The sequence below is a fragment of the Oryzias latipes genome, chromosome 15, assembly GCF_002234675.1.
Source record: "Oryzias latipes chromosome 15, ASM223467v1".
NCBI lineage: Eukaryota > Metazoa > Chordata > Actinopteri > Beloniformes > Adrianichthyidae > Oryzias > Oryzias latipes.
The window spans coordinates 9,610,949-9,899,306 of NC_019873.2; the positions used below are offsets into that span (position 1 = coordinate 9,610,949).

General features: G+C 41.2%; 8 protein-coding genes and 1 long non-coding RNA gene across 22 annotated transcripts in view; 5 read left to right on the forward strand and 4 right to left on the reverse strand.

Moving 5' to 3' along the window:
* Positions 1-266: 266 nt before the first annotated feature.
* ttc27 (tetratricopeptide repeat domain 27) lies at positions 267-72,437 on the reverse strand. Its single transcript, XM_023963354.1, has 20 exons — positions 72,156-72,437; positions 62,948-63,128; positions 58,178-58,301; positions 54,393-54,530; positions 51,753-51,855; positions 45,270-45,428; positions 45,050-45,183; positions 38,829-38,941; positions 35,938-36,004; positions 30,480-30,593; positions 27,981-28,076; positions 26,179-26,301; positions 18,140-18,367; positions 16,904-17,002; positions 14,648-14,700; positions 13,690-13,855; positions 6,386-6,583; positions 4,850-4,961; positions 2,362-2,462; positions 267-625 (listed from the first exon to the last, which is right to left on the reverse strand). Exons 1-20 carry the CDS (start codon positions 72,244-72,246, stop codon positions 500-502), a joined length of 2,526 nt encoding a protein of 841 aa, XP_023819122.1. The 5' UTR covers positions 72,247-72,437; the 3' UTR covers positions 267-499.
* Positions 72,438-76,916: 4,479 nt separating this feature from the next.
* On the reverse strand, positions 76,917-180,736 carry birc6 (baculoviral IAP repeat containing 6). Of its 6 annotated transcripts, none has more exons than XM_023963259.1 (73): positions 180,337-180,736; positions 173,539-173,720; positions 172,324-172,461; positions 165,971-166,164; positions 165,634-165,745; positions 165,249-165,331; positions 164,942-165,167; positions 164,661-164,827; positions 163,379-163,431; positions 161,585-163,264; positions 159,311-159,460; positions 158,995-159,220; positions 158,317-158,477; positions 157,379-157,510; positions 157,136-157,267; positions 156,610-156,776; positions 156,386-156,519; positions 155,552-155,713; positions 155,344-155,475; positions 155,018-155,115; positions 154,796-154,943; positions 154,552-154,685; positions 153,426-153,572; positions 153,155-153,342; positions 152,569-152,877; positions 151,753-151,852; positions 151,357-151,571; positions 151,065-151,273; positions 150,608-150,960; positions 150,297-150,516; positions 147,129-147,265; positions 146,894-147,031; positions 146,001-146,128; positions 145,762-145,893; positions 144,939-145,154; positions 144,681-144,864; positions 142,386-142,598; positions 141,975-142,108; positions 141,157-141,310; positions 140,958-141,074; positions 140,704-140,864; positions 140,118-140,244; positions 139,932-140,042; positions 135,054-135,312; positions 134,396-134,967; positions 133,010-133,185; positions 132,837-132,933; positions 132,424-132,618; positions 132,131-132,331; positions 131,756-132,035; positions 131,423-131,679; positions 130,838-130,946; positions 130,357-130,587; positions 129,416-130,265; positions 129,083-129,226; positions 128,668-128,797; positions 126,101-126,232; positions 125,261-125,422; positions 125,002-125,175; positions 123,587-123,786; positions 123,072-123,408; positions 122,769-122,986; positions 121,077-121,241; positions 120,153-120,324; positions 98,854-99,079; positions 95,108-95,253; positions 93,241-93,351; positions 91,546-91,763; positions 87,710-87,871; positions 84,574-84,651; positions 83,285-83,473; positions 80,631-80,765; positions 76,917-78,003 (listed from the first exon to the last, which is right to left on the reverse strand). In XM_023963259.1, exons 1-73 carry the CDS (start codon positions 180,548-180,550, stop codon positions 77,824-77,826), a joined length of 15,024 nt encoding a protein of 5,007 aa, XP_023819027.1. In that variant the 5' UTR covers positions 180,551-180,736; the 3' UTR covers positions 76,917-77,823. The 6 variants fall into 6 exon arrangements, with proteins under 6 accessions (XP_023819027.1, XP_023819026.1, XP_023819030.1 ...); XM_023963258.1 differs by having other exon boundaries at positions 145,762-145,890; positions 163,373-163,431; XM_023963262.1 differs by having other exon boundaries at positions 141,975-142,018; positions 142,416-142,598; positions 163,373-163,431.
* LOC105353621 lies at positions 110,575-113,289 on the forward strand. Its single transcript, XR_908353.3, has 2 exons — positions 110,575-111,727; positions 112,180-113,289. It is a non-coding gene; the product is annotated as an uncharacterized LOC105353621 (long non-coding RNA).
* A 710-nt stretch (positions 180,737-181,446) lies between the features above and the next one.
* yipf4 (Yip1 domain family member 4) lies at positions 181,447-187,481 on the reverse strand. Of its 2 annotated transcripts, none has more exons than XM_023963276.1 (6): positions 187,259-187,481; positions 186,351-186,519; positions 184,496-184,667; positions 184,278-184,355; positions 184,082-184,195; positions 181,447-182,900 (listed from the first exon to the last, which is right to left on the reverse strand). In XM_023963276.1, the coding sequence occupies exons 1-6, from the start codon at positions 187,320-187,322 to the stop codon at positions 182,763-182,765; spliced, it is 735 nt and encodes a 244-aa protein (XP_023819044.1). In that variant the 5' UTR covers positions 187,323-187,481; the 3' UTR covers positions 181,447-182,762. The 2 variants fall into 2 exon arrangements, with proteins under 2 accessions (XP_023819044.1, XP_004077019.1); XM_004076971.4 differs by having other exon boundaries at positions 182,587-182,900; positions 186,351-186,504; positions 187,259-187,479.
* A 4,022-nt stretch (positions 187,482-191,503) lies between these two features.
* LOC101162625 lies at positions 191,504-192,639 on the forward strand. Its single transcript, XM_011484138.3, has 4 exons — positions 191,504-191,561; positions 191,628-191,680; positions 191,758-192,081; positions 192,142-192,639. The coding sequence occupies exons 1-4, from the start codon at positions 191,536-191,538 to the stop codon at positions 192,585-192,587; spliced, it is 849 nt and encodes a 282-aa protein (XP_011482440.2). The 5' UTR covers positions 191,504-191,535; the 3' UTR covers positions 192,588-192,639.
* Positions 192,640-196,779: 4,140 nt separating this feature from the next.
* On the forward strand, positions 196,780-205,658 carry exo1 (exonuclease 1). Of its 3 annotated transcripts, none has more exons than XM_011484139.3 (14): positions 196,780-196,916; positions 198,648-198,855; positions 198,932-199,051; positions 199,237-199,360; positions 199,767-199,904; positions 200,120-200,332; positions 200,924-201,111; positions 201,204-201,300; positions 201,377-201,566; positions 202,972-203,158; positions 203,864-204,356; positions 204,475-204,552; positions 204,622-204,818; positions 205,426-205,658. In XM_011484139.3, the coding sequence occupies exons 2-14, from the start codon at positions 198,695-198,697 to the stop codon at positions 205,499-205,501; spliced, it is 2,262 nt and encodes a 753-aa protein (XP_011482441.1). In that variant the 5' UTR covers positions 196,780-196,916; positions 198,648-198,694; the 3' UTR covers positions 205,502-205,658. The 3 variants fall into 3 exon arrangements, with proteins under 3 accessions (XP_011482441.1, XP_004077258.1, XP_011482442.1); XM_004077210.4 differs by having other exon boundaries at positions 201,380-201,566; XM_011484140.3 differs by lacking the exon at positions 196,780-196,916 and adding an exon at positions 196,985-197,277.
* Positions 205,659-226,932: 21,274 nt separating this feature from the next.
* On the forward strand, positions 226,933-239,602 carry LOC101158048 (neuroblast differentiation-associated protein AHNAK). Of its 5 annotated transcripts, none has more exons than XM_023963356.1 (7): positions 227,050-227,164; positions 231,403-231,507; positions 233,449-233,530; positions 233,629-233,737; positions 233,861-234,036; positions 234,696-237,195; positions 237,238-239,602. In XM_023963356.1, exons 3-7 carry the CDS (start codon positions 233,528-233,530, stop codon positions 239,238-239,240), a joined length of 4,791 nt encoding a protein of 1,596 aa, XP_023819124.1. In that variant the 5' UTR covers positions 227,050-227,164; positions 231,403-231,507; positions 233,449-233,527; the 3' UTR covers positions 239,241-239,602. The 5 variants fall into 5 exon arrangements, with proteins under 5 accessions (XP_004077259.1, XP_023819124.1, XP_023819123.1 ...); XM_023963355.1 differs by having other exon boundaries at positions 234,696-236,844; positions 236,887-239,602; XM_004077211.4 differs by lacking the exon at positions 227,050-227,164 and adding an exon at positions 226,933-227,022 and having other exon boundaries at positions 234,696-239,602.
* A 3,316-nt stretch (positions 239,603-242,918) lies between these two features.
* Positions 242,919-269,983, reverse strand: edaradd (EDAR associated death domain). Of its 2 annotated transcripts, none has more exons than XM_011484144.3 (6): positions 269,756-269,983; positions 253,394-253,452; positions 252,946-252,988; positions 251,653-251,729; positions 244,752-244,800; positions 242,919-244,655 (listed from the first exon to the last, which is right to left on the reverse strand). In XM_011484144.3, the coding sequence occupies exons 1-6, from the start codon at positions 269,790-269,792 to the stop codon at positions 244,267-244,269; spliced, it is 654 nt and encodes a 217-aa protein (XP_011482446.1). In that variant the 5' UTR covers positions 269,793-269,983; the 3' UTR covers positions 242,919-244,266. The 2 variants fall into 2 exon arrangements, with proteins under 2 accessions (XP_011482446.1, XP_004077260.1); XM_004077212.4 differs by having other exon boundaries at positions 251,653-251,726; positions 269,756-269,981.
* Positions 269,984-278,628: 8,645 nt separating this feature from the next.
* Positions 278,629-288,358, forward strand: part of pdzd8 (PDZ domain containing 8) — a 40,511-nt gene continuing 30,781 nt past the window's right edge. The window contains exon 1 of the mRNA XM_023963121.1: positions 278,629-279,662. Within this exon, the coding sequence (XP_023818889.1) occupies positions 278,779-279,662 (884 nt within the window). The 5' untranslated portion in view covers positions 278,629-278,778. The remainder of the gene's footprint in view (positions 279,663-288,358) is intronic.

Sequence of the window (288,358 nt, forward strand, 5' to 3'; positions counted from 1 at the left end):
TCTCTGCTTAGACTGCTGCCCCGGTCCCAGATAAGCGGAGGAAGATGGATGGATGGATGGTATCAAAGTCTTTACATATTCCACTTTAAAAGATAAATCATCTGAAGCTTCACTGTAAAGAAAGAAAACAAAGGTTCCCAACACTCGCTGATGTATAAAGATATATTTTAGGGAAATGTAAGCTCTGAGACTAAATCCAAGACATGAGAAGATGACTAAAAATATAGTGAAGGGCAGAATTTCCATAAAAATGACAAAGACAAACATTAAAACACTATTTCAGATTTTCTTTTATTTTTCTCAATATTTGGTGGAAAATATGAAAGAGAAACTGCATAAAAACAAATTCATTTAAGAGTTTTTAAGATTTTACTGTTCAATGTTCTTTCCATTTAGGGTATTTAACTATAAAAACGTGATTCCAAAATAAGTCATCTGTTGAAGTCAACAGATGATGTTGGGAGTTCTTTCAAAGGAAGGGGGCGTGTCTGTAAGGATGTCACAGGGATTTGTCTCGCCGCAGGCCTCCTTGCTTCTGCAGCGCAGCGATGAGCTCCTCCAGAGTGGCGATGCCATCCTGCAGCTCGGCGGGAAGCTGACCTGTGCCCGCATCCGTGTGCAGTTGCTGGAAGATAGCAAAGCAGGCGAGGTGAGAGGCTGAGGGGGGAACGCCTTAAAAACAACTTTCATGGCTGCTCTAGATCCTCTGATGCAGCAGTCAACCAAAACAGTTGCAAAAGCACAACTTGATTAGAATCACAACGGTACACAAATAATTTTGCCGGGGTTCCATTGGTGCTAAAAAACATGTTTTTGGCACAAACGGATTCTAATCACAAAGGAACATCATCAAGGCATAAAAGTAACATTTCGTAAACATCAAAGTATTTTATTAAGCTAAACTGATTTTGATGATTAAATTGTAAACTTTTGTGTTTTAGACCTTTTAATTATTAATCAACCAGTAACCAAAAAGACTGTGGCAGGATGAGTTTGGGCTGCTTTCATATGGAGGTTTTTCTGGTCCATCAGATTCTGAATTCTTTTTAAACCCTCAAATTTTCGTTCTGAATTTTTAAATGCAAAGGTTTTAAAAATTCAAATTGAAAATTCGAGGGTTTAAAAAGTTCAGAATCTGATGGAACAGAAAGACTTCCATAGCTCACTGTGTGAAGCACAACAGTTCCTATAGTCTGCTTTGTTAGACAGGTGTGAAAGCTCACCAGGGGCCTCATTTCTGAAAAAAAAAACAACTGTAAAAATGTGTGCATGCATAGATGGTAAACGTCTGTATTTATAACAGAAAAGGTTTTTGTGAACATTTTAAATCCACACAGTACTATGAGTGAGAGACCAGCAGGTTTTCTACAGCAGAAATGAAGAGACTTGAGGGCAAAAAAATATTACACAACGCCACAGAAGCTACACAAACTGATATGATGACACATATCTGCACTGATCTGTTAATTTTGTCACCATTATGTAAGTTAATAAGATAGAACAGGAAGGACTTGAGACAGTTTCTATCATAAATAAGCTATCTAGATATATAGTTTTGAATTCATGATCTGTGTGACTGTCACATCTCTGGCCTAAAAGCACACTACGCTGCAAAAACAAGCCCCTTCAAAACAAGTCAAATATTCTTACCCCATTGGGAGATTTTCTTTAAATAATCAATAAAAAAGGCTAATGGTGTAAGAAAAATGGTCTTAAGAATTCCTATTTTAAGAAAGAAATTCTAGTCCCAGAGACATGTTTTCTCAAAGGGAGATTATTTCGTTTTTGATTTGGTTCCGTTTCGGTCTCTGGTTCTCTTCCGTTAGAGTCATGTGTGAAAGCAAACCAAAGCCTCCCAACTCAACAGCCTGTGGGGGAAATCCTGAACAAAAGCAACCTAAAGCACGGTCGGGAGTCACACAACAACCAGAAAGTGTTTGGGGAAAATTGACTGTATATGTGAACTGGACTGAGTGACATATTCTTGCTGATACTAATTTATTTACAATTTTTTTTTTCTATAGACAAAATTATTCAATAGAAACCGACCAGTCAGATGCCGGAATAAAAGTCTTTGGTCTCACATCAAATGTTTGAAATGTCTGATTGACAGATTCTCCCAAACCCATTTTCAAGTAGTAGGGGTGGGGTCTTCCAACAAGCTCACTCCTGATTAGAGAGAGTAGTTCCCATGGAAACATTGACTCAGACCAATCATTGCTTTCTTACGGCTTCTGTTATGTTGCTACCGCAGAAAAAGGTGAGTCTGAACCCCCACCGGTCCCAAACACACTGACACCCCCCACCCCAGAGAAAGCAGAAATGTCAGCTTCACTCAGATAAAAAGTGGCTGGACTTTACTTTGGCTTTGGTGACCAGACTCCGGAGGCTGAGGCGGGTGGAGGAGAGCATCTGCAGAGCTTCAGCAGGGTTGCTCTTCTTCTCACTGCAGCTGATGGTCACTAAGAGATGAAGAGACATTCAGGGACTGCAGGAACTTTTAAAAAACACAACAGCTTTTTATTGGAAGATTTTCCAAACAAACAGAAGTTAGTTTTTTGTGTTTTAGACTGAAATGACTGCTAATCGGGGAATGAGCTCCAACAGGTGGCATCACTGCAGTAACAACCTCCTCACAGGTCAGCTCTTCCCTCTTCCTGATGGCAGGAAGCCCAGCTGCTTCCTGCCTCCTCCGCCTCTGCTGTGAAGGTCAACCGGTGGTGATTTATGGAGACAGTTTCCTCCTGCTCTGCTTTATCTGTCCTTTGCTGTGAGTGTCGTCATCTGAGCTGGATCTGCACAACAGCTGGCTGCTGGCTCTATTACTTCATCTTCACATTGACCTTGATGTTGACGTTTCCAAAAACGCTGCTCGGAGCATCTTAATCTCTCCTCAATCTATCTAACGTGGTTTATCCAAACATTCACTCTGATCCTTTAAGTTCTCAGATCTTAAGAGGAAATAAAATTGTGGGAAAAGTATGACTCCGCCCCTTAAAGACCCACTGATCATCCTTTGATTTAAAGTCTTTTAATGACAATTATGCTGTTTTTAGCCAAATTTCAAAAACCTGTCATTTTCTCTGACAATGTTTCTGCAGAGCATCAGGAGTTCATTAGACAGTGGGGTGCTGTTTGTAAAGCTGCAGTCCAATATTACCAGCAAAAATGTTTGTTATTTAGCCTGTTTTAGGAGAAACAAAACAGGTTTCATCTTTCAAATGCATAATTTTATCTTTAATTCCTGTATTTATACGTGTTATATTTATTAAGCTAAATGTTTAACTCCTAACTAAATATTTAGCTTACATGCAAATAAACTTGCCGATAAGTGGAAAAAGACTACCAAAATAAAAGCTGGATTTTGCGCTCTTATTCTGGCCAGACTCGTTGTCTATGCATGTTCTTCTGAATCAAGACATGTCCAACTTGCTGGCTGAAAACATCGATGAGCCGTTTTAACTGCTATTCTTTCGTAAAAGGGGTTCTTCTCAGGGCATCGCTGCACTTTAGAGAGCTGTCAGTACAGCCTCCTCTACTGGAACACTTGCCACCCTCACCTGAAAGGTATTTCTCCTATCTAAAATATATTGGTTTGATTGACACCAGAGGTGGACGGGGGATCTGTTTACTTTTGTAGAGTCTACAACCGTGCAGTGTTGGTCCACAACCTTCTGCCTGCTTCATTAATCAGTCATTGTATCCAAATTCAAAAGTGCTCATTTCCACACGACAGCAGGGGGCGCTACTCGAATAATGTGAGATTATTATAGCAGACCAGCCGAGGACCAGCCGGCCATGCTTACTCCCCGTCCCCTCTTTTATCTACCCACCTTCAAAGGGAGGTAGGCATGAGCTAGAAAGAACTATTGAGATCATTTCTGTCAGGGACTGGTATTGAACCAGCTCGCACTGGACGGGGTTATGATTTCACCAGAGCAGTAGATGCAGCAGGAAGTGATAGAAAAAAAAAAGAAATAAAATTAAAAAACAGTCAGAAGGCTGTGGACCTAAACGGCATGGTTGTGGATTCTACAAAAGACATCAAAATATTTAATTTGCAAACTAAACATTTAATTCTATTAGCTTAAATATTTAGTCTTAAAAGTAAACATTTGGATCGTAAACTCATATTTTTTTTTACTTTAAATTAAACAAATTAAAAGGGGAAAATCTGCATTTTAAAGAGGAAGCCTTAATTTATTTATTTTTTCTAAAAAACGGTAAATAACCAAAAATATTGCTGGTCATATTTGACCGTACAGCTTTACAGACAACACCCCATGACATAATAAAATTACATTACATATCATAACATTACCTGCAGCAAAAAAGGCAAGCAATGATGAAACTGATTGTAGCATCTACGTTACTGCTAGAAGCTTTTTCAAACCACATTTTTTTGTCTGCTCCTGATTCACAATGATTTGAATAAATAAAACACTCAGAAATGCAGTTGTAAGCTTAGTTCTTTATGCGTGTCTTCCAACATCTGAAAATTCCACAAGAATATGTTAAAAACACCAAAAATGGGTTTTCTATCGGAGTTGGTCTCAAATTCTGATTTTCTTTGACACCCGTGAGACACTTTTTATGTAGTGATTTAACATGAATAGAAGACATTTTTTTTAATACTACATGATGGCTGCTTGAAGGATTTGGAATTTCTCAAACATATGGTGTTTTTTTTCCAGTAATGTCTCAGATCAGACCTCGACTTTCCTTTCTTTTGTCTGATCCATTCAGAGATTTGGACCCCTTTCTAGCAGCAGAAGGTGCTCTTACAGCAAACCCGTCATTGATGCATTTGTAAAGCCTCTGCTGATAAACTCTGAATCGAAGCTCTCACCTTGTCCCATGTGGACGGCCCGTTTGATCACCTCTTTGAAGAGAGCGGGATCTTTCTCCCAACTGCCAGCTTGAACCTCGCAGCGATGAGCTTTGGTCAGGAACTGCAGCGCCTGGAAAAAGCACAATTTGATCTGTGTGGTTAAGGTCATTTGGGTCTTTAGACGGTCTGCCGGGTTTACTCTTAGGGCCGTCAGTCAAGTTCATGATACAGGAGCTGCATTTAAACAGTTTATGAACTTGAGATCAAGCTCAACATCATCCTGTCATGTAGAAAGTCCAGAGCCATTCATACCTATAAAAATGTCATCATCTTAAAGTTGATCATCTTGAACAAAGTTTTACATCCAAAGATAGAAAAAGCTGGCTGCTCCTTTATTACGTCACCTCGATTAAGCCGGGGCTCTTCAGGAGATTTTCCAGTCAGTTCTCCACAGGAAACAGATGCCATCTACTTTAGTGCACCATTATTTGAAAGAATAATCTCTGAACTTCTACAGCCTTCTGCCTGCTTCATTAATCACATTCATTGAATCCAAAGTCAAACATGCTTATTTTCCACATGACAGCAGGGGGCGCTAATCGAATAACGCGCGGTTATTATGACAGTGCAACCTTAGCCCTTGTGCTATCCTAGGCACTTTAACAGTGGGAGTTGGGTCATCTAGACCCACTAGACAGTGCTCTGAACCTTTTTTCTTCAATGATTTGTAATCTTCACTGGTGTCCATGGATTACATGAAATCTTTCCACCTTTATCCACCTTTGTCATGGTAGGGAGAACACGTCAATGCAAGGGTGGGGTCATCTAAGATAGCACAAGGGTTAAGAACAGTTGAGTTCTACAAAATTTGATTTTTTAATTTTTTTTGTTTTAGAATATTTAATTTTACATTTTGTCTTTTATAGATGTGTATAAGTGTGTATTAGAGCATTACAGGCTTCTTATCTTTTTAAGTTGAACAACTTGCAGAATCACTAAATTGCATGTATTTTTGCTCCACTGTTGTCTGTTCTGGATATGCTGGGTGTAGTATCAGTAAAAATCAAATTCACTGTGAAGCACAGTGGTGGAGGGGTAATGATGTGGGTTTTCATGAAGCCTCCTGACACTGTAGTCTTTAAAAGAAGCTGAAGGTTAACCTCAAATTGGAGCTGCTCCTTAAGGTGGATCTACAAAAACCTTACATGTCGAAGTATAAATAGGCAGGTTGCTGCTAACTGATCAAATGTATTTGTTTGGGTAATTGAACCTTTTAAAATAAAAGCAAATGTACTTCAGATTGATTGATAGATTTTTACTTTTAAAGTTAGCTTTTTTTTTTACTTTATTAACCTGTAAATCTGTGTCATTCTGTCTGTATTTAAGTGCTGGAACAATGAAGAAAACAGCGAAAAAGTGAAATCATTAGATACACTAGTCTTTTTCATTCAATTCGAGCTCTGCAAAAACAGAGTTAGGTTCTAACTGTGAAAAAGGAAAACCCTTCCATACATGGGGCATTTGTTACACATAGTGAGAGTCCGGGTCTCTGACCTTGTCATTGTCCTCTGGACTGTCGCTGCAGCCATCACCATATAACAGTGCGTACTGCCGCCATATCTCAGCGTCACTGCTGTGGCGGGAACTGACCCGACCCAGGAGCTCCTTCAGTTTGGGGCTCAGCGCTCCGGCTGGAACCCCCTGGCTGTCATTCAAGTTCTCAACCACCGCTCTGACCAGGATCTGCAGAATCTTTGAAGGAGAAAATATCATAAATAAAATAAAATAAAAATCATTTTTATTAGGAGCACCACACAAGAAACTCAAAGACAATGTACAGAATAAAAATAAATCAGAGTAAAAAGATGGATAAAAACAATAAAAAGTCAGGACAAATCTCCATTTGAAACAGATGTTCTACTTTGATGAGAACCATTAAAAACTACTGAAGATGTAATGAAATAATAAAAAAAAAAACTTTTTTGCTTGTGCTACATTTCCTGTTTTTAGTGATTATCAATTATAGTTTACCAACAGGACTCAAAGTGGCAGCTGGACTCTGACTTGTTTGCAGGAGCTTTTTGTGCGCATGTACCAGTGACGTGTGGTCAGGTGAGGCAAATCCTCACCTGTCATAATCGTGATAAAATAGAAAAAGGTAAATTAAGTAAATATTATTTTCCACTGATCTGTGTTAAATATACATGTTCAGTCAACTCAACATGTTTTCCACAGTTTCTGAGGTTAAAATCGCCGAATTTGAGTGTTGCGCGATCACAGACGGAGCGGAAACCCTTGGTGAGGCTCTGGAGCGCTGTGCCTCATGTCTGACGGCAGGACTCAATGTTAACAGAGAATAATTTATTTGATTTTTATGATCATTTTTCACAACATTTGATATCTGATTAAAGCACCAGAATTTGAAGTTGGAAAACTATCAGAAACAGTTACTGAGGGTCAAATGTGTGCTGAACACATCTGTATACTTTAAAATGTTTACAGTACATATGAATATTTTATACACAAGAAGAGTGTTCTATCCATGTCCATAAAAGATATATCCTCTGTTGGACAAATATCTTCTTGTGTGTAATTTATAAGCTGTTAGCTGCCATTGGATGAAAGGTGAAATATTTAGTTCTTTCATTGTAAATCTGACTCCAGAGGAGTTGGTGCCTCACCAGCCATCAACCTCACCGCACGTCACTGGCATGTACATATAGTCATTCAAGGACAAGTGTGACTCTAAAAGTGTGTAGAGCCCTACAGCACAGCTTGAACTACTTCTGCAACCCAATGAGAGGCCGCCATGTTGGAAATATTCACTTAAGATTAGCGATGTACAAATGACCCACAAACAGACATGCAGAGATGGACTTGAACCAAAAGTGAAGGAGTGTTATTTGAGTTTTACTGAATGAACTGATGGAGATGATTCATATCAAAGGCAACCCATGTTTTCTGATGACCTCATTGGTCGTGGGCTTGTTAATGATCTTCTCCATGTTGAGTAAAAAAGCTAAAGATTATCAAACTTTTTTGAACACCTTCCCATGTTAAATAATTAAATAATAATGAAATGTAATCAACGGCAGACTCAAGATTTTTATCATAATTTCTGAGAAGGAGCAAAATTCTCTTGGAGCTCAGCAATCATCTTTTTGTCAGCAGTTTGTCTTCACTCTCTGGTTCTTCAGGATTTTTAGTAAACATTCAAACTGTAACTGAATTGTTCTGTCTGACCAAATCCGACAGCTGTATCCACGGCAACAACTGACTGCTTCTCTTTAAAACGGAGTTCTGGAATCGTCGTCAAGCGTATGTTTTAACAACGCCAACATGGCTGACTTCTGGAACAATGTCACGTGACAACAGCCAATAGAGTGAAGTTTGTTTTCAAAACTACAAAGGGGTGGGGTTTAAAGTCATTGCTCTTTCAGTCGTGATCGTTGGCAGACTACAAATTAACCTAGCTGTGGACATTTCCAGAAGTTACAGAGTTTGTTTGCTGCTTGACTCAAAAATATTTTGACGATCCACAATTTGGAGTTCTTGTTTTTACCTCCAAAATTGAAAAAGATGTCAAACCAGAGATCTTTTTCCAGAAGGCAGAACAGCAGAGGGCCCAACCTGGTGCCCCAACTCTACCACACCATTGATAATCTGAATTTGCTTCTGGAACAGGAGAGAGAGCGATTTCTTCAGGAGAACGAAAGAGCATCGTTTTTGGCTTTTGAACTGGACCGAGCAAAACGCCGATTTGAAAAGCAAATTCAGCAAAAAGAGAATAGGATCCACAACGAAAACCAAATGAGGGAAGTACTGAGGAGGCAGAAAAATAAGCTGTTGAATGACAAGGAAGAACTGAAGGCAGCTCTTCTTGCAGAAGAAAACAAAAGTAAACGTCTGCAGGAGGAACTGGATGATCTTCGTCTGCAGATGGCTTCCCTCCAAGGAACATCCACCTCAGAGATGGATTTAAAGGAAGAGCTGGACCAGATAAAGGTTCTGTGCCAAGAACTCAGCTCCAATTTCGACTCTGAGATCCTCGAGGCCAGACAAGAAGTCGAGACCCTAAAGCAGCAGCTCCACAAAGAAGTCTCAGTCTACACTCAGGAGCGGACAAACACCCTGCAGCTTCTTGCTGAACTGAAAGCTGAGCACGATAGTCTTTGCCAAATGGTGAGTAAAGACCTTGCTGACTTTATAAAGGAGCTTAGTCTGGAGACGGAGCTAGAGGGTCTGAAGACACAGCTGGAGGAGAAGAACGCCCTCATCCGTCAGCTGCTGAGAGACAACCCTGCTCCAAGCCTGATCCGGCAGCAGGTGCACTTGCCGCTGGTCTGTGTACAACGCGTGGAAAACACTCAAGAATCAAGGAATCCCAGAGAACCGGGGCACCATCTGGACTCAGAGATTCTAGAGATATCTGAGGAGAATCCCAGAGAGATCCCCAAACCCAAGAAAAAGTCTTCTTGGAGGAGAGCCAGACGCTGTCTGTGTGTGGGGGGAAAAAAGACCTCAACAAACTAGGACTCTGGCACTGATGTTATTGTGGCTTCAGCCCACAAAATCCTTTTTGGAAATATGCAGTTTTAGGATTTTAAGATTTTTACCTCAAGTTTTGGACATTTTATTTGTTTTAAGAACTTTTTCTTTTTTTCTGTTGATCTTCAATACAGCTTACTTAGATGTTTTACATGTATTTTAAGCATCTTATCTTTTAATTTTTAATATTTTAATGCGTATAATTTTGTTGTGTTTTGCATATTTTTACTTATAAATTGTGTTCTTTAATCTTTGCAGTTTTGTTTTTGTGCTTAGTATAGAAAAACAATTAAAACTTTTCAACTTAACTTTAATTATTTTATTAATTTAAAAAATGACATTTTGTTCCTCAACAGAAACGTTGTTCGATTTAGGAAAATCTAAAACAAAAATATTAAATGATTTTGCCTCAATAAGTCTGTAGTTCACTAAAGGAATCTAAAGAAGTCTTTGTGGGGAACATAAAGCTTGGTTTGTCTACATTCTTCAGAAAACCTCCGTTTTAAAAAAGTGGTGTCACTTTGAACAAAATATATAAGCTCAGAAGTCCAGCAGCATTCAGGTTCAAGTCAAAGAGGCTGCTTTTACAAATCCCCTCCTTCCAGGTTCTATCAGGAGATACATGAGTGCCAATATCCATTAAGGTTTGGTTTTTCAATACTCCTCCCAAAAATAAAAATAAAAACAAAGGGAAAAAAACAGTAAAACCCAAATTTACTCCAGTTTCTACTTAAAGAACACCGAAGCAAAGAGAAAATATCAGCTTCAACATGAGAGTGAGGCCATCACCAAAGACCCACAGGAAGGCTGGAGTCCTCAAAACCAGGAACAACAGTGCCGTTTGTGTCCAGATCAAGCACTGCAGAAAACCAAATCCTACCGTGTCATTTTGTCTAGTTTCTAGTATCATGTTAAATTTACTGCAAGTCAAAACCAACTTACCAGTAACTTCTCAGTAAGATGTAATGAATTTTTAAGACAATAAACTTGAATATCTGGAGTCATCTAACCTTGAAAACATCTTAACTGAGGAAATTTTGAACGGAGCAGGCTGTTTTTTACTTTACATAATATTTTTAAGCAAAAGTTTTATCTGTAAATGGTTAATTGTCTGGTTTCAAGTAACAGACTTTATTGATTTAGGAATACTGAAAAGTTTTAGCATAACAGTTTAATTCAGGTGCGTCTTATCTTGACTCTAAAAAAACTTTTTGGACTAACATGATCTTTTTCCGATGACTCTTCACTTATTCAAATCCCTTGGAAGGAACTGATATTTACATCAATTGTGTCTTTGTTAATAGTTTGAGTGTTTTTGCAGCCTCCTAATCTAATGTGTGAACTATTTCTTGCAACAAAAAACAACGTATTTAGGATGAAAATGTGTTAGTTCTAATTCCCCACATTCTGTTCCCATTCTTGAAGTGACAAATATTGCAGTTCCTCAGATGACCACTAGAGGTAGATTTTTGGAAAGTGGGGATTTTTTTATTGACAGCCATGTTAAATGGTACAAACTTTTTTATTGCTTCAACAAGTGATCAAACACCCATTCATGGAACATTATTGAGGAAGGCAGAGTAAACTCCAGGTAAAATGCCCGTCCCACTTCAAGCTAATTTATGTTAATGATCAGGAAACGCTTTTAACTGCAAGGTATTGACACTAAAATCATGACTTTTTGCATGGAGAAGCTGAAGATAAAATGCTGCACATGAATGTATCTGACGGAGAATGTGGTTTGTGTCCTGATAGAGACAAACAGGAGATTCCTTCACCTAATCAATCTGCTGCTACTCTAATGTTCCATGGGGAACCGATCGTCAGAAGTGAACAGGAGCAGCTCCTCCACCAAATAGAGGAATATGTAATGTAGCGTGAACTGCGCTGAAAATAAATTAATTTGTTTTTTTTAGAGTCTGAAACGACAGGAAGCCCCACAGCTAGAATTTAATCACTAAGATGCGTCTTTTTTCAATTTAACCTCATAGAAATGCAGGAACAAAGTTATAATTGAGAAGCAGCAAAAATTAATAACCCTGGAAAAAATATTGTTTTCCTCGCCTTGTTTATTCAAAACAGACAGATAATTTTCTTCCTAGAATGCTTTGGCGCCTGTGCAATTACTATGGCGTGACTAAGAGAGGCTCCTTGTTCAGCTGTTGTAATTGGCTCTGCATATGTGAGCACAATGAAATGACTCATTAGTGCTGCGGGATACAAAAATCTGTTAGCCAAACTTTGGACAAGATTACACCTGCTGGGAATGTCGCATTGGCAGAAAATAAAGTGGATTCCGTGTCTGACAACACCACGTTCCACTGAAATGGAAAAAATATTAAGGGTTGGGATCCCACTAAACTGAAGACAAACATTTATATGCAAAAAAAAACAAACATTAAAATGAAGTGTTACTTAGAAAATTGCCTTAAATCAATGTAAGATTCTGTAAAAGAAATAAAACAGGCTTTTTAATTCTAGAAAAAAAAATTGAAAAATTTGTCATCAGCCAATCATCATCCTCCCCATGAAGAACGTCACTTGATAGAGATGCATCGCCTGACAAATACGTCACTGCACGTGTTCAGCAACCAGAGTCCAGCTATGTGTGGTTTTTCTTCCTCCTAAACTTCAGAAATTTGTGATCTTTCAGCATCAGACTCCTAACTGTGGATGCAGCTGCTAATGTGCCTTAGTTACGCTCGACTGACCCAAAGCCACGTCAACGCGCTGTGGCGCCGTCAACGTGAACGCTGCAAACACACAGGTCCAATTCATAAAGCTGTTAAGAAAAAAAGTTCATCATGTTCTAATCTCACATATTCATCTGAATGTCTCAATTTAACTCAAAATCATTTTTTTATTCAATTTAAAATCTCCTTTAAATGCTTCTGCTTTTCATAATAACCCTGTACATTTCTAATTATTGTGTTTTTATAAATATATTTATTGTAGATCTTTGGGAGCTGGTCATTTCTAAAAGTAGCTTCCATACCAAAAATGTGCGGGCATCCCTGCCCTAGACCTTCCCAAAAAAAGGTGGATCCATGGAACACAGTTCGGAGACTTGTTCTAGATTCATCTGTCAATTAAAAATCATGCTAAGGATAAAATCTCCAAGTTCATAAAAATTCACTATAGTAAATTATCATTCTTGTGGAATCTAACCATAGAAGAGAAAATAATTTTAAGAACAATCCTGTTATCTACCACTGTGAAATTGGAACATGTCACATTTGGGTAACCGGGGACCTACTGGATTACTAACTTGCACTACATTACCAAAACTATTCTTTCACCCAACCAAATGATCAGAATCAGGAGTCCTAATCACTTTGTCTGCTCACAGGTCTATAAAATAAAGCACTCAGGCATGCAGACTGTTACTACAAACATTTGTGAAAGAACGGGCCGTTTAGGAGCTCAGTGAACTACAGCGTGGAACTGTCACCTGTGCAACAAATGCAGTGGTGAAATTTATTCAGTCCTAAATATTCCACAGTCAACTATCATAACAAAATGGAAGAGTTTAGGAACAAAAGCAACTCAGCCATGAAGTGGTAAACTGATGGAGGGGTCAGCGGTTGCTAAAGAGCATAGTGCAAAGAGGTCGCCGACTTTCTGCACAGTCAATTGCTACAGAGATCCAAACTTCATGTGACCTTCAGATTAGCCCAAGAAAAGAACGCAGAGAGCTTCATGGAATGGGTTTCCATGGTAGAGCAGCTGCATCCCAGCCACAGGTCACCAAGTGCATTGTAAAGCCTCAGATGCCGCCACGGGACTCTAGAGCTGGACTCTATTAAACTCTAGAGCAGTGGAGACGCCTTCTCTGGAGCCATAAATCACACTTTTCCATCTGGCAGTCTGATGGACAAGTCTGGGTTTAGAGGAAGCTAGGAGAACGGTACATTTGGGACTGCATTGTGCCGGTGGAGGAGGAATTATGGTGTGGGGTTGTTGTTCAGGACTTGGGTTTGCCCCCATAGTTGCAGTGAAAGGCACTCTGAATGCTTCAGGATACCAAAACATTTTGGACAATTCCATGCTACCAACCTTGTGGGGACAGTTTGGAGCGGCCCCCTACCTCCACAAAACGATGCCATTTACTTTTTCTGGCAGCAAAAGGGAGCCAAAAAGTTGTATTTTAGACCAAAAATAAACGTTATAACAGCCTGGTGTCAAAAACAATCCTGTTTACTGATTTCCACATTTTAAACTTAAAACAAAGGAATGATCAACTTTCAAAAGAGGAATGACTTTGCAGTGCCAGTTGTGCACAAAGATGCTGCTGCGAGCAGCTCCTTTACCTGCACGTCTTTGTAGTTTTCCCTCAGATCCATCAGACGGTGGTACGTCTTGATGGCCTCAGCAAACTCTCCAATGTCAGTGCTGACGACAATGAAATTCTCCCAGATCTGCCAGTGCTCGTAGTTACACTTCAGGGCTTCCTGCAGGGTCCGAAAGGCTTTATTCCTGCCAGCGAGGAGGAACAGAAAAGAAAACATCAGCACTGAATGACTGCATCCACAGCGCACAGACAACTTCAACATATTTCTGAGCTGAAAGGAGCTTGTGCTGAATTGGCAACGCTGCTAACCAGGTATGACTAAAAGCGTTCCTGCTTTGCTTTTCAATTTCAGGCCTGAAGAAACAGGCTCCAACAAAAGCTCAGAGGGAACATTTATGCTCTGAACATGGCAGGCTTTCTGCTTTTTTTGTGGGGATGTTCTACGGTGCAGCCCGGTTTTCACAAAAGTGTCTGCGGCGGTAACGTCAGCTCAGCAGTTTGATCTGTTAGTGCGAAGCTGCAGAGCAGATGAAAGGCCACAGCGGAAGAGAAGCGTCTGCGTGATGCTCGCAGTCCAGGCTCTGAAACTGCTGATCTCCAGGAATTTGCAGATAATGTCATCTCAAAGAAATGAGAAGAAAATAAACCTAGTGATGCTGATTCTGCAGGGAAATATGAGATCAGATAATAATAGAATTACTAATAATAACAGGAACTACTAAAAATGCACACTGGTGTTGTTTTTTATCTAATAAGTGATGTATATAAATCTAAAACACGTTACTTTTTGCTCTTTTTCTGTAATTTCCACCTTATTGTGATGCACCAGCATCTGTCAGCCTTCATTTCTGTAAGTTTTGGCTCATCTGTGTTAAAGTTTGGAAATATTTTATATTAAAGAGACCTTCTCTGTTCATGTAAATGGCCTCTTTGGCTGCAGACTTGGAGTATGGGGTCTTTTGCACGCTCAGACTTACTTCATCTGCAGGCGGATGTAGGCTGTGGAGAGGTTGTTCCACGCTTCTGCGTTCTGGTGGGGGATGAGAGAAAGAGGGGAGGAAAGGGTCAGATATGGACGAAGAGTGAGGATGTAAGATCACAAAAAAAGTCTAAAAGTGTTTGTTCTTATACCAAATAGACATTAGATTTATAAATAAACAGGAACAGTTGAGAGAAGCAGTGCTACTGGGATTTAATGACTTTGAGAGTATTGTGGTTGCAATATACTAAAGACAGATTACAGATTATTCTAAAATTATTCTGTGGTACATTTTAGCTCAGTTTTACAGTGATGGGTTTTGGTTGTTCTTGTCTACCCTCTCTCTCTTCTTCAGCCCATAAACACCTGGCTCAGATTTCTTCTTTTGTGTTTGCAGCGCCACCCTGAGGAGTCACCAGGTACTGATGTCCTGAAGTTGAGTCATGGCCTCTGGGCTTCTGGTCTTCTCTTCTTGGAATTTGTTGCCACTCATCCAAGCAGCTTCCATCAGCCGGACACTTAGATGAGCGGTGAAGTGTTTCAAGAAGAGAAGACTAGAAGTCCACATGACTCAACTTCAAGATGACTTCACCTGGATAAATGAGAATTTTTTATCATGATCAGGTAGTGATGCCAAGTATAACAAACTATTTAATCATATTTGAGAGTTTTAAAAAAAAAATTAACTATTCTACAATGGTCTACAAACTAAATGCATTTTTCTTTTCCAACTATGCATGAAATTAACATTGTTTATAGCATAGTACTGAAGTTTTCTGAGAAGCGTTCAGTAAAACACACAAACTGACTTGTTATATGTACACTAAATTATATAAAATTAAAAAATAAATAAATAAAAATAAATAAATCAATTTTGCGCTTGAACCTTAAATCCTAAACAGAAGCGCTTCCACAGATTTGGCAAATGATCCCGTTTTAAAATGTTTAAACTTTATTTTTATAATATTTGTCTGTTTTTAGATTATGAATTCAAATTATGATGATAGAATAATAAAGGAAAAGACCTAAGAAAATGTTTACACACATTCTGGCTTTTTATTGTGAATATGATGCATCTTTTCCCCCTTTCTTACTTCATACTTTAATAAGAAGTTTGGTTTTGTACAGTCTGAAATCGAGGATTACTACTGCTCTTATTAAGTGTATTATGCATGTATTATGTAATATGTTCTTTAAAAGGTCCCTCTTTAAAAAAATGAATAAATAAAAAACAGATTTATTATTAATACCCACAACAATTATTCTTTACTCAGGACACAGAGATGATCGTGGAATCAAATAAAACAATAAAACAACAAGGTTGTGTTTTCTGACATCATGAATATGTTAAAAGCAAAACAAAACCTTGTTGTTTTATTTGAAAGAACAAAACAAAAAGAAAAAAAGACAACATTTATTTGAAAGCAGGAAAATAACGCCAATTTGAACAGTTAAAAGGATTTTTAATTCTCAATGTTTTTAACCTCTTTTTTTTACATCCTGAGAAAAGTCTTCAAGCGAAGGTTTTGATTTGAACTATTTTCAAAGTTAAGTGTTTAAAGATGCGAGTCATTTGATACAATTATTTTATTAATAGGAAGAAAAGAGAACTGGAAAACAGTTTTTTTTTTCTTTTCAAAAACATTTGGATTTTAACTTTTGGACAAATCTATGGACACTGGATGAACTTTCTGGAAGGGTTTAAGCCTATTAACCTTTTCATATGACCTAAAGCCACATCATGTCAGGTCAGACATGGCGGTGGTAGTGTAATGGTGTGGAGTTAAAACTGATTAGTTTTTTATTACAAACTAGAAGATAAATATTGGTTTATGACAAATAAGACATTTTTTTGCTTTGCAGCTGACCGATGATCAGACAGGGGGTTGAAATTAGAATATAATTAAAATTAGAAAAATAAACTAAAGCTGAATAAATTGACTATGGCATGGATCAGCATTTCAATAGCCATTGTGTTTTTGAAATGAAACTTGCTTCCTAATGCAGATTCTGTGCGACTCCTCCTAAACTCTCCGCCTAACAAAGACAAAGAGTCCTCGCTCATTTAAACAGCTGCATGGAAGCGGCTTCACGCTGTCTGGTTTGCATCACGTCTAGGTTAGTGCTCAGGTCAGGGTTGAGAGTTTAATTATGGCGTGCCGGTAAGGAGCCCGGGGATCCATTATGCTGGTGTGTGCCCTCATAAAGACAAGGCTGTGAGTGTTGTTGTGAACGGGCGAGTCCTGGTACTCACATCTGGCTCCAGTCCGACACACCTCTGGAAAGCTCTTGCAGCTCCCTCATAGCCCTCCAGGGCAAAGTAGGCACATCCGAGGGAAAACCACACACCAAGCTGCACATACACACAATAACAAATGTAAATCCATGTTTGGAGCAACAGAGCAGATCTTTCCCAAAAGCAGCTTGTTGTCTCTGCCTGGCTTCAGTAAGGAAGATGTAACTAAAATCCAGCTGTTGGTTTCGTGGTAGGAACGAGAACCAGGTCTGTGGGTTCCAGTTCCTAGCAGGAGATCAAAACGTTGTGAAAGGCTCGTCTCTCACTAAGTCCCTATTAATCTGAGTTAACATGGAGACGATCTACCCGCAGGTTTCCTTTTTGGGGTATGCTATACAAACAACAGTGTTAATGATCAATAGAGTCCAGATTTTAAGAGACCGATTCCAAGGAAAATTGTGTTATTGGTTTTTTCAACATCGTCTTTTAGTATTTTTCGGATGATGGAGGTCAGATATAAAGAAAAGTTGAGGTTAAAATTGCATTTCTAAGTATTTATTTTAATCAAATCAGGAGCAGAATAAAATATATCTATTGTAAAAAAAAAGATCATGTTTGCTACATAGAAAATAGGCTGGGCGAACCTCAGGCTCCCTGCTCCGCTACATTCTGATGCATCCACATGCAAAAAATAGATCCACGTACGTCTGCCTTTTCCTTGTTCACATTGCTATCTGGCTCACAAGTGTACGGCTGGATAGCTCCAGTATTGCTCGCCATTTTTGTTGTGAGGGGCTGTAAACTAGCTGGAGAGTGTGAAGACAGATGCATGACGGGAAGTGGGGCAGGTTTACTTCCTGCCAACTGTCCTGCCTGCCTACAACGCAGAGGTGAACTAACTGCAGAAACTATGTCCTTGAAAACAACACGTTTTTTTTCCATTTTAGCTCAAATGGAATAATCATAATGAAAAGACAACTGCAGACACTTTTAATAGATTAAGAAAAGATGATTCGAGTGGGTCTGAACTTCTATTTTTCTACTTTAGACGGAAAAATGTTCATAAAGAAACAAATTTTTGGAGAAAAAAAAACACTTGATTTAATGTCAGTTCTAAGGCTGTTTTTTTATTGTGTACCTGTTGTTGTAAGGAAATACTCTTGAAATCCTTAAGGGCTCCTCTGAAAACATTCTGAAAACAATTGAATCTTAAAGCTGTCAGCACTGAGCCAGTTCAGAGCTAGCTGCTTGTACCTGCATTGTGTTGATTTTGAGTGACTGTTCAAAGCACTCCACGCATCGCTGCAGCTCCTTGTTGCGGAGATGCAGCAGGGCTTTGGACCGCATGGCTCTGGCGCTGCGTCTGCCCGACAGCTCCCAGGCCTGGTCGTAGTACTGATGGTCTTTCAGGATGTCTCCCAGCAAACAATACAGAGTAGGTGTTTCCTTCTTTTCCAGCTCTCTACGTACGATCTCCTCAGCCTGAAAAAGCAGAGAAGAAAGACTGTGAATATTAACGAAGACGGTCGCTAAAATGGTAAATGGCGTATACCCATATAGCGTCTCAGACAGCCCAAAGCGCTTTACAGTCCCCATTCACCCACGCACACAAATATTCGCACACTGATCAGAGCTCCACTGCCTTAGACAGCCGCCAACTGATAACCACTATGAGCAATGTAGGGTTAAATGTCTTGCCCAAAGTCACTTTGATACATGGGCAGGCCGGGCGGGAACCGGACCTGCAACTTCTAATCATAGGTCGACCGCTCTTCCCCAGCACCACGGCTGCCTCACCATTGTCTGCTGTAGATTTGGGCTTCAAGGCAAAGTTGGGGCACTAAGGATCGGTCATCATGTCATAGGAGATGGCTACGGTAGGAATTCCAGTCTCTGTTAGAGACTTTCCTGTTTGAGCATTAACATTTGTGGTCATAGCAGTTCAGAATTGCATAGCATTGGGGGACTCACAATACTGTAACTGTATGTTAGACCATTGAACTGGATCATGGGGAAAGTGAATCGTTGAATCCCCACTGCATCTGTTTGGATATGTTTAAGTGGAAATTGACGAACGTGTGCTGTGCTAAATTCTACATATTCAATGTTGTTTCATTACATTACACCAAGCTTAGTAAAAGTGAAACAAAGGGTTTTCTTCGTTACTTGCTTCTTAACCAATTTTTAAAAAGCGATTTCCTGAAGTTTTTGTTGTTTTTAAATCTTTACGTCTCTACAAGGAATTTGCCAGATCTCTGATTTTTCACTCTTCCTGTTTTTGAGATGCTCACAAAGAACATGAAAACTGTTTTTTTTACTGTTTATTTGAGGCGTGCCCCTCTTTTATTGCAGCAGATATTCTTTATACATCATCGGGGGGGTTTCGCACTCAACTGTCCCATCCAAACTAGTAGACTTAATTGCTTCAGATGTTTCCCCACTATTGTGATTTCTGAAAGACAACAGTGTTTATGGCTTCTTTGAGTGCATAATGTGTTCTATCACCGGTAGGATGAAATAGATGAAACTGTTTCTGACAGATGACTGTGTGCTGCTTTTACCTCAGCAAAGTCAACATGAATGGTGCTGTTTTAGGTCGAGGCTGCTGCCACCCTATTATACTAAAACCTTTAACTGTGCAAACACAAAGCTAAGAGGTGGTGCGTGACATCAACACAAATAAAGTGGATATTTTGCAGAAAAAAAGGTTATACTGATTGGAAGATCGCAGGTTTGATTCCCACAAAAAAAAAAGAAAAAAAGAACGAAAGGGTGAGGAATCCGGAAGACATATTGAGACAAGTGTTGCATCACCACGGTGGCGTCTCGCTCCTCAGCTGCCCTCAGGTTAGTTCAGCAGCTACAGTGTGAACATTGTCAAAAGAGAAGTAATGAAATGTGCTCAACAGGGCAGTATTAAACATTATTTATGTGCAGCTGTGCGCTACAATGTCATTGTGAGTCACAGAGGATGAGAACACAGCACAGAGCAGGGAAACAACATTGGGCAGAGACCAAACAAATGGATTACCTTGTTATTATAAGAACAACACTGTTGGCTGGGACAGCACATGATTTGAGACGAGAGGGGAAGGGGACTTTTTTATTGGGCAAAAGCAACCTGGGTAATCAGATTGCAAGACAAAGCAGCCTGTAATTAAATAAAGGGGACCTGGCAGCGTAGACGAGTCCTTCTGACGGCTGAGGATGTGCAGGTAAAGTCTCAACAGTCTCTGTGCTAAAGTCCCGTCTGCACATCTGCACAAGCACAATGGATCATGCACTGTACGATGGCTGCATGCAAATGTCCATAGAAATAAATTAAAGTTAGGATTCGCACCATTTCATCTGCATAACTCCAGTATAAATTATAGTTTCTGCTCCTGGAGGACAGTTATCTCCACAATTGATTGCTTTGTAAACAGATGTCACATCTACAAATGGTTTATAATTAGCATAAGCTCTGAGTACGTAGTGAGCTCTCACATTCTATAGACAACAGAAAATGCAAACCAACAACACAACCCAAGGACAATTCTCTCTGAGCTTAAAATGTGACTTCTTAACTGATGCAGTGATTCTCTGCATAAGGTTATTAACCAAACTGGAGATTGTTTCTCCTGTTTTTTTATTTTTACTGAACCATCTCCATCATCACACTGGAGAGAAACACACTGAAGATGAAGAATAGAACAAAATGACTTCTCTTCTCATCTCATGTTGATCATGACAGATGCTCCGTCACATTAAACTGTGTTTTATGTGCTGCAGAGAAAATCAACAGGCCTGCAGCTACACTGAATGACTTAATATAACTTTGGAGCAATTTTCCACTGTCCCTGCAGTGATAATCACTTCTACCAACAACAAGCAGACTGCAGGATCAAACTCTGCCTCAGTTACTCCACAACTTTCCAGTTGGGGCAGAACCAAAAGGGATGACAAAAACAGCGTGTTGCAGAATGGTAAATGGTCTATACTTGTATAGTGCTTTACTACCTTCCTAGAAGGCCCAAAGTGCTATACAAGTCAGTCCTATTAACCCATGAACACACATTTACACACTGATAGTGACTCCGCTGCCTTACACTGACCCCAACCTATAACCAGCAGGAGCAATGGGGTTCAGTGCCTAGAGGATACTTCAACACATGGTGCAAGGTGGGAACCGAACTTGCAATCTTCCAATCAAGGGTTGACCCTTTGCACCATGGCCGATCGGTTACTTTGTTTGTACTTCAGATTTTAGATTGAAATAAACATGTTTTGTTTATTTAGAATTGCATCAAATGTGTCAAATAACACTGATAGAAGTAGGAAACTAGAGGAACCTCAAATATTCCTCTCTAGATTGAGAATACCAAGCATGTTAGACCAGCACCAGCAACTAAATCTATTTAGATGCAGAAAATTAGAGCCAACCTGACAGACTACTTTAGGAAGAAGAAATAATACTTAAGCTCCAATGTAACGATTCAGGAACTGGTGGTGTAGGAGCCAAGATACAGGAGACCAAGCTGGTTGGCAGAAATGTAAACATTTAATAAATAAACTTAAACATGACAAAAACCATGGAGGAAAAAAAGTAGTAACAAAGCAAATGACCCTACAATGACAAACTGAAAACCAGAGAGTAAAACACTCTCAGGGTAATTCACTAAGTGAAGACAGCCGTGAATGATCATCAACCTAAACCTGGAGTGTCTGACAGAGGGGACAACCTCAAACATGATGATCAAAACCAAGAAACATCACTGACAAAACCAGTCCAGAACACAAAGCGCTGACTTCTTTCTCTTAAAAGCATTGGTTTGTGTTATGATTGTAACAACAGCAGCTGCTGTTCCTGGCATTGACTTTTCATGTGAAACCAAAGATTGTGCTCCAGTTGAAAAAGGCTTTAACGTCTTCTGTTCCAGAAAGCTTTTACTCACTATCTGATATCTGCACGCTGAAGACAACATCTATTTAGAAAATTAAGTGTGAATAGTCAATTTCAATCTACCTAACCTCCCAAAAAAGAAAATAAAAAATCCCATACAAGCCATTTATAAATGGCTTGCAAATATTTGGTCACACATTAGATTGGGGGTCTGCAAAACACTTAATAAACTGTTAATAAGAACACTGTTAATATATTTATTAATCCCATACAAGCCGTTTATAAATAGCTTGTGAATATGAACCCCTATTTGGTCACGCTTTAGTTTGGGAGGCTGCAAAACACTCAAACTGTTAACAAGAACACAACTATTAAGATGTATTATTATCTTATAAGGTATTTGTATACAATAGCAGATGCTAACAAATACTTTATAAAGGATTAACAAATGCTAATAAATGTCATAATGAGCTTTATACCACATTACTCATGCTTGTTAATGTCTTATAAGTAGTTTATTAACGAATATTTTAATGTATTTATAAACAGATTATTTAAACTTGAAAGTCAGTTGTAAGACATTTACAAATGCTAATTAATGTACTTATAAGCAGCTTAATAAAATGTTAATGTTTTCTAAATGGTTTATTAAGGACTCTTATTATACAGTGTTACCAAATATAATAGTAATGATGAATTAAAAACAAATTTTAGATGACATCAGGAGGTCACGCTGACTTTGGCACGTCTCTGCAGAAAAACGAGCTGAACTGATGACTGCTTGAGATGAATGCTTTACTCTGAAAAACTAAGGTTTTACTTTGAAATCTTTGTTGAAAGCTCCCTGAGATTTGCCATAAACATGCATCCATAACTTACAGAATCTAACTTCCAAAAACCCGCCTGTACATCCTGCATTTGAGCGTTACGCACCATAAATCTGAACAGAGAATAATAAACTGCAGAATACGGCCAAAGTGACATCTGTTGTAATGTTTTTCATGTCAGACATATTTTCCAAAATGGATACGTGAGAAGACTAAAAATTGTATCCCTTCAAATAAAGAGAAGGAATAGAACATTGTACTTCATCAATCACCTGATAGAGAGCCTTATAAGATAGAAAGAGGTCTGCATCACTATTGATTCTGATGAATCCCTTCAGCGTTCCACCAGACCAGATAGACTAATGATGCTTCCGAAATAAAGTGCAGCTGTGCTGCATGTGTGCAATTCCACTGGCCGACAGAGCAGAAAAGATCAAGGGGTTTGGAGGTGGGTAATGTAACACTCTGTAGCCGCTTCATCCACATCAAGCAGCAGATTAAATCCTCCGAGAGCCTCTTGCTCAGCATCAGTGTGTGTGTGTGTGTGTGCGTGTGTGCGTGCGTGCGTGCGTGTGCTGAAAGCAGCACCGACAGTGTGAGAAATGGCCTTGTCTGGACAAAGAAGTGTTGGGTATTAAATGGTCCCTGAGCTCGAGCACTGAGGAAGCAGCAAGAGCTCTCTGAGGGCAGAGATCCAACTGTGTCGCTGTGTGTGATGCTGGTTGTTAGGCTGAATGTGCTGCTGTCGTGATGGGAGGTGGTGGCAAACACCTAATCGCAGTCAGAGATAGGAGCAGGTTCAAGCTGGAAAAAAATAATTAAAAACGAATACTGGTAATAAACTGTGGAGCTTGGTGGCAACAAGGAAGATCTGCTGCTAAACAAAAAAACAAAAAACCTGTGAGCATAATTATCACTGAATAGTGTCAATGTAAAGGTCAGAAATAAGATGTTTACTCATATCAAAGATATCAGGACTTCAAAATAACCTTCAAAACGACGTGCTTACCTGGGCAGATCATTGTGGTAGTATAGCATTGCTAGTGAGGATAGATGTTGGTCAAAATGACTTTCATCCAAGTTTTACAAGACAAAAGCTGATATTCTTAAAAAATAATGTCAAACATTTATAGCAACAAAAGAGAGCTGCTTTAGGTTGCAGATGAATCACTCAGCTTCAATACGGGCGCAGGCTAAACATGGGTTCACATATAGACCCTGGTGTTCACACTGCACAGACAGGTGGGGGCTGCTTCTTCTTTATCTATTGTCTACTAGCGAATGTCCACCTCTACAGTTGGAAGAGGCTTGGTGCAAAATCTTAAAGCGGTGCAAATCTCATGAATCTTGCTCCAGGCTTTTTCTTTCACAGCTTTATTCTGATATATAAAAAAGTTGGTGTCATATAAATCCGTCCGGGCACAAACTGCGGTTATTAAATCCTCCTTTGTGATCAATTTTTAAATGGTTGGTACTTCAGTGAATTAAAATGGACCTCATCCATACGTCACTACCAAATCAGAGTCCCTGACTGGCCAAAGTTCAAGCTGGTTTAACTTTCAATGCACCTTCAATGGCCGCACATTTTGTACATAGAGCCTGAAAACGGTGTTGAAACCTAAATAGCTGCACGAGTTCGCAAGAATTTTGCACACAGAAGTCTCTGAAACGCGCATTTAAATAGACTTTTTATAGGAAGTGGTTGCGTGAATACGCATCGCCAAGGCCGGTGTATTTGTAGCGTAAAATGCCAGGAATGTTGCATCTTCCTTTAGTTTGTATCATAAGTCAATCCTTTGAGTTTGTGAAGAAGAATCAAGTAGCAAACAGACAAACCAGAGGATCTTCAGCCTAAAAATAAAATAAAAAAAAGAGGGGTGACATGGTGGTTATTGGTGTGAAACTGATCCAAATTTGATCAGGTACACAACACACATAATATTAAAATAAAAGTTAGAAAGCTGTAATCACATATAACATCAAAGCCACTATTTACATCACATTAGTGACAAAAATTAAAAGAATTTGAAAAACTGCTCCCCAACTTTCATTTTTGTTAGGTTTATGAGTTTGTGGTTATCGTCACCTCTGCCTGCTCTTGGATGGGCTGAAGATTCCCAAACCCTGACCTTTCTAAAAATTAGGGAGAGAAATTGGAAGGACAAATACAGTGGGCCAAACAAGTATTTAGTCAGCCACCAATTGTACAAGTTCTCCCACTTAAAAAGATGAGAGAGGCCTTGTATTTTCATCATAGGTATACCTCAACTATGAAAGACAAAATGAGGGAAAAAAATCCAGAAAAATCACATTGTCTGATTTTTTAAGAATTTCTTTGTATATTATGGTTATCAAATATTTATTTGATCATTGTCATGCTGAGAGACCCAGCCACGCTTTATCCTCAATACCATCGCTGATAGAAAAAAATGTTTCACTCAAAATCTGATGATACATGGCCCCATTCATTCTGTCCTTTACACGGACCAGTTGTCCTGTTCCCTTTGCTGAAAAACCGCCATTTTATTCAAGTATTCTGGGTGTGACGCCATGCACTTTGAAAAGACAGACGAGGATTTGTCTAAAGGAACCTAAGAAGGGTGCATTTGGGTCAAAAGAAACAGACCACACCACAATCAAAGTAAACTGTATCCATATACATGATGATACAGTAAACCCTTGTTTTTCGTGGGGGTTATGTTCCAAAAAGAACCCGTGATAGGCAAAATCCGTGAAGTAGAATCCTTCTTTTTTTTTTTACAATTATTATACAATTAAATACTCTATTATACATTGAAAAGAAAGAACAAAGCATTTTACAGGCTCAAGCATTTGTTTCACAAATCAAAGTACTTCAACGTTTTTTTCAACAAATAACTTCTGTACTGTCCTGTCAAATAATAATTTTAATCTTCAATGTGAACAGAAGGCTTCAAATTGCGAAGATTAGCCCCGCCCACCGCCACCCAAGTATTGGAATAAACGGGAGAAAATTGAAAATGATTATTAAAGAGATACAAAGTACAGTGGGACAAATAGTGACTCAGGTGTATTTCACTGCTCTTCAGACTGAGCCGCTGCATCCTGACTCCGCTCTGCAGTGTTTTCTTCTTTTGAAGCCCGCGGTGCAGCTGTGTTTGTTCAGGAGAAGAACATAGTGATAGGCAGTTGTTGTCGCTCTTTTTCTATGGGTTTTAGAGAAACTCGAAATTGCTAGAGAATTTGCACGTACGTAATGTTAATTTGGCAAGCTGTTTTACGTACGTGTACATATTAAACTGCAACGTTATTGACGCACAGGTAAAGAAGAAGTGGAGTGACTTTTTAGCCAATCAGAATGCAGAACACATTGCAAGATGCAAATCTGTGAAGTAGCGAAACCGTGAAAAGTAAACCGCGTTATAGCAAGGGATCACTGTATACCTTTGGCACACTAAAGAACTTTTTTTTTTGGATGAATCTTGAGTTATATTTGCAGCTCATTTTCCAAACTGGAAGTAAGATGAATGGGGTGCAATTGTGGGGAAGCGTGGTTGACGCCATGTTTGTTTGTTTTGTGAGTGTTTGTGTGTGTGGGTACGTACCTTTCCATGTTGGCCAAGCCTTTCATAACAGATCACTGCATCCTCCCAAAGCTCCAGCTTCTCATAAAGCAGCAGAGCTGAACTAGTGCAGCCGAGGTCTATGAGGAGGCTGGCCAGCACTTTCTGCAGACAAAACAAGACCAAGGCTGTAGAGATGCTGCCGACAAGGACACCAAATGTTCACTTGGCACATTGTGCACCAACACCCCCTAATCTGCACCTGAAAGGGAGGGAACCCAGCCGTAAAATGTACAGCCTGCTTTAGAAAATGTTCAGGAGCAATGCCAGATATACTGGAAATGATGCGTTATTATTGGCTTTAAATGTGCTCAACCACCATCGCACGTTAAGCATGAAAATGGCCTCACTCCAAATGTGCTCCAAGTATAAGAACCAAAAACAAAGTGACTGCTGCCGCCATAAAAAACGCTGTTGGTGTTTTGCTCGTCTGCATGCTCCCACTTTCCTGTGAAGAGAAAAAGCGTTGCTGCAGCTGCTGCAATCCTCCTCCCAACCCACTTTCAGGTCCCCAGGCGGCAATACGGACTCTTCAATTCCAGCTTTATTGCTGTTATCAGTTATTACATGCTGCCTCCCCAACCGACCACCCCTCTTTTCAACACTCCTTCCCCTTTATTCTCCTGGACAGGCCTTAATGCGTCCCCTTTTTCCACCCTCCCATGCACAACTGTTTATTCTTCCTCTTCATAGATGTGATGCTTTTTTTAAGGAAAGTGTCACAAAAAGTAATTAGTGCAGATTCTACAGCGCCTGTGGGGCCTTTAGACTTTATGGGTTTATGTTCCTGCAAATGTTATTGACTTTCATGAGCCAATTTCTGGGTTTTGTGTTCTTAAAACAAATAAAACTTTGTGTGATTTACCCCTAAATAACAACATCTCTGTGAAACTCCAGATTCCTGTACACCTTGAAGGCACCCCTTATTGTTCTATAAATTCTAATATTACACCAATGAAGTGGATGTATGACAGGTTTTCTGGGGCTTTTTGAAGGAAGAAATAAAATCTGATAGGAATGTATTAATAGAACAGAAATGTGGACGTATTAGCGCTAACTTTCAAAGAATTAAGTCTATAGGCTTAGAAGTTATTTGAATTATCCTTTTGAGACCGAGCTAAAAGCTGTGAAAGATGCATACAATCACTATGAAGGAAGTTGAATGTTAAGAATCCATGCAATAAATTTGAAATAAGTTAAACACTGTTTAAAAGTGAAACAAGAATAAGGGTGTTGCGAATACAGTTAAATAGTAAAGAGAAAGATGTGTAATATTGCAGGAATAATGAAACATTTTGTAAGGTTACTGAAAAAAGTTGCTAATTTTAAAAATGAACTTATCTTAAAAACAAACAAACATCAGAAACAGTTTAAAATGTTTAAAATAAATTTAAAAAGGTGAAGAATCAAAGTCTTTTGATTATCATTGAAAAAAAAAACAACCAAAGATTTTAGGTACAGAAAACTAGTATTAACAGAAAAAATTTCAATATATTTATAGGTTGAGTAAAAAATCATTTCTAGAAAAAAAATAACATAATGCATTAAACTGGCAGATCAGAACTTCAATAGTAAAAGAATAAAGCTTGAAGTTTATTTTTGCCAAGGCTGATTCTTAAAAGAAAAAAAAAGGGGGGGGGGGGGGGGGCTGTGTCTTAAACCACACCTCCTCCATTAACCTAAGGACCAAAATTCAATATTTAGGCTTATAACCGCCTCATCAAGAAGAGTCAGTGTAGATTAATAAAAACCTGTAAAAGATCTCAGTGACTGAATGTTAATACCTGGACCGCCCATCTGGGTGGAGCCTGGCAACAGTAGAAGACTTTGAGGCGTTCGGTTGCAGGACAAGTCTTATCCTCAAAGTGGTCGACGATCGCCTGAGGAGGAAGATAAAAGGATTAAGATGTGTAACCAGGTCAGCTATTCCAGACAGGTTTGCAGACTTTACTGTCACAATAATTCAATATATTCTATCTACAACTAAATCTATTTACAAACTTAAAACACTCAACAAATAAAAACATGTTCTGACCTCGGATATGTTATTATGGCAAAGAAATAGATCAGGGAGGGGTGTCAAACTCATTGTGGTTCGGGGGCCACATTCAAGGCGTCTGATCCAAAGTTGGCCGGGCCAGTAACATAAAAGCAAAAAACAGCTTTGTTTTTTGTTTTTTTTTACTCAGTTGGAAAAAATGCTTCAACCAACATGGTAGCCAAATCACTTAATATTACACGTTCATTCACAGAGACCAATGGATCTCAAATAAAATGCCTTTTAACTTTAAAAAAAATGAAAATTAAACACCTGCCTAAAATGTAAATGTGGGAATCAATGAAAAATTAATTAAACTTGCAAACATTTGTGAACATAAGAATGTGGAATTGACCTCTCTTTCTCTCCTGAAACTTCACCCAGCCATCAATATCAGGATTCAGATCCTGTGCAGAAACTCATTTACTGTCATTCAAGTGTGCAAAACACAATGAAACATCCAAGAATCTTCCTGGTTGCTGTCTGAATTTTGTGGCAACACCCGCCTTCTTCCTGAACTTTGATGAGACGCCATCAATGACCAGACTGACATCACGTGATCAGTTCATTCCAACATTGTCCAGCGTGGTAACTAGAGAGCTACCTATGTCATCAGCTGCTGTTCTGTCCATCAACTCAAGAAACTCCGCTGTGACGTCTCTTCAACACATGCACAGTTGTGCAATATCTGTGATGTCGGTGCTTTCATCAAGAGCGACCAAAAATACAATAAATGACTGGAATCCTTCAAGTCTCCTCAGAGATGTTGTTAGAAACTCTCCTGCAATCCTAATCCTTGACAGGCTTTTGTTGGCAAAGGTCATCTGCTTTTTGGGGCACTAGACTTCTGCAGCCTTCAGCATTTTTCAATAAGTTCACCATCCGAAAATGGTTTGGATGTTTGCACCAACATGCTAGCAATAAGGTAGCTGTCACCTCTCCATCACTGACGTCACAGCTGCAGTAAATGCAGATGGTTGTTTCAGTCCAGCTAATAGTTGGTAAATCTTTGCTTTTCTTAACTGCTTCTGCATATGGTGAGTCTCATAGTGGTGCTGAATGTTGTATTCTGTTGATGACATACTAAGCTTGCAGAGTGTAAAGGAATACATATCAAATAGGTTTTTACAGACCCACTCTCATAGATATTGTGTCAACAAGTTCTTGCAGCATTTTTCTGATGGAGAACGTTTATCCAGAAAAATTGAGCAAAAAATTTCATTTCTGAGTATTTCAATTTATCGTAATCAAATTGTTGTGAATCAGGAGCAGATGAAAAACTAACATTTGAAAAATAACTTATTAGTAAAGTAGAAAATACGCAGGGAGGGCCACAAGCTCCCTGCTCTGCTCCATTTTAAAGAATCCCCTCGTAAACGGCTATTTCTATGAACGTCTTTGTTTTCCTCATCAGAGCTGGCATCTGGCTCAAAACTGTACGGCTGGATAGCTTCAATCTTGCTCACGATTTTTTTTTGCACCGGTAATGTTAGGTTGGGGGTGTGAGGGGCTGGCTTACTCCATGCCAACAGTCCTGCCCACAACTCAGACATGAATTTCCAATAATTTACTAAGAAGACTCCTGATTTAAAAAGGAAATTCCTTCATCCATTAAGGGCGTGGCTGCTAAAAAGGGGTTGGAGTTCAGCCATTTAAACCCTGATGACACTGACTAACTTTAACCCTGAAATACTAGCTCACATGTTCATATTTTTTTTTTACACTAAATAGAATGTGGTTGTGGAGATGTAGATTAATATCGTCAAAGGAGTCTTCTTCATATATTAAGAAAGCCTGAGGTTTCTCAGAGTAAGTGAAGAACCATTAAAAAAGCAGTACATTGACAGCTCTCCTCAGGAAAGGCTAAAGTGAAACCAGACTTATGCTTCAAGTCCAAGCTGCAGCCGAGGCAGTTGGCTTCCAGCAGCTCTCATAACAGCTTTTTCATAACCCTGTCACCTGTATATCAGGGAAGTCATTGATCAAAATCAGGAGTAGCATTTAGAGCTGTGAGGGACGGATGGTTTTGTTAATAGAGGAGGTTGTTTTCAAAAGAAGAATGAGGTTACTCAAACTCTCCACAGAGTTGTCTGGAGCTGAATCTGTTTTTCTGTTGTGAAGTGGGGCTATTTTACATCATGGTATTGGGGAATGACTTGATTGTGTAAAAAGCTACATAGTGGTTGCAGGGTTAACCGTTTTGGTTCCAGTGATTTGTACCGAACTGTGGAGCCTTTCCACTCACCTGAGTTTGCATCATGGCTCTTTCTACACACCGAGTTCGTCCTCTCTCTAGTTTGGTCCTGAGGCACAGAGCCGTCACCTCCACGGCCCAAAACTTAGGCTGAGACAGCAGACACTACAAAGACAAAAACAGAGAAAAAGGTTTGACCCCATGTGAACTTAGGACAATCTGGTTATCAGAAACAGTCCTGTGAGGCTATTAAGCAGGATAAACCTTTTTGGTTTTTAAACAGCAGCAAATGATTCAAAAACAGTCATTTCTTAGGAAAATAAATCTACATTTAGTCTATTTAAAGACATCCAAACACTTTACAGAGCACATGAAGGTTTTCCCTTCACTTTCTCTTGTTGATAACATGTATGGAGGCGCAGACAGCTGTTACAAATGTCAAAATTTATTGACACGGATTCATTGGCATTGGAAAACAAATGTCTCCTGCCTACTTTATTTGTCACACGTGTCTTTTAGAGAGTTAAAGAGGTCTTAGGAGCAAAAATCAACTTATTGTTAGTGTTTTTTCTTAACTTATTTTTTAAATTTCTTTATAGTTTTCCAGATTTTTTTCTGCAAATAAGTTTCCTAATGATTAAAATAACATTTTATTATTTATTATCCTTTTTCTATTTCTGCTAAACTTCACTGAAGTTGTAGTAAAGTAAAGCCTAATTTTCACCTTGTTTTTTTGTTTTTTTTAATTAACAAAGTCTAAGAAATCTCAAATAGTTTTTCAACCTTTTGATGCCCCACTAAGGATTTAAACGTAGTTTCTAATAATTTATTCGATTAACTGTTGCCGTTAGAAGGGTAAAAATTGGTTAAATGTCACACCAACAATTCAGGCAGAGGGACAGAATACTAAAAACTATTACAGCCTGAAAGTCTGTCTGCGTGCTGAGGTGATCATGCGAAGCTATTAGCTGAAGCTGAACTTTGGATGAGATTATTAAAGAGAAAAATGCTCCATGGGCGGAGCCTGGATGTCCAGCAGATTCAGCCCCGGGTAAGCATTAGATGATGATTGCAGCTTTTATCTGCGCTCATCTTTAATCAGAACAAGCTGTGCAGCCACGACTCGGCACAGTGCAATCATGAGGGGAGTCCACCATAGAGGTGATGCATGGAAGGAAGAGCAGCAAACACACGCTGATGTTTGCAGATGTTTGTCGAACTCGGCTCAGTCTTAATGATGAAGATGTCCCTGGAATACTGCACACAAAGAAACTCGCCATAAACAAGGCAGCAGTATCTGTGTTTTGACAGCACAGCAAACACCAACAGACTTCATCAGAAATGAGGTGTTCAGCCGTAAACTCACAAATAAAATACACACCATTCTGTCTTTGTTAAACAGTCAAAGAGTCACAGACCAGAACATCCTTTACACAAGAACCTTCCTGTAGAACCAGAACCTTGTCCCACATCTGGACACTAGTGACAGTTAATGCATACTGATTTAAGACAAGGAGTGATTGCCTTAATATATCAAGCAAACAATCACCTTATTTAGAGACCACTTTTTATTAGCATATGGTCAAATACAAGGCACTTAACAAAAAAAGACACATCTAAACTTTAGTTAAAACAATAAAAAGTCATAAGACACATTAGATTACGAGGCAACAACAATGAAAAAATACACAAAAAAAGGGAAGGAAACGCTGTGGCTAAAATTTGAGAAGGCACAGCATAGATTTAAACATAGGGTAAAAACGTACAACCATAATAGCCATAAAATACTTGAAAGCCCAATGAATAAATAAAACAAATAGGTTGATTTAGTAAGCTATTAATACAGTTATAAAGTCTTTAATTTACATTAAAAAAATCTACACAGAAGGAAAAACTCTTAGATCTTCAGGTAAGTTATTCCACAAATGGACCAAGCTACTGATAAGCACTTTATTTAAGCCCTTTTTTAGGAACTTTAGTGCATTTAATTGATTTATACTGATCTCCAATTTGGACATTTTGCAGTTTAACAATTATGGATATCTTTATCACATTCTTTAGGGTATTTTGATGCATTAAAAAAGTAAAGTCCTGCAAAACTATCCAAAATGTAACTCTAAATGGAAACCATAATCAACCACTACTATTATCACTAGGATTACTTAACTGTTGTGACTCCAAATACTGACAACAAATAAGCCAGCGGTTCTGACATTTATGTTTCTGTCATTTGTATGAATTACCATCCTTTAACCCCAATGCAGTAATTGTTTAGGTAACAATTCCCTTTACAGATGAACCAGACTAAAAATGCAGCTGGTCTTCAGGGAATACATCAAAAGCTGGTACTGATGACGACAGCCAGATATGTGACAACCATCTAACCAGCCTGCAGACGGCTGGATCTACATGTAGGCTGGGAAGATGCCTGCTCACAGAGCCAGCAGCTGCCTGCAGCAGCTCCTCCTTCCACTGAGAACATGGAAGACCTTGCAGGTTAACCTAGGTTTTTAAAGTTCAAAGCTCACAATTAATGACCCAGTACGTCCTTAAAGTGGTGCAAATGGCGCATAACTTTTATCGACATTCTTTAATCCATTCATTTAATCCAATCTTCTGTGAACCATGAATGCAATACATTGAAAAATTTAGATGGTTTTCCCCCCCATCATCGGTGTACAACCAAGTTAAAAAAAATAGGAGAAAAGAAAAGAAATGGGAAAGTTGAAAAAGTAAAACCTACTTGCAAAGCAAAGAAGACAGGAAATTATCATTTGTCTTTGGAGTAAATAAAATCCTAAAAAAAAAAAAAAGGACTTGGAGACTCTCCAAGATTTATTCCAGTGATCTGCTTTCTTTACAGTAAAGTTCCGCTGATAACCAGAATGACGTGTCTTCCATCGAAGAGCTCATCCCGACCAGGCATTCTGTACCAAGTACATCTGAAGCACAGGTCTCAAACTTTAGGCCTTGAGGGACGGTGTCCTATATGCTTTCTAACTAACCTGCCATTGAAAGCACCTTATTGGTTAAACACACCTGATCTAGGTAATAAGCAGCAGATGAGGCAGGATTTCTGGAAAACCAGAAGATGTATACTGACTTCCTACTGCATGAGATGTGTAGTTTAGTGGCCAGAATTGTTATAGGCAATGGCTGAAATGGTCAGAAAAAAGTGCGAACGTGTTCCGTATACACTAAGAAGCTGCAGGAACAGTGGTGTGTGGAAACAAAAAGGTCAAGGATCCTCAAGGGGTTAGACAGCTCTGGTGTACAGAATATATAACCTGGATGAACAGCCTCCAAAAGTCTCAGCTGCCCATTGGTTGAAAGCCCTGATAAATGTCAGATTAAATAAACATTTAACCCTTTAACACCATAGGTTTAGCTCCAAAGTTTCCACTCTTTTGATCACTAACTATTCAACCATTTACGCAATTCCAGCTAATTTTTAAGTGCAGAAAAACAGCTTTGCGCTGTTATGCAAGAGATTAGATTAGTAACGTGCTGCATGAGAGCACAAAGTCGATAGCAGAATCTGCTTTTCTCCCCGTCAGGATCAGATGATTCACGTTGATCACATGAATAGTCAAAGTGTTATGGCATGTCAGAGAGCGTGGGTTATTTAGGTGTTGCCGGCGACATCCCTGATGTTAAAGGGTTAAGCCTATTTTAGTGAAATTAGCTAAAACCCACTTCTTTTTAATAAAAGAACAACAGTTATTTGAAAAAATTAAAGAATGATATAAAACCTTTTATACTTTTGTATAGAGACCATGGCACAGAAGTGTTAGTTCCTGTTATGCACAGCAATGTTTCAATCTGCCCTAGGGCAAGACAACGAACCACACGTTGTTCTAGGTGGCCTTGCTAGCGCCAACGCAGAGCAGCTCAGCCACCATCTGCATATGAATGTGTGTGTGAATGGGTGAATAGTTGGGGTGTGTATCGGCAAGAGTCTAGCGATAAGATACATGTCGCGATGTGTGTCTCATGATATGACACGTATCACAATAAACTCAAAGACCGTACCGGAACAATTTTTCCTTTTTTAAAGAGTATGACTTGGAAAAGAAAAACTATACAAATATTAATACACCTTTCATTGTAATAAAACGGTAAAATTAATTATATATAATGATCACAATGTTAAGCACTGAAACTGTATCTCATATGCAAGTTGCTTTTATCTGAGCAAATTTATAGTGCGTTTCTTTTGGTAAATTAACATATATTTTCTCTAAAAGGGAAAAGTCTACATTGTCCGATTTACACAACAAAACATTTTTCAGTATAAGAAAATAAATGAATGCGCCTTAACCATTGAGGTTCTGTAGGTAGTGCATGTTTCATAACAAAAAACGCGAGGCTAACCGAATATTTAACACGAGCTGGTTCTCGCTGAGATCTTGTAGTCGTTTTTTGGGCTGTAGAGCTGCTCAAAGACGCTCAGTGGGCTGTGCTGCCTACTATCGGTCAGGGGTTTAATTGGAAAAGAAGATTCAGATGTTGAAGGACGCTCATAAATAATTAAATAAATATTGTCTTGACAGCATTTTAAATCGATACATGTATCGCCAAATGAAATACCGCGATATATCACAGAATCAATTTTTCCTACACCCTTAGTGAATAGGGCTATGACTGTAAAGTGATGTGAACCTTGAAGAAGGTAAAAAAAAGAGAAAAAAAAACTATACAAGTGGACACCGTTTACCATTTATTAAACCAGAGCTTGTAAAAGTACTGGAGCATCAACATGACAAAATCAATAAGTAATCAGAGAGGCAGGTTGAAGATGGTGTAGATCAAATCAAAGCTAAGCTGCATGACAGGAAAAGAAAACATTACATGGATGAGAACAGCGGCATAATGGATCAGAGCTCAGATGTCATCTGAAAATAACTGAGCATGAATTTTCTGTGCTGCTGCCTCACAGCAGCTGTGAGACAAACCATAAAGATGCGTGCTAACAAACTACAGTGAGGGAAAGTAAATAATTCGCCACGTTGTTCCGCTTAAAAAGGATGAGTGATGTTCATCATTGATACACTGCAACTGTTAGAGACAGACTGCATCTTTAGGAAATCACATTTCATGATTTTAAAGAATGCATTTGTATAATGGTGGAAAAAATAATTAAAAGGTGAACAAAAACAATAAAAGTTCACCTTAATACTTTATAATGCTAATAGTAAATACAGTACAGACCAAAGGTAGGGACACACCTTCTCATTCAAAGAGTTTTCTTTATTTTCATGACTATGAAAATTGTAGATTCCCACTGAAGACATCAAAACTATGAATGAACACATGTGGAATTATATACATAACAACAAAGCGTTTAACAACTGAAAATACATAATATTGTAGGTTCTTCATAGTAGCCACCTTTTGATTTGATTACTGCTTTGCACGCTCTTGGCATTCTCTTGATGCCCTAAGAGTCTGCTTCATTTGAAAAATGTGCCAACATTTTGAAGAAATATGTGAATGAACTGTGACTTACAGATGTGAAGGCCAGCAGTTCCTCTTCCGTCAGCTTGTGCACAGGGTTGTTTCTCTGAAAATCAGTGCTGCAAGACACCAGTCCAGGACCAGACACATTAATCACACATTCTGGCCTTCGCCACCAGGACACACATTTACAGTGTTTTATGACAAAAGACTAAAAAAAATACCTTGACAGAAACAAAAACACTGAGATTATTCAAACAGAATTGGTAGGCCTATTGCTTGCATTCAATATTTTAGATATCTGAACTGAGACTAAAATCTATATTTCTACTTTTCTTTTTTCTTGTTTGGTTTGGGCCTTATCTCACTAACAGAAGGATTACAGTTAATTTCCACTTCTCCACACTCAATTTTTGAGCCATTCCAAGGGTTTGTTTTTGGTCTAATGTCATTTTGATAACGTAACCTTCTTAAGCTTATGGTTAAGAAATATGGTTTCTCTAAAGTCGATTGAATATATATTAGTAAAATTGTTGTATAGTGCCTTGTGAAAATATTTGTCTTCCTTGAACTTTTCAACCTTTTGCCACCTTTCAGGCTGCAAACATAAAAATAGAAAACTAATTTTTTGCACAATCCTACTTGCAAAACAGCTCGAGCTAAGTGAGGTTGGACAAAGCGTTTGTGAACAGCAGTTTTCAGTTCAATCCACAGATTTTTGATTGGATTCAGGTCTGGACTTCAACAATCAAGAACCCACATGGCTTGGAATTGTTCAAGTAAAAAACTGACTAAAGTCTGTTTCATTACTATAAAAATATGGGATTCAGTTCAGTTGCTAGTGAATCCTTGCTAGGTTCACTACAGCATGACTCCACACAGACCCAGACAGAGCGAAATGGAACCAAATACAGTGAATAACTTGAAAGTTGTGTATTTTAACAAGTGAAAAACAGCCTGCAAGAGTTGGAAAATGTCTAATGGGTGAACTTGTAAAGTAAGGAGGAGACATTAAACAAAATGGGAAGGTTAAATGATTGCCCAAAATGAGCAGCCGTTGTTATAGTGTGATGATAGTCCTTTAGACAGCATTGTGAAAGCAAACCAAATCCAACAAGCTGGAAGGAAATCAGAATCAGAATCAAAAATACTTTATTGATCCCACACGTGGGAAATTTGTTTGTCACCATAGCAACTGACAGCAGAGGGAAAAAAAGACTTAAAATGAAATTAAAAAAACAAGAGCAAAGAAAATGTAGCATAGATGCAAACATCAAAGTAGTAGTATAATTTAAAAAGCTATTTACAGAACAGTGCAGGTAAAAAGATGTGCAAAAGAAATGTGCAAAATGAAAAAAACTAAATAAAGAGATAATAAAAATTTGCAAAGGTTATCTTTTGCATTGTGAGTTGTTGTACAGGGTTATTGCATTGGGTATGAATGATTTTTGGTACCGGGCAGTTTTGAAGCGGAGGTGTTTGAGCCTCCTAGGGAAATAGTTTAGCTGTTTGTCCAGAACAGGGTGGAGAGGATGCTCTGGGTTGTCCATGATTGAAAGGAGTCTGTTCAGTGACCTCCTCTCCATCACTGTTTCAAATATGTCCTGTTTGCAGCCAATGACAGAACCCGCCTTCCTGATCAGCTTGTTCAGTCTGTTGGTGTCACTGATTGCAATACTGCTTCCCCAGCAGACCACAGATGACAATAACGTGCTGGCTACCACAGACTGGTAGAAGATCCCCAGCATCTTGCTGCACACACTGAAAGACCTCAGCTTCCTTAGGAAGTAGAGAAATGATTATCCCATCAGAGGTTGCTACAGAAAATCGGCTTTCTCTGAGTCGCATGGGTGGTTGGGTAGAAATATTTTTACTTTAGATGCCCTTCCTGACATTACCCCGTATTTATCTGGGCAGGGGACCGACCCATTGAGACCTAAACATGGGCCCCCTTTTGGCTACATGGCAGTAGCACGAAAGGTCTTACCCAAGAACCCACACAGAATAAAGCTCAATGCACACCCTTGGAATTAAACCCTGATTTCCCATGTGCCAGTCCTGCACTTAACCAACTGAGAAAATAAGAGTGAAAATGTTTCTCGTTCGCTGCCTATTTAAACCAAGTCCACTGACTATCATGATCTGAAAATGCCTAAAATTGGGTCTCTGTCCCATATCTCCATGTCTAAAGATCTCTATAAATCCAATTTGATCTCTATTCGTTATCTAATAAAGATCCTAAAGTTAGAAGACAGACCCAAAAAAGCTGCTAAGTCCAAAGTCATGCTAGCTGTCACACCTGGGTGTGTGAAATGTATTCTCTGAATTTGACCTATCAACTGTGGTAACTATGAACAGCCGACACAGCTGAGCTTGGGAAGCATTTGGTGGGTTATCCCCCTAATCCAACCCCGGGCACCTGCACACATAGGGCCCTTGGGGTGCTTGAGCACCTGTTCTTTTTGCCTTGTATTAGGAATGCCTGTTTTTTATCTATCGAAACCCTTTTCTTGTAACCCGGGGGTTCAGAGGTTCCACTTCAGTCTTTGGCGCTCCGCTCTGAAAAACGTTCTCTATTAGTGGAGGAGCCACTTTTTACTTTAGCCAGACGTCTGAGCGGCGCATCAATTCAACACAGAGCAGATCGTTCAGGAACAGTACAAAAAAAAAAAGTACAAAATAAAACCCCAGAGGAATTTTCAAAATAAGTGAACAGTATTTATAGCGAGTTCATAGCTTACTCACTATGTGTCTGACACTAAATGTGTCCGTTTAACGTAATATTTTCGGATTAGATTTGCCTTCTTTAAACTCTATCATTCAGTTTCACAATCTTTTTGTATTAAACTCTTTGGTCAAATCTTTCCGGTAGGTCTCAATACAGCATCACTGCCCTACAGTTTGTTCAAGATAGAGTTCCAGAAAACTGGTTAGTGGACTCACCAGATGCCAAGGATGAGGGCCTGCTCCTCAGCGCTGAGGTCAGGCAGCTTGTAGCTATCAGGTTCTGCCAAATTGATCTCATCCAGCACCGTGTCATCCTGCAGATGGCAGTCCTGGAAGTTAGAAACAAACTATGAAGACAAAGATGGCGCAAATGGAGTATAAAGCTGACTTCATAGCAGTTGAGTTTAGTATTTTGTAATCTATCTTTTTTTACCCCATAAATGAGCAAAGACAGTTCCATCTGGTAGATATCAACTTTTTGACGCAGCCATGAGGGTAATTTTTTCCCCCTTCCATTGAAAAAGCTCTGTGTTGCATTTGCTATGTTCTGCATCATTACCCGTCTGGACTTGACGTGATATCAAACCACAAAGTATACAGCATCATTTATCTATCCAGTCAGTCTTCACCAACAACATAAACAGGAAAAACCCTCCATTACAAAACCTGCACATGACTTAAAGATGTTAGTCTATGCTAAGATAAACTGCTTTCAAAAACTACAGCTTTTGAAGCAAACATGTTCAGAATTTCAGGTTGGGTAGTTTAAACCCAACAGAAGGTTTTGGGTCACAAATGTAAAGGCACTGATCTCTTGAGTTTAATGGTAACAAGACTGATAGTTAAAAAACTAATCTATGCTCCAAAAGTGACATTCAGGCAGTATGTCTGTTTAACGTCCAAATAAAATATCTGCAAAAATGAGAAGAGGATTTTTGTGTCCAATTTGGCTTAAATGAGCTCACTATGAGAGCTGCTCCCTCTCTTATTCAGGAGGATATTATCCTACATTCCCACTAGCCTCGGCAACGGACATTAAAACAGCCACTTTCAGTGAAGAGACCTTTGTAAACAAAGAGAAACTTGTATTTCAGGCTTCCGCGTTCAAAACTCTCGCATTCACACATCACTACGCAAGCTTTTGAGTTCTTTTCGGGCATTGAAAGTTAAAGATGGTTGAACGTTGACCAATCAGGGTCTTGGATTTCGATGTGACGTATGGATGCGTACCCTTTAATTCAGCTGGAGGAAAATTGACCACAGAGTAGAAATTAATTGCCGTTTGTGCCTGGTCAGAGTTATATGACACAAAGGCTTTCATAGATCAGAATAGAACTGTGAAAGACCAAACTTGAAGCAAGATTTGCACTGCTTCAACATTTCCCACTAAGCATCTTCCAACTGTAGACACATGCACTAGCATTGTGTGGCAACAGTCCAGTGTGAACGCACGTCACATGCACAGTGTATACGTAGACTTAGAGTTGCTGTTCTTCTACATCAAAAGAAAACGGGTGGCTTCTAAGTCTGCTGATAAAACCCATGTCAGGATATTGCAGTTGGTTTTTTTTAGAGATTTCCAACCAAAAAGATGCAGAAGAATCAACCCTGAAAAGGATTTTCTTTTCAATTTGTCATAAAACAAGATCTGGTCAGGAGGAGACTTTCTACTCCAATGTTCAAGAAAGTATTTAAGACCATCAAAAAGTCTTCCTTGGCTCTGACAACCCGAACTGCACAGTGGTGATGGTTTGCAAAAAAGGTTGACGGATTCCTCTAGAAATGAATCATTTCTTTACATCCTAAGCTTTTGTCTCACCACTGATGAAGACTTTTACCGTACTTCTTTCCATTAAGACATGAAGCCAGTGGGGTCTGGCTAATGACAATCTTTATCGAGCCCATTTAGTCCAATTCCTCCAGTAATAGAAGCATTAGCACTCTAAGCACAGAAAGGAGTGAATGGGAGCTGGACAGCAGCCACGAGACTCAGCTTCATGGAAACACTCCAGCAAAGTCGAGGAGGATTTAGAATCATAAAAAGATCCAATCAATGCTTCATTCCTGAGCTACTAAGAATCAACTTAGCAGAACATTATATGTGACTCATGTAAAACCTGATCATTAAAGATCAAATCTATAAAGACCTTTTCTCTTGATGGGATTTATAACTTTTTGTCTTCAACATAATTATGCTGTCAGACATCTTTTCTGTAATTAATAATCATATTGACTGTTTTTAATGTGCACTCCTTAAATTAGACCAGGAACAGATTTCTGTATGGTTAGTGAGATGCCAAAGCATCCAAACAGCTGATCAGAAAAATGCACATTCTGAGAACAGTCAATGTATGTACATATGTATATACCGTACAAGCCAAAAGTTTGGACACACCTTCTAATTCAAAGAGTTTTCTTTATTTTCATGACTAAGAAAATTGTAGATTCATACTGAAGGCATCAAAACTATGAATGAACACATGTGGAATTATACAAATAAAAACAAAAAAGTTTGAAACAACTGAAAATATGTCATATTCTAGGTTCGTCATAGTAGTCACCTTTTGCTTTGATTCCTGCTTTGCACACTCTTGGCATTCTCTTGATGAGCTTCAAGAGGAAGTCACCAGAAATGTTTTTCACTTCACAGGTGTGCCCTGTCAGGTTTAATAAGTGGGATTTCTTGCCTTATAAATGGGGTTGGGACCATCAGTAGTGTTGTGCAGAAGTCAGGTGGAGACACAGCTGATAGTCCAACTGAATAGAATGTTAGAATTTTATAGTTGCAAGAAAAAAGCAGCTAAGTACAGAAAAACGAGTGGCCATCATTACTTTAAGAAATGAAGGTCGGTCAGTCAGTCCAAAAAATTGGGAAAACTTTGAAAGTGTCCCCAAGTGCAGTCACAAAAACCATCAAGCCATACAAAGACACTGGCTCACATGCAGACCGCCCCAGGAAAGGAAGACCAAGAGTCACCTCTGCTGTGGAGGATAAGTTCATCCGAGTCCCCAGCCTCAGAAATGGCAGGTTAACAGCAGCTCAGACTAGAGAGCAGGTCAATGGCACACAGAGTTCTAGCAGCAGACACATCTCTACAACAAGTGTTAAAAGGAGACTGTGTGAATCAGGCCTTCATGGTAGAATATCTGCTAGGAAACCACTGCTAAAGAAAGGCAACACGCAGAAGAGACTTGTTTGGGCTAAAGAACAAGGAATGGACATTAGACCAATGGAAATCTGTGAGTCTGATGAGTCCAAATTGGAGATTTTTGGTTCCAACCACCGTGTCTTTGTGCGACGCAGAAAAGGTGAATGGATGGACTCTACATGCCTGGTTCTCACCGTGAAGCATGGAGGAGGTGTGATGGTGTGGGGGTGCTTTGCTGGTGACACTGTTGGGGATTTATTCCAGATTGAAGGCATACTGAACCAGCATTAATAACAGCATCTTGCAGCGGCATGCTATTCCATCCGGTTTGCGTTTAGTTGGACCATCATTTATTTTTCAACAGGACAATGACCCTAAACACCTCCAGGCTTTGTAAGGGCTATTTGACCAAGAAGGAGAATGATGGGGTGCTGCGCCAGATGACCTGGCCTCCACAGTCACCGGACCTGAACCCAATGGAGATGGTTTGGGGTGAGCTGGACCACACAGAGTGAAGGCAAAAGGGCCAACAAGTGCTAAGCATCTCTGGGAACTCCTTCAAGACTGTTGGAAGACCATTTCAGGTGACTACTCTTGAAGCTCATCAAGAGAATGCAAGAGTGTGCAAAGCAGTTATCAAAGCAAAAGGTGGCTACTATGAAGAACCTACAATATGACATATTTTCAGTTGTTTCACACTGTTTTGTTTTGTATATAATTGCACATGTGTTTATTCACAGTTTTGGTGCCTTCAGTATGAATCTACAATTTTCATAGTCATGAAAATAAAGAAAACTCTTTGAATGAAAATGTGTGTTCAGATGTTTGGCTTGGTCTGTACAGTATGAATGTAATGAAAATGCAGAATAAAAAAGTGACCTTCTCTGCTAATTCTAAGGTAGCAGGATTAGGATGGAGTTTTGCTTTGGACTGATCTTCTACATATTTTGTGAACAAAGGAGGAAAAGAGCCCATGAAGATCTCCAACATACTTTACAGAAGTAAGAACCAAGAAAAACTGCATGGCCAAGAATGAGCACCTGGTGGGCCTCCATCAAAATCAATGTCCTGCAGATATTACTACAAAAAAGGCATTAAATGCAAAATAAACAGAATCTAGCTGCTCCTGGAGACAAGTTTAATGTTTTCTCCTGAAGACACTGCCACCATTGTTCAAACATTCATCATATATGGGCATATGGACCCCTAAAATGGTAAATGTCATCTTTCAATGGGTAAAACATGAAGTTACCTAGTTCTGGGCCTAGATGCAATATTTCCCTGCCCATTATTAGATGAAGTTACTGAGAGTTACAGCAGAGTTTTGCTTTGCTTTCTTATGTCAACCAACGAGCATATTAAAGAAAAACTGCCCAAGGATTGATTGGCTCAGCCAGAGGTTTCAGAATCCAGGCCTCGAAGGCCAATGTCCAACATGTTTTCCAACCAACCTGCCATTGAAGCCTCTTATTGGCTAAACACACCTCAGCAGCAAATAAGGCAGGATTTCTTAAAAACCAGCAGGAGACCAACCCTGGAGCTAGACACCCCTGGACTGAGCTGACTAGCAGGTAGATAGCTCTTACCGAGCAAGATGTTCTTAGCAGGTGAAGAGTTTATGAACTAAAGAATGATTGCAATAAGGAGTATTTAGTGGGGGTGGATCAGCTCACTTCTCATCACACATCAGCTATAAAAGGGTGAATATAGGTGTCTTTAGCTGGAAACAAATTGGTGCTATATCCTAGACTATGTGTTAAACTGAGAGAATCATCATAAAGGGTAATATGAATTTAGTTATCATATATCAGTTATGGGTATTGGCCAGCATGTATTTAAAAATATTGGCATAAACAGACCAGTTCTGACTGAGTTTCCATCAAAGAGTTCAATCTTGGACTTTAACTTGCGTCTTCATCCAAACTCTTGATCTTGGTCTTTTTTTTTTTTGCAATGGGGTAGCAAAAAAAGCTGCTGTGGCTTTATAATACTCACCACACTATCTAGTATGTTATTGTAACTGACACATAGTGTTTTATTTGGATTTTTAAACTTATACTTGGTGAACTGGATGAATTTCATTAAGGCTGCACGATATGAGGAAAACTCACTATTTGCGATATTAGTGATCAATATTGTAATGACGATATAAGTTGCGATACATGAACAAATAGCAAAACAACCAAACACGCCATTACCATTTCACTGCAACAGTTTAATTCAAATAAGAGTCTAAATAACATAAATTATACTCCAAATGTCCCTAGTCGACATAGGAGGCCAACATCTAACATAAAAGGCCTCAATCCGATTGGTCAACAACGTGAAGGGTTCCATCCGAATGGTCAAATGCATAAAGGGATTTATTTAATTCCTTAGATACTTCGTGCTGCCATAACATTGTTTTGACACATTTATGGTAACCATTTATCACGATTTCTGCAATGTGTATTGCATAGCTTGATATTGCCGTAACAATAAATTTGCGATTTATTGTGGAGGTCTAAATAGCTTCATTACAGCTAAATTAAAACCAATCTTTACAAAGATGCCTTTGGTCTCAAGTGTCTATAAATGTATTTTAAGTTTGAGATCATAACACCATCCTGTTTTTTGACGGCTCAACATTATGATGACATGGCTGATGGTGTGGATTATGTTTTATGTCACATATTACTGGCCAAAATTAACATCTAGGGATGCAAAAGCCAACAGTTTTTTCTAAAACCAATTATTCTGATATATTCAACATATTTTAGCTGATATGGACAATAGTTAAAGGAGTCATCTTCAGTATTTACCAGAACTCAGACAGTGCTAAGCAAAATAAGAAGGTAGTTCAGTTGCTTTTTCACTAAACGCTCAAAATTCACGGAATAAATTAGCATTTGAAAACTGTCCAGCATACAAAACAGAATCAGATAGTATGAATAATGGCAAGTGGAGGTGGTGAGGTTAAGGTCTAGAGATTTGTCTGTGTGAGCACCAAAAAAAGAAGTGGAAAGTAAATAAAGGTGCTGTTATCAAATGTGTATCATCACTGTGCAAGCAGACAGATAAAGCAACATGTTATAATAACATGGCTGACTTCCTGGAGTCTGTAGCGAGTGCGCTGAGCAGCTTCATGGTCATCCTGATCGATTTGTTAATCAGCTTTTTATGCAGTTATCTGCCGACACTGATATTGTGTCAATATTATTGTGCATCTTTGTTATCAACAGAAGGCTCAGTCTGGTAAATTGAGACATCAAATCCTCTGAGCTGAAAGAAGACAGGAAAACGCATTACCTTTGGCAGAATGGCGAGCGGAGTGGGACTAGCCTCATCAACCCTCTGATCTGGACCATCCTGATTCTTTGTGACCTCCAGAATGAGCTGAGCCAGGAACTTCTGTTGGAAACGAGTTCGTTTCCCAAGAGCCCCTGAATCATGTTCAAACAGTGCTTCGGCATAAATAATATGAGAAGAATAAAAACCTCAGAGACTAGTTACAGTACATGTTACAGACCTGTCAAGTTGATGCTGAGTCCTGAGAGCTCCTGGGCTTTCCTGATGTGCTCCTTGGCTGCTTGGTACTCATAGTAGGTCAGACTGAGGTAGGCACACTCCAGATGGAGCTGAAGAGTAAGAGTCCTCTGAGCAGACAGCAGAGATGGATGTTTGAACACTGGGGGGAAAAAACAAAATGTATATAAGATCTCTGGTTTTGTCCTCAGGGTAGGTCAAGTAAAAATCAATCTGGTGTCAATGTATTTTTCCTGAACACGTATTTGTCAAAACACAAATGCACATTCAAAAATATGAGACTTTTCAATAAGTCCAACCTTTAGAGCTACTACCTATGGGATAAATCCACAATAAAATAAACAAAAAAATCACAAGAACAGATCAAAAGTAAGACACAAGTCAATGAAATACTGAACATTCAAAATAAATGACAGAATAATTATTAAAAAATAATTTTACAGGTCTTAGAACAGTCTCAAATTGTCTCAATGTGCTCTCAACAAGTCAGAAAATGTGAAGAATCGTTACATCAGGAAAAACATTGCTAACAGCAATCTGAATAAGGTGAAACAGTAGGCTTTAAATTAAATTGTGCAACATTTGTGCACAACATTTGTGTACAAATTCTCACTCATTGGACGGCTCTTCAAAAACTGATGCAAGCCTTCTATGTCCATTGATCTACTGGCTCAACTGGCTGAAGCAAGCGAGAACATGTTTGCTGTCCATCTGAAAAAAATATATATAGAAAAGATGGCAACAGCTTCCAGATTAAAAATTGAATTGAAGTGAAATCGCCACAACAGGCCCAGGGGTGCCAGCAGGGGGCAGTCTCTTATCTGAAAGACAACTTTTCAGAAGTTCTTGGCAGAGCCGGGTTTGGGTTTATGGTTATAATTAATACAATTTTAGGCAACAAATTATTGGAAGATTAAAAAAGCATCCTCTTTATAAGGAGACTGATTTGATATATTGAACATCTTTTTCTAAATGTAGGGATGGATAGCAGCACAGAACAGTCACGATCTGTGTTTCTTGGTCTGGATATTTGTTACTGATGTTATAATGAACACCAGAGCAGAAATGTTTAAAAGATGTCCGACAACAAACATGCAAACACAGCGTTGAGGGATTGATGAAGCAGCAAATGTTCATGAGTGAAACTGGAGACATATAGGCAAGAGGAGTCAGTGATGCTCCACTAAAATATCCAGCCTAACTAGAAACTTTAAACGGTCAAATGTTTTCCATTTTAAACCAAAATCAGCTTTTCTGAATTTCAATTTTTCTCTTTTAAAGTAAGGAAAGTCATCATTTTGTGGTGTTATCAGAGAAAAAATATTTTACTTGATCAGCAAGAACTCTTATCCAAACCCTCCAGTTTGGTTTCAGCTTGACTGACTTTTGAAAAAAGGTTTTCCAAGTCTTTCCCAGCCTCAGTCTTAAGACCTTGGAGCGATGGGTAAAAGACAAACTGAGGGGGGATGAAATGGAAGGAGGAGGAGAGCAGCGACTGTAGTCTCCTCTTCTGCGCTGCCCGTTTCCTCCTCCCTCTGTCCCTATGATCTGATTATTAATTCAGCTCTGTCACAGAGACGGAGAGCTCGTGCTCAGCAGAGAGCGGCGGGGGAAACAAAACTGAGAGAACCTGTAAAATTCATGATGGGAAATCATACGCTGTCATCCCTGTTCAACATTCATGAAGTCAACCCACCGATGATGGCACCCAGAGCCAGCAACTAGACGGGACTTTTTTATATTCATTAAAGGGAAAACGTACGAGTTCAGAAAAGCCTTCGGGTGCAGCAGGAGAACTGCAGAGTTCTGATTCCAAGACGCAAAGATACTGAATGTGAACTTGCAGACAAAAATCTGCTCCTTAATCTTGAGGGAAAGCGATGGAACATAACTTGTTTTGTTTAATTACATTTATAAATTAGAAAATTCACCTGAATCAAGCATGGAGGCTCAAAAACTGGATTTTTTTTCTTCTAAAACATTTATACTTGAGAATAAGGGGGCAGTCAAGGTAAAAGTCTTCTAATGCAGTGTTTTTCAACCAGTGTGCCGCGGGGCACACTAGTGTGCCGTGGGAGATGGTCAATTGTGCCATGAGAAATTGCCCTCATTAACTGATCTAAAAACAATTATTACCATCTCCAGGAAATCAGCTCTTTGTTCATCCAAACAGGCCCTAATAAAACACTGAGAAGTTAAGAATATGAAATATCATAAAATTATTTTTTCTTTGTGTTTATATGATTCTATTAAAGACATTTTGATAAGAATAACGGGATACCGCGATTTAGCTGCAGCTATAACTGTGTAAGGAAAAGTCCCGCCCCTTTAACTGTCTCCACCAATCATTCTTGAAGGCTTAATCACATGTCATCAGTCTGAACAAATCAGAAGTGGTTAAGGTATTCACTTCCTTGTTTCGATTTAGCGCAAAAAAGTCTCTCTGTTCTAACAAAAATACCAGCTAAAGCTCGTCTTTAGCGGTGTAGCTTTCCACAGATTCTGGTATCAGACTGGAACAAGTGAACAAAACCATGAAGCTCAAACAAAGACGCTGGTCTTTCTGCGGTCGGCGGATTACAGGCACTACATCTCCCATGATGCAGTAAAGTGACTGTCTTAGCGCACAATGAGTCTCTCCTCTTAACGTCTTAAAACAACGAACAGACATCAAACAGTTTTTGATTCTTTTGACTTAATTTTTAATACATCTTTTAGAAAAAACAGCTGCAGCTTCCAGCGTTTTCTGCAACAATTATCACAAAAATGCATGTGAGATTGCAGAGCGGCTGTAGATCAATACAGACTGGGCTTTTTCTTTTTTTTAATTTATCTATTTTTTTGGATGCTGGTGTGCCGCGGGATTTTTGTCAACGTTAAAGTGTGCCGTGGCTCAAAAAAGGTTGAAAAACACTGTTCTAATGGAAAAACTTAGAGCTGGAAGAGACAATAGAGGAACTTGGATTCATCTGAGGGGCAACTTTAAATCCTTTTTTACTCAACTGTGACTGCAAAAGACACACTATACAACAGTTGGACAGGAGTTTCTAAAGTGTCCAGTGATCTTCTGATGCTGCCTGAACCGGCATCTGAAAGGCATGACCTCTTCCAATGAAGTCCAATGAAGTGCTTCGACGTTTCTATACTCCGCCATTCATGGGTCGCTACACAAGTGTTTTAACTTGAACTTTTTAAATCTGTTTTTGGGCTTCACATGTAAAACATGTGGTAATTGAAAACGCGCTGAATGTTAAACCATTACTTTGACTATCACGGACTCTGATTTGGCAGTGATGTATGGGTAACGTCTTTGTCTAAACATGGAAGTGCAAACCGTGTGAAATTGATCATAAAGGAGGAAATTATAACTGCAGTTTGTGCCCAACTAGAATTATATTACACCAAGTCTTTCATAAAACTGAATAGAACTGTGAAAGAAAACGCCTGGAGCAAGACTCCTGCCAGTCTAAATACAGACAGAGTGCATGGTTCAAGACTTCATCCAGATCAAAAGACTTTTCCAGTCTAAAGACACGAGGGCTGGGTTTATAAAAATCAATTGATCGATCTGAATCCACCCAAACTTAATAAATCTATAATCCTTTAAAGTAGAGATCAATCTTTTCATGTCTTCATTTTTCCAGTGACCTAATATTTCTAAATGTGTAAATCGTGTAAATTAAAAATTGAATAGAAAGAATCATCAATAAACCCGATCCAGGTTCTGGTAAATTAAATCGATTCTGGAAATTACTTGTTATATGCCTAAAGAAGAAGTAACATGTTTGTAAGGGACAAAATTCTTGCCAACTCTTGAATCAAAGCAAGACGGCCCCTGCTTCAAGTCCCGGCTGGGGGGACAGGAACAAGAACACCAGTGGGGGACCTTTCTGTGTGGAGTTTGCATGTTCTCCCTGTGCATGCGTGACTTCTCTCCAGGGTCTCTGGCTTCCTCCCACCATCCAAAAACATGCTTCATAGGTTAATTGGTTAATCTAAATTGTCCCTCGGTGTGAATGTGAGAGTGCGTGGGTGTGCGATTGTGGACACTACCCTGCGACAGACTGGCCACCTGCCTTTGCCCACAAGTGGCAGGGATAGGCTCCAGCAGCCCCATGACCCCAAAAGGGAAAAACCGGAAGAAGATTAATGAATGAATGAAAATTCTTGCTTGTTTTAATGAAGATAAATTCTTATTTTCTGCACCGCTAAACAAATAAATTCATTAAAACTCAAACTTGGATTGCTTTTTTGAGAAAATCCAAAATAGTCATTGGATTCAGCCATAGTCTAAAATCAGAAACAGGTTTTTTTCCTGAAACAAAAAACATTTGACAGAAATGTGTGTCATGTGTGGGATTTTATTAAAAAAAAAAAAGACTTTACTTTAATTATATATATTCAAAAATGCTGAATTAAACAACTAAAATAGTGTCGCAAAAATATTAATTTAGATGTTTTTGTACTTTTTTTTTTTCATTTGAGCTATGGAGGATTACCTTTGAAATATATTCTGGTCTTCAGATAGTATTGCTCATTTTGAGGAAAACCAATTGTCATGGATCATGAATGTTTGCAGCTTGCTGGCATGTGTGGATCTGTGTGTTTTCTGTACCAGGATGTCACAATACCACAAACTATTGGACTGATGCCTTCTGCCACCTTTAAACCTTAACAAAATTTAGAGGATAAATAAATAAATAAATAAAAAAGGCCTCATGAGTTTGTACATCTCAATAAAGTAGACCTTGACTGCAGCAAAAAAATGAAATTCAACAACTGTGACGGCTAAAAATAAGCAACAACAAGCTCTGAATAACAACGGTTAATTAAAGCTGCCCAACTGCTAATGAACACTGTGATTAAAAGAGCTGAGGGAACCCATTCTGTAGCTGAATATCAACGCAGCAGCAGCAGCAGCAGCAGCTCAGAAAACCCATTTGCATGCTTTCCCCACCTCCTCTCTCAAGTCATTGATAACAGGCTGTGTGGCCGACTGCTCCTCCGGAATATGATCAGCCTGTTTTGTACCCAGCAGGGTCTGCTCACTCTTCACCGTCTGTTAACCGTCAAAAAACAGACGGCGGCCAAACAAACCCTCTCTGCCCAAAACAACAGAAAGCTAAGGGCTTTCGGAGACTCTTTCTGCATAAAACAACACAAAGGAGGTGGTGACGGAGCTGCTACGTGACAGGACTTCCTGCTCACCCACAAGGTGGTTGTCACATGACTTCAGCATCTCTCTCTGTGGCGTCTCATGACCAGAGTTCCTCACAGAAGGATCAGGACCACGGACTCCAAAGTTCAGTTTAAGAATCAAACTAATAGAGAATACTCTCCTTGCACTTCAGATTGAGTTTTTAATGTTTCTTTTTAAATATCATGTTATTCTTAAACCTTTCAGAGTAAACTATATCCATATATATGATATTACCTTTGGCATACTACAGAACAAATCCCTTTTTTTAAATAGTATTTTTGCAGCCATTTTTCAACTCAGGATCAACACCGCTCGATCTTTGAGGCACTGCCTTTCACTCCGTGTGAGTGCCGCCCATTTTATGACATCACCCTAGAGTCGGCCTCAGCACCATCTCTGTGTCTCGCCCACAAAAATCAAACAACATCCAAACTTTGGCAAAGATGGATGTGCATGTTGTGCATTGAATATGAAAGCGTTTTGCCGATCACGTTAGCTCCACGGAGCTGTTCCTCACTCATCTACATCAAATGTGAGGACCCACTCGTTTTCTTGGATTGGGAGGGGCTGGTGCTCAGAGCGAAGGTTTTTAGAGGAATACTCAGAAATGCGGAAATGGATCACAATACTGCTTTGGGATATTGAGGAATGAACATTATAATACACTTAACAGCTCAAAAAGTTGATTTTGCATGATTTGTTCACCACCCCCATGTTACCGCCGCCGTTTCTTTTCTATTAAAGCCTCTAAACAGTCCCGCCCCGCTGCCTCACCGGACTTGACATGCAAATTTCAGCCAATTAGATCAACCAGAAAGGATTCCGCCCCCAAATGACAAAAACGCCCCCTTAACACTGCGCCCAAACCCAGGCGAGCGCGCAAAGGGGAAGTGAGCGCCCAGGATCACGGCTCAGTTTGGATTGCAGGCGTGCAGATGTAAACTACGCGGTCGTTCGGGTAGAATTGTGCCTGCGCAGTTTTAAGGTTCGCTCACTCAGTTCCTGAATACGCCCACTCAGTTATCTTTGTGGTCGTTCAATTTATGGCAGCGATGAAACGCCATACAGATGTCTGCAGATAAGATGGCGCCTGACATCATTGGCCAGAAGCAGAAGATATACAACTTAACTCAAAAGTGTGGAGAACTGTTTCAGGTCGCCTTTTTTTGAGCAGTATGGGGGGATTTTCGGTTCTGGTCGAGGACTTCCGGTCAGTGATCTAGTTTTTACTGCGGCAGGTCAATTCCATGAAGGTTGTGCGCAAACCTTTCTCCATGCAGCTGTGGGCCAGGTCCAGAAGCTGTGGAGAAGGCGCCTCCAGGATTTGTTGGTGAAGGTTGATGTAGCGGAGTGTCCACCAGGGCAGCAACTACAGAGGAAAGAAGAAAAAAACCTTTAACCTCACTTTTCAAAATGGAGAAAATGTTTCAAAACAGTTTTTCTAGCAGTAGGTTATTGCTGTGATGCTAATCATCTTGTCCCGATTAAACTGCGCTCATATGTGTGTGTGGTTTCTACGATTTTGGTCGGATCGTGTGGGATCATGTGGGCCTCTAACTGTGACTTCAGGGCAGTTTTTACGTCTGGAAACAGCAGAACTGAGCCATTCAAACAACCCTGTGATGAACAATCCACATTCAAATTCAAACAAGCTACAGAGGACCTTCAAGGGTGAAGAACACCAAAGAGGCTTAAAGTTTAACCATAAAAAAGGGAATTCCCTGCAGAATAAAGGAGATGATGACCTATTAGGACAGTGTGTGCAGCTTTAGGAGTCTTTTCCTGTACCGGTACTTTGCTTGTGAACAGCTCTGTCTTCACAGACAGAGCTGTTGGCGCAGCAGTTCTCTTTCGCAGCATCTCAAATTCTGGAAAGGTTGGCTTCCAAATATTTCTCATGGGAGAAAGAAAACTGAGCAAATTCATTTTTGTCATAAACCTAAATATCTCTGTCCGTGCCAATATCTTGCTTTCACTTTGAGACCAATTCAAACTTCATTCTCTTCAGGGCTTTTCTTAACATGGCAACTTCATCCAATCACTGCAACTTTCGCCAATCGCTCATCAAACTCTCCCTGCCGATCCAGTTTAGAGGTTCAAACAAAGTCACATCAGTCTAACCAATCAAACTCATCCCTAAATTGAGCGTTCTGTTAGCAAATAGTCTTCAAGAAAAAGCAGTAAATCTGTTTTGTTCTTGCCACGTCATTTTGAAAAAAAAAAGAAAGGTCAACTTTACAGGCAAGCAGAAAACCCCCATTTCATTTAAACAGTGAAACAAGTAAATCTTTTAAAAGATCTTCATTAAAATGTTTTTTTCACTTCCATGGTTTTAAAATTTGCTTTAAAATCCAGATAAGCCAGCTGTGCACTTATTTCAGAACACAAAAAGCATTGTGCAAAGAAAGTCACCTGCAGGCTGAGCTCACTAAAGGACCAGCAACTTCAGACTGGAGCTGAGAGCTGACAATGCACAAAAAACAGTCCACTCTTTCCTTTTTGCACCTGACAACAACAAACAGTGACAGAGAAAAACGTGGACGTCTCTGAACCATTACGAGCAAATCCACACAGCCGTCTCCCTGACCAGCCTCCGTCACGCCCTGCACTCAGAGGGGGAGGTGAACCATCGGAAAATCTCATTTGTGTTTCAGCTAAGATGTCTGCTCCTGCATTTTCAATGCTAGAGGTCTGCGACCTCTGTTCCGTGGCTGCATGAAGACTTAAGTGTGTGTCTGCCTGAATCAGTATCTGCCTGCTTCCACGCACACACGGCTTAATCAGGCGTGTCCCCTTTGTCAGAACACAACACTGGACCTCCTCTGCTAGAGCTTCCTGCGTGCAAAACATCCCGACAAGTCTTTAACCTGCTTCCTGCTGAGAAACACTACTGACAGCTAATTTCATCTAAGCTCCAAATCAAAGATGCTTAATTCTGAACCAGAAAAACGCATTACAGTTGAGTTTTAGCTGTTTATCCCTTTTCTCCTTTTTCTGTTCACTAAAAAGAAAGAAGTCAAAGAAGTTACAGGACTAAACATGCATCCCCAAACAGGCAAGAGGCACCATGTGCCATAATGACAGCTTGATAAGCTGTACTTAGTGTTGCAACACATCAAAGACTAAAGCTATGTTTGCACCGCCCTCTGCAACTTGCATTCAGGTGACCACTTTCATTGAAAAGACGACGCAAATGCGCATTTTGGGCTTCTAAAAGGGGTTATGGGGGAGTTGTGGAACCACTGTGACTGATTAACAAAGCTTTTTGATTAAAACAGCATCTATTTGATAAACGTCGCTTCAACAGGACCTGGTAATTTCTGGAAAGATGGATGGAAGGATTGGTGGTAACCATTTCTCAAGATGCAGCAGAAACAGAATAAAAAAAAGGTTTTTCACAAGTGTAAAAATGTAGCTTCACTGTTTTGTAGTATTTGGCTCCAACCTCTGACTATAAATGAGAACTGGACTAGAGCTGTGACAGTGTGGGATTTTTGATCACAGCGGTGATGAACCAGCAGGGGTGTCGCGGTTAACCGAGTTTTGGCCTCTTGGAGCCACTCAGTCCAGTTCTCCCATACAGTCAATGGTCCAAACTGAATGGCTGCATTTAGTTAGCTTCTCTTTACTTTTTGGGGATTACAAATATTTTCCAAACATCTTGTTGAATCTGAAGCAGCAGCTGATCAGGCAGAAGCTTTTCATCATTCATGACGTGTTTTCTCTGCCTTCTCACTGGTCAAACAGTCTGCCGTCATTGATTCGATGCTCGCCCCTGGCATTCAGTAGGGTTTGGTTTGAAGATGATTGCGCTGAGGACTTGACTGCAATTTAAAATAACTTTACTGAAGAAACTGCCTTGAATTGCCTTACTATGCACGAGACAGACAGAAAAAAAAGACGTACCTGCAGACTTTGCATCTTAATGGAGCACTTGCACAGAATAACCCTGGCCAGTAGGAGGAGGAGAGGATTGGCCACCAGGCTGTACACCGACTCTCCATCCAGAAGAAGATGAGAGTGAATCTCCTCCACCAACGGCTTCTATTGAAGAAAAAAAAAAAAATCAACATTTGGACATCAGTTCTGACAAATCCAGTAAGGCTAGTAAAGAAAAATAACTTCAAATACATACTGAGTAGCTTATATAGTCTGTATTCTAACAAGTCTGAATGCATAGATGAGCATGTGGATGGGTGTAAAGGTGGGAAGCCGTGTACCACAGAGACCATCTACAAAACACACTAGATATCCAATCCAATCCATCCATCTTTCAAACCAACTAAATCCCTTTCAGTATCTCTGGGTTGCTGGAGCCTATCCCAGCTACTGTTGGGTGATGGGTTGCTAGTATGCAGCAGGGTCACAATCACATTCACACTTATGGACAATTTAAAAATCTCAATTAACCGATGAAGCATGTTTTTGGACTGTGGGAGGCAACGATAGAGCCCACATGAAGGAGGAGAACATGCAATCTCCACACAGAAAGCACCCAGACTTCCCAGTGTGAGGCGAGAGCGCTAACCACTACACCACCATAAAGCCCAAGATATCCAATCTTGATCGGATTTTTCACACGACCACGCAAACAGGATAATTTGATGTCCTTTGTCCAATAATAGCATGCATCAGAAGAATGTCTGCAAAAGATCTCTATCTTGCAGTCTGCACATTAGCAAGGCTAATGCTAATGCCTGAACAGAGGAAACACTTAAGTAACTGGAAGTTTGAAAACTGCATCGAGTTTGTACATTCTCAGAGTTAAATCAAATAATTTATCAAAACCTGGAGACAGATTTTCTGATGATAGCATTTCTAGTCATTTTGCAAATGCTGGATTATCAGATAGCAACATTTTTGGGGGCGAGTAAAGAAACTATTTATATAAAAATGTGTACACTAATGAATAAAGCCACACATGGCGTGTGTTAACAAAGCAGGTTTCGTTTACGGGCCCTTTCAGCTCCTCCTCCAGAGCATAACGAGTCGTGACAACAGTTTAAGCTAGCGTGTTCTCTGGCGCATGGACCCAAGAGCTTTCCTGAAGCCCATTACAGTACAGCTGGATTGCTGCATGTATCTGCAGGGCTAAACATCATTTCACACTCCTCTATAGACTTCTAACTGATGATCAAAAGCCAATTCAATAACTACTTTATCACACTTGCAATATTACACTTCACCGTCCCTTTTTTTAAATCCATTTGCACATACTGTAGCTGTTATTGTTGTGTACTAAAGGTGCGTTTAATCACTCCCTGCTGTTGGTAGTTGAAGCATATCTTCATGACATAAGGATTTGCCGTGGTTGTCCTCCCTTTCACCTGTGCTGTCATGCATATATGGACGAGCCGTCGCACAACACCGGCTCCTCAGTGCGACAACACAAATAAATCATGAACGCTGGAGGAATTACTTCGATAAAAGAAACGGCCTCTCCTCGGGCGTAATGGCTGAGCGTAGCGCACGACTCTGCAGTTCAATGAGGAAGCGATATCTTGAGCTTGGTGTAATTAGGACCCCAGAGAAGCAGCATTACTGTGCTCTCATCTTGTACGGAGGGTGTCTGCACCTCTCTAGACACCCACCACCACAAAACAATTTAGACGTTTGGGGAAATGATGGCCGCCCAACAGAGAAAGAAAATACCCTTAGTCAACACAAACTAACGGTTCAAATTGAGTTTAAAAAACAAATGTCCATAATGAGGCTCATTTATAAAAAAAAATACGTTTTAATAAAAATAAACTTTATTTACTTATCCTTTCAACCAAATGAAATTAAGGTGTGATTTTTCATTTATCGATTTAAACTGATGCAAGTGGGAAAAACATCAGCGAACACGTACATCTGTGTTTTTTTAGGCCGTTAAACCACTTTATTAACTGGAAGCTAAGGTGTCACAAAGCTGTCCAACTCTGGAGTGTGGGAAATCTGTTTCCTGCATCGACCCATTTCCCCAAGCAGTGGCGAGTTGCCTCCTTTGTCAGTATTTCCTGAAGGTGGATTTAAACCCACACTCTCAGTGTTAAAGCAAACATTACCAACAAACTACCAAGACTTGAGAAGAACTTAAAATCCCCCTCCAATGAAAATCGTGTTTTTTGACATGTTTATGTGGCATTTTTCTTATGAAAGGGAACAAATGTAATAAAAAAATCATTTAATTTTTTCAATTCTGAGTTTATCTAAACTGTCGAAAAGACGCGTTTTGAATTCATGAGCTGCTGTGATGTCACAACGGCCCAGTAGTGCATGCACATTGCTGTATTCCCTGCATGCATTTTAAGTGCGTCCCAGGCTGGATTTTGTTGTTGGCCGCATGTATTTAAAATTAAAGTTTAAGTCCCAAATGTGTTCTCCACATTTGTGTTTTCTCTCTGACCAACTTTGAAGGCTTTCTGCCCCGCATTAACCAGAGAGGGTAAAAATAAATATAAGAATAAAATCAGGGGACATTTTTTTATTATTGCCTCAATAAAAATAAGAAAAATATCATAAAGTTCAGGAGAACCAAGCAGGCTGGCTTCCGATCCAAACTGCGTTTGGTGAGAACGCAGCTTAACCCTAACCTGTGATCCTAAACTTAACCCTTTCTCTGGGGTCCATGCAGCTAAGAAAAAAGTTCAGTACTGGCCGCACGCATTTGGAAAATTAGGTACGAATACTCACTTTCTTTCTAGCATTTCAATTTATTTGCTGTGTAAGGTAATTCAACAGTCTGCATGTGCTAGCATCAGATTAGTTCTGAGCCACAGCCAGTGCTGCTTGCTGCTGTAATGTAGCCTAAATTATGATGCAATTCAAAGCATTTTTCCTGGACTTATCAAAGATCTTTGTGTGTTATTTTATCAAACAGCAGGGACTGGTACACACAATTATTTTATCATTCCACACATTGCTCAAAACTTTCGATTTGGAACCAAAAATATATGGGGTTGGGCCTTACGAAAAAAAAAAAAAGGATTGAACAGATTTTTAGGATAACAAATAATAGTAATATGCTTAAGAAAAAAAATCACCAATAAGAAATGACCAGTACTTGGTATCGGGAATTGGTAATTTAAGATTTTAAGCAAAAAGAAATCTGTTTCACTTGGATGAGGAAGACATTCATGGATCTAGTGGTCTACAAGTATCAGAATGGAGTGGAGCAAGGATCTTTTGACCTGCCCAGCTTATTTTCTATGTGACAAATACAATCTTCTTTAAACTGCATTTTTTTGCCTCTTCCTGATTCACAAGGATTTAGAGTAAAGAAATACTCAGAAATGCAATTTTTAGAGTAATTTTCTTTATATATTTGATTTTAATTTTTTTATTTGAAATGGTTTCTTTCAAGCAATCAAATACAAATAATACACAAAAAACATTACAATCATCATTTATACATTCATACAATGATGCATCTATATCTATCTATATATATAGATATATATAGATATATATATAGATAGATAGATATATATAGATATATATAGATATATATAGATAGATAGATAGATAGATATATATAGATATATATAGATATATATATATATAGATACACATCTCCTTCATTATCAGAAAATTGCCACAAGCTAAAACACTTTTTTAGTCTGAATGATTCTTTAAGAAATGCAACTATTTCAAGACAAAACTGCCGACACCCACGATGCGTGACTGAAGGAAAGCGAGAAGGAACGTACCTGGGAGGAAAGTCGGGCTGCAGGAAGCAGGTTGCAGAGGTTTAGAGAGAGCGGAGGACCAGTCCAGTTACTCTGAGCAAACATGTGGAGGCAGGACACAGCCAGGGCCATGACTGTGAGCTCCCTGCACAATAGAAATAGAAAGGAGAACCTCACAGTTTTATCCACAGAAACAGACCAACAGGGTTGTCACAAAACCTCTTAGGTTTTCACAGACACACTCTTTCATGAATATGTTGACTACAGCCTTTGCTTGTAGCTAATCACCAATGACAAATTAAAAGCTTGGGGGGAAAAAGCAGACATCTGCTTGCTTTGCTGAGTTTCAACAAGGTTGTGGAAGCGATGGAAGAAAGAATTGGACCCAGCCATGACGAGGCAGAGCTGGGGCAGCAACTGATGCATTCAGCTTTTTGCCAAAACCAACACATTGCTGAATATGAGAGTGACACTAAGCTGTCCTTATTAAAATTTAATAATTCATGACAAAAAAAAAAAACAATGTGGGGAGGAACAGAGAACCGCTTTCAGTGGCCGACACCCCGAGGGTTGGTGTGTCCAGTTTAATTGTTACCTTTATGTATAATAAATAAACAAGTTTCATGTAAAGAGATTTCAAAGTTTTGAATGTTTCATTGTTTTTATAAGACAACAGAACCACGTTCTTCACTCTGAGCCTGTACCTGACGTGCCAACATCCAAGGTTGATGGGAAAACAATGAAGTCAAGGACATCCAACTATAATGTGGCACTTCTATTCAAGTCCTTTGATGGAAAACATCTGCAGATCATTTGTGAAGATGTTTAGCCGCCTACAGCTTACTTGATGGCCTTGCGTTAAAGTAGTGGGCTGTGTAAAGAGCAAGGTTACTCTGTGTGGAAGGCAGAGCAAGACACTGAAGCTCATTTATCACAGAGTTAACATTCAGATCCTGGGATTTCAGAGACTTTCAAGAAAGGAAAGAACTACCACAGCGAATCAGCTTCCTCCATCTACCACGTCTTCTGCATCCTCTACTCCAACATTCATGTCTTCGTTCACTGCATCCAGAAACCTCTTTGGTCTTCCTCTAGACCTCTTGCCTGGCAGCTCTAGACTCAGCATCCTTCTACATTATATTTATTGTTTCTCCTCTGAACAGGTCTGATCCATCACAGTCTGGCCTCCTGGACTTTATCTCCAAAACCTCTATCATGTTCTGTCCCTCTGATGTCCTCATTACTGATCCATCCCGGTCCTTCCCAAAGAGAACCTCAGCATCTTCATCTCTGCTACCTCCAGTTCTGCTTCCTGTCTTTTCCTCAGTGCCACTGTCTCTAGGCCCAACAACATGGCTGCTCTCACCACAGTTTTTTCCCATCTTTCCTTTCATTTGAACTGAAACTCTTCTATCACACATCACAACTGGCACTTTTCTCCACCCATTCCAACTTGCCTGCACTCGCGTCTTCACTTCTTTTCCAGACTCTCCATTCCTCTGGACTCTTGACCCTAGATACTTTATATCCTCCATCTTCTTTATCTCTTCTCCCCGTAACCTCACTCTTCCACTTGGGTCCCTCTCAATCACACACATGTACTCTGTCTTACTGCGGCTAATCTTCATTCCCCTACTGTCCAGGGCAAACCTCCACCTCTCTAGTTACTCCTCCACCTGTTCCCTGCTCCCACTACAAACCACAATATCATCTGTAAACATCAGATTCCACCGTGATTCCCATGGTGACATGCCAATGAATTCTCACGAGGAACCCAATGCTGTTCTTCCCAGCTGTTCAAACAACTTTAACTGACTCCAATCTCTGCCACGTTTACATGGGCAAAAGTAATCGGAATGAACGCCTGATCGGAAAGAAAATGCGTCATGTAAACGCGCCATTCGGAATACTCTGCCCCGGTCAGACTCATTCGGATCAGAATTTCTTTCCGATCGAGATAGGTGGGTTATACCGATCGTTTATCCGATCGTTGAGCGTGTAAACAGTTCATCCGATCGTGTGTCACTACTGCTCTGGTTTACGTCATGCATAGACGGTGTTTCGCTGAGAGAAAGCTTTGGAGCTCATACGGGACCGACCAGCTGCTCTGCGGACCCCCCGTGAAAAGCGCCGCTCCGCTCTCGCCTCTCTTACACCCCTCACGAGGGAGATGCGGGGAAGGAGCGCTTCGTGCCCCCTGACGCTCACTCGGTCCACTGGCACCCGAGTGAGCAGAGCAGCTGGATTAATAACTTTGTGTCTGAGCAGAGGGAGGATGCTTTGTTACATGTGCGTTTTGTTGTTTTGTTATTTGTGGGAGAATTAAGACTGCTAGCCGTCCCGCCGCTCCTGGTTAGCAGCTGCAGAACTCAGGAGGAACCGCCAGCACACTGCGGCAGCGGTTTGTTTACAACGGGACCCATTTCCTCATCCGGGGACTTTTTACAGTACTGCGCATGCCCAAATTATTCATTCTGACTGAAAGTGTGAGCCATGGGAACGTTCGTTCTAATCGGAAAAAGGTTTTCTGATCCCATGTGCACGGGTGAATTTTAACCCGACCATTGATCCGATCAAAATATTTTGCCCTTGTAACCGCGTCTAATGTTATGAAGCAGAGGCTCTACTTCAAATTCCTGTTGCATCCCATCTGTAAGAGAAACCCAAACCTACTCCAAATAAACCAAGTTTCTGCTGCCTGTAACAGTGATCTTACCCATTCATTCCTAGCTCAAAGTTCATGAACACAGTTGAGGTAAAGAGTACTGACTGACCAATAAACAGAGCTTGGTTCTACATCTCTATTCTCTCTTCACCCCAACAGGCTGGTACAGACTCTGCATCCCTGTAAATGTCGAACCGATCTATCGCTCTATCCTTCAATTACCTGAAACTCCTTGGTTATTCTAATCAAACTTCACGTAATAAATTAACTGATTCCATCATTAATTTTCCTTTTTAGTATAATTCTAAATTAGTAAAAACGTGAATCAGTAAATTATGTGAAAAACTTTAGTCATCAGTTATTGGAAAAAGAAAAAAGTTAACTCCTTTGTTATCAAATCATGTTAAACTATAAATTGAAAACGTGAAAATTGGAAATTGAATTGAATTTTGGCAGTGAAACATCTCTATGGTTTGGCTCCAAACTGTTTATAAAAAATTCAGAAGTGTCTAACAAAGTAAACGTCATTTAGTGAGGAGACTCTGGCTCTTTTTAATAGGTGCTAATCAGAAAATTAGCCAAACTAGCTGGTTGTCTTCATGCTCCCTTATTGCAGGTCTTGACAAGGCAATACCACCCCCAAGAGATAAGTGCTTGTAATTGCAGGACTTCCAGTAGTTGGGTCACTTCTTGAGAGCGCAGAGTAAAAACAAACCAAGCTAAATAAACGTGGGAAACTTAGTAACATTTCCCGACAATGCAAACTGAGACCAGAAGGTTATTCTCGTTTGAAAGAAAATTTAGATTTCCAAAGCCATAATTTTCCAACGTTTGGCCCAGCTGAGAAATTCTGTCCATGAAATGATGAGAATTTGTGACAAAAAGGAACTCTAAGGCTACGTTCACACTGCAGGCTAAAACAACCCAATTCCGATTTTTTTGCCCTTATGCAACCTGTATCTGATCTTTTCATGACAGTCTGAACGACACAGATCCGAGCTTTTTAAATGTGACCCAGGCCACTTGGGTATTTGGTCCTATATCGTATCTGATCTTTTGAAATGCGACCTCCGTCTGAACAGTCAGGCCACATGAATCCGACCCGTTCGTCATTGATACGCTACAAACGTCATTCTGCATTGAAGTAGGCGGGAACGAGAACATAAACAACCATGGTGGACGATGCTGCTGAGACCAGTCAGTGGAAGGGAAGTGAGGTCACCGATTGGATTCATATTTGGGGTGACAGCTCTATTCAGGCCAAACTCGAGGGCTCTTATCGCAACCGGGCGGTTTTTGAAAAGTTTTCCAGCGAAATGGCCAAGCGTGGTGTTAAACATTTCCCGCGATTACTTTTTTCCCCTTTCTGACCGTGGTCAGAAGCGCGGGGGGAGACCGGCTTCTCCAGGGCCAAAGGCGTATCCTCCTCAGTGTTCACTTCCCCGTTCGGACCCTCAGATTCTCCAGAGCGGTTTAATAAAGAGTCAATAGCAGTTCTTCTGGGGAAGCCTTCTTTTATTACCGTTCTCCTTCCTCCCTAACACACAACATGAATGCGCGCCCCCAACACACTTCGGCTGCCCCCCCTCACTCCCTCCTGCACTGCACGCGCACACATGCACGGCCACAGCACATACACATCCCCATTCCACAACAGTGGGTACAGACGATCCTGGCTTCATTGCCTTCTTAAAATGAGAAGATTGTAATTGTAAAGAGCTCCGCTGTTGACAGTTTTTTCTCGTCATGACGAGATTAAAGTCGACATGACGACTTTAATCTCGTCATGTTGGCCAGAATATTTTTCCCTCACCGTGGACCCTAAAACTCCGTCGTAGAAAGGTGAACGGCCTTAAGAAAAAAAATCGAATTTTTTCAACAACAAAAAAAAAAAAATCGGAATTGAGCATTAAGCCCTGCATTGTGAACGTAGCCTAAAAGAGTCCGACAGATGAGCCTTAAACGTATGTGCGAAAACATTTCCTGAGCCATAATTCATATAGACAATCCTTAAAAAACACAGCAGCTAGGAGGTGAAGATTAAAGCTTTTTGACAAACAGTGTAATCACTCATGTTAAAAAACGATCGCAAACAGAAAGCCATTGCCCGACTGGATTCACTTTACCTGCTATTCTGGTCATCATTGGAGGCATCACTCAGATACAGCAGCACTCGTCTCTCTAGATAAGCCTGGATGTCCTCGTCATAGTAGGAGCCGTCTCCTGTGAGCAAGTCTTTCACCTGTGGGCTCAGCAGAACCGCTTCAAAATCTCCTTCCAACAAGGACTGCAGCAGAGAACCGGCATCTACAGAAACACAGGAAACGCAAAGGTTCACTGAAACTCCAAAAAATTCCTTTGAAAAGTTACTAAGTCTTGAATATGTTAAATTAAGTCTTTTATTAGAGCCTTGGTTATAAAGTAATGTTACATAAATTGCAGTAGTTCCGTATTTATGAATTACAATGCAAATTATCCACACACATTAAAAAGTTTAAATGTATTTTCTCTTGACAACGAGAAAGACGTTCAAAAAAAACAAAGCAACCAAAAGGCCATAGGTTCTCCAAGTCCTTTTCAGTTGTCATTTTTTCCACACTACAAGCTAGACTTAAAAGCCCTTATTTATTTTCTTAAACAACAGTGCACTTTATAACCCAAAGTATTAAGGTTAATTCTGGTTGTGCTCACTTGTGTCGAAGGAGTTTTGCCAAGTAAACGGTGCTGTCAAAATACATGTTGCAAACAATGTGCACCTCATATATGAAATGCATGAAAATGGCCGATGCGCCTTTTAATCCACTACGCTCAATAGTGTGAAAATACGGTCAATCTTTTTTATTTTTCCAATTCTGTGCTTTTGAAAATAAAAATAAAAAATGAATTAAACTTATTCCTAGATGAGGTTTATATGTGAAGGACAATGGCGTCCTCCTGAGTTCTGCAGTCTCCCCTCTGATGCCAAACTTGATGAAGCTCAGCCTGTAAACCCTTCTCCCTTTTAGCCATCATCACTGATTCTCATCTTGAGCTAATTCCGCTTGTGTCATTGGATTTGGAAGAAAGTCTGAAGGTTAAAACTGCAGCACACAGAGCGGGCACCATCACGCTTGTCTTCACATTTAGAGGTAACATTTTGGACTGACATTGGAAAGCCTTCAGCTTTACAGCTTTCGATGTCCTTCAAAGTTTTCAAAGCTAGTTATCAGCCAACAGAATAAACACCAACGTCCTCACAGCTCCATCAATCTGCCCTCGTTTGTTTTGTTGTGTACTCATCATTAATCCCGCCTCCTATTGTGATTAAGTCAGTAAGGACAGAGACTGTTCCCTGCAGATTATCATGTTGCTCCATGTTACTGTGAACTTGACTGAGCTGAAGGCAGCCAGATGAAGAGACCCATGTGTGAAGTGATGGCAAAAAAAACAAAAACATTGATTTATAGCAGGGCAGCTGCAGGGCCACCGCTTCCCAACCAGAAATAATGGCGTGGCTCAAATGCTCTGTTTAACTCCTTTTTCGATCAGCTTCTTACTAGATGCCAGACTGGTTGGTTCATTTGCACCGATTGCTTTGTTTTCCCCAGCGGACAAAGCAAAGGGAGCGATGGGGTACTGAGCCGCAGAGGAAAGCGTGCTAAAACTAAGGCGCTTATGTTTTCTAACCAAAGGACGTCGCTTTATATCCCAGGAAGAAGCAACTCCTTGAACAGACAGGCATGCCTGGAATACCAACAAAGATCCAGGATGATGTCATCAGTTGTCTGCAGAACACACATCCCGCAGCTTCATTAACACTATTTAGACTAAATAAATCTCTACTTTATCTTTCTCAAATGCGGGTGATATCAAGTCTGCAAGAGCCCAAGAAAGGACGCATGAAAATAGATTCTGTCTTTCAATCCATCTGAATCGTGCAGAACAAGCTCACCAAAGACACCCAACAGTCTGGGAGAGTATGTGCAGAATTCAACAGGGACAAACTACAAACAATTGATGAAGGTCACGTAGGCAATGGTCAACTTCAAAAAGGAAGCAGTGTGTACAGAACTGGGTCTGTCCATTTCTGGGGCTACATGTGGACAATGTGGAAGTCACAGCTGACATGGTTTAATAAAGTTTTCCACCCCGAGAGACAGGAACTGAAGGTTCAATTCCATAGTCAGAAAATGGCAAAGACAGTAGTATAGAATGCCTATTTGCTTGCTAAGCAGTACTAAGAGTTGGATCAGGGGTTAAATCCATAATTGGTTCCCAAGTGCAGCTACCACTGATGGCACCTTTCTGCAGAACATTATGGATCTTAACAGCTGTGTGAAACTAAAAGCAATTTAACTTTGGGTGTCGTTATCCTTCCCTCCACTATCCAAAAACAAACATCCCGAAGCCTGCTAGAGATGCAACAATACATTTTGCTTCACAATTTGGTTCAAACCTCAATTTTTGGGTCACAGTTTTGTTTTGGTTCATTATATATGATTTGTGTTACAAAACAACAACAAAAAACTAAAACTTCCGATAAGCCTTTTTTTTATTAGCTAATTAGCAAGTAACAATGATGTTGGCTTTTACTAAGCCTGATGTAAAAAATACTAAAAAAATATATTCTTCTTAAATATAGCGCAACACCTAATGGTATGAAGTAGGTATGGAGAAGGGATGCAACGATTCGCTGTCTCCACAATTCAGTTCAGTGGTGTAACAACCAGATCTGTTTTAAACTGAGAATTGTGGCAACTCTAGTGCCGAGCATCAACATCTGAGTCCCTCTTGACAGAACTGGTTCCATTGCTAGTTTTGGAGTCAGTTCTTTAGTTCTCCAACACCTAAGCACTGGCTCCCGACTCTCAAAACATCTTACAAGTACTTCAAACAACTACAGACTCTTTGCTGGGCAAAAGCAAAGAACAACTTCCCTTTGGTTGCGTGAAGAGTTTGTGTCAGGGTTATCTGGCTAAGGAATAAACACTCACACACTTAACTGTATTCAAACTAGCGAAACAACAGATTGTACACAACTTGTTTGAAGAAGAGACCTGCAGTTTTATGGGACTGTTGTCTTCAAAAAATCCAAAGTAAAGCCAAAAAAGTTATTTGTAGAAAGAAAGCCTCTGTTCTATATGCTGAATGAAGAGACGTCGATGGACTAGCTAGAAACAAACAACCTTCAATTGATGCATAAAGTCATGGTAAATGGCATACCTATATAGCGCTGTACTACTTTCCTCAAAGTCCGAAAGCGCTTTACAGTCACAAACCCATTCAAACACTAATGGCGGCTCTGATGCCAAACACTGGCGCCAACCTATAACCACCAGAGGCAATGTGGAGGTTCAGTGTCCTGCCCAAGGACACTTCAACACATGGGCGCACGGCGGGAATTAAACTTCCAATCTTTCGATCAGAGGTCGACTGCACTACCACTTACTGAAGAAAATACACAGACTTCTTGGAAGCCCCCAAGTGACACACCCTGGTTCAAATCCCGGCTGGGACCTTTCTATGTTGCGTTAGCATGTTCTCCATGTTCATGTTTTTTCCAAGCATTCTGTCGTCCTGCCACAGTCCAAAAGCATGCTTCAACGGTTAATTTGTGTATTTTAATTTTCCTCTAGGTGTGCATGTGAGTCCGTATGTGGTTGTGTAGTCCTGCAAGCGACTGGTGACCTATTCAGGGTATACCCTGCCTTTGTCCAACAGCAGCCTGGTTAGTTCCAGCAACCCAATGACATGTTCTAATCTTAAAATTGTACATTTCTGGGCAAACATTGTGTGGATTGATTTCACTTTTACAATTTAAGATAAATGTATCACTCTGCAGCCGCCATATTTCTGATGTTCCAAAGTTCCTGGTAACTCCAGCTTTAAATCAATCGTAATATTTTGTTAAGTTGCCTCATTCAACACAATACTGCCACCTGGAGTCAAAACTCAGACTTTGAGTAAGCTTCATTTGTTCCAATTCAATTAAAACATTGCTGAGGACCAGTAAAAAAAATGGATCTGGCAGCCTCAGATGGCTCCTGCATCTTGGTTTTTAAGATGTCCTTCACCATTCCAATGACAAGTACGGGTCCATTTGCAGTCAGATTTCCAGCCCACTTGCATGATACCCTAAGTGCCCCCTTGGCTTTAATAACTGCTGGAGGAGCTGTTCATGTTGTCAAAGAGGCACGGGGAATTTCATCTCACCGCAGATCTAATGAAACCCAGGGGCTACCACGACAGCAGGAAGGAGGAGAGAGGCCGGCTTTATGAGGGGGAGGAATGAATGCTTTCGCTACGGCCACATTTATAATGAAACTTCAGCTACTTCGCAGGCCTGCCAATGAAATGGCAGCAATTATGGAAAACAAGGGAGAGGCTCAGAAATTAGTCCATAACTCATAAAAGGTTGAGGCATGAAGCTTCGGTTAATAAGGCACCGGTGAATAGAATTAGCCGAAGCACTCAGGGCAAAGAAGCAATTTAGACCAAAGATGAGTGCTCGGGGGAAGCTCAGATGGACACCGCTCAGGAGAACTGGAAAACATCCAGTAAATCTACACACTCTGACACCATGCTCAGGAGCACAGAATAAATATTTTCCATCTGCTTCTTTCAAAAAGAATAAATTGAGTTTTGGATTAGTATTGACAGAAATCCTGTGACATACCTCTAATCTGTCAAAATGTGGAACAAACACGATTTTCAGCCAGGACATACATTGTCTTGCTGAAAAAATATAACCATTCAAGAAACATTTGTTCCAAGCTTTAGTGCCGTTTACGCCATCTTAGATTATAGCTGGAGAAGTCTCAACCACAAGAAGTTCTGATATATTTATGTCAATACTAAATAAATATTACTAGCATGAATAAATATTAGGGATGGGAGGTCTGTCAATGGTCTAAGTAGAAAAAGCCATTTTAAGACAAAGGCTGAATACATGTACAAATTCTGGCTTCTCATTATTGCTCCAATTGTAGGGCTATTTGGAGCTGTAGTGGTGTCCCAAATTGTTTTTTTAAAGGGGGGGCTGTAGTGACTTAGGGCTGGGTATTCCTTTGTTGGGAGGATGATCTGCATCACGCATTTCTTCACACAAGTGTGCTTTGAAGCACAGAAGTTTATATTTAAATGTAACTAATGACTTTTTGATTTAGCATGACCTTTTAAACTTATAAAACCAATGTTCTATAAGTTAACCAAATTTTCTGAGTGCTTGCAGTAACGCACTAACATAAATGACCAGCGAACATTGATGACGTCATCGAGTGGTCGTAACGTCCAAATTCGAAGACACTATTTTTTCATAACTCTCCGTTTGGTGGGCTAAACGTAGGGTTAGGGGAAGAAGTTGAATTTGGTGCAACTGTAAACAAGTCAATTTTTCCATAGAGCAAGACTGAACAAAAATTACATTAAAATAGTCCCACAAAAAAATTAAAAAGTGTCAGAAGTTCCAGAAGATGCCACCTGAATTTCTGTGGGTTTGTTTTCAAATCAGAAAATCCAAAACAAACTAGAATAAACTCATCTCCAAAGTACAGTTCCTTGGGTTTGGTTGGTTGTCTTGTGCTCTGGCATCATTCAGCCAACCGTGCTGAGGCAGGCTCACAGTGGAGGACCCTGTGATTGTTGTATACTGTAGTACAATTATTCAAATACACTCCGTCAATAAAGTTACACTGAGTGTGGTGTGTTGATTCTTCTGTGAATTAAACTAACAAAGGCTGTTACTAAGAGAAAGCAGGCTCAGGAGAATCTGTCAAATGATTCCAACGTGATAAGACACTAATTCACGCATCTGATTGGTCAAAAAAATGTAAAAAGTAACATTTCTAAAAATGCTTGACTCACTTGCATCAGAGCAGCTTCCTGGGATTTTTGATTTTATTGATCTTCTGAAGTTCAACTTTATCAATTTTCAGAATTTCCATTAATTTTTGCTTTTTTTAAAATTCTGTTTTATGTTTTATTGAACAACTGATCAAACAGATTATGCTATCACCAAACATTAACAAAAACAACATTCTCTTAAGGTTTCATTTCCTACTTTGATCGATCTGACCAGCCTACTGAAGCTCAATTAAAATCGTGTTTTTATTCCCTTGACAAAGATACCGTTTTAAGAAGGAGAACACAGTTTTTGGGAGAAAGCTATTCTAGACCTTCTAAAGAAAATATGTTGGCAGCTAAAGGTTGTGGGTTCCATTTCTAGTAAGCTAAAAAATGAAAAAAAGGGCTTGGTTAAAACTATAAATTTGATTTTGAAATCTTTTTTTTCTAATCTTCCTTTAAATCAGGATAGTGACTTTTTTTTAAATTCAAGCATACCTGAAACTAGCTGATTCAATTAAAACCATGAAAACACAAAATGAGCTTCACAAATCTCCTGATTATAAGAATGAAACGGATAAAGAAAACAGGGGAATTTAAAGTTTAAAAAGAAAGAATATTAGTTTCCAACTGAGAAAAAGAAGTTTGAACAGTTTTGGCTTTGCAGAGAGATGGATTAAGATCCTGCAGAACTCTTCATTCCCAAGCCTATTTTCCACTAATGGAAAGAGGAAATAGCCCAACATTTCAACGTCCACATATGCATTTACTGCAGAGGTTAATGTTCGCCATCTGTCCTGCCCCCTTTCCCAACATCACGCTTAAATCCTTCATTCCGCAAAGACAAATGTTGCCCACAAGTGCAAAACCTTCAGAACTGTTACCAGACTCCTGCAAAGACTGCACTCCCAAACAAAGTTAGAATGAAAAAAAGACTGAAAAAAGTGGGGGTTTTTGGTAGAAGATTGCAGAAAAATAGATTCATACAACATAATTCAAACACACCTGGGAAAAATATTAGCAAACTGTAAGAACCAATATAATATAATATATAATAATAGTATAATATATTTATATAAACAATTTCAGCTAAAACTTTTAACACCCTCTATGAAGCAGGAGAGTGGGAGGATAACCATAGGGGCTTCTCTTACATTCAGGCAACCAGAGAAATTCATGAACATGACTGTTTTTACTAAAGCACTTATTTTGCTGATACTCCAGTAGTCCGTTCAAGAAACTGCAACATTTGGTACTTTTGGGTGTGGCTTGAATTACATGCACCTCAAAATACGGAATATGTTTCAATTTATAGTCAAAAGTAGTTTGTATGAAATGAAAATTAAAATATTTTTCATATAAAATAAAAAAGAAACATTCACTAAATCTCTGCATGCCTGCTAGTAGATCACTTTCAGGGCTACATTTTCAGTGCAACAGCAAACACAGCAGCATGTTGGTTTTCCTTACGAAGAACTTGCTAGAGTAAAACATTCAATAAAGGAGAATGCATTGACAGAGAAACCAATAAGGTTTTCCAAAAGGCCTGAAAACGCACGGCCATCATCTTTTGATCCATTTTATAGGCATTCCCAGAGGTCTTTTTATGATTATGACGTTTTAGCTTACCATCATCCATCCGTTCACACAGTGTTTCCCAACCCTGGACCTCAGGGCACACTATCCTGCAAGTTTTCCATATTGCCCTGTTTCTGCACACCTGATTCAACGCATCACCAGGATCTGGAGAAGCCTGATGATGGCAGTCATCAAAGGTAGGTGTGTTTGAGCAGGGTTGGATTGAAGAAGAAAATGCAGGACCGTGTTCCCCAAGGACCGGGGCTGGGAAACGCTAGTTTCCGTGCTCTCCCACTAGCTTACAGCCCCTCACAATCCCAACCTAACATTAGCGGTGCAACAAAAAAGCTAAGCAATATTGGAGCTTTCCAGCCGTACAGTTTTCAGCTTGATACCAGCTTTGATGAGGAAAACAAAGACTGTCAGGGGGGCAAAAAAGTATTTAGACGGCAACCAATTGTGCAAGTTCTCCCACTTAAAAAGATGAGAGGCCTGTAGTTTTCATTATAGGTGAACCTCAACTATGAGAGACAAAATGAGTAAAAAACATTCAGAAAAATTCATGCAGTTGCCTATTGCAGATTCAGTCTTCCCAGCCTGGTGCAGGTCAACAATTTGGTTTCTGGTGTCCTTAGACAGCTCTTTGGTCTCTGCCATAGTGGAGTTTGGAGTCTGACTGTTTGAGGTTGTGGACAGGTGTCTTTTATATAGAGAACCAGTTCAAACAGGAGCCATAAATACAGGTAACAGGTGGAAGACCGAGGATCCTCTTACAGAAGAAGTTACAGGTCTGTGAGATCCAGAAATCCGGCTTGTTTGTTAATGATCAAATACCATAATATACAAATAAATTCTTTAAAAATCAGACAATGTAATTTTCTGGATTTCTTTTCTCATTTTGTCTCTCATAGTTGAGGTTTACCTATGATGAAAATTACAGGCCTCTCTCATCTTTATAAGTGGGAGAACTTGTACAATAGAGTCCTGGTATCTGAGGTCAGCCAGACTGAGAACCTGTCAGGTTCAGCTCTAACTAAAGAAACGAAGGAGGAATCAAATGCATGTAAGACATGTGAATGAAAGAATTGCATATACCTACTGAAGGCCAAAGATGACTGACGGCTGAGGCAGCAGCAGCTGATAGATGGATGGCTCACCCGTCAGCAGGACAAAACTGCCCATCACTTCTGCCCCCTCCCAGGATGTTTGCAACTTCAATTAGACCGCTCTGACTGCTACATTAAAAGTTGTTCTTATATTATTTGGTGTTCAATTCAAACTGCACTCTGACGTCACCTGTTCGTGGATTGTCCTCCTCCACCCGCGGTCCGCAGCACCTTCATCCTCCTCAGCATCAGCCCCGGTTTGCTGATCACAGCTGTTGAGCTCTGAGGGGAATGGGCTTTCCACGACATCACCCACCCCCACTCAAAACACGACACGGACCCCCACGGGGAAAGCTCAGCGAAAGACCGGACCGAAGGAAAGCTAAAAGTCCTCAAAAACTTCACATTTCCGCTCCTTTCGCCTTAAATCCACGCAGGTGAAGAATGCCAAAAGGGGAAGCCATTCACATTAAGCCACGAGCGGTCAGAACAGAGAAAAACTGCTAATTACAGCGCGAGGGACTTGAAATTAGCTAACAGTCTGGCGTGACACATCAATCTCCCCGCCGACAGTTCACTTCTCTAAAGAATCGATTAAGCATACATTTACTACATCAGCAGTTTCAAGACATTTAATACAAACAAAAAATTAAAATTGTGTTGATTTTATCCACGTAAGTTCGGGAGGCTGTTTGATCCTCTCGCTGCTGCGTTCAGGCGCGGTTCGGCTTTAAGGACGCAACGTCCGCAGCGTTGAGAGAACAAACGGCGCAGCTTCGAACTCACAGGTGTTTCAAACCTGATATACGGAAACACGCCGGTGTCTCACCAGACGCGCTCACTGCGCTCTGCTTCCACTCCTCCGCAGCGCTGGAGGTTAAAAACCCTCTGAGGACACAGATCTCCGCGTCTAGCGACATGTCCCAGGCTCCCAGCGGCGTCTGCTAGCTTCGGGTCAGGACGGTTCCGAGCCGGGTCCGCCGTTGAACAGCTCTATGAATGAGCGGAGGCTGCGTTCTTCAACCGGCTGTAGAATGTTTACGTTCACCCATGTGGCAAAAGACGGCGTTAGTGAGCGGCCATGACAGCTGCGCAATGCATTGTGGGGGACATACTGACGGCGCGCGTGCAGGGGCGTTAATGTTCCTAGCATGATAAAATCTTAAATGTACCGACTGTTTATTATTATTATTATTATTATTATTATTATTTCAGTTGCAAATTTTTTGTGTGGAAAGACTGGATGGGGGGGTTGTTATAGCTTGCCATCTTGTAACACTGTAAAAGTTGCTGTACCAATATGGGTCTGCATGGTGATGTGTGGAGTAGTGGTTAGCACTCTTACCTCACAAGGGTTCAAATCCCAGCTGTGTGTATTTTGCATGTTCTAAAAACATGCTTCATAGGTAAACTGATGAGTGTGAGTAGGGGTGTACCTGCAACGCTGGAGAACCATCCACCTGACAGTAGCTGGATAGGCCCCAATTCAATTCAATTTTATTTGTATAGCCCAAATTCACAACAACAGTTGTCTCCATGGGGTTCGTATTGGTAATTGAAAAAGTTAAACATAAAATCAAAAGGATCATGAATCCATAGAATTCAATAGGAAAATACTAAATTGAACTATCAAACTGACTAAGCTAAACTGGCATCCCTGCCCTTAGACCCCCCTTCGTGGTAAGGAAACACTCCTAAAAAAATGGATTCTAGAAAAAACGAAGAAACCTCAGGGGTGTCCACATGAAGGAGGGATCCTCCCCCAGGACGGACAGGCAATGTACCAGAACTCATAGAGAAGAACTAACTTATCTAACTCTACAACTACATATTTAAAGTCCAGCAGACGAGCTTCATCCAGATGGAGTTGGGGGGACAGTCAGGGGCGCGAGTCGAGCCGGAGACAGGATCCACAGCCAGGTGTAGGAGCAGCAGTAGAGGCGAGCCAGAGACGAGGTACACGGCCAGGGATGACAGTGTGAAATGAATTAGCACCTCCCAAATGTATTTTGGCATTTAGCTCCACCCATTTCTTGGTTTCCTCCTCACCTGGAGTGAATTTATTTCAGTGTGTGGCAGACAGCAGGGGTTAAGGCTCCCGGGTTACTAAACCAGAAGAGCACCTGTTCTGGTTTCAGTGAGCTCCTGTTTTGGAGAATTGTTTATTGATGGAAATAATTAAAGCTGATAGCTGTTGTTTAGTTTATATTATGATATTTATTAAATATCGGGTTATTGGTTGTTCCTGTTGGTTCTTTAAAAATCAATCTTATGTTGGATCAGACCTGGATTTGCTGTAGTTCTATGGTTAATCTTGAGAACTCTTCAGAATCCTTCCTGGGAACCGTTGTAGCTTTCCTCTTTCTCCATGGTGATGTTGACATTAATTTCTTTAAGTGATTTGATGTTTTTAGCTGATGTATTAAAAAAAGAAGTGATTTATATCCAAAAGCAGAATTAGAAATTGACAAAGACCAGGCAGACAAAGTTTAAATTACAGATCAAAATGATTAAAGGGTAAATAAAATCTTACAAATTTATTTCAAGTAGATCTATGTTTTTTTTTAGATATATAAAGTAACTTTGTTTCACTATTAATAGTTAAAGCACACGTGGGGACCTTTTTTTTTTTGCATTTAAAGAACATTTGTATGAACCATCAGATCATTAATGATGGAGGATGAGTAAGTGCTTTTTCATTTGTCACATTTTAATTTCCCCGCTGGAATCAATCAATGAAGTATTCTAGGATATGTATAGAAGACAGAGGAAAACCGCGTCTTTGCTTTCAGGACTGATCGAGCAGATTTGACAGTAAGTGGGACACAAGGATAAAAATAATTTCTGTTCTAGAATATTTTCCATCTCCGACACCCTCATTGTGTCACTTGACTGAAGGAAAAAGAAAGCTTCTTGATGTGGGTGTTGGAAGAACTAAACTGCAGCGGACTCGGAGCAGCAAGACTAAATGTGTGGAGAACACTGGAGACTTTTAGGGATGTTAGGAATTCATAAATTCTAATTTCAAAATGGCTTAATGCAATAAAACTAAAATTGTGTTCATGACAGATGAAGCAGCAGAAATGGAAGGAATTTTAGATGGAAAGTTGAAGCAGACTCTTGTGAAGAGAATGCCTTAAAGTTTGTTTGAGCAGACGTTTCTTTATCAAGAAAAGAACCCTCCATCAACACCCACGTCAGAGAACGTACCCGAGGAACATCAGATTAAAAAAAAAAAGAATACAAAGAAAGGTTTTCAGTCAAGCTCTCACCATGTCTACAGCATGTGGGTTTTAGTCAAGTTTGAAGACCCGCTCTGACCCTTTTTGGATCCATTTCAAAGCGTTCCCACTGGTCTTTTCATTATGAATATGCTGTCTTTAGCATGTTGAAAACACACGATTTTCATTGGAGTGGGTCTTTAAAACACTGGAAAAAATAACAGGAAAGCAGGTGAGACAAAAATATTAAAAATGTAAAGAGCTGCTATAGACAGAATTCAAGGATCACAAGGTTTTTGTTGCGTCAGAGCTACATATCAAACAATAAATGTGTCGCCACCATTGTTGTCACCATGTCACATGATCGGGGTGGGATTTTGATTGAGTGCACCTTTTAACCTGCAGGTTGGGTCTTCTGTGGTGATTTGTGTTTGGAGAGGGTGGGGAGGTGTTTTTATTGACCCCATCATTTAACAGATTCCATTAAAGATGTTGAAAACAACCTTTCTTTTGTTATTCGTATATTTTTTTGGTCAAGAATAACTACTGGATCCTCATTGGAGCCTTTTTATTTTTGCTCATTACAATGAACCAGCCTCAGCGTCTGGTCAAGCTATGAAGTCGCTGCAGTTTGAGTGAATCTCGGACAACACCCCAAGGATTCTGCATGGCAAAAATGAAGCCTAAAAGGTGTCGTCCGTATTGAGTTTACCCCGCCCACCTAAAAGATGTTACCAAGACAACAAGATGGGGTGAACAAAAGGGAGTTACTCAACTGCCAATTAAGGAAACGCAGCATTTATAAGCATACAAACCTGAATTCATTCCAAACAGCTCATTTTAAAAACTGCACCACCCAACCAGTAAAGAATATTGACATGAAAGAAAGGAAACAAATACAACAAAAGTATTTGACACCAGATATTTTTGGTTTAGGGTTAGACGTTTAAAACACTAAGATGCAGTTTTTCTAAACCAGCTTCTGGAACAGCAACGATTGGTAACTTGAGGTTTGCATGACATTTGGGAGTGCAAGGTAAGAAACTGTCCACACTGTGACTAAGAGGTTTATTCATTCAGCCTCCAAGACCTAGAAAAGACATGTCAAAGGGCTGTGAGGCTAAAAAAGATCAAGAACACTTGAAATCCACACATTTCTGCTGTCAAAGTACTCATAGGCACATGTGACTGCAACAGCTAGCTCTTTGGTCTTGGCTGATCGTGGCTCAACGGAAGAGATGACTGTGGCGTCTTGTTCTCGATTCTTCATTTTCCTTTGTAGATGTTAAGAGACAGACTGGAAACTGGTGATTTTATAGGATTTGCACTTGGAGCTGCTGCTTTTCTGTAACAAACCAAACGTTCCCACCAACACACAAGGCAGCATGTCTGAGACCCCTTATGAAGACAAGGATAAGACGCCTCCATTATTGGAAACCATAATGTCTCTACTTATGCTTCTGATGTCAACAGTAAACCAAAACCAGTTTTAGAAAAATCCACCCCAGAACAGTTATGATGGATGTTACAAATGCAGACAAAGAAAACCACGAGCCTAAACGTGTTTCCGATTGCAGGGGAACAGCCTAGAGGTCACTGGTGAACTCACCTTGCTGTAGTTACTTTAGTTTTTTAACACGCTTCATCAGAGAAGCTAAAAAATGCTTCTTGGCCAATAAATTTAGATTTTTTTTGGTGCAATTTTTGCTTTCTTCTTCCCCTCCCATTATGTTAGTAGGATGGTCCCATTTCATGACAAATCAGCTTCAGACCTCCCTTCATCTGATGTGATTTCTTTTCCCCAAATAGACCATAAACGAGTGAATTCATGTAAATGAGCAAAGAATTAAAAAAATGTTTAATAGTTAAATCTTGACAGTTTTTGATTTTTAATTTTTTTTGGACATTTAAAAATTTGACCACACTTCTGGCGTCTGTGCTGTGGAAGTTTTCTATAGAAGATCATGAAAGTTAAATTTATAAAAGTTTTCTGATGATTGACATTTTACACCAAAATAAGAGCAATCTAAGGTCTAAAACCGTCTTAAATGAGTATTTCTGGAACATCTGAAATTTCATAGATAAAAAATTTGCATAATTTAAGTTTGTTTCTCAAAACAGCCTTAATTTTTATATTACTACACTTTAAAACATTCTTGTTGCTTCGTCATCTCTTGGTCGTGTGGAGTAAAGATGGGAGGTCAGAGGATTTTAGATTTCTAAAAACCTCTTTCAGGAGCTTTTATGAAGCCTTCCTGCAGAGAACTGCCTCTAAATTCAGGACGTGTCTGCATGGCGGCTGCAGGTCTGGGGTTCGGCTGCTTCGTCACACCACTCCACCCACAAAGAAGCATGGGCACAGTCAGTCCTTCGTTTCAAGCTCCATTTAATGTCCTAGCAAAAGGAGAATGTGACTGAACGAGTGACTAAAATAGAAAGTGCATTTCTTTGATGATCACTGCAGATGAACAGAATAAAAAAAGATCAAAGCAGTTTGTCTGGTGTACGACGGAGCAGAGCTCGGTAGAAACCAACCAGTAAAGTGGCTCTGACGGAGGATTGGGAGGCGTGGTGTCAATCAAAGGCACGTCACAGCTTCGTCTCACCGTGGAAAGTTGCACAGAAACGCACACACACACACGCAGTCTGCCGCTGCAGCCGGGCCGACGGAAAATAGTCATGGAGTTCTGAGAGGCGACAAATGTTAATCCAGAGCATAGTGAAGCGTTTTAATGTGGAGCCTGTAAGAGGGAAAACAGAGCATCTGCCTTTATTCAAGTGGGTATGATCCGAGATTATTCAGAAAAGTGAGGATAACCAGAGGCGGGAGGGGAGGGGGCTTTAAAATATCCTTAAAGATGGCCCGATAAATCCTTGGTTACAACCGTGTCCGCTCTAACAGTCAAAAAGAAACCAAAAGAAATTAACATTCAGTAAACATTCTTCTCTAAAGGTAGTTTCCCTTATATAATCTGTAATTTTCCTCTGCATTTATGTATACATAAACAAGTTTAATAACATACCAATCAGTGGTTATTTCACAATTGGAAAAAAGACAAAATGTTTACACTCTTTTACAGGTAAATAAAAGATTCTGTCGACTCTTCGGTCAGGGCGAAGCGTGCTTCAGAGTCCGTCTGCTCCTTCTCGGCTATTAGATCTTTACATACAAATATGAACAAAGTGGCGGCTGGCGCTCTCCAGCCGGCGAGTCTTTTAGAGAGTAACTATCGGGTGATGCTGGGAGGGGGAGGAAATAGCTGAGGGCTGGAGGGCTCATAGCTGGCCCTCGCTGCAGTGGCCGTCCTGACTGCCGCCGGGCTTCTCAGAGTCCGGACCGGGCAGCTCTTGGAGGATGAGAGCGGCGCTCTTTGAGGAGAACTCGTCACCGTCGGGCTCCAGGTCGTCGGGGCAAGGCAGCTTGAGGAGCTCCTCCCTCAGCTGAGCCGTGTGCCTCTGTGGGGAGGAACAGAGGGGACAGGTTGGGTTCTGTCCTTTATGATTCTACAATCACTTCATGATGGTCAAGGAAAAAGCAGTTAAGGATTGATGCTTTTTAAAGGCCCACTCTGAGGAAAACGGTGAATTAAACATGTTCTTGTGGCATTTTTCTCTTGATGGAGGACATAAAGAAAATTAGGCTCAAAATTTCATTTCTGAGTATTCCTGTATTCAAAAAGTTGTGAATAAGGAGCATAAGGGGAAAAAAAATGCTGTTTTGAAAAAGCTTATTTGTGGTGCAGACAACATTCTGGACGGGCCAACAAGCTCTTAGCAGTGGGGAGGGGTGGCATGGCTCCATGGCAACAGTACTGCTCATACGCGAGAGTTTCTAATAAACTAATGCTGCTCTGCAGAAACTGTCTTAAAAAAAAAAAAAGATACATTTTTTAAAAAATTGTAATTAAAAATGGCATAATCATCCACTGAGAACTCTTTGGTTGTGAACGTAGCTCATGCCCCCTCAGAGCAGGCTGGACAGCATTTGTTCAAATGGATCTGCATTCAGCTAGACAGAAACTGTTGGTGGTTGAAGTGTCAAGTGAAACATCTGGAAATGAGAGGACCACTGAGCTTTCTAATAACAGTTCTGCCATCATCACATCCTTGACGCCCTGCTGGAGTGAATTGTCTTGTGGAGAGGAAGCTCTCAGCTGACATTTCTCATAGTGGTTTCCTTTTTTGTTTGGTGGATGCTGTGCATTTTATTGAACATGTGTGCTTTTATCATACTTAAAGAAACAGCTCAAACAAAACATAACAGTTAATTTGAAGACTGCTGCCGCCTTCATAAAGGTGTCGGAAAATTCTGAGGCCAGAAGGATTTCATGATAAACAATCATCAGATGTCGTCTCCACTCACCTTCTTCTGTTCATCTTTGGCCTCTGACCTTTGTTCCCTCTACTGAACACTCATCCAGAAGGACAGGATGTTGAAACATCCGTCATGTTCAGACCTGTATCAGGTCATTTACACACGTGTGTTTGTAACAGCTGCTTGCCAAATAATCTGTGAAGTATTCTCCTCCCAGATCCCCTCAGGGGAACATGTAGCTCTGGATGGGAATCACTGCTCTACACCAACACAAGCCCAGTAAAGGCTTATGATTAATGGAACAGGCCAAACATGGAGGAAGACGTGGGACTCGAACCAGTGGAGCTTCTTGTTCTAGACAGATGGGAGGGAAGCAGCCGGGGATGTTCTCAGCGTTTGAGTCTCAGAGGGATGTCAGATGGGTGAGGAGGGGAGGTACTGCCTCTGATTCCATCTGCAACCTGTCCGGGAGGGGCTCTGTTACCCGGAAGGATGCCCTTCCTTCACTCCCTCTAGTTTCTTTAAACTACATGGAGTCCCACTGATGCCACAGATCTTTGAATAGAACAAATGATCGTCTTCAAACATCGACTGTATAGAATAACTGGACCGAGTTAGTGTAATATCACCCACAGAAAATGCTTTTCTTCCAGCTTCAACCATTTTTTTTTTTGCAATAGGAACACCGCCATGGTGGAGCCAAACGTCATCAGCAATCAGTGATTGGTCCAAATGGGTCTGAGTCATAGTTTCTATGGCAACCACTCTTGCCAATCAGGGGTGAGCTTGTTAGAAAGCCACACCACTTGAAAGCTGGCTACACAAAATCTCCCAAATGTTTTCAACGCTTGATGTGGGACCACGTACTTTCATCTGATTGGGCAGTTTATTTTTTGAATAACTCACAATAAAAAATATAATGAAAGAAGTTAAAAAAGGTAAAGCAAAAAATGTTATTCTGACCAACAGAATGACTGAGTAACAGCTGTTTATTTCTCTCTAGACGTCTATGGAATTTTGGCTTCTTGGAGCCAGCTGGTACTTCCTGTTTGGAACGCCAGGGGGGAGGGGTCATTCAGTCCAGTTGTCTTGTGCAGTCAATGGCTCAAAAACATTTTTAGATTATTTTTATTTTTTTAGAGTCTGGAATGAGAACCCTGTAAATGTGAAGGACTAAAAAAAAAAAAAATTCTGCAGAGGTTTGGAGAAAACTTATTTAAACTTAATGTATTAGCTCATATAAGAATTCTTTTTCAACAAAATAAAAGTCCGGCAGTATTTCCTCTTTACTTTCTGCTGTGTAAGAGTACTGATGAGCCTTCAGAAAAAAAGGATCCATGTACAAATAAATCAAAGGGGCTAAAAAGGGTGGAGGTGTTCTGGACATTAGCACCTCGTCACACCTTTAAGGAATAAAGGAGGAGGAAGAGCAGAGCTCCTTCACAGCCTTTAGCATTCTGAGCTCATTCCTGCAAGGATCTTCACCCCCCCACAGACACACACTGAAATGAGGTTCCTGCTCCCAGAGTTCATACGTTATCTGCCCACGCTACGTCATGTTGTTGCTTGGATACAAACACAACCTAAAGACGTTTTTCCAGCTGACTGTTATTGATTTATTAATGTTGCTTTAATATTTTATGCTGCAACATCATCACTTCCTTTTGGGGGTTAATAAAGCAGAACATGGTTGCTGATCTGCAGATTTCATGATACATAATTCATTTCACAGACAGGCGCCCTTCGAGATATGAAGCTCTGACGTTACCTTTAGTGCAGCTGCATGATGGGACATGGTGCGACCGACCCTCTTGTCGTTGCTGTACTGCTGGATGTCAGTGATCCACTCCTCACACTGGGACATGATCTCTGCTCTCTTCAGGTAGAAGTGCTTGTGGATCACCTGCGAACACACAGAGGTTGATGTCAGAGGCGCACACACTTCTCTCTCCAGTTCTGACCCGGCTTTGATCGCTTTCGCTGCTCTGATCTCGATGTGGAATGCTGGAAGTGCAGAGATGTGACCTCCGGGTTCATGCCGTTTCAATTTTCTCTGACAGGATTCAGTTACGATGAAGCAGTTAACTCCAGTCAGTAGACTTCCAGAAAGTCAATAGGAACAGAGAAATAATCTTAAAAAAAAGAAGAATGAATTCTGTTCAAATAGTAAACTTTGGAGAATTGAACCCCACAGATGAGACAGACTCAAACGCTAAGGAGAGGCCCAGAGAGCCTGGAGAGTTTAGATCAGGCTCCTCCCCCCGCCGACACGAGTAAACCACATCCGCTCTTCCTTCTTCCCTCAACTACTGGCGCTCAAGGATGCTGAAGTCATCCTCGATGGATGGTGTCAATCATCCGCAATCGAGCCCCTCCAGTCCACTTCCTAGCAACAGTCGCCAGGGCGGATGATCAGTATGCAGGGAGCGCTCCGCATATCTGCTGCTCTGGTGCTGGAGGGAGGCGATTAGTTATAATGGCAGCTGCTGATGTGCTGTTTACCAGGAGAAGAGAAGCAAAAAGGCAGCAGAGGGGGTTGAGGCTCTGCTTTAATCTCTTCCTTTTCCTCATGCATCTTTCTCTGCTCTTTCCATCTTTGTCCCATCTACACGGCGTGTGTGCACTTCAAAGCCACACCCACGGTTGGGTTTGTGACTTCCAGAGAGGTGGGGCACGGAAGAGAGCATTCAAGGTCATGTCAGTGAAGGTGAAAGTCATCCTGGATGGATGCAGGCTAACATCAGAAGGCTACCGGATCTGATGAGGGCTTTCTCCTGTTGCTGCTGCTTCTGCTTGGACCAGCCACACTTTGACTTTTGGTTTTTGAGCTTTCCTCACAGCGCAGAGAGAAACTTCATGCAAGCATCCGTGTTCAGCAAGCACACACGGGACTGCAGAGTCCTGACAAACGACCTTTCAACAGGCGTGAAGACACAAGCGCATACAGAAATGTAGACAGAGACCTCCGTGAGCATTCAGGGACGAGCAGCTGGTGCCATGTGACCTTTGAGGGAATCCTCTCATTATTCCAGAGGAGAAGACGAGTGAGACCCGAGTGGGAACACCTGAATCAAAAGCTCAAGAGAACACGGGATCTTTATGGACTTCCTTCTTCCGTGTGCTCAGTGCTTCATCTGTGGTTTGTTACGGGGCATCGAAGTAGAAAGATCTGATCTGAGTCAAGCTCTGACGCTCAGAGAGCCAGCCCAAAGTTTGACACATAAACGTCTCACACCCCCTAAATACATTGTACTAACTGTTGGGCTTTCTTAGCAGCAAAAACTACATTTGCTGCTTGTTCTTTTTTTTCCATAAAGTTCCTTGGCAGGTGACGGAGTAGCACAAAACAAACCAACAATAGAGCTTCAGTTCTGATATTGAAATGGAAACACGGGTGAAATACAATCCTCTTTAGCTTTAAACACCATTTACATCTGTTGTCATCAGCATTTTAGCAGAAATCCAAAAATCCGGTGCCGTTTTCTAGGACATAGTTTCTGCAGAGCGGCAGCAGTTCATTAGAAATTCGTCTCCGAGTTAAGGGCAGGACCGTTGGCACAGCGTAAGCCCGCCACCCTTTCCATCTCCATTGCTGAGAGCTCTCTGTTTACATGCTTACTCGCTAGCTTACAGCCCCTCACACCACCAACCTAATATTACCGATACGACAAAAATGGGGAACAATTCACAACTCCTGATGCTCCTGAATCACTATAATTTGAATCAGAAATGAAATTCTGAGCTTAATCTTCTTTATATACGGTGTTAATGTTAATGTCGGGGGTTTTAACGATATGTACGATGTCCCTGGAACAAAGTGACTTAGAAAGCCAGACCACAGAACAGCTTTTCTTTTTTAAATTTACATAGCAAAGAAAAAAGATTAATCATAAAATTGTTAAAAAAAAAAACAAGACTTTTTTCCTTGAAGAACAGCTCTTTAGCTGCCTCTTCCAACACTCAACATTTAAAGGACAAAAGCACAGGGACAGAGCAGTCAAAGACCTCAATCAAAACTTTTTTAATCGAGTAAGGCGAGACAGACGACGGATGAAAACTGACACGAGGATTTTACTGTCAGTTTGTTCTTCAAGCTCTTTCCTTTGACAGACGAAAAGCCGATCCCTGTCCCAGGTTGATGGAAAATTGGTCCAGAGCAGCTTCAGAACCTAACATACTAAAACCACAGATTGTGTTCTCACCTCTGACTGTTTCAGTGATGATCAACATGGAGGTTTAAAAACTAAAAGTAGTTCTGTATGAAAGCAGAGCTCTAAATTAAAGGGTGACAGAGAGCTTGTTTTAGGTTACGGCCCCCACATGAGCAGCATTTGGAAATGTGTGATTCAGTTCACTGTCAAGAGTGTGAAAGAAAAACCAAATAGAATTGTGAGGCGTGTCCAATCACAGCGTGCCGGTTACCTCTTTGAAACACGGGGAAGGGTTGCGCATCTGCTCCAGCATGGCCCACTTGACCGTAGCCTGCCGGATGTTGCCGTCGTATTCCCGCGAGCTCTGGGTGCCGCTGGGCGTCCCGCGGGAGCGCTCGTAGCCTGGCTCGTTGAAGTAGGGCTCTGCCACCAGGATGAGCGACTGCACAGACACCAAAACCTGCAGAAGAAAGAGGTTTGAGTCAGGAGACAGAAATCCATTGAAAAGTACAGAGGAGCAGAAAACTCTGGGGAGCAGAGTCACCATGAAAATCAAAGAATTCTGAGGAGTTTGACCAACAACAAATAAAAAAGAGTTTTGGCTCCAATAAGCAGCTGTGGTCAGATGATTTGTCTGAAGGAGACTGGAGATGTCCTCCCCTCCTGGCCTTTAGCATAACTAGTGTGCCTGCTGGCCTCACATACATTGAAACTGCTTGAAATGCAGGATCATGTGAACACCAGTGACCTTCAGGAAAGACCATCTGCTCTTCCTGGTTCCTGGGCGGGCGCTCTTCCAGGCGTCTCCCCAGACCAACAACCCCTCTTTTCCCACTATCGATCTGCAGCACACTAACTGGAATGATAATCAATAAAGGCGTCTATGTGTATTCTGCAGCTCTGGAAGGCAGAAAGAAAAAACAGAAGAGACTTCCACACACTCCTTTGTTCCTGTCGGATCAATAAATATTAGGAAAAATAAACACGTCTAGAAAAAAAAACCCGGGAACATCTATGGAAGTTTAGAGTTTGTTTTAAAACTTTTCAGTATAGTTGAGTAGGTTTTTTCTCCCAAAAAAATAATCTTTTTGAAAACAATGTCCAAATATGTCCATAATGAAATATTTTAAAAGGTTCTGCCAGACAATGGTGAATTTAGTCTAATTTAACATTTTTTTTAACCAGGTAGGCTATTAGGAATATCTTTTTACTTGCAATAACTTGTTAAAAATTGTTATTGACCAACAACAGAAAAAAATTGTCACTAAACTCCATGTTAGTCAGATGTGAAAAGAAAGGCGTATCAAGCGGCTGGTTCTGGGTGTCGGACAGAACCCGGAGGCTGGGATGATGGCGGCGTGCGCTCAGCTTGATTAACACACACTCGCCGTCAGCGAAGCAAAATAATGACTCCATCTGTCATGTCAGCTGTCCAAACACAAAGCTGTTAATGGGGCGCTCTGGGCCCGCGATGAACCAGCGATGGTGACATAAAGACTAAGCATGCACTGGTGCTGATCCGCTCGGACAGGTGCCAGCCAGGACAGATCTCCATCTCACCTGTAGGAAGCTGGAGGTCTGAGGGTTCCACTTCTCCTCTGGTCTGCCGTGCCAGGTGTTGAGGATGCTTAAACAGACCTAAAGAGAACACATTTGTGGATCAGTGTCACCAGAACATGAGATTCCAGCTACAGAACTTTGACCTGGTAACAGCTGGTGTCGGTTTTCGGTAATAACCTCACCTCTTCAAGAATTAGGAGCAATTTTTCATTACTGTAAAATGTTTATTTAGGCATCACAAAAGGATTTTTAGTGTTATACTGATGACACCATGTTCTATTTATTAAAACAGACTGATGACACGGATACTACAGAATTGCTGTTTAATTTAGGTTAAATAGAAATAGTTAATTTGTTCAGCCTTAAAAACTTTGTTGTGGAATTAAATTTACTTCTGATATTTCTGTGTGGAAACTTCACCAGAATCCATCTTTCGCCACACAGAGCAAACAGCTCTGTAGAGTAAAGGATTTCTTCTTTTTCCGCTGTGATTGAAGAACGGATTCTGTGGTGTGTGGTGTGGAGAAAATCCAATGAAGGAAATAAAAGACAAATAGATCAAATGTTCACATTACAGCCAGGAGTTTAAATAATTCAGGACAGCAGTGGGTCAGGTTGTTGAGCAGGTCGGCCAATGGTTAAAGGGTCGGCGGTTTGATCCCCCCCCGATCAACTGTTGTTGTGTCCTTGGGCACGGCACGTTACCCTCCCTGTCTCCAGTGTTGCACTATTGGTGTGTGAATGCGTATGAATGTACCGGTGATGGTCAGAGGAGCTCTGGGGGCGAACTGGCAGCCATGCCCCTGTCAATCTGCCCCAGGGCAGCTGTAGCTACCACAGTAGTTACCATCACAAAATATGAGAGAGGAGTGAATGAATAATGGACACATTGAGAGTACTTCGAGCAAAAGCGCAGATAAAGCATTATTATTATTAATTCCTTCAATAATTAAAAAGGACTAAATGTTACAGTTAAATTATTTACTTCAGATATCAGAGCAGTTAAAAAACATAATGAAACCCTTTCAGTAAACTGTGTAAATCCTGACTGGTCTTATTTTTCAGATCTGGGATTTAAAAGTTCTTTGATACAAGCTTTCTTGTGGTTTCGGTCCAAAGTGTGTGTGTGTGTGTGGGGGGGGGGGGGGGGGTGTCAACGTCGATTCCTAGCTGTCAAATGTTAAGCACTGATATGAGGTCCAATCGTTCAAGTAAGTACAGTTATCTTGTTATATCGCAATTCACTTTTCATGCTCTTGCCATTTTGCAGGAAATCCTTGATTCACAAATCCAACTGGATTCTACATTTTAATTTGTGCTTTTTTACAGTTATGTTTGTTGTTTGATGTGCACTTTAGCATAAACTTGCTTTTGAAGAGCAACTTATCAATAAAGCAGAAAAGATCCTGCTTTTCCTTTGCTTGAATCGGTGCGGCTAAAAACTGCATAAATGCGAAGCGTCGCCGTTTGAATTCAACCATCCATCATCCATCCATGCTGAGCTGCAGCCTGCTTCTCCAGCTCTTCCACTGATCTGGGAAATCCCAGGAATTTCTTCAAGCAGCTGTCAGGGTCCATTATGGAAATGAGCTGCTGCCTAATGAGTTGGAGCTAATGTGGCGAGCTTCAACCTCTGGACCCCAGAATCATGGAGGAAGGGAAGCCAGCGTGGCGGTGTGGGAGCTCGCCGTGTTCCAACATGTCTGCCAGAGGCCTGGAGGGACACGTGCTTACAAATGTCACCTCTGTGCGAGGCCTGACGTCTGACAGACCTGGGAAGGTTTCTATGCACTCCCAGTCAAGATGTCAGAGTTGGGCTGCAAGTCAACCATCAGCTGCTTGTTGCCAATTGAATTCTATTTATAATGCAGTCAACACGCATAAGTCAAAGCAAACAAGTAACCTTACAGCTTTAGAGCAAGTTCTGCACTTCACACCACCTTCATTTTGAAAACTTTGTCCTTGAAAATAAGATTTGGTCAACCCCTTACCACCTACATTTATTTCCAGCAATGATAAAATTCACCTTTGTGTTTGTTTTGAAGTAGATTCTACATTTAGGTCGTTTTAGAGCCGACGTGTTTTGTTGCTTATTTGCAACATCAGGCATTTAAGGGTTAAAACTTAACTTCATACTCGTGTATACAGGAAATTCTTGTAATGTAATATAACCCGTTTACTTAGGAAGGCCAACATGTAGAACCCATGGGGTCACATTTGGTCACTGTGTTCTTTTCTAAATTTTATTTACATTTTTTTTTTTTTTTTTTTTTTTTTTTAGAGGGCCAATATCATGATTTCTTAAGCCTATCAGAGTAAAGTATATCCATACATATGATAATGTATTACCTATGGCACACTAAAACATTATTTTTTAATGAAATAATTATTTTTCACAGCTCTTTTCCAACCCGATAGTGAGAAGACTCGATCTCTGAGGCTCCGCCTTTTTCTCCTTGTGGGTGGAGCCCAGTTCATGACATCAACCTAGAGCTGGCCTTGGCAGCGTGTCTGCGTCTCGCCCACAAAATCAAACATCTAAACTTTTGCATAGATAGAAATGAGAATGGATTAAAATACTACTTTGGGGTTTCTTCTTTAGTGGAATGAACATTACAACACACTTAAAAGCTAAAAGAAAAGTCGATTTTTCATGAAATAGGCCCTTTGACCTTTTGGGCACTTTTAATTGCTGCTAAACAAAATGAATGAACAAAAAAAGTCAAACTAACTTTTTTTGTCTCCTTAGAACTATTTAGAACGATTTAGTAAAATAAAAAAAAGTCACTAAAATCTATTTGGGTAGAGGACAAGAGCTAACGATCAACTTCCCATGGTTCAAAATAGAAGAAAAATCTCAGGTAATTCAGAAATCTTTAGGTTTTTGCCTTACAGAAATGAATAACTTTCAGTCTGACTTTAATTTAATATTTGTGGGAAATATGTGGTATTTCATGACTTGGGGGGGAAGTATGAATTTTATTCCTGTCTGATTGCACCTGCTGTCAGACTAAAACTGGTTAAAAAGTTTTAACTTCTGAACATACATCCTCAAAGTCAGAACTTTGGAATCAGACGAGTGAAGGAGGACAGACCCTGACGTTTGATCAGGAGCTGCTTGAACTTGCACCCTTACTTTGCCGTCGTTGTAGAGGTTGGGGTTGAAGCGAATGCTGTGTCCACCAGTGGTCTCTAGGTTGACGAGCGGGGGGGAGTTGGGGTAGTCTTGGGGGAAGTATACGTCGAACTCGAAGCAGCCGTTGGCGTACGGAGTGTCAGCTGGGCCTGTGATCAGAACCTGGAAGCACGAGATGAACAAGCTTCAGACAACAATGCTGGGCAGAGGAGCAGGGCTCTTATGGGCTTATAAAGGCCGTTTCCATGATGCACCTGACCCTCCAGAGTTATCTGTGGTGCCACATGTCTGAAGGCGATGGAGCAACAGCTCAACATTTCTGAGCAGTGAACTTCAGTTTTACTGCTTGATGCTGTTTTCCAGCTGTGAGACTTTTGTCCTTCAGGTGTGATCTGGTTTAATGTGTTCAGCAGTAGAATCAAAGAAGCAAAGACTCGAGATCAAATTCATGTTGGCAGGCTTTTATTTTACACCTTGAAGACCTAATAATCATTTTATCTTTTCTTTTTTTTTTATCTGCTGTAGAAGTATTCCTGGAGGTCTTTTCATTACATTATTATGCTGTTTGTATCCAAAATCCTTTTCCGTGATATAGTTTCTGCTGAGAGGCAGTAGCTAACTAGAAATGTACCTTTGAGTTGTGAGCGAGACAGTTAGCGTGGAGCAACACCACCCCCTCTTCCCCTCCCCATCGCTGAGAAATTTGAGCAGGCAGCTTGTGGGCCGCCCAGCATATGTTCTACTCAATGAGTTATATTGCTAGAGGAGACGTCACGTGATTCATCATGGGAGGAGAGCGGGTGCGGGTTTCAACTCCCAAAATCAGAGAAATGAGTCCACGAAGGAGGAAGGCAGAACATTTCACAGGAAAATATTATATTTTTTTCCTTTAATGCTGCAGGGGCATCATTAATAGTACACATGTTGACATGCGTGATGCTGCAGGGCTATCATCAACATGCTGTAAGATATACATATAATCTGCTGTCGACATAAATGTAAACTTTTTTGTGTTAAACCTATATACAGTGTACTAGGACTAGGCTATTATAGTAATATAGATTTATACATTTCTGACTCAGTGACTGAACTTTTCTTGCAGGTTTCCAATGGATTCAGACTTAAAGAAAAAGTGGGCCTTAGCTATCAGAAGACTAACGCAGATGGATCAGTGTGGTACCAACTAGCAATACATTCTGCCTATGTTCAAAACATTTTGTGGAAACTAGGGCTGCACGATATGAAGAAAACTCGCGATATGCGATATTAGTAATTAATATTGCGATAACGATATAATTTGCGGTATATAAACAATTAGCAAAACAACCAAAAATATTATTCCCATTCCATTACAACAGCTTAAAAATTATACTACAAATGACCCTTGTTGACATAGGAGGCGAACATACAGCATAATAGGGCGCCATCCGATTAGTTAACAACGTAGAGGGGTCCATCTGATTGGTCAAATGCAGAAAGGGATTCTTTCAATCCATTAAACACTTCAAGCTGCCATAAGATTGTTTGGCCACATCTAAGGTAACCATTTATTGCAAATTTGCTGTCTTTTGTGATATGCATATTGCACAGCTTGATATTGCGATAACGATAAATTTGCGGTATATTGTGCAGTAGGGTTGGGCGATGTCCCCTAATTTGGCCGTTGACGATGTTTGCTGTCAACCATCGGGATGGACGATGACATCGTCGGGGGGGGGGGGGGGGGGGGGGGGGTATTTTTTACATTTTTCGTTCTTATATAACTGCTATTCGTTATTTTGCTTTTTTCCTTTTATTTCCCAACTAATGGTTAATCCGCGATGATCCAGTATAAACTGAGGGAAGTGACTTTTACAGAAAAAGTAACAAGCAAAATAGAAAAGAAGTAGTCCGCTCCCGCACTTAACTAGCGAAGTGGACCGGCGGAGGGCGGATTTACAGCTTTATGTTTGATGGGAAGGGGGGGGGGGGGGGGGGGGGTACATGAGCGGTATGTGTGGGAGATTTAAGACTGCGATCCGTCCCGCAGCTCTAGGGGTACGAGCTATCAAACTCAGAACCGGGTCTAAACGTGTGTCTGAGCACAGCTCGGATCGTCAGCACACACAGCGGTTTGAGCTTCAAAGCAGAAATGTCGCTCAGTCCTTAGAAAACATTCAATCAATCACGTGGATTTGTGTTTCCAGTCGTGTCCCGACTAAATAAAGGCTGATGTTATTCACAGGATGCAGCACCACCCAAAGCTAATGTTGTTAGCCCGTGTTAGCATACTGCTAATCCTGGCTACGTTCAGAAAAAGCACTGACCACACGGATTAAAATTCAAATGATGAGCGAACAGGTGTTTCATAATAACCGTAACATTATTAAAAGTACGTTTAGAAGATCGTCTCGTATTTTACCGAGCTGACATGTCAATGCATATAGCCGCTCGGCGCTGTTTAACATTGTTTTGTATTGAATTGTTACCTTCAATAAAGTTTGGAAAAAAAGCCGCTCGGCGGAAGTTGTATCCTCTTCCGGTTTTCAAACTGCGCATGTGCGAATCCTGCGCGTGTGCGAATGATTTATTCCGACCGAAATTGTGACCTTAGTGAACGTTTTTATATTCTGAAAACTTTTTTCTGGGCCCATGTACACGGTTGGATTCTAATCCGACCATTGATCCCATCAGGATATTTTGTACATGTAACCGCGGCTTATGGTGTCGACGCGCAACGTGGCGGGGGCGTGGCATCACGATGGTGGTCTCTCCATCGGGATGTCAGTCACCCATCACGATGGACGATGATATCGTCCATCGGCACAACCCTATTGTGCAGGCCTAGTGGAAACACATTTTGATAAGACTGGCCAGATTGTTCGCTTGAAACCCGGCACCATACCATCTGTGTTACACCAAATTGATCCCTTACATGAATTAGTAGTGTAAATCTATTGTTAACTTTTGGACTTTTTGTTGACTTATTTATTTATTCATTTATTGACTTATTATTTATTAATTGTTATTATTATTTTTTTTGACTTACTATTGATTTATTATCTATTATTATTATTGACTTTTTGTTGGGCTGAGCTTTCCGGCAGAGTTCTCTGAAAGAGACAATCCTGCATCACTTCCATCACCAGACTGAAGGGATGGAGGAGTTGACTAAGTAGCAGTTGGGTTCAAGTTCAGAGAGTAAAACAAAACGATGTGTTGCCTGCACAAATACAGAGCAATTGTGTAAAAATGTTTAAAGTTCACAGGAGGCTCTTTAAAAATGAGAAACGCTTCGACAAACGCAGAGGAAAAATGTACAGAATCATTAAATGGAAGCAGGAGCTTCGATGAATTCAGACAAAAAGGGGAAAGATGTGCTGACCCCTCACAGATCTGGGGGTTTCCACCTCAGCAGGCACCATTCTGCTGCTCGGGGGGAGCAAATACAAAATAAATAATAAATGTGGGTCTCACAGAACCAACACCGTGATGTTCACTGGGGACAAACATGCTCTTGTTTCAGCCTTCAGGATGTAGCCACAGCAGCATTTAAACATATGTAGTGTACATAAAGGCGTTCATTCTTCCTCCCTGGACTCTTGTAGCTTTAGTGATATTTGTTGTGGCTGAACTGCTCTCTGTGTTTTAAAGGCTCTCTGGCCAAAACCAAGTTAAACAGATGAGGACTTTGACATTTAGTGAAGGAGATGTTGCCATTAATCAGCTGGTAGGGGTTAGAGTCATTTTTTAAATGTCACTGGAGTCGTTTTGTGGTAAAAACACACATCACACACACACCAGAGTCCTTTCACAGGAGTTCATTCAGTGTCTGCAAACAGCTGGGTTGACAGTACCTTCATGATGTCCAGCCTCTCCTCGTCACAGCGGACAAAGACGCTGGAGGAGGAGGACAGGGGCAGCGACGTGGACAGGGTGACGGCCTCCTGGGCGAGCCGGCGGGATCTGGCAGCGATGTTCGTGTCGCTGGCGTTCTTCACCTGAGACATGTAGTGGTAGTTGACCTTGAACATGAGCTTCCCCTCCTCGTCCTCTGAGACCATCTCAAAGGTGTCTGGGTGAAGAGGAGACCATAGCACATTACCCTCACTGTAACCCCACACATCAAATTCAAATGTGTGAAAATGAGCAGATTCTATTTTAATGTTCTAAGCCCCTTTTACAGAAGTTTTTTCTCTTTTTAAAAACATCTTTGCTCAACAAGTAGATTCTACAAACATATTTTCTTTTTAATAGCTGTCAACGCTGTGACATTGGGTACAAACGGTGACTAAAAGGATGTAACAAGGTTCCAATGAAGATTTTAGTGCAAATCTTCATTGGAATGAGACTCTGGGAGCTAATGTCTGCAAATCAATCAGTCTTATGAGCTCATACTGAACCTTATTGAGCCTCTGAAACGTTTCGGCTTCTCTCCTTAGCAGCAGCTCTGTTCAGTTTCTCTTTCATCAACTCATTGTTGGTAAATTGATGTTTAAAGGAGCTCTGCAGAGCATTTTAGCTCAATGTTTGCCGTTTTGACAAACATCAACACTGAGGTAGCTGTTGATGTAATGTGAGATTGTTTGAAAAAACTAGAAGAAAGTAATGTAGAGCTGACAAGGGCAAAGCGGGAAAATCCAGCATGTAATTCAATTTTTGATAAAGCTACATTCCCACCGCCTTCGGCAAGGTGTGTTCAAGCGGACACTTCAATGATAAGTCTTTGTAAACCGGCGTAAATGTGCAGCTTGGGCTTCTGTGTTCAAAACTCTTGTGTTGCTACGCACATTTTGTAAGTTAGACCAATCAGGGGCTCTGATTTGGTAGTGACATGTGAATGGCATCCCTTTTAATTCACGGAAGTACCAACTGTTTGATAATTGATCATAAAGGAGTTTGTGTCCGGTCGCAATTCTATGACACCAAGTCTTTCATTTATCGGAATAGAGCTGTGAAAGAAAAAGCCTGGATCAAGATTTGCACCACTTCAACATTTCACACCAAGCTTCTTCCAGCTGTGGGCGGCAGACACGCGCTAGTTGTTCACCTTTCAGCTCATCACGGGTCGAATCAGCTTTCACTGATACGCACAGGTGGTTTTTACGCCGGATGCACTTCCTGACAACGCTGTATTTTTTTCCGGGCTGGGGACCGGCACAGGGAGACTTGAGCTCCCTTGCGGCTACATAGTTTGTCCGGTGTGAACACCCCGGGCTATACTCACATTTAAGAACCCGTGTTTAGCGTGTTCTGGATAGCACATCTTATGCCCAGAGTGTCCCACTGCTTCACAAATATTTAAGCGCAAATATGTGTTCTGTGGTTTACTTTAAGACTCCACAGCTGATTTAGGCACATGAGAATAAAGGAGGACGGACTGCAGCTCTGCTTTGATTAAGCGCAAAACAGAAACTGAAGGAGTCACTCTGGCTTAAAAAGAACAAGTATAGGAGTTTTTTTGTGCACGCCCATTAAACGTTGGTTTTTTATGGGATATTGTGAGCAACATTCGCAGAAACAATAATAAATTGATGTGCAAAATAACTCACCAAACTGCAGTTTCTTCATGGCAGCAACATATTTTTCCTCCAGAGAACGAAGAATGGAGAGAGGTTTGGGCCGGCTGGAGGCCTTCTTTGAAGACTCCACCAGCTTTCTCTCTGTGAGTCGAGTGAAGTGACAAAGAACAGAGAGAGAAAAAAACAGAGTGAATAACAGCGCAGAGTCAGGGATCAAACAGTGAAGAAAAAAAAACTCCAGCCATCAAAACATCTGACATGTGAACAAGCAGCAGAACTGATCTGACATGGAGACACCAACCAACAAAAATCCCGAGATGATCCCAAATACAAGGATTAGATTCCAAATACAAGGATCAGATTCCAAAGACAAGGATCAGATCCCAAAGACAGAGATCAGTCTTAGTGATCAACTTATGTAAACTTGTCACAGCGTAATGGTATAGTACAGTTGTCATTAGTGACTTAATATACTAATATTGGCATATCATCAGCTAGTGAATAGTCAATTAAAATGACATTCCACATTACATACAATAACAACAATCTGGATTACTTATTTCAATAATATGATTTTACAACATAACTTCCCTTATGAAACCATAAAGTGATACTAAAAGCCACTCCTCAGCCCTAAATATGACAACATCTTTTCTTATTATACTCTAATTTAATGAATATGTGAGAATTGTTTAAACTGCTACCCTAAACCAGTCCACAGTCTGATCGCACGTGCATTAAACTTTAGAGGAAAACAGACCCCAGCTCTTCAAAAATGAAGACTGTGCTTCAGAACACCAAAGGAGCTGAAGATGATCATCATCCAGTCTGCTCGCCGCGGCTGGTGCCTCCCTCGGTCGATACGGCCCTCCTCTCGTTTGCTTTGACATCTCACTGAGATCCTATCTGAAGCCTCCTCACTAATTACATGCTTATCCATCTGTCAGGCTCTAATCCTGCCAAATCTACACTGGACAACTGTGTATCAAGTGCCATTCCAGAGGTCTTTATCAAATGGATTTCTTCACATGAAGAGACATGACATTGATCTTTATCTGTGCCTTCTCTCTCACCTCCATCCCTTCTAATGGGCAGCTTCCCACCTTAGCCATCACTTATGAGTCACTTTATGTGGACCGAGCATACAAATCCTCTGGAGAGAGTTTGGAGAAGTGGGCGGGAGGAGTATAATTAATCCTGTGTACTGTGTAGCAACAAGGTAATGGGGGAGGAGTAATGTTTCATCATGTGGTGGACATTTTATTGATGCTTCTGTCTGTTCAGTGATTAATGGCCGGTTGGAAAGATCTCTTTCTTTTCTTATTACCTTGTGTCCCAAACAAGTTATGACTCGTGTAACTTGGCCTTAACCGTTTCTCAAATTCAGAATTTTCTTATTTTCCTTAAAGGCATTATTGGCTTCCTGGGGTTGAAGAAACAACTCAAAAAGATGAAAACGTTTGAAGCGAGAAGAGAAACTATAGAGGACACTTGGCCAATAGTCCAGATGAGTGAGTTTGGTCCAGTTTAACTTTCTAAAACAGGGTCAAAGGTGTCCTTGATTGGAATTAATTTGTCAAAAGTGCTGTCATTTACAACTGGGGCTCGTTTTTGTGTCCTTGATCAGAGAAGCCGGGGCACAGAACAGATGAGAACATCAGAGACGGATGGAGAGACAAAAGGTCGAAGCTGAGAGCTTCTGCAATAATTCACATCCAGCTGAGATGGGATGAGGTGAAGCGCGGTGAACGGTAGCTGGCTGAGGTCAGGTGAGGAAGGAGGTTTTTGTCATGTCACTTTGTTCAAATCAGGCCTCATTTGCTGTGTTTGAGTTAAATACTCAGTAAGGTAACAAGATATTTTCAGTGAAGAAGACAGTGCAGACATGCATACACACCCTGGTTGGCCTGCCGCAGGCTGGTTGTGGCGGCGCAGACGATCTCGGCCGTCTTCTGGATGTCCGGCACCAGAAGAGTCAAACCCTCGGGCTCTGGCTCAGAGCTGTCTGCTTTGATCACACCTTTACTTTTGTCCTTCTTTGACCTATACAAACAGAAACACAAATGTCCATGTCTGTGGCACATATGATAAATACATTTTTATAATTTAACCACGCAGGAACCACACTAAACCAGTATCCATTTTCTAAAAATGCCCCCCCCCCCAGGAAGCTGTTGACAGATCCTCGTCCCAGATTCCCTCCGCAGCAGATTATGAAGGTGTAGGTGACTGCCCTCCAAGCAGACCCTGAGATTGTCCTGAGTGTCTGCTGGACTAAAGTGCAGTTGACAGGCGGGGACGGGGCTGGGGGAGACCATCCTCCGTAATTAATCTCACTGCCGGGCTGTTTGCCCTCTGCCTCTTGAGTCAGAGTCCGCTGTGAGTTTCTGTGTTCAAAGTATTCAACCTTTAAAGTTTCAGTGTTCCAGTCTATCATCTTAAAAGTTTAAAATGTGACCGATGAGATAAAAATTCATGAAAGTTGACACACTTTCTAATCTCAGATCTGATAAGTTTTATATATTTAAATCCTTCCAATGAAAGACTGTCACTAAAGTTTAGGTGTAATCAAATCAAAATCTGGATAGTAATGGTGATTTGAAAAGCCCCAGGCAATGCTCTCCTCCAGCAAGATAAGCGCGTCTTCAGCTGGATGTCAGCTTCATCCTGAGGGCAATCTGCAATGAAGATGAGGCTTACGACTGGAGATGAAATGCAGAAAAACTGTCAGATTGAAGCAGCGAGGAGTCTGACAAGCTCCGTCTACTGACATCAGCTGATCGACATGGACTAGAGGAGGAAAGGACATCAAAGGGTCTCACTGTAGTTAGAACAAGGACTCATGGGAGTTCTAAAGTCAAAAACTCTTACCATGTGAAAAATGTTCTTTAAATTAGCCAAAACAAAATCTGCCAACAGACTAAGACAAATAGTCTTCCCAAGAAATCTTATTTTAAGAAAAAAAATTCTATTCACTAAAACATGTATTTTTAAACTAAGATTATTTTGCTATTAAAAAATGTTGTAATGTTGTAAGAGCATTTATTTTGCAAGACAAAAAAATTACAATTTTTCTAGAAACAAGGACCTTTTTACTTTCTTATCAACTTTCTTAAGATTTAGTTTTTTTAGTGTAGTAATGTCAAAAATCCTAATCCTGTTTGCCTAATCCCTAATCCCATGATGGTCACTGGAAAATATCAAGCAGCAACAGAAACGTCATGTGGTGAACTCTGCAGAATCAATGACAAAGTTCTACTAGACAAGTGCTTCACTTCATCCAGAACTGCTGCTAGTAAAATTAACTCCACAAGAAATGCGAGATCTATTAAGAGCGTTGTTTGGTACTGTATGTTCCAGAATAATCACATTTGTCCTCTCTGTTGGACATTAAGTGCTTTGGGTGAAACAAACATGGCTGACAGCTTCTGGAAAATTAAAGAGACCACGCCCTTCTCATCCCAATTTGGAAATAATATAACAAAACAAAATATATGTAAAGTTCTTAGCACAGTTGTGCCAAAAATGAACAATAATCATAGATAAAGTTAAAGCCCCACTGTGTGTGTTTCTGTGCTGAAAGGCTCCTATTCTACTGAGGTTAGCTGGGATGACCTGGCTTCAGGTACCTGAAAATGTCCAAGTAGACGAGACAAACAAGACTGACTGATGTTGGGAAAGGTCAAACAAAGGCTGGTTTATACCTCACAAGAGTCAGGCCATCAAACAGCACGCAAGGTTGCAAAATAACCACTTTTTTTGTCTAACGGCTGCATAACTTTCCAATTTCTTATTGACAAAAAACAATTCTGCTCTGACGGCAGACTGCTTCATCCATAGGCTGCCTTTATAGCAGCAGGGGAATTTAACCCCGTTTATACCAACATAGCAAGAGTTACACAGCAATCCCACCCACCTGGGACAGTCAGACTACCTTTATTTATTTCTAATTTCCAAGAGCTCACCACTCATGGAACGTGTGAAACCAACTGTGACAACTATTAGGAAGTGGCCAGCAGGGACTGACGCAGCACACAGACTGGAATAGGTTTGTTTCTCCAGCTACCTGAGGCTCTCACATGAATATCAACTCTCCCTCTGTGTCGGCCAACTGTTAATGCCACCTCTGACGGTGTAAAAAAATGGAAAGAGATGGCCATATATGCAACTCCAGGCCAGCAACAATGCCTTGCAGATCTGGTTATGCACAAACTTTGTCCAGGACAACCCTGGAGGGGTCGGGCCTAAGGAAACAGCAGAACAACATTCAAATCAGATCAAACTTTATTGATAAAATGTGCTTCTCCTGCCTTGCGCAACTAGAAGCGCTTTACATTTAAAAACAAGAAACAAAGACAGTATTACTATAAAAACCCAACCCAGCCTTCACCCTCCCCCCTTCCCTCCGTTAGCACATCCCACCCATGACCCCTATCCATGACTCCTTCAGTTCTGAATCCCAGCGCATAAGGAAGCACATCCCAGCCATCAGGCTGCAACCATCGACTGTATATGAGAACTGAACTGAGTGAGTGTGGCGTCACTTTTAAAAAAAATGGCTTACTTCTAGCTTCAACAAAATGAAGTAAATTCAGTCGCCATTTTTTCCACAATGCCGCCATGTTGGAGCAAGATGAGGTCAATAAGCAGGGATTAGTCTGAGACATCGTTTCCCAGCACTGCCACCAATCAGGTTGTTCCAACCACTTGAAAGCGGGCTACATGAATGCGGCGTGGGGGCCAGCAGGCACCCGATTGGCCATTTTATAACTTGAATGACTTGCAATACATAAAAATCACAATAAAATGAATTAGCAAGAACATGTTAAAAAAATAAAAACGGTAACAAAACAAGAGCTTATTCTGACCAATAGAATGAGTAATAGATGTTTATCTTTCTATAGATGTCTAAAGGATTTTGGCTTCCTGGAGCCAGCAGATACTTCCTGTTTGTAATGTGAGGGGGTGACTCAGTCCAGTTCTCTTATACAGTCAATGGCTGCAACCCAAACTTTTTAATCAAACAATTGCTACAGCGACTAAAACAAAAACACCTCCATGTGTGCTGTATGCTGGGCGGAATCACAAGAGCCTCTGCAGACCTGTGATCTTTCTGGAAGGCTGCTAAGAAAGTGAGCTGCTTGCAGGAAAAAAATAAACGCTGCTAAACTCGTGACAGGTGTTTTCTAAAAATACCCGTGGTCACTACGCTCTGACGTTGTGGGAAGAGTTTACATATGTAAATCTGAAAACAGCACGCCGTCAGCGAGCTGTCAGCAGCTGTGAGGGAATCTGCTGATGGTGTGATCACATCTGCTCCTCAGACTTTCACATCAGCTACTTTCACCACTTTCAACTGAAGCCTTGAACCAGCATATGATAAGACAAGACATTGGTGAACGTGTCTGTGAGCATCTTCAAATACAGCTCTGCTGCAGAATCTCAAGAAATCACTCGTGTCCTCGCATAAGCGTTTTTATGTTAAAGGGAAACCGTAATGATTCTCTGTAAAAGAAGCGCTGGAGGTCAGAAAAAAAACAGGGGTTTTCACATCGTCTGTCATGAATGAGGGTCTGCATTGACAGAACAAAAAAGGAGCTCCTATTTTAACCTCACAGAAATCCCGATGGTCTTTTGTCTTACCGGAGGCGATTAGTGTATGTGTCCACGCAGGTCTTCATTTTGGCCAGCAGCATCCCAACAGAAGTTTGTCCCTCAGAGTGCTCCTCATCCTCCTCCTCCTCCTCGTCCTGGCCGGGGTCTCCAGACAGAGGCAGCAGCAGAGGAACCAGGGCCGTGCAGGAGGAGATGGCCCTCAGCAGCTCCAGCAGAGCCCGGTAAAGGGGGACGTGGCGCGCCATATCCAGAACTGCAGGGAGGAGATGGGAACAGCTTGGTCAGTGACTCATTAAGACGACCATCGAAAAACTCCATATCTGAAGACTTTAGCCATAGAACTCAGGACACCTAACTCAGGCACTGTGACTTATTTCTTGCACGATGTATAAAAAGTGAGCGAATAAATTCTGATTATTTGTTGGGATGATGTTAAAATACAATAATCTCGGGGAGGGGGGTATGACCATTTTGTTTTTCCAATAGAAATCTAAGAGAGGAAAATACAATTTTTCTACCAGATTTAGCTTCAAGCTACATTCCATCTGCCGTCCAATAGTGGGGAAACCAAAATAGAACTTATCCAACTTTATTTAAAAAAAATAAATAAAATAAAATCTATCAGTTATTCCTTTCTGACAGAAATTCCCCACTGTGGGCTTACACATGGTTTCAATGGTGGTGGGTTTCAATCAGAATTTTAAGGAGCACTTAAAGCCTTAATAATGAGTAATAATGAGTGTGCCTGATAATCCAGAGCGCCTTACAAACCGATCCGTTCTGGTTGTACCTGCTGATATCAAAGTGATTTTGAGAGGTACACGGCACTCTGTGAATATGTTTTGTTGGGTGTTGTTGTGAAGATGCTAATGCGGCTGACGTGCAGAGGTGTCTGACTTTTTTTCTACGCATTACTAACAAGGTTGGGAGTTACAGGTGTTGTGAATACGCTAATGTGGCTAACATGTACCGTGTTAAAAACACATTCTAGAGTTAATGTAAACACAGAAAGTCTGACTGACTGACATACAGACTTATCTCTGACTCTTTTCTTGCTTAAAGGGCCTATACCATGCAAAATATATTTTTGGAGCTTTTAAGTGTATTATAATGTTCATTCCACATGAAAAGAAACACCAAAGTAACATTTTGATCCATTCACATATTTTCTTTGTATTCTTCTGTACACCTGCGCTATGAGCATCAGCCCGACCCAATCTATGAAAAACAAGTGGGTTCTCACATTGTGACGTAGATAAGTGAGAACAGCCCCTGCTCTCAAAAAAATAAAAATAAAAAAGTGAGAACAGCCCCTTCCAGGAAGAGTCTGTGCTGTCAGGTCACACAAAGAGCTAGCGGTGATCAACAAAAACGCTTTCCTTTTACATGCACAATATGTACATCCATCTTTGCAAAAGTTCAGATGTTGTTCGTTTTCATGGGTGAGACGCAGACACGCTGCTGAGGCCGGCTCTATGATGGCGTCATGAAATGGGCGGCTCCCACACGGAGTGAAAGGCCCTCAAAGATCAATCTGCTTACTTCCGGGTAGGAAAATAAGCTGCAAAAATAATTCATATTTCAATTTAAAAAAATATTTATTTTGTGTGCCAAAGGTAATATACTATCATATACATCAATATTGTTTACCAATAAAGACTTAAGAATAGCATGGTATAGGAAATATAATGTGCCTTATAGTTTAATGCACCATATAAATTACATAAATTCAAAAATAGACCATTCATTGACAGGGCATCTCATACTCCAGTACACCCTTAGAGAGCAAAATATGATAAACCCTTCGTTGATGCTTCATTTGAGGCTACAATGTGAACAGAGTCTATAGAACTGCTTGAAAGCAAACAGACCAGTCACAGTTTTGGTCTTTGAACGGACTATGACTACTATTAACCTCCTGAAGATCCAAACTTCTCTCCTCTGCCCGTTTATTTCTCAGTGCTTGTTTTGACACTTTCAAATGATTTTTATAGTGAAGAACACAGACATTTATGGGACTAGCGAAAAGCTAGAAGAGATATTCAAATTGATCATAAATGTTTTAGTTTGCACAGACAGGAGTTTGATTCACTTCAGAGCTCTGAGGCAGAAACTGCATTAAAGAGCGGAAAACCCCAACTAAAAAGAAGCCAAAATAATGTTTTATATCGAGCCTTTTTTTATACTGTAGTGGTGCAAAAATAAATACTTGAAAGGAACTAAGCATGGGAAGTTTTGAAGAATTTCATGCTTCGTAGTGTGATATCAAAATAAAAGATCAGGCAGCTTTAAAGGCTAAAGTTTAGCTTAGCCGTCCAATAATCACAGGTATTAAAGTTTACATGGCAGATTTGAGTTATAACTTTTGTAAGAACTTGATTTTAAAAACATTAAAATAAACCAATCTTTATGAAAAATGAAATTCTAATTAAAACAAAGTTCTATCTGTATTAAATTGGTACTGTGGCAGTAATACTCAGCCTTGATTGGTACTGAAACTTCTGTAACCATCCAAAACAATACATTACAGTTTCCTGGGACTTAACTGGACGTAGCTTGAGGATGGCTTCAACCACAGCACGTCTACAAATTTGGTCCGCCTTCTGTGCCCCCTTCCCTTCCATTGTCTAAGAGGTACACATATCGTGTGCTTAGGCAAACTTTGCTTCCATGCGTTTGACTCACAGCCTTGACACAAAGACAGAAACTCCCCAACTGCTTTACATTTAAATTGAAAATCCAACCTCCCTTTCGCCCTCCTCCCTAAAGTACATAAACATCCTCGTGCTTTAATCTCCTCCTTTAACCAGCATACTCCAGGCAGCACGAAACATGAAATTCCCGTCTCATCTGGACACTGACAGACGTTCTAGGAGCAGTTGTGTGAAATCATCAAAGATGCCCCCCTCCCGCTCAATGTCAGACTTGATTTTACAAAGGCTTCGGGTGGAAAAGGCACGAAAGGCAGAACATCCACAGACAGTTAACTAACTCACAAACAAACAGATGACAGGACTCGCAAACAGGGCGTTATCCATAAAAAAGAATAAAAAAAAAACGTCATTAAAACCCACCTCTCTTTTTCTTCTTTGAATGTTTGTTAAAAAGTGATGAACACCTAAACAGAAATTTAGGTCACAAAGCCTGAATGTTCTATATTATTACCCTCTGTCCTTCAAATGGCTCTATGATGGACATGCCAGTAACTATTAAATTAAACATTAACAGATATGTTGCCTTTAATATTAAATAGTTGGTTGACTGTCTTTCTGTCTTGCTTTCCTCATTGCTTCATACAGAGTTAATATGCGTTTATTGATAATCTGATTATTAAAAATAGAAGAAATTGTTGATACACAATTTATGATCAGAGTTAATGGTGAATATTTCTTGCAATAAAAACGATCTAGGGAACTACTTGCAGACTTTGATTCTTTGACAAACTTCAGCTTCATCATCTGGTCTAAAACAAGCAGTAAGAGGTGAACTTTCCCTCTGAAATGATGCATGTTGTAACTTCACGTGACCTTCAGCACATATATCAATGTCCTTCCTTAGCTGCAGCAGAGTGAAATTGGGGCAGGGTGTGTAGCCGTCACCATGACAACCCGTCAAACCCTGTATCAGATAGTTCATTTCTTGTGAAAAACGATTTAAACCTTAAAATAGTAAAACTAAAGTCATTGTTATTGATTTAGGATGTATTTCATAAATGACCATGGTATGAGCAGGATAATGCCCTTCAAGGTGTCTTAGCAGAAATCGATAGGCACGTATTTATGTCGTCTTTATGTCAGCCTAAGAAAAACAAGTTTAAAGGTTTTTAGAGAGTCAAAAAGCATCACTGGTTTCTTTAGAACTCTCAGCCAGCTTCACTATATATGTTCCTCTGTTGGAGGAATCTCAAGATCCTAATCATTATTGAAAGTTTGACATTAATATTGCATAATCACCAGGAGCAGCAGAGGGAAGAGCTTCTCAGATCTGCTTGCAGCTTTAATGACCTTTTTTTTTTTAAAATACTCTGGTAGTGCAGGTCGCATGAACTGAACCAATCAACCCCTTGAGGAATTTTCTAACTTTGATTTGCCACCTTTGGAGGTCAATCTGGGCTCTTCTTTTCTCAGTTTGTGAACAGTTTTCCTCTGGTTGAGACCTCATCCAGGAAAGGTTGTCTTCAATCCTGCGGACCTTAAACTTCTGATTAATCTGTGTAGTTACAAGAACATCAAGCTGCTTGGAGATGCGCTAGCATTTGTCATCTTAAACCTGCTGCTTGGGGATTTAAGTTCTAATCTTTCACTGAGAAGCCTTTGTTTTGATTTGTAGACTTACGCAATCTTTTTTAATGAAATGTCAGTTTCAGTGATCATTAGAGATTTCTTTCCTTTACTGAGGAGAAGCAGAAATTCTACCTGTGTGTCTTTAAACTCCCCCCAGATATCCTCTTGATCTGAATCAAACTGTGACAGCACCATGTTCATGACTGTACTCCGGCGTGCCTGCTTTCATTCATCCTCGGCTTCTTTAATATTAAATGAAACTAGCACTTTAAACATCCATGTTTATCTCTAGTCAGCTCTAGTCTTGTCATAGTGGTGGAGAAGGTTTCTGAAGTCTTGTCGAAGGGAAAAAAAAAGCTTTGGAAGTCTGATCACGTTTCAGCAGATTTCTGCCCCGTAGCTTCATGTTTGATCTTTATCTTGTCAACTGGTTCACAATTTTATGAAATTATAAAAACTAGATCCTCGTCTGGAAGCTGGAGGAATGGGGCTGAAACCCCGTCTCCGGCTGTGAGATGAGCAGCGGTCAGAGGAGGTGACATTCATCATCACCTCTGACCGTCCTGGTCACAGCAACCTGCAGCCATTGCTGTGTGACCGGCTGAGAGCCCCGACTCAGCATGATTTACAGCCTTTTTAAAGCCTGTACAGAGACAGTCGCCACGCTGCCGAGCACCACGCTGGGATGGATTCATGGTTCAGATGTCCTACAGAGCAGAAGCAGCTTTGCTGATGTAACAGTGGGTCTTAGGGCTGTTTAAGCTGTACGACTGGATTCTGTGTTCCCCAGAAAGAACACTGAAAGTCTAACACTGAGAAAATCTAAAGCAACTTTGAAAAACACCTGGAGATAAATGCATACGTGTGAGGAGAGTTAGTGAGCAGAGGATACGCAACAAACAAATGTTTTCCATCTTCTACTGCAGCTGAGAGAGCAAAGAGAAACTCCAAACCATTTTACTCTGATTCAGAATTCAGTTTTCATATGTTTGAAGCGTTCAAAACATGCTTGTCAATGGTTTAAGTCTCCGCTGAATAAACTGAGGCCATCCCTGGACTTTGATAGGAAAGAAATGGTTTTTGCATCACTTTTAGCCTGTGAGAGCAAGTTAAAACAGTTCAGAGTCTCTTCATCCCTAAAAATGTTTTTCTTTGACTTCAAACCAGTTTTTCACATTTAACGTGCAGAAAAGAGTGACTTGCTTAAAGAAACACTGTGATAAAATACAGTTGTTTTTTTTAACATGCTCTTGTAGAATTTTTCTGATGGACATGTTTAAAGAAAATGAAGCATAAAATTGCATTTCTGAATATTTCTTTTTTTTTTTTTTTTTTTTTTTCTCTTTTTTTTTTTTTAACTTGTCCTGTCCAACAGCTGGGCAGACAGACGAGAGCTGAGGGCCTCTTGTGTTGGACATATTTTGCTTTAACAAGAGGGGTTATTAATCTTCTGACAAACCAAAGGTATGTCTGAATAAACCCCTTTTGTAATTGAGGCCAAACTTTATTAATTTCAATCATGTCTGAAAATCTTTGGTGTTGGACCGGACGGAAAAGGAAAGAGGGGAAGAAGAGAGAGGGACGCTAGAGAGAGGGGGGGGGTAGGGGGTGATAATAGGAGGGGAAGGGGGATAAGACCATGAAGCAGCATAGAGCAGACAGGTTTACTGGTTGTTAATCATTATGGTAAGGTTCAAATGCAGTACAAAAAGGGCGGGGCCTGTCCACACACACACTCAAATGTTATAAACACACCTGCTAGCTGCAAAAATGTCCACCTGTCGACATGTACACAAAACAGATAGTGTTCACACGCATACTTATGCCTGATAACCAACTAGTGTGAAATATTTCAGTCATTCAGTCATGCAAGCTATTAGTGCAAAGGTGAGCTAACACCAGTGCTCAGGTGAGGTTTTATGTTCTTCTAAAATGGATGGTGGAACGTGAAAAGAAGGAGGGAGAGTGCCCAGCCATCCCCACCCCAAGACCCCCACCGCAGCAGCAGCGGCAGCCGGAATCCCCCCAACGCCACACGGGAACCGGCAGGGAACAACCGCCGCCCGGGCGACCAAGCCCGCCACCCAGGCCAGGGCCAGCAGGGCCGCCGCAAGGCCCCCAGAGCCAGAGGCCAGGGAAGCACGGAGGGAAAGAGAGCGCTGCCCCAGCCCAACCAGGAGAGCAGCCCCCCCGCCGCGCCGGGAGAACACAACGCAGAGCCCCACCGGAGAAGGACGCCCACAGCCCCAAACGAGCACCCCACCACCACCCAGGAGTTCCGGGCATCCCCCCGCCCCAACCCCAAGTACGAGCCAGGACCCCCCAAGGGAGACCCGCTCCGCACTCCAGGCAACCATCCGCCCGGCCCACGGTTGGTCCAGGGAGGAGCGAGGCAGGGGGCCCGCCGCCCCCGCCCAGGAGGGGGGAACCCCGGGGAAAAAAAAGAGGGCCCACAAGGGGTGTTATAAATATGGCCCGACCAGGCTCGGCCACAGTTGGAAATTTGGCGGGGCCCAGCACTCAGGAGCAAGGACCAGAACCCACCCCCCAGGGACCAGACACCCCCGGCTCAGATGTAATGTGAACTCCCCCACCGCGCGGAGAGAGCACCGCCGGGCCCAGGAAGCCGGCACCCCGGGGACACGGCCGCCGTTGCAAAGGGGGGCCCGCACCCCCCACCAGGGAAGAGGCAGGGGACAGACGGACCCAGGTCCCACCTTCCTTGCAAATTGTGTGTGCGTGTATGTGTGTTTGAGATGGTGTGTGTGTGCATGTGTGTGTGTTTATGTTGGGATGTATATATTGAGGGGGGAGGGGTGTGTGTACTAAGGGGGGTGCAGTTAAAATTGGCGGGTAGGGCACTAAGGGGACATCTCCTGATTACTCACAGTGACGTCCCCTCACCCTCCCCACCAAGGGGCCCTAAATGTCTAAGGTGCGGTTAAAATTGGCGGGTAGGGTGCTAGGAGGACATCCGCTGCTTGCTGGCAGTGATGTCCAAGCACCCCCCCTACCAAGGGCCCTACATGTCTAAGGTGCAAATAAAACCGAAAGAGGGGGGGCCCACTCCATATGGCAACCATAGGGCATTTCTGAATATTTCTTGATTCAAAAAATTGTGAATCAGAAGCAGATGAAAACAACCTTTTTAAAAAGGAGCTTATTTGTGACGTAGAAAATCGAAATGCGGGCCACAAGCTCCCTGCTCTTAGCAACAGAGAGGGGAAGGGGGGCGGGGTTGTTTTGCACCTCTGGTCAGGCCAAACCTAGAGAACTACTGCCACTCTACAGAAATTATGTCCTAGAAAACAACACACCCTTTTTGATTTTGACTAAAATCAGCATCCCGGTAATCTTATCTGAAAGTGTCTTTTCGCACATGATTTGTGAAATATATGCGGCTAGCCCTGAATTTTTTGACCGCACAGACCTAGAGGAAGGGGTTAAGGTTATGATTACAGGTTAAGGTTACGGTAAACCACCAAAAAGTTCCTGAGTGGGGCTGTTTCTACAACTCAGCGCTCCTCCAGGGGAAGGATCAAATGTGGAGAACACATCTGATAATGGGACTTTAACTTTAGGTTTCATTTTAAATACGTCCAGCCAATGGCTAAATGCAACCTTGGACGCACTTACGTGCGAGCAAGGCAGCAATGCTCATCTTGGCAGCACGTACTACGTGTGGCCAACAGTAATTTCCACCACTTTTTGTGCTGGTCGCACATAAATTTGCGCGAATGACATCAGCCATCTTAATTAAAAGGTTAATGGGAATGCTTTGAAAATAGCAATAACGTGCTGTAAAATCTCAATATTTTTCTCAACTGTTCATTTCTATCGATGGATAAAAACAAGAACCAGTTAAAACGTGGCCTTTTCCCTTCATCTTTTACCCCTTCTAACTCTTTCATTAGCTCGTGTCGTTACTTGAGGTCCACTAGCAGAGGAAGAGGAACTCTTTGTTTTCCTGTGTTCCTCTGTCATGGTGGGACAAAACGCATGGTCAGTGTTCAGTGTCTTGCAGGCGCAGCAGCATGTTTGGGGGAAACGGTAAAGCCGGACAAAGACAGCCAAACCCTCAGCTGCGTTTCCCAGGAAACCTCAGAGAGCCCTGAGCTTTGGTCTGTCTCACTGAGCTGCAGATCTGGGGAGTCTCTTCATCTATAGCTTCCACCTTCAGAGGTTTAGAGAGAAGAAAACACAACTGGAAGTGAGATTTGTAAAGATAAACAAATTGCAGCCCTTTACAGAACCAGCAGAGCTCTCTCGTGTGTTGCCTCCTTTACAGTGTTCAACATGAACTCACTGAGGAGCATCAGGGAGGATTTGACTGTGTTGTGCGGAGCTGACTGGGAGCAGCTTCCATGCAAACCCATGGAACCACACACCAACCATTGAAGCATCCTGTCTGTGACCTGTGACACACCATACCATCCATCAAATTACACTCAGCTTTAGCATAGAAATCACTGCACCTATTTCTATGTTTTCAATCAGACTTGGTGTTTTCTTTCCTTGTAAACCAATAACCATTCTATTTAGTGAATTCTACAGTGTGAACTCCCCCTTTTGACCTGAACAAAGAAAAAACCATCATGTGCAGAAAAATCCAAACTGTCAAATGTCAAGAAGAGGTTTTAATTATCCCCCAAATCCTGTTATCTACTGGTGACCCGCTTCCATTTTCATCCAATTTCCTGCCTGTTCTTTCCGTGTGGATGAAGGAATCGTGTAATTATGGGTGACAGACTGATTGATGATTGGTATTTCACTGTAAGGGGTGACGGGGGCCCCTACGTTTTGAACACATGTGGACTGAAACTCACTGAGAAACACACAGCTCACCCTTGTTCCTGCAGGACTGAGACGTCCAGAACCAAAAAATCAGCTACTTATAGAAACTCCATAAAAACTATATGAAGGCCCTCAGCACAGAATCAAATCTTCCAGCTCCTGAGACCTCAGCTCCGTTTTAACGAGGTCAGCAGAGACAGAGCCTTGCAGGAACAAGGTTGTTAATTGGCCTTAATGGGCTGTGCTGCAGTGGAGGGTGGGGGTCTTCCATAATGGAAATCTGTTCAAAAAGCTGCCAGAAGGCCATCACAGGGGCTCAGTCTTTTGAAATGTCTGATATCCAACAAAACAACCACTTCTGCACAACCATAAGAAGTTTGTGTGGCAAAGAGTTAAAGCAGCTTCTGAAAACCACACTGCAAGGTGTGCAAACAGGCGACTGTTGGCTGGAAAACTGTCAGAGCTGCTTTCTGCCAGCAGCTTCTCTGCCCAGAGTGGTCAAAAAAAAAGCCTGGATGTTGCTGGAGGTCCTTTCATGACACAATGCTGCTTTATTAAAGCTATCGAGTTAACACGCCTCGCGTTCCACAACTACCTCTCTGCAGGTGGGAGCAGAACACTGCTGTGAGCGGTGAAGGTAATGTGTGGGGGCCTCCTGCATGGAGGGATGCTGTATGGACTTTCAGAGCCAAGAAGGCTCCGAGCATGCAGGTCACACAGAGTGGGTGGCGAATAACTGTGAGTCAGGTTCATGGCTGGACAGCGGCGGGTCTTCCTGACCCCTCTGGGCCAACCGAGCACAACAGAGAGGAGGAAACCGTCAGACTGAGACATGTCTCCGCCAACACACAGCTTGCCTCAGTGGACAGATAATGTGCATCGAAGCGACACGACTTTGAGGCACCAGAAAGACGTCGCCTCCAGCACTTTGTCATTTTAGAGCAGCCGTTCCATTTCGGTGCAGATAGAATTTTATTTTGCTTTTTTTATATAAACTGTGGTTCTAAAGTGCATTATGTGTCCTGGGTCAGATTAAAGTTTCTCCCGGAGGATCGCTGCTCTCCAATAATAACAGAAGCAGAGTGGCATCACAATAACTTTCCTTTTTAACACACATTTCCTGACCCAAACTGGAGTTTCCTCATATTTTGAGACTTTGAGACAAAGAAGATTTGCTACACTAAAACATTCATTAACCTAAATAATCTCTAGGTAATTGAAAAAAATAGTTCATTATGCGTTTTCAAACTGCTCATGGCATGCTAATTAAAGCTTGACCCTTTTAATGAGCAAAAAACAAGTGGACGATTTTTTAGTCATTTTTAATGTTAGACATCTTAGACCAACAAGACAACTTCCACCTGATCCAAGCTGCCTCGTACCGATAGCTGTTTTATTGTTAACAACACAAATGTCATAAAAGCTGTTATGTCTAAAGATCCACGCCAATGAAAATTGTGCTTTTGGTGTATTTAGCATTTTTCTAGACAGGACACCCTCAATATCAAGTTTTTCCTATAGGTTTATTGCTCCCAAAATTAAGCAGGAAATCTGGAAATATCTTTGGAACATTGCAGGTGTATATAATCTACACAAGATCAGGAAGACCTGACTCTATTGCTATGTTTAGCAACCTTCCTATTCAGACACCCATCAAAGCTCAGTTACTGGATTTTGCTCTTTTAGTCCCAAACACGTTCACATCTTGTTTTGATTTGATAGCACAATGAAAAGCAAACCAAAGTGCCAGAAAACATCACGCAGGTACAACCGAAAACTGTTTGGGGGCATCAAAGGTAAAAAAGATCTCCTAAACCAAAATGAATAGGCAAAGAAGAAGACCCAGCCAGGTCTGCTGGAGATTCAGAAGGGAAAACCCAAAAAGGTTTATCCCTTGTGCTATCCTAGGGACTTTAACATTGGGAGTTGGGTCATCTAGAACCACTAGACAGTGCTCTGAACCTTTTATCTTCAATGATCTGTGATCTTCACTGGTGTCCATGGATTACATGAAATCTTTCCACCTTTATCCACCTTTATCATGGTAGGGAGAACACGTCAATGGAAGGGTGGGGTCATCTACGATAGCACAAGGGTTATGTCACTCTTTGGTGCATTTTTGTTAGAGGATTCAGTTCAAGTCCCACTCAAACCATCGTTTGATCTACTGTAAAATAGGCTAAAACGGAAAAAAAAACTTTGTCAAAGTGGTAAAATACACAATTTTATTTTTAAGGATAAATGGGTCCTAGTTCCTATAGATTTAGAGTCAAAGGACAACGAGAACTGAGCCGACTGCATGTGCTGCTCTATGAAACACATTTAGAAGTACAATCCAAGTAGGAGACTGAATAAAGCATCCAAAGAACAGTTGACGTTTTGAGTCTCGTTAACTCAAAACCTTTTAGAAGTGGTTTGAGGGGAAAACAACGCCTAGCAGGATGTCTCCCCTCTGACATGTGCAAAGATAAGAGTGAAGAAAGAGGCTGAATTAGAGCATCACTTTGCTGGTCTTTCTCAGCCACGCAGAAAGAAATACATAGGTTTCTGTACAGAGCCCCCCCCCCCCCCCCCCCCCCCCATCTTCTCAGGGACGTCCTTTTTTTCCTTCCCACTGTCACATCCTCAATTCCACTGTTGCCTCTAGCGGTGGCCCCCTCCTCCTCACCCTCTTCCTCCTCCCCTCTTCCCTGGTCTGCAGGAGCAGCAGCAGCTTATGGTGGCTTCCACTGATGGGGATGCACTCGCCTCCTCTGGATTTCTTTCGTAGCTTTTTGCATTTGCCTTTTGTTTAGGTGGGAGCAGTGCGCTCCAGCAGCCCCCAGAGCGGCGGGAGAGGAGGAAACAACTGTAAGCGTGAGCGATATCATCTCCCCCTCCCTCCCCTGTCTCACCCCCTCCCTCTCGCTCTCGCACTCCTGTTCCTTCATTGCCACGGCCATCAGGACCCGTCCTCCCTCTCCCAACATCATTCTGCTTGGTTATGCAATGCACGGTGCTCCCCGGTGACTCGCTGCTGAGGCTGGTGGAAGACGCAGGCTTCCTTTGGCTCTGGTCCGTGGGATTTTTCGTGGCTTATGGTTTCTCTGGAATATCACCTGTCACACTCTCCTAATTTGGGAGCTGCCTGTTCTCAACCCCCACCCCCCCACCCCCACCTCTCAGAGGAGGCTGGCTGTCACCGAACGCCTGCAGACTCAAACACGCTCACTGTTGGCATGTGGGCTTCGGTGACGGGTAGGAGGCTTTCTGAAATGTTCAACTCCTGCTGATCCTCAAAGGAGGCAAAACAAGCGAGTGTGTGCTGAGGAACGAGGAGGAGGCACAGAGACGCTGTGGAGGGAGCTGGTGAAGATGAGCAGAGGAGTTTAGACAGAGCAGAAGAAAAAGGAACATTTTTTTCTAAAAAAGATGCGGAGGTAAAAGGACTGAAGGAATGGTGGGGAGGTAAGACAGAGCCAATGAGGAGAGGCTTTCTCCTCAGTAACAGGCTGAGTGTCTGAGCAGCAGAAACACAGCTTTGCTGTTAAGGACTGACTCTTTGGACGCAAGTGCTGGAACTTAATGTAAGGGGAAGCTGGAGGAGGGGGGGTCCTGAACTTTACAGGTGTCGCTTTTGACACGAAGGCTGAAGAAGTGACGTGAGGCTTGAGGCTTCCTCTCCCTTTCACCCCTTCTGTTGCTGAGGGAATGCGACTCTGTCCCAGAGTGCACCCTCTTCCTAGCCTCCAGCTCCATATGCAGCACGATTTTTAAAGCCACATTTCTTGTGGAAGGACTTCAGAAGCATGCTGGATGATGATGTGCACCCAAAAAGCCATTGGGTAAGGCTCTTTCTCTTTTCTTTCATTGTCCTCATGTCCCTGGCGTTACAGAAGACATGGAGGTGTAAGGGGAACACATTGGCTGCATTTACAGGAAAGGTTGGAACGATGTTGAGGGCGACAGCTGTGAAAATGTGAGCTGGAGAAACAATGAATGTTAATTATAATGGGTAAAAGGGTTAAGTGTGCTTTAAATGATGTGAGGAAACGCCACCAAGCGTCACTGTGCCGTTTTAAGCGTTTCACTGCTTGGGCCACCATCAGCTGTTAAGGAACTCAAACACAGAAACTAATTTAGGAGGGGCTTCACAACTGTTTACTTTGTTCATAAGTGCAGCAAGCTTCGGCTCTGATGAGGGAAATTTCAGCATGACGTAGCTCTATCAGGGGATGGAGTTTCAGTTACACCATGTAGATGACCTCTGCCTAACCAAGTGTCTCCATTTCTCCAGATGAATGTCCCTTTGCCAGGTTAGCTGAGCACCAGGATCATGGGCACCACTGTCGTCACTCTTGATGACGTGCGGGCTCTGGAGGTCAAGGAGGAACAAGAGGAGTCCATCTTAGCCCTGTTGGGCATCATCGGAACGTTCCTGAACCTTTTTGTGATCGTGTTTGTTTACATATATACCACACTGTGAAGAGGTGAGGCCAAGAAAACTAGTTGTCAGGTGCGACGTCTGGTAGAAGCAGGAGCGTGAGCAGCAGAGTGCAGTTGTCTGCAAAGACGGACAAAGAGCTGGCAGAGAATCCCGCCCGACATGAACCTTGACTGGAAACAAAAGACGGGTAGAATGGCCAGAGTGGCTGAGGATGAAGGAGAAGGAGCCATGCTGCCAAATCCCAGCTATGGGCTGTGGAGATAACGAACGGCTGGAGGACACGAGAACAGTTCTCAGCTGAAATCAGGCTGAGAGGAGCCCAAATGAAAACAAGCCTCCAAAAGGACTGACTGGAAATACAAACTTTCCTTTGATAGAATGTCTATCGACAGCTGGACTAAAGGGAAATATAACGGATTGCATTTAACTGTGCATTTCCTCAGACTTGGACTTTATGGTGAAGTTGGGGATCCAGTCATGGCCATCCAAGGACGGAACAAGCAAATTCAGAATTGAACCGAGCACAGACTATGCTGCTTTGAGGACAATGTTGGCCAGAAAGGTTACAAAACCTCAGACTTGCAGAGAAACGTGGCTACAACCCGCGATCACCTTCAAACTGGTTCATCACAAAACCACTGAGTCTTCAATAAAAATTATATAAGAAACCTTTAGAATCAAAAAACACAAGTATTGAGTTATTGTTACATTAGCAAAAACCAACCTGCAATTACATAATTTAGCCAATTTTATTGGGAAAAGGGAAAGTGTCCAGTGGTTTTTCTGCAATTCTATCCATCATTTGAAATTTGTGAAGGGTGTTTGAGGATTTTCTGCCTTCATTTATCCTCGTTCATCTCAGAGCAGTAACAGGAGTTCTAATCTATGTATTAAAAATGCCTTTTTAAATAAATATTTGAACTATGTCTAAATGTGAAATGTCTTTGAGTACAAAAAAAAGACTTTAACCCAAAAAAGAAAGGTTAAGCTTTCTCATTAAGATCAGGGAAGGGCAATACGCTCAGGAATACTCACCAGTAAGAAACGTCACAGAGGTGATTTAAATAAAAATGTGGGGGCTTAAATCTTAAGATACCAATGGTTATCAGGCAGATTGGAAGCAGAACTAAACCTCATGTGACACAGAGATTGATTCAGGTGAATAATTACAAACTAAACGAAATGGAGATGGATATCAAAGGTACATCCATTCAGCCTAAAAAAAAAATGGAGGCAGGGTGCATTTTGGGCTTTTTTCTAGTCCCTTTGTAGAGGTTTATTTGGTGTAAATGTTCTTGACTGAATGCCAAGTGGAGAAAAATTACAAGCAAATCCCCAACGGGCCAGTCAACTTCTAACTACACAGCAGCATCTGCCACTAAATAAGAGTGATGTAGCACAGGAGCTGACTGGCTCCACCGACTAAAGTTTGGAATAACCTGAAATCCTTGCAGTTTGATGCGAGGTAGGTTCTAAAACATGGTGGTGCCATTATCAACTAAGCTAAAGAAATGTGGTCTTCATTAAGAGAGCAACAAAACATGGGGCGCGGGCTTTCTCTTTGGGTAATTGAGAGCTGTGGTGACATTCAAAGGTTTTAGCTCTCATTAGTGGCTTAGTCCGTGGTGATGGAAAGCCAGGGGGTTGGCGGGAAAAGGTAATGTATCCCAGAAGGCTTTGCCGAGACACAGATGATTAATGTGGAGAGGCTCACTGGGCTGACTGGGCGGCAGAGCTCAGAAACTGGTGGAAAGAAGTGAGAGGAGGTAAACGCCTGCCTGCCCGTCAGAGAATTAAAAAGAACATTTTCTTAGTTTTGGGAAGAAGATTGAATCTGAATCAGTTACTAAGAGATGTTTTTGAGCCTGGAGTTTTGAAGGTGGGCTTCAGTTCTCACTCATAAATAGATCACACCTGCATCAAGAGTTCAAGGAGAAAAATAAGCACCATATAAAAACAGAGAGTAAACATCTACTTAATATCAACTGACTGGCCTCTATCTGTATAAATTGAACCATATTTGTGAGAACAGTTTTCATGCTAGCTAGAATGTTGGCATAATTGCTAAGCAATAGTTAAAGCAATTTGCTTGCAATCTCTGAAAAATGGCTGAATATGCAATTAACAACTATAAAAATATAATAGTTTAGAAACTAGTTAATTCACATTTTTGTACAGTTTCTAGCAATAAGTTTAAAAAAATTAAATTTGTATAAGAAAGAAAAAAATGAGAAATGAAGTAAAGCAGAGCGTACTTGCAGAGGAAAATTATCACTGGTTGCTAGGCAACAGCCGATGAAGACAGTGGTGTGAGACTGAACATGAGCATCTTCTGAACACTGGAGACTTGGCGATCTATCGCACTGTGTTTTGTGCTCCAGCGAGGAGAACGGGAAAAAGGTTAAGCACACGCAGGACGGGGATTGCTGCTGTTGAAACTGAGGATTCTACGTCGTCATGGGAACGGACCGGGATGCAGCCAGAATGATAATCTGTGTAGCTGTTTCAGTAAGGGGGTGTGCGTCAGGTGAGATCATGGGGCTGTAATGTAGAACAGTTGACTTAACCTAGGAGAGCTTTTTTACAGACATCAAGGCTTCTAATATTTGCAACATTTTGTTCTAATAAAGAAGTTAAAAGGGATAAGGTGGAGGGAAAGAATGTACACGGTAATTCTATAGCTAAATATCATGATTACCATCTGCTAAGAGCTTTAAAAGCTTAAGAACTGGAAGTTAAGGGAAGTATTAGTAACCCTTGTGCTATCCTAGGTACTTTAACATTAGGAGTTGGGTCATCAAGACCCCATAAGACAGTGCGCTGAACCTTTATCTTTAATGATTTGTGATCTTCACTGGTGTCCATGGATTACATGAAATCCTCTTCACCTTGATCCACCTTTGTCATGGTAGGGAGAACACATCAATGGTCATCCTGACCACATAGGATAGCACAAGGGGTATTAATCCTTGGTTCTCCATAAACTAATGTCTTAGTCACAACTGTCCTTATGAGTGGATATGGGCGTCCTGCGAGTGAAGAATGGGTCATGCAGGTGGCCTACACAAAATATTAAGATTGTGAACCTCTGGGTGAGCCCGCAAAGTGAAAATGTTTCCCCATGTTTTTTTCTACATACATGCATGCTACTGATGAAAGGTCATGTTGTCACTTAAACACGTAAGTGCAAGTAAGATTGAAGTAGGTAAAACGCAGGCACGTCCTACAGATATTGAATTTTTTCCGACCCCCCTAAATCTTGCGCACTCTGCAAGGAGCCCGTAAACAAAGTATACCAGGGATGAGTCGATCCTCCTTCCACGACCGTTGTGTGATCCTTGCGTGCAGCCTGGCTGACAATATTAGACAACAGAGGGTAGAGTGTGTGGCCTTCCTATGGGCACTTGCCTGCACACCCTATGTGCACGAATTTCCACGCAGTCAGGAGCCAGTACTCACACATTACAAAAGAAGGGCTCCGTACAACAGCATCACCAGTACGTCATACATGCGTTACTTCACACGACAATCGTACGTTATATTTTCATGACATTATTTGAGGTGGGTTCTCAAGGGAACTGGAATCCACACCCGCGTGGCCCTGAAGATGTGGCCACGCCTGTCTACGACCCTCTACGGGCCCATACACCTGCAGCACCGATACGAGTCAACCCCCTGTATGGCTGTGTTTGACTAAGACATAAATCCGTCCAACAAAACATCCAACAGTGCAGATGAATATTTGGAGTAGGGATGGAAAATACTGGAAATATTGAAAATATTTTTTACTGTTATGTGACATGACAATATTTTTAAACAGGTGTTGGTCGATACAATTACCAATATGAGATTTTTAAATCTATTCTTTTCACAGATGTGACACCAAGTCTCTACTGTGTTAGAGTTAATTCTGAATGTGTAGATTTCCATAAAGAAGCTTTTCTTTTTAGCTCTATTTCACTCGTGTAACGTCTGGAGACACAGAAAGAAGATGAATCAAGTGCTCCGTGACTTGCAACGAGGAAGAGTGAAACAAGCCGTTCATCACAATGAGGCAGCTGTCATGTAAAGCCACGCTGCACTTTAGTTTCCATTGAATTTGTGGGAACAGTTTTCAAACTGGTGAAAATGGCTTCTGAATCAGAGCAGCTTGGATCCGACTCTGATGTGGACCAAAATGTCCTTCAGGGGAAACAAACTCACAGGCATCTGATGAGGGAAAGCTCAAAAATCACTGATTTAGTAATCTGCTAACTCAAAGAGAGAAGAAGAATCATCAAAGGCGCCAATTCCAAAAAGAGAAGAACTAACGGGTGAGTTTCAGAAACACTCATCCAAAACCTGCAATGAGAACGCTAAACATTTAGAGAAAGTTTCTTGAAAAAAAACTTTACTTTTGCTTTGACTGATTTGTCTTTAAATGGTAATTATGTCCATAGTTAAACCAGACAAGAAGTTGTTTTTTGTTTTTGTTTTACTCAAATAACCAAATAAGTCTTTGCAGGAAGATCAAGTTTTGGATCTACACTCCGTGCCATAAACAAACATGTCGTTTTCTGGTTGATGCTCTCGACATCAGTCTGTTATAAACCCGTCACCCCAGCTGGTAAAACAGTCTTAAAGGAGACTGCTCCATCATAAAGGCTCTGATTCAACAGACAGTGTAGTGACACAAAAATAACAAAGGGCTGTGAACTTACAAAGTTTCACCCACACACACACACACACACACACACACACACACAGGCATTCGAGTGTGTGTCAGAGGCATTCACCAGATAATGAGGAGCAATTACAGCCGCTTGCAATGCCTTTTATCTGCTGTTATTTAATTATGAGACCATCAGTGCACACAAAAGAGATACTCCTGCACGGCAAAGCGGGCGGCGGTGCGGGGCGCACACAGGATGCAGGCGCTCAGCTCCACCTGCTTCCTGGCTGATAAGCAGCAGCACAATGAAAAATGGAGAACACAAACACTCGAGCTAAAAATCCACACACCTCTTGGGGCAGAAAGTGCCCGCCGTCGCTCAACAAACCAAACTAAAGCCATGCAGGTAAGAGAAACGGTGGCTGATGCTCCGAGCCACGCTGAGCTTTCATTACCGTGTCACTTCAGCCGGAACAGGTTGCTGAAAAAGTCAATGGACTAAGTTCAAAGCTGGTGCAACTCCCAACAAAACTCATTTTCTTAATTCACGGCATTAAGATTGAACCCAAAAATCTTTTTTCATGTCCAATGGGACATAATATTGGAATATTGCAAAGAAGAGCTCCACAGAAACCCTAAACCAAATCTTTATTTTCCTCGTCTGTCCCAATTTATCCACATGAGCTTCTCTCACAGCAGGAATTATGTAAGAACAAGCTTTATACTTTTTCTCCAGTTCTTCATCTTTGATGTCTCCTAAACTCATTTAGATGTCAAACTGCTCATTAAGCGATCTTGTGACAGCTCCACCAGCTGCTCCTGCAGGGAAACAAGTCTCCTGCTGTAAAGGTCACCTGTGACAACAACACACTCACACACACCGCTCATGATTCCATGGTCTGACGTCAACCATGGGATCATGAACGCTGAAAATGAAGTGTGCGGTGAGATTACTCACTTCCAAAAATGGACAACGGTGCGAGAAAGTGAGCACATAGCAAAGTTCCCTCATAGGTCCACCCACCTGTCAATCAAAGAAACACACCCCTAACAATGCACAAGTCTGAGCTTTAAAAAAGTCGAGCTGTTGATTTTTAACCCCCTCTTTTCATCTCGTTGTTGTCGGGACCATCTGCTTCATCTCTGTTAAAGCTCTGTTTATCATCTTGAACACCAACACCTAAAAACCTGCATCCGTTTCAGTTCAGCGGTGAAAGCCGTTCTGATGATAGCTGGTGGCTGATCTGATGCCACCTTCCAGGCTCTGCAGGCAGCTCGGGGATCACTCTTGGCCCCGACTGAGAGGCTCAGGGAATTACCCGAGTGTGAGGGAAAGCCCTCCGGCTCTGAGCTGCACCACGTCAAACATCTGACAAACTTCATTTGAAACAATAAGAATGTGTAAATCTTAAAAAACAAACAAAAAAAGACTAGATTTGGATCCAAGTCTGGTTTCAGTCCTGGGAGCTAGACAAAGAGGTCTCTGAGCATAAAGCTGCAGCTCCATCTGCTGTCTTAAGATGACTACAGCACCACAATGCCGTATCAGAAAAACTCCCAGAACTGTGGCTGCAATACAATAACATGAAACGCAAATGTGATGGGGCAGATGCTGTAAACACATGCAGCGGGGAGTACACATCACTGACTGATGGCAGGTTGGGGGGGGGTTGAAGGTGTCTCTTAAGACAAAGGTTCACAGAAACACCCATCTGACCTCAGAGACGTTTCTGCAGAACAAACGAGATTCTATCCGACACCTTTCCTCTGCTCTACTTTTCCTGTTCTTCAAAGAGTCCAGATTTGCTGTTGGGGTTCATCCCTTCCTGCCCCCTCAGAGCTGAGGCTCTTTTTGAAGAAGAAGGAAGAGCTGGAAGTCAGTCCTCTTCTCTCAGAATCAAGTCAGAGGAACGCTGCAGCATAGGGATGCTCAGTTTCGGGGGCAACGTCGCCGTGGTCACCTGCATTTCCCTCCAAGCAGAGACACATTTTCACCACAACATGCATGTGTTGGAGCAGAAGCATCAACTGAGAGAGCAGAGGGGAAAAATGAGCCACGTCACTGTGAAACTGTGAGCCATTTCCCTGATCAGCATCTGTTGTTTTTAACATCCCGCTGTCCCCAGTGACTGCCGGGAGTATCAGCATAAACACCTGCATCGTTTGATGCTGACCAGAGGACAGAAACCATACAGGCCTAGAAGGATCACAGAAGGATTATACTGTCCATCTCAGAAAAGACTACATTTTAATTTGCAGACAACAATAAAAGATTGAACAGTTGTAAAAGTCCATTGTTGAATTTGCTTGATGTTCGTGTATGGCTGGAAAATCGCCCCAGAACGTACAATACGACAGTATGTTAAACAAAGTCTGTAAAACTAAGGCTGTGGGTCCAGGGTTTAAATTTAATCCTGATTGCATTAGTAAACCTCTGAAGCATGTAGACATTCAGGGGCAAAGTGGGTTAAAGTCTTGCTTGAGGACAGGTCTACATGCAGACAGAGACATTTTTCTAGAAATGCTCCCATTTTCCCCATTCTTGTGAATAAATGTATGATTTTGTTTCATTATTGAGCACTTAAGTCCCTCTGAATCTCTGGAAATTTGGCAAAATAAGTCATGAAGTGGAGCAAAAGAGACAATGTTTTCCTGGCTGCTCCTTCCGCCTGTAAACTTTCATATCTCTGAGGGGACAGAAAGCCACAGCCAAAGAACAGGACTTAAGCTCCCCGCTGGCTGTTGTTCTTCATCACTGCCCTCCAACACCCCTCTCTCTGCTTTTCTTCTTTTTCTGTGAGGAACGGAGCATCAAGGCCAACGAGCGCTTCCTTTCTAAGCCCCTCTGTTCAGAAGCTGCTGTGTTGTTTGGACTCTGGAGCCAGCGGTCACAGCCACTTCTTTCTGCTGCTTCAGCCCGGCTGAGGCAGCTTTGCCGAGGCTGCTGCAGCAACTTTGTACAGAAGGGAGAATGTTGTCAAGCTCGCACTTTTGTTTCCATGCATACCTGCTCTTTTATTGGCTGTTCAGTGCAGTTTGACAGGTGATCCATCCTGCTTTTTATAACCCAACACTTAAAGCCGTTTCCTGTGATGATGCGTGACCATTGGTATCCCTCCGAAACATGCAGCTTCAGAGCATTTCTAAAAGATTTTCCCTGCATGGGACCTACCGGAGTCGTTCCGCAGGTAAGAGGACATGGCTGGGATGAGGCAGGACTGGCTCAGGAGCTCCTGGAGGACTGCGGGAAGCGCTGAGCTGTTCTGGGCTCTGCCATCTGCAGACGAGGCGTCAGCACTGGGGCAGCCGCCAGAGCCGGCTGGGTTTATGTAGCTCGCCAAAACCTGGTAAAGAACAGAAAACAATCATTCACTAAAACAATGTTTGTTTTTCAAGTGTCCTTAAACAGACTTACTTCAGTTAGACAGTTTGCAGGTTTACAAGCATAACGGCAAACAGTCACTTAAATGTAGAGCAACTCTTTCTGAAGCTCCAACAAGATTTATTTTTTAAGGACCCACTCCGTTCATCTTTTGATCTATTTTAAATTGCTCCCAGAGTTCTTTTAATCATTAATATGCCATTTAAAGCCAAAACCTTAAAAAAAAGTGTCGTTTTCTAAGACAGTTTCTGCAGGAGTTCATTAGAACTTCACCTGGGTTGTGGGCGGGACTGTTCCAACTTGGTCCCCCCTCCCAAGAGTTCTCTGTTAACACGCTCTCCCGCTAGCTTACAGCCCAAACTAACAGTAGCAGTGCAACAAAATGTTGAGCAATACTGGAGCTATCCAGTGTACAGACTAGATCCAGATTCCAGTTCAGACGAGGAAAACAAAGACGTGCATGGATTTAGTTGTCTTCCAGTGGATGCATCTGAATGGAGCGGGGCAGGTAGTCTGTGGCCCTCCCAGCGTTGTTTCTTTGTCCCAACTACAATTAAACTGCATTTTTGCGTCTGCTCCAGATTTAGAGCAATTTGAATAAAGAAATACTCAGAAATGCCCAATTTGAACATGTTAAAAACACCAAAAACCCAACTTTCGTCAAAGCGGGTCTTTAATTAACATCGGCCTTTGTGATACAGCAGCTGGGGTTACCTGGAGAAGACAGGTGACATGCTCCTCCTCCAGCCGCTGTTTGGTGAGAGCCTGCTCAACATCCCAACCCGAGGCTGTGGATCCGGTACCAAACCCAGTTCCTTTAGCCCAGTACAGTTGCTGCTCCTCACTGGTGCCCGCTCCATGACAGCTGGAAATCTGAGGCTGCAAACACCAAAACACAAACGGCAACAACTTAGATCAAACGTATAGATGACAAAAGCTGGAGTGTGAGCATCGCATTTTTCTATTTTGATCATCGACAGCAAATGAGAACTGGACTTAGCCGCCCCTCCCCCTGGGGACATTCTTCTTTAGAGAAATAAACAGATATTACTGTCATTCTATTCATAAAAAACAACGTTCTTGCTTCGATACCTTTTATTCTTGCAAATCCTAATTTTTTCGTCTCGATATTTTTGCTGAAGTGCAAGTGATTCAAGCTATAAACTGACCAATCAGGTGCCTCCATTAAATTAGTTGGCCTCGCGTCAAAAGTTTGATAGATTCTACTGAGCCCACTTTCAGTGGTAGGGGTGGGGCCTCCTAACTCCTATTATTATTATTATTATTAACATGCTCACTACTGATTGGAAAGAGTGGTTGCCATAGAAATATTAACTCAAGATTGACGCGGACCAATCACGACTTATTAGGAGCATCTGGTTCCAACAGACAGATATATCGTGGAAAATGGCGACTGAATTGACTTAATTTGGTTGGAACCGGAAGAGAGTCATTTTCTATGAGTGATGTCACACGCAATCCGTCCAGTTATATGTTATCCAGTCAATTACTGATGCAGGAATCAACATCTCTGTTCCTGTAACATCATCAGGTAATGATCATAATGGTGTCAACACAATATCTTACTAACTCTAATGTTTGGTAATAAAACCCCAAATAGCTGAGTGTTGAGAGCACAGAAGAAACAAAACATTACTGTCAGGATTTTTGTCTGCAGTCAGGACGATCACCTCTTTCAGACGCTTTTATACAATGAAATCGTTTTATTCAGAGCTTGTCATTTGTTGTCTGGAGAGATGCAGGTGAGAGATGGAAAGAGCCTAAAGACTGGAAAAGCTCCAAATAAAGACTGAGATTGTTTCCTGAGATCTGCTGTTGCAAAAGGCAGAATAATAACTCGGGGACAATGACAGCAGCCGCAGCAGAGGGCAAAAGATTCTGGCTCAGCCTCTGAATAACTTATCTCAATAAAATAAAGTTTTTCCATCAGACAGACTCTTGGAAAGTTTTTACTGAAACTTTAAAACTCAGTAGGAAATTTTCACAAAAGCATTTAGCTAAAAAAAGAAGAACATCCTAAATCTACCAGAGGAACCTCGCACAAGCTCAGAATCTACACAAAGTCAGGTTTAAAATGGGAATATTGAGACGAATAAAAATGATGATTTAAGCAGTAACTGTTTATTTGGCATAAATAATAGTAAAACTATGATTTTTATTCAGTTAGTAACATTCCAAACTCTTTCAGACCCTGGTTTCTCTGACAGTTTGACGTTTCAGCTAAATCAGGTTTTTGAGGAGAAACAGACTTCAAGGAAGTGCTTTGATTTGCCCATCAGCTGTCATGGTGAGGGGCTCTCAACATCCAAAAGCAGCTCTCATCAGACTAACATCGTGCTCATGTCAGCCTCTTTCAGGCAGACATCCTCTAGTAAGTGTGTGTACCTCTGACACGCTGGCGTTGGCGTTGGGGTTGCGGGGGGCGTGGTGGCTCAGAGCTGACAGACAGGCCAGAATGAGATGGATTGCTCCGATCTCCAGCGCCATGCGGCGCAGCAGAACGCCGTCGTCTGTGGTCAGAGGGGTGCTGCTGAACAAGGCTCGAAGGACGTGGAACGGTAGCGTGGGTAAGACGTTGGCTGAGGGGGACTGGAGGATGTGACCTACAAGAAAGCAGAAGTTTTACATAGATCTTGTGCGCTGAACATGCTTCAGAAGTCACAGAACACTCGGGGTTTTGGGACTTACTGCCCTCGCCGTCGTCAGTCACGCCCAGCACGAGTCGCAGCAAACACTGCGCGTGCTTTCTCTCCTTCAGCAAAACCTCGGCGTAGCCCGGCAGGCGCAGGAAGAGGCCGAAAGCGGCCAGCGAGTGTGCTGGGATGGGCGACATGGTCTGCACTGAGGAGGACGAGGACGGCGAAGATGACTGCGACTGCTGTTTGTTGATGGGTGGCGGTTCTGCGGCGATGGACTCTGGGGCCTCGTACACCAGTTCTCCTGATTGCTCGATGGTCACCCATTCGAACTGGTCGCTGTCCTTCGGCTTCTCCTGTGTGGTAGAGGGCACCACCGGAGCGCTAACCTGTGAATCCATTTGGCTTCATTTAAAATTCAGCTGGTATTTTTGACTTCACAGTGAAAAACAAGGAAGTTTTTTGTTTGTTTTTTAAAAAAGGCCTAATAATCAGACTTCATGCCAGCCTTTGAGAGGTTTTAATCATTAACAGAAGGAGCTCATGAAATGTTTCCCTGCGACTGACCTGCTGGATGACGTCGGGATAGAGCATAGGCAGCCTTTCTGCGATCAAAGCCAGGCCACCCATGCCGGCGAAAACCTGCAGCGGAGACTGGATGGGGTTGGTCTCCAGCAGCGACTCGTCTGTAGCTGCCTCCACACATTCCTCGCCCCCCAGCATGGGCTCGTCCTCGCCACAGCTATTCAGCATCTCGCAGTGGTCCGCTTAAGCCAAACACAGGACAGATGTGAGTCCACAGCTGCAGACATGCAGAGTCCAACTTGGAAACATCAGAACTTCTGTGCTGAACCCTAATCATGTGGATCATATTGTTCTGCTGCGTTTTTACTTCTATAAAATAATTATTTCTGTCCATTAAATGCATCAGTTTATCGGAATAGGTCACATATGCCTTCACAATCTTAAGTCAGTAAAATGCTGCTCTAAAAACCTAATGATGGAAACCCACAAAGGGTTCCTACAGCAATCCAAAAATTCTACTTTTTCTTCTTTAAAACCATTTCTACAGGGTTCCCATTAAACAGCATTCCAGCCATTAAACAGATTACATTTTTTATTTACCGTCTTTTAATTACAATTCTAACTCTGCATCTTTCTCTTTTATTTGCTTGTCTCTGGATTTCATCTTTAGACTATTTGATTCATCATTGTAGCCGATAACAAAACAAGATTAATTGGGGGGAAAAAAATAACCTTTTCTTTCATGTGGATTAACATGTTCATCATTCAATTCAATTCCAGATGTTTCATTTCAAAATAAAAATGACTGAATTACAGAACTGAGATGAATTCAGTTGATGGATTGTCCATCTCATAACTCATGTTTTGTCTTCAGTTTTCACTTCAGCGTTAAAGCTAAACAAAGAAGTTAAATTGTCCCCGTCACAGCAGGTTCAGCAGACGTCATCAAAACGCTTGAAATGAAACTGACCTAATACCGACCCATGACTCTGCAGAATCTGCCAGCTAAATATATCCGGAAGTTGCTGCATCTCTGGACTGAGCCGACAGCAGAAGCAGTCGTGACACCTAGCTCTTTGATATTAATTTTAACCCTTGGTGACCTTTAATTGACCTTTCCAAATGGTCAACTTTATAAAAGAATTTAAAGATTGTGTAAAATGAGATGTGAAAAACTGCAGCTCTACTAAGGCTGCACACACAAACAGAGGAACTGGAATCAGGCATCTTGAGTTCAGAAACACTCATCAAATTTCTCCATTTTAAATGAGCTTTTAAAGCAAAAAAAGGGATATAAAAAAGCCACTCATTGGTTGCCCAGGTGATGTGAGGCTCATGTTAAAGACGCCTGAAGCACCACGAGGTTTGTTGATCCGCTCTTTCTGTGACAACATGTTTTTTGGAACCAGAAACACAAGTCTTCGTAAATGAACCTGCCGATTAGACAGCTTCACTACCTTTCTCCGTGCGCAGCCTCTTGAAGGAGTCCGTCTTGGACAGGCCGGGATCAGAGATGACTTTGGAACCCAGTTTGACTGTTAGGTTGATGGACTGGTATCCCTGTGGTAGCTTGCGATCATAAAGGAGTGTCAGCAGCTGAGCCAGGGTCATCTCGGGTGGGAGGGGCTGACCTGCAGGCAGGAACGGGACACGGATTAGGTTTAGTGCTGAAGTCTGACTGCTGAGCTTCACGCCTGGGTTTGCTCTCCGTGTCACCTGGAAGAAGCTTATGGTACAGATGGAAGACAGGGACACTGATGGTCTTCGCTGAAGGGTCCACACCAGAAGAAGCCGTCAGCTTGTCACTCATAACGCGACCCCTCCTGGATGGTGGTCTTGGAGGGGTTGAAAGGGCCCGCTTGGACTGCGACTTCAAACCTGATGGACACATGGAATCATGAAAAGAGTTGCTGGTTTTGGCAGCTGTAAACTTCAATGCACCCGATGGAGCTGTGCTGACTTTCATGGTTTTGGTGTGCATCATTTGAAACTAGTGTTTTCTATCCTTCAGATTAAACTTATTTTTATTTATTTTTCAACTTGTCCTGTCCAACAGCTGAGCAGACAGATGAGAGCTGAAAGCCTCTTGTGTTGAACATATTTTACTGTTACAAAAGGGGTTATGAAACATTTGATACACTAGAAGTAGATTTTAATAAACCCCCTTTTGAAGCAGCATAAGCATTGCTGGATGTTTACAATCATTACAGTCAGGTTTTTAAGTAATATATATCCAAAAGGGGGACTGAGAGTGTAAGCTCCAGCCCAACCAGGAGAGCAGCCCCCCGCCATCCCGGTAGGGGGGAATAAATTAATTCTTTGTTCTCCAAAGGGAAATTCTAATCATTTCTCCTACAACTAAAAATGTAAAAAATGTAAAAGGCTTTATCCAGACTCACTCAAAAACAACTTTCTTCAAGTTCTACAAACATTAGATAACCGTAATCTTTTCTGTTATGAGCTATAGAGCTATGAAAATATTATAAGTCCAACACAAAGTGGAAAAAAACACCTAAAGATCCTGGACTTTCTCAGTTATGAAACACCTTTATTCACCTGAAGCCACCACCACGCTGTAGTTGTCCTGAAAGCCATTGTCAGTTTTCATCTTCTCTTTCTCCTCGTGGTTTTTCTTTTCCTTGTCCTCTTTCTGCTCGTTTATCAGCTTTGCAGTTATGCTTGGAGTATCTATAAGGATGAAAAGCAGAAATGCAACACTATAAGACTGAGAGAGCGTTGGGTTATTATGAAAAAACCAACAAAAACGGGCAAGTTCACATTTTTTGAATGTGTGGGCCGGGTAAGAGGAGCTGCGTCTGCTGCAGACGCGTCTCTCAGACACACGACTGAGTTTTCTTCAAGGTCTTCAGAGGTGAACCATTAATCACACACACAGCTATGAGCTCAGAGGTGACTGCAGCTCCAAACATCAGCACTGTGCCGCTGACCTTCAGGTTTAGAGAAGGTCCAGTAAGCAGCACATCTCATGGCTGAGCCTGGGACATGCTGGCTTCAAGAGACAGATGTTAACTGAGTAAATGAGGTGAGAAGAAAAGTGGAGCTCTGACAAAAAACACGAGACCATCTACAGATGTGAAAAACAGCTAAATCATCTTTTTAAGGACTCTAAAATGAGTCAACGGTCAGTTTAAACTGTGAAACACAGCAGCTGCGTTGGTATACTTCAGGATTCCTTGGCTGCTAAATGAACTGGTCAGTATATGGACTGGACAAGACAATAAAGAGAAGCGTTGATAAAAATTGAAGACAAAATGTTTGCTAAAAGGCTGTTTAGAGGTACCAAACGCTTTACAAACTCAGGACTATGTAGACAAAGACAAGTTTGCATGTATGTATTTTTCCCGATTCCCCCCCCCCCTACTTAAGGAAAGCAATAAGTACAAACGGCAGACAACTTAAAGCAAATTTTGCTTTTATTTAATAAAACGCAAGACATACTCAACCCATTTCTGGGATGAATAATAAATAAATGAACACACTCTTGGAATCAAAGTATAAGATTTTTCTTCTTCTCAGCCATGCTGTCGCTTGCTGTTTCGTGTGAGTTATGTTGTTGTTTGTTGCTTGCCATACTGCCGTGTGAAACTAACGCTACGGAATCTCTGGGGAGCCAAAAATGCGCCATTCCACAAAAACTCGATTTAGTCATTTTTCGCCCGGAACAAAAAATTTGAATTAATTCATTCAATCGATTTTTCGCCCAGGCCTATTCAAACCAAATGCACTTCCTGTTGGAAAAAAAAAAGCCTGATGCTAAAAGTTACAGTTACTCAGGATAACATGGAGTTTCCTGCCTGCACAGTAACTACACACTGTGGATATCAAACTGTGCTCAGATTAAATTCAAATTTATATTCAAAAGTAGATTATATGGAAGGTGCAGGAAGATGACCTCTCTCATTCAACAATAAAACGGACACTTTTGGGCCAAGAATTTGTTAAAATCCCTCAGTTTTTAACAAAGTTTCTGTCTTCAAACACAGCAGACTGACTGATATGCCGGGACTTCATGTGTGGTGATGCTTGTCAGAAGATATTAACTTCACAACAGAGTTTACAGTTTATAGAAACAACCAAAAGGGATAAAAAGCTGGAACCACGCAGTAGGTTCCCCCTGTTGAACACTGTAAGCATGTGCACGCTAACATTCCAGCTAAAGGAAAGGCTGCAGGAGCAGCGTTTGATTCTGATTTATAGTGAAAATGGCTACAGTCACACTATTGGGATAAAAAAATTCACACATGTCGATGTAGATATATTTTACATTTTCTATCTTTTTAAACTCCACGAGTAAAACATAATTTCTGTTTTCAGTAAACATAAACAACCAAACAAAGGGTCTCAGTTTATTTAAAACTGCAGGAGATGGTGAGAACCTGACATCACTTTGAGCTTTTAGTTTCATAGAAAACCTAAGCTGAGCAGGTGGAGAAAACACCTAAGACCAGAAACTGTCAGGAAAGCATATGTGTAAGGAAGAGTCTAGAGGAATTTGATACTTGGAAAAAAATAAATAAAGATTAATGTGGATTACTGCAGACGGATGGGATGAAGCTAAAAACCCTTTAAGATGATTTAAAAGTCCCAGTCTGATCATCTTGAATCCGTTTTAAAAGTGTTCCCAGGGGTCTTTTAACTATGATTATGTCGTTTTTAGCCAAAATCAAGAACAAGTGTCGTTTTCTAAGACAGTTTCTGCAGAGCGGAAAGAGTTCATTAGAAATTCACCTCTGGTTTGTGGCCGGGACTGTTAGCCATGAGCAATTTAAAGCTTTCTTTATATATTTTTTTCCTTTCTGTCCTCCATCATCAGAAAAATGCCACAAGAACATGTTAAACCACCATTTTCGTTGGAGTGGGTCTTTAAGAAGACAAACCTACCCACAGAAACCTTACAGTACAATTGGTGACCAAATCTCTAGTTCTTTTTGATGAATGACCCAGAAGGAAGGATGGAGAGATGAAGAGCCCAGCAGCTTATGAGGCGGAAGCGTAAGAAGATGACTTTGATTATAAGGTATTCAAACATTTCTGTGGATTTCTTTCCCTTTTTGCTCCCTGTTGTGCAACGAGGAACAAAAGTCGTTCACAGCGATACGTACCGGACACACGGTCCAGAACTTCAGCCAAGCTGGTGGAGATGGGCTGGTGAAGCGTGCGGTACTTGTGGCCTGCTCCGTACATGGGATGCTGGATCATGTGACTTGTGGCGTTGATGCGTCCTTTGTAAAGCTGGACAAAAAACAAGAGAACTATAAACAGGTCTGACGACAGCATCATGGGTTTTCAAATGCCTCTCAGTTTGTATGGTGTGCAAGGCATTTTAGTCAAGCAGAAATAACAATTTACTTTCCTGAACTCTTAAAATCAACTCTCTAAAATGAATGGGAATCAGTTTGAGCTGTAAAATACGGAAAATCAGGATGTGAGTGGAGCATTTTCAGGTTATGGGGGTTCTGCACAGCAATGGGCTGCCACCATGTGGTCACATCTGTAAAGAGGAGGAAAAACACCAACCGGACATGGAGACTGGAGAAAGACGGTGACCTTCTCGTCCTCCAACATCAGCTGAAGAAAAAGCCTTCGAATGAAACCTGAGATGTTTCCAGAAACAGGAACGTTGCCTCGCTGAGGAGCAGACTGGAAGAGCTCACAGAGAACCTGCAGCAAACAAAGCAGCCCAAAATAAAGAAACAGCACATCCACAGAAATACATCATTTAACAAAACTACAGGCCATTGACAATTGATGCCTAAAACAGTTCAAACACGTCAGGAACATTAGGGATATGAAGTCATTTTAGGGCATATAGGACATATTTCTATCAATAGTAGAGATGCAAACGCAGACCTGCGCCATGAGTCGCTGGTTGTTTGGGTGGCAGGAGATGCACTGCAGAAAGAAGGCAACCGTTGCGTTCTCCAGAGCCGTCCTCTGCTGTGTGGTGAGCCCCCCGGTCTGCCCAGAGGATGCCAGCAAGAACCTTGACCCTGAGAGGTGAGGATGTGTTGAAGGTGGGCCTGCAGCAGCTCCGGCGCTTTGAGGCTGCCCGCTGTTTCCGGAGCCAGTGCTTGCACTAGAGTGGCACAGCAGGAAGAGCAGCGCCGTCCACAGTGGGTTCACCTCCGGCCCCCCCAGCCAGTCCTTCATGGCGTGGCTGCTTCCGACCTCAGTGAGGAAACGCAGCACCGGGGCGGCAAGCTCTCCTGCCAGAGGTGGCCGGCTCTGGGAAGACGAGTAGTAGTGTTGGTGGTGGCGCCTCTCCATCTGAGTGGCGGGTAATGGGAGGTCAGCGCTGACCAGGAGACTTGTGCAGAATTGGACTAGACTGCGAACCAGCAGGGAGGGAAGGCCTGACTCCAGCAACTGCTCTATTGCTCCTGGAGACTGGGCCGCGGCTGCCAGGGTGGTTAACTGTGACTCTGACAGATTCACAGGAGGCCGAGCGTGTTTGGAGTCGTCCGTCAGTCCTGCGGCATTCGCGTGAGCATCATGCTGCTTTTTGCCATCGTCAGTCATGGCGAGGCGGCGCTGCTGGGCCTGAGAGTGACTGGCGCTGGGCCCTGAGACGATGCCCATCCAGGACATGAGCAGAGAGAAGTAGCTGGGGTGGATGTGGCACATGGAACACAGCAGGCTGTCCACAGCCTTCTTCAGCACCACGTTGCATGGCAGAGACATGGACCAGTTATACAGCAGTCTGGAGAGAAGAACATGGAGCAGAATCAGAAACAACATGGCCAAAAAAAGGGGGGGCTGTGGACTCTTGTTGCTATTGAATGGAAACTGACTCAAAGAGCTCCCTGCTGAGCAGCGCAGGCAGGTCGTAGTCCACCGGCAGCTCGTAGCTGTGCCACAAGATGGCCGCCACACAGTGAAGGTGAGAAGGAGACGGCATGAGGAGGCCATACTCCCTCGAGGAGCCAGGGGTGAAGCCAGGACTGGCAAATCCCATGGGGCCGCTCATTTTATGAGCTGCAACACGGGAGGAGTCATTAACCCACTGCAGCAGAGCCTGGATCCTGGAGGGGGAAGATTCAGAACTTTGATCAGTCACTTCTTCTCAAGGTCTGGATGCTTTCTCCTCAGCAGAATTAGAATGCAACAGGCGGCACTGATGACAGTAAAAAATGACGAGGATGCTTTTTACGACTAGCGCATGGCTGTCTGGAATATCACCTTGACAGAGGACTAGTTCTTCTCCTCCTTTATTAAGTTTTTAAGGGGGGGCAAACAAACAAACAAAGAACACAGCGGGCTGATTTCAGGTACCTGTCTTTAGTTCCAGCATCCTGCGTGGTCCCAAGCTGGTACAGAATATCAATAGTGGAGTCGGAGGAGAGGCCGTTGAGACGCCCAAACAGAAGAGGACTGTTCAGATCTGCAGAGACACAAGCACAGCTTTACAATCCAGAATTTACACATAGAAATTAAGCCAAAGATCTGAGTGATTTAACAATTATCAATAAAAATACTAAGCGCAGCTTCAGGCTGATTTGTAACCAGTATATTGAAAATGTAGATCAGACAGTCAGTGAGCTCTTGGATTGATTCTGTTTTTTTCTTCCAGGAATCCAAACCTTTTTCTGATCTATACAGATATTCTTTGTTTTGTTCAGTTTAAATAGGCAGATAAAGTTTAAACTGCTTCTATTCCAGCTGATATGCAGGAGAGTAGAAGGGACAGAAATCCCTCCATAACCTGGAGGGATAAAATAAACAAAGAAAAAGGTTGTGTATCTTTCAACCTAGCTTTATTCAAAAAGCTCTTAAGGGAATAAATGTACGTGCTGGCGAACTCGTTCTTGATGGAAGGGCATCGTGTCTGTAATTAAATCTTGGCGGCGTGAGACTCACTGGCAGGGTCTGTGCCGGAGGCAGCGCAGTTTCTCAAGAGAATGTCGATGAGTTTCAGCCCAATTCTTGTGGACTGCAGACCAATTTTGACCAGCACCGCCTCGATGTTGGGAGAGTGCATGCCGCAGTACGGGGACATGAGCAGGGCGGCGCAGGTCTGCAGCAGGTTTGCTGTGGGGGCGGCAGCGCTGGCCATCATGGCTTCCAGGTCACCGACATGGGTCAGGCAGTGGTGGAGGAGACGAAGCCAGCCGATGCTGCCGACAGAGAAGGAGACCGTCTCAACACCAGAGCATCCCTCACAAACACGCTTCTTCTAAGTGAAACCTTTACCTGGTTTTGGAGACTTGGTCCTCTGAAGGGAGGAAGGGGTTATTCACCGTTGCAGAGGAGGTGTTTCCAAACGCCGTCAGACCCAGGAGCTTTATCTGGGACAGACCCAGGGTGCTGGCATCCCGAGGCCGGTGAAGCCGCAGACACACAGCAGATGCGACCTCAGCTTTCACCAGCTGGATCTTGATGTAGGTGAGCCCGCTGGTGATGACGGGCGTGGAAAGGGGCAGCATGTTGACCGCATCTGCACTGATCTCCACGGAAACAGATGATGGGCAGGCTGGTTGTCAGGAGACAGAAAAAAGCACTTCCTTTTTTAGAGACTTGAACTTAACCTTAGCAAAACCTGGCATGTCTGAAGAGGGAGGAACTTACTGGCAAGGGAAGCCAGGTGAGGCTGGATGTGGATCTCTTTAAGGAGCACGGCTGCTGGAAGGTGAATGGTGAGGTCACACCAAGCCTCCTCTGGCAGGAAGATGTAGGACCAGGCTGCCGAGCGGGCCCGCCGATGAGGGGGAGTGGCCTGGAGGAGCACCTCTGCTGGCTGTGCTGTTGGGCTGCTGGATGTGATGGTCCCTGCAAGACAGACGCAGATTGATGAAGACATTCTCTTTCAAGCAGTGATCACAATTTGATTGACGCAGAAATGAAATAAGTACTCAAAGCACCTAAAGGAGCAAAGTTGTGGAGTCCTTCTGCGTTGTCAGGTTCGGAAGTCATAACTCTGGCTTTAAGGTTTCCATCTGCCGTCTTTCCAGGACCTGAATCCAAAAACTTCATGATGGTGGACACCATGCTGCGAGCCGTGTTGACAATGGCTCTTGTGCTGGTCACCATGTTGTTGCAGATAAGCTGCACTCCACCTGAGAGAAAAATGCTCAGTATTTTTACACAGTTTTCTCTGAGTGTTTCATGAAAAAAAAAACTTTCTGTAAGTAATTAAGGTAAAAGTAATTTCACAGAAATGACTTGTTTGTTAAAGTAAGCATGATGATGATAAAAAAAGATGTTTAGTTTAAAAGGCGACCCAACAAAAGGCACAAAATCATGGACCAAAAGAAAAAGACATCCCGTGTCTCACCCATGTCATGGAAGGCCTTCAGAGCTTCGCTGGTGTCCAGCACTCGGAGGATGAACCACAGGAGAGGCTCGGAGAGCTGGCAGGTGGAGAGAGACCCCTAGAAAATAAAAAAAAATTTTGGTTCTGGTCTGTCAGTGTTCAGGGGGACCAAACAGAAGCAGACTGAAGCTCACCTGTCTGCCCATGTACCCACAGGCCATGTAAGTTAGGATAGGCTGCAGCATAACCTGAACCGAGGTGGCCTTCTTGCTCAGGGTGGTGAGGATGGTGAAGAGGCCATCGCCCACTGAGATGGCGTCTAGACCACCGTGGAAGTTCTCATGTTTGGTCAGGTGGAGGCCGCTGGCTCCTGCAGAAACATGAGAGCTTCTAGGTGAGAGGAGTTTTTTTTTCCATTTCCACTTTATCTCGGCACTGAGCTATTAATGAAGCCTCTGGCATTTAACAATGATAAGCTGCCATTATTAATGAATAACAAAAAGTGGTTAAATTACACAAAAACACAAATAAAACATGACTTCTTTTTCGTGAACTTCTTTTGTCATCAATGCTCCTCCTCTACTGCCCGTGCGCGAGGTTAAAAAAAAAAAAGCGCACGACATTAGAGACACCCCCCACCCCCCGGTCACTTCTGTGAATTCACGTCCGGATAGCGTTTAGGTTGGGCTGATGAGGCAGTGGGACATTGACGATTCTCAACAGGATCCAGACAGAACTGGAGGGTAAAGCTGCTGTTTTCCAAAAAGCGTCGATTCTCAGACAGCAGTGCCGTTACACACTGATGCCTTCATGCTAATTAGCTGCTCCGTATGTCACCTATATGTCATCACAGACTTCAAGTCAGACAATATCTTCCTGGACTGGAGTTGAAGACATGACGGTAAATAAAACAATGTGAATTTCATTTTTAAAAATTGTATTTACTGAATATATTAACAAAATTGAATCAACTGAGTATTAGCAGCATCTTTGTAACATTACAGGCCTGGTGTTGTCCCAAAGGGGGGGAACAGCGGGGCTTTTTCAGCACAGTGGTTAGCCGCTGTGCTAAAGAAAACAACTCATTTGTGTTCAACATCCAAAACAGAGAGCAAAGACTGAAAAAGCAATAAAAGAGTTCCATGAAAAAGTTTCTTCAGGAAAAAGAGAAAATAACAAAATGGAACAACTTTTAACATGTTAAAAAAAAACGTAAAATCTGTTCTGAAAACCAAAAAATAGCACCTGGTAGTACAAATATTGGATGAAATGGATTTATGATTTTGTATTTGTGGGGGATATAAATCCCTCTCTATCTTGAGTTCCTACTCTGTCTGCTTTGACTGAGCTGAATTTTCTCCCGCTTCATTGGATTTAAACACGAGTCTGTTGTTATTACCAAATACTTCAATCCTTTAAGCGACACCATTAAATTGTTTTTACTCTAAATTATTATTCATGTTGAAATTGTTGAAGATACCATAGTTGAAAGCTGCTGTGAAGATCACTGCATAACAAAATGAAAAGGTGCTAGAATCATAAACTGACTAATTTGACTGAATGAACTTGATCTGTCTCACCGATGATCATCGCCATGGCGCTGCTGTTGCACTGACCCAGGGCCGACAAGATCTGGCTCATGATTTGCTGGTTGGCCAAAACCAGGTCTGCCACACCTGCAGAAGGACCCTGGCTGGACGCAGAGCCTCCAGCCACGCTTTCTTTGCTGCCGCAGACCTTCTCCTCATCTGACACGCTGCTTTCGGCTGCCCCGCTGCCCACAGGTGGCATTCGGCCGCTGAACTCTCGGTCTCCGGACAGCGGCAGCTGCACAAGCACGTTCACCAGCTTGAGGAGGTTAAACATCAGTTGGTCCCGGGTGGTTTCCCCGCAGACAGCTTTGGCATCTCCAGGCCGTATTATGTTGGCAAAAAGACCCCCAAAGCACGCCCGGGCTCCCACAGAGCTGTCGGAGCCGCTGCGAGACACCACCTTGTCTGAGCAGGTGATGTAGTGGTGAACCAAGAATGTGATGGACTCGATGACGGAGGAGATGGTTGCCACGGACACCACCTCAAAATTTTGCTCCAAAGTAAACTCCAGCAGCTTCACCTGAGCATCCAGCGGGCCCAGGCCTGACTGGAATGGACCCCTGTAGAGTCAAGAACACGTCTTAGCTCCCATAACTTGTGCTAATACAGCCAACAGTTTTATTTTTCCCACAAAGTGAAATCCTACCTCTCAGTGGACAGGATGTGCAGGAGTTTAAGCAAAAACTCGCTAAACATCTGGGGACACGTGGAGGACAGGTGGACCTGCAGGCGGCTCAGACACTCGTGCATGGCCTGGGTGGCAGTGGGTCCCACATGCGGGCTCTGATGGCTCGTCCCGTTGGTGCTCCCGCCGGACAGGAAACGCACCAAAACATGAACTAGCGTGGGGTCAGACACCATCTGCTGAGCTGTGCTCTCCTGGGAGTTCATGCCGCTGTTGGAGGCTGGAAGATCAGACACATTTTGTAAGTCAGTTAACTCATCCCAAAGGGGGTCTGGGTCTTGAGACTGAGTCCTTTTGCAGCCAAGACAGATTTTTGAAACTCCCTTTTCTTGTATTTTTTTGTTAATAATTATACTAATGGATTAGATTTAGCTGCGCTTTTTCAGATGCTCAAAGCGTTTACAATGTATTTATTATTCATTTATTGTTGTTCTGTTGTTTGTTCTGATGTTTTATTATAGACTTGAGATTGTGCTTTGCTGTGTATTCAAAGACAACAAGCCCCCACCGCCTCCTCTTGACCCCCCCTCACTGGCTGAGCGGCCGGTACACGGCCCTTACGCTCCCCCCCTGAGTCTGCCACCTTGTCAGAGCTGCATGTGACAAAACAGCAATTTTTTCAAAATGACAGCTTTCCGGTTGGTTTTATCTCTATAGCAACTATTTTATGTTGTGGTCACCTGGAGGTGACAAACATCTCTTGCCAGTTTTTAGAAAAATTGGTAAAAGTAAATCTTCAGATTTCCTTGGGATGGAGTTTTTTTGTCAACCATGCCCACATTCCTATTCTGTTCTTATTGGATGCCATTTCGTTTTGATCAGCTTGAGTCAGTGATTCATGTTTAAAATTTTGACAATATTCTGGTAAACAAAAAAAGTGAGCAACAGGGGAACACTACCAAACCTACAAACTTAAAAACCAACATTTCTTACCAAGTGGCTTCCCATCGATGCTGAAGGAATTTGGAAATGATTGGAAATGATGATTGAAATCCCTAGGAGTTTAAATTTGCACTATAAATTTAAACTTTAAAATTTTAAAAAATTTAATATTTTTAACCCTTGTGCAATGATTTGTGATCTTCACTGGTGTCCATGGATTCCATGAAATCTTTCCACCTTTATCCACCTTTGTCATGGTAGGAATAACACGTTAATGTAAGGGTGGGGTCATCACAACATAGTAAAAGGATTAAGGAAAAATGTATGGTCCAAAGGTCAACAAAACTTCAGTTGTGGTTGTAGACTTTACCTGTTGCTATGTGTGTGAATCTTTTTGGAGACCACAAAAAGGCTTTCTTATCCGATATTGTACAAAAATGTATTGTAATTTGTAATGTAATTTGACTACTGTTGGTCGAAGAAAGAGGGGAGGCAGAAGGGCCCGTGGCCAGAGAGAGAAGGGAAAAGGCAGGAACATAGGTTTGAGAATAGGGACTCTTAACGTTGGCACAATGACAGGGAAAGGCAGAGAGCTGGCAGACATGATGGAGAGAAGGAAGGTAGATGTACTGTGTGTGCAGGAGACAAGGTGGAAGGGCAGCAAGGCACGTAGTATTGGAGGAGGATACAAACTGTTCTATCATGGTGTTGATAGGAAGAGAAACGGGGTAGGAGTGATTCTGAAGGGGGAGTTTGTAAACAGTGTTCTAGAGGTGAAAAGAGTCTCAGACAGGATGATGAGCTTAAAGTTAGAAATTGAAGGGGTGATGGTGAATGTAGTCAGTGGGTATGCGCCACAGGTTGGCTGTGAGTTAGAAGTGAAGGAGAGATTCTGGAGTGAGTTGGATGAGGTCATAGAGAGTTTTCCCAGAGGAGAGAGAGTTGTTATTGGAGCAGACTTTAATGGGCATGTTGGTGAGGGCAATAGAGGTGATGAGGAGGTGATGGGCAGGTTTGGTGTGAAGGAAAGGAATCTGGAGGGACAGATGGTGGTGGACTTTGCGAAGAGGATGGAAATGGCTGTAGTCAACACTTACTTCCAGAAGAGAGAGGAACATAGAGTGACATACAGAAGTGGAGGTAGGAGTACTCAGGTGGACTACATCCTATGTAGACGAGGTCATTTGAGAGAGGTTATTGACTGCAAAGTGGTGGTAGGAGAGAGTGTAGCCAGACAGCACCGCATGGTGGTGTGTAAGATGACTCTGGAGGTCAGGAAGAAGAAGAGAGGGAAAACAGAAAAGAAGACCAAGTGGTGGAAGCTACAGAATGAAGAAACTTGTGAGGAATTTAGGCAGAAGTTGAGACAGGGTCTGGGTGGTCAGGATGAGCTTCCAGATGACTGGGAAACTACAGCAGAAATTATCAGGGAAACAGGTAGGAAGGTGCTAGGTGTGTCATCTGGAAAGAGGAAAGACGGTAAAGAGACTTGGTGGTGGAATGAGGAAGTACAGGAATGCGTCCAGAGGAAGAGGTTGGCTAAAAAGAAGTGGGATGTAGAAAGGACTGAGGAAGGTAGACAGGAGTACAAGGAAGCGCAGCGTAGAGTGAAGAGAGAGGTGGCAAAGGCCAAACAGAAGGCTTACGATGAGCTATATGACAGGTTAGACACAAAGGAAGGAGAGAAGGACTTGTACAGGCTAGCCAGACAGAGAGACAGAGATGGGAAGGACGTGCAACAGATAAGGGTGATTAAGGACAGAGATGGAAAGGTGCTAACAACCCAGGAGAGTGTACAGAAAAGATGGAAGGAGTATTTTGAGGAGCTGATGAACGTGGAAAATGACAGGGAAAGAAGGGAGGAAGATGTGGTTGTTGTGGAGCAGGAAGTAGCAGAGATTGGAAAGGATGAGGTTAGGAAGGCTCTGAAAAGGATGAAGAGTGGAAAGGCCGTTGGTCCTGATGACGTACCTGTGGAGGTATGGAAGTGCTTAGGAGAGACAGCAGTGGAATTTCTAACGAGTTTGTTCAATAGGATTCTAGAGAGTGAGAAGATGCCCGAGGAATGGAGGAGAAGCGTTCTGGTTCCGATCTTTAAGAACAAGGGTGACACGCAGAACTGCAGCAACTATAGAGGAATAAAGTTGATGAGCCACACAATGAAGCTGTGGGAAAGAGTAGTGGAAGCCAGGCTTAGGAAGAAGGTGGAGATTTGTGAGCAGCAGTATGGTTTCATGCCCCGTAAGAGCACCACTGATGCCATTTTTGCTTTGAGAATGTTGATGGAAAAGTACAGAGAAGGTCAGAAGGAGCTGCATTGTGTGTTCGTAGATTTAGAGAAGGCGTATGACAGGGTGCCGAGGGAGGAGCTGTGGTACTGTATGAGGTCGTCTGGAGTGGCAGAGAAGTATGTCAGAGTAGTTCAGGACATGTATGAGAGAAGTATGACGGTGGTGAGATGTGCTGTAGGTCAGACAGAGGAGTTCAAGGTGGAGGTGGGACTACACCAAGGATCAGCTTTGAGTCCTTTTTTGTTTGCTATGCTGATGGACAGGCTGACAGATGAGGTAAGACAGGAATCTCCCTGGACAATGATGTTTGCGGATGACATTGTAATTTGCAGTGAGAGTAGAGAGCAGGTGGAGGAACAGCTAGAGAGGTGGAGGTTTGCTCTGGAAAGAAGAGGCATGAAGGTCAGTCGTAGTAAGACAGAATACATGTGTCTGAACGAGAGGGATCAAGGTAGAAGCGTTAGGTTACAGGGGGCTGAGGTGAAGAAGGTGCAGGAGTTTAAGTACTTGGGGTCAACAGTTCAGTGTGATGGGGAGTGTGGAAAAGAGGTGAAGAGGCGAGTGCAGGCAGGTTGGAGCGGTTGGAGGAAAGTGTCAGGAGTGTTGTGTGACAGAAGAGTGTCAGCAAGACTCAAAGGAAAGGTGTACAAGACAGTGGTGAGACCAGCTCTGCTCTATGGGTTAGAGACGGTAGCAGTGAGACAGAGACAAGAGGCTGAGATGGAGGTAGCGGAGATGAAGATGTTGAGGTTCTCCTTAGGAGTGACCAGGTTAGACAGGATAAGGAACGAGTACATCAGAGGGACGGCTCATGTTGCCTGTGTTAGCGACAAAGTCAGAGAAGCCAGACTGAGATGGTTTGGACATGTTCAGAGGAGGGATAGTGGATATATTGGTAGAAGGATGTTGGAGATGGAGCTGCCTGGCAGGAGGGCAAGAGGACGGCCAAAGAGGAGATACATGGATGTCTTAACAGAGGACATGAAGTTGGCTAATGTTAGGGTAGAAGATGTTCATGATAGAGTGAGGTGGAAAAGGATGATTCGCTGTGGCGACCCCTGATGGGAAAAGCCGAAAGAGAAAGAAGTACAAAAATGTAACAATGGCCAAACTTTACATTTTGCTATAAAATGTTCACCCATTTTCATTTTAAAACGTCCCTTTGATATCCCCGACATGTGTGTTTTGGTTTTGTTAGTGGCTTTAGAAATATTTTCTCTGAGCCCCTAAAGAGATATTGGCTTTATTCACTTTTTTGATAGTTTTGCAAACTGTGATGTTGTCATTTTTTTGTGACGTCATCATTTTTCGGGGGGGTTGTTTGTTGTGTCAAAAATGAATTTATAGCGGGTGTGTGCAAATCTTGGTGAGTTTATGAGAATGTGGCAGGGGGGTTACATTTTTGCTAAAAGGTGCAGTCAGAAAGAATAATTAGGAAAATAGTTGGGTCGTTGTCCATCCATGACGACAACTCTTGACAGGTTCAAGTGAAGCTTAATGATGGAGCATCATTAAGCATCAGAAAGTACATCTCTTTAATGTCTGAATCAAGAAATTTGAGTCTTTTCTCATCTCCTTGTCAAGCTCAGTGAGGTTCATCTCCGTGTTTATAAGAAGGTTTAACGAAGTCTAAAAACACATGGAAAGCAAAAAGTGGAACACTGACCGCAGGCTGGCATGTTGCTCATCAGGGTGAGGGAGTGCAGCACCAGACACCAGGTTCTCAGGGATGTGTTGGGGTACCACGCCAGCACCGACAGGAAGCTGCTGATGGAGCCTGAGAACAGACAGTAGCGGGAATGAGGAAAGCATGAAGCTGGATGACTGAACAGCCTCTGCAGCTCTAACCTACCCTGGTTTAGTGGAATGGTGGGTATGCGGCTGGCGTTGAAAAGGAAAATGTCCGACCCGCTGTCGTCACTGCCGCTGGAACACGTGTTGAGACTGAGAGTCAACCAAAGCTGCAACAGCGACTCCAGCTGAGAGCAGAGAAAACATGTTAGCGTTATTAATTTATTGTTCATCAGAACATTTTTGAATTAGTGCCATAAAACACAACATGCAACCTATAAACTAGTTCAGGTTTGTTAATCGAAAAAGATACACAAACACTTCTTTGAAACCCTTCGACACCAGAGATGTCGCCAGCACAAATATAACACACGCTCTTTGACATACTGTAACGACCTTTAAGCAATCAACATAATGCCATCTGATTCAGTTAAATCATCTGGAATGGGTAAGTGACTGAAGAGTTACAGTAGTTGAAAGAACACTGGAGCTCCAGCGTTAAAGAGTTAAGGAGCAAGTGATTCAGATTGAAATGCTGGTGGGTTTTTGGCTAATACAGTTGATGGATCCCCTTTGCACATCATCTGAAAAATTACAGCAACAACATGGAGGCCGGCCACTTCCAGACTGTTTTTATGGATGCTAACCTGTACTTGATGGACCTGCAGCATGGAGAAGAGCTTGTTGAAGCAGGAACTGAGGATAGGGATGGAAGAGGGCTGGGTCATCAGGGCACTGCCCGGAGGAGAGCCTCCACCTTGGAGAACTCGAAGCAAAGAGTCGTCTGTTCCGTTGGAGGATTGACTCCCTGAGAGCAAAAAGACCCGGTCATCAGACTGCAAATGTTGACGGGACAGGTTCTAGAACATCTGGTCAAACATCTGGAAGGTTTTCTGGTTACCTGGGGATGAACTTGACGTGAGCGCCTGCAGGATGGAGTCCGCCTGCAGGGTCGCCATCATTTTGAGCATCAGCTCGGCCTGCTGCTCCAGACCCACTTCAAGACGAGCGTCCAGAGCTGAGAGGCACAGAGGCAGAGACTTTAGGAGGGAAAAGCCGCTGAACGACCAGCACCGGGCTGAAACTGAAGCTGTCCTCACCCTGCGACACAGACACCGACAAACTGGTGGAGCCAGGCTTCTCAGTTATCGTTGCTGGTTTGGACACTGGGATCCCAACACCTCCGATGTAAGGGTTGTAACCATACGTGCCGTAATCAGCCCCCCAGTAGTCATACCAGGTGCTGCTTATGGGCTGAAAGAACAATGAAGATAAAGTTAATGAGGATTATTTTCTAGTTTCCACCAAACAAGTCAGTTTAAGCGGGAATTTCCTGGATTTTGATCATATTTTCATTACTAAAAAACAATTAAAACAGAGTTTGGACAAAACAAACTCGAGCAATGTGGCTTTTGTTTATCGAAGAAGATCACAGACAAAAAGCGGCTCTCCGTAGGAAGAAAATAAAAAGATGTTGGCATGTCATTGTTAAGACTCAATGGACTCATAAGCAAAGATCAAAAAACAACAAATGTTTCTGTCAAGCTTCAAAAAGCAAATGTTTTTTACATTGCAGAAGCAGCACAAACCTGGAAAACTGAAGAACATCAACACAAAAAGTCCCAAAGCTAAGTAATTGTTCATGGGTTGAATTCAAATCTCTGATGCAAAACAGTAACTTTGCTTTTTCCATTATGTTTTAGGCTTTATTCTCATTTATACTAGTCACAGTGGTACCTCCAAACTTGTATTTGCTAAACTTTTTTGTTAATTTAAAGATATTTTCCCTCAAACATTTTTTTTCCTAACTTCCTGAAAATGTGCTGTGTAATTACTGATTCCTAAACAAAAATTCATCTTTTTATGAAATTCAACTGTACAACTAGAGGAAGAACACAGAAGCTTGTCATTAACATACCTTAAAGACTTTGGCAGCGAGAGGATCTTTTTCCAAATCAATATCTAAAGGATCAATATCAACATCCATCAGGTCTTGTAGCAAGTCAAAGTCAATGTCTTTATCTTTTTCCAAAGATGACAGAGGTGGAGCACCTTTGGATAACGAAAACAGCTTTAATATTGCCAAGTAAGCACACTGGAATAACAGACAAGAAGATAAACTCCTAAAGCATATTTCTGGAAAACTTAACACCATTCCAGCCAGGCTGACACTCCTGCAGTCTCCAATCTAATCTTACACTTCATTACCGCCATAAAAAAGACGTGAAAAGCTGTCGAGAGAATGTTAGACGTGCATCTGCGGCAGAGGAGGAAAAAGCAGGGCATGCATTCATATCATGAGGTGTGGAGGACGGGGCTACCCACGCACTTTGGAAAACTGAGGAGGCCCCTGCTGTACCTGCGATGATATCAGGCACTAGGGCTTCGTCGATGCTCTCCACCAACGGGACCGACTGCAGCAGGGACTCGTCTGAATCCGCTGCAGCGGAGGAGGAGGAGGAAGAAGAAGCTGCTGCAGCCTCTTCGCCTACTCCAACGACCTCGTCTATCGCATCCAGAGAGCTCGGAGTCAGCAGCTCCCCTGGAACAAGAGCACGCTCAGGTCAGCGGACTACCCATCAGAACGGTTTTTGACTAAAAAGATCATTCTGATTCCATTTCAGACCTCCCAACTGTTCTATTGGACCAGTTGTCACAAGTTTATATCACAGAAAGATGAGAAGGAACTTCACCGAGCATCAGACTGTGTTTGGTAATAATTATGCTGGCAGCAAAATAGGTAGGAAGTTCTCTCTTTAGGGGTTTTAACATGTTGGCGTGGGTCTCTAGGGGTTTTTAACATGTTGGCGTGGGTCTTTAGGGGTTTTTAACATGTTGGCGTGGGTCTTTAGGGGTTTTTAACATGTTGGCGTGGGTCTATAGGGATTTTAACATGTTGGCGTGGGTCTATAGGGGTTTTAACATGTTGGCGTGGGTCTATAGGGATTTTAACATGTTGGCGTGGGTCTATAGGGGTTTTAACATGTTGGCGTGGGTCTATAGGGGTTTTAACATGTTGGCGTGGGTCTATAGGGATTTTAACATGTTGGCGTGGGTCTATAGGGGTTTTAACATGTTGGCGTGGGTCTATAGGGGTTTTAACATGTTGGCGTGGGTCTATAGGGATTTTAACATGTTGGCGTGGGTCTATAGGGGTTTTAACATGTTGGCGTGGGTCTAAAGGGGTTTTAACATGTTGCCGTGGGTCTTTAGGGGTTTTAACATGTTGGCGTGGGTCTATAGGGATTTTAACATGTTGGCGTGGGTCTATAGGGGTTTTAACATGTTGGCGTGGGTCTAAAGGGGTTTTAACATGTTGGCGTGGGTCTATAGGGATTTTAACATGTTGCCGTGGGTCTTTAGGGGTTTTAACATGTTGGCGTGGGTCTAAAGGGGTTTTAACATGTTGCCGTGGGTCTTTAGGGGTTTTAACATGTTGGCGTGGGTCTATAGGGATTTTAACATGTTGGCGTGGGTCTATAGGGGTTTTAACATGTTGGCGTGGGTCTATAGGGATTTTAACATGTTGGCGTGGGTCTATAGGGGTTTTAACATGTTGGCGTGGGTCTAAAGGGGTTTTAACATGTTGGCGTGGGTCTATAGGGGTTTTAACATGTTGGCGTGGGTCTATAGGGGTTTTAACATGTTGGCGTGGGTCTATAGGGGTTTTAACATGTTGGCGTGGGTCTTAAGGGGTTTTAACATGTTGGCGTGGGTCTATAGGGGTTTTAACATGTTGGCGTGGGTCTTTAGGGGTTTTAACATGTTGGCGTGGGTCTTTAGGGGTTCTTTTAAGTCAGCAAGTAATGACAACAGTCACAAAGTGCTTTACAGAAAAACATTAAATAACAGCACATAAAAATATGTAAGAATACCATATAAAATACATCACAGTTAAAAAACAGAAAATTAGCAAAACAATACTTTCGTTACTTCTTTTTATGGTAAATTCATTTTGTGAGTATTTTTACTTTTCCATTAAGGTCTACTTATTCATTTGATTATTCATCTTGTTTTCCAGTTTCTTTTTATTATAATATCTTCCGCCATTATTTGGCACTTAAGTCCTTTAAAATTTGTCCTCCAGAATTTTTCACCTATTCTAACCATTTAACTGTTAGCTATGACTTTTCGTCCCCCAAATCCTTGAACTCTTCAAATAATTCCAGGATTTTTGCCTTCAATGAAATACATGAGGAATCCTTGGTGCAGAAACTCGCTGGTTCGATACCCAGCGCTGGCATTTTTCACAAAAATATATTTTTTGTTATTCTGCTGTTTTCACTTTATTTATGGTCAACTTTGATCATTTCTTTATTTAATTGTTTACTTATGTTTGCCAAATATTATCCTTTAAGTTTCATTTTCATTCAGCAATATAGCATTCAACCCTGCATTTTGTTCTGGTTTATCTTCTGCCATTGTGCTACTGTAGTATGAAAAGTGCTCTATAAATAAAGTTTGATTTGATGAAAAACTCAACAACTATGTGTAAAAATGCAGGCACGTACATGAATTTGGCAATAGTCACATTAAATGTGAAAGCCTCCTTACGGTAACATTTCATTAGATTTCACTGGTGTTTTTTGCTTCTAAAGAAAAACTTTACCAAACTCAAACAGACCTGCCATGATGTCCTGCAGCATGCATGTGAGGGAGTACTGAGCCCATGCGCCTCCCCAAGAAATGTCTCCCCGGTTGAAGTCTGTTCCAACCAGCAGCAGCAGCAGTCGCTCCAGCTGCTGCTCGGACACCACCTCACACAGGTGGATGGTGGGTCTGGTGGCGTTGGCTATCCGAGCCAGAACCTGCACAGAGAAAGCAGAGTCACCGGGAATTCTACAGAAGTCCTTCTGTGAGAGGAGGTCCATGCTGTGGATACCTTGCAGACAAACAGCAGCAGGTCGGCATGGCAGGTGAAGTCCATGGAGAGCAGGAAGAGGGCAAGCTTCTGCACCACGGAGATGCAGCGCTCGTGGGACAGGGTGAAGGGCAGAGGCTCCACTTCTGGGGCTTCTTTGGCTGTTGTGGACTCTGCATCCAATGTGGAGCGAGGCCATTCCGCTGTCCGCCGCAGACGGATCAGGTCCTTAAAGTGCTGAGGTGGCAGAAAAAACAGAAAGTATTATGGGAAAGGAATTAGACGTCTTTGCTCTTTCCCAGAGAACAAAACTGTAACTATATATGCCCTCCATCATCAGAAAAATACCACAAAATGTTAAAACCACCATTGAAGTGGGTCTTTAAAAAACAGTTTGTTGTCGTAAAATAAAAATGACATGGAGGGCCACATTTGGCCCGCGGGCATCGAGTTTGACACATGTGCCGTAAAGCAACAAAATACAAATATTACAAAAACTGAATACAGTTATCTCATTAGCAGTATGTGTCGTAAATATATTTACAGCCATCTTTTAGTGTCGTTGAGCCTTTTTACAACTCAAAGACATTTCCAATCTACCTGGATCTGGAAAGCTTCAGACAGGATTTTCTAATCTCTCCACCAATGCTGCCTTTTTTATGCAACTTTTCAGGCATCGCTCACCAACAGCAGCCAATGATGTTATAATATTAAACAGCTTATAAAAAAGGGCAACAGTGAACCAAGCTACGCATTTGTTTTGTTTTTTCTGTGTAAATCTCTGTGGGATCAGCAAAAACGACGTGAGGGGTTTCTGGTTTCCAGAAGGAAGCGTGAGACTCACCTTTGAAGTGGCTTGTTTGAGTTTGGCTTGTTCCACCAGCAGCTTGTAAGAGGAGCCCTTGTTGCTCTGGATCTTCTCCTTCTCGATCTGCTCGACCAGAGCTTTCTGTTTTACTTTTAGGAGATTTAACTGCTGCAATAAAGACAGGATGATTAATATCAGAACCAAAACCTTCCATCTTAGTATGTAGCATGTAGTATTGCGACGGAGGAGGCCAAGAATAAACCAGACACATTTACCTGCTTGTGGTGGACGAGCTGTTTGCGGATCTTGCGAGAGTAGAGGCGATCTAAGCTGCTGCTGCCTTTAGCAGCTCTGGTGGGGTTTTGGGTCTGGAGGTTGTTATTGATGAAGCTCCACTGGCTCCCTAAGAGACAAAAACAATGCGTCATGCAACAGAAGGAACACTACCGGTACCGCTGGTTTTCAGTGAAGACACAACAAGCTTAACCCATCAGTTTACAGCCGAGTTTACTGCCAGAGTCCTAAAGACATTTGATTCAAAGTTCAAATTTGGTTCAATTTACAATTTCAAATGATTTAAATAAAAGACAATTTGATTCATTTTTATTCCAAGTTTCTATTTCAAAACCAAGGTTCATCACAAAAAGTGTTCATTTAGCAGGACTCCTGAGAGAAAAGGAATTTTTAAAATCAACTATTACAGAAAACATGATTTTGGCCTTAAAATGCCACTAAGTGCATCTCCAAGTAGATTCTTTAATTTAGTCTTTTTCTTTAATCTTAGGTATACCTAGTATATTTATCAGATTTCTGTCATTGTTGAAAAAATAAGCTTTGGTAAAACATTTTCTGCACATTGTTTTTGCTGCTTGCAAAGAACCATTTTCTAAATTTGAAATGTAATTCCTAAGATTAATTTATTTTGGCAGAGTTAAGTGTTGTTTATTCATTTATAGCCTTACATTAAGTAAAAAAAAAATTAAACAAGAATTTAGAAGATTTTAGAACAAATATATATACTTGAGATTTGTATGGGTAAAGCAGCGAAAGTCTACTAAAGGATTCCAGCAATCAAAAGCCAAATTTTAAATAAATAAATAAACAAACAAAGCTGCAGATCTCCGACCAAACTGAAGTTCGGCTTTTGACAAAACGGAGCCCGACATACCTGATCCAGGTCTTTCCCTTTCTTTCCCTGCAAGGTTCTTCTTGCCGCCTGAGGCCTCATCTTCTATGGTGGACACAGAATCCAGCAGCCTGGAAACCAGCATCATCACCCAGCTAATCATGGGGATGTCCAGAACACCTGCAAAGCAAACACCCACCTCAGGTTTCTGCAAGTCTTCAGTCTAAAAAACATCACTCTTTGACATTATTAAGGGCTGTCCCGGGACTCATTTCACCTTCAGTCCTGGGCTGGACCACCGCCTGTGGCTGCTGCAGTGGGTTCAGCAAGCTGTCCAGTAAGTTCAGCAGGCCCTCCAACACTCCGCTGTTGCTTAGGGATCTTTGGCCAATGCAGGACAGGAGCATGAACACCCTGCAATGACAAGACATCGATTCAAGGCGCCATTAGAAATCTCACTTTTACCAAGATGTTTGTTAAAACTCAGAACACCACCATAAGATGTCTGAAAACAAGAACCAAAAACCTTGATTACTGGATGGAACACAATATGTTTAAAGACCCACCAAGAGGACTTTAGAAAGTACTCCATCACATCCCTAAGACATCTAGCAGAAACTCACAGCTTTTTGATGGATAAAAAGATTTTTTAAATTCTAGTTGTAATGCATTTTTGCAGCCAAAAGGTGGCAGCACTGCACAGAGCTTTAAATCTGCCTACTTTAAATCTGCAGACAGAAGCACTAGTTTCTGCAGGACTGTAAGGATTTCTCGAAAATCAAATCAACTTTTTGATATGCAAAAACATTTCAGATTTTTGTTTCCTTTAGCTGAAACAGAAATGAAGGAAGTTTCTGTGTTTGGATGAGACCAAACCTATCAACCAATCACTGCAGTCATTTGGTTTAGGTTGTAAGGTTAGATTAGACCTAATATATCACCTTTTAAATATAATCAATAAGTGCTTCATCCTAGACATGACGTGTTGATTAGTGAATGCAGAAAGTCATGAGTCCTGCAGAACAATAGTTCTCTGTGTGATGAAGGCAAATGACTAATAGAGGCTGGTGAGGGGAGGACAGCTTCTGCAACATCTTCAGACCACGACTAAATCATAAAGTACAGAGTGGATTTACTCAAGCGTCTTACAACAGAAATACTACAGTAATGGTCTCTAACTACTTGTTTTATATTTATTACGACTTCATCTTGCTAAATAGATTTACAGGTAATTAAGAGCAAGTGAGAAACAGGAGAAACTACAGAGTCATCCTCGCGGCTTCGAGTGATTGAGGAAGGGGCCAGTTGAAGAAAAGAGTTCAGGGAAAGACAGATGTGGCTTGGGCTTCATGAACTGACCCAGCATTGTATTTATGAAAGGGAAATAAGCATTATTATAATACATTACGCTAGATTACATTATAGTAAATTTTGATCCGCTGCTGTCCTGGGGACTCATTTATAAACGTTGCGTACGCACAAAAGAAGGCGTACGCCACTCTCCACGCAATAGTTGAGATTTATAAAAAGCAAACTTGACGGGAAAATGTGCGGTCCTTCACGCAAGCTCTGACCCAGGCGTACGCACAAAAACGGGTGAAATGAGAAACGGCGACGCCGTCGGCAGATGGAAGAAACGCGTGAAAGTGAAAATGACAATACTGCCTCTCATAAATAACATGAAGACTTCACAAAGCAAGTCTTACAATTAACAGCCTACACAAACACCCGTTGGACCGATCAGCAGTGAAACAAACAAAAAAATCAAACGAAAATTACAACAGAAATTCAAATGAACACTTATTTGCAAAAAGAAAAGTGAAATATGTTCTACAATATTGGCATGTTGTGCAATTCATCCTCATAAATAATATAGTTAACAGAACGAAATAATGTACAAAACTGAGATTCCCGTCAATGTGTCCGTCTGGAGGAGCAGACAAAGGTGCAATCAGACAGACAGATGGATAGATAGAGAGAGATGCATTAATTGTCCACTAGGGAAAGTTGTTTTCATAGTAAAACATTTCTTCATAAGCTATGGAATTATGGTATTCATGCATATGCCTTTAGTTTGTTTCATTTTTGATAAAACAATGTATGGCGTATGTCTCAACCATTCAGAGAGCAACAAGAAATTACATTTGCTGATCAATTTCCCATTTCCACGTTGATTATTACCGACATTTGTAGCTTGTCAGATGCAATTAAATGGATGGAAATAAAATCCCCCATCACAATGCGTAATGACGCACAATGGCTGATCTTGCGCTCTTAGAAGATGTGGCAAATGGAAGAATTCGGAGTGAACGCATCTGTAGACAGCAAGAAAACTTGCTGGCAAACGAGGACGAGTGGCTTATGAGCCGGTTCCGACTTCCTCTGCGGGCTTTTGGGGGTGTGTCACCCGGTGCATCTGGCGCGTCGGCGTCCCCCTGCGCGTCAGTCACCACTCCACTTAAGGGATTTCCCAATTATTGCCGCCAGTCTCTCATCAAGAGGGGTCAGCTCCGGTGTCCCCCCCACCCGTGGAAGACACACTCTGGCGGTGCAGCGCCAGACGTTTTTTTGCCTCGACTTCGATGTCCGACCATTTCTTTTTTATTTAACCACGGTCCGAGGTTGTGAGGCTACAGCATTAACGACGTCTGCCACTCACGTGGCTTTTTGGCATTAGTAATGCCCACACTGTGCCCTCCAAACAACATTATTCTCCTCTTTTCCACCTCGCCAACGATAACTTCTACTTCACATTGAGTGAAGTTACGTTTTTTTCCATTTCCTCTCTGTGTTCGCCATGGTTTCGCAAGCCATGAATATTCATTTGTGGGCGTTTCACGGACTATTTATGGTCAACTATGGGCGTGTCATGAGGCCGCAAAAGCTGCGCAGCATTTAGAATCGGTTGTGATTTATTAAGGGAAAGATGCGTAGGATGTGCGTGCGCACGGTTTTATAAATCCGAACATTTCTGTGCGTACGCACGTCCTATGTTTCATCCGTACGCCACTTCTGACGCAAATCCTACGCAAAGTTTTATAAATGAGGCCCCTGGTCTTCCTTCCTGATGCAAAGGTCCTACTGAAAATTAGGTCAAAGGTTCAGGCTTTTTGAAGCAAAGGTCCCTCAAACTATGGCCCGCGGTAGTGAATTTAATTTTATTTTCAGAAAGTGTTATTTATTTCCTGGCTTTTTTCTTTGAAGCTCCTAGAAAGGGTTTTTATTAACTGGTTATGTGTGGCTTTCTGGAAAACCATAAATGTTTACGCTTAGGCAATATTGCGACGTTTCTGTCACAAACACACATGCATCATCTTGTACAAACAGGAAAAAAGATGGGGCATTCCATGTTTCACTGTAGATTTGCATCTGCATTTCTCCTCAGTATCAGGGAAGACATGGCAGTAACTTGGGGAAAAAACTCATGGAATCTGAGACCACCCACCTGTCCTGAGGAAAAATGAGTAGCTGTTCTGAGTTGTAGAGCTCCTGCAGAACATTAGAGAGGAACTGGCCCCACCAATGCTCGCCTCCACAGAGCTGCACCAGCAGCAGGCCGGCATGGAGACGGATCTTGGGCGTCCCACTGATGCACAGGTGCTTGAAAAGCTCTTCACAGGCCTGGGCGTGGAAGGTGCTCTGGAGAACCGACGGCACAGAGTGTCCTGGAAACATGCAGACCGAAGATTCAAGTGTTTGCGCCCCAAACGACAGAACTCACACGAGCAGCACTGTGGCTGCGGCAGGTCTCCTCACCGTTGTTGGAGTGCAGCAGGCTGAGCAGCGTATCCAGCAGGTAACGAATGATGGTTCTCAGCTGCTCTGTGGAAGAGTTGTGAACCAGATCCTGAGCCCCAGGGGAGCCTGAGGTGAGAAGGGATTTGCGGCTGGCGCCCAGCGACACTCGCAGCCGCTGGACCGCGTGGTGAGCCAGGTTAAGCTGGAGCTGCAGTTGGATGCAGTCCTGATAGGCGGAGAAAACGCGCTGGTCTTCCTCCACCACCTTATCTGGCTTTCGCAGGAAATACTGGGCGTTGTTGGCACTGTTCAGAGGCGGCAGGTCGATGTTCTGAAGAAGGGTTTCCAGCCGATGACAGGCCAGATTGTACCTGGAGCAGGCGGGTCAATTTCATTTCATTTTCCACTTGTGCAGGTAAAGGTGAACAATCAGAATGACTTAAAAGATCCAAAATTAAAATGATGTCAGTCTAACCTGCACTGTATGTCCTCCTGCAGCGCCACCATCATGGACAGATGCTGGTCAACATCGGGCTGACTGGCACCTTCACTTTCTCCCCGCAGAGGATCATGCATGAGCTTCAGTTCGCTCTCCCACGGCAGGATGTAAGTGTGGCCGTAATAAAAGCCCAGGGGGATCTTAGCCCGCGCGTTGGTGCTGCCATAGCGGCCAATCACAGTGATCTGACAGAACAAGAACAACAAACCTGTCAGCTGTTTTGGTGGGATTGGGCTACTGTTTTCTTTTAGTTTGCAGAGAAGCAGACCTTCATAAATCTGCAGACAGGTGGCGGCAGCAGGTTGTGCAGAATGAGTGAATGGGTACTGATGTCAGTTGCCACCACCAGCCGGCGGCCGTCCACCTCCTCGCCCAGCGTCCAGATGTCTATAGACAAAGAGGCTAGGTCGCTGCAGGTCGGGATTAGAGCGTCTGTCAACAGGACTGGATGGCCAAAGTCCAGCGTGACAAAGCGGCGAGCTCCTGCCAAGAAAAGTTCTCCAGTTACCATAAAGAAACTTTAATAATAATCAACCATAAAAATTTATTTTTTTACCAAAACAGGACATCTACTGCTTAGAAATTATCTTTTTTGGCTTTCATTAATAAAAAGTAAATAAATACACAACAGCACATTTGCACAACATATTGCAATAAGACCTACCAGAATGCATCCGCTCGATGATGATGGACTGATGAGGAGGCGGCTGCAGGAAGTGAGACGCCTGGGAAATGGCCAGAGCCAGCCCACTGCCCATGGGACTCTGGAAGTGAGACAGAAAAGACTTCTGGTAAACAAACAAAAACAACAAGACAAAAGAAGGACCACCTGCCGGTAAAAAATGAGTCCTCTAATCTCAAATGTTAAAACTGTAACCTTCAACTGAGAAACATGAGCTTGATGTGGATGGGTCCAATAAAACGACACCAAGAGATTAGGACACAGCAATTTTGAAAATTCGTTCAGTTAGGTTTTGTTTATAGTGTTTCAGGAACATTGCTTACATTCAGGTGTCCCTAGCGATGCCTAAATTACACACGCTCTTCGACCTACCGTAACTCTTGGGCAGTTAACACGATCACCATAAACCAGCAGAATCTGATGCAAAGAAAAGCTCCTTCTCTTATCGGTGCAACATTTTATGTTAAAGCCGCTTTTCTCCCTGACAATCTGTTGATTTACGTTGGTTGTGTTAGAACTTTGCTGCTGTTAAGTGTTGCATGTCAACACAGAGCTGTTTTTCTCCACTTTACAAATTACGTTAATAGTGTAAACGGTTGAAGAGTCCTCAAAAGGATGTCAACACTGAGTCAAAAGGTTAAACACAGCAGAATCCAGGAGCCTCCGTTTCTGTCAAATCCATGTTTACCCGGATGCTTGCATTATAACAATAATCCTGGAAATGTTTAAAAGGTCTCGGACCCCCCCTCCCCGTCATGATCCAGTAATAATTAACAGAGAGGGGAGTGTGAGTCTCACCGGTTTGGACTTGTGTGTGTTCTTGTGTGCAGACAGGTTGACCGGTCCCGTATCCATCATAGAGCCGGGGAACAGGTGCGCCAGCTCGGCACTGAAGGCTGCCGACACGGCCTCATTGGGAGGTGTGAGGGGAGGAGTCATGAAAAGAGGCGTGGTTTTGGGTGTGGGCGGGATGACATCGGAGGGATGAATGAAGAAGCCCGGAGCAGATGAGGCATTGGAAGGCACAGAGTTGTGTATGGGCACTCCAGAGGCCACAGCTGCAGCTGCAGAGGTGGTCTGATGCAGCTTGGCTTCTAGCTTGGCCTTCTGCAGGTAGAAGGTGTTATTGACCCAACAGAACTGTGATGAGGATTTCCCAATTCCCCCTTATGCACACACGCAACCTAAGGTATGGATATGTTTTCTTGGTTTTGAAACCTTTAAATGACTTTTTGAAATATCAATTATTCTCTCCACACAAAATGTATTGAAGGATTGAGTTTTTGTAAGGAGTGCACATAAAAATTCTGCTGATAACAAAAGAAAAATCTGCTTTTCTTGTTTCTAGCTCTTGCCAGCGCCACACAAGGCAGTCATAGTTTACCTGCTGTTGCAGCTTTAGCAGCTGCTGCTGTTTATCCTGCAGGACCTGCAGCTGCTGCTCAGCTGACACCATGGCATGAGACAGCGACTGAAGGGCCACCTGAGCCGCGGAGCTCAGAGCTGTTGAGGCCTCACCAACCGTGCCAGTCGAGAGGCCGCCAACCGTGGGGGTCACACCAAATGTACTCACTGAGGGTCAAAGGCAAAAAGGTTCCCCAAAGGACGAGCATTGAAAGTTGGGCTATGGCTGAGTGACACAAGGAAAAGGTTACCAGTGAACATGCTGGCGTCGTCTCTTTCCACCCGTGTGCCATCACTGGTGGAGATGCAAGTAAAGTGCAAAGGTTCAACCTCCAGGAGTCCAGTTAATGCTGTGAAGCTGCCCTCTGCTGCTGCACAGCTGCTCACCTTACCGTTCCCTGCAAACAGTGACAGTCTAAACTTCAGGTTTATGTTGGGAGAATGCCGAGAGTCAGCGTGTTTTCTACAGGCTGTCAACCGAACAGAAATCCATAAAATTCACGTTTTATTTTAGGGAAGAACAAAGACTGCAGCGGTCAAAATGAAAAGCAACCCGAGTGATGAAGAGGAGAATGAGTGCAAAATTAAACAGAATCCTTTGACCCCTGTTAAAATGTGTACAGTGGTACCTTAGTTCTAACTAGTTTAGTTTTGCAAAACACAATTCCTATATTCTTCTTTAGAAAAACAGGTATGGGTAATGTTTCTATGTAGTCACATGAAAACAAACTATAAGATCATCAGCATAAAACAGACAGGGCACTGGTGAAAAGGTGCAACACCAGTTCAAAAAGCCACACATCACAAAGCAGGGAATGATGCTAGGAAATAATTTTTTGCAGGAAATCTTTGGCGTATTAGTTGGTTCTGTAAGCTAGTTTATTGGTTGTTAAAATGCCCAAAATAATAAGCATAAATTATTTTGGTTCAAACATGCAAGACCCACTCCAGTCACCTTTTTTTTCATTTTCAAAGCATTCCCAGTGATTTTTTATTTATGATTATGCAGTTTACAGCCAAACTTTAAAAAAAAAAAACATTTTCTGCAGAGCAGCAGTAGTATTAAAAAAAAGAACGAAAAATCGCCTCTGCAGGACTTTTTACTGTAAAGTGTAGTTATAATCATCAGCCTTACAGTTTCTAAATGCAATCAAAAGTTACATCTGCCTAAATTTAAACCCCCTCACTCTCTTTAACATGGTATAATTTATTCAGCTAAAAATGAGGGGGGGAATGGTAAATGGGAAAAAAAAACATTGTGTCAATCACAGAGAACTTGTATTTTTTTTAGCTGTTATGAGTCATTTGAACGCCATCTGAAAAACTGATCAAAACGAGAAGAGTTAATTTCTTTGAAAGTCACCAGAATTTCATTACCTGAGAGGATGTCAGAAAGATCAATCTCATCTGACTGAACTCCGATGCTGCTGTTGAAGGCATTCTTACAGGAGGATCCACTGACCTCCAGGTCGAAGAGCACCGGGTCAAACGGAGAGCTGTACAAACCGTACCTGGAGAAAGGCAACAAACCAGGTGAAAAAAGTCAAAATCCAGAAAGGTCCAGACAAACAACATCAGCAGTTTTAGGACTAAAAACCCCTCTGCTGAAAGACAGGTTTACCTGGTCTGCAACAGTGCCTCCAGTGGTGTGAGGCGGTCCTGCAGCTGCCGAGAGATTGCTGTAAGCAGAGAGGCACAGGAAGTGCTGCACGCCGCCAAGTCCTCCTCCTTCACGTAGTTCAGCAGTACGAAGTACCAAAACACAGCACCTGAGAGCCGACAGAACAGAATCTGGGTCACTGTAGGCCTCTGAGGGGAAGAGAGCTGCTGCTGCATTACTCACCGCCTGTTGCGGCAGCAGGCAAGTAAGGCATGTTATCCAACAGAGCTTTCAGCAGGCTCATGCTGAACCCCTGCTGACTCGGCTCCCCTTTTCCATTGCTGCAAATGAAACAGCCATTATTGTTCATCATTAATTCAGTACCACTACACCCAGTTCTGATTTACTGTCCCCAGGACAAAACAAAGACAAAAAAACAGCATCATTGTCATGAAAAGTGCCCATTCGTCAATGAAGAAATACAAAGATGTGGGACAACTCCAAAACAGGACAAAGAGATACAGACACACCCCGTTGTAGGGGAAAAGAGCCTACTGCATGTGTCTTACCTTATACAAAGTGCAAGAAAGCGTGCACACTTGTGTGCTATGCTGCGGCCAGCTTCAAAGAAACACATCCGCACAATCTCTGTTAGCCTCATCCGAGTCTTCACCAGCAGGCCCTCTTTTCCTTCTCTCAAGCTGAAATCCAGACAGGAAGGGTTTTGATGCTGAAGCAGCGCAGACATGGAACCTGCATGTGTGTCACCAGGCTGACCTGCAGGGCCCGTTGGAGAAAACCCCAGCCAGCCAACACAAGATGTCCAGGATAAGGCTCTGAGCATGCTCAGAAGCCACGCTGCCCTCTGTTCGCCGACACAGCCCATCAAGCAGCTTCTCGTGGAAGTCTTGGAACTGCAGCATGGCACATCGCTGAACCCTGGAACACAAAACGAAGTGACAATATTTGGATTAACAGGAGCTGCTTTCAAAAATTCGCTCGATCAAAATCCAGCAGTGAAGATTTAAGTTTTCAGCAGAAAATTTAGATTCAGGTACAAAGCTACGTTTACATCGCTCTCTGCACCATGCCGACTGACCACTTCCAATGAAAAGTCTATGTAAACATGTTTTTGCGCGTTTCAGGCTTCTGTATTGAAAACTCTCATACTTACATGAAGCAAGTTCTAGTTGCAAAATTAAAAGTTGAACCAGGTTGAACTTTGACCAACCATTTGAAAATTGATTATGAAGGAATTAAATTAATAATTGGGGTTTGTGCCCGGCTGGAATCATACGACACCAAGACTTTCATACATCAGAATAGAGCTGTGAAAGAAAAAGCCTGGAGCAAGATTCATGAGATCTGCACCACTTCAGCATTTTGCACCAAGCCTCCTCCAACTGTAGGTGGAGGGCATGTGCTAGTAGAACAGCAGAAAACGAAGAAGCCCCTCCGTGTTTGTCCAGTATGAACACTGCGAGCTGAACACACGTTCAAAACCCTGCACATAGCGTGTAATAGAACGCACATCACAGTGTCTGTAGCACAAGGGAGAGAAGGACCAGATCTGAATTAGTCAATCTGCAGGCTTCAAAGGCAAGAGCAAACCTTTCTTTTGGGATGGACGTCTTCTTGAACCTTCTGATTGTTACTGAAACTTCCTGCAGCAGGTCACAGCCTCGCAGATTCTCCACTTTTTTGGACTGAGCTGAAGCCTCCGTTTTCCCTGCAGACATCTTTTCCTGCACACGGAAGGAGAGGCCAGAATGTGACTGAGGTTCACAGTAGAAGGGGCACCAGACCTGAGTGACCTGCAAGGCGTGGGGTCATACCTTGGAGGCCTGAGCGCGCTGCAGCAGCGTGGTCAGAGAGTGTGCTTTTGAGCTGTGAGGTTTCACACTGGGTATCCGCACCACGGGCCTCGGGCTCTCCTCCATTGCACCCTCGCTGACCGCTTTGATGTGAACCAGGAAGGAACGATACTTCCCTCCTGCTATGCCTGTAGCACCAAGAAGCGTCTGAGTGTTTTACAACTTTTCATTGCCACAATATGAGGATGTCAAGTTAGAGTCAGATTTAAAAAGAAAAAAAAAAAGGGGTCTTCTTTAAAAATAATTTAAAGAAGAAAAAATCAGACAAGGATTTAAAAAAAGGGGGGGGGACTGCTCATTTCATTTAAAAAAAACAGATTCGAACCATGAAACAAAAGATGGTTTAAACAGCTGTGACCACATGATGAAACACTGGCACTTGGACAACAGTAACCCCATCCAGAAGGTAAATTACACCTCAGGCACAATGTACTGTTTAGTGAATAGTTGCTGAGCACAAGATGAAACGGTCTGGGACCACAATTACCTTTGACCAGTTTGGGGCTGGTGAGGCTGAGCATGCCAGAGTGACCGGAGAGGTCTAGCCCACTGGCCAGCCAAACTGGACCACACAAAATATCCTCCTTGTGATCTTCAAGGAATGGACACAGTACCGAGCCTGGAGGGAACAATTAAGCACAGGGAGGGTTAAAACGCTTCCAAAGTTGAGCTCGGCTGAGCAGCTGTGTGACGAAGAACAGCTGCGGGCAGCAGAGGAGATGGCCCTCACCGGAGGTCTCCTCAATGTCCATGAACTGGATGTCCTCTGTAAAATCCTGCAGCAGGGGTTGGCCGTTCTTCTCCCCATTGGCATGGAGGATGTTCGACAGAGGAAAGGAGATTTGTCTGTCTACAGGTGTCTCTGCTCGAAACACAGGAAACAAGAATCACAGGCCAGCACCAACTTTTCTGTGCACCTTGTTCCCAAAACTCTTTGAAGACACACTCCGATTTTTTTACATGTTCTTGTGGCATTTTTTTGATAATTGAAGACATATATAAAGAAAATTAAGGGTTATGTGTGACGGGAAGTAGGGGGAGGAGTTTCTGTGCCAAGGGCTCCACCCACAACTCAGACGGGAATTTCTACTCAACTACCATCGCTCTGACGAACCGTGTCCTAGAAAAACAAGTTTTTTTGATTTGGCTAAAAACCGCATCATCATAATTGAGGGACCTCTCTGAACGCTTTGAAAATGGATCAAAAGATGATCAGAGTGGGGCTTTCATGGACTTCAAAGTGGTTCTTATAGACTGAGAGCAACAGTACATGTGTGGCATCAGTTTTTTACTGTATTAACTACCAGCAGGTTTCTAAGTCTTCACAGAGTGACCAAAAACAATCATCATTTAACTGGTTTTTGTCTCAGTAAGACACCAGTGAGGTTTCACAGCTTCTGGTAAAGCTACCATGTTTCAGACCTTTCATAAATCTCACTATAAGAATAGAAAAAAAAAATCATTTTCACATAGATTAAACAAATAATGTGAATCAGGGTTAAAGTATTTTCTAACGATTTATTAGTGACTTTTTTTAACAAATAAGTGTGGCTTATCACATCATAACATAGTACCTTGAGACTCCTAACCTATAGATAAGTCACATAACAAACACACACAGAAATTGCATGAAAAAAAAGGCTAAGAGTTGGAACACAGGATGCTCACCACTGACTTTGCCCAGGCCTGGAGCTTTGTTCTTTAGTAAAGTGACCTGAATCTGAGGAATGTTGGTGATGTTGGCATTAAGGACAAACTTGAAGTCCACATGGCCCACCATGCATGCCTTGGGAAGGACCAGCTCAAACACATGCTCATCCCAACTGGAGCTTTGGACACAGAAATGCTCGGGTTTAGAACACGAACTGGTTTGAAGCCTTTGAATGTTTTGTTTCTAAAGCTTTGATATCTCATCTTAAGACATCTGACACTTCCTCTGGAATTAAGTAAGATTGAACTCTTACAACCTAATCCTTTTTTAGAAGCAGTTTCTCATTTTTTTTTCCTTTAGCTTTGGCTGTTTCAAATCTAGTAATCAATCATTTCTGCTGATGAATACCGCTTTCCACAAATTTCAGAATAAAGCTCAGTTGTCTCAGATAACAGCCATTGCATCACAGCAAAATAATCAGAAGAATAAGTAGATTAACAAGTTTAACAATAGAAAATGTCTGTTTCACTCAACACTACACAACCATGCAGTTTATCAGGTAATTTCATTGTAAATGATACACTATCTAAAAAAAAGACAGAAAGAAACCCATATGTGCCATTTAAAACTATTATGCCTCCACAAAGAACTTGAACATGCCAATCCTTACTCATAATAAAGGAGGTAGAAGCTACCTTTCACTCTGCAGCTTCCAGGTTCTGGTGTGCTGAGCTGCATCCCCATGATGCTGCTGGTGGAGATGCTGTGGGTGCCGCCGCTGCTGCTGCTCCTGCTGCACCTCCACCCAGCACGGCGGCACAGTGGCTGAGAAGCGGGGGGTCAGCGTTTCAAAGCGTGTCAACTCAACCAAAGACATGAGACTCTCTGTGGTCAGCGATTGGTCCACGAGAAGCTCCACTCCTGCAGCGGGGCCAGCCAGAAACATTTATGTACATGAAGGTGAGAACTGAGAACAGCACCAACCTCAGATGATGGAAGCATCAGGCTCACCTGAGACTCCAGGGCTGGAGGGGTTGGAGGAGGGCTTGGCCCCATCAGAAAGCAGTTCAGCCCCTTTAAAAAGGGGGCCATCGATAAACATGTCTCCATCATCTACATCGTCACACACACCTCCAATTTGAAGGAAATGAAGTTCTCCACCTTCAGAAGAGAGCAGACACAGAAATGAACCTCGTACAAAGATATGCTGATTACCCATCAACCCTCAGGACTTCACATTAGCTCCCCGGACCACATGAAGAGAACCAGCGTGGGTAAAAAATTTTTTAAAAAGAACTGGAATATTTTTCTTTCAGGTAACGACAGTGTGAAACCCAAACTTTTTAAAGTTTATCAGGGATCTACAGTCATGTATCAGCACTGTTTGGGCTGCAGGTTGTTACCAATACTAAAGAACAAAAGATCAATAAACTTCTCTGATATTCAGAGTTTAACATTTCTTTTGTCCTGCAGAACTATAACAATATTAAATGTATTTCCTTTTAACTTTGTCATAAGGTTTCCTGCTGAAATGCTATCATATTTTTATGGTGGTACCCAAAAATGTTGGTGTGGTATAATTAATTTGTTACCATCAACACTTGTTAAATGAATATATTTTTTTGTGTGGTTATTTTTGGAAGAAGAAGTAATTTAAGTGTCAAGCCCTACATTTAATTTTTAACTTAAAATAAATACACCAAATGCTGCAGTTTGTAAAATGATCACTTCAGGCTGGTTTTCTAAAGAAGCCTTTTCTATTCACTTCCATAGGGATCCTTTTACTTTTCGAAGTTTTGGATATTTCTTTGAAATGTCCTTTTTAATCCCTTTACCAACTGGTAAAGACATATGCACATAAAATAACATCGATGTGATTTGTAAACATTTTTGTGCTAAAAAAAAAACCCGTCAAATTAGGTTTAGGAAAAGATTTATGTAATGGTCATTTTTCTATATTATTATTTGCCCGTTAGTAATAGTCCTTAGTTGGTTACCAGGCCAGAAGAACAGGCTTAAGCCATTTAAGATTAACATTTTTTTGTTTTGACAGCGACAAAATCCAGATGCTCGTGCATCCTGCTGATAATTACTTTTTTGTATTTCTTCTAAACGTCAAGTATTTTAACTAATAAAAAAAATGAAAAGTTAGTAAAACATAACAAAAGGGCCTGACTATTGCTGATTGCTAATTAGTGTGCTATTAGCTGTAAAAGACACATTCAGGGAGAAAAGCCTTCTCCCTCACAAGGAAATGACATTAAAACTTGTCAACTGCACATGTGTTAAGAAACACATGAAAAGGGAGACAAGAAATCAATGCGTCTGGGTTGTGGTGCTGTATCCAAGGCAACCACAAATACAACTGAGGACTGCAGCATTCGAGAAGGTTACAAAGAAAGTTGAAAGACAGGGCATTAAGTACAACATAGATTATGGATTAAAACATGTCGGATCAGGATTTTCCAATGATCACATTCCTAGACTTCATCTATCGTCTTTAACAGCTGTATCCCCTTAGGGGTTGTGTAGCTGCCTGAGGCTGCCCCGGCTACTGTTGGGCGAAGGCAGAGAACACCCTGAACAGGTCGCCAGGCTGTTGCAGGGTCCCACACTCACATGCACACCTAGCGGCAATTTAGATTCACCACATAACCTATGAAGCATGTCTTTGGGCTGTGGGAGGAAACCAGAGTGCCTGGAGAAAACCCAGATGTGCAAGGGAAGGACATGCAAACTCCACACAAAGGTCCTAGTTGAGATCTGAACCAGGGCCTCCACCGTGATTTATCTACAAACTAAACCAAATGATTCAACCAAATATATTTTCAGCAGCATCACATACATGAGTGTGGTCGGAGTAAAACAGCAATCGTTGCTTTTGGAATATTTGTTAATAACTGACTAAGTGAAAAGTTAATTCATCAATTTCTCAACGACAAAATAACTGTTAGCTGTAATAAACTAAGCGCAGACAGACTGAACAACCAGGACATATTCTGAAAAAACATTCAAAGAAACTACACAGCAATTAACAGGACTCCATGTTCAGAGCATATTTGAATGCCCTTATTACATTGAAACTTCTGTCAAACTTTGTCTTTCCTAAGCTGCTTGAATGAGTTTTCTGGAAAAAAACACTAACTTTTAAAGTAGTTTAATAATGTCTTGAAAAGTTCAAATTTCTTTTAAGACTTAATGTAGATGAAGTGCAACAGTCGCCATCCACATTTTCAGCTGTGAACATAATGTCAGTAACACGGCAGAAAGGAATGCAATGATTACCTTTAGTGCAGGCACAAAGGCGGTCAGTCCCAGAGCAATATGTAACTGAGACAAAGGGGTCCGTTTCCTCAGGTGCCCCCTCCTTTTTATGCGGTTCCACCTTGGCGAGTACCTCCAATGTGGACAGGTCCAGTATCATAATATACCCGGCCTGTGTGGTGACCACCAGGTGGCCCAGGCCAGCCACCTCTGCTCGCTTGCAGTCTTTGTGGCCGGGGGCAGAGGTGGAGGGACTGGTGACGGAAGCACTGCTGATGGGTGTGGTTGCTCCACATGGAGCTGCAGTTCCAGACCCAGCAGAGCCCGCCGGAGCAGTTTCGAGCCCAGACAAACCGTTTTTTTGGACTGAGGGGGGAGGTTCCTCTGGAGTCTCCTCACTGTCGTCCTCCCTGCTGTCCAGCACATCTGGGGGCAGCAGTATCAGAGAGGTTATGGCATCAGATGGGTCCCTGATCTGCTGCACCTTGATGGGCTCCTCCTTCAAAGTGACAATGCGGGTTGAGTAGTTGAGCTTGTAGAGTGCAAGGTAACCTCCTCCGCTTTCACTGCTCTGAGACTTGTGTTGTTGCTGGTGCTGCTGCTGCTGCTGCTTGTCTCCTGGGGGTAAGATGAGAGGAGTCTGAGGCGGTGACGCCCCGGTGTGTCGGCCCTCTACGCCATTAGCCACTGATTGAAGGGAGTCTCCCTTGCGCTGGCTGCATAGAGCCGAGTGTAAGCGGTTTAGATTGTTGAGAGCCTCGACCTGGTTTGTAGCACTAAGAGACTCGGAGCAACAGGGCTGCAGCCCAACCAGAACGTGAAGTCCGTCCCAGCACGGCGTGATGGAGTCCACAAAAAGATTCTGATCTTCCAGCTGTTTGGGTAGTCTTAGGCATTGCACCAGCGCTCCAGGTCGAGGCGGGCTGTTAACCGCTGCTGTCCCCAGTGTGTTCCATTTGTTCACATGACCGTCCAACCCCCCCAGATTAGTCGCCGTATCAGCAAACTGTTGAATGTAGGTGATGGGAGGATCCTGAAGAAGCAGCTGCTCGTGCGTGTCGAATTCCATCTCGATGATCTGAGGCACAGTGAAGCCCTCCTCGTGCAGCCCTTTGCTCATCAGGCTGTTCATCTGAGTGAACATCTGTCCTGAGGATTTGTCATCTACCTCTCTGATGCTGTACAGCAGCAGCACAGGCATAGTCCTGCGCACAGGGGCCAAGGAGGAAGGGTTCGCAGCCTGAGGCCCGGTCGGGTTAGAGAAGCCCTGCTCCTGGGCTGCAGTCTGAAGGTTACATGATTCAATCTCCATGGGAGCCTGCTCCTGCAGAGGTCCGAGGAAAGGCTCGGGGCCCTGAGTTCTGAGTGGACCTCCTGAGGTCCTCCGCATTGATGTTGGTGCTGTGGCTGAACCACCAGCCACAGGGCTGCTGGAAGCAGAGCAATAACTAAGGAGGCCTCCAGCCAGCAGGCAGGGAAAGGGAATGTTATGGTGGTCAGGGACCTTGTCTTTTGTTTTAGCATGGCTGTGGGCCTTGGTTTGGTTTACTGACGGGTTTGCACCCAGCTCCTCCAGGTCCTTCACCGTGTCCTCCAACACACTCGCCACCACCTCCCACTGGAGTTTTTCTGGCTGCTGGAGCACGCTCAGTGCCGTCACCCCCAGACTCACATCTGTACTCTCCCACTGGGAAGGCTGGCCTGGAGTAGATAGAACAAAATGAGACACTTGCACTGTTTAAAAAAAGAAACATATAAAACAGGGAAGGGAAAAAAAGATTCTGCACAAGATGTTGAATGATGAATCACCTGTACCGGATTCTAATCGGGAATGCTCCTCACCGTCTGAATCCTCCAGCTGATCGTCACTGAAAAATAAGAAGGCATTTTAAAAAATGTCTAATAAGTTAGTCAAACACAAAGTTTCTTTTTAATCACCAGTTGTTTTTTAATCAGTGCAATTAAATTATAAACAAATCGAGTGTGTGTGATTTGTAAGGGCACTCTGGCTTTTTATTATAGTAAAAAAAGATGCTTAAATTGAAATGAGTGTGTGCAGGCAGGGGGGAGGGGTGTGCAATGAACTGGGGACCTGTCCAGGGTGGACCCTGCCTTGCCATTAAGCACGCAGGATAGGCTCAGGCACCGCTCCAACTAGGGCCTTCGTCACATGGACCCATTTGCAGGGTTGACCCATACGGGTGCTGCAAGTTGTCCAGGTCATAGAGGGTCCTAGAGAGGATCAGATCGATCTCGCATTTCCCTTGAGACTCGTCAGCCAACTCAAGGGGTATAATGAAAATGGAATGTACCATTGCCGTGCTTGTGGTACATTTTTGTGAAGTATTTGCAAGGATAATGTGCACTTATGACGCAGGTATGGAGCCCTTCATGAAGCACTTGTTAGTAAAGTGAGGGGGCAGTTGACACTAGGACTTCTGCCGTTTCTAGGACTGAACTCTTCTGGACAGAAATCTGAGATGTTGTTCCTGGAATCTGCTAGAGACACTTTGCAAATTGGGGGGTTACAGCTCTAACTATTCCAACAACCACAAGGAGAGTTGTTACCTTCCACATTTTTCCCCCCATTCTTCTTTCAGCACCTCTGTATTTCTGGATCTTACCTTTTCCCTGATGCTGCCTTCACTTTAGATTGCTACATCTATCACTATGGCTGTCTTCTAGTTCTTTTTTAGCCATAACCCTTTTGTCTGTCTATACCTGGATGTCACACATGGTCATAGCGTGGTCATTTTCAACTGCCATTGATGGTGTTCCTGTTCTTAGCAACTCCTTTTCTTCTCAGTTGTATCTGCTATATACATTTCAACAGTTTAACAGCTATAGTTTGAAGTTGACTGCAATTTTCTGTTAAAGGCTGAACCAGCAGATGTTTGGTTCAGTTAAAGAAAACTAAACATGTTTGATGGGGTTTTCTCTGTACTTACAGCCTTCCAAATGACTGTTTTAATTCATTTTATTTGTGGGTGAGAACCTGTGAAAAGTTAAACATTTGCTGATAAGGTGAGCTGCTTTTGTTTAATGTTTTTAATCAAAGATTCTTTGAGCCTGAATGTTAAGACTTCATGCGACGTACCTGTCCCCCTCGAGCTTGGGCAGGTCAGAGCAGGAAGATGACTCCTCTAACCAGTTCAGTGTTGGTCTCTGTGACTCCGTCAACGTCAAACCCTGCTCAATGCTGCACAGGATCAACTGCCTCAATATGACCGGGTCATAGGGGTTGACATCGAACTTTAAATACACCTGTTAGGCACACGGTTAGAGAGATCTGAAAGGGTTAACGTGGATTTTGACAGCTCATCCGATTAAACATGACAGGTGAGGAAGCCTAACAAATGAGTAGCATGGTGTTTTGACCTTCATCAATTTGGAGACATCCCAAATGCAGATCTTGCCCCGCTTAGTGGCAGCAGCCAGGAATTGTGGACAACTGCCGAAGCCATAGCAAGCAATCTTGTCCGAGCTGTCAGAACTGTTGGGAAACTGCGCCGGGCTGGTTGCCAGGGTCACTGACAGAGGCACATTCTGGGTGTGCTCTCCCTTTACAAAGGGACAGTTGGGAGAATGCCTCTCGTGTTCGGACCTGGAGGAGGAAAGGGAAAACGTTTGACGTGTCACAAAGAGAAGCCGAAACTCCAGGAAGCCAGATCAAGACTCCACCCACCAGGGCTCATCTGTGGGCTCCCAGCAGACCAAACACACACTGCAGGTGAAACACATGGCTCTGTCATCCCCCGTTGACGCTGGCTGTGGAAGACAATTTCTATTCAGTTCAATGTGAACTTAAACAGCAAAAAAAACTACCAAAAAGCTGGAGTTGACCTTTAAATCCAGCTCTATTTTCTGTGCAAAACTAACTTTACAAATGTTTACTGAGCAAAGCTACAACTCTTCAAAACGAGGCCACATTTTCTTCTGTTAACGCAAACTTGTTGAAGTCCAAATTAGCAAAAATTTGTTTGCCAACATGCAAATTTTACAGGCTAACTGTTAACAAACAGAAGAAAATTGCACTACTACAGTTTTTCCAGCTGTTTCTAGAAACATACCTGGTGGTAAAACCCCGCCTGAGCCATTGGATCAGGCTGAGCCCACCTGTACCCGGCATGTGGCCATGATGTGAACGTCTCCCGCCTGTTGGCCTCACTGTACATCAAGGATCTGTGAAGAAAACAAAAGAGTTATAATATTTTAATGAAATTTGACAAGAAATGAGAGACAAATGAATTATCTTTTAATTACACCTGAAACATCAGATTTGAAAAATCAATTCACATTAAAAATTAAGGTACAGCCAGAATCCAGCCTAAAAAAAATATTTAATTTCATGTTAAGGTAGTAACGTTTCTGCTCCTTTCATCTTGCCAAAAACAGGTTTGATCTCACCTGTCCACAGAGCGTCCAGGGCCCAACCCCAGCTCTGGCCTGGCGCTGGACAACAGGTAGGAAAGCCTGTCCATAATGGACGAGGCCACGGACACCGCCGCCACGTTCTGGTTGATTTTCTTGAGCTCGCCAACAATGGCACCCGCCATTAGCTTTAGCAAGTGATGGGGGAGGTGGAACGTCACTGTCGCCCACTAAGAGAACCGCAGAAAGACAAAGAAAGTAAAAGTGAGCATATTGAGAGCAAAAAAAATCAATAGGAGCTGGATACACAGAGGGGGATCTTTTTTTAGTGTGGCTATGCAAAGCATGACAAAGGAAGTATTCGTATTTTCTTATTTACACAATGTAATCAAGCTAAGGAGAGGAAATTGTTCAGCACCAAAACTGTAGCTGTACTTTAAGATAGAAGTTTCATTCAGTCACTCTAAAGTCTTTGTTTCTCCACTCAGGGCCTGATGTGGCTTTTTCTACAATCGTTTTTTGTCTGTCTTTGTCTATCCATTATCACATTTCTTACACCATTTGTGCAGAAACACATCTTCTCACATTATTAAAATCAATTTGACACGATAGCATAGAGTCCTTCCCCTCGGATTTCACGCAACACATCGTAAGGCAGCAACCCCCCCCCCCTTTTTAATACAAAAACGCTCCTTTTCTTCTGTTTATAACAGTATAGATTGTTAAATGCATACCATATTAATGCAAACTGAAAATCTTCCTATTTTAATAGGTCATGGTTGCTCATTCTACACACAGCAACTCCATGGAAATGAGACAATACTAAACTATAATAGAAACCATGAAAAGACTACTTGGTCAGTCATTTTTTTTCGTGAAACATAAACAATGGAAAAGTGTGAAACTCTAACATACACATTTGATAGCTTCAGAAGGAAGAGCCCCTAGAATACTGCACCTGTGCGGTGCACTAAAGACCCCATTAAACACCCAGCCTCATCGTTTGTTCATCTAAATGTTGTCGTTTTCTATGTGCGATGTGTATGTGGGCTGTGATGTGCTGTATGACAGCGGGGGACAGAAATCGTGCTGTTCACGATCAGAGCAGGGTGAAAGCTTCTGCAGCAGAGGTCAGGAGTGCAGCAACACGGTGTCGCTGCTGTGCGGTGCCGCCAGCAGCAGGAGCCCCTTAACTGCTGACACCTTAGTGGCCTAAAGCTGCATTTATCCAACAGGTGTGTTTGACTTTGTCCTGCCTGGAAGCTGCTGTTTTCTCAGCATTGCTGCAGCAGTTGATGCGGCAACGCAGCAATAGAGAAAGCAGAAAGCACTCATTCGTTAGATTACTAAAAATAAACAGAATGCAAAACTGACTTCTATTTATATTATCTATCATTACCTATCAATAGTTCAAAACTTTCACAAATTATTAGAATCTATTTGAAAATATATTTTTTAACAAGACGGACAGTTGGCATGGAGTGAGCCTCTCTTCATTTCCCATCATCCCTTTGTTTACACGCTCTCCTGCTACCTTACAGATCGTCACACCACTAATTCAACAATACTACTGCAACAACAATTGACATATCCAGACGTTTAGATCCAGATTCCAGCTCAGACGATGAAAACAATCTTACATGAATCTAGTCGTCTACCAGTAAATGCATCAGAATGGAGCGGAGCACGTCGCCTGCCGATTGCAGATTTTACGCAACAACTACTAACGGTTATAAACTGCATTTTTTTTCCATTGCTTCTGACTAGGACTGGGCGATAAAACGATACGCTTATTATAAAACAATACACTTATTATAAAGGGTCCTTAATCAACACCTACCATCCGCTATCATTTTAGGGAGTTAAAATTAGAGTGTTAGTCGCCACATGGCGAGTAAACGTCTGCGTAAACGTAGTCCTATGAATTAGCTTTCCTTTTGGTGAATTTATTTTGTCCTCTCCTCCTCTACAGTCTGCACGCGAGACACTGTCCACCCCCACCACCCAGGTTACTTCACCTGTGTGGTGTTTAGTATCAACTGGTGAAACCGCAGAACATGCAGCGATTTGTAAGACTGAAGAGTCAGATAAGAAATAAATACTTAAATTTATACAACCTGCTGATATTTACACTATTTTCTTATGAGCAGAGTGTGTAAAATTTGACAAAAATAGTTATTTGGATTATATAGTGATATATATCGTAACCGCCTGATGTGAAAATAACTATATCGTAATTTTTAAAAAATTCTATATTGCCCAGCCCTACTTCTGATTCACAATGACTTGGATAAAGGAATACTCATACTTTAAATCCTTTATCCATGTCTTCCGTCATGAGAAAAATGCAGCAAGAACATGTTAAAACACTATTTTCATTGGAGTGGGTTTTTTAGAGATGAGAGATGAGGCTCTGAATTTAAATGATCATAATGATTATTGTTCCTGACTACAGTGCATGTGTTCACCCTTTGTTTTTTGATAAATCTCATTAGTACCAACAGGTTTCATTTTTCTCCAAAAATACATTCAGTTTCAGGTTCAGAGATGGTCGCTTTGGATCAGCCAGATTCTCATTTTCTGCTCTGCTGTATGCAGTAAGTCTGCTGTTGATGTGAACCTTTTGTTGACTGTAAACAAAATAATGCACTATGTTCTATGGAGGATTGTTTATAGTTTCTTCTGTGGAATAACATTCTTTCAGACATTAGTGTTTTCTGGAAACAGTTTCATGTGCGTTCCTTCTAAGCAGTCTCCTTTTTAAGTTTCAAAGCACCACAACCAGAGCTGAAGCTGATGGCGGTTCTGTTTTCTGTCTGTTTGCTTCTTGTAAACATATTCTTTTCTTCAATTAAATTAAGAAAGTTAAAAATTTAAAAGTCGTCTCACATGTTTCTCATTTCTTCTGGTGCCTAATTCTGCTAAAAAAAAAGTGCCTGTCTGTTATCGGCCACAGTGCACTCTGAAACTGGTCAGAATACTACTAATCCTTAAATAATGGGTCGAACTTAAACTACAGGTTATGGTGAAAAGTATTGTTCAACACCTTTAAAAAAAAATTGATAAACTTAAGCTGAAGACCACATTACTTGGTGCAGGCTGCAAATGCACAAATTGTATGCCTGTTTTACCCCAAAAAAGTATTTTAGTTTAAAATACCACGTAAAATCATTTTTTGGACCTTTTAAATGCATTATAGTGTTGATTCCACACGAAAAGAAACCACACGAAAAGTGGTATTTTGATCCATTCTCACATTTTTGAGTATTCCTCTATAAACCTGCTCTGAGCATCGGCCCCTCCCAATCCACATAAACGAGTGGGTCCTCACATTTTGACATAGACCAGAGAAGAACAGCCCCTTCCAGGAAGAGTCTATGCTGCCAGCACCGCCCCCAGGCTAACACACACTTTCTCCACGGAGCTAGTGATGATCAGCCAAAAGTCTTTCCTATTTTACGCACATTCATCTTTGCAACAGTCCGGATGTTGTTAAACAGAAAAACGTATGAGAGTAACCCATTTTTTGTTAGTTACAAAACCAGATAGTTTCAACATAGTTGTTAGACAATATAAGACCAGATGATATTTGTTTTCATGTTTTAAGAAATGCTAAATCATAAAAACAGATTACAAGCAGTGTGTGAGAGTTTACGTGAAGTCCAGAGAAAGAGAAGGAATGCTCAGATGATTTAAAACCAACTCAATGTAATGACTGTAATCACTGTCAAGGGAGTGTCTGTCTGAGCTTCATCAAGAGAAAAGATGCTCCAGTTTGATTTGATTTTTGATTTGATTTGATTTGAAATGGTTTATTTCAAGCAATCAAATAAGAATAATACACAAAAACATTACAATCATCAGTTATACATTCATACAATGACCTATAAAACTTCAGATAATTATTAGTTTATAGAGGACTGCAGAGTTTCTCTTAATATTTCCCCTATGTACCAGAATGAAAGACTTTAAAATAGTTTAAAAAAGGTTCAATAATGATGCACAACAGCTGCTACTTCTCCTGGGGTTTTTTCCAGAAAGCATGTTTAAGCTACCCTGATTTTAACCCTGAACTCTGGCTGAAATCAACCTGAACTTGCTTACTCTGGGTATGTCGGTTCCAAAAGACCGGGTATGACTTAACATGATTACGCTTTACTCTGTAACCCTGGGTTAATGCGTGTGCACGGCAAGTACATAAAGGCATTCTCAACGCGTGGAGAAAAAAAGAGAGGGCTCAACTTTAGTGAGACGGAGTCTGAGATTTTAATCACGGCGTATGAAGATTATACGTCCATCAAAAAAGTAATACGGCTGCATCATCAGCAAAAGAAAGAGTTTCTGCTTGTAGTAGAATAACAGACAAAGTTAACACAGGAGCTTCTGATCTTATTTCCAATTACATTGTGATGTATATATACACAACTTATAAAACTTAAATGAATTGATTCAGTTTGTAACAAGTACCGGTAATTGAGTTAAATTTAATCAACCTAATTTCCAATGTACATCCAATTCAATAGTTGTTTATACAAATCAAATTTACATATTTATCTAACTAAATGTCATATTACTCCAATTCAATTAAATGTTTTTCCATATTAATTTACTGTACTTCTTGAACTCTCATATGTCTAACTTAAGGCCCGTACACACCGGGACGAATATTCGCCAGGCGTTATTCGCCAGCGTTTTTCGCCACGTTTTTTGTGTTCACACCCAGGCGATTTTCGCTGACGATGAGCCGAGTGAACATGCAAATTCATTCCCTGACATTAGATGGCGCTTAATTTAAACAGAAATACTCCTGTACACAAGGTGGCGCTGCGCAACCTCCAGCTTCTTAAAGTCGCTTTTCCCTCAGAAGAAGAGAGCAAGTATTTACGCGCTTGTCAGAATCATACAAAGAAAACATGAATATTTCAAGCACCAGTTGCTCCAACTGGTGCTTGGTTCGGGGATATTTTAGAATGTTCGTCATTATTTCTTCGTGGCTGTGTAGATGCAACTCGGCGTCTATCTTCTTCCCTGGTATGTGTGCTCAGAAAGGCAGTTTTGTGTTTGAGCGCCCCCAAGTTGTGTTTTACTTTAACTTCAGAAGCTCCAGACACGTGTGCAAAAGCGCCATTCTCATTGGTCAAATAGATTTCGACGCGACGCGTCAAAAAAAAAAAAAAAAAAAACGAACCAGAGGCGTGTTTTTTTTGACGCTTTGACGCGTGGCATTTTTCGCGTCGGTGTGCACACTCACATTGGTGCCCTTTGTTTAGTCACGAGGCGTTAAACATCGGCGAAAATCGCGCGCGAAATTCGTCCCGGTGTGTACGGGCCTTTAGAGGCTGCAGATTTTCTCACTTTTATAACAATAAAATAAATGATACAGTGCGGACTTACAATACACACCATGCATTTAATTATCATGACTGACTGTAACTTCAGTTCCTATGCCTTACTGTTGCATTAGGGGTGCTAAATAAACTCATCATCCTCTCCCTCCCTCTCACTCATGGTGCAGAAAGAAGTAAACATAACAGGACAAATGACTAGGCAAAACACAGTAAAACAGCTACACAACTAAATATGTTTAGACAAAAACATACATTTAAACCCAAATCCTACAGACAGGCAAAGCGAATTGTATCCCACAATTCCTTGCGGTGCCGATCTAACAACAGCACCAAAGTTACACCTACTTAATTGAATTCATTTGAATAAAAGTAAAATAAATGTCTGATAACTACGTGTTATTTACAAGTTGACTGAACTCAAAATAATTATTTATCTTAACTGAAGCGAATAATTAAGTTAGAGCAATGTAAAAAAGTTTATCTTTACAACATGGATACGTGGTCTTATCACCCTCTCACGATGGAAAAAGTATTATCTGAGCTTCTTCATCCACTAAATCATCTTCAAATGGACACGCCATGCTGCTTCACCTCTCTGTAAACAAACTAACCTTCAACTAAACCTGCTCCTGACCAGGTTATATTCAGATCATGAGTTGCTATGGGAACTAAGCATACCCTTAAACATACCTCTGCTTTTGGAACTGAAAGCTGAGGTTATCCGCTTCCTTAGCCTCAAACTTACCGTGGTAACTAGCATAACCTGCTTTCTGGAATACCCTCCAGGATTATTGCTGAAATATTCAACACTTTTGAAGAAGAAAATTTGTGCATTTTTTTTATTTCTGAACCTCACAATGAGAATGAATCAAGCAAATTTGCAAAGCTTGGCTGCAACATTCCCTCTTAATTTGTTCAGGAGCCTGAACTCTAATTTGAGTGTACACTAACTTGAATACAACATAAAAAAGTAGCTTATTTTTTATATGACATGTTCTAGTTTTATTTGGTTGTTTATTTTTAAGCAGCTGCGTCACTCACCTTGGCAACTTTGTGATTTGCTGCCGTCTCGTGAGAGGTGTTCTTCAGGCCTTCTCTGAGCTGTGTGATGAAGAGTTCATAACCCTCAGTGTTGGACACATCAATCTTCTCTTGACAGGCTGACAGCATCTGTTGAGCCTGAAGGACCAAACAAAAGTAGCTTCATGTCAAGCAACATTTGAAGATCCTAAATAGAAACATTATCAATATCTAACAGTTACTTAATAAGTTTCCTCTGATTACCTGATTACACAGTAAATCAAAGTTTGAATGGCAAAGTTATAGGTGCAAACCTCATTAAGTGTCTCCTCGTCTTTAGCATTAATATCAGTAGGGCTGCACGATATGAGGAAAACCTGCGATATGTGATTTTAATGATCAATATCGTGATGACGATATGACTTGAGATACATGAACAAATAGGAAAACAACCACAAAACATCAATTCCATTTCACTGCAACACTTTAAATAGAGCTCGACATAACTTAAATTACACTCCAAATGACCCTCGTCTACATAAGAGATGAACATCTAGCATTAAAGGGCTCCATCCGATTGGTCAAATGCATAAATGGATTTATTTGATTTGTTAAATACTTCAAGCTGCCATAAAATGGTTTTGGCACATTTAAAGTAACCATTTATTGCAATTTTTACCGCCGTTAGCAATTTGCACATTACGCAGCTTGATACTGCGATAACGATAACTTGCGATTTATTGTGCAGGCCTAAGAATCAGTAATCACAGGTTTTAAACTGAGTTTTTCCAGACTTACAGTAAAAGAGATTCATCTCATTTGGAAACATTAAAGTACAGTCTGTACAAGAATATTTTTTTTAATTTTGGATTATATGACAACTATTTTTTATTCCAAATAATTAGGATATTAGTTTTTCTAAATTACTGCTCACTCTCTTGATTTGCAAGGACTTCAACAAGAAATAAAAGTCTGTCAGCACAGCTATGTAAAAGAATTTCAAACCTTTTATTTTGATTGTTTAGCTTCAGATTCCTTTTTGCTCTCATCTCTCATGTTCAAGAGTTTTAATTACTTCGTATAGATTGATCTTTGATTTCACGGAAAACTTCGACAAGGTCTAAAATAAACTGTTTTCTTTTTAAGAAACAAAGAAATTCTGGCTTTGATATGACAAAGTCAGAATTTGACAAAGATCAGAGTGGCTCCTAATGAAAACATTCAGTCCTCCCTCACCTCCGTGACCGGGAGCTCCAGCTGGACCATGTCCTCCGGTTTGCTCACTGGAGGCTGGAGGGCTGTGTCAAGGAGCAGAATGCCGTTCAAGTCCTTCCTGCATCCCACCGCGTAGTCGTCCACAAAAAGCACCTTGTCCACAGCGGGAAAGTATTGGCATCTGACACGCCCACCAGGTTTAGCTGGAGGAGATAGAAGAAGACAGGTTGAGGGGTTTCAAAAAGAAAAAAAAAAGGGATTTTTTTTTAGCTTTGGGTATTAATCAAACCTTTCAGAGCCACACATTTATTCAAATTAATACTAGTAAGACTAACTTTTCTTACGTGTACATTAATTACATTAAACAGAACTTTTGTTAAATATGCTAGTACTCTGAATTATTCTGTCCAATTTTTTTTTTTTAAGTTTCAGGTCTTTAAGGCTGTTGTGAACGGGTTCCTCTTCACCATGGTATTGATTCTGCGATCATCCAACGAGTCTTCCGTGGACGTCCAGGTCTTTTTGCGTTGCTGAGTTCACCCGTGGTTTCTTTCTTTCTCAGGATTAACCACATTGTTGATTTTGCCACTCCTAATACTGTAGCAATTTCTCGCATGTTTTTTTTTCTATTTTCTCAGCATAATGAAGGCTCCTTTCACCTGCATGGAGAGCTCCTTTGACCGCATGCTGTCTGTTCACAGCAAAATCTTCAAAATGCAAACAAGAGTCCTCTAATCAACTCCAGGCCTTTTATCTGCTTCACTCATAATAACATAAAAAGAGAATTGCCCACACCTGCCCATGCAATAGCATTGAAGTCAATTGTCCAATTACTTGAAAGCCCATGAAATGAAGGGATTGTGTTTAAAAATGCTCTAGTTTTTCACATTTTTATGCAAGCCTGCACTTCACTGGCATCTGAGTTTTTTCATTTAAAATTCACTGTGGTAATGTACAGATATACATATACCTACATATACCTACATGTATACACACACATACACACACATATACACACACATATACATACATGTTTACAAACATACATACATGTATACTAGGCCTGCACAATATACCGCAAATTTATCGTTATCGCGACATTAAGCTGTGCAATATGCATACCGCAAAAGACGGCGAAAATCGCAATAAATGGTTACCTTAAATGTGCTAAAACAAACTCATGGCAGCTTGAAATATTGAGCAAATGAAATAAATCCCTTTATGCATTTAACCAATCGGAAGGACCCGTTTACGTTGTTGATCAATCAGATGAGCCCTTTTATGTTTGATGTTTGCCTCCTACGTCGACGAGGGTCATTTAGAGTATAATTTTTAAACTGTTGCAGTGAAATGGAAATGATGTTTTTGGTTGTTTTGCTGTTTGTTTATATACCGCGAATTATATTGTTATCGCAATATTAATCACCAATATCGCATATCATATCGCGAGTTTTCCTCATATCGTGCAGCCCTAATGTATACAAACAAACATACATGTATACACACATATACATACATGTATACACACATATACATACATGTATACACACATACAGTGAGGTCAATAAGTGTTTGATCACCCTGTGATTTAGCAAGTTCTCCCACTTAGAAACATGGAAGGGGTCTAAAATTTTCATCAAATGTGCATTTCCACAGTGAGAGACAGAATCTGAAGAAACATTCAGAAATCACGTTGTACAATTTTTTTAAATCAATTTATTTGTATATTACTGTGACAAATAAGTATCTGATCACTTGAGTTAAACAACTTTAATATTTGGTACTGAAGCATTTGTTAACAATTACAGAGGTCAAACGGTTCCTGTAGTTCTTCACTAGGTTTCCACACCCTGCAGCAGGGATTTTGGCCCACTCCTCCATACAGATCTTCTCTAGATCTGTCAGGGTTCGGGGCTGTCGCTGAGCAACACGGAGTTTCAGCTCCTTCCAAAGATTCTCTATTGGATTATGGTCTGGAGACTGGCTAGGCCACTCCAGAACCTTGATATGCTTCTTACGGAGCCACTCCTTGGTTTTCTTGGCTGTGTGCTTCGGGTCATTGTCATGCTGAAAGACCCAGCCACGACCCATCTTCAACGCACTGACTCAGTTAAGGAGGTTTTTGTCCAATATCTCACTATACAGAGCCCCGTTCATCCTCTCCTTAATACAGTGCAGTTGTCCTGTACCCTGTGCAGAAAAACACCCCCAGAGCATGATGCTTCCACCCCCGTGCCTCAGATATCTATCTATCTATATGTGTGTCAAAATTGAATTAAGGCTTTGAATGAGTGAAAATATTGTGTATATGTGCGTGCATGCGTGTATATATATATATATATGTGTGTGTATATATATGTATGTGTGTGTATATATGTATGTGTGTGTGTGTGTGTATATATATATATATATATATATATATATATATAGATATATATATAGATAGATATAGATAGATATGTATATATAGATATATATACACACACACATACATATATACACACACACACACATATATACATACACATTTTTGTACACACATATACATATGTACGCACGCACGCACATATACACAATATTTTCACTCAAAGCCTTAATTCAATTTTGACACACACATACATATATACATATATACACACACACACCCACACATATAATTTTCTTTCCCACTGGCATAACAATAGCATAGCAAACGCTAATTTGTTCATTTTTGCAACAGCATCTAGTTTCCTAACATTGGAGAAACAAAAAACACAAGACCCACAAAACAAGTGGCAGTTAAAAGACTTCTATCAGGAGATGGTTTGTGGCTCATTAGAATAACTGGCAACAAGTCCATGACATAACTAGCTATGCAAAAAACATTTTAAAAGGCAGCATTTCATATGTATAGATAGAGTAGAAATTGTGGAACATATGTGAAATGAATGCACATCAGCACATTAGTTCAGGAATACCCTCCGAGTTCATTTATTCAGGAACTAAAAGAATAAAATGAATGAATGTTCCACCTCTATTGTGCAAAAAAAGCCATTTGTAAACATGATCTAGAAGCACTGTTGCCCTACGATGGGCTAAAGCAAACTGAGAAAAAAATCTCTGAAGTCAAACAAACCTAAATGTGAAAGTATTTCAGGAAATCCCAGCTAATGTGTGACAAGAAAGGCCATCCAGTGAGTATTTAACACTCCAAAGGCAGCATCTCTATGGTAAAAAGGGGATTAGTGCCTGTGAAAAGGACAGCTCACTCCTATGGAAGGACAAAGTTACCGCTGCGGAAGATGCATCAAGGTTTTAGCAGCATCTGCTCCGTCTAAAGGCCCGTTCACACCGGGACGAATTTCGCCGATGTTTAACGCCTCGTGACTAAACAAAGGGCACCAATGAGAGTGTGCACACCGACGCGAAAAAACGCCACGCGTCAAAGCGTCAAAAAAAAAAACCGCCTCAGGTTCGTTTTTTTTTTCTCGACGCGTCGCGTCGACATTTATTCGACCAATGAGAATGGCGCTTTTGCACACGTGTCTGGAGCTTCTGAAGTTACAGTAAAACACAACTTGGGGGCGCTCAAACACAAAACTGCCTTGCTGAACACACATACCAGCGAAGAAGATGGACGCCGAGTAGCGTCTACACAGCAGCGAAGAAATAATGACGGACATTCTAAAATATCCCCAGTTGGAGCAACTGGTGCTTGAAATATTCATGTTTTCTTTGTATGATTCTGACAAGCGCGTAAATACTTGCTCTCTTCTTCTGAGGGAAAAGCGACTTTAAGAAGCTGGAGGTTGCGCAGCGCCACCTTGTGTACAGGAGTATTTCTGTTTACATTAAGCGCCATCTAATGTCAGGGAATGAAATTGCATGTTCGCTCGGCTCATCGTCAGCGAAAATCGCCTGGGTGTGAACACAAAAAACGTGGCGAAAAACGCTGGCGAATAACGCCTGGCGAATATTCGTCCCGGTGTGTACGGGCCTTTAGACAACTGTCTTTTACAGAGAAGGCCTTGCATCTCCCAGCTAAATAATGCTGGACCCCTCACAGCGTTAGTCAGAAACTATGCTTTTAGTAGAAGAGTCTAGATGCTGAACTGGCTTGCCTGCAGTCCAGACCTTTCCCAAACTGAATAACATTTGGAGCACCATGAAAAGGATCATGTCACAAAGACAAGCCAGGACTATTGAGCAGCTGAAACTCAACATCAGACGCCAACAGGACATCATTCCACTCCATCTTTTAATTTTTTTCCACAATATTTTTCAACTGCTTTTTGCAACCACTTGCATTTCATTCTTCAAGTTCTCTGCCTACCATTCAAAAACTAAGTACAGAGACAGAACAAAAAGCAATAAGCGTTACCCTGTGGAGCACCATTGCTCCTTAACAACACATAAAATAACACTGGGCTTGTTCATGAGAATCAGCATCTTTAAACACTGCTGGCTGTTCATTCAGCTCAGCTGTTGGCAGCAAACACTACTAAGGAGAAATAAATGATCTAAAGACACTTGGCTCAATTGATTTTTCATTTCAAACAACAAGACACACCACATTCACACCTGGGATTTATGCATTATCCAGTGTTGGTAATTTAATTATTAGTCTGTATTGACTCTGCTGTTATTTTGGTAGGATCAAGCCAACATGACACATCAGCACAAACAAAGTTCAAAGCTCATAGGCAACTTTATTTGATTTGTTCTGTTTTGAGTGTTGACCTAATTTTAAGTCCACACAATCGAAAATGTATCATCATTGCGATATCAGCCTGCGCAGCATGTGTCGCAAAAGACGGCAGAAACTACGATTAATGGTTACATTAAATGTTTACAAACATGCTAAAAGAATCTCATGGCAGAATGAATCATTTAACAAAGCTAATACAGCCCTTTACACATTTGACCAATCAGATGGACACCTTCACGACGTTGACCAGTCAGAAGGAGCCATTTTATGTTAGATGCCCACCTGCTATAAAGACGATGGTCATTCTGAGAAAAGTTAGGTTGACTTTTATTTAATATGACTTCTGCAGTGAAATGTAAATGATGTGTTGGTTGGCTTTTGTTTTCCTATTTTTTTATGTATCAAAAGGTTATATCGTCATCACAATATTGATCACTAATGTCGCATATCGCAAGTTTTCCTCATATCGTGCAGCCTTACTGAAAAAAGTTCCACTCCAATCATCTTTTGATGTATTGTAGAAGTTTTCTCAGTGCTCATTTAATTATGATTATACCGCTTGAAGCCAAAATTTAAAAAAATACCTGTCGTTTTCTAGAACATAGTTTCTACAGAGTGGCAGTAGATCATTAGACATTCATCTCTGAGCTGTGGACAGGACTATTGGCACTCTCCCATTACCTTACAGTTGCTCACAACCTAACATTAGCGGAACGACAAAAATGGCGAACAATACTGTAGCTATCCAGCCATACTGTTTTAAACCAGATGCCAACTCCAACGAGGAAAACAATCGTACATCAATCTAGTCGTCTACAAGTGGATGCATCAGAATGGAGCGGAGCAGGGAGCTTGTGGACCGCCATAGTAGCTTCTGCGTCACACCTTCAAGCTTTTTCACCTGCCTTTTTGTGTCTGCTCCAGATTCACAGCAATTTGAATAAAAACAATACACAAAATGCACTTTTGAGCTTAATTTTCTTTCTATACATGTCCAGAAAAATGCCAAAAGATAATGTTAAAAACACCCAAAACAGGATTTTCATCTAAGTGGGTCTTTAAAATCCTCCCAAAAAATCCATATTGACCAAGTAATTCACAGTACATCTGGTGAGACAGAATCCTGCTGATTCTCAGCACCATCAGGTCAAAATATGAACTCTGGCCTTCAACAATTCGCTTCAGGATGCCCCCGGATGAGGACGAAGAGACATAACATCCTTTGTCACACCAGGAATTCAACTTAACAAATCAGGATAAAATGTGGGCAGTAAGCACTCAGAATGTTACTGGGCAACTCTAAAATTTGCATTTTAATGTGTTTGTGTTGTTTTCATTGGCTTTCTGGGGGAAACCATTGCTATCTGGGGCATGGATTTAAGCAGGAACTAGAAGAGGCAGAGAAGCGGTTAAGTATACTTTTACACGACAGGCTTAGTAGAGGTCTTGTGTCCTTTGGCAATGTTCCCTTCGTCAACATGAACTTATTAAAAAGTAAATGGGTGGACATAACCAAGTCCACGTCCCTACAGAAACACTACTTGTGCAGCATGGACCGAGTGTCAGCATCACTGCTCTCATCTGACAGAGCGCGCCCGCTGAGCTGGAAAGTTATGCGGCTCGCGAGCCGTTTGCTAACTCGCTAGCTAACCCAGTCTTTCACATTGTACAGCTTAAAAACTTTTAGACAGTCGGTAGTTTTAATGTTTACGTTGTTATGCTAGTCCAGGTGTGCAAGATATGTCTTAAACTACTGACGACACGTTGCGAGTGAGCGGCAAGACACCACAAAGTGTCGGGGAAAAAGCTGACCGGCTTAGCGGTGCAGTGCTAATTCCGCTTAGCGTGCCAAGGTTGAAACTACCCTCAAACAAACACAAACGCGGTCGTTTTTAAAGACTTTAGTGTCGTGACCATAAACTCGTCAGTGTACCAACACGGCGGCAGTGCCGTTATGAAAGCAGATGGGAGCTGAGTACATCATCCGACTAAACAACCCGAACAGGCCTTGACACAACTGCTAAGAGCAACTAAGGCGTAAGCTAATGCACCCGAGTCCGGTCCTCTGTTGACAGCATGACAGAAACGAAACGGCTACTGTCAACGGCAGGACAGGGGACTCAGCTACTCACCATGCAACGCCGAAGCCTGCAGGATGGCCCCCGAAGTGCCGTCAATAACTTTTATGCTGCCACGGCTGGTCACAGCCAAGATAGCGTTGAGGGCCGGGTGGTAGGAAAGGCTCCGCAGGCCCTCCTCGTCGCAGCGCAGGCAGCCGTCTCTCAGCACAATCCAGTCTGAGGTGGTTGACGAACCGGAGCCCGGCGAGGCCGCGGCCGCCGCCATCTTTCTTGCACCTTTCCCCCTTCCTTTCCCTTTTGTTTTCGTGAGGGGTCCGTTGATACACGTAATACTCCTAAATCTACGAGACTGACTCTGAACTAGCGCTGCCCCGCCACTGCTGACTCCTTCTGCGGCTTTCTCTCCCCCGCCCGTAAACGTAGCAGCGGCTATTCACCAACAGCACTACGCAACGGCCGCCTCGGCTCTTCTTCATGTCGCTCACACCCAGGCCAACGAAGCTAGCGTATCTCTAAACCACATCTCGCGATAATACAAAAACACGAGAACAACTGCTGAACAAACTTATGTGAACATAAAACAAACCTTTTACGGTGATTAAAACCAAAACTTTCGAGTTTAGCCATTAAAGGTAATCAATCTGCCAAAACGTAAGGGTTCATCCTCATGTTTTTCAGTTACGTTGCGATGTGATAAACCATTTAAAAACCATAAACACACATTGCAAGTTCACAAGAGGAATATTACGGTGCGCCTTAGTTTCAGTTGTCAAAAACAGGTTCAACTGCTCTTTGAGGAAATAAAGCACCATATTTTTCTGACTGGTTAAAAAAGCATCACCTTTACTATTACTAAGACGTTTAACCAATCAGCGCTGGATAAAATAAAGGATGAAATGAAACCCGTCTCTGACTTTCCAGATTCTACCGACACAATATCATGACACAATTGCTGACTGCTTGGGCCATTTAAATGTGCACTAAAGAAACTTTTATTTTACAGGGTGTAGTTTAAAAGCTCAACCAAATTAAGCTTTCTTAACATTATGTAAAATGCTATTCCTGTGTAAAAATGTGTAAAATTATTCATTATTTGAACTTTTTTGACTTTGTATCCCTGAGGTAATTCCACATATTTTTTTTTAAATAAAAACACAATTTGTGAATAAATTGATCTTTTATTGCAGATTTGAAGACCAAAATTCTCCAGTAATTAAGTGTAAAAATGAATTTGATACAGAAAGTAGGTTTTATAAGGTGTATGTACCTTAAATTGTTTAATAATTTGTTTTAAGAAAGCCTTTCATCAGATGAGACTTCTCCTGCAACAGAATCATTATGCAAATACATGTTTTTTACATAATAGGTGACTTATATCTGTAAAAAAAATCCCCAAACTGTGAAAACCTATGTTGTGACCGGTGGGAACTGCAGGTCTTCCATAGTTTCTGTTCAGATATTAAACAGCTGCTGATACTGTCAAACAGAAATTTTACCCTTTAAACCACATAGTTTCAACGTCAGAAGGCTTTGACAAGTCATGTTTACGCAATTCTTTTTTTGCTTGTCTCCTTTCTCTGGCTCAGAAACCCTGAACAAAAAGGAAAAGTGACACCAGTGCAGAACTGTTTTTTTTTAAAGGAAAATAGGAAAAACTGATTTTTTGAGTGCCGTTTGGTTAAGACCACTTTTCGTTAAGAATACTGAACACGGGAGGAACAGGTTAACGCTTTAAAGAGTCCCATCATTTTCTTATTTCTTCAATTAAGCATTTAGGGAAACTTATACTTAGGTTTATAAATGGAACCGAGTGTTTAAAGATATGGAACATTATAATGCAAAGTAATGTTTAATGTAAGAATGTCATCAGATGTGCTGACTGGAGACAGAAGCCATGAACTAGCAGAAACTCCTCAGATTAATGGCAGCTATCTAGTTACTGAAAACTCTTCTGAATCAAAGAGCAGACAAACAAGACGTCAAGAGGGAGAACAAGGCACCACATTCTGCAGACAGTGGTTCAACCACTGCCTCATTCCGCGGCTCCATCCATCGGCAGGTGGAGGGCATGTGTGGACATTACAGTAAGGGACAGCCCAGAACTGCGGGCGTGAACGCACACACCGACACAGACGTTTGGCACCACAGTGTGCGGTTTGAGTGTGCAGCTCTACATCAAGTCCAGCTTCAGAGGCAGCAGACAGTCGAGAGGAGAGGGTCCCACTGCTGAGACATCTGCATCACAAGCTTTTAGCTGCAGAAGATGATGTGTTTTATTGACCAGAGACAAGAGGGAAAAAACTATTTACAATGATATTTATATATATATATGTTTATGTATATATATCCCAAATCCCTACGGCTGAAGAGAGTTAAAAAGAAAAAGAAATAAACATCTTTTTAAAAACTTTCCGTCGACGCTGCCCAACTTTCTGCTCCCTGCACCGGGCTTACAGTCCATGAATGAGTTTGTCCCCTTAGACGCCAGTGTACAAGGACAGGAAGTAGATATACAAAAGGAAAATGGGGTAAATGAGGAGGGGCTTCTTCGTTTTGAATTCATCTCCAACTAGCAGCGAGGCGGCGCTGTACGCGGCCCAGAAAACGCCGAACAGCTGTGGAGTGAGGAGAGGAGACGCATCAGCACAAATAGTTCTGACAGAGGTCACATGCATGAAGGAGGGGGAAACTGCTGCCATGACAACACCCTTTGAAAACATCTTTACAATGTTTCTATTAATCTAGACTAATTCATGACCGTCCACTCAAGGAGTGAAAACTGAAATTACTTAAAAGTAAAATGTCAACTTACAACTATTTTAATGTTTTAACCATATAATGAAAAAGATAGAAATGGAAGCTTTAATTGAGTTTTTAGATTCAATGCAGCTCTTTGTTTTTTCAGCGTCATCAGATCATTTTCAGAGGGGTTTCTATTTTCACTGGCTTCTTCTGAAAAGTTAGCTGTACAAAAATGGCTATCATACTACAGCTGACTTCCCCTCAAATATGAAACCAAATAAATATCACAAAAATTCACCCAATTCAAGTTTTCACAAATAAAAATTAAGCCAGAAAAAGAAAACAATTTTTATTTTATTTTAAATCGATTCTTTTTGCTGTGAAGTTACTGGAACACAATTGTATCCCAGTAAATGAAGATATGAAAATGGGAATCTCTGCCCTCTCAAGAAGAGTCTTTGGCCTCTTCTGGTCTGAAAAAAACGCTCTAAAATCAAACAAAAATCAAAGTAATTTTATATTTTCAGATCCTCGGCTAATCAAACTGGACTGAAAATGATAGAGGGGGAGAAATCTCTGTTATAATCTTTTTTTTAGTTATTAAAGACAGATGGAGAATTGCTGATCAATCATGCTAAAGCTTCACTGCAGAACCACCAATAACTAAACGTTAACCTGATGATGCAACAAACGTCGCTGACACCCAAACCTGCACCTCAGACAAAACACTGCATCATGTTTGGCAAAGATACAAAAATACAAATTCAGTTTACATAAAGTCAAGTGTGTGGATGGTCTTTGAACAGAGATGGTGTTATCCACAGGAATGTTGTCCTTCATGTTTGATGTTTTGTCTTTTTCTTTTAATGTAGAATTGATTCATTTAAAAAAAATGGTTGTAATAAATATTAAATCAAATCTAAGCTTTGCAAAAAAAAGATAAGAAAATACTTTATAATAACAATAACAGAGCTCCTTGAGCATCTCCATCCACTGATAGATAAACATTATTACAACATTAGAGTATAAACTGCTGTTAATTTCATTCACTTACCTTGACTAAAGTAGAAACCACATCGAACCTTCCGATCACTAAGAGCAGCGGCGCGATGACGATGAGTGGAAGAAGGGAGTACCCAATCACTCCCAGAACCTGCCCGTATGAGACCTGCTCGCCACAGAAAACACAAGGCCTTAGAGAGGAGAGCAAACGCGCTCTGCTGTAGTGAGCCTTGATGTTCAGCTCTTACCTCACCACCAAGAACACGAGCCAGCAGGAAGATCGTCAGAGACCCAAAAATCCAGATAGTGAGAATCCAAGACACAACCTGTGAAAGAAAACACAAGAAGCCAACTGAGGATCCAAGAAGCTTTCTTAGTTACTTAAGTTTTTTCTGTGGAAATTCCGCTTTACAATATTTGGGGAACTACACACAGAACAGCATTTTTTTGTTTGTTTTTTGCTCACCCTAAACTGTCCGTAGATAGAGATCATGGAAAAGAACAGCACCACAGCTAGGGGGCCCCAGAAGTCCGGGTTGTCTCGCACCACCTGCCGGTTGAAGCCCAGCGATGGCATTGGCATCAGCACACAGCGAATTTTGTAGTAAATGTCCTTGACGTCGATGTCCAGTTCTTCCCTGATCATGAAGATGAACTGGAGGTGAGTCAACAGAACCAAGAGAAGATCCACAGAACTTTTTGTGTTGTCTTGTGTGTGCGTAACAATGGCATAACCTACCAATGTCTTTATATTTGCCAAACACAAACACAGAAAAACAATAAGGCCTATTTACTTTCTCAGTGCTCCTATTTAACAAGGCAAAGAAAAGAGAAACCAGGTTTAGTCACAACTGTGTTAATCTTTGGATGCATCTGTAAATTATAATTGTTGAAATCTGATAATTTAGACATCAATATTTTTACTTTGTTTTGTTGTTAAAAGTCCCACCCTGATCATCTTTTGATCTATTTTAAAGCGTTTCCCAGCGGTCTTTTAATTATGATTATGCCGTTTTTAGGCAAAAAAAACAAACAGCGTTTTCTGGGACAGTTTCTGCAGAGCAGTGGTAGTTCATTAGATATTTGCCTCTAAGTTGTGGGTGGGACCATTGGAGAGCAACCCCACCCCACTTGCTAAGATCTTGGAGCAGAGAGCTTGTGGCCTGTTCACAAATAAGCTTTTTTTTTCTAAAGGAATTTGTACATTTGCTGCTGATTCAAGAAAGAATTACTCAGAAGTGAATTTTTAAGCATAATTTTCCTTTTACATGTCCTCCATCACCAGAAAAATGCCACAAGAACAAGTTAAAACCACAATTTCCATCGGAGTGAATCTTAAAGCACTCACAGTTTAAACCTTTGTGGAAAATTAAGTCCATAATAAAATAGAAAAAAATTATAACATCAGCTCACAATTGAAAATTCATATAAACGTGAAAAGCTGAACGCATTTGGTCTGCAACATAATGCAGACATACATATTAAACTGGGCTGCACGGTGGCGCAGTGGTTAGCGCTCTTGCCTCACAGCAAGAAGACCCCCGGTTCAAGTCCTGGCTGGGGGACCTGAAAAACACATCAACGGGGACCTTTCTGTGTGGAGTTTCCATGTTCTCCCCGTGCATGCGTGGGTTCTCTCCGGGATCTCCGGCTTCCTCCCACCGTCCAAAAAACATGCTTCATAGGTTGATTGGCAACTCTATATTGTCCATAGGTGTGAGTGTGAGAGTGAATGGATGTGTGATTGAGGATATTCTACCCTGTGACAGACTGGCGACCAGTCCAGGGCATGCCTTGCCTACGCCCAAGTGGCCGGGATAGGCTCCGGCAACCCCGTGACCCCGAAAGGGAATAAACGGTAAAGAAGATGAATGAAAATGAACATATTAAACTACACACAAAAAGATCTGCAAAACAGGGAGACTGCGAAAGTTGAACCCCAACACAGCGAGGGACTGCAGTAATGAATGATAGATTACATTTTTCTGATATAAATTTGATACATTAAATTATTTACACATTCAAAGGACCTAATTAAAGAAGATGTATTAACTTCACCTACGAATGATCATTTTCAAAAAAGCAAGTCTATAATAAAACTTTGGTAGAAACTATGGACCTTAAATTGTACTTTTACACTCAAAGAAAAACAGCTTTATGGTAGATGCAGCAGTTTAGTCCTCTAAAGCTAAAGTTGGATTTCATTTCAGTTACTAAGACAGCTCAGTTAAGACAATCCATCCTGTTGAGCTCTTTAAAAAATACATGCCTTTCTCTCCACCTTTAAACATGATCAATAAGCTTGAATATTTTGCACTCACAGAAGAGGCTTGGACTCTTCATTGTCATCGTCATCCACCTCCAGCAGCCAACCGTAGCCCCGCTGCCTCAGGAAGGTGGTGGCGTACGGGTCCCTCCCGCCGTCAGCCCCCATGTTCAGTTTGACATCTGGAGTACTGATGGTCCCGCTCAGTTCTGTAGAATTTAAGGCTGCGTTTAGAGAGTAAACCATCAAATACTCCTTGCACGTGAGCAACAATTTTAATGTCACACTTAAAAGTAGTTTGAGAAACTCAACAGACACATCAACGGTGATGGAATAGTGGAGGGTTTGTCTACCAGATATGCAAATTTTGTTGTTTTGTTCAATGGACATGGGAGGAAAGGTTAACTTCAACTAGCTAATTATTATTTGGCTAGTTTGATCAGAATTTTGTTTTTTATTTAACAATGAAATATGGACAGACTGAGAAAAGTTTGAGGTTTTTTTTATTATTATTTTTCTTTTACGCTTCCCAGTTTTCCAAACATAGTACGAACTGGTATTCGGCACCTACTGACTCTCCGGCTTAGGTGAAGAGATGCCGTAGCTTTTAAAAAAACTACGTAAATATAAGTTTGTAACTTTAGTAAAGGGGTCAAACTTTAATTCAAACGTCTCAAACCAAAGCTTAAACCGTATAAAATAACAAATAATCGGTGCATTTACTTCCCGGATGGAACAGCTACCTCCCAGCCACGTATGAAAGTTAGGCTAGGCTAACGCCCCTTCCTGAAACACTGGAATTAATATTCCATAAAAGTCACCGTGTCCAGACTCATGCTCAGTGATAATCCAGTTGCAAGTCAAACAAGCTTTATTGACACACTGAACTAAGTAATTATGTAATATGCGAAAAGACTTTGGCTGAATCTAACTTTTAAGGGCCTGCTAGCAGCATTAGCTTACCTTGAGCCTCCGAGGAGGACACGAACGTAAAGTCTCCGTTGTTTGGAGAAAACTGCATTGTCATTTTTGTCACGGTCACTGGCCTTTAAAGAACGACATTTAAATGCAAGACAGGCCGAGACGCGTCAACGGAGGGCTGTCAATCACCGCAGCGTCTTCACCGCATCTTGTTTTGGTTTCATCCGACAGACACTTCTGCGCTGGAAAAACGATACACGTCATAGGGTGCGTTCAAATACTGTTGTAATTGCGGGACACGAATTGATCACAATCTCTTTAACAAATAAAGTCAAAGAAATCTCTTTTAAACTTCTACACAGATTTTATCCAGCAAAGCATTACTTAACTAAATTTGAGGCTGACATAAACACCAGTTGTACTTTTTGCCAGAAACAACCTGAAACCTGCTCTCATTTATTCTGGTCTTGTGAATTTACATACAGATTTTGGAAAAACATTCACAAATTTATCACCGATTCTATTTTTGCTGACATACAACTTTATTACAAAAACATACTTTTTGGTTTTCATAGCTTTGATGTCAAAGACCGTGATGCATTCTTTTGTGTAAACATGGTATTATTTATGGCTAAATTTCATATACACAAAAGAAAATTTTCCAATAGAAACCCTGATTTCTTTGTGTTCAAACTGGAACTGCAGCATTATTTAAACTTAATTTCTGCTTCAAAAAATACAAAAGCTCAAAAAACAATTAGCATTTGTAATTCTTTTGGACTGCTGACATAGATTTACTCTCGCATTTTCTCTTTTTTTTTTGTTTCATTTTACTTTTTATTCCTTTTTGTGTTTGTTATTAATAATTAGTATTTTTTAAAGAATGTAACACGTTTGTTCTGTATTCAGAATTCTATTGTACATTATATGTGCATAATTGTTGTATTTTCTTGTTTTGTATGTTGCAATTGTTCAATTAAAAAAAAAAAAACGAATTGATCACAATTTCTTATCAAAAATCAAATTTTAATTTTAGGCTATTATTTATTTTAAGTACATTTATTTAAAATATATGACATATTCTTTTATTATTGTGTTGAACTTGATATAGTTTTAAATCAAATGGTTACAAAACCAACCAGTCTAAAATGATGGGCGGTCTTTAGTTTTTTTTTGTAATATTGTTTTTATTTTAATATTTGGTACATTATCAAACATAATCACAAGCTTTACATCCAATTTGTACATGTGAACTAAAATAGAATAAATAAAATAGAACAGAGAAAAAACAACTAAACAATAACAAGAAGAACAAAAACAGATCAACCTCTACTAATCAGGAAATTAAAGAAAAGCCATCTTTTGATACATTTTTCAAATACAAATGCATTTTTTTTTTAATTTTAAATACTGAAGGTTTACAGAGTATTCTTAGTTAGTCTTGGTCATCCACAGATCCATTCTCAAAATTAAGACTCCTCACAAAACTTTCTAGAGGACCCCACATTTCTGCAAACAGTTCGAACTTTCCTTTCCTAATACATGTAATCCTTTCTAATGGAAAAACTACGAGCATCTGTTTCACCCAGTGAGTCAATTTGGGCCTACAGGTTCTTCTCCAAAACATTGCAATGGTTCTTTTTGCTTGTAAAAAACATGTCAATCATAATTTGATCGCTTTTACTAAACTTGGGATTTGAAGGATATATACCTAGAATAAACATAACAGGATTTGTTGGAACAGTTTTTTAAACAATCATCTCCACTGCTTTTCTAACCACCTCCCAAAAAAGTCTTATTTCAGGGCATTGCCACATGCAGTGGAAGAGAGTCCCTGCAGAACCCTAAACCGAGTACTGATTATCTGTTTGTGAACTTTGCTAGGTCTTTAGTTTTTAAACCAATCAGAAATTAGACAAATAAATTGGCAACAGAGATTGACCAATGAGTGGCTTCGAATTCTGAAAAAGATGTGTTTACCATTAAATCAAAGTCCAATCAAAGTTAGTACGGAATTTAGCAGGCTTTGTTGCTGTTAATTACACGTATATAATTGTAAATATCTTTGTATAACACTTTAAGTAACATTCTGTATTCACAATCATTTCAAATGTGGCGGTTAGTATAATTCCAAAGAGATGACAATTTCTATTTTGTAATTTTGCCTCTAAATTAACTGCAGTTTATGTATTTTTTATTTTATAATGCTTTATAATGCACATATGAAATAAAAAATAGAATAATAAATGCAGTCCTACAAGGGAGTGCCACAGGTATGAAGGAACATTTTTAAAAAGTCCCACAACAGAGCAGGATCCCAACTCTGTGGGTCTCCATACCACTCAGGCCATTTTAGGATCTACTGTATGTAAAAGCATTCCCAGTGGTCTTTTAATTTTGATTATGCTGTTTTCCTGGAACATAGTTTCTGCAGAGTGGCAGTAGTTCATCAGTAATTTGCCTCTGAGCAGTGGGCGGGACAATTGGCACGGAGTAATCCCATTCCCACTTCCCATCATCTATCTGTTTACACTCTATCCCGCTACCTTACAGCTTCTTGCAATCCCAAACCTAACATTACCGGTGCAACAAAAATGGTGAACAACACTGGAGCTATCCAGCCGTACAGTTTAGATCCAGATTCCAGCTCAGACAAGGAAAATAAAGACCAACATGGATCTATTTGTCTACAAGTGGATGCATCAGAATGGAGTGGGCGTCCAGAGGAGTTTGTGGCTTGCCGTCGTAGCTTCCATGACACAATCACAAGTTTTTCAAACCACAATTTTTATTATCTGCTCCTGATTTACAAGGATGTTAATCAAGAAATACTTGATTACTTTATTACTTGAAATACAAATGCATTTGTAAACCTTATGTTCTTTATAAATTACTTCAATCATCAGAAAGATCCCACAATTTAAAAAGTAATTCACTACTTGTTCCTTTACTCCCTTTCCACTCACATAAAAGTGGAACAAAGATCCCCTTGTAAAATCCACAAAATAATTAAACAAGGGCTATCAGATTTTTTAGCACCACCTCTTTCATTTCCCCACAGAAACATGAGAAAATACTTTGACCAATCTCAAACTCTGCATTAGCTCACCAATTGATAACAAATTCCTAAAATGTTAAATGATGTTTAACACACTTAACTGAAACAGAATGATGAGTGTTAAGACTATATAGTTCCAATTGACTACATTTTCACTTTATGTTGATATTTCAGCTTTTTTGATGCTTTACCATCTAAAAATGAGTTGTTTTTTTTATCCACAAAGAGTTACCATTGAGTTTTATATCAAATACAAATGTAAATTTGTAAAGAATTATAAACTATATATACTTGGAAATCCTGTTTAAAGTGGGACATCAGGATTTGTGTGAGTAATTCAGAGATCAATTCATAAAAATGTGAAAGTAAACAGCCAGATCTTAGTTCTACTTCATGTTACATTTTGAATGTATTTTCTGAGGTATGAAGAAGATTTAAATGCTTTGGCATAACAGTGAGCTCCAGCAGCAAACATCTAAATACTGAAAGCCTTTTCCAGCCGGTCTTTTTTCTTCTTAGGTCCTAAAGGTTCCATTCTGATGCTGCTGATGACAAGAACGTATAGCTGCTGAACATGAATGATAGAGGATAGATAAGCAGCTCAGTGACTGATCATATCAGAGGATTTGGAAGCTTGAAGAAGAAATGTTGAATTCACATTGGTGTCCATCATGTAGTCAGTTAGCTGGCCTGGAAAAATCTCAGGGTCGCCCAAAGAAGCTGGAAGAGGTGGTCTGGGAGAGGAAAGTCTGGGCATCATTGCTTAGACTGCTGCCCCCACTACCCGGTCCTGGATGAGTGGAAGAAGATGGATGGACAGAAGTCTTTTGATTTTCTTCATTGGTATTTTCTGTTTTTAATGCTTGAAATGAACCAAATCCAAAATACATTAAAAATGTATCTCCAACAGGAAAACAATGAAGCAGCTTGTGACTGTGGTAACCAAACTCATAAAGATGTTAGAGGAGTTCAATTTGTGGATCATCTGTTCTTCAGTGAAGCATTGAGGAAGACTGACATTTTTTATCACAAGTTTATGCAAAAAAGGCTTTTGCTTCATAAATGTTCATACTTTTCTGACACTGTCTTCTCATTGAGATTGATGTATACTCAGTTTTATTTTTTAACTCAGGTGAGGCCTGATGCTGATCTCACCTGCAGCTGTCTGTTATTTGCTCGTTAGGCTGTGATTGGTCAGTATTGGTCTGCTCACATTTATAACCCCTCACTCACTAAGGTTTTCCATACTCTGGTGCTCACTATGGAGTCTGTGAGGTGCTTCCTGAGGTAGGAACAGAGTCTTGGCCCTAGTTTGGGTATTGGCATGAGTTTTAATGCTTTTCTCATTTCTAGGGTTTCCTTTCTTGCATTGCTGGTTTCAGAGTCCTGTGGCTTTCCTGCCAAAGGTAATGCTTCATTTTTGTGTTGCAGCTGTGGTCAGAAATATGCCAGTTTGTTTGTAAATGTATCTCTTGGCTTTTAGGCTCAAAGGCCACAGATGGCGGCAGCACAAATTCTGCAGGTTCCTACAGAACAGTGGAGAGGACCCACTCTGCACCTTTTCGGAGCTCCTTTGCAGGCGGTGTCTCTCAGCCAGTTTACTCACCAATGCAGGATCTGAACCTTGTTCAGTTTGTTCCTGCAGCTCCATCAGCTGGTCAAGGCTCTGTTATGCCTGTGGAGGGGTATTCTGTAGCTTCCCTGCCTGTCCAGACTGAACTTCCTGCTGCAGTGTTTTACAATGCTCCCGTCTCTCAGCCTGCAGTGGTTTCCCCACAGCCTGGAGGGGCTCAAGCTGGCATGCCAGGTAACTAAGCTAATGTAACTCTTGCACTGAACAAAATCTGAACTGATGTTCTCTTTGCAGAAACTAGGTGGGTAGTTGCTCCCCCAACTTTTTCTGAACAAGCCGAAACCATGGGACCTGGGGAATTTCTCCCACCAGCCCCTCAACCTCAGCCTGGACCTGTCCTCCAGTCTGGAGAGACCTCCAATATTGTGAAGGAAGCTGAACTTGGCAACTACCAGCAGCAGACGGAAGAGTTTGGTTACCCGGCTGAGCCCATGCAGCCTGGAGCTGCTTTCACCAGTGTGCTTGTTCCAGGCCAAGGACTTGGTGGCTTCTGGGGTTCTCCTTATCCTGGCTTTGACTACAGGCTCCTGTATGGTCTGTACCCTCCTGGGACCTACACCACCTTCAGCCAGAACCATGAGAAGGGCAAAGACTACTACCAATCCATCCACTACTTGAAGGAGCATGTTTCTGAAGACCAAGGTCCTCAGCAGCAGCTTCAGCAGAAACTCTACAGCTAGTCATGCTATGGTTGAGTTGTGTTTGACTCTAGAATAAAATGCTTTAACATAATCATGGCTTATGAATTAAATTTGACCCTGCAGAGTCTTGTGTTGTAGCATCTAACTGGATATAATCAGATGGCTTCTTCAATGGTCCCTTTTAATTTCAACTTTAAAGTTGAAGCGGCAAGTTTGCCTTTATTCCTACCCCGTCAAATCACATTTGCTTGGTCTTCCAACCCCAAGCACCAATAACTTGAGTGACACTGCTAAAATACTGGAAACTCTCTGGATGAGAAATGAACAGTCTCCTGCACATTTAAGATGTGCAAAGAACAGAAACCAGTTATCTAGCGGTTATACCATGATTTGATCACTCGAAGTATACAGTTAAGTAACACTGGAAAGGTCCACAAATCCTGTTGACGATGAAACTTGCCTGCAAAGTTGCTGGGTGTTTTGACTAAAGAAACTTGGATTGAATTAATCAGATTAGGGATGGTGAGTTAGCAAACAGAAGAGCAGTGGTTAGTCCTCTGGTTCAGCCAGAGTTGAACCCACTTGAAACTAGGGAGATGCCAAGATCTCATGGGATCTTGGGCTGACAACCCCCAAAAAAGGCCCAGCAGATGTTATACTTAAAAGTTCAATCTGGTCAAAGAGCTGCTGGTCTTTTCTTCACTTGACATATCCCTTCAGGGGTTGCCACAGCTAATCGGCTTGAACCAATTGGCACGCTTGGTTTGGCAGAATTTTGCGTTGGACACCCTTGACACAACCCAATATTTTATGGGCAGGGGACCGGCTCAAGGATGCCCACACTTGGGAGGGTCCCCTTGTGGCTACATAGTTGGGCATTAGCGTGAAGGGTCTTGCCTAGGGACCAACACTAGAATAAACTCATAGCGCCATCTGGGAAACCAACCCTGGTTTTCAATGCAGCCAACTGCAATCCAGTCTGTCCTGACATCAGATCTGCAAAGAGGATCATTGGTTCCAACCTCCCCTCCATCCAGTACCTTTACCGCTCCAGGGTTAGGAAGTGGGCTGATAAAATGTCAGCAGACCCCTCAAATCCCGGATGCAATTTTTTATTAGACTCATCCCCTCAGGCCAGCATTTCCGGCCTCTGTACGCCAAAACCACTCGCCACAAGGACAGCTTCTTCCCAGAGATGTCGTTCTGATGAACTCTGACCAGACAGAAAGCTCAAACATGAGAACTTTTAAACCACCTTAAATGTTTTTTTTCTTCAATTGTGAGACAATTCAAAATACAATACAGTATTACAAGTGTAGTATACATATCCAAACATTTTCTTCAAACAAATCAAAGCATAAAGCAGTTTATATATCTTATAACAAAATAACCATCCAAGACTAAACAATGAAGTAAAAAGAAATGAAAATTGAAATAATACACTGAACAACTTTAAATAGTCTAATTGTTTTTAATAACTTCTAACTACCTGACCATTTTCTCTTGAGTATATAATATTTTGACAATATTTGATTGCCATCAAAAACAAATTGAATGGATAATGGGACAGTTTTCTCAAAAAGGCCCATGAGTTTGTAGATCACTTCAAAACAGAACAATCTACAAAAAGATGTTCAATACTGTGTCCAAATCGACAAGTATCTTTTACTGGATAATATCTATGTATACCTTTGAATATAAATGATTTTATTATGGTAATATTTGTATTGGGTAATAAAAAGATTGTAGTCTAAAACCGGCTGAAATCTTGTATTTGTCTTGTTCTTTCTATTATTTTGCATCTATGCTTTGTCCTGGTTTGTCTGCATTGTCCTTTTTACATAAGAGCATAAGCCACCAAAGCCAAATTCCTTGTATGTTTGCCCTCTTACTTGGCTATTAAAGCTGATTCTGAAGTACCAGCTGCATTCTCAAGTCAAATCTTAGGGGAAATGTCGCCTTCGAGTGGTAGAGTTTTTTTTTTTAACACAATGCAAAACACCAGAACATTTACATAAAATTCACAAAATTTCAGCGTTGGATAGTGTTACAAAATGCAGGGGTATACAACAGATAAATAAACTGTCTCAGACACTGGGAATATCACTCAGGATATCATAAACTGTTATGGCTTTAATTTTATGGATTTTAAGTATAAATTGACCTCATCATTCTCTGTCTCTTAAACCCTCAAATCAAGTCAGAAATCTAGAGATAATCATGGACTCTGACCTGAACTTTAACAGCCATATCAAGTCAGTAACATCAGCGGCATTTTACCATCTGAATAACATTGCCAAAATCAAAAACATAGTGTCAAAGCCAGACCTGGAGATACTTATTCATGCATTTGTCTCCAGTAGGTTAGACTACTGTAACGGCCTGCTCACCGGCCTCTCCAAACGAGCCGTAAAACAGCTTCAGTACATCCAGAATGCTGCTGCTTGAGTCCTGACCAAAACTAGGAAGTATGATCACATTAGTCCTGTGCTCAGGTCTCTGCACTGGCTCCCTGTACCTCAAAGAATAGACTTCAAAGCAGCTCTGCTTGTGTACAAGTCTCTCCATGGCCGAGCACCAAAGTACATCTCTGACATGTTAGTGCCATATGAACCATCTCGTACTCTGAGGACCTCAGGGACCGGCCTCCTGTTGATTCCCAGAGTCAGAACTAAACAAGGGGAATCAGTGTTTCAATATTCTGCAGCTAAAATCTGGAACAGCCTCCCTGAAGTCGTAAGACAGGCCTCTTCTGTGTTCATGTTCAAATCTAGACTTAAAAACTTTCTGTTTAGCCGTGTATATGACTGAAAGTTCCTATCTGCACTTTTCTTTCCTTTCCTTCCTTTCTTTTTAAATCAATTTTCAAATTTTTTCTTTTATTTTAAAGTAAATTTTACGTTGATTATTTCTATGATGTATTGTGATTTTAATGCCTTTTTTCTGTTTTGTGAAGCACCTTGAATTACTTTGTGTACAAATTGTGCTATTTAAATAAACTTGCCTTACTTTGCCTCATTGTTAAAGAAGGTATAAAAAACTTGGCTAAACATAACACAGTATTGATAGATACATTATTTACATTGTTGTGTAGTGACAGGCCAAAAATTATTACTTCTTTTGAAAAGAAGTCCATATTGAATGGGAACTTATTTTTTAACCATTTGTAAACATCCAACCAGAAAATTTGTATAACTTTACACAGGAAAAATATGTGGTCGGTTTCCTCAACAGCAGTTTGGCAGAAGGTACAGCAGTTGTCATCAATGTTGAAACATAATCTAAGTAATTCTTTGGAGTGAAAAATATCATTCATAATTTTGAAGTGTGTTTCTTTAACTTTTGGGGGAATAGGAGGTTTCATGAAATCGCTTCATAATTTAGTAACAACATTTTGTTCAAATTTATGCAGTATATTGTTTTTGTTCTGTTGTCCAGGAAAAAACCTTTCTATGAACCAATTTCTGATAAAAGAGTTATTACATTTTTTGTCCGTAATAGGCATGCTTCAATTGATAATGTGGCTAACTGTGGTTTTATCATTACATGTGTCATTGTGTTCCTTGTTAGAAATACAAATTGTCGAGGAAGAGAATTACATACTTTTAAGAATTCTGAAATAGGAGGATTAAAGTTATGTTTTAAACAAAATTGCTCATAATCTAATAAATTGCCCTGCGTATCCATCAGTTCAGACACCGACCAGACACTTCTGCCAAACCATTCAGCACAAAACAAGGATTTGTTTCTGTGGAGGATGTATCTGTTGTTCCATATAATATTTGATTGTGGCGTGAAATTATGCGCACACAATATTTTCCAGTATAGCAGAATTTGTTTGTGGAACTCTGATAATGCTATAGGGAGCTTATCAATGTCAAAATCACTATTAAGCACCAACTTTAACCCGCCTAATTTGTTAAATAAATAATTTGGGACATAAAACCAGAAGGATTGGCTGTGTTTGATCCACTGTGTTTGATCCACGATTTCAGCCAGTTTATTATCGGGGTTCCGTTAAGGCAGTCAAAATCAACAAATTGAGACCACCATCCTTAAATTCTTTGAAGATATATATTTTTTTCATGTAATGAGGCTTGTTGGTAGAGTTTTAAACACATGCCGCTATGTAGTGTCGTGAGCAACAATCAGCGCAAATTCAATTTTGTTATACTGCCACCAAGTGGTGCGGAGGACACATTGCAATGTTCCAGCGTTCCGGGTTCACCATTTTCTCTTCCGGTCACCACGCCCTTTCCGCTAATCTGGCCAATAGGAAGAGTTTTTACTGGATGCACTGTGTTTGCCGCTAAAACCAAATTTTTTAGAGCTACCTACCAGCTTTTGTGTTTCGATACCGCCAAACAGGTACGTTTTTACATAAAATATTTGCAATTCCACACCATTTAAGTTTATTTCCGGCTATCGTCGTTAGTTGAGCCATTACCGTTGAAGCCAACGTTTGTTTGTGATCGAGCCGGAGAACATAAAATTGTCCTACCTAAATAATTCTTGCTTGTTTGTCCGTCGTTCGTCGTGTCGTCAAAAAGTCATTCTCCTCGAAAATTGTGTGCGAATCTATTTTATCCGACATAAGGTTATACTTCGGCAAAACAAACCAAAGTTGGGTTGCTTTTTAATCGTTTGTAAGAAAGTTTGACATTAAAACAAAGATGAGTTTTGTCTTTGACCTGGCTGGACGTATTTTGACTACTCACTAAAAGTTAAGGTAATTGTCATTTATCAGTGCCTTTTCTGTTTGGTCTGAATTTTAACGAAATAGGTTAAAGTTCCCTTATCTGAGTAATAATGAACGAGAAGGAAACACTATTTTCATTGCTTTCATATTTATTATCCCCAAAATTAAGACAGTAATAAATTAATTAAAGTAATAAAAATAACCCCTAAAAAGGCGGTAGCGGGTATGTCCAGCTTTTGATGTTGTCCTGAGGAAATGTGTTCCACTCTTCCACAAGTGCTGCATGCAGTTCTGCCAGGTCACTTTGGGGTGGGGTACGATCATCCAGGTCTCTGCATCAGCTGGTCCCAGACCTGCTTAAGGGGTTCAGGTCAGAGGTCATTGAGGGACTCCCACTTGCTGAAGTCCAATTCTGGCTCCATGGTATTATCATCCATGAACAGAAAGTTGGGGGTGTTCTGGTGGAAATGGGGGAGGATGATGGTTCTATGATGTGCAGTAACTGGACCATCTACAATAACCAAATCGGTTTTACGCTGACTGCTGATGCCTGTCCAGACGGTTGCTCCTTCCCCTCCAAAGTGAACGATCAGGTTGACCTCGGCGTTTCGCTCACCTCGCCTTCTCCAGCAACGCTGACGACCATCTTTTCTGTGCAAGTGAACAGGACGGTAGACCTTTGCTGCATTGTCCAGGTCACATGGTCTTGCACCCACTGCAAACGTCCACGGCGGTGTCTTGGTGTCAGTGGAGTCAGCTGTACAGTCGTCTGGTTTTCAAGTCAAAATGGTGGAGTCAGTTGTGATTGGTTTGTCTGGAACCCCTAGTACCCGTCACATCTGGTAAACGGGCCTGCAGATGTGTGGCGTTTGCCGAACCATGTCTGAGTTCAGAGGTCCTTAGGTTCTGGTCATGGTTCTGGTCTGTCACTGGAGGGGATTCACTCCTGGGTCTGAACAAACTCTGTCAGTGGTTCTGTGTCTTGATATAAGTCTGCTGATGACTATTTAAGACTTACTAAGATAACCTGCAACATCTGAATGTCTAACACCAACCTGAAAGCTCACTATGGTCAGGTGGTGCTGCTCTTTCGCTAAGCGCCGTCGTTTGTTCATAGCAGTTTGAATTACGAACTTAGAATGACTTACAGACAAGATCAGCTTTTTATTTCCCCAGAATGTTGAAACTGATGCCACATTGAACAGTTTTTTCCTTTTTAGAATTTTTTTTTAAAATAAAGCACACTGAACACAGGGAGACCATTATAAAGAAAACACAAAATGATGTGTCTATCACCCCAATGCAATTATCTCCCTATGTATATGACATTCACTGAGTTTCGACAATATCCCTATCTTATTGTGATTAGCGCTTATTCTAAAAGTATGTCCTCCCAAAAGAAACCAGACCCGATCCTGTTGGGAGTGGCGGAGCTCGGCTGTTGAAAATGGGAATCACTGGCCTGCTGCAGTTCATCAAGGATGCAGCAGAACCCATCAACGTGAAGAAGTACAAGGGCCAGACGGTGGCTGTGGACACTTACTGCTGGCTGCACAAAGGAGCCTTTTCCTGCGCCGAGAAGCTTGCCAAAGGAGAGCCGACGGACCAGTGAGTCTCTGTGTTGCCTGCGTGATGATCTGGTGTTTGACGGAGACGCTCTAATGCTCGCTTTACCCCGCTGCAGGTATGTGTGGTACTGCTTGAAGTTTGTGGACATGCTGCTGAACTTCAGCATCAAACCAATCCTGGTGTTTGACGGGCGCAATCTGCCGTCCAAACAGGAAGTGGAAAAGGCTCGACGAGAGTGAGTATCTTCCCCTCATTTCTCCTTTTTTGGAGACGGAGTGGGTCTGCAGGAGTCGCCAGAGGCGAGCTGCAGTTCCCCGGTTTCGCCTCAGCTCTTTCCCTCAGTCTGCTGTGAACGAGAGCAGCCTGATGGGCTCTGCATTCCGCTCCTCTGCAGATCTCACCAACTCTGTTCCTTTTCAGGCGGCGGGAAGCCAATCTCCAGAAAGGCAGACGGCTGCTGCGGGAAGGGAAGCTGTCAGAGGCCAGAGACTGCTTCACCCGCTGTGTGAACATCACACCCGCCATGGCACACAACCTGATCAAGGTGAGGATGAGCTGCATCACTCGCTCCATGACTAAACTAATCCTTGAGCGAAGAATTTAGCTTTTTTATACAAGTTAATCTGAGGTTCATTAAACTTTGATCTAAACACGACTGAACATCTGGTGATGTCATCATGTGGTGGACGAATGAGCACAGTGAAATACGGCTAGACAACAATCTAATATTCATAAATAAATCAACCATCTCAAGCAAATTCTTGCATTCTGTCAAGAACACTTTTTGTTAGTGTTTATTGTAAGAAGGAATCGTTTTACTAAATGTAGTTCCATCTTTGTTCAGTAAGTCACTCCTTGTGGGGTTTTTCGGGGTCTGGAATGTCAGAACACAGTTGCAAACACAAGTTGGTGAGGTTTTCTTCTTGATTGTGTGTCTTCTCCTGAACCAGGCTGCCAGGGCGAGGGGGGTGGACTGCCTGGTGGCCCCGTACGAAGCGGACGCTCAGCTGGCGTACCTCACCAAGTCTGGATTGGCTCAGGCGGTCATCACTGAGGACTCTGACCTGCTGGCGTTTGGCTGCAAGACGGTATGCAGTGCTGTGACAGAGGCAGTGATCCGTGACAGGCAGATGATTGTGTGTGTGGAAGTGAAGCAGCACATTAGAAACCAGGCTTCATAAAGAATTCAAGGATGTTAGCAGACGGTTTTTAGCCAAACATTAAGAACCATAAACCACGCAAACTTCAGGAAACCAAGAAGACCTTCTGCTGTCATGTTTCAGCAAAGGTACTCTCTTTCTAGGTGATCCTGAAAATGGACAAGCAGGGCAATGGTTTGGAGATAGATCAAGGTAACTTGGGTCGCTGCCGCTCCCTGGGAAACATTTTCACAGAGGAGAAGTTCAGGTACATGTGCATCCTCTCCGGCTGCGACTACCTTCCCTCGCTGCACGGCATCGGCCTGGGAAAGGCCTGCAAGCTGCTGCGGCTCGCCAAAGACCCGGACATCCTGAAGGTAGGGGCGGGGCCAGGCTGACCCCTGTCAGTCATATTATTCACCATCCGTGCTGTCTTTATCGACACAAACATCAGTTGTAATAAGTGGTAAAATCCTTTTAAATAAGAAATAATTAAAGACAATAAAAAATAAAATCTGTATAAAGTTTTATTTGGACTTGTTATAACGTTAATTAGGAGTTAAAGCAAACTAAATATATCTAAAAATATTTTTTAATAATGAGTTAAATATAACTAAAAGCATGAATTAAAAAATATTTGTCAAAAAAACTCTTAGGCACCCAAAAGCATTTTCTATATATATTATTATATATTATCACATAAAACTGTTCAAACATGAAAGTAATGACATTAATGGAGCAGAAAAAAACATGTTTGTTTTGGATCAGGAAATCAAAATGATAAGATTTTATTTTTTTATTGTTGATGTACTACTAGAATTAGACAACAGGTGGCAGCAAAGACTCCACATCTTGTTTAATCTCTACCTAAACAGATTCATAAGCATCAGTTTCTGTCTTTTATTTTGGTAGTCATTTTGTAAGTTGATTCTAATAATAAAATCAGATACTTTTTGCTTTCTCTACAGGTGATTAAGAAGATGGGTCAGTACCTGAAGATGAATCTAGTGGTGCCTGAAGAGTACGTCGAGGGCTTCATCAGGGCAAACAACACCTTTCTTCATCAGCTGGTGTTCGATCCCGTCCAGAGGAAGGTGATTCCCCTCAACCCGTACCCGGAGCACACTGACCCCGCCTCCCTCAGCTACGCCGGCCTGTATCCTGTTTTCAGTCGCGTTCTGATCTACGTCAGAAAACATGAAGTTCCTCCCCATCCAAAGTGTTTCTCCTTGATGTGAGTGACCTCAGGAATCCGGGAGATGACAGAGGCTTGGAGATGGCCCTGGGGAATCTTGATTTCAACACAATGGAGCGGATAGATGACTTCAGTCCAGATAATCCACAGGTGGGAGCTTCTCTCAGACCGAGGTGACAGAATTGAACCTTCACGTCTCAGAACGGGTTTGTCCTCGTCTCCTCAGCAGGGGAAACATCGCACCAACAGCTGGAAGGGCTCGCCAGCCTCCAGCGGGGGCAGCATCTGGAGCAGAGGCTTCACTCCAGCACCCCCACCCCAAGCTGCAGCCTCCCCACACAGGCCTCCGCCCACCAGGGGGCAGGAGCGGGTCATCAGCGTGGACAGGCTGCTGCAGGTGAAGAGGCCCAGAGAGGGTGAGCTGACCTGATTGGTTGATGGCGGAACCTCCTCTCAATCATGGGGGCAGGGATGAAGCGTCCAAGTGGCGTTATCAAAGATGATCAATGATCTTCATCGTTGCACATGCAACCAAATTTGACAAAGGATGAAGGTGAAGTTAAAATGACGAGATGCTGCAGTCCTGGTTCAGTGTGAAGAAATGCAGAAATGTTTTTGTTTTTAATTCATAGCTGTCGTTAACTACCACCAAAAACGGGCTTAGCTGTGGAAATAAAACACTTTTTAATCGTTTTAAATGTAAATCAATTGAAAACATTGTCAGACCAAAGTCTGGATTGCAATATTTCTGCCATCATCTGAATATTGTGTTTCTCATCCATGACTTTGGTGGCCCTGAAGTGCCAATCATACTAACATATCACTCAACGCCAAAGCGTCTTAAAGGTCAGAATGACGACTGAAAAAGCAAATCGAATGATGAAAAAATGATAATGTTACACTTTAGAAATCAACACTAAATTCCTAAAAAAAATAAACTTTTTAGAAAACAAAAGTAATTCCCAGATATCTAAATGAAAAGTTAACAAAGAAACAAAATAAGGAACCGTTAAAGGTAGGAATTCTGATGATGCTTGTTCACCTTTGATATGGCGATATGGTCCTTCAGATGTTATTGTAGCTTCTAGCCACTGCAACATTTCAGTGATTGCTCTATCAAGTATTTGGCACAAATCAGGCATGAAATTGTTCTGCTTTCCCTCCTCTTCAAAACTGATTATCTAATTAGTGATGTCCTATTACACCTACCTTTTTTGATTTCTTATATTTTTTTTAATATTTCATCTTGATTTCTGGAAACTACTTTTTTTTCTTCTTGCACTTTGCTTTCTGGATTTTTTTTTTAATTTCTAACATTTTTTTTCCATTTGTTGTAATCTTTATTGTCCTTTTTTGTTGATGTGATTTGACCTCCAAGGCCACCGTACCGATGCTCTATGAAAAGTGTCTTTCACTTTGGTGCTTTTTCTCCAGTTTGTGTGTTTAATTCTACAGTTTAGTGTTAGCATGTTCAGCTTTTCCCTCTGTTTTTTGCATACAGGTGATGTAACTCTGACCTCTGTTTTTTTTTACTTTATTACAATCGTTTGAATGTTTGTCTTACTGTTAATACTAAGTGTTAATGCAGCTGATTTTTCTCTCAATCCCACATATATGATTTTTCAATTTGTTACAATTTCTTCTAAAAAAAAATCACGAAACAATGTGCAAAGTAAGAATGAAGTTTATTCTGTAAACTACAGTGTTTTTACTATAAATGTATAACTTTATAATTTAATGCTAATGTGAAAAAACACAATTTGTTCCCAGGATTTACAGAAATAAATTCTTTCTGATTTGATTCTCTTTGTCTTCCTGCAGACTGCGATGTTCCTGACCAGGAGGTGCTGGAGCAATACTCCACATCTGTGCTGAAGAGGTCCAAGTCAGAGACACCGGACCGGCCCGTGGTCGGCGGCAAGCCCCGGACACAGAACCGCTTTGCCACACTGCTGCAGAGGAGGAACCGGGATGAAGAGGAGGATGACAGCCAGGCCACCTTCAGCAGGTCAGGCCTCACACCGTTTTATGAACTCTAATGAGAACGGATCTGAAGTCTACTCTGGGTTCTGAGTCATCACTGAAGCTCACACTGCTTGTGTATTTCTACATTTTCAAAACTTCCATAGCATCCTTTAAATCCTCTCAAATAAAAATTGACATCATCAAGTCTGAACACGATTTGAAAGAAAAATGACATTTCAGTTCTTTCCTGAGAAAAGCTTGAGTTCTGATTGCACTGCTGCAGTTGGAAACATGGATTTATTATTTTTAAAGCCTAACATTTAGCTGCTTTGAATGAAATCTTTAGGATTATTCTGGCTGATCCCACTGATGGCAACGTGGAGCTTCTAGAAGCTTCACAGGAGCTTCTTTTCAGAGTCAAGATCCTGATCCTGATCTGCTCTTTCCACCAGATTAATGGGATCTTGGCTAACATAGGCGGAATAATTCAAATCGTTGTTAACCCTCTGAAAGCCTTGATCAAGCTTTGGGTGGGACAACAGCTGGGAGAGTTCATCTGGAGGTAGGAAGACCCGTCCCACAACATTAGGGAGCAGCAGGAGCTTTTCACAGTTTCTTCTGGGTTGGTCTTGTGAGGAGGAGGAAAGCTTAAGGTGTTTCCTCTCCCTAATGCCTTTCTGTTCTGCTCCGTTACACACTCACTCTCCTGATTGAAGCTCAGCTCCTCCCTCTTCCTCGTCACCTGCAGGTTCTTCAGCAGCTCCAGATCAGCAGGAGGTCCCAGCATGGAGGAGCCCCCCAGAGAAGCACAACCAGCAGCTGCAGGTCCACCTGGGGACAAATCCTCGCTCAGCATCCAGACTCAGGACAGCGACGGTCCTGATTGGCCGTCTGTGGAAACCCCCAGCCCCTCTCAGTCTCCCACTAGCAGCCCCCCCAGTTCAGCCAAACAGGGGCTCCAGCTCTTCCAGTGGTCAGGTGGATCTTCATCGCTGGAAACAGCCAGAGCATCAAAGTCTGCCTCAGGTCTGGCAGCTCTGCAGCAGTTCCACTACAAGAGGGAGACTTTCTCCTCCTTACAGACTGGTGGGCTCCCAAGAGACTCGCCCTCCCCCGACAAAAAGTCTGAGGACAGCCAGTTGGACTCCTCGCCCTCCCAGGACAGCGCCTACTTTTCCCAGTCTCAGCCCCAGCTGACTCCCTGCGACAGAGAGGAAGCCCCCGCCTTTGATGCTGCATCGGTGCGTCCAAACAAACTCCGCCCCTTATACAAACCTCTGGGTTTGAGACAGACGCCGCCGCCGTGCCTGAAATACGCAGAACTGTTCCTTTAACAAAAACTTTATTCATGTTTTTTAGGAAATCCCTTCAAGCCCTGTAAAAGCGGAAAGTCCGGCCCCCCAAACGGAGCCAAAACCGAGCATGCTGGGATCAAAGGTATGTTTGTCCTGAAGTTTTTGTAAACACGATTCATTTATAAACTCTTTTTTTCTTTTCTGTTTGAAGGTTTCCGGACTGTCCAAGCTGAACTCCAGCGGTCAGCTCCAAGCGACGAAGACTCGAGCGCTGGGCCCCGCCAGAGCCAGCGGGCTCAGGAAGAAGCCTTCAGCTTCTGGGAAGAAGGACTCCCCCCCAAATAACGAGAACAGCCCGGGGGTCCAGGCCACCATCAGCGGCCTCTGGAAGAACTTCAGCTTCAAAAAGTGAGTCCTGCAGGTTCCTGGAGAGAGTTATTGAACATGTAACAGAACCGGCGTGGAAGCTGAGACGCCAGAGGCGTCCGGTCAATTTCACAAGGACCCGTTTTTCAAAAGAATGCAGCTCGTTTAGTCCACAGTTTTATGAAAGTCACCGACTGTTCATCTCCAACCCTTTATTCTGGTTGGATGATTTTCAGCTCCTATGAAACATCAGAGTTCCTTTACGAGATGCTTCATTTACTTAGTTGCCATTTCTTCTGTAATTTTCCAGGAGGAATCTTTTTTTTTCTCATTTAAGATGTTTTCTTATTGCATGTTCCTTCTTTTGTTTGTAGTAGGTCGTGTTTGGTGTTTCTGCATGAAATGTAAATTTAAGGAATGGGACCGATTAGAATCAAAGCTTGAACGAAGCAGCTTCTTCAGCAAAAACCTGCAGAGCTCAGAGCAGATGACTGAGAACAACGGGATGCTTTTTTTCTCTTTTTTTCTTACCCACTTGTTGGTCACAAGATTTTTTATGTGTGTAAACGCACAAAAAAAGGACTATATGAACATTTGTTCATAGAAATGAGAAATTAGTCTAACCTTCACTTTGTTTTTCTGCTCTCAGAGACGCCCAGAGGTTGAGTCCCTGCAGGAAAGGAAAACCAATGTCTCCAGTCAAAGACAATGTGGTGGCCAGCTGACCTGAGCTTGATCTGCAGCTCTGAGCATGCTCAGAACCATCCTGTGCTGCTCCTCTAGACCCAGAGAAGCAGCAAATCTTTTAAACATACCGTGTATGTTGATGATTTCTCACTTCTTATTGCGAATTCTTCAATAAAATAACATTTTTGTAGCTTGGGCTGTTGTCTGTCCGATGTGTCATCAAAGGTTTTCTTCATTCAACTGACCAATCGTGTCGATCAGTCAGGCATAACGAAGCATGCAGTAGCTGCAACCAGCAGAGGAATGAAAAGACTGCAGACATGTTTGTCCTCAGATGGTTTTCTGTCAACAGATTCAAAAATAAGAAAACAAATATAATCAGCTAGAATGCACTCTGGTTTGGACAGGCTTTTATTTGGAAGAAAAATGCTTCTATTGTGTTGCATGTTGGCAACGAAAACATTTGCATTTTTTTTACAAAAGCTTTCGTCATTAACTTAAATGTTTTGAAACTATAAAAACCGAAACCTGTTTTTTAAAAATTTAAAAGTGGTTTTATTTAGAAGGAAATCGCCTAAAAATTAAACTGACAAAGAAAAGAGCAAACTTTAGAGGAAGTAATTTTCTGCCTGTTGAACTGTGGGATATGAGGCTGGAAACTTAAAAAACTGATAGAATATTCCCGTCCTGGAAACGTCTAAAGGTCTTAGTATCTACTACGAATCTGTTTTAGGATGGGTGCTTTTGATAAAAATCTGTAGTGATGAGCTGAAAAGTTTAAAATAGACCTCAAAAGTGCTCAAGTTTGCCCTAAAGTTTCCCATCCAACCTTAGACCCTTCTTTTCCTTACCCAGAAGGACGGTCCAAGGGCAGTGATGCCTAGATTAGATTAGTCTGTTTAGCAATTACCTATTAAATGCTATGACTGATTACATGTTTACTATACAATTACTGGTATGAAGCCCATTGAGACGACTGCTGTTGTAATATTGGGCTATATAAATAAAGTTGAATTGAATGAAATACTGCTTGATGTTGGCAGATGGAGCCAGAAGCTCCAGACAGTAGATCTTTATTGCATTTGTTCAAGTGACGTGATTACACACTAAAACACATTTCTGAAGGTTTTCTCATAAGCATAGGTTAGTCATCATAAATGCAGCCCCAAACTCGACATTAAAAAGATAAAGTAAAAATGCGAATCATGCAGCCAGACATGCTTCTCATTCTGTGACTAATCTTATCCAACAAAAAAAATGCCCATTGCCCGACAGTAAAAGACCAAAACTTCCTGCATTGGTTGTTGTTTTTCTTTTAGTGCAGAAGAATCTGCAAAAAATCCCCAAAGGCCCAGGCATTTTTTTAGCACTTCGTAATGTCATTCCTCTTCTCAAAACCTGGAAGTGCGTCTACATTCAACGCATTTTTATGAAATCTGTTCTTTAAAGTTAAACATCCAACACCCAAACAAGGATGGAGTGTCTCCTGAAACCAGTCAATTTGATGTCAAGTTACCCTGATCGTCTTATGTGACCACATCTTCATAGATCCTTCTACTATCATTTACTCTGTCAGAGAAGATCAGAGCAAATATTTCACTTCAAACATAGAGCCTCACTCCTTAACGCTTTATATGATGTACTCTGCTAATTCTTGTCTCTTCTTTTTGTAAACATTCGTGTATTTGGAGAACACTTAACGCTAAGAATTTGTGTTGATAACAGTTTCAAAGAATTTCACTCTTTCTGAATAAAATGTACTTCAAAAAAATAAACATAAGCCTTTTCAGTGATGGCACACAAATAAAGAGATTTCACAGGGAGAATGATCCTGGAACTAACAGGTTTTCCCATTGAAAAAAATCTAAGGATAAATAAATTAACATACAACCAAGTGACCCTGAAGGATGAGGGAGACTGTTTTAGCTCCACAGAAGTTACTATGTATAGCAGAAATCGAGTGAACCTACTTTTTGCAAAAAGAAAACAAAAAAACTTTCAAGTTTCAAGTTCAAAAAAAGTAAGATGCAGCAAAACCTCTTTAAGTCTCAGCTCATAATTGTATTTTCATTGTATATCCTTCTTATTGATCATTTAAATTGTTGGGGTTTTTTTTGGTAGACAATTTTAACAACTGTCCAAGGACAACAAATGAAAAATTGCTGCTGGGCTGATTCTGGCTCATTGCAGTGATGCTTTTATTCTGCATTGTCATAAAAAAATGAAACTGGAAACTCTTTTCATCAAGTTACTAGTAAGTGTGATGCCTTTGTGTCTACCTCTGATCAAAAAGTAACAGTCAGTCTTGCTGGCAGTGTTAAGGTGCAGGTATTTCACATACACTCATTGATGCTGAGAATTTGGTTTGTTTTCACTCTGAATGCACCAAACCACATGAACATGGTATTTTCTCAAGCCTTCAACAGGAAACGACTTTTGCCCAATAAGAATTTCTGTGGATGTTAAGTGTTGGTTTCTATGCTGAAAGTGGCCTGTTTACAGTTACAAGGCAAGTTTCTTTGCGACCCGCCATTCCTAAAAAGGCTAGAACATTTCCTGTACAAAGACAATTCAAAGTGTTTTAGAAAAAAAACATTCAAAACTAAATGTTAAAGGAGTGGTGGTTAAAATCAAAAATGTAAAGAAAGTTCAAAAAGTAAGCTTAAAGTAACAGTGCGGATGTAAACTTTTGAATACAATCTAATCAAGTGCAGCTGAGAACAGGTGGGTCTTTTAAATAAACTCTTTCAGCGGATCTGAGGCTTTCTGGAAGTCTGTTCCAGATATGTGGAGCATAGAAGCTTCTCCACGTTTGGTTTTGACTCGATCATCTGCTCCTGATTCACAATCATTTGAATAAAGAAATACTCAGAAGTAAAATGTTTAAGCTTACGGTAATTGTCTTTATAAATGTCTCCCATCGGCAGATAAATGCTCCAGGAATGTGTTAAAAACACCAAAAACACCATTTTTGGTGTGCAGTTCTTGCTCTACTCACAGATTATTCTTTAGAGATAGCAAACATTTAAATATACCACCAGACCAATCATTTCCAAGTTTTAATTTGAGCAATTATTTGCTAAAATCAGTAAAGAAATGAGGGAGCTATAGCCAGATTTTTGTGGTTGATGGCTGCCTGTCCTAAACTGGAACAGCAGGGTTCAGTGATGTGACTCAATGCACAGCAATGGCGCCTGCACATGCACGTCACTGTGTAAAGCAGCAAATACACACAGGCCAATTACGGTAAAATATATCGATGGCAAAGACACTGTCACCATTAACTACTTTACTCCAAGTCAAGTTATTTTTTGCAAGATTGCTTTTTATTTGTATTGTACAGTATGTTTTGGAAGTATTGGAACTTGTTTTGAGTACTTGGATACTAAACCCCAGCGATCAATGATAGCAGTGTCCACAGGTTGACAAGTTCTAACAACAGGTTGATGTTTAGCTTCTTAAATTGTATCTTCTGGGCTTCAATTTTGGAAAAATCTATCACCTCCAGTCTTTTGTCCTGTGTTCACCGTATGAACACACACCAGATAGTTGATCTCTGACTCAACCCACTGCATGACAAAAAAAGCCTGAAGGTGGTTCACACTGTTGCTGAACTGAACCAGGACGTACAAATGACCTCAGTTTCAAGTCAAACTGCAAAAGCAGTTCCAACTCTTTTGATGTAAACACGTCAAAATCATGCTTGATGAGCAAAATTCAGGTCACCACCTTTGATCAAACCTCCAGTCTTGTTAAAGTCCTGCTCCGATCATCTTTTGTTCAATTGTTAAAGGATTTCCAGTCGTCTTATAACTACGATTCTGACGTTTTTACCCATTATTAAAATTTCTTTTGTACATTGTTTCTGCAGAGCAGCTGTAGTTCATTAAAGATTCACCTTCAGAGAGCAAGCCCGCCTCCTTTCCCCTCGCCGCTACTGAGAGAGAGCAGCGAGTTTGTGGCCCACTTATTGTGTCTTCTACGTCATAAATAAGCATGTTTTCAAACTGATTCACATTGATCTGAATAAAGAAATGCTCAAAAATGAAAAACGCTAAAAGAACATGTTAAAAACACCAAAAACACTATTTTCATTGGAGTGGGTCTTTCAAACGCAAGATGAGCCTCTCAGATGTGCTTCTGAAAGCAGTCGAGTTTTCTCCAGAGTCCTGTTCTGCATCGAAGCTGTCTTCAGGAACTGTTTAGAACAGGGGTGTCAAACTCATTTTCACCGAGGGCCACATCTGCATAGTGTCTGTCCTCAAAGGGCCATATATAACTTATACATGTAACTAAATGCAATGAAAAATAAACGTAACTACTCCTTAATGTTCAATAACTTAAATTATTTATTTATTATAACTTTTTAAAGTGACAATTAAAGTTGCATAGAAAACAGATGTTTGCTTGTTACTTTAGCATAAATCCTTTTAAATTTCATTCTGTCAGGTTAGGTTATATGGACAGTTTAAGTCCTAATTTATAGTTGCCCAATCAGATTTTTCAAGTGCGATTCCCCCTAGATATGAATAAATACAAACCAATTTTTATTTTTTATTTTAAGAAATTAAAAACTTTTATGCTCTCGAGGGCCACATAAAATGACATGGAGGGCCGCATTTGGCCCCTGGGCCTTGAGTTTGACACATGTGGTTTAGACTGTTGTTCTTGTTGCATTTTGACCGTTCCCAGCTCATGGGTGACGTGTTAGAGCCCATCCCAGCTGTCATTGCACAGAACATGCAGTTCATGCAGATCATAGGCCCGTCAAGGATTCCTCAAATGGTTTAATTCACTCATCACTGTAAACAAGGACACACGCAGATCGCCGTCAGCCTTTTCTGTGAGGATTACTTTTTATTAACAATTCAAAAAATGTTCTTGTTTCTTTAACCATAAAAGCCCTTAGAATAAACAATTTCAACAACTCAAACTAGAACACAGTATTCCACATTGTGGCCTTTCAGCCTCCAGGTTTGATAAAATTGTGATTTTTTTTGTTTATTCTAGAGGGAGAATTATGCAAACATTTTTGTAAATCTACAGAATCTACGGTCCCAGAACAGATGTGGAGTTTTCTACCCTATTTCAGGTCACTTTGAAGCTCCTTCCATTTCACAAAAGTTCTCAACATTGGGACTTTCTTAAAACGTCAAGGAAAAGATATGACTGAATAAAATTAAAGCAAATAAAAAATGTGATTTGACTGTGTTATGTAACATGTTTTTTCCTCAAAAACCTGAGTCCCATAGTGACTATCGTCAGAATGTATGTAAACATTTTTGTGCTCAGTATTGATCCTGGTGGGACCCCTTGGATTACAACTATGATGTATAACAATTTAAATTACCCAAAGAAAAGTAAAAGCGTAAAATCACAAATGTAATAGTCTTTCGCATTAGAACAGTCCTTCCTTTGAAATTCATTGCACTAAATATAGACATTGCAGAATTATTTTAATACGCTGATGAGCTCATATGCAATTAAAAACTTTATTTAGTCTAATGTTTTTAGATTTCTGATCCGGGCTGAAGGCTGAGGGTTAAGGCCTTTGTATGCTGTGTGTGAAATATTCCTGGGTGGATGACTGCAGGGAATTGTGGGCGCATGAAAGCAGTGACAGGACACTTGCTCTAACGTTTCACCATACCTCTCTTTATAAGAGCGATAATTATAAAGTATCGAGAAGGGAATTCCTTTGATAAACCAGATTTATGCAGCCTTCAGGAGCAACTCTTGCCAATGAAACAAACAATTCAGAAACGTTTGTGACTTTTTTCCACTTTAAAGCATCATAAAAATAACCATTTCAAGTAACTTTATTGATATTAGTTTCATAAAACTTGAAAATGGCCTTGACTGATTAGAAGCATACAAAGATGCTTTTTGTACTTTTGTACTTTGTACGTTGTACTTTTGTTGTGTTTATAAAGTCTGTTTCAATCTGACAACATTTGGCGGAATTATTATTTTTCCCAAAACACCTGTGAACTCTCTTTTACAGTTTTAATTTGTTTTATGTAAAAAAAAAGATCATTTGAGATCAAGAGATTTAAATCTGTTGCTGCCTCCAATGGAAAAGGTTTCAAAAGTCTAAACATGGTTTTTCCCCTGATCACTGAGCGTGGATCCAAGCTTTGGAGTCATTCAGAGGACTCCTTTGGGCCAAAGCAAGTTCCGCCTCTTAGTTCAAAATCGCTGGCTTTTAACTGCTGCCAACAGCAGAGGTGTAGCTTCAGTACCCTTTTATTTTGTTTTTGGGATTGGATATGAAACTGCTTTACATGTTTTTAAAATGTGCTATGCTTTCACAGCATCTGTCGGACTGTTTTCTCCTTTGATGTCAGCAGATTTGATTCATTTTGTCCCAAAGAGGAGCTCCCGTTTTAGAACCTTTTAATAAAACAGCTTTTCATCTTGACTTTTACCTCGGATTAGTTTTTCCTTTTTTTAAATTTACTCTTTGTTTTGAGTTAATTGTCTAAAAAGGAGAATGACAACACAATATTTTCTATTTGAAGTGTTAATATGACACACTATTTTAACCCACTCAGTCCTGTTCAGGGTCACAGGGTCACGGGGTCATGGGGGTCCAGGCTACTGTTGAGCAAAAGTGGGTCACGCCCTGAACAGGTCATCTCTCCATCACAGGGCCACACAGAGACGGTCAACCACACAACCACATTCACACTTAGTGGACATTTTAGAATCACACGTGACCTTATTGGAAATTGGATTAGGTTTTTTTGAAACAATCAAAACAAAAAAAATACTTAAGAAAGGGAAAAAGGAAATTTGCATCTGCACATAGACATACCAAACTTTGAATGGTTAATCGTGACTTGACTGGTAAAAATAAGTAAAAGATATATCCATATCCATATACATCCACCTTGACCTACACATGTAAATGATCTCATTAAAATTACTCTTATTCATACGTAAACATATTTGTACTTATACATACCATACATGACACAATGGATCCTTTAAAAATTAAGTTTGTCAGAAACAGTTAAAATATTTGCTTAAAAAAAGGGTGGGAAGAAGCAAATATATATTATCCCATTCCTATCAGGCTTTACCAAATTCCTTTATTACTTATTTCTTTACAGTTTGTAATTTCTAATCAGATTCATTCATACTTTATCAGTCCGAGTACGGAGCCCTACAGGGTACGGAATCCATGCGCACGGTTTTTTAGATCTTTTTTCTTTTTAACCACTTGCCCCTGGAGGGCTCCCTATCCAAATGCTGATCATTAAACAAATCCATACGTATTAATACTATCAAACAACAAAGAAAGTGCTTATTGATTCAATGTCATTGCAGAGATTATATGGCTAATCCAGAAATTAGTATACATATCACAAGTCAAGTATATAAATGCTTAATAAGTCTCATCAGAAAAGATTTCAGAATATTTAAAGGCATGTTTTTTGGGTGGGGAAGGCCGGAATGCCCAAAGAAAACCCACATATGCATGAAGAGAGCATCTACACACAGAGCACCCAGAGGGATTTGAACCAGCATGTGCACAACAGCATATTTTTGAACCAAGACAGATTTTAAAATGAGTAAGTAAACTATATTTTATTTTTCAGAACTCCAATAGTGCCTGCCTCAAACTTGTCTGAGAATGCTGTAAAAAAATCAGACTCTAACAAACACCCAAAAGATGAAATGATTCTGTTACAAAACAATATCTCCTTTAGCCTCCGTGTTCATAGAAAGTCTGATCGACCTCCGTCTGTAGCTTTTAACATTTAACATTCAGCAGGACAGGCTGGCGCTTGTCGACTGGCGTGCAGGACGTGAGAGTGACTCCATGATTTAGTCCACAGCAACGCTGCAGGCGGGATGCCTGAACTAATTCAGATGCCATGCATGTTTCTCTGTTGCTCAAGAAGCTGGGGGGCTGGTTCACCTGTTTCCTTGTTAGAAAAAAGAAACAACCTTTTTCTACTTTATTCTTTTATTGCACCTTTGAAATACAAATGCATGTTTTTTTTTTTTAATTAAAGTTTGCAGAAACTTAGAAAAACTTGCAACACTACGATCAATGATAATTTCCTGTTTTAAGGCCTTCATCTCCAGTTGCTGATATTTGATTGCAACTTAGAGTGAAGTAAAATAAAAACAATGTGCGAGGCTTCATTTTTTAAGTCTTTTCAAAATTAAGGTTGTTTAACATAACAGGAAACGTTTTTTGCTCCTCTTTTGTACAGAACGATGAGGGAAGGTAATGACAGTGACTTTATTCTGATGAAGTTACTGCCAGGAGCGGATGTTGTTGCGCCCTCAGACCGCAGCAGTTTAAAAATGCAGAATGATCGCATTCCTGAGCAACTGTGCAGCCTGAGACGGTATCAGGTGTTCCCCACCATTGCTAAAACTTTTATCTTGTTACTGTTTCCGTTTGTGTGTGTTTCAGGCTCATGGTGTCTGAAAAACTGTGGGGGGGATCAAATGAAGAAAAGAATAATTTAACAATGTAGATTGTGCAAAAATGTTCACTAAAATCTAACAAGACGTTAAGAAAAGTCAGAAAAATAAATTTTCACCTGTCAGAAAATTCAACTGTAAGCTGTAATAGACTTTCCAGGGTGAGTCAAAATCTCCATGATCTATTTTTGTTTATCTAAAAGAACTATTAGTATTAGAGACTAACACATTGTTGCTACGGCAAGCTCTAATGACCAAAATACCAAAGTGATCTAAAACTCCACCTGTGGTTTTCCTCCTTTCAATGCATTTCAAAACTACATTATCAACATCACATGATCAATTCTCCAAATGTAATTGAAAAAAGAAACATGAAAAGATGCAGTCTCTGCAGTCTGCTCTGTTTGCACATTAAAACCTCTTCATGCCTGATTTTATTTTCAGCTTTAAGAAAAAGCAACTTCACCTTTGTTTTTGCTTTTAATACTAAATTAATGTCGTTTTTGGAGACAAAGTGGTTTGATTCCTAGTTGCATCGTTAGGCATCAAAGTCTTAAGTGCTGATCAAACATTTCTGCCATAAAACAATTTATTTGCCACAAATCACCTGACGGTGTAGAAATGGATGAGAGCAATAGACCCACATTGAAGGACGTCTTTCTTTTGGTTCACCGCATACTCAGTAGAGAGGTATTGATTGGGGGGGGGGGTCATCATAAGTGATTTTACCACTAAAGTGTGCACAAGCTTCAACGTTACGCGTCCGTTCTAAACTTAAAGTTAGGTCTCAATGCTCAGGAGTGCAGAAGGAATGGATTTTTAAGCCTTGAAGACAAGCCTGTAGCTTCAGTGACTAGATCAGGCTTCCGCTTACAAAAAACAATGTAACTGAAAATGATTCGGTTTTCTACAGGGAAGAACTGCCATGCCTGCATGAATGGATGGTCCGGTGTCGTTTCATTTCTTACTTTCTGTCTCTAAAGATGGAATAACGCTGAACTCAAACTGACACTGGATTCTTTGTTGCTGGATTGAAAATATAGTCATTTCCATAGGTGTTCCCACACACCATAATATTAATGCAGAACTATTAGACAGTAACCGGCTATCTAACGTTATGAGAATGCCACTAATAAAGTAGCTTAACCCTTGTGCTATCCCAGGCACTTTAACATTGGGAGTTGGGTCATATTGACCCACTAGACAGTGCGCTGAACCTTTTTTCTTCAATGATTTGTGATCTTCACTGGTGTCCATGGATTACATGAAATCTTTCCACCTTTATCCACCTTTGTCATGGTAGGGAGAACACGTCAATGTAAGCGTGGGCTCATCTAAGATAACACAAGGGTTAAACAGTGGATTCCTGTTTATGATCATTTTTAGAAAAATAGCGGTTCATGAGAGACTGGCCATTTAACATTACAAAGTTTAAGCAGCTGCAGATATTTTACAGGGTTGAAGATAAACTTGACCCTCAAAAAGTAAGGGAAACTGGAAACTACAAAAAAAAAAAAGTTCAGAAGCTGACTTAGGCTTCATACAGGCCACTCCGTGAAAATATTGTCTAACTTTAAACCAGTCTGTGGCCTGGAAAAGGGCGGAGACTCCTGCTCTAAATATATTTGTTTCTGATATTTGTCTGTTAAATGCTGCTGTCTCTTTTTTTTTTAAGTCAAAAGCATTTCTTCTGTTTCCTCACTGACTCTTTTCTTCCAAAAGAAACGTTCTTAATACATTTCTTTTTAATTAAGTTTGCGAGCTTTGGGGTTTTAATTTAGCGACCGGCAGAGCCGCTTTAAGAAGGTATTGTAAGCTGTCAGCAACAGAAAGAGAGGATACAACCTCCTGGGCTTTTCCCACCAGCTTACATTGTAGCAATATGGACCACATGTCCTCTGGCCAGTCAAGAGCTATTGCAACACGTTCAAAAGCTTTAAAGTAGGAATCCACCTCAGACTCACGAAACGTAGGCACAATCGCTATGTTTCTGTTTACATCAAACCCTCTTAATAAGTTACCAAGCAACTTGACATGTCTCAAGAATGAGTTGGATGTGGTGGAAGAATCCAGTAGTTTTCCAAAATAAAACTTCTTTCAGAGTCAGATTAGAAATAAAACGGAAAATTTGTAGGTTGGGTGCTTTTCCTCTGCAGCCCAGTACCAACTGATCTGGTTTGCAGCCCCAGGGGCTGTGAACGACTGATTTAGACCATCTGAGTCATCACAGCTGTACCTCCTGTCTGCACCTAAAAGGTTTCTGTTTAAGTGAACTTTCAATGGTAGATGCACAATTTTATGTTCTCACCATATGCACCAAAAAAATAAAAAAACTCCAGGGGTTAAGACTGATGAACATTCTCTGGTACTGAAGCATCAGTGGAAATAGACGGCTTTTCCTTCATAGACTTCCAACACCTATTGATGATCTTGTCAAAGGGCTTAAGCCCAGCAGTCCACTGTGGTGCCCTAGAAAAAAATGTCCTGAATGTTCCTGACTAAAAAATCTAATCTAGCTAATCTAGTTAAGCAAGGCAGCGATTTTTCAAAATCAAGCAGGGTATTAGAACCAGGTTTTGGTTGTCATGAGGCAGACCATTTTCAGATATTCTGTGCTACTGCTTTGGTTTTTCTGTCATCTGTCTTTTACCTTTCCTCTCTTTCTACTTCTCTCTTTCACCGTCTCACTTTGTTCAACTACAGTAGTGGTGATGCCCATGGTTGTTGGGTGATGAAAGGACTTATGGTCCTCTGGTTTCTGTCGAACAGATTTAAAGTTTGAACAGAGTTCTCTGACTGCCTTTAGATCTTGGCAGGATATGATATCACGTTTCAAAAATGGAAAATAACTCAACTCAACTCATCTTTATTTATATAGGACTTTCAATCAACAGCAGCCGCCTCAAAGTGCTGAACACGAGAAATAAAGAAAACAAACACTAAAACATGTTCAAACACAAGATTAAATATACAGAGATCAAAACAATAAAACCAGTACAGCAACACAGCAATAACAGAAGTCTCATGTTGTATCAAAAGCCAGAGCATAAAAATGGGTTTTCAGGCAGGTTTTAAAAATGGGCAGTGATGGAGCTTCTCTTATGGACAGTGGCAGAGTTCCAAAGCTTTGGAGCAGCGACAGCAAAAGCTCTGTCCCCTCTGAGCTTCCGTCTGGACCTCGGTACCTCCAGAAGCAGCTGATCTGAGGCACCGGGCTGGAGACAAGCTAAATGTTTGTTACATGATGCCCAGAATTAACTTTGTGGGAATTGACTTACATTTTCAACACAGGCACAATCCACTATTCCACAATGATCCAACCTAGTTGCCGTTTGCTTAAGAACTGATGGTTGAACTACTGTAACTCTTGAACCATTTATGCAACTAATGTAGTTCCAACGGATTCTGCAGCTGAGAAAAACGGCTTTGGTATGCAAAACTTTACAACAGTTAAGTACTTCTGCAATTAATGTAAACCAACTGATTCTGATGTTGAGAAAAGCACCGTTTTACCAATATGAAACGTAAAGTGTTGCATTTAGATGCAAAGCAGCTTTTTTCCACGTCAGATTCCGGTGGAATAGTGATTGTTTCTTCAACAGTCAAATATTTACGCTAGTCCAAAGAGTTTTATTTAGATGCCACCGGTGACACAAGGCGTTCAGGGTTAAAGAAGTCAATACTTGGGGTTAAATGAATGGCACGGACAGCCAGATTAAACACGTCCTTGATTTTTTCTGAGTATTTTTTTTATGGTACTGTTTGGCTGGGGGTGTGACTCATACTTAGGTGTGACCTATTTGTAATTTTTTTCGAAATGAAATGTTTTTTCTTCTTTATTTTGCATTATTTGGCGTCTGCAACTTATACTCTGGAGCGACTTATAGCTTGAAAAAAACAATTACAAAAGGTTGTAATTGGGGATTTACCAAAGTTGATTAGTTTGAAAGCTTAGTTGGTTAGGCGCAGGTCTGGACCATGAAAAATAAGGGTTTGATACCCATGATGTGCAATTATCCAGTGAGGGTCCTCTGTCGGTCCCCAGCCTGGATGAAATACAGAGTTGTGTCAGGAAGGGCATCCGGCAAAAAAAAAAGTCTTTGCCAAACTACCTATGCAAATCAGTGGAAGCTGCTTTGTTGTGGTGACCCGTGAAAGGATAGTCCAAAAGGTGAACAACAACCAAAGTTGATTAGTTCCGTGTCTTCATCTTCCATTTTATCTGATTTCTGATTTCTAAAGACCAGCGGAAGTCTCAGAGCATGACGTTTTCATGAAATGTTCCTTAGTCTTTAAATTTGTAGAGTGAGTCAACAGAATGGAGGCACATCGTTGACAGCTGAACTATCTGAGGTCACCAGCATTCTTGTGCTACAGTTTCCTGTTAGTCTCTTAGGCATTTTCCATGTTCTGCAATACAGTGGATTCTTGTGAATGATGTGATCACCTTGTTCTGAATTTCAGTTTTGTTGTTTCTCTTTCGGCTTCTCCCATCAGGGGTCGCCACAGCGAACGAGTCACATGGTAAACTTGGCAATGTTTTACGCCGGATGCCCTTCCTGACGCAACCTTCTCAAAGCAACCGGGCTTGGGACCAGCACAGGGGCGGAGAAGGGAACAGGGAGCAGTCCGGATTTGAACCTGGGTTTCCAGGATGGAAGGCGCTGCAAACCAGCACGAGCTAAACGGCTCCCTTGTTCTGAATTTCAGTAATGACTGCTAAAAATATGAACACGAGGCATAGAGGCCTGACACTATAAACTGTGAATTAGAAATCGTTTCAGTGTTGGTTTCAGCAAGAAGCAGCAGGTAACAGGTTCAAAATCCTCCACATGCTCTTCATACCATAATGCGGGATGACATCACTCAGCAAATGCTACAACAAACAACACCCAGAATGACATTCTCAATGCACTTACCTATCAACAAGCACACGTACCTCCCCCAGCCTGCAGCATATTACTGATAAATGGGGAATTTTGTTTTGAACAGACCTACAGGCTAGCAATGAGGGGAATGCTGTTCAGCAACTGGACAACAATTCTGCCACTGAAAAAAAAGAAGAAAAAAACGCACTTCAGTGGAGAAAGCTGGGTCAAAAATCTGAGCTTTTCCAACAAACCAAAATGTGTGAGTGGATCTTTGTTCTGCAGAGCTCAGTCTGCATCACAGCCTTCAGCAGGTATTTATTAAAAAGGCACAAGTTTCAACCTGAAGAGGCTGCAGCTAAAACGCCAATCAAAGAAGCTTTTTTATCTTTCGCTTTGGCTCTAGAAAAAGCAGCAGACATGTAGAAACAAACCCCACATGTGTGTGACACAGTGTGAGCAGATGCGTCTGTGTTTGACACAGCATGGTCATTTTACAGGAAAACACCCATCTACCATGATGGGCAGAGGAGATAACTTTCAAACAATTCATTCAATCCAATTCAATATATTACAATCCAACCCTAAAATGATCATCACTGTATTTTTTTCACGGCCCCCATAACTCACCAACACATCAAGCAGGTTTGTGTGTTTGTTTTTGTACTGATTACGTAACGTGGATGCAATGAAAAAGAATAGCTCCCCATCAAAAGATTAATTAGGGAAAATCATACGGACTACACTCTGGATCAATAATCTCTGATGTCTCCTATTAGATAATGAAGGGGAAGAAGCATAAAGTGGTACCACTTTAATGACTTCTGTTTAATTTGGCCTTAGTTGGTTGGGTTGTAGCAATGAGTTATATCACTAGAAGAGACATCACGTGGTTCCCCATGGGAGGAGAGCACCGCCATCTTGGTGAGGTCAAGTTACTACTGCAGTACATGCATGTTAACACATTTCTTGCATAATGCCAGTTCATTGTGCGGTTTTCAACTGCCAAAATCAGATAAATGAGTCCATGAAGGAGGTAGGTGTATCATTTCACAGGTAAGTATTTTAATTTTTTAAGGCTGCAGGGGCTTCATTAATAGAACACATGTTGACATGCATGATGCTGCAGGACTATTATCAACATGCTGCATGATGTCCATTTATTTTGCTGTCAATATAAATGTACGTTTTATTTTGCTAAACCTATATACAGCATACTAGGCTATTATAGTAATACAGATTTCTGACTCAGTGACTGAACTTTTCTTGCAGGTATCCAATGGATTCAGACTTAGGGAAAAAGTGGGCCTTATCTATCAAAAGAGTTAACCCAGATGGATCACTGTGGTACCAACTAGTAATATAGTCTGGCTGTTCAAAACATTTGTGGAAACAGATTTTGATGAGAGGCCAGACTGTTTTTTTTTAGGGTAAATCTATTGTTCACTTTTGGACTTCTTTTGAATATTATTATTATTAATAATAATAATAATTATTATATAATTATTGTTCTTATTATTTATTGACTTATTATTTATTTATTGTTTGTATTGACTTACTATTGATTTATTATTATTATTATTATTATTATTATTATTGACGTAGTGTTGGGTTTTTCTAAATAATTTAAATTACATGTCAAAGAGGTCTAAAACTTCTAAATTTTCAGAAATTAATTTTAAAAATTCTTTCTAATAATTTTTTCATTTGTAAGAAGTCCTGCAACAATGCATTTTCATTCAAGTTTGAGCTTTTAAGGCTGACTTTTTCTCTTCTTTAACAACAACAAATGATGTATCTATATTATATACATAAAATATAATATATTTATATAAATGTATAAATATATTTAAAACTAAAAATATATACAGTTTATAAAAGCTACTTAGACACCACTAAAATCAATAGAAATCAATGTCATGTGGGCGTCGTCGACCTCACCAAGATGGCGTCGCGCTCCGCCACCATCGGCCAGGCTTCTAAAGCGGGCGTGTCTCCTCTAGTGATATAACTCATTGGGTTGTAGGGCTAGGGTTCTCAGGGAGCACAAAGAGTTTCATTCAGTGTGGGTCCTTAGGTCTACTGCCTATTTATGCAGCAGTAAGCTTTCCCTTTGCCGGTCCCCAGCCCGGATAAAAATACAGGTTTGTGTCTGGAGGAAGGTCATCTGGCATAAAAACTGAAAGTTTAGAGATAATGGATCTGATGCAGAGCTGGAGGTAATAGAGATGAAGGTTCTCTTTGAAATGATGAGATTGGATAGGATCAGTAACTATTCAATCAGAGGAACACCTCATGGTAGGTGTTTTGGAAATAAATGCAGGGAAGCAGATTGAGATGGTTTGAACACGTTCAGAGGATAAAAACAGTGAGAATGTGGGTAAAAAGATGCTGAGGTCGGAGCTAACAGGAGACTAGAAAAGAAGACCAGAGGAAGACCATAGAGGAGGTAAACAAGAAAGAATTAGGGATGTTGGTGTGGACAAGGAAAACACAGAGGACAAGGTTAGACGGAGGCAGATGATTTACAGCGGCAAACCCTAAAAGGAGCTGTTAAAAGAAAAAGAAGACTCATTGGTCCAGCCACTGGCCCAACATTATGCACAAACACAATTATACACACATTTTAGCTCAACTAAAATCAGCTGTTAAAAAAACACTAACTTCTCTAAGAGTTGCCACCAAAAAAAAATCAAACTATTGAAAAACCTTTTTTTTCTCCTATTTTTTTTGAGTTTGTGAAACCAGCCTCCAGTGGTCATTTGCAGAACTGCAATATTTGGAACTTCGGCCTTGGCTTCAAATTTGGGAATGAAAGGCGGTGGCTTGGGAGAGACCACCCGCCGAAGCAGACTCTTGAAAGGCTACCAGCTGATGGATCAGACATAGGGTCAGACAAGACAGACAGACACAAGAACACTTGGACATCTGTTATAAGACCAAACATACATGTTCATAGATTTGACACATTGGCCTGGGAAAGAGAACCAACAGGAGAAAGGTCAACAGTGAGTAAGGAGAGGGGAAAAAAGCATTGATTCCCAAGAGGACCCCAGCACTCTAAGCTTACAAATGCATAACTATCATGGGTCAGAGCCCTTTAGGCCACCCTGATGACTCAGTATTGGTCAAGCAGTCTATAAGTCATGTCAGTGTCCCATCACAATGTTGTATTGGGAAAATCCTGTTATAACCCCTACTCTTTACATCCAAGGTACTGCAAGGTTCTCTGGTGTTGCCAGTCTAGTATATTCCCTTTTTCTGCTGTGTGAAAAAGCTTAAACCGGTCTCCCCTGGTGCAATGTTGAATGTGCTTTAGTGGGTTTTTGTACCAGTCCATTTTGACATATCACTCCATCCTTGGGCGATGGAAGATCATGGTAGGCTTCTGTTGACAAAGTCATCCTTAGTTCTGGCAACAAGGGCGTGAAGAATTTCCTGTTTTTGTGGTTTTCGTCTTGCAAACATCAGGACAACAGTTACTTCTCTGAGCAGAGACCACGAGAATGCACCGAGAAGGTTTGCATTGGTTGCAGTAAGTTACAGTGGAGGACTAATAGGAACTTTAACTAAATTTAACTGAAATGTTAATTGTGGTTGAACTGATATGAACCAAAGTTCAACTGATTATACATCCGAACACATGTACTTCGCATTGTCTTCCTGTATAAATAAACCTTTGTTCCAACCCATACACTGGCATGTAACTGCTGCTCTCTGAGGGTTACACAATTCTCATTGTACATCTTACATAACTTGAACACAAAAGTTCCCTTTGCTGTTGATCCTGCAGAGTTCCACAATATCTCCAGGAGTTTCTTTAGTTTAAATAATTACACATAAACACTTCCTTTTTTTGGATTCAGCTTCTCCGGGAGACCAATATGGCCTCTTCCCACGGTCCAAAAACATGCTTAGTAGGTTAATTGGTGGCTTTTAATCACAGGTGTCAAACTCCAGGCCTCGAAGTCCGGTGTCCTACACGTTTTCCAACTAACCTGCCATTGAAGCTCCTTATTGCCTAAACACACCTGACCTGGGTAATCAGCAGTAGATGAGGTTGAAATTCTTTTAAAAAAAAGGGAATGTAACGGGGGAGAAGGGAAGTACCCAGGCGCAGAGAGGAGAGGAGGCAGGAGGATGCAGGGAATGGGGGTTTAATAACAAAAACTACAAGAAAACCAAAACCACTGCTTCAGCAGGCTAGAATACTCGAAATACAGAAACACTCAAAACCAGGGAACAGCACAATTACAAACTATGGACCAGCACAGGAGGAAGGGAATGACAAGACTTAAATACATACAGACAAACGAGACACAGGTGAACACAATCAGGCAGGATGGGGAACCAAAGTAAAACTCACAACAAAACAAAACAGGAAACCCTACAAACTAAAACAGGAAGTGAACTGAAAACATCACAGAACAAAAAGGAAACAAACCACAAGGGCAAAGAAACAGAAACCGTAACATAACCCCCCCCTCAAGGAACCGCACCGAGGTTCCTCCTAGAGTCCAGGAGGAGGGGGCCCAAAAGGCCAATCAAAAGGCCAACAGCAGTCCGGCGAGGCGGGTCCGGAGGACGGCCCGGAGACCGCTCTGTCTGGCGAGGCAGTTCCGGAGGACGGCCGGGAGGCCGCTCTGTCCGTCCAGGCGGGTCTGGAGGGCGGCCAGGAGGCCCCTCTGTCCGTCCAGGCGGGTCTGGAGGGCGGCCGGGAGGCCGCGCCGTCCGGCCTTGATTGTCCGACCAGCAAACGGCTGGCAGCTCGGGCCCGGGATCCGCGGCAGGCGGCTCGGGGTCCGCGGCAGGCGGCCCGGGGTCCGCGGCAGGCGGCCCGGGGTCCGCGGCAAGCGGCTCGGGTTCGGGGTCCGCGGCAAGCGGCTCGGGTTCGGGGTCCGCGGCAAGCGGCTCGGGTTCGGGGTCCGCGGCAAGCGGCTCGGGTTCCGCGGCAAGCGGCAAGCGGCTCGGGTTCCGCGGCAAGCGGCTCGGGTTCAAGGTCCGGTGCGGGGGGCTCGGGCCAGACATCCGGTGCGGGGGGCTCGGGCCAGACGTCCGGTGCGGGGGGCTCGGGCCAGACGTCCGGTGCGGGGGGCTCGGGCCAGACGTCCGGTGCGGGGGGCTCGGGCCAGACGTCCGGTGCGGGGGGCTCGGGCCAGACGTCCGGTGCGGGGGGCTCGGGCCAGACGTCCGGTGCGGGGGGCTCGGGCCAGACGTCCGGTTCCCTCCGGTCTGCCATCCCCCTGTCCAGGGCCCTCCTGGGAGCAGGAACAGGTCGTGGTGGTTCTGGCACCCTCCTCGGAGCCGGAACGGGTCGTGGTGGGTCCGGCACCCTCCTCGGAGCAGGAACTGGAGGAGTTGCGTCCAGCAACCTCCTCGGAGTCGGAACGGGTCGAGGTGCGTCCGGGACCCTCCTAGGAGTCGGAACTGGAGGAGTTGCGTCCAGCAACCTCCTCGGAGTCGGAACGGGTCGAGGTGCGTCCGGGACCCTCCTAGGAGTCGGAACTGGAGGAGTTGCGTCCAGCAACCTCCTCGGAGCCGGAACGGGACGTGGTGCGTCCGGGACCCTCCTGGGAGCAGGGACGGGAGGAGATGCGTCCGGCAACCTCCTTGGAGCCGGAACGGGTCGTGGTGCGTCCGGCTCCCTCCTGGACGCAGGACCGGGTTGGGACGCCTCCAGTTCCACCTCCGGAACCAAGACGGGTCGCGGTGGTTCCGGCACCGCCCTCGGAGCCGGAACGGGTCGTGGTGGGTCAGGCACCGTCCTTGGAGCCGGAACGGGTTGGGGTGCATCAGGCGCCCTCCTGGACACAGGACCGGGTTGGGGAGCTTCCAGGTCCACCTCCGGAACCATGACGGGACGCCGAGAAGGGCGGCGGCGACGACGGCGGCCCCCTCTTACAGCCAGTCGACTCCCGTTGAAGTAGGAGGCGGGGAGCTGAAAACACTCCGAGGTCCACTGGGTCGCGGCCCCCTCCTCCTCCAGAAACAAGTCATCCCAGAGCCATAGGTCCTGGTCCAGGGGGTCCAGGAAGGACCTATGCCGGAAAACGTCCTGCTCCATCCAGGAAACAGGGGATGACTCAGAATGGGGGCGGCGGTGATGACGACGACCCCCTCTTACGGCCAGGCGACTCCCCTTAAAGTCCTTGTAGACCTGGGAAGACCCAGGGGTCCACCAGAGACAGGTCCCCTCTGCTGGGTACTGGTATGGCTGGTCCATAATGTAACGGGGGAGAAGGGAAGTACCCAGGCGCAGAGAGGAGAGGAGGCAGGAGGATGCAGGGAATGGGGGTTTAATAACAAAAACTACAAGAAAACCAAAACCACTGCTTCAGCAGGCTAGAATACTCGAAATACAGAAACACTCAAAACCAGGGAACAGCACAATTACAAACTATGGACCAGCACAGGAGGAAGGGAATGACAAGACTTAAATACATACAGACAAACGAGACACAGGTGAACACAATCAGGCAGGATGGGGAACCAAAGTAAAAGTCACAACAAAACAAAACAGGAAACCCTACAAACTAAAACAGGAAGTGAACTGAAAACATCACAGAACAAAAAGGAAACAAACCACAAGGGCAAAGAAACAGAAACCGTAACAGGGTATGCCAGCACTCGAGGCCTGGAGTCTGACACCCCTGCTCTAAATTGTCTCTTAGCTAGGAATTTAAGTGCTTTTCTGACTCTGTTTTGTCCCACAATGAACCAGTGAGCTGTCCAGGGTGTTTCCGCCTTTGACCAACATTAGGTGGGTAGGCTCCAGCAACCATTTAATCCTAGATAGAATTGAGTGGGTTTAGAAAATAAATGAATGAATGAAAGATCATTGAAAATTTTGAATAACAGGGCAGTTTGAACACCTCACACCAACTAACTAAAGTAAGAAATTAAAATGATACAAATCCAAAAAGTTCTTGCCATTAGCCGCACACGCCTTTAGTTATGCAATAAATCTGACTTTCTTAAAAGTCAAGAAAAAAATGTGTTCTTTTGCAACCAGGCTCCAGTGGTCTCTTGAGGAACTGCACCATTTCCTACTTTCTTCCTTGCTTGTATTTCCATATTTTATATTTATTGTATTTGTTGTATTACAGATATCTTAGGTCACATTTAAAAAAAAAATCTTGTCAGATCTTTAGTTGTGTGTCAAACAACCAGAATGTATATACCACAAACCCAAAGAGGAACGATTAAATCAAACAGCAAGCTAAATTCTGAAGTGGTCAGCAATGAGGAAAGTAGACAAATAGTATAACCAAGTTTTTCATTGTGAATAAAATCTTTGGTTGTGAAACTTGATCTTCTTAAAGATTTCATGGCCAAAGACTTATAAAAAGCTTTGATTTTTACCTAAATTCAGGGTAAAAATTAAACTTTTATTGTGAAAAGGGCTGGCAAAGGATATCTGAGGCAAAGGTGAGGTGAAGTTAATGAACCCTGCTGCTGACAATGAAAAACAAACATCTGTTTACACACACAGAGCTCAGGATAAATCAGACAGCAGCTGAGATTACAGTCTTCTTTCTGCTCTTTAGTAATAATATTAGAAAGTTGCAGATCCTTCAGAACTCTGCTGCCAGAGTTTGGATCAGAACCAGAAAAACAAACCAGATCTGTGCTGCTTTCAAATTTTACACTGGGAACACCTAAAAACAGAATTGATTTGAAGTGATGCTGCTGGTTTTTTAGATCACTCACTTGTGTGAGACCTGTAAGATCCATGAAGCAGGAAGCTGTCAGCTGGTATGACCATGGATCAGAACCAGAATAACGCTGCTTTGATTCGATCCCTGAGACAAATGAGATCCAATGAGTCCAAACCTAAAACATTCCTCTCTTCTGGTGCATCTTTGCATCAGTCTACTCTTTGACTCAGTGATATTATTCTATTGTGTGATTTATTTTATATTTTACTGTTTTAATGTTTACTTGTTTTAATCTTTTAGCTTTTGTTCTTACTGTTTTGAATTTTTAATGTATATATAAAAAATGCAATTTGATTTAGATTTGACTGTTCTGCTTCTGGTTTATTTTTTTAGAGTCTACTTCTACTAGTTTCATTTTAGTGTTTTTTTTCAGGATTGCAAAGCCATTTTTTTTGCCTTTGTGTATGGAAGGCAAAGGCAGCATTGACTAATTGGAAATGAGCCCAGGTGTAAACAATCACCCGGATAGCAGCAACAGGACAGCAGTCAATGCAGGACTACAGAAGCACAGCTACAGTCACATTTCAGGTAAATTGTTGAAATGAAAATATAGAAGTGGCAGATTTGAGTTACAAAATTTAAGTGGAAAGAAATTCTACTGTAATTGTTGGTTTTTGTGCCACACTTTCTCTGCTCACTCCATCCAAATTATTTTGGGACACTAAATTAGGTGAGTAAAACCAGCACTAGTGATAATTGACGACAAAAAATGACAGATTTTGCACATTAGTAAAACTTTAAAAAGATAATTTTTGATGAGCGATCTGTCTCATCTTCACGCCTCAACCACCTTAGATGACTTGTATGCCTGAATAAAAGACAGTGTTAATTAAAGAAGGTGTGGCAGCATATGGGGTTAGCAATGGAATCTGATCAGATGAGCCAGATCACATTGGAGGGGGGCCTGGAACCACATTCCAGTGAGAACTCCTCTCCTCTCCTCTCACTGCTGCCTCATGGAGGCATGTTTAAAAGACTGCAGTGGCAGGGGAAAACAATGACTGTCATGCCCTGAAAGGGCTCACCAGAGATGAATTTACTAGTAGGTTGCTCTAAGCACTTTTGGCAAAGTTACAAAAAGTAGTTTCACATAAAACATGGAGATAAATTCCTCTGAAGTTTTGAATGAGGCAACTTGGAAGTGCTTATCACCGCTAAATATTGAGATTCTGAGAGAAGTTTGCCTTCTCAAAAGAGAGCTATTAAAGTGAAATGTCACAAAGTCAAAAATACATGTTTAATTAAAAAAAATGGAAAAAAAATATTTTTTTTGCATATAGTTCCAATATGCTTTTTATCTTCTACTTGTTCTGTCCAACAGCTGAGCAAACAGATGAGAGCTGAAAGCCTCTTTTGTTGGACATATTTTACTTTTACAATAGGGGTTATGAATCTTTTGACACGGTAGGTGTATACTTGAATAAACCCCTTTTGTAATTTAGGCTAAACTTTTTCTCATTTTATATTTGTAACATTTTTTTTTGACTGGACGGAAAAGAAAGGGAGGGATGTCGGGGGGGGGGGGGGGGGGGGTTATGCTTTTTATGAACTGTTATCTAATTTTCTGAATTAAGAATATATATGTTGATGTTCAAATGTTTCTCTTATATATATATATATATATATATATATAAGAGAAACATTTGAACATCAATTTTCATGAAAGGAGCAAATGAATAAAGAAAAAATGCTTCACAATTTTATTTTAATACTTTGTGTTTTTTCACACTTTTAAATTCTAGTTTTAATGTAGTCAGAATAAATAAATCATACTGCCTTTAGATGTTTTTTTTTTTTAAGTAAATTTGTTTATGTTCTAGTCTTTGAAAATGACTGTCTATTTGTTCAACACATTGTACACAATGTACATTTCAGATTTTTTCACTCTGATTTTCATGGTTTATTTACTAGTTTAATTTTAATTTACAATCAGAAGTCTTAAAGTCAAAAATGTACTGGAGCATTGATCCTCAACGAGATTACATAACTTCTTCTGAAATGCCCGTGAAGTAACTGGTCAAAAACAAAGCCATCACATCTACAGGCTTGTCATTTTTTTTGCATGCATCAGACTCGTATGGCTTTAATTGTTTTCCATCAGTCCAAGATGAGCCAGATTTCCTATAGTTTTTGTGGGCCTAGCACCTTGAAAACCCAATCCGATCCTCTTCTGCCCTATTTTAAGTGTTTCCAGTGGTCTCTTAATTTGATTACCCTTGTCCTTTTCTAGGACGTAGTTTCTGCTAGTCACTAACAATCATTTTAGTAGTCGATTAGTCAACGATTACTGTTAACGTAAAGTGATGGGCAATTTTTTTAACAAAAGGTGATAGTCCTGGTACTCAGTCTGTGAAGGTTCGCGTCATGTCTGGTACTGCTAATGCTAGGAGTATGGTATGTTCACAGAAATTGAAATTTTACATGTTCAGTTCAAGAATTTTAATTTAACCCTATGATAGATAAAAAAATTTCAAGGTCCCAGGTAATCTATATGCTAACACAAAGAAAGCAACAATTGGCTCCCAAGCTATAGGGTTCCTGATCCCTGCACAAAATTGTCTTAACTTCCTATTGAAATAAGCAAAAAATACCTTTATGAACATGGCCTTTACTGTACTGCAATTAGTGAACACTAAAATATTCTACAATAATTTTTCCTCCATTAGTTTGCAAAAGGGACTCAGGTGGTAGCCAGGGTGCAGCACCCCAATCAAGTCTTTGAATCCATCCTCTTCAAAAATCGACAGGCCTCATTTCTTTTAGAAACACGTTAATGATGCTCTGTGTAAGTGCTGCAGCCATCTTTGGTGTGGACCGGCTTGACGCAGACCAAATTTCGTGTTTCAGCGTCAGGAACGCCTGTGATTGTAAGTTTTTAAGTCTGGTAACGAGCTCTACGTGCGTTTGGGGTGTTCATTGCTTGGGTGCTGACAGTTCAACTGGTTGAACACTTTTACGCTGAATCGCAGCAACTCAGCACTGTGACCAATCGGGGACTCGGATTTGGTAGTGACGTGTGGGTGGCGTCCTCTTCAAAACACAGCAGTGCCAGCCGTTGTAAACACGATCATGAAGGAGACCTTAATAATTGTGGTTTGTGTCCAGTCGGATTAATGACTCCAAGATGAACATTTATATTAACAGAGCTGTGAAAACAAAACGTCTTTGCAGTGCTTTGACTTTGCACACGGAGCCTCTTCCTATTGTAGGTGGTGGATGAGCGCTAATGAACAGTAAATGCACAAAAGAAGAAGAATCTTCTCCCTGTTGCTACCTGCATATCTGGTGCTTGTCCAGTGTAAAACACAACCGGCTGTGTGCGCGTTCATAAAACTGAAATGACAACAAAACACAAACGAAGATGCTCTCCTGATCGCTTACAGTCTCTCATACCGCAAACTCAACATTATTGGCGCAACAAAAATGGCGAGCAATGTTGGCACTATCCAACTGTACAGTTTTGAGCCAGATACCAGCTCAGACGAGGAAAGTGTGCATGGATGTTTTTGTAAGTGGATGCATTAGAAGGGAGCAGAACAGGAAGGTTGTGACCCACCCAGGATATTTTCTACCTCACAAATGTTTCAAACTGCAATTTTTCTCCTTTGCTCCTGATTCACATTGATTTCAATAAAGAAATATTCAGAAATGCAATTTTGAGTTGAATTTGTCCTCCATCCTCATTTATGCTACAAGAACATATTAAAAACATCAAAAACAAATGTTTTATCGAAGTGCATCTTTAAAGAGAGGCAACAATTTTGAAGTGGTGTAACTGCCTACAACACTCTGTTTCCTAAACCTGGTTCCAAAGTACACCTGCCTACCCCTAAGCAGGAAATGGGTGGTATGTGAAGGAAGGAAGGTACATGAGGACTGGAAAATGGCACACGGTGTACTCTTGATCATGCCTCCTTTGGGATGCCACAGTTTAGACTCCATGTTGGGTCAGGATCCTTCTAGGCCTTAAGGAGCTGACAGGCTGGCATCAGTGGAAGCTATTCAATTCAGCTTTAATGTTGGCATCTATAACAAAATCAAACATGCATGGCTGATTGCTTTAGTTGTCAGTCAAAATAAGTTGTTTTTTTCTTTTTGTTCAAAGCCTTTTTCATGTTTGGAAGAATCAAAGGACGTCTCGCAAATGCAAACGCCACTCCTTTTGTGAGGCAGAAGAAGTCGATCCAGTTTACTTTAACACCCGACTGCTCTTTCTCCTTATTAAGTATTCTACCTTGAATTGCTCATGGCTTAACTATGTTCTGATACTGACTACACCCGTCCTCACCTGTAAACAGTCATCACCTTGTATTAATTTGTTGTCGGGGTTGGTTCTTGACTCATGCCTGTTTGGAATGCAATCTGCTCAGAACAGTGGAGTGTTTGAACAGAGATACGTTTATTAATGCACAATTGGATCACTATTCAGTAAAATTATTTTACAATGTGCACAGCTTTGTTGAAATGTTAATATTTGATCATTATTTATATTCAGATTTTTTATAATTGGTTCATCAGAGCTTCTTCAGCTGCTATAAAGCTTGTTTTGACTCCAGTCTTTGTAGCTGACCGCTTGCAGAGGAATGTGTTGTTGTGGTTGTTAAGCCACTAAATCTGACTTCTGAATCATAGAAGCACTAATAGTTCTTACTAGGGCCACAAACCATTGTTGTTGTCTTATAGCACTGCTGGGTGTTTGTTGGTCTTGTTAACAAGGTGTGGTGTGTTGCTGTGCGCCACATCTTGCTCTGTGGTGCTTTCTAGTCAGGTTTCGGCTTCCAAAAAAGTGCAGTTTCAAGTCAAGAGGTGTGTGGGAGTGTGTGTGTGTGTGAGAGCTGCAAATGAAAAGGTAGGCACTTGGAGAGGCGTTGCTGATGTTGCCTAACCTGTTCTTCCGCCTGCTTTCAGGCATTTATCTTGCAGACTCACACTGAACTGTCTGACAGATAAGCAGTGACAGTTGGAGGAGAAGAATCCCTGCTGGGACTTTGGTTCAAGTGCATCTGGTCTTCGGTGAGCCCTGATTTTTCTTACATTTATTTTTCTACCATTATTAAGGATATTTTTAAGGGCTATTGTAAAAGAACGGAAATATTTTGTGGATATATAACCTTTAATCATGTCAGATTTGAAGTGATTATATTTTTAAAAAATCCACAAGCTCAATGCTGTTGAAGCTGGGATTTAGTTGGATTTCCTGATATCGGTTTCATGCATCACAGAGGATTTCTGTAAATAGTCTGGTTTCAGCAGCTGCTCTGATGTAAAAGTAAATGCTGTGAAGAGTGTGTAAAGAAAACAGGATGTCTTATTTTAGAATTGTTTTGTCATCTGAAACTTGTTTTTGTGGAGTCGTTACACTTACACCCCACAGCCTCACAGTTTTTTGGAACCTGTGTTGCCGCCCTTTTTCAGAGAAAATGCCTATTTATTAAATGAACCTTATTTGAGCTTTAGGTAACTTTTTGTAATTTAGAGAAATACCAATATAGACCATGAACTCTCTACAATTTAATTAGCTTTATTGTTCATATCTGAAACACAACTAAGAAAAAAACCACTAAATTGTAGATTGCATTTGATTTATAAAATGGAAAACTGAAGGAAACAAATATTTTTAGTAATAGTTGCACTAGAGAGTCCATTTCCTTAAGTGTTTTGATCAAATCCATTTGCCATTAGCTCTATCTTTCTACAGTGTTTTTTTCTTATACCTAACAAAAGTAAATATTGGTTTTAATTTAGAATGTGACATGCTAATAAGCCAATCTGCTTTGTGACAAGTATGATACATTTATTTGAATGTAAACTTTAAAAAAAAAGTTGTTTTTTCCTAGTGTGGTCATTTTATTTCAGCATATTGTGATATAAAGCTAAGTAACACAATTTGATTTACTTTTTTAATTGTAACTGTGCATCCTACCTGACGTAATTGTTTTCTTAGTCAAATGAAGGGGTGAGTTGCAGCAGAAGTAGTCATCGGTCAGTTCAGTATTCAAAGCCTGCTTTAGTATCAATGCAACCACCCTGCAGGTGAGGACATTAGCGTTTGCATCTGAGAATGCTGGGGTGTGGTGGAACCGTGTGCTTGTGTCAGGCTGAATGCAGGCAAACAGACTGGTTTGAATGGTTGCATTCCACTTGGTGAAGCTGGCAGAAGTTTTGGATTCCTGAAGCTTGACACAACACGTTGTGTGGGTGGTGTTTTTGCATCCATTGGAAGACCTAAGGCTGGTCTGATGCCAATCAGTTTTGGCTCTTTATACTTTTAAAGGTGCCTTTTGTGCTTTTGCTATAACTCTGTTTGGCATGTCAATCCTTGATCTGGGGTGGGATGCCTGGCAGCAGTCTGGTGCTTTCTCAAGTGTCATAGTGACTAAACCAAAAAATGTGTCATGCATTCAATAAAATGGTCATGCCAGCCTGAGTTTGTAGCTGTAAGTCAGTACTTTAATGGCATCAAAGACTTTGACTTTTCGCCGGGCCACTGAGCTGCGTTTTTAAAGGCGTGACTTCACATTTTACAGCATTTTGTGTGGTATTTGGTGCATAGAACCAGTGGTCTTGTCCTTGAGATTTCCCATCCTGCTTATTTTCTTAACTTATATGTCCTATAAGCTGCTAATTACCTGGATCAATCAAGTTGAATCTAAACCTCAAATCATCTAATCCAGCAAATCAGCAGTGAGTGGAGCAGACTATAGCTGTAAAAACTGGCAGGACAGAAGGTCTCGAGGACCAGGGGTGAAATCCCTCCATCTGTTGTCTGTAGCAGCCATCTTTGATAGTTTAGGTTGGTTGATGCTGCTGTTCCAACTGTTTGACTTTAGCGATTATTAGTGCATGCATTTGTAAACTGGAAAAATCAAGTGTTCAACTTTCTCCTTCTGCATTGGTGCAAACTAGTTGATTAAAAAAAACAGGCCACTAACGTTACTTTACTGTTGTCTACAGGTAACGTTTCTCCTGTGTGGAGTTTCCAGGCTTTATTGCATTGAAGCGTATTGATATGTGGGCATAAACAGCCAGTAAAATGGTAAGTGTGACACAACCAACAAAACAGCAGTAGTTCATAGATTGCTTTGTAAGCTTCTCTGATTGGAAAAACATTGACCAAACATATTTTCCACTTAGAGTGGAGAAAACAAACTTTTCGGAGTCACTGTGGACGGCTCCGGGTCAGGAATCTCTGCTAAAGGAACTGCAGATGGAAATATTGCTGCGAAAACTGGCTTGCAAGCAGGTAGGTGATTTTTATTTTTATTTTATTTTTTATTATTTTATTTTTTTATAACTTAAAAAAATGATATGCATTTCTATTGCTGGAACATAAAAAGCATCATATTGTATTTTCCTTCTGTTTCAGATAATAAAATTGTTGCAGCCACTATAAACCTCACAGATCTTTCTGAAGATGAAGTGGAGAACATCATGAAGGTCCTCAAGCCTTATGAAAGCAACATGAAGGTTCTGACCAAGAAGGACTTAGGTGCCTCTGCTGACCTGGATGCATTGGGATTGGGTCTAAAAAACTCTGCTGGGGTAAATGTTGCAGTCTAAGCTCTAATGGAGTTTACATATAAATCAAAGAGAAAAACATTAATATCTTTGTCTTGTTTTGAACATTGTTTCTCTTGGAGGATTAAGCAGTTGAAATGATCTCCAAGCCTGGTCAAGAGCTACCATGCTTGCTTTCAAATGAGAATGATGGAAACTCTCAAAGGCCAGATTTGGAGATCACTAACATGAAACAGATGTTGGAGGGATTAAACAAGTTTAGCTTTTTGATTGAACATCTCAGAATTTATATTTCTGAACAAAGCAGCTCACGATTACCAGCTTTCACTGTACATATGTCATGTATGAGTTAGTTTTAAATGCTGGTGTTAGGAACATTACTTTTCAGTAGTCTGTAGAAAAGTAAAATCCTAAATATAACATTTATTTTTTTGTAATGCTGCAAACTTCATTGGCAACATTTTTAGAAAGTCTTTCAACATTTGGAACTTACTCACATGTTAATTGAATATTTTTTTCTTTTAAAATAGTATCAGCTGTCTCAAACTGTCTCAAACTGGTCTCAAAGTTCTTTTTCTTTCTCTCTCTTTTCAAACTGTACATAAGTGATTTTATCCTGTCAAACAAATACCAGTACATAAATTGTTAACCTGCCCCCCCTCCCCCTTGTTACTTTTTTACAGGTGTTGTTCGACAAGGATCTTTCACTTGACGCATCAGCTAAAGCACCAACTGTGTCTCTTGATGGCCTGACTGGAAAGCTCAAAGGTGGGACAGGGGGTGAAATAAATGGTCCTACTTTCAATGGAACCCTTCCAAAGCTTGGCCTGAAAACCCCATCTGGTGATGGTGGCGCTTCAGTCACTGTCCCTTCCGCAGATCTAAAAGCAGATCTAGGTAGTAATATCAGTGCACCCAATGTCAGCGTCCATACTCCCAAAATGAATGCACCAAAAGCGGCACTCAATCTTAACGTGCCAAATTTACAGACGGAACCCATGAACGGCAAGGCCCCAACATTTAAAATGCCAAAGTTCGATCTTCCTCAGTTTGACCCGCCAGAACCAGACTTGGATGCTAATCTAGATCTGCCTACCGTCAGTACAAATGTAAAGACACCAAATCTCAACATGTCTGCTCCAAAGATGGATGTCAAAAGTCCTGATTTGAATCTGAATGGGCCAAAGGTTGAAGTGAAAGTTCCTGATGTAAATGTAGAAGCACCTAATGCTGACATTAAGACACCTGGAGGAAAAGTTAACTGGCCACATTTGAAATGGAAAAATCAGAAGGTCAAAGGAGCAGACGCTGACATTAATTGTGACCTTTCAGCACCTGATGTCAGTCTTACTGGACCAAAGGTAAATGGGGAACTAGGTGCACCAGATGTTGACATTAACCTGCCAAAAGCTGACCTCAAAGGGCCAGATGTAGATCTTCAAACCCCTGATCTAGACATCAATTCTCCATCTGCCAAAATAAACTGGCCCCATTTGAAGTGGAAGAAACCAAAGCTTCATGGCTCCAAACCTGACCTCAGCATGGATGCGGACATCAATGCACCAAATGCTGATGTTTCTGTGCCAAAAATAGAAGGTAAAATCAACACTCCAGATGCTGACATTAACTTGCCAAAGGCAGAATTTAAAGGTGCTGATCTGGAAGTGGAAACCCCCAATGTAAATGCAGAAGCTCCTTCCGGGAAAATCAACTGGCCTCATTTGAAATGGAAAAAGCCAAAATTACATAACCCAAAAGGAAGCTTTGACATAAATGAAGATCTTGATGCACCAGAATTAAATCTCACAGCTCCAAAGGTGGAAGGTGCCGTTAACTTGCCCAACGCCGAGTTGAATCTACCAAATGCTGAAGTCAAGACTCCGGATTTGGATGTTAACGGACCTGATCTTGAGGTCAACGCTCCCTCTGGGAAAATTAACTGGCCTCATATGAAGTTGAAAAAGCCCAAAGTGCATGGACCAAAAGTTGACGTAGATCCAAATTTGACCACACCAGATGTTGATCTCTCAGCCCCAAAAATTGAAGGTGAAGTAAATGTTCCTGATGTTGATGTTAAATTGCCAAAGGCAGAAATTGGCACTCCAAAAGTTGATTTGGAAGCGCCCTCAGGTAAACACAAATGGTTTACCTTTAAGAAACAGAAGACCGGCTCACTGAACAGCCCAACACTTGACATTGATGCAGATGTGAAAGTTCCTGATGTAGACGTCCAAGGACCTGATGTGAATTTGAAAGCACCAGATGTAAATCTCTCAGGCCCAAAACTTGGAGGTGAAGTAAATGTTCCTGATGTTGATGTCAAATTGCCAAAGGCAGAAATTGGCACACCAAAAGTTGATTTGGAAGCGCCCTCAGGTAAACACAAATGGTTTACCTTAAAGAAACAGAAGACCGGCTCACTGAACAGCCCAACACTTGACATTGATGCAGATGTGAAAGTTCCTGATGTAGACGTCCACAGACCTGATGTGAATTTGAAAGCACCAGATATAAATCTCTCTGCACCAAAAGTTAAAGGCGAAGTTGAGGCTCCAAACGTCAAAATCAACATGCCAAATGCTGACATCAAAAGTCCAGATGTGGATCTTAAAGGTCTAGATGCAAACATTGAGCCACCTGATGCTAAAATCAAGTCACCCAAATTAAAACTTCCAAAATTCAAGAGTAAAAAACCTAAAGCTCCTGAGCTGAATGTTGATCCAATAGCACCAGAAATTAGCGCCAATGTTGACTTGCCCAAAGCAAATATAAATTCACCAAATGTGGATCTAAAAGCCCCAGACGTCTCTCTGTCTGCTCCAAAAATAAAAGGTGATGTCAATGCTCCAGATATTGACATTAAACTACCAAAAGCTGACCTCAACGGCCCTGATGTTGACATTCAAGCTCCTGAAGTTGAAACTGGAAAAGTCAAGTTCCCTAAAATTAAATTTCCAAAGTTTGGTGGGTCTGGACCAAAAGTGAAGGGACCAGAAGTGGATTCCAATTTCGCACCTCCAGATCTTGACTTGTCACTTCCTGATGTGACTGCAAAACTCCCTGAAGCAAGTGTAACAGCTCCTGACATTGATGCCAAAGTGAACCTCCCCAGAGCAGAAATAAATCCACCTAAGGTGGATTTAAAAACCCCAGACGTCTCTCTGTCTGCTCCAAAAATAAAAGGTGATGTCAATGCTCCAGATGTTGACATTAAACTACCAAAAGCTGACCTCAACGGCCCTGATGTTGACATTCAAGCTCCTGAAGTTGAAACTGGAAAAGTCAAGTTCCCTAAAATTAAATTTCCAAAGTTTGGTGGCTCTGGACCAAAAGTGAAGGGACCAGAAGTTGATGCCAATATTACACCTCCAGATCTTGACTTGTCACTTGCTGATGTGACTGCTAAACTCCCTGAAGCAAGTATAACAGCTCCTGACATTGATGCCAAAGTGGACCTACCCAAAGCAGATATAAATGCACCAAAGGTGGATTTGAGAACCCCAGACGTCTCTCTGTCTGCTCCAAAAATAAAAGCTGACCTCAATGGCCCTGATGTTGACATTCAAGCTCCTGAAGTTGAAACTGGAAAAGTCAAGTTCCCTAAAATTAAATTTCCAAAGTTTGGTGGCTCTGGACCAAAAGTGAAGGGACCAGAAGTTGATGCCAATTTCGCACCTCCAGATCTTGACTTGTCACTTGCTGATGTGACTGCTAAACTCCCTGAAGCAAGTGTAACGGCCCCTAACATTGATGCCAAAGTGGACCTCCCCAGAGCAGATATAAATGCACCTAAGGTGGATTTGAAAACCCCAGACGTCTCTCTGTCTGCTCCAAAAATAAAAGGTGAAGTCAATGCTCCAGATGTTGACATTAAACTACCAAAAGCTGACCTCAACGGCCCTGATGTTGAAATTCAAGCTCCTGAAGCTGATATGGGAAAAATCAAGTTCCCTAAAATTAAATTTCCAAAGTTTGGTGGGTCTGACCTATCCCAGCCTGGAGTTGATGCTAAGCTCCCTCAAGCAGACATAACAGCACCTGATGTGAGTTTCACAACTCCAAACTTAAACTTTTCACCTCCAAAAATGAAAGGTGATGTCAATCCTCCAAACCTAAATGTGGGTGCTGATCTCAAAGGAGGTGCTACTTTGAGTACTCCAGCCTTGGATCTGAAAAATGCTGACCTTAACCTGAAAGCACCCAACCTAGACCTGTCTTCTCCAAATATTGCTGGGAATCTCTCTGCACCAAGCATAGGAGCTAAAATACCAAAAACGGAACTGAAAGCTCCTGATGTCACAGTGAAGGCTCCAAATGCAGACATTAGCCTACCCAAGGCAGACCTCCAAGGACCTGAGGCACATTTAAAGAAGCCAGAACTTGAAGTAGATGCTAGTCTTGGGGACTTTAAACTGCCTCATTTCAACCATCCAAATCTTGATCTTTCAATTCCCAAAGTCCATGCATCGGGTGATGCTAAACTGGAAACACCCAAGGTCAGTGTGGAAACTCCTATAGCAGATTCTAACATTTCTGATCCTGCAATTGAGTTGGGCGCACCAAAGTTCAATGGAGCCAAGGTGGACACAGAATTTCCAAATGTAGATGTCAATGTTGAAAAATCTAAACCCCCCCATTTTAGCTTTCCAAAATTAAGCTTGTTTGGTTCAAAAACAAAATCCCCAGAAATGGATGCCAGTGCAGACCTTGAAAATGAAGATGAAGACCTTGAAAATGAAGATGAAGACCCTGAAACTGAGGCTTCAGCTACTGAGACAGCGATTCCAATGTTCAAACTTCACAACTTGCCACGAAATACCCTGAGTTCCATTGGGGAAATGTTTCAAACTTCCCTATTAAAAGCTGACACAGAGGAAAAGGAATATGTTGTCAGCAAAGGGATCCGACTGCCAATAGTGAATGCAACAGCAAAACCTGGAGAAAAGATTAATGTCATGGAAATGTTGAAACTGTCAAAAGAAAAACGCAATGCCTCACAGACTGATGGGAAAACTGATGCTGATCTGAAGGTTACCGCCCCAGATCTTGATATCAATGCCTCAACAGACACAAAGGATACCCCTCTGGTGAGAGGAGGTACTTTTAAAGTAGACAAACCAGAATCTGGCCTGGGTCTGACGGCTCCAGAAATTTCGACATCAAAAAAGCTGGAGCTGAGCCTCTCAAACATGCTTGGTCTGAATGTCGGAGATTCAGATGAGAAATGATATGAGGCATAGTGGTGCAGAAAAAAATGAGTCCTGTAACACTGTACATAAATGTAATTAGAGCAAGTCCACATATTTGTCCTAGTGAAGGTAGCTACAGATCATCTGCAGTGTCCAGATAGTGTAAAGATGGCAGAATGGGCAAACCGTTTTATTTTATAGGCTATGTGAATAATCCTGTTATTTATACAAGCTTCTTTTCTAAGCAAGTGTTGATTTTACTTATGAAACATCCAAACAGAAGAAATAAGCCGTCTCATTCCCTTAGTAGTATATTGCCTTTCTTTTAACATTTTAATGAGTGAATTGTGAGAGTGAACATATTTGTAAATTTATTCTTCAATAAATCAGTTTAATTCTGACATCTTTGTGAGTGATTCCTTTTATGAAAAAAAGATGAATGACAACTTCATCCAAAGTTCAACAGATGAATATTAATAGATGGAAATGGAGGTATTTACTGCTAACTGTAAGCCACTAGCAAATTTGTTTTGATTAAAACTCTAGCTTTAGCCCTACCCTGTTATGCTTTTGAGCATGAAAATCGAAAAAGTTGTAGAAATATATTAATCTGGGGACATCTGAATCGGTGTATAATTTGTTTTTCATCTTAAAATCAAAAGCAAAAAGAAAAATGTATCATTTTAAATGAAATTGAAAATGGAGCAAACGGATAATGGATGTTGAAATGTATGTTTTAAGGTTTTTGTCTGAAACAGGTCACCCGGAAGTAGTTTGAATGGATGTCCGAGCTGCAGGTGAAGGGAACAAAAGGATAAAACGTTAACTTAGACTATTATCTTGGAAGATTTTGCAGATGTGGTTACAAAGTTTTCAGAGCAGTACAACGCACCTGTAAATATCCACCACATTTTACACCAGTTTAGTTTAGAAAGTGTTCAGAAACGTTTGTGAGAGGATTCTGTATGAAGCAACAGCTGTGAACGAAAGGACAAGCAACCTAAAAAAGACGAGCAACCTGAGAACAGTCCCATCATCCACAGATGATTTATGGATGTTCATTTGTTTGATCCATACACTCATAAATAAGGTTTAACCTAATAAAGCAATCATGCAGCGTTAAACGTGATTTCTTGGTGGGTATTTACCAACAGGTCCATCCTTCAGTCACAAGTTAATGATGCTATCTGTCATCAGTCGGAGTTGTATTGTCTGTGTTTGTGTGGGTGGGGGTGTGGGGGGGACGTGGGCAGGATTCTCAGTTTACCTGACAACTCTGCATAAGCTGTCAGACTGCAGCAGTTTGTGTCTCAGAAACACTAATAACATTTATGAATGCTTCCTATTCACACCTATTGACATCCGTGACTTTAGAGTGTGGTATTGCACACAAACATGACTATAAATGTCTGCGTGTGTACATCACCAGACTGCTCCAGATGTGTAATGGTAGCAGGGCTCTGTAGGTTTTATCGTGTCTGCCACGTATCAAAGTCACATACTAATAAAGAAATTTACATTTTCAGGCAGAGGAATACTAAAGTGGTATAGAATGTATTTTAATCTGAGTTTGGTGTTTTCATTTGGAGCGGATCTGTTCTCAAGAGAGCATGACAGATGTGATGCTGAGCAGCGATGTGGACAAACCTTCCCTGACATGACTCTTTTTGATACAGTTGTTCACCACAAACAAGACTTTTTCCTGATGCATTGCTTCGTCTAATAAATGTGACTGACAGGTACGCTGTGTAAATGCTGATTGTAAATGTAACATTTGATTGAATGCATAAGGAAGCCCATAACGTAAAATCCACAATGGCCTCTTTGTTGTCTGTTATTGAAAAACATATTCATGTTAAGTTTTTAATAAATGAAACCTTTTTCCTTATTTTCATATCTATTATTAAAATACTCGTGTCACCATTAATTTTTTCATTAGCGAAGAAACATTTCTAAATTGCTTTAAAAATGTAAACATCAACTTTGTTAATGGAGCTTTAAAGCTCAAAACGGTAAACATGGAGCCACAAAAGACCAACACCTAAATAAAGCAAATCTAATATGAACATTTTAAACTGTATTTTTGATTAAATGAACTTGAACTTGTTTGGAGTTTTACAAATGTTTGATGTGATTCCTAGTAGATGTGGTTTTTCCAGCTCATCAGCTCGATGCTTAGGGCAGGAATCACGTTTCTTCTTCCACTCCCCAACACATCCTTCACAACCAATCAGGCTTATGCAGCAGGTCTAGAAAAAAAGGCTTTTCCAAAAAAAACTGCATTAGAAATATTTTCTAGAATTAATTGAAATGATTAATATCTTTCACATAAGTCTGTATTCCCATGTAGAGCTGCCATCTGTTCTTCTGGCTCTGCACAAACTTTTCTGGAACTTTGCTTCTAGAAACTTGACCCGCAGAAATAACAAATTTTAACTGAATCCAGTTTTTATTTACTTTTGAAGTTCATCACTTGTCAGTTTATGTATATGTTCAAATATCTACAATGCACTTTACTGATAGTGTTTCACATATTAACTTGTTCACTGATTTCAATCTTAAGTATATTTTCCCAACACTGATCCCATTTAATTATGGGATGAATCACAGAATCATCCAGGCTGGCACAGAGCTTCTTTTGTCATGTTATCACCGAAAATGGGTTGGGGTTCCTTTTTTGCATGTGTAGCTTTCAGTTAGCATTAGCAACAGTTGACTTGCCAAAGCTGCACTTCTAGCGAGTTAACATCGTCAGAGACATGTGACGGAAAAAAGTTCATTAAAACTGACAACAGTTATTCATTAAAAATTCCCCTTTAAGTTGTGGGCAGGACTGTTGGTGCCCCCTAAAATCCCAAACATAACATTACAGGTGCAACAAAAATGGCAAGCAAAATTGGAGCTCTCCAGCTGTACAGTTTTGAGCCAGATGCCAGCTCTAACGAGGGAAACAAAGATATTAATGGATCGTAGCTTCAACGTCACAACTAGTGTTCCCCCGCTGATTCGCATGACATGGTTTCACGTATTCGCAGATTTCTTTTCAGTAACGTGACTCCTCCAGTTCGTCACTAAAACTCAGACAACTCAAGACGTCTGAAGGAGGTGCTGCTAGAATTTCTGAGAAGGGGAAAGGAGATGAAGAGCACGCCAGCACATCGCCTTCCTTCCCGGCTTCCAAATAATATTTAAAACCCTTGTGGTATCTTAGATGACACCCCCTTGCATTGAAGTGTTCTCCCAACCATGACAAAGGTGGATAAAGGTGGAAAGATTTCATGTAATCCATGGACACCAGTGAAGATCACAAATCATTGAAGAAAAAAGGTTCAGCGCACTGTCTAGTGGGTCTAGATGACCCAACTCCCAATGTTAAAGTGCCTAGGATAGCACAAGGGTTACCAGTGAGCAACAGCTTGTCCTTCCGGTTCCTGAATCGCTGTAACCGAAGTCTGTGCCTGCATGGCGAAATGGCATCAGCCAACTCAGAAACGGACGGAGAATATCTGATTTGAGGAAGATAATGGCGGAGAATAAATACCATCTGGATGAATGAATGATGGATGAAACTGGCCTCTTCTGGAAGAAGCGACGCTCAGAACACGCCGCTGCTGGACTGATGCACCGTGCGGGCTCCTGGTTTTAAGGCGGAGTGACACTCCTAATGTGCATTATAAAGTACACAACAGTCCAGGCAAATGCTCTGAAAAAAGAAAATCTTTATGTTGAGCAATGCTCTTTAATAAATGTTTCACAAAGCATCAGAAATGTTTCAGAAGTGTTTTTGATAGGTAAAGATCGGTGACGGACATTTTTCTGCTGCTGGCTTGAATAAAGAAATATTCAGAAGTGCAATTTATGCTTGATTTTCTTTATAAATGTCCTCCATCATTAGAAAAATGCCACATAAACAGGTTAAAAACAACAGAAACGCAATTTTCATCAGAGTGGGTCTTTAAGGAATGGAATCATTTGCTATTGAGGACACACTAGCTGTGTTTCCATTACACATGTGCGCAAAACTTCATAGAAATTCTAGAAATATTGAAAAAACACACTTTTACAATTACACTGTTTCCATTAAATCAAATGCAAATAAATACAAACCAACTCACTCGACAAGTCATTCAAAAACATGGCGACATACTTTGACTTACAGCAGATACATTCAAGTTTCTGCCACAGCACTAGCGCTCATCATCTCTCCAAGGAGACGCTGGTGTCTTACTTAGGCCATGGAGCGGCAAGCTCCTCACATTTGGGAGCGGCTACGGATCAAACAATTTTGGAAAATTGTGGTTGGTGATTTAAAAGAGGCGCTTTGGATCCAACTATTCAGCATGACACAACGTTTGATGAGCTGTGTGATGCTGTAGGAGCTCCTGTGGGGGCGCTGTGTGGTGTCCATGGCAGCCATTGGTATCCGGTTGTTGGTCATGTGACTCATTTTAGTTTATAAAAGTGTTTCCATTGCAGTTTTGCGAAATATATCAATCTTGATACGTCTCAAAAACCACCTCTTCCAAACGCAAAAACGTTGTTTTTGATAAATGTGCGTTTTTTTTTTTTTGTCGAAATTGTGTTTCCATTAGGCAAATGTATGATCCCAAATGCAATTTGCACAATTAAATAGTCAATGGAAACGCAGCTAGTGTGAACTGACACCATGCCAGCTGGACCTTTATTACACAGCCGCAGTGAAAGGGCCGCGAATCAAGCTGTGAAGAATGCGGTGTCCGTCTGTTCACAACAATCTAAAACGACTGAAAAGAAACAAAGTGAGGTCAGAAGTATTTGACATTTTCTACTCAAATATGCCAGTTTTCCAGTGATTTGTACTAAAAGGTTTCTCAAAGAAATTTAGACTGGATATAAGAAAAAACAAACAAACAAACAAACAAACAAACAAACAAAGAATCCCAAAGAAAAACTGCAGAGAACCTAAAGGAACATAGAAATAAAAAAAAGTAGAACTGGTTTACCAGATGGAGCGCACGAGAAACCAGTACTAAGTTTTTATTTGTTCTATGTCTCTACAAAAAGAGACTGGAGAACTATTTAGAGGTTAATGAGTCTGCTGCCAGCGTGAGGGCCAGTCCTTTTCGATCCAGCTCTGCAGCAGTCGCAGCACGTCGATGCGCTGGTAAATGCGGCACAGTTCTGTGAGCTCGGTGACCGTCTTTTGGTTGTAGCGCAGCAGGAACTCCTGGGTGGGGCTGTGTGAGAACGAGCCCTGGGTCCTGTGCTCCAGCAGGGTCAGTTCATCATAGCTCATCCCCCAGCGACTCGCAAAGTTCTTCCAGTTTTTGATGGTGCAGTGGTTTGGGTCCAATTTCAGTCGCAGTATGTCCAGCAGGTCTTTGTCGTTCATGAGGTCACTGATCTTGGGAGGGGGTGCCGAGCAGCAGCATTTTTCACAGGGACTGCTAAACATCTGCAGCTCTTTGGGGCAGTCTGAGGTCAAAAATGACATGTTGGCTCAAAATCACAGCAGTTCAAGAGTTTTGACGATTTATGATTTATCTTCGTTCATGAGAGGAGCAGATTTACCTGGAGACGTAGATGTTGGGCAAGTGCAGTCTTCCAGATCTTCAACTGGCTGCAAGAAATTACACAGTACATTTAATTTCAAGAACTATAAAATCAATTATTTTAATCTATGAAGAAATTAAAGAGCAGGATGAAATGGAATAGAAAATTATGAATGTCATTATGAATGAATATTTTGGTAGCAGTTGCTCTGAATCCTGTGGTTTGAACATCAGCTACACATTTTACCTAGTAATGAAAAATGTCATGAGTTGTAGAAAAAAAACCTTTTTCTTTATCAAATGTCATGTAAAGATCTGAGGCATGAATGTGATTCTACCTCACAGAAACGTGTATTGTTTTCTTTTAAAACCTTCAAATATGTGAATTAAACAAAATAAACAAAAATCTAACAGAAATACAACAAAGATGAATTTTTAGAGCTTGCTCCACATTTTGACACTAAAACTGTTTCCACTGTATGTGCTGTCCTGCTTGCAGCACATCTTTAAGTCCCACACCATTGAAATGTTCATTAACCCTGGTGCTATCCTATGACCCCCCCTTGCATTGACGTGTTCTCCCTACCATGACAAAGGTGGATAAAGGTGGAAAGATTTCATGTAATCCACGGACACCAGTGAAGATCACAAATCATTGAAGAAAAAAGGTTCAGCGCACTGTCTAGTGGGTCTAGATCAGTGTTTTTCAACCTTTTTTGAGCCACGGCACACTTGGACCTTGACAAAAATCCCGCGGCACACCAGCATCCAAACAAAAAACAAAAAACAGAAATTCATGGTCTGTATTGATCGACAGCCCCCCCCCCCCCCCCCCCCCGCAATCTCACGTGCATTTTTGTGATAATTGTGGCCGGAAAAGCAGGAAGTTGCGGCTGTTTTTTCTAAGAGATGAAATGAAAGTTAAATTAGAAAATTTAGAAACTGTTTGTTTGTTGTGGTTTCAAGGCGTTTCGCAAGGACAACTCATTGTGCGCTGGGACACTGGCCCTTAAAGCCAATGCATCATGGGAGATGTAGTGTGAAGACTGCCGAAAACTTGCAGAAAGACTCGCGTCTCTGAGCTTCATTGTATTGTCCACTTGTTTCACGGTCTGACACCGGACTCTGTGGAAAGCTACACCGCTAAAGAAGAGCTTTAGCTGGTATTTTTGTTAGAACTGAGCGACTTTATCAGCAGAATTAAGAACAAGGAAGTGAAGACTTTAAGCACTTCTGATTGGTCAGACTGATGACATGTGATTAAGCCTTCAAGAATGATTGGTGGAGACAGTTAAAGGGACGGGACTTTTCCGCAAACGTCATAGCTGCAGGTAAATCGCAGTAACGTCATTCTTATCAAAATTTCTTTAATAGAATTAAATAAACACAAAGAAAAAGTAATTTTAAGATCTTTTATATTCCTAACTACTCAGTGTTTTATCAGGGCCTGTTTGGATGAACAAAGAGCTGATATCCTGGAGATGGAAAATGTTTTTAGATCAGTTAATGATTAATGAGGGCAATTTCTCCACGGCACACTTGACCATCTCCCACGGCACACTAGTCAGCCGCGGCACACTGGTTGAAAAACACTGGTCTAGATGACCCAACTCCCAATGTTAAAGTGCCTAGGATAGCACAAGGGTTAGAAATTTGCCTCTGCGTCCTAGACCATTGGCCCGGATCGACCCCGCCCCCCTTCCCGTTTCTGAAAGCTTGGAGCATGGAGCTTGGGGTCCGGCCAGTGTAGTTTCTACGTCACAAATAAGCTCCATTTCCAAAAAAAAAACGTTTTTTTGTCTTCTCCTGATTTACAAAAGTTTAAATAAAGAAATACTCAGAAATGAAAATTTGACCCAAACCGTCTTTCTATATGTCGTCCATCATTAGAAAAATGCCATAAGAACATGTTAAAAACACCATTTTCATCAGAAGGAGTCTTTACATTTCTATAACTCAGTTCAATTGAGCTGAACTGATATGGACTGACTGTAGACTGCTGTTTGTCACATCTGGCTGACTATTAGAATCACCAATTAACCAATCAAGTTTGGGATTCATACACATCGACTAATTTACAACCGAGTGTGACGTCACCTATAGAAAGTAGTTTACTTCTAGCTTCAACCAAATGAAGTCAATTTAGACGCCATTTTTCACGAGTCAACATTACTATTACAACCACTCTTGCCAATCAGGAGTGAGCTTGTTAAAAGTCCAAACCAGAACTTCCAGGCTCATGAGAATTTGTTAACTAAACGTTTCGAAACGCTCAACATGGGGGCCAGTGGGCACCACATACTATCTAAGGGTATCTAAGGGTCCCGTTATTACTTGTGTTTACTAGCAATGAAAAAAATATATTATGAAAAAAAAAAGTATTCGCGAGAGCATGTTAAAAAAGCAAAAATGGTCATTTTGACAAATGATTATTTCTCAGTATTTCTCAATAAAGACTTGGTTTCTTGGGACCAGCAGATACTTCCTGTTTTGAAGGGGGAGGGGTCACTCAGTCCAGTTCTCATATACAATCAATGCTTCATCCATAACATTTTATTCAGTTTCATGTAGAATGCCCTTCTAGACATAATCCTTTGCATTAATAATTGTTATTACTGTAAATTAGTAAAAAATGTGAACTTGTTTTTTGCCTTATCTCCCTAGATTTGTATCTTTGCAGCAGTAAGCACTTGTGTTTTTAGGAGTTAAGCAAATTAAAACCTTTGATGTGGGCTCAATAAAATTGTATCTATTGTTATCTTGCTCCAAGGTTTCAAGAATGTTAAGAGAACGATTTGTCCTTCCTATCAGGAAACTAACAGGGCTTGGTTATCATCAGTTGTGATGAGAATAATAATTTGCATTGCATTTCACAAATAATCCTGACTTAAACAGTTTGTGTGAATTCCCTTTGCACTGTTGCTAATATACGCACAACAGGAAATGTACTGTCAGACGTTTTGCACAGCAGACTGACAACAGAAAAACCAATGTGGACGACCACAAATTCAAAGAAAACAGAAAAAGAGAGAGCCTCTGTCTATCATGGAAAACATTTTTTGTGGTAAAAAGGTTTTCTTTTTAGCATAAATTTAAACCTTTTCCAGAGAATATTTTCAATCATAAAACTTTGGACTAATCAATAACTTTCCAGTTCTTCCAAGTCAAAGAACAATAGTTGAATACATTTGATCATTACTACAAAATTAGAATGACGCAGAAAATATAAAGATATTTTTGTAAAACAGATTTAAAAAGCAACAAATTGCAGGATTTAAACATCTCAAACAGTCCTGAAGATTTTCTCCAAAATGCTTGGATGTGCAATTTCAACATAAATCTCATATGAGCCCTTTGACATGATGAACATTTTTACCAGAGCAGGAATACTGTAAGGATTTAAGTCTCTTCTTCTTTAGTTTCAGCTAACCACCCTTTTCCATACAGTTCACCTAAACGCAGCAACTATTTATGAAAATGCTGCCTATGAGCCATTGATGTTCACTCTGTTATCACAAAGCTCACAGCTGCAGAGGAAAGAGAGACCACATCCTGTACACTCATCGCTCAAATTAAAGAGTAATCACAGGCGCTTCATCTTTTCCAGACCTGCAGTAAGATGATGATGGGAACTGGCTGTTTGACCGTTAATAGACAAGTTGAGGGAAAATTGAAGAAGAATTCAAAGACACACTGAGCTAAATTGGCTTATCACACAACTATCATCTATTGCAGAGCATTAAAATTGTCTACAAAGATATGCAGACAATTCAGTTTTTTTTAATGAAACTGGTGTTTGTCTCCTTTTTCCTGCTATTCTTGTCTGAAATGCATATAAAGTAATTCTACCATATTTTCCCTTATAAGCCCTTAAAAGCCTTATAATCCGGAGCGCCTTAGAAATAGAATGATTCTGGTTGTGCTTACTGATGTGAAAGCGATTCTGAGAGGTGCACAGTGCTGTCTAAATGTTGGGTGTTATTGTAAAAACACTAACGTGGCTAATGTGTAGCAGACTTTGTTTTTTTACATATTACTAACAAGGTTGGGGGTTAGGATGGTCACATTAACATCTGTTTTGGCCATATCAGTCAGTTTTTTTATGTTTTGTTTTTATGTGTTGCACACAGGGTTAGGAATTGCAGGTACTGTGAATATGTTGACGCTTCGGACATGGCTAACGTGCAGTATGTAACGAACAAATTCTAGAATTACCGTAATTTTCGGATTATAAGCCGCTACTTTTATCACACGCTTTCAAACCTTCGGCTTATTCAAGGATGCGGCTAATTTATGCATTTTGCCGCTAGGGGCACTGGAGCAGAAAAGGTAAGCATGAGACAGGGGGAATGCAAGTTAAATGTAAATTCCCACTTTGAGAATGAATAGCCTGAACAGATAATCACTGGAAATTCAAAAAGAAGAGCAGATGCTTCTAGCTGTCAGTCAACTGAACTGTCACTCAGATAACTGACTGTAATTGTCAACTATCCATGAACCATAAACCTCTGGACTCTGAACAGTCTCAGGAAGAGGCTATGAGAGTAGCTGAATGCATACTCTCATTTCTGACATCAAGTCCATTCATTTTGACACACCCCCAAGCAACCAAAAAGCATGGAGGTCACTTCTGCTCTTAGACCCCTCAGTCATGGTGCAACAAAAAGAAACATCCACGCTCAGCCGCATCCCACAATCCCATGCTGCCATTAGACCCAACGTGCACGTGACCGCCACTACAATATGACGCAGCTTTCAAGTTAAAAGCAATCATTAAAAGCAGTATGAAAAAATCCACCATCACCAACGGGTCTGGAAAAGCCGGTCTGCTGCGAGACGGAGAGGATAGCGAAGGTCAGAAGGGAATTTGCCTCAGGATGAGAGTGACACTGACATCTACAACGAAGGAGAGACTGAGAGTGTGGCAAAGAATTTCTGACGCTATTCCAATCCGACACTGAGGAGGGAGACTTCCGTTGTTTCAGTGCACAGGAGGAAGATGAAGAAAGCTCTCAGTGACTTTTACGCTCATGTTTTTTAACCAGCCCTGTTACTACCTTATTGCTGCCGTGTCACAGGCACTGTTTGGAAAGAAAAGCTCAGGTATGTTATTCAAACTTTGAAAACTCTTTCTGTGTGCCATCTTTCTTTGTAAATATATCATGTGTTTACCTTTCCTGCAATTACTTTTTTCTTTCTTTCTTTCCTCTCCGCTGAAGGCGGATCTTCCTTCAGTTGTTCACTTCCCCGTTTGGACCCCCAGAACCTCCAGAGCGGGTTAATAAAGAATCATTCATCTTCTTCTGGGGGAAACCTTCTTTTATTACAGTGCTCTTTCACTCTGTATAACAAACATAAACACACTCCCCCAACACACTTTCACTGCTCTTGCTCTCACTCCCTCTTGCGCTGCACGCGCTCCCTCCCCCTTCTTACACATGCGCGCGCGGTTTCAGCACATACACATCCTCAATCTACATCACAGTGTGGTGACCTGGAGGTTAGCCCCACCTTTAGCCCCTAAGACTCTTGGGAAGTGGGGAATCGTGGGTGTAAAGTTCATCACCGTGACTGAGGTGGCTGTGAGCAGAAGTGACATCCATGCTGTTTGGCTGTTTGTGAGTGTGTTCAAATAAATAGGTTATAATGCCAGAAAGGAAAATATGTAATCTGCATTTGCTTTTCCCTCTCTGAGACTATTGGAGACGTGCATAACATATGCTGCAGCATAACGCACACTGCAACATGTATACGTGGGTGTATTCAGTTAATATGCAGGTGTGGCTCGTTTGTGTATAAAATAGTTTACCTTTTAAAAAATGAAAAGGGTGCGGCTTGTAGTCAGGTGCGTTCTATAGCCCGGAATTTACGATACTAAATGCACTTAATAAAGTTTGACCAACTGACAGACTTATCTCTGACTTTTTTGTCTTGCTTAATGTGCCTTGTAGTTTGGTGCACCTCATACTTTATATCACATACTTTTGAAAATAGACCATGCATTGAAGGTTTGCCTTATAATCTAGTGGACCCTATAGTGTGGAAATACGGTACATACTAAAACACACAAAATGTGCTCCTTTTTTATACATTTTTTTGGTGCCAATAACTGCACGACACACCTAGGTCTCATCTACTTCACTCTTACTTATCCTTGGCCGTAGTAAAAAATGTCTAGAAACATTTTGTTCTACCTGATGGTCTAACAACAGATGTTTCTGTATATTTAATTGGACCTTCCATCTTCACATCTTCAACCATTCACAGCAGATAGTTACTCTAACTGTGTCTGGTTCTGCTGGAGGTTTTCTTAACCTTCAATTTACAGTTTTTGTCTCCCTTTTTGCTTGCTTAGTATGGTAATTCTGCTAAAAATCCTTCATAGTAATCTGTAGCTTACTTGGTAGGTTTTCATTATTAAGTTAGGATAATCTTCTACTGACTTGAACTATAACAGCAGTAATTCATAAAGCAGGATGTTTTTGTTTTTTTATTGTAGCTTTTTGAGATATTTCTCTGTTGTGAGCCTGAGTTTTATATATAAACCTTTTCCTTATGCACCTCATTGTACAGTCATCCAGGGTCCCTAAGGATCAAAACGTTTTTTAAGGCGCTCACCTTCTAAATATGACATGACTTTCAAAACAGCTATGGTAACAGATCTTTTGTGCATGATAAAGTATTATATAAAGTTTGAGGAGATGCCACAAAGCGCAATCTGCCATTTTTGAAAATCCTTTTAGATTGCTGCTTCCTTTTTTAAATGTTCTTCATTGGAAAGCCTGATCTGATGGGTTGACAAAAGTTTACACATGTTTTAGTCTATGTGCAGGAAATTATGCAGAGGCTTGTGTGGGCACATGCTGCTCGTGGTTTTGGCCCCTGGCCCTCTTTAGCAAATCAGTGAGGAACTGACTCACCTGCCGTATCCTACTTTCTGGGGAGGGGTTCAGGTATCTGGAGGGCATGGAGCTCAGGTGCAGTGTTACAGCATCTGCTGAAGACAAAGACATTTTATGTAATTTATGTAATGTTATTTCATGCAAATACATCAAAATATAAATATATTACAGATTTTTTCCCATCAGTTTAGCATAATCATTCGTAGAAGAGAAAAATGTTTCTTAAAGTATGAATATTTCACAGAAGCAAATCCATCATTATGCTGGTAATTTTCACCTTTTATATGACATTAATTCAAGATTTTGCAAAGAAGGTTGTTTTGAGTTTCACTAACACAAAAACAGACCTCAAATTCAAAGATGCTTTACCAAAAAGGTGCAAAATCATCAAATCACTAAATCCAATGTTCTTTAGCTATTCAGCAAAAAATGTATCTGAAGCTGTAAATAATAATATAACTTTCAATTAAGTCCAAAAATTAAGTTCAGTGTGTATTTTGTCCTTTTTCTTTTTTTAGTTTTAACATTTTCATTCCTAATTTTCAGTAGAAAAACCAAGAAATGCTTTTAGGAAAACTAAAACAATTACTATCAGATCAAAGGACTGCATTTTTTGAATATTTGTCGCGTTTTTTGCATAGTTTGGCAGTGTTTGCGACTTATACTCAGGTGAGACAAATGTGATTACCTTTAAAATAAATAGACCCATGTGTTCATTATTTTCCCACTAACAACCACTAGAGGCCACTGTAGGTGTGTGCATCAGTATTTGCTACTGACAGCAAAGCAGAAGAAGAAGCGCCGCTCAGTCTTACACCGGACTTGTGGAATTGGTCAAAAGTGACACAAAGGATGAAGAGTTTAACACATTTAGTTATTATAAGTGACAAAAAAAGTTTTAACTTTTTAGCGTGTTCTTTATTTTATGGTCATCTTAGTAATAGTTCATAGCTTGCACTAATATATTGGATTCCTCATATTTTTCATGGAACTAAATACGGTTACGGTAGTGAAGCGTACAGATATTCAGTCTGTCTTTTTTAACTTTTCCGTCCGTTCTTGTTCCAAAAAAAAAATTATCCCAAAAGTATGACTTAAAGATTATTTTTTTTTGTCTTCTTTATTATGTCTCTTTTTGCATCTGGAACTTATAGTCTGAAAAATATGTTAGAAACAACTGGCTAGAAGGTTGTTACTGTAGAAAAAATATTAGATTTTCAAACCCTTTTCATCTCTAAATCAGATTTACAGCAGGAATATGGAAAGAATCGTTCCACGTGCGATTTGTGGAGAGGAGGGCTCTTTATTTACCGTGAGGATCCGTGACTTGGACAGGGTAATTGGTCTCCAAGGACTGTGGGAGACAGACAAAGACAAACATGACAATGTAACATGTGAACAGAGCTGAGGGGAAACCTGAGAAAGACAGGCATGTTTGCTTTGTTGAAGCCTCTTTAAAAAGCTTTATGTTCTGTCTCTTGGTAAGAGTGGCTCCACCGCTGATGAACAAAACCACTCTGTTCTGTGCTAAGACAGAGACGAGCCTGCTGAAACTTGTACTTCCATGAGCCCTTGGGCACTAGCAATCACAGCCCTGTGTGCTCAGTTATGGTACATTTCTCAGCAGATTACTGTAAGACTCTGACTCTTTTTAATTAAAAAAAATTATCACAAAGCAAACCGGACAGACAGCAAGTCAAGACAGCATTTAAATAAACAGAAGGCTGGAGGAAAGGATAAAGAAAAAAAGTTTTCTCACAATCTCTGCCACAAAGCTGGTGGTGTCTGTGTCCTCCACAGGCTCCGAGCTGCTTCTGCCTGCTCCAAACAACAAGCAAGGAGAGAGTCAGTCATTTGAACGACAGTTCAACTCTGTCCATTCCTAGAAAATGTCAAAGTCTCAACCACATGGACATGCTGAACAGCCACATGCTGGTACGAAAAGCAAACATGTCGATGTTCAGATCAGTGATGGGGCAAACAAAATATTGTTCATTTTGTGATGAAGAGATTTGCACATTAACTATTGTTGTGTGTTTTTCCTGCCAAAAAAAAAGTCCATAAGACTGCAGCCAAACAATGGAAATACTGTTCAGCACAAACAAAATGCTCACCAATCCAGAGCTGTTTGTCCGTGAAGGTATATTTTTAGCAAGAGGTTTTTCTCGGATGAGCTGGAACCGAAGCACAAAGACGGCTTTTCAGCTCCAGAAAATACCTGGACGGGGCCTTCGTCAGTCCACGTCACTAGAAAGCCATCTTATCCAAAGGGCTTCATATAAGGACCAGCTCTGGCCTTTCTTGAGTTACATGACAAGAAGGAATACTTTCACCTGAGCAGGAAACCAGCATCAAGATGAACTGATCCTACATGTAGCTTTCCACAAGCATTAAACTTGCATTCTTATGGAAAAAAACAGCTAGTTCTTAAGTTTGAAGCCTGGATTCTCGTCATGTCTCTTTAGAGAATATTGAGCTAATTTAGAACCTGGAAGCAGATATGATAAACCTCATTCAGTTTATCTGCAGATCTGTGAATCACAGACAGATCTCAACAGATCCCTGGAAAGACCTCAGACCTCTCAGTCCAGAAAAGCGCAGTGCTAGGAAAAGCTAAGATACTGCGCAGGACCCTCAAGCTCCCAGGCCTCTGGTAGAGGACCCGAGCTTGGAGGAGAAACCACCCGCATAGGACGAGAGTTTTTTTAAAATTTGTTTATATATATATATGTATCAATCCATATCTATCTATATTAAGCCTACACAATAAATCGTTGAATTTCTCGTTATCGCGATATCAAGCTGTGCAATACGCATATCGCAAAAGTTGGTGAAAATGTAGATAAATGGTTATCTTAAATGTGGTAAAACAATCTTATGGCAGCTTGAAGTATTTAACAAATCAAATTAATCCCTTTATGCATGTGATCAATCAGATGGAGCCCTTTTATGTTAGATGTTCGCCTCCTATGTAGACGAGGGTTATTTGGAGTCTAATTTAAGTTATGTTGACTCTTATTTAAATTAAACTGTTGCAGAGAAATGGAAAGAATGTTTTTAGTTGTTTTGCTATTTGTTCATGTATTGCAAGTTATCATTATCGCAATATTGACAACCAATATTGCAAATTGCAAGTTTTCCTCACATCGTGCAGCCCTAATCTATATCAAGGGTTTTTATTATTCTATTCTTTTCTTGCTATAAATAAGTGATCCCAGTCCCAGAGCAGGTACCGGTCCGTGGTTGATACTGGATAACAGAGAAAAAAAACATAACCTACATTTTTTTCCGCTTTATTTAAGGACTAAATCTAAAGGAGGTCTTATTTTAGAAACCACCGGATTCTCTCCACCACATTCGACTCATTCTTTACACATGTCAAGTTGCTCAATTACATGTTGAAAATACATCCACTGCTTCCTAAAGCGCCAAACGCTAAACTGAAACCCCCAAGCTAGCAAATAAAAAATGAAAAAACGTATTTGGAACGTTTCTTTCAGCAGAAAAGAGCCAGGGAGATAACAGAAGAGGAGCCTTTGACTTCAAAATAAAATAAATCTGCATTTAACAAACCAAAACCAAGAGTATTTACTCCACATATGGATGTATTGCCAGTTGTTCCCAGGCAATACTCAGCAACCAACTGACTCATGTTACGAAGTTGCTTCTAATAAAGTTGCTCATGTTTATGTCTATATTCAGAAAACACCTGCTTTTACCTGTCACACTTTTTAAAGTCGAACTAGTTTGAGTTGCCATCTTATATAGCTTCCAGTTATGGGTTAATGGAAAAATCTATATCACATTTTAATGGTTCCTACACTAACTGTAGTGTAGAGGTAAAGCGGTCGACCTCTGAATGGAATACTGGAGGTTTGGTTCTTGCCCTGCGCGCCATCCGTGTGGCATCTGAATGGAATCAATGTGTGTGCATGGCCGTTGTACAGGCCATTGCGTGACAATATTGTCTGACATTAAACCAATCACAGGACTGAAAAAGGTAGTAGACAACTGCTATAAAAAACCAGCATGTTGAGAACTACACCTGACAGGATCACATTCACTGCTTTCAACAGATGACGGACAGAAAAAATACTTTAAAAATTCTTAGAACTCCACTAAATTTAACTACAAAACTCTGCTTAATCAAAAAAACATTTTTAAAGATGTTTTAAAAAAGCCATATCTACTGTAAAAAAAGAACCTTTGCTTGCTGGAACCAAAACATTAACACAGTAAAGTCAGATCATACTTAAACACAAGTAAAACAGCAATATGTGAGGATTCTGTGGTTAAGTTAAATTTTTAATTTGAGTTTTTGGTCATGTTCTGAGTTGTCCCCTGTCAATCACTTCAGGTTGAAGTAAATCATCCACAGCTTCAAAATCAAAACTCAAAAACCAAACTAAACCACAGAATCCTCACAGAACAGGGTCTACCTCAAAGTTGGGTCACTTGTCTGCGTAAATAGAACTTTCCTAATGGCTATTGTCCACACAGGAACTCAACACTCATCCCATTATAAAAATGCTTCTCACCACCAGCCACAAAAGGTCAGCTACAGGGTAAACTGCCAAAAAGCGCGCCAGAATACAGAACCCCCATGTCCTAACAACAGGGGCTGCAACATGACGCTTCAGAGCCACGTGTAGCTCTTAGACTTGAAAATAATAGGTTAGCAAGTTAATTGACACAGGCTGTATTTTATTTTGTAAGTAACTAGAAAGTGCTGCTGTCTAATGTGAAATAAATCAAGTTTGTTAAGCATATAGAAAAGTACAACGTTGGTATAATTGAATCATCGTATATAATTAAAAGCTACATCTTACAAATAAAAGGCTTAATGGTCACAAAAAGTGGGGCTTTCCGGGTCTCGTTGGGTTTTGGTCTAAGAAAATGGTCCTAATGGCTCTTTTAGCACCTGGATTAGTAGGGATTTCTTATCACGGATCGACAGATTTTGAAATGGTTAATCCAAATAACAGCCCAGCACATTCCAGGACACAAACCAGCTCAATGTAAAGAGCCCACCATTTATGGTGTTAGGGAATATTGAATCCTATATAATCATTTTAACCATTTATATTATATTTGATACACACATTTCTGTGACTCCCATCTTATTAGCATGATCCAAACTGTCCTTAAAAACCCATTGCGTATATCTTTGTCCATGTTTTCTGCCCTGGAGTAAATCCATCCCACTAGGAGCAGTAATAGGGCCTTTCTTGGTCATTTCAAAACAGTTGTTCCATGAAACTTTAAAAACACCTTTACGCGGGAAAAGTTTAGCTCCGTTCCTAAACATTGGTGAGAATAACTCATCCTTTGTTTTTCCTTTTTTTGCTTGAAAGAATCCAAAATTTGTTGATAATTTTAATAGTTAATTCTTTATAATACAGTTACACCATGTTAAAAATGTGTGGATCAAATTTAAGACAGTGGGTAACTATGTCAATATGTCAATATTTGTGCATCTTAACTTAACAATGTGGAGAGTAAAAACTTACCAAATCACCCAACGTATCATAATTGATATTATCTATATCTAATAAAAAACAAGTTTTGTGGAGTTCATCAACTAAACTAAAACATTTTTAATTCCAAACCATTAGACTTTTCTGTCAATTCTTTGATGTAGTGGGCTTTGCAGGTAAAGGGATGACATTCCCTCTCTTGATCCCGTCCTGGGATTAGTGTGTAAGACGGAGGTTGGGCCTTTGTGGACAATTGTAGGACTTTTCATACAACTGGTGTTAACAAGGCTAGAAGATTATAATTTCTTCATGAATGTAATGTTAATTCTGTACTATGCCATTAAGGAGAGGTGGAGGTACCTTCTCTGAAATGTGAACTATGTACTCCTGATGTACAACATACAACAAATGAAACTGGCTCTGATCCTTGTTTTTCTTTAAAAGATTTCCTGTCACCAACTCTGTCAGACCACATGTAGGTCAGGGTTAGTCTGAATCCACAGTTAGTCACACATTACTTTCCTGTGGCTGTCTGAAGTAAGCAGACGGGTAAAGCCTGGAAAGACACTTTACTTTTTTTTACAGAACTAACTAACACATGTATAATGTCTGGAAGAAAATGCATCACTTTAAAAAGGTCGCATTTCCTTTTCCCTTCTTATGAATAAGTCTAAAATAATCAAAGATGTCATCAGGAATAAAAATGTAACAAAAAACTGACACCTCCTTTTACTGAATTCACTAAAAGGCCAATGACAACAGAATGTCCACAATATCAAATTCCACAAAATGTTTGTAACTCATAAACAACAAATTAATGATGGCTCAGTTGGTTGGGTTGACTGCTCAGTTGACTGTCATGCAGGAAACCTGGGCTTGCTTCCCAGGGCGTGCAATGAGCTTAATTTGGCGTGGGTCCTTTGGTATCTGGAAGGGCATCCGGCATAAAATCTCTACAAAGCCACCCGTGTGAATCAGTGAAAGCTGGTTCGCTGTAGCGACCCCTGATGGGATAAGCTGAAAGGTGAAGAACATGCACGTGTGTAAAAAACAAATATAAATTTTGTTTCATTAATTTGCCTTGAATCAACAGTTACAAGGAAGAGATCAGATCAAATAGTCGAATATCTGTTGAATTTCTTGCTTGACAGCACTCTATCAGCAAAGGATGTTGCACTTGTCAGTCACAACCTCAGAAAGTGACAACAGAGGGCCAATATTAGAACGCTAACTTTATTTTTTTGAGGATGGAAAACGGAACTGTGGCAGACAGAGAGCAAATTTCTAATGGGGTAAAAAAAGGTAATCCCCCCTCCTCTCCTCGCCGCAGCAGTAGACCCACGCAGACTAGCAGGAAATGTTGAGAAGTTGCTCTTTGCTTCCACTGCGATCTTATCTATGAGCAAATATTGCCAGCTTACTCACCTGGTTACCATTATAAACAGAGGAGGGGGCTTAGAATATCCTCGAATTACGTCAAAAAAGACTGTGGTGTGAAACACAGACCATTACTATGCCCACTACTGTTTCACTACTAAACAAAACAGATGACATCTATATCCTGTACAAAAATCAACAAACTGTTTTAAGGAAAATAAATGTGATTTTATCTGTTCAAAGAACAGATCATTTTGGGGTTAAACTGAGTTTTTCATATATACAAAATATACAATTTCTACCAACTCTAAAAGAGACCCACTTCAAGCTTCATGTCAAAATTAACATTTTAATAACGAAGGACAAATGCCATATTTCAATCTGCTTCATTAAAGGGAGAAGTCCTTCATTTGAAACAGAAGTTATAGCACTTTAACAGTGATTTATTTTATTAGCTAGTAATGTTGACTTTCGGTTCTCCATTAAGCTTTCGTGTGTATTTCTGTTAACTTTAACTTTTGTCTATTAATACATTTATTAGGTAATGTTGACAAACTTTGCTTTGCTATTCTTTATCCTAAATGAGCAGAACATTAGAACATTAAAAAACAATTACAGCTTGGTCTAAACTCAGATTGATCACAACAGTTTTATTTATTTACATTGAGTATTCTTATGGTTAGGGGTTAGCGGTTAGGGTTTTTTAGATTTGTCATTATGAATTGAGATAGTGGATATGTGTTTTAAAAGACAATCTGAACTGTGTACTACTCAGTCTTGTGGTCTGTGACAACACATCAAGTCTGATTTGATACAGAGTTGTGAAAACCAAAAAAATCTGTCTTTCAGAGTTGTGTTCAGCTGATTCATAGACATATCAGAGGAGAACATTAAAGCTTTGTGCAGGTTTTACTGGTCTGGTGAAAATTCTGTTTTTAATTCAGATACTGTCAGACTAAGGAAGCTCTGTGATCCTCTGCTTTTCTACAACAAAAATACACTCTTCAGTTTAATTTTTCCCTTTAAAAATAAAACAATACATTTTTAGACATAAAGCCAAGCAGCAAGTTATCCAAAGTAAGTCGAACCCCAGATCAGTTGAACATTGTTTCTCCCTCCCAGGGAATGCAGGAGCATGTAACTGCATGCTCTGGATAAAGTTCAAGAGATGAAATATAAACCACATCACAATTCATTGCTTAGGGGCCATAATTCCATGCAGGTGAACCAGTCTTTTCTCTATTCTGACCACCCAAGTCTGCCATGAAAGGATTAAGCAGTTTCTCAGCAGCCTACTGGGCCCGAGCTTTGTCGTGAGCCTGTTTCCACACATGAATGGAGGCGAATGGCATGCCAATACCTGACCCACACCACAGTGCTCTCTACAGATAAGTTACTTTAGAGGGTTATCACAGTTTTTAGTGTATTTGAGCTGCAATGGATTAGCCTGCTCTTTAAAGATTTAAGAACAAGTAATCAAAGTAAATAAAAATCACAAGCAATCAGCAAAGACTCAAAGAACAGCTTGGTGTTCACTCGTGCAGGGCCTTATGCTACGTTCACACTGCAGGGCTTAATGCTCAATTCGGATTTTTTGAAAAAATCTGATTTGTTTGCTAGACCGTTCACATTTCCAAGTAAATCCGAACTTTTGTGATCTCCAGTGTGACCGTGACACGACCCAAACGAGACCCGCATGCGCAGAAGCCAGAAGAATACTCAACGGTGAACGACGTCACTTGTTGTTTGCGGAGCAAACGTTAACAATGGATGTCAACAACAGTGTTGTCAAAAGCCGAGCTCTTTTTGTAATATTAAATTTATTTTCATGAAGGAGCAGCACATTTACAATCTTTTCATTTTAAGAAGGCATTGGAGTCGGGATCGTCTGTAACCACTGTACTGTAGTGGAAGAGGAATGTGTATGTGTTGGGGCCCACCCCCGCGTGTGTGTGTGTGTGTGTGTGCAAGCGCGTGCCGCGATAGAGAATAGGGGGGGGGGGGGGGGGGGGGGGGCAGTGTCGGCGCGCATTCATGTTGTGTGTTACGGAGGACGGAAAGAAAAGAAGGTTTCCCCCAGAATAAATGCTATGGACTCTTTATTAACCCGTTCTGGAGAATCTAAGGATCAGAACAGGGAGGAGGATGATCGCCTCGGGTCCCCCGCGCTTGAGCACGGTCGGAAAGGGGAGAAATAAAAAAAAGTTATCGCGGGAAAGGTTCAACACCACGCTCTGCCATTTAGCTGGAATTTTTTTCAAAAACCGCCCAGTTGCGATAAGAGCCCTGGAGTTTGGCTTGAAAAGAGCGATCAGCCCAAATATTAATCCAATCAGTGACCTCCCTTCCCTTACACTGACTGGTCTCAGCAGCATCGTCCACCATGGTTGATGTTTACGTTCTCGTTCCCGCCTACTTCAACGCAAAATGATGACGTTTGTTGCGTGTCGATGACGTACAGTTCGGAATCAAGTCGCCTGGCCGGTCAGACGGCGGTCGCACTTGAAAGGAACGGCTACAATTCGGAATCAGGACGGCAAACCCACGGGGCCTGGGTCGCAATTGAAAAGATCGGATCTGTGTCATTCAGACTGTCATGAAAAGATCGGAATTGGGCCGCTTAGGGGCAAAAAATTCGGAATTGGGTCGTTTCAGCCTGCAGTGTGAACGTAGCCAGCAACTTGAACTACATTATTATCAGGAAAAACACATTCAAACTTTCTTTTGTGGAAGCTTCAGTTTGACGAAAGTGAAGTTCATAGATAAAAATTGGTGGAATTTTAGGATAAAGTCTGAAAACACAAGAATAAATCTGTTAGTAACGGGTTAAAAAAAATTGCAAACACTGACCAAATTCACATCTACCTGATATTATCCATATTATCAGTCCTGTAATAGTAATTATCAGAATTAGCTGATGTAAACTGACTTGATATTGAAGCAGAGACAAAGCCACCAAAAGAGCTGTTATCACTGCGGAGGTGTTTGAGTCACAGAAACATACATTAAAGTGGGTGTTTGCTCTGGTTGGAAAGCAGAAGTGATGCATGGGGAGCATTTAAATAAGTCAAAAGGTTAGAGAGACTTGAAATTATTTGCTTGATTAAAATCTAAGGTTTAGATGTGGATGCTGGTTACAGGAATTGAACAGTATAAAATACAAAATTATAATCACTGGGTGATATTAATTGCTCACCATTGATATGGTAATAGTTCATTCCCTCCAGGAATTGAACCCTGGATTCCTGCATGGCAGCCTTCCACCTCAACCACCGAGCTACCCAGCCACCATAGACCAGGAAAGTCAGTTTGTTTTGTCAGGTCCACTTGCTTAGTCTGGATAGAGTCCAGATTTTGGTTTTTTTTCCGCTTGGTTTACTGTACTTTTAAGTATGTGGAATAAAAATTTGTAAACAGAGAGATGTGTGAGGATGGCTGCACTTGGAGCAGCTTTAGGAAAGAAATCATGGAGGTCTTTTGGGACGATAATTATTTAGTTACTTTTAGAAATGTTTAAAAATACAAAAAGGGGTTTATACAAATATACACCTTGTGTGTCAGAAGATTCACAACCCCCTATTGAAACTGTAAAATCTGTCCAATACAAGAGACCTTCAGTCTTATCTGTTTGCTCAGCTGCTAGACAGGACAAGTTAAATAAAATAAAAAAAGTTTTAAAAAAACATTTTGAATTTTGAAAGCATCTGTTGTTGATGTGATGAAGCCCCGGCTGTGGAGTTGTTGGACTCCCCTATGACTATTAGACTAAAAGTTAACTGGACCATAAGGATTTGCTACATGCTTCTCAGACCAATACCTGGATTGGTCTTTTTTACACTTTAATGGAGACCACCTCTTTGGACAGAGCTAAGTCTGCTTATTTGGTCTGGAGCAGAACAACATACTTGGTCCAAACAAATATGGAAAACAAACTGATCCCTTTCAACCAAACTATGTTGAAGTGTACTTGGGCAAGACACTGAACCCCCAATTGCTCTTGGTGGTAATAGGTTGGCGTCAGTGTTTGGCAGCGGGGATGGATCATTGTGCGACTGTAGGAGTGCATGGGTGAATGGAACTGTGACTGTTGAGTGCTTTGAGCCTTCTAAAAAGGTAGTAAAATGCTATATAACAATGCACCATTTACCATCTAATTTACCAATCAAAAGCACAGCTTCCATTATAAATCAAGTTCTATTTTGAACATGAAATGACACCAAAGTTGATAAAAACTCACCTCAGTACACACTCACAGGTTACAACCTATACCGACCAATAACTTAAACCAAAAAAAATGTTAGAATGATTTTCAACAAGCTTTTTAAACATTTCTTTGGCCTCTAACAGTACAGTTGAAACCAGTTATTTACATACGCCACAGAAAAACACACATTTTTTTCTCACCGTCAGACATGAATTACAAGAAAATATTTCCTGTTTTAGGTCAATTACAATTAACGAAATTGTTTTACTTTTATCAAAGTGAAAAGTTTACATACTTTTCATTAGTATTTGTGCAAACTCACAAATATTTTCAAATATCCTGACTGATTTATTTTTTACTGTCCCATGATGTTTTACAAACAAGCAAGTGTGTTTCAAATGTGCCCTAATATATATTCATAAGTGTGTTTCAAATGAACTCGAATGCTGTCAATAAACACATCAGAAGCTTCCAAAGAGATGAGAACATCATCTGGGGTTTCCCAAATTGTTTAAAGGCATAGTGATCTTAGCGTAGGTAAACTTTTGACATTGACAAAAGTAATAAAAACCTGTCTAAAAAAACTCTAGTTATTACTCTGACATTTAGCAAATAAAAATAATTGTGTTAATTGTAATTGACCTAGAACAGGAAAAGTTTACTTTTATGTCATGTCTCACAGTGAGAAAAAATAGCATATCTGTGTTTTTATGTGGTGTCTGTAAACATGTGGTTACAACTGTATAATAGGGTTGTGCCGATGGACAATACCATTGTCCATCGTGATGGGTGACTGACCTCACGATGGAGAGACACTATCGGGATGCCACCCCCCCCACGCTGCGAGTCGACACCATAAACCGCGCTTACATGTGCGAAATATCTTGATCAGATCAATGGTCGGATTAGAATCCAACCGTGTACAATGGCCCAGAAAAACTTTTTCCGTTTATAACAAATGTTCAAATGGGGCACACATTCGGTCGGAATAAATCATTCGCACATGCGCAGTAGTGTTTGAAATACCGGAAGGGGAAATGAGTTCCGCTGAGAAGCTACATACATAGTACATAATAATTGTATAAAAACGAAAAATTACAAATAGCCGCCCCCCGCCCCGACGATTTCATCGTCTACCCGATGGTTTACTGCAAACATCGTCAACTGCCAATTTAAGGGACATCGCCCCACCCTACTGTATAAGTAACATGCCTTCACTCTGACACCTGAACTTTTCTACGCAGCTGTTGCACAATAAAGACCTGTTTGATTTATATCCTCATTCCAACTCAGCTGTTAAATCAAACAGTCCCCTTCTAGGGGCGAAGAAATCCCACACTTGTGTACCTATTTATACACCAACAAAGAACAAAAAACTGTATAACCAGAGGAGCTCCTTATGTTAAAAACATTTGATGTGCAAGATGCAATCTGAAAAAACATTGCATCATTCATAGCAACGGTGACAGATGATACAGCGGTTTGTGGGTGTTTTTTTGCAGTACATTCCCAACTAATGTTGCAAACTCACAAAGTTGTTGCATCAGAAACATGAAAGTCAGACTGAGAACAAAAAAAAAAACAAAAACAAAAAAACTGGAGACAAACTCTCGAGTCTGTACGCTCCACTGTGTAAAAACTAGATTTATGTATTGATATCCTTTATGTCTGGCCACAGGAAAGTGGCTCCAAACATACAGACACATTAGTTTGAATGGATAGAATGGACACACAAATCTCTGGCTTGATGCAATATAAAATGTTACACAATAAAAGTCTTAGTTAGCAGGAATAATTCAAAAAACAATAGAAATGCTTCATTAAGGATGTTATTTCTTTGTATAACAGGATACTGTCAGCATCATCTGACTGATGTTACACCATTTCTTCATACTTTCACTCCAACATTACCACAGATCAGAAACATAATAGAAATTAGAAAGTAGTTTTTTTTTACGAACACAGTAAGAGGCATTGAAGACACTTCAAAGGGACCAGACCAATCGCTGTTATGCATAAACACAAAGCAGGAAGTGAAAGTCTTGAAACCACATCAACAGTAGATTGTCATGAGTTTCTCTGGTCACCTCTCAGCCTTGTTAGCAGATCGGTCTAGTCATTAGTAGCTGTTGACTCAGTGTTTTATTAGGAAATTATGAAGGTAGTCCTTTCTCGGTCTGAACCATCTTAAAAGCTTTGAGATCAACGGTCCTGCATGAAAGTCATTTATAAAAAACTTACTTAAAAAGTGTGAATTTTTTTTCTATTTTAAAAGTTCCTAAAAAAAACAAAGTTGATGAGAGGATTGCGACTCAGTTAGCAACATTTCCCTGGTGCGTGACTGTGTGCAGATTGAATCTTTGCATTAAAGATCCACTCTTATGAAAAGTGTTTTTTTGGTGTTTTTAACATTCTTGTGGCATTTTTCTGATGACTGAGGACATATATAAAGTAAATTAAGCTCAAAATTGCATTTTGGAGACATTGCCGTTTGCATTTGTGACGTTGAAAATACGCTGGGGTGGCCACAAGCTCCCTGCTCTGAGGGAGGGGAATTGGGGGGCGGGGCTGACAACAGTCCTGCCCACAGCTCAGAGGCAAATTTGTAATGAACTCCAGCTGCTCTGCAGAAATAATAATGTCCTAGAAAACAGCACAGGTATTTTTTAATTTGGCTAAAAATGGCATAATTATAATTTAAACAAAAAACACTGGGAAGGAACACTTTGACAATAAATCAAAAGATGATCGGAGTAAGACTTTAAGAGGGATGAAAGGGAAAAGGCTCTATGGTTATGTGTAAAATGGCAAAGAAAGGCTTGCCTGAGGTTCTGCCTGCAGCTCTTGAACAGCAAACTTCACTCTTTTTAGTCTTCCACTTTTTCCTCTTTATTTTTCCACTCCTCTCTTCAGCAAATCTTCAGCCTTCATCTAACCCTTGTCCATTGCATCTACCCCTCTCACACCAACCACCCACATGTCATCTTTCGTCACACTACAGGTGAAAATAAGGACAATTTTACAAGTGGCAAAGTTTTGTTGTTTTTAATGCTCAGTTCTGTCACCCATAAAAATACAAACGGATAGGTGTGAATACCACTGTGTGACTGTGCAGCTGTGGCTTTCCTGGGCACTGGTGCAAACGCATATGCATATTTAGTTAAAAAAGGTTAGTACTACTGTGACTAATAAGCTGTGTGGGAAAAAGTCCAAACAACTACACACAGAAATGCAGTGAAGTCACTTTGAGACCATCATGAACATTAAACTCCGCTCCCCGAGAACTGCAGTAAATTACAGATCAGTGACGGTTATGGGAATGACATTGTATTTATGGATCACACAGGATTCCAGGCAAACAGAAATTAACCTCCCATGTTTCTAAACACGTCTTTTTATCCAGAGTCACACGTTTGAAAGCGGTTTCACTAAGTAAAAGCCGCACGGTGTTGGCATTGAAATCTGGGGAAACACATGTAAAACATTCTTAAATCCAATTTTCATTTTTCAAAAAAGGCGATAAGGATTACACGGACCCATCTCATCCATTATTCAGTAAATTAAAAGTACAAACATACTGTAATTTCCCATTTGAAAGCTCCCTGTCTTAAACTTTAGTTGTTTTAAAGCAGCTCTGTTCATTTGTACAGAAAAAAGATTAAACCTACATCAAGCCTGTTTAGGTATAAACTTTGTTGAATCATTTCACGGTTTCGCTTGTGCATCCTGTTTTTTTTTTTAACAAATTGACTAAGTTTCCTGAGGTTGAAATAAATAGTCTGTAATAGGGCTGCACGATATGAGGAAAACTTGCGATATGCGATATTAGTGATCAATATTGCGATAACGATAAATTTGCGGTAAATAAACAAATAGAAAAATAAACAAAAACATCATTCCAATTTCATTGCAACAGTTTAAAAATTATACTCCAAATGACCCTCATCGACATGGGGGACAAACGTCAGGGTGGCTAACCCTGGTCCTCAAGAGCCTCAACCCTGTCTGTTTTCCAATTCTCCCTAGACTGCTCGATAATGATAACCAAAATCAGGTGTGTTCAGTCAATCAGGATGTGAAATCACTTGAGTCAGCCAATCAACAGCAAGCTGGTTAAGGAGAGCTGGAAAACAGGCAGGGTTGAGGCTCTTCAGGACCAGGGTTAACATAATAGGCCTCCATCTGATTGGTCAACAATGGGAAGGCGTCCATCTGATTGGTCAAAGCATAAAGGGATTTATTTCATTCGTTAAATGCTTCAAGCTGCTAGAAGATTGTTTTAACACATTTTGGGTTTGCGATTTATTGCGATATTCGCCGTCTTTTGCGATATGCATATTGCAGAGCTGGATATTGCGATAACGATAAATTTGCGGTATATTGTGCAGGCCTAGTCTGTAAGAAGCTTTAGTCGAAATATCACAAATAAACAGTGCAACATATTCATCGTTACCAGCTGCTGCTTTTATGTATGTTAGCGTTTTTATGTAATGAAAACTTGAATGTGTTTTATTGTATTTTTTAGCATGTAAACATGTCAAATATGATCATAAATCGACATTCCCCATGGTTAATATACTGAATAAATATAAAAAATGAAATAAAACGGGTCTGGAAGTCATCTAAACTGCATTTCTTATTTCCTTTAATGATTTAGCGACATATGTTAGAGCAGATGACATAAGCTCCGACTTCTATGGGACGTAAACAGACAAAGACCAGTAACAGAAAGTGAATGGATCCTGTCATTTGAAACTCTTTGCATTGATACTCCTCTCTACTTTTGTAGCTCAAATGAGTCGTTGAAACACTGAGAGGCGTTTAAAATATTTTGTAGCAGTCAGATCTGTGTATCTGATGTCCTGGCTCCACTGAGAAGTGTTCCACACGCGCTCATCCATCATCTATCACTACAAAGTCAGTTCCTTTACCTTGGATATGAGAAAAAGGAATTTAAGCGGTCCGGGGCAGCAGTGGGAAAAGTCCCCCAATCATAAAAGCTCATATTTTAGGATTAATTCCTCTAATCTATATAAAGACTTCAAGCAAAACTAATCTGTATTTGTCTGTCGTAGTTTTATATTTAGGGTTTTTAAGGCATAATTTAAATAAACATTCTTTCTAATGAATGTAAAGGTAAATAAAAGGGTTTAAAAAGGTATTTTTGTGGGAAAAACGCAAACTAAGGTTCACTGCTACTGAATCGCACCAAAACGTCCTTCTAATCCAACTAACCCGATTGTTGCTTTCATTCTCTGTGCACTAACACTTCATCAGTGCAAACCCTAGTTTAAATCATTTTTTAAACATGGTTTTGACATTTTTACCAGACTCCCCGGAAAAGAGAAGATCTTTCTGCTCCACCACCTACACGTAAAACTAACATACCACAACTGCAAAAGAACAAAACCTAATGACTTAATTCCTGGAAAGGTCCCCTTTTGCGTCACTGTATATTCATATTGGCTACTCCTCCAACAGTCAACAACAATTTTAACCCACCTAACGGTTGATCACCAGCATCAACTCATTTATGGGAGACATATTACACTTGAACTAATGTCAGGAGCTCAAGGGGATGGTGTTTGTACAACACAGTCCCTAAAAAAAATAAACGCAAGTGAAAGTAATCGTTCTACCTGTTGAAATGACTCGCTACTACTTAGTCATGTTGTTATGTTGTGTTTCAGTATTTAAATTTAACCAAGTTTTGTTGATGCAAGCCTTTCCAAAGTATGTCAAAAGCAAAACTAAAAAAAAAAAAAAAGATAATTCACTAAAAAATGATTACAGCTCCAGATCTGTGTACGTTATTGAGTTAAAGACAAGCTGAATAAGACAGGTTGGGAAAATTGTTGAAAACTTTTTTCTCGTTTGTAATCTGTTAGCAGATCTGCATGTTTTCCACGTGCATGTGTGGGATTTCTCCGGGGACTCCGGCTTCCTCCCACCGTCCAAAAACCTGCTTCATAGGTTTATTGGTTACTATAAATAAACGTATCTTTAAATACAGAAGCAGTAAACCCAAATTGTAAAAAAAAAAGCATTAGTACGTATGCTTCACATTAAGATAAGCGGATGTCTCCAGCTTCCTCCTTATAGTAGAAACTGTGTCGATCCAATCAACATATTTGCAGGAAACAACACAACTGTCAAAACTTGACTCATAAGTGTATGCATGCATCTAAAGTTTATATCTTAATAGATGCAAAGAAAAGTTGCATATTTTTTTAAATGAAGACTGATTCCATGAAAAAGCGTCGAGCTGTAGTTAACAAGTTCAAACTGATCCAGCTATTAGGTGATGAAAAAACGCTTCCTGTTCATTAAACTGAAACACAGACGTGTTGCAAAAGGTCCTGCTCTGCAATGATGTCATTTTTGTTTCTGAAGCTGCAAAAGTAAACATCCAGATGTTTGATTTAGTCTCATCAACTCTCACTGTGTCTTAGCAAAAAGTAGTGGATTTAAATGTACTACAAGCATACCCAGTGTGTACTAAACGTGAGGCAGTATACTAGAAGTTTACTTTACTGACTATCTTTATATTGTAAACTTAAAATGTTTCAGTGTAGTCTGAAGAAGTATTTACTTATTATACTTCCTTCACTAAATGAACCTGACTAGTATACTGGTACTAGCTATACTTATACTCAAGTATACTTATTAAGTTAGACTTCAAGTGTACTACTTTTTGTGCACAAAAACAAAAAACAAAACACACACACACTTAGTTTCAGGGCAAAGTTGAGTCATCAGGATTACTCTTTACTACAATTATTTATCATTTTTAATGATAATACATGTTTTTTATAAGGATACTTTTTGGTTGAAATGAACTTTATTACTTCAACAACTAAAAATTTCGAGCACATTTGTCTATTTGTAACTCTTGTGCTTATTTTCATTTTGTTTTTGAATAAAAAAAGTTAACTTCGAATACCTAAAGTAAGAAAAAGTTAAAGATAATCTATGCAATCTAAAAAGAAGTCTAAAAAGAACTGAGGAGATTTTTGGTTCTATGGTCTGCAGGTGACGCTGAGTGTGAGCGCGTGGCACTCACCGCATCGTCCGGCTTTACACGCCATCAAGGTGCTCATGGTCGAGGCTCGTGCGCGTCGGGACGTAGGAAGAATTATTAAAGTGCGTTGAAGGGAAGAAAAGAGCAACAACTATCAGACATCCTCCGCTGGGAACTCTGCTCAGGGTTCGGCGCCTTCTCGCCCGCCGCGGAGTCTCCTACGAATGAGACACCTGAGTGATGACGACGACGGCCTCAATGAATGCCGCCTTCAGGGGCGACTCGTTCATTACGACACTACCACACGCAGGAAAAACTACTACACGCAGGAAGACAGAGTGCTCTGATAGTGACAGTCAGTGGCGGTTCTACCCTGAATTACTCCCCGGGCGAGACCCTCCTCTGGCGCCCCCCCCCCCCCCCCCCCCCCCATCAAACACAAATAAATAATCTAAAATAAATATTATAAACTACAAATCACACTAATAACACACTAGAATAAATGTAACTGCAGCACTAAGAACAGAAAACACTAACTAAAACCTAACCTTTGTGGCCTTCCTTTTGCAAGCTTGTCAATAACGTCATCATATGAAATCTGCTCCCCTACTGAATGATTGATACTAACAACAGCAGGTTAGTGAGTTGCTCCTGAGACATTGGTGACCTCAGGTATGACTTGATCAACTGGAGTTTTGAAAAGCTAACAGCAGCAGCAGCAGCAGCAGCAGCAGCAGCAGCAGCAGCAGCAGCAGCAGCAGCAGCAGCAGCAGCAGCAGCAGCAGCAGCATGCTACCATCACAGCTCATTTAACATTATGAACTAATATACAACAGTAAAACACAAAAAAAACGTTGTGTTACAGCAGAGCAGACAGACACACGAATCATAACTAATGTTACAAGTTAAGGCAGAGCAAACATTTAAGAATAAATATCTTAAAAATGACGTTATTTGCAATATTTGGGCCTACTTCAGTTTTGGTCATGATAGACCAAACAAGAGATTTTTCCTCTGCAACGTTGTTGATGTTGGAGGGTAGATAGCATTCGAATTTAAAAAACGTGCATCTAGCTATGCTATATTACCCTTTTCTTTGTCTCTTTTCTCCTCTTCTTCTCTTTTCTTTCTAAATTGGGCACCAGTTTTGACCTTTTTTCTCCATATTTCAGATGTTTTTTGCATTTAGCATAAATGTCCTGACATAGGCATCAAGTCTGTCGACTAAACCAACTGTCATCTAAGTGAAGAATTTTTTTTGTTTTCCCATTTTTTATTTGGGCATTTCACACAAAAATAACCAAAAAAGCATGATTTTTTTTATACCTTTTTTATACCCGCAGCCCCCCCCCCCCCCCCCCCCCCCGTTCGTCAAACATTTCCAGCAGGAGCGCGTGCAGCTGCACCCAGGGGCGCCAATTCGCTACATGGGGGCGCAATTTTTATTTTTATTTTTTCATCAAGCACTGAGCCGCGGCCCGCGACCGTTGCCCCCCTGGAAGAAGATCCAGCCAGGTTTGCGCATGCGTTTTGCGCTCCGTGCTCACCTCTCAGCCTGTACCCTTCACCCCGCGCCCCCTCCCTTCTCCTTCTTCACCCCGCGCCCCCTCCCTTCTCCTTCTCACACACATTTGCGTCTACTTCTCAAAGACAGGAGGGAGCGCAGCTGCGGGGCGGGGGCGCCGCCACGTTTCAGGCTGTTACAAACTCAGTGATATAAGTAAACCAAAAGTGGTGCATAAAGTATTTTACAAGAGCTGAGCCGCTGGCGCCGCCCCTCCGTCATTTTTCCGCCCCGGGCGATCGCCCGTATGGCCCGTGCCTAAAACCGCTACTGGTGACAGTGGTTACCAACAGATGAAATCCTCTCAAACAGAACATACGTTTTTTAATAAAATAAATTTAGCGTCAAAGTACCTAATTTAGTTTGTTACAATTAAGCAGATACCCAGAATAAAAAGAGCGAAATGAGGATCAGTAAAGAGTTTCCTGAACCACAAAAAAGCGTCATAAATGACATATAAAACATATATAAAGATAACCAAGCTTAAAATTGTGTTTCTGAATATTTATTTGTTTAAATCATTGTGAATCAGCTGGAAAAAGCTTGTAACTGTGGGGTAGAAAAAAGTATGCTTGGCAAGTTGCAAGGACCCTGCTCCACTCCATTCTGATGCATCCACGTGCAGACAAATAGATCCATGTACGTTTTTGTTTTCCTCGTCTGAACTGGCATCTGGCTCAAAACTGTATGGCTGGATAGTCCGATACTGCTCGCCATTTTTGTTGTTAGCTTGGTGATGTGAGGGGCTGTAAGGTAGTGGGAGTGCCCAAGAGAGCTTAGTTATAAGTCATGGGCGAAGCGAAGGGGGGCAGGATTGCTCTGCACCAACAGTCCTGCCCATAACTTAGAGCTGACTTTGAACTTCTGCCGCTCTTCAGAAACTTTGTCCTAAAAAACTACACGTTTTTGGGCTTAAAACGGCATCACCCCAATTAAAAACAGCACTGAGAACACTTTTACAATACATCAAAACAGGATGGAAGTGGAACTTTAACATTAACATATCTTATACCATTCGTCTGCCATTAACCCTTATATATAACACATTCAGAGAGTTTGTTTTATTCTGAAATACAAAACATTTTTATAAAATATATTTATTGTCTTTTCAGGTAAAATTTCAGAAAAAAAAATATGAGTCAACAATTCAATGAGGCAGAAAAAGAATCGTTAATATTGACCACATTTCACTTAAAAAGGATTTGGAGCATTTATTCTACTCTAAACATATTCTAAAAACTCACCTTTCCATAAATTAACTCTAGTAAATGTAACCGGTTTAATGTCACCTGTTGATTACACAGCTCTGGTTATATAATACCTATAAAAAGCGCCTCAAAAGACCTCTGCATTGTTTTGCAGGAGTGCCCTGAGTCTGAAAACTTTCACATTAGGATTCTGGATTTGATTTTTGATCAAACTGATGAAACAAAAGTAAATGCCTTTTTGTTTTCTCATTTTTCTCAAATTTTAAGAAGTTCTACAAAGGTCTGATGACCTTAGGTGCACAAACTCTGACGTTTTTGAGATAAAATGGCAACAGACCTGCTGTAAATTATAAGAAAGGGGTAAAATGAAACTGAAAATATTGATCATTAGTGTAAATTATTCAGAAAAAAATAAAGATTCCCTGTAGCTGTTCAATCATTGCAGTGCCTGTTGAAATTCAAAATTCCCTGCTGGGATTTGTATTCTCAGAAACAGAAACCACACTAAAAAAAATCCATATATTATCATCCAAGAGACCCTTAATTGAGTTTAAACTTTCTCAAAGTACTTTATGTACTTCCTTATTGTCCCCAAGAGCTAATTTAGATGATTTTCTAAACCCACTCGATCCCTTTTAAGGTCACGGGGTTGCCGGAGCCTATCCTGAAGGCAGGGTACAGGGTTTCTTTCATTCAGACTAAGTTTTATTGGTTAGGGCCAGGGTTACTGTTGTCCCTCTCCCTTTGTTAAATGCATTTTATGGTTTCTTTGCTAGTTTTTATCCAACACATGTAATTTATCATAAAATTTATGTTCACATCGGTTTTATTTATACTTCTTTATTATTTTTCTGAATTGCTTTGAAATCTCAAAGCTTGCATTGGTTTTTCTTATTGTTTTGTACCCACAAAAGTCTCATGTTTTAAAATCTGGCTCTTAAAAAAGAATTGATTAGAATTAAACAGAATGAAATAACATAGAGTAAAATAAATGTCAGGATCCATTAGTAAAGATCCCAGAAAGCATGTTTGAATGCAGAAATTAAAACTTTAATAACTTTTGACAAACCCATGAAAAAAGTGAGAACTAAAAGGGTGTCAAAGAAAATAGAAGAAAATTATTTATTTATTTATTTATTTATTATTATTTTGTTAGTAATATGAGGAATAACAAACAATTTTCATAAAACACAGAATGCCAAAATATAAAAAAACAAGTACAATTCTAGGCAAATGTGACATTTGGAAGTTCAGTTTATGGCCATATTATTTTATTTTAAGTTTGTTGACGGAAGTATTTCCATTAGAGAAAGTGAACTTTTGAGAAGCAGAGGACACTCTTCAACTCTTTCCAGACTTTGGAGGCTCAAACTAGTCAGAGGGGGTTGGTAGAGATCTGCTGAGATCTTCCATGATGACCTTCTTTTCCTCTTCACACAGGAGATGATCAGGGGCTTTTAGGGTTTTACCCAGAGGTTTATTTATGTCCATGTTTTGCTAAGGAGGTGTAAACATGCATGGTGAATGATCAGGACGTGAAGTGAGAAATGAGGATGGTCTCAACATGTACTCATGGACAACAGTTTATTCCAAAAGACCATAAAAGCATTTTGAAAGTGTGTATCTGGCAAATAAAATAAAATGAAATAAAACCCTTAAAAGACCAATGTTATGATCTTTGGTGTTTGTTTTGGTTTTACTATTTCCAGATGTTTCGTTTGTGTTAACCCTTGTGCTATCCCAGGCACTTTAACATTGGGAGTTGGGTCATCTAGACCCACCAGACAGTGCGCTAAAACTTTTTTCTTCAATGATTTGTGATCTTCACTGGTTTCCATGGATTCCATGAAATCCTATTCACCTTTATCCACCTTTGTCATGGTAGGGAGAACACGTCAATGTAAGGATTGGGTCATCTGGACCCCATAGGATAGCACAAGGGACATGAGTGTGGTAAGAGTTTGCCTTCTGCTGCCATCTAGTGTCACCAAGCTGCTACAGCAGCACCACTGCTCTATTGAAAAATCCAAAATTTAATTAGGAAAATTTTTAAAAACAAATAAAAATACATAAATGAATGTTCAGTGTACTTTCTGGATTTTTCCTCCCTTTAACCATTGCAAAAATGCATACGTAATTCCACCTTTTAATGTGTGTGGTGCTTTGGTTTTGGTGGCTCAATTTTTTTTTTAAATCATCTGATTTAACTTAGAATAATCCAACCTTCAAATGATTTCTAACAATGAAAGATTAAGTTGGGTAAAATGATAGATTGCTTATATCAAAACCTACTACATTACCTCAGCCACAGAGACTAGACATTACTCCCAGGTGGATTTACTCAGCAGATTCATCAGCATCTTATTGATTAACTCAGAGTTAATCAAGAAAATAATCACAGCTAGTTAGATTTTACTTTGCACCTCATTAGATCAACAAAGACAGCGACAAAGACGATTTTTCATGAACCACCGAAGAGTCTTAAAATCAATCATACGGTGGCGGAGAACCAGTGGAAAGACTGAGAAATCGGTGTAATATGGATTCTCTCAGATCTGAGGTGCACCGAGTCTGGCAGAATTTTTTTTTTGTTTACTTTTCTGAGGAAAATTAGACAGGGGATTCCATCTGTGCTGTTCTCAGAGAGAAAAAGACTCATCTGGGGAATTTCTTATAAGATGTCAAACTCTGGGCCTCAAAGGCCGGTATCCTTATTTTCCAACCAACCTGCCGCTACAGCTGGCAAAACACACCTAATCTAGGTGATCAGCAGAAGTTAATGCAAGGTTTCTAAAAAAAAATAGCAGGATTCTGGCCCCCTAGGCCTTGAGCCTGACACCTCTGAACAATTGTTGACATAAGAGCGATGCAAGTACCAATGTCCAACAACACTTCTTCAGCCTAAACATTTTAGTGTTATGGGAACATAGGGCTTTTGTGCAGACCCTTTTTCAGTGAGGTTGCAAACCAATTTTGCCGACGGTTCCCTCAGTCTTAATTTGCTATTCTGAGTTGGTGTCCAATATTGCTTTTCCAATGGGACCACCAAGAAAACATTGGTTTGAGAAGAATCCTTCGTCTTTTCATCTGGTGGGTAAGACTGAAGATCTGAGCTGATCACCAGTGTGATTAGGTCAGGATTGGGTTCAGAAGCTGCAAAGCTCCGATCCAATGTTTCCGGTTTCTGTTCAGCATGAAAGACAGATTTTGGTGTAAATGAATTGACACTGCAAACACTTGTCTTTTCATTTTTCCTCTTTCTTTTCCCACTTCTTCAAGACCTTTTTAAGATGATCAGTTTCATCTGCACTGAGGCATGCAGAGTCATGATCAGAGCATGCTTTTGGTTTCAACATGTCTGGGTTCTGGGTGGAACATGCATGGGGAAGATTGTGACCCATTCTTTTGACCATGTTTGTCACCATGTTTGTTGTTGTTTTGAACCATAGGTTTGTTATACTCACATGGTAAGAATTTATCTCTTACTTTCTTAGCATATGCCCTATGCTTGTTTCGTTCTGTCAATGTCTGGCATTGTGTCGATTCAGATCAGAGTGTTTTGGACCGACCAAGGCATTGGATGACATGCCGGAATTCAAAGGTTGGGTGACTTTTGTCAAGTTGATGAAGAAAGGAGTCACTAGTCTTTGTTTAGGAGACGCCTTCTAGCTCCATTGACACTGAGTCTGTGCTCGTTGCCAGCACAGTCTTTGTGATTTACAACTTGACTCTTCTTGTTTGTGATAGCTCAAAGAGGCCAACACGTGTAGTTGCTATAAAGTTGGGGTTAGTAGAAACACCCAAATGTTGGCCTGTCAGGACAGAAGTTCTGAATGAAAAGGGTTTTGAAGTTCAAGTCTTCTTCCGTCCCAGGTTCATTTCAAATTCCAAAGCAAGCTCTCCAGAGTCTGTATGCTGAAGATGATCATGACTTCCCTGTTGACTGTAAAGGCAACAGTTAAACCAGACTGAGAAACATGATCAGATCATTCTTTCTTCAAAGCTTGGTGAAGAAAGTGGAGGTCATTACTCACACGTTCAGGTTGCCATTCGATGAATTTGCAAACTTCACGACTTTAAATTACTTTGATCAAGTAGATTTTACCTACAGTAGTGGCAATTGGAAACTTTTGCAGATAAAAGTCAATGCCATTCAAGTTTAACCATCTGGAAATTGGTTCAAACTTAGAAATATTGCAGGCAACTTTGTTAAGTTCTCTGTCAGAGGGAACAAGTTCAGTTGAATGATCCAAATCAGGACCAACAAGGCATGACTTGCTTGAACCAAGAGATCACTCCTGTGTCTGGAAGATTCAAGGAAGCTGGTGGACACGGCTGCAAGTCAGCTCCACCACAAGATCTTTAAACTGTGAAGACTTAATTGTTTTCTTCATTTGAAGGATGAGGTTGAGTGTGCTCAACCTGCAAGGACTGTTGAAGTCCTCCTCTCACAGACACTAATTCTTCAGCCAGAGCTTCACAGCGTTTGTTAGCCTTTGCAAGTTTGTTCTCAGCCAGAGCTAAATGTCCTTGCAGCACCTGGGTGTACTCTTCTTTAACTTCGTACTGTTTTCCAAAGCTTTGCTCTCTTGTTTCAGCTCTTCAGGACTCTGTAGTATTGACTGGATGACACCTTAAGGACTTTAAGGACTCATTATGGATTACAGTCATCTCTGTTAATGATGACGAGTCAAGATTTTTGTGTCACGAGCTTGGATCTGCAAATATAAGTTCTTACATTCATTCTTAAAACGACTGTTCTCTTCATTAGCTCTGCTGACATGAGCTGTCAACTCAGTTAAGGTGATCATCAGCTTAGGCTTCCTGTCAATTTGACTTTTCAATCTAGAATTTCAGGAATTTGTTTGCTACCTGAAGATCCATTATCTTCTGCAAATATGAGTCAGAATTTCCTTGAATTTGACTCAATAGAGGATATTCCTTTTAAGGGGTTAAGACAATCAAACGTTTCTGTTAGAAACACTTTGTTTCTCAAAGTTTTAGTCAGGTGCTTGCAGTTAAGAAATGTTTCCATCTCTGCAGTTTCAAGACTCTGAATGGGCCTCGGACAATCTGATTTGAGCTTTTCAGACTTTCCAGTCAAAGTAAGATTGTTGCACACATTGTAATGTTCCCTCCTCGTTGGCCTGGGATGTCAATGGAGGCTGTCTTTCTAATGCGATTTCTTCCACGATGTCTGCCTTTTGCCATCTTGAAATGTTTTTTAAAAGGATGTGCAAAATGTTTGAAATCGTGTTTAACAATTTTGTGTGCAATGAGGTAAGCAATGACATAAAAATTAGTAGTTGCATGATCGATAACTATTCTGCCTGCACAGGTATAGTTTATATTGACAGACGTGGGAAACACTAGGTCTAAACTATGATCACAGGTAAGTCAGAAGAGATCATTTTGCAGATATTAGTTCTTAAGTTCTTCATCTCCAAAAGCTTCTGCTATTGGATTTGAAATGAACATGAAACGACGACATGTTGTGGAGGTTGCACTATGGTGTAAAGTTTAGCCCTGTTGTGAGAAATGCACTAAATGTACATCAAAGGTTTTTGTTATGTAAAGCTTTTATTGCATTGAGAGTTTTATTACACTGACAATCTTTTTGTACCGTTGCTTCTATCATAAAGTTTTATTGTTGGTTTAATGTTATCAAGTCTGTTGACCACATTCAATTGATGGATAAAGGTTCAACTTAAGCAGGTAAAAAGAAAACATGGTCTGGATACAAATAGTATACAATAAATAACAAAATACAAACTCCTACAACTGCCTAAGCAACTAAAATTTTTTGTAAATGCAATAATATAGAAGACATTTTGTAAGGGTGTGCAGCGGATTTTATCTGTTGTCACAATCCTTTCAAATATTATTATTATTTATTTTAAAGAAATGTTGTTTAAATCTCTGTATAAACTGTTTTCAGACTTATAGATACATGTGGTGAATTATTTTAAATTGTATGAATCGTAATTTGTCGGCCAAAACCTTAGTAAGAATGTGAGCACGCAGTAAAGTTAAAAAACAAAAAAAACGAAACCAGTTTTCCGGGAAGTGAAATAAACCGACACGACCCGAACGTATCAGGACGCGTCTGCTTTCGTCATGACGCAGCGCGACGTCGGTCGTTCGTCCAATAAGAAGCGGAGAACGGAGCTGAGAACAGGAGCAGATGATATGGCAGCTTCGAGCGCGGCCAGGTGGAACCTGCTTTGTTAACACGACTGGACATTCGGACATGATAGCCGCCTGAGCCGGCAGCGTCAGGACGGAGGCTCGACATGCTCTGCCTAATCCTGATCTCCGCCGTGTGCGGGGCGGTCCTGACGTTGGTTCTGGAGTTCCTGCTGATCTACAGGAGGAGCCCGGAGCCCGTCGGCAGGACGGTCCAGTATGTCAAAGTGCTGCCCGACACCTCGCTGAAGGATTACTTTAATACCCCGCAGGCTGAGCCCAGCCCGCTGCCGCAGGAAGGCTCAGCCTCCGCTGCCTGGAAGCAGCCGGAGGCCGCGCTCTCTAAGCCGCAGGAAGCGGCTGTCAGCGGCGGCAGCCCCAAACAGCCGGCGCCGCCGGTCGCTCACGGCGAGCCGGTGGATTCTGGCAAACCGGAGACCTGCCATTTCCTGAACGCGATTTTCCTGTTCCTGTTCAGGGAGCTCCGGGACACCCCCGTGGTGAGACACTGGCTCACCAAAAAGATCAAGGTGGAGTTCGAGGAGCTGCTGCAGACCAAGACGGCCGGGCGGCTGCTGGAGGGGCTCAGTCTCCGGGACATCTCTCTGGGGAACTCCCTGCCGGTCCTCAAGAGCGCCAGGCTCATGAAGCCCGTGCACCTGAACGAGGACGGCATGCCCGAGGAGCTCAACTTCGAGGTGGACATCGAGTACAACGGCGGCTTCCACCTGGCCATCGACGTGGACCTGGTCTTCGGGAAGTCCGCCTACCTGTTCGTGAAGATGAAGCGGGTGGTGGGCCGGCTCCGGCTGCAGTTCACCCGCATGCCCTTCTCCCACTGGTCCTTCTCGTTCCTGGAGGACCCGCTGGTGGACTTTGAGGTGAAGTCGCAGTTTGAGGGAAGGCCGCTGCCGCAGCTCACCTCCATCATCGTCAACCAGCTCAAACGAGTCATCAAGAAGAAGCACACCTTACCCAACTATAAGATCAGGTAGACTCCTCACAGAAAAAACACTGGGAAATGTTCAGAACTTTGACTAGAACGATAACACCAACTCTAGGTGATGTAACACTCAGAACAACCTAAAATACCTATTAAATTATAGCCATTGCTGTTGGTGTAATACACCTCCTGTCCACCAGGGGCAGACTTATAGAAATGCAAAGTTACTTTTTTACATAAATCAATTTAAAATATAATCATTTCATTGGGTATATGTGTCCTTCGACTGGATTAATACTGGTAAGTCGGTTGGATTGACAAATTTAGCAACATTATGCACACTAAAGTATGCCAAACATTTCGGGGCCAGCCAGCAAAAATTGACCCGATTCCTGGTCATTGACTGTATATGAGAACTGGGCCGAGTGAGTGTGACATCACCCATAGAAAAATGTCTTCCTTCCAGTTCCAACCAAAGGAAGTCAATTCAGTCGCCATTTTCTTTGCAATAGGAAGGCCGCCATGTCTGAGCCAGGCAACGTCAGTAGGCGGTGAATAGTTCGAGTCGTTCTGATTTAACGTCTCTATGGGAACCACTCTCGCCAATCGGGAGTCACTTAGGTGGAAGTCCACACCCCTTCAACTGCACGCAGGCATGGGAGAATCTGCCAATGAGACTTTTAGAGCGTTTGACACAAAATCACATGCTTTTATTGAGGCACCTGCTTGGTCACTTTATAGCTTGAATAACTTGCAGTACAGCAAAAATACCAAGAACATTTTAAGAAAAGATATTGGAGCCAGAATGGTTATTCTGACAAATGATATGCTTATTTCCCTATTGAAGTCTATGGGATTTTTTTGGCTTCTTGTTACCAGCAGGTACTACCTGTTTGGAATGGTCTCGATCACTTTGTTGCGAACGCTAAACATCCCAGAATGCTATTCTCCAATGTCGGTAAAGTAACCAAACGCTATGCGACATTTTCAAATATTAAGAAAAACAACAAACATTTGGTTCTATAAGAATAATGTGAAACCCTTCTTTTTTTTCATATAATGGTGGATGGTAAGCTAACGAGCAGTTCATACTGCCATCTAGTGGATGTTTGGGTGAATTGGCGGCTCTCGTGCTTGGCCTGGATCATCTGATGATGTGAGAGCTAGAAGTAGAAGTATTGCACCCCAGCACGGATCTGTGAAGATTCCCTGATGAGTCAGCCCTAAATCTCCATTTCCTTTGTGTGGGTTTTTTTAACTTCCACAACCACTTTCAACCCATGTTACATTTATGTAACAGCTGAATATTATCTAACTTTTAAAACAGATTATTTTCCATCTTTACTCGTTTTGTGACAGTATTAAAATTTGCTAAAGCTTCATTCTGTTTAGGGGGGAATGTTGACTGTTCACTTTAGTATTTTTTTTAAAATATGAAAGTGGTCTTCTCCCTCCACCCCACTGCAAAAACAGCTTCTCCAACAAGAGAAATAGCTTGATGTTTGGAGCGTTGTCTCAAAGTTGGAGGTTCTGGAGATCAAGGCTCGTTTTGCGTGCAGCTTTCCTGTGTCTGTGCAGAAATTGGCTTTAAGGTCTTAGTTTGTGATGGATTCTCACCCTCATGACTGCTGGAACAAGACTGGATGCAAACCAACACACTGCAGAGCCTCTCCCTACAGTTTCAGCCTCCTCATGCCTCCAAGCAAACACCAGTACACATGTCATATGAGATCTTTTTCAATGCCGTCTTTCTCTTGGTTTTCTGAGCCACAAGCAGCAGCAGCAGCAGCTGAGGCTGCTGTTAGGAGCTCACCACAAACTTCCTGAAACAGGAGCATCCACCACTATCAGACACATACACGTTCCTAAATCGATAAATAACATGAATCTTTTTGAAATGTTTATTTTGTGAAGAAAAAAGTGCATTTGAACGAAAAAAGTGGTCAAACAGACGAGTGAATTCAATCAAAGGTGGAAAAAGTTTCTTACGTGAGAAGGTCTCGCCCTAGAGCGAAAATCGATTTAGTTTAACACAAAACATTTCAACAACCTCACAACTAAGAGAACATGTTCTTCAGCAGCTAAACAGTGGATCTACAATCTGAACACCAGTGTGTTGAAGGTGTGACAGCCTGCTGTCCGGAATAGTTTCCTATTGGATATCTGTTGGGAATTCCCACACTTTTGAAGTCCGAGTGACCTCCTGCGGAACGCGGGTTGTGTTCAAAGTGCGTAGCATTAATCCGCCCTGCGTGTGCCGACAGACTCACACAGCCGATGAAATTGATTACATGAAGATATGGCTGCAGCCCATATGATGGATTTGGAGAGTGAAAACAGCTGTCCAGACATGCTCTCTGCAGCTTTTCATTATGTCACATTCAGGCTCTGCATCCATCAAAGAAAACGCTGCTCCTTCCTTTTCTGCTATTTATTTACTAAACGGAAAAACACATGAGCCCAAAAACAGGACAGTTCTTTTAGACCACAGTTATACTAATCATGAATCAAAGTGAGAATATTTCATCAAAATACAGTCTTGTCTATGGTCCGGAATATAAATTAACAATAACATAATTAAAGGAAAGAGTCTAATAATATCATTTTAAGGATGTAAAGATTCTCACAATTACTCTAAAGAATCCTAATGAAAAACGGAGAAACAAATACATGATTTTAACTACATTGTTGTTCTGCAGTGTATTAAGTTCAAAATGAAATTTAACTTATTCTTTATTTTTTCTAGATTACTGAGAATATTTTCTGAAATTTTACTTCCTTTATTTAATTAACTTCAACTAATTTAATCTCTAGTTTTATGTTAATTCTATAAAAAAATTTTAGGACGTTTCTAGAGTCTGTCTCATAACTGAAGTCGTGCCCAAAGAAGGTTTAAACCAAAACAACTAAAATTACTTTTCGGTCCTTTTCTAATCATTTTAGATTACTGGGATTCCGTTCAGCCCAGAATATTCCAGTAAAACGGTCTGTAGATTACATTTAGCACTGTCTAGTGTAATCCTGAATCAGTAAAAACAAAGAAAAACATGTTTCAAAGTTTTATGGGAATTTTGGCTTTAAAAGATTTTTTTTCTCGTAACACACTCATTTTTTTACATGATGTGTTTATTCCTAAAAATAAAATTAAAAAACGGTTAAAGAAAACTAAACAACTGAATTTAGTAAGTTTAAATTTTTAAAATTTTCTAAAAAATACATGTGTAATGTTAATGTTACTAATTAGGAATGCAGTATTTATTATGTTATTGTTATAATAATAGACTTCAGTGGATATTCAAAAAACATCCTCTTCATTTTTTCTACTGATATAACCAAAATGCTTTCCACACACATTCACACACTGATGGTGGCGTTCAGTGTCTCGCGGCAGGACACTTCCACACGCAAGCGGGCGAAGCAGGAATCAAACATGCGAATCCTCCTATCAAAGGTCAACCACTCCTCTCCTGTATCACAGCCGCCCCAAAAGAAGGAGAATTTTTAGGTGCTCTGTAAAAGCTTACACGAGTTTCCTTCTTGTCTGAGAGCAGAAATCAACAATAACTATCAATAGTTTGTATTTAATAAAATATTACTTACTAATATTAGCAGAAAAATCTCCCAGCAACTTTAAATTGTTTAAAAAAGTAAACATTCTTATCAACAAAAATGTCAGTTTTTTGTAAATGAAAAAACTTAAGTTTGCGGTAAAAGATTTGAAAAAAATGACAACAAAATCTTCATTTAGTTGGTAGTGCAGGACTGCTGAAGTGTCTCTTTAGCCTTCAACACACTGTGTGAATGTGTATCATAATCATAATGGGTTGTTAATTGTGGCTCTAAGCAGACCGTGGTTCAAGATTGCTCCACTTTACATCAACTTAATCCGCCTCCATCCAGAATCATGGTAATCATTATTTCCCTAATTCTATTATTTGGTAAATACTTCAGTTTATGTAAGAATCAAAGGTTTTAATGGACTTAAGCATGTGCATGCCTTCAGAAAGCAAACAAAATGAAAGCCTGCAGCCTGCTAAAAGTGTATATCCATGCACAATCAGATAATAACTAAAGACCCACTCCAAGAAAGATGGTGTTTGAGTGTTTTCATATGTTGTTGTGTCATTTTTCTGATTATGGAAGAAAAATACTACGAAAATTAAGCTTAACACTGTATTTCTGAATATTTCTTAATTCAAATCATTGCTAAAACATTCATCTTGCCCATAAATCTTTCCAGTTTTCTTTTTCTAAGTGCAACCGCATGTGACACTGAAGCCCTTTGTAAGCTAACGGAGTAATGCTGCACAGACAGAAGGACTGCAAGAACAGCTCACTGCTTACCATTCCATGCAAACCCCTGAAACTGCAGTCACACGGACTGTCAAGCAGAGTAAGGAAAGCAGAATGCCAATAGAGAAAGTTAAAGTCAAAGAGAAGGACTTCATAAAACTGCTTGCTCCTTATTCTACTGTGTTTACCTTTTATCCTACAAATGAGGCTGGAAGAAGGAAAGCAGCAGGCATTTTGGCAAAACTCTGCAGAAATTCAGCAGCTCAGAGGAAGTATTTACACACGCCTGTGATGCAGGTTAGTGTAACTGGATCTCCAGCTGTCCTCTGGAGAGCAGCAGCAGCTTCCTCACATCAGCGTGACGCCACATGATAAATGGCCTGATTCTCTCTGTGTTCTACAACTGTGTTTCTCACCCGTCCACTTACACTCGGGCGTCCGTCCTCCAGCGACTCCGTTTTTCTGCAGTCACATGGTAAAGGGCTCATCAGGGTTTCTGGTTGTAGTCATTTCTACGTCTTCAGTCTGACCTTGAGCCGTAGGTTTGGGTTGGAGCTCCAGTGTTGTCATATGGGAGCATCCATAAGCTTTACTCTTCATGAGGGGGGAGATCATCTTCTGGAAAACATGCTCACACTTTGCTGCAAAAAGAATATTCTCTTATTTTTTTCTAATACTTAGCGTGACTATCCGACATCATGATGGATGACAAGACAAAGCTTGATGAAATTACAACCTTTTGGTTTTTCTGATATTCCTTGAAATGTGTATAGTTTTATGTCAAATAGACCTTTGACACAGTTGATTGTTCTGGATAAATCTATCCATCCATTTTCTTCACCCACTTTCTCCCTTTCGGGGTCACAGGGTTGCCAGTTTCTAACCTGGCTACTGTTGGGCGAAGGTGCGGTACACCCTGGACAAGGCTCCAGCTGGTCGTTGGACCACCCACTCGCACACTCATACACACTCACAGGGAAAAATTGGAGTAATCAATCAACCTATGAAGCTTGTTTTTGGAGTTTGGGAGGAAGCCGAAGTGCTTTACTAATTACTTTTTGTGTCCGCGCAAAATTCTATGACACCAAGTCTTTCGTATTGGAATAGAGCTGTGAAAGAAAAAGTCTGGAGCAAGATTTGTGAGATTTGAACAAACTGAGTAGATGTGCTAGTATCAGGTAATGAAAGACCAGTGTGAACACTATATGCATTCAAGAACCCGTGTTCAGTACGTTCTTGAGCACCCCACGGCCGGTGTGTACGTAGCAGATGTGGTGAAAGGCCTATCATGACCTTTTGATCTGGCAGGAACGTCCTAGCAAAGTTCACATAAGATGCAGGCATGAAGAGGAGTTTCTCGTGACTTCCTCAGAATGTGCTGTGGCTGCCACTCTCACCAATCAGGAGCTTGTTGGAAGGCCACAGTCCTACTACACGGAATCCGTCAACGAAACATTTCAAACATTCAACAGAGAGACTACCTACTTTTATTGAGGCCTCTGATTGGTCAGTTTATAACTTGAATACCTAACACTACAAAAAATGAGATCAAGAATATGTTTAAACAATGTATCAGAGCAAGAATGGGTATTCTGACAAATAGAATGACTGAGCAACAGCTGTTTATTTCTCCATAGACGTCTACGGGATTTTGTCTTCTTTGAGCCATCAGGTACTTCCTGTTTGGAACGTGAGGGGGGGAGGGGTCACTTCGTACAGCTCTCATATATAGTCAATGGCTGAATGCATTTTATTTTCTTAAACTCTTGAGACTGATGGGTATATTTGCATCCATTATTGTGAATTCTTAGTATTTTTTCCCCAGAATCTGTTATTTCTATGTGGATGCGCTGGGGCCGGATCAGAACTGTCCGCTTTGAGTCATGAAGTGGAATGTGCTGCTCTGTGGCCTGAATCCATAATCTCTTCCTGCTCTTAGCAAACTGACTTGATCCCCTCAGAATATTAAGCATTTTCCGGTCATCTTTTAAGAGGTCAGTGCGTCTCCTGGAACAAAAACTCTGTCTCTTCTCTGCTCTGGAGTCGTGACTCTGCAGGGGGATGCAGACCCTGTCTTTCTTCCAAGATGCATAGAAGCCAAACTTTATCTCACTTTAGTTCTTTTGTTTTGTAAATGAATGTTGAATCACCCATCGGTATGTTTAACTCTTTAAAGTAATCTTTCTTATTCAGACTTTGAATAAAACAGAGCATTGTAGTTAGAACCTGGATGGAACTGGACTAGAACAGATTTTAGTTTATTTTTTCTTTTCTTGCTTGAGTTGGGTGTTTTTCATGCATTCTTCGTGTAGCTGCTTCACCTCAGGACTAAACTGAAGCATTAGAAACCAACTCAAATGAAATGAAAACATTTGGCGAGACTTTTTGGTCCTCTTTTTGCTGGTCTTCCTCTAACGCCCCATCTTCCTCCTCATCAACTTGCAGTTTCACACTTCATTGGTGTTCAAACTTTTTGCATTATTTAAACTATTTTAATAGCATTAAGTGGAAATGTTGTATGTAAACATTTAATTGCAGTGGCAGACATTTCATTTGAGCAAATAGTAAATTAGTACATCTTAATACCAAGAAAGGTTTATCAATTTTGGTCAATTTTTGTCACTGTTCATTCTCAGTTAGCTGGTTGTAATAAGCATGTGCCTCTTGATACTGAAACTTTTGAAAAAAAACAGCCACAGTCTTTTGGCTTATTAGGCAAAGTTGTTTTATATTTGACTAATAAAACATGAAAATCTTTACTTGTCCTGGAAGCGGCGTACCTCACTGTCAACTTTTCCCTTTTATTTACTGTTGACATTTTAGAAAAGAGCTAGAATGCGTTGCAGAAAGGTCGTGCAACAGAGTTGCCACAGATTTACAACAACGGCTTAAAACGTAATTTAGCCAACCACAATCAAAAAAATCACACAGAGTTATTTTGTATATTGGGATTTTTATGAAAGGAGCCTGCTGGCCGGTGGAAATTTGAATGTGGGCCTTATCTAGTCCATGAGCCGGACTTTGGACATGCCTGCTGTGGCGAGTTTTTCATCCATTTCAACCAGCTTTTGGAAACCTCAGAGAATTATGTTCTTGAACTTTCATTCATAATAAGGCTTTTATAAAAATGAACACTTTGTTAATTGAAGTAAACCCTTCAAAATAAAGCTGTAAAGCTGTTTGGGGGGCATGAACCTATAAATAAAAAGAGGATTTATTCCTAGAGATTTTGAAAAGCAAGTTTAGGATCAAAAAGAAGTGAATGTCCATATCACTGTGGCCTTTCTTAGACATTTTATTATCTGATCATATAAGATTTTGGATGTGTTTTCAAACCTGAACTAAGTCTTCTTATTTGAGGGATTCAAATGGTGGCGTTGGAGCAGTTGGGCCTCCTGTGACGCCTCCTGCAGAGCAGGACGACAGCCTGAGAGGCTTTGCTGTCTCTCTGTGGAGCCCAGCATCAGTGGTGTGGGAGGTTAAAGAGGCGGATGTGAATGCGATGCATTTTCAGAACTGCCTGTTGAACACAGGCGTTTATTTCTCCGGCGGAGCTATGTGTGTAGGAGAGCACCACAGCCAAGAAAAGCTCTCGGAACGGGTGTCCGTGAGCTGCCATTGTGCAGGATGGGATGATGTAATGGAGCCTAAGATGCGGAGTGCCGGGCCTTGGGATTCGTTGAGTGGCACAGATGGTAGTTCAGTGGAGGGCGGGGCAGGGAAAGCAGCCCTCTGGAGCTAATCCAGGCATTACGGCAATCATGCAAGCAGCTATGAGGGAATAATAACTGGCAGCCAAATCTGGGATGGGTTCTCTCATGCTTCTGCAGCCTGTGCTGATTAATATCCTTGACACCATAATGATTGAGGTTATGAATGGTTAAAACAAAAACTGCTTCCCTCTGCCGGGACAGGCATCTGCTTCTCTGTTTGTGACACTTGGGTGAGGGTGAGAAACCTCAGCGTCTAAACTAAGTCAGGAGCAGAAGATGTAGCAGTTCAAAGGCGTCAGAGCTGTTGTCTTCGTCATGCTTTGTGTCACATAAAACACCTGGTTTCCGAGGGACACATTCATACTTTTGGCTTTAACTTCCATACATGAACAACTAGGAGTGATCGAGCCGTTGTTATGGTCCAGTGTGTGGAAATACTGTGAAATTTACAAAGACAGAGAAGTTGTAACCCTTGTGCTATCTTAGATGACCCCACCCTGTCATTGATGTGCTCTCCATACCATGACAAAATAAAGGTGGAAAGATTTCATGTAATCCATGGACACCAGTGAGGTTCACAAATCATTGAAGAAAAAAAGTTCAGCGCACTGTCTAGTAGGTCTAGATGACCCAACTCCCAACGTTAAAATGCCTAGGATAGCACAAGGGCTACACAAGTCACTTGTTTTTAAAGCCTTTAGTAAAATCCCAAGACAACACGACTGATCTCTCCAACTG

Excerpts from the sequence above, each read along its gene's own strand:
- yipf4 (XM_023963276.1), bottom strand. The coding sequence starts at position 187,322 with ATGACAATGCAGTTTTCTCCAAACAACGGAGACTTTACGTTCGTGTCC. Across the intron at positions 186,520-187,258 it reads GTCCTCCTCGGAGGCTCAAG|CCTTAAATTCTACAGAACTG; the intron begins GTAAGCTAATGC and ends CTCTAAACGCAG. Across the intron at positions 184,668-186,350 it reads GAAGAGTCCAAGCCTCTTCT|GGAAGAACTGGACATCGACG; the intron begins GTGAGTGCAAAA and ends CTTCATGATCAG.
- birc6 (XM_023963257.1), bottom strand. The coding sequence starts at position 180,550 with ATGGCGGCGGCCGCGGCCTCGCCGGGCTCCGGTTCGTCAACCACCTCA. Across the intron at positions 150,961-151,064 it reads CAGGAGGACATACAGTGCAG|GTACAATCTGGCCTGTCATC; the intron begins GTTAGACTGACA and ends CGCCTGCTCCAG. Across the intron at positions 87,872-91,545 it reads AGAGGCTGGACATCATGAAG|GTTCTGATCACAGGCCCAGC; the intron begins GTACTGTCAACC and ends TCGTGCTTCCAG.
- LOC101162625 (XM_011484138.3), top strand. The coding sequence starts at position 191,536 with ATGGAGTCTGTGAGGTGCTTCCTGAG. Across the intron at positions 191,681-191,757 it reads CTGTGGCTTTCCTGCCAAAG|GCTCAAAGGCCACAGATGGC; the intron begins GTAATGCTTCAT and ends CTTGGCTTTTAG. Across the intron at positions 192,082-192,141 it reads GGCTCAAGCTGGCATGCCAG|AAACTAGGTGGGTAGTTGCT; the intron begins GTAACTAAGCTA and ends TTCTCTTTGCAG.
- LOC101158048 (XM_004077211.4), top strand. Across the intron at positions 233,738-233,860 it reads GAAAACTGGCTTGCAAGCAG|ATAATAAAATTGTTGCAGCC; the intron begins GTAGGTGATTTT and ends CTTCTGTTTCAG. Across the intron at positions 234,037-234,695 it reads GTCTAAAAAACTCTGCTGGG|GTGTTGTTCGACAAGGATCT; the intron begins GTAAATGTTGCA and ends ACTTTTTTACAG.
- edaradd (XM_011484144.3), bottom strand. The coding sequence starts at position 269,792 with ATGAGCACCTTGATGGCGTGTAAAGCCGGACGATGCG. Across the intron at positions 253,453-269,755 it reads GTGTAAAGCCGGACGATGCG|GCAGAAGCAGCTCGGAGCCT; the intron begins GTGAGTGCCACG and ends TGTTTGGAGCAG. Across the intron at positions 251,730-252,945 it reads CCAAGTCACGGATCCTCACG|CAGATGCTGTAACACTGCAC; the intron begins GTAAATAAAGAG and ends CTTTGTCTTCAG.
- ttc27 (XM_023963354.1), bottom strand. The coding sequence starts at position 72,246 with ATGTCGCTAGACGCGGAGATCTGTGTCCTCAGAGGGTTTTTAACCTCC. Across the intron at positions 26,302-27,980 it reads CACCCAGATGGGCGGTCCAG|AAAGTGCTGGCCAGCCTCCT; the intron begins GTATTAACATTC and ends TTTTGTCTGCAG. Across the intron at positions 18,368-26,178 it reads GGCTTGGCCAACATGGAAAG|GCTGAGGAGATCGTACGTAG; the intron begins GTACGTACCCAC and ends CTGCTTTTTCAG.
- exo1 (XM_011484139.3), top strand. The coding sequence starts at position 198,695 with ATGGGAATCACTGGCCTGCTGCAGTTCATCAAGGATGCAGCAGAACCC. Across the intron at positions 199,052-199,236 it reads GTGGAAAAGGCTCGACGAGA|GCGGCGGGAAGCCAATCTCC; the intron begins GTGAGTATCTTC and ends GTTCCTTTTCAG. Across the intron at positions 200,333-200,923 it reads AAGACCCGGACATCCTGAAG|GTGATTAAGAAGATGGGTCA; the intron begins GTAGGGGCGGGG and ends CTTTCTCTACAG.